We start from the raw sequence: 288,358 nt of genomic DNA on the forward strand, positions 1-288,358 counted from the left end.
TTGCTAAGCTTCTAGTGGAGATTCAAAAAATAGAAGATGAGATTAAGGAACTTAACCTTCCTGAAGCAACAGCTAAGAACTATACGATTTTGGATGACTATTTGAACAATTTACAGGCAGATATTAAGCGCAGGAAAGCCAGAAAGCTTAAGCGTGACGAAAATGACTATAAATCAGGACGGGTTTTTACTTTCGCCAAGCGTTTTGATTACCTGGTGAAACAGGATCGGGGTTTTAAACATAAAGTGGTTGCTCCTTCAACTATTGATACTGATGCATCATCAAGTAATATCTCTAGTAGTGAGGGTGCGGAGACAGAGGGTGTTCAGGTTACAACTAATACTGAGAATAATTTTTTAGAAGAGGTGAGGAGACTGAGAATAGGGAACCGGGATACGGGAACCAGGAACCGAGACTTAGGTATCAAAAGACAAGGAGAGGGACCAGAGGAAAGGGTGCAGCAAGGAGGAAGACTTGGAATGAGAACCAGGTTTTGGAAGAATTGACTACTGCTGAGGTTTTGTCGGAAAATGAAATTGAGATTATCAATCTGTCATCACTAGAATTATCACAGGATATGATTTCTTTATTGAAGAAAGGTTTAGTCTTTTGTCCTACTGCGATGCCTGACTGGTATATGACAAAAATTGATATATATAAGTTTGTAAGAATGTTGAAACGTAAGAAATATTTTGTGAATGTACCGGAGAAGTCTAGAGGCATGGGAGAAATAAAGCACATGAGTGACCAAACAATTGAAGGGGTTTATGCTACTAGATTGCTCTTATCTTTGACTGAAAATGAAGATGACTCAATTACAATTGCTAAACTGATGGAAGAATTAGAAGTGAATAGCTCTTTAAGTGAAAGTAGTGGACTTAAATTGAAGTCCAAATGGACCCCACAATTGACACCGGGGAATACTATTGATGTGTTTCACAAATCTGTCAACTATGAATTAGACAAGATTATTGATAAGAATAGGAATGTGAGATGAATGGCGAAATGACAACCTTTCCCTAGGGGAGAGACAAGCACTTAAGATATTGACTGCTAACAATGATATCACTATCCGCATGGCGGATAAGGTGGTTAATATTGTTGTTATGGATACACAGAAATACAATGAGGAGATCTTGTCTCAGATTAACAACCGGATGTACTATCAATTATTGAGTGGTAACCCCTTAGAAGATTTGACATGTAAAATTAATAGACAATTGAAAGTGTGGTACGACCAAACACTTCTTGATTTTGATGAATATAACTATCTAGTGGTATCATCCCCAAGGGCACCGTGTATGTACACGTTACCAAAAGTACATAAGAGTAGAGAGAGACCCCCGGGGAGGCCCATTATCTCGGGTATAGGGGGTCCGACGGAGAAGTTGTCGGAATATATTGACACTTTTCTCAGACCATATGTACACAATCTCCCATCATTTATTCAAGACACGAAACATGTATTGAATGTCATGAGTGACCTGACTTGGGAACCAGGGATGTACCTGGTGACCCTGGATGTTGTATCTTTATATTCTAATATCCAACATGATTTGGGTATTAGGGCTATGGAGACATTTTTGAACAAGAGACCTGCAGAGCTTTTGGATCACACTACGGTAATTCTACAAATGACGGAATTGGTACTTAAAAACAATGTGTTTTTATTTAATAACAGGTGGTACAAACAGTGTCTTAGGACAGCGATGGGTTCCAGATTCGCTCCGTCTTTTGCTAACCTCTTCATGGGGTGGTTCGAGGCGGAGTGGATCTGGGGCCGTCGTGGTCATCGGTGGATAGAATATATCCACTACTGGGGTTGTTTCATCAACGACTGCCTAATGATATGGACTGGTACATTTGAGAGATTGCAAGAGTTTTTCCTGTATTTAAATGATAATGATGTCAACTTACGTTTTACTACACATTGTGATCAACAAAAAATTGCATTTTTAGATAATGAACTTGCTGTCTGTGAGGATAAACTTTGCAGTAGAATGTATATAAAAGAGACTAGCTGCAATGCATTATTACATGCGAGAAGCTGTCATCCGAAAAGTTATTTATTTATTTATTTAAAACATTTGTATAGCGCGGCTGTCACCTTGCAGGTATCCTGGCGCTGGACAAGAGAAGTCACTCCTCAGATGGAAGGTAGGAGGGAACTGAGAGCGAGTAGCCATTGAAGGTAGTTAGGGGAAGAGCCAAGTTTTGATACGTTTCCTAAAAGGAAGGAGTTGCGATGTTTGGCGAATGTCCAGGGGCAGTCTATTCCATAATTTTGCAGCTGCGACTCTGAAGGACCTTCCCCCAGTCCTAACCTTGTTGAATCTGGGTACTGTGACAAGGTAGGCTGAGGCTGAGCGAAGAGCTCTTGTGGGGGTGTACCAAGTGAACATAGCTTGCAAGGGTCTGGGCCCGACTCCATGCAGTGCTTTGAACACGAGGCAGAGTGCTTTGAAAGCCACTCGTTGCTTCAGCGGGAGCCAGTGCAGCTCGGCTAAGACCGCTGTGGCCGAGGATCTCCTAGTCCAGCCAAGAGCTAATTTGGCGGCGGCCGTCTGAATCCTTTGAAGTCGATCTAACAGTACAGCTGGGGACTCGAGCAGCAGAGCGTTACAATAGTCAAGGCGACTAAGAATAGTGCACCTGACTATTAACGCTCTGGCCTGTGCGGGGAGGAGTGGCATGATCTTGCGTAGAGAGCGCAACAGGGCCGAGCAGGTGGACACTGTTTTCGCCACCTGAGTCTCCATGCTAAGTTTGTTGTTCAACATGACACCCAGGTTGCGGACAATGGTGACTGGCAGTGGCTTTTCCGGGGCTTCCGGGGGCCAAAATCCGGTTGGAAACAGGCGAGGAATCCATCAGATTAATACGATACCTTTCGGTGAAATGGTGAGAGCCAGAAGAAACTGTTCACAGCATAGGGAGTTTCAGTGGAATATGGGAGATATAACACGTAGATTCATGGCAAGGGGTTATGACCATAAGGTTATAGATAAAGCGAGAAAACGAGTGTGTGGTCTGAAACGAGAACAAACATTGTTACCGAAGGCAATTAATACAACTGGCAGGGAAGGACAGAAAGTACGTCTAATCACAAACTATAGTGTAGAAAGTTACAAACTTTACACTAAATTGAATAAATATTGGCATTTACTGAAAGCAGACAAAGATTTGAGGCCATTTCTAGGAGAGAGACCCAGTATTACTTTTAGAAAAGGCAAACCTCTGGCTAATTCTGTGCGTCCCAGTTACCCCGTTAGGGGTTCAAATATATGGTTGAGCAACAAAGTGAGAGGTTTTCATGAATGTGGACGGTGTAATTCCTGTAGATGGGTGGCAAAGAAGGTTACGGAATTTAGTTACAACGGTACTGGTACTTATGTAATTGATACTTTTATCAACTGTGACACCACTTATGTGGTGTATGTAATAGTATGTACATGTGGCAAAATATATGTCGGCAGCACAATTAGGAGACTGAGAGACAGAATGGTCGAACATTTTAGGGCGTGGAAAAATGGTGATACTAGATATCCCATTGCAGCTCACGCCGTCCAGAATTATGATAATATGGACAAACATGTTTTTAGCTTTCATGGAATTGACCTTATCAGCCCTGACCCAAGAGGAGGAAATAGGCAACTGAAACTGAGGCGTAGAGAGGTCTTGTGGTTGATGAAATTGAAAGCAGTGGAACTCGGTATGAATATTGACAACGAGTTCCAATACTTTCTGGGACAGGAATAAAAGTAGTATTAACTGTAATCTGTAATATTGGTATCTCTGCAAATAGTGTTGATATTTAATTTCTTGCAATGCTGTTGACACTATGATTATGAAATACTTATGGAACATGATGTTGGAGTTCCTGTGTTAATGAGATGTAAAACTATATTATGATAGGAGGTGAGATTATGTACATTATGGATTTTTCCCTGGAGAAATATGTTCAATTTGGGTTTGTTCTGGAGGAATATAACTCTGTAAAATAATATACTGTGAATTGTATGGACTTTACAAAAAAAATGTATGCCTCTCTTCAATTCTGACCTCCCTCCTATCCTTGCTATTCACTATGATAGTTATACTTTTTTCTTTTTTCCTTTTTTCTTTTTTCTCATTACAGTCATGAGTGAATTATTTAGTTTGAGCTTTGTGGTGATTGTGACACCCCTCCACATCCCATTGGAGAAGAGTGGAATGAGCGTAGACTTACTGTAGTGGCATAGAGCAGCTTAATAATATAATTTTAAGAGTATCTCACGGATAATATGTATATGTGATGGCGCCTTTTGCAATGTATGATTGATGCGGCGTTTATTTCACGTCCGCTGTAGCCCTTAATATATATATACACCTATATAACTGTTGGATTTATATGGCATACTTGTTGTTGGGATCGAGTTGGCAAGAACGGAGGCTGATTAGTGCTCGTTCCTCTTGAAGATATGGGGTGAGTAGGTGGAGTTTTCACAATCTGTGATCATATTGGGTATGTGGGAGGCAATATTATAGTTACATGTAATTTGGCATTTTTGTCTTAGGAGTTCGTTATGGTACTATTGGATGGTTGAATATTAATTTTGGAAGATATAATTTACAACGCTGGACCTGACTCATTCGGTAAATTTTGAATAATACTGGCCGATGATATTTAGGCATATGTTTGATTAGTAGGGGTGGATTCTCGAATAAAATTTGGATATGCTATACAGCTGTATGTATTGATGGTTGATGGGGCTTTCCTTATTAGAATAATAACTGCTTCAAGAGACGAACTGTGAGAAACTCATCTTGGGACGTTTTTTAGTGGTCTCTGACTGTGTGGTATCATTTTAGGATATGTCCATGGAATTATCTGGCGTAGGAAATTGGAGTGATATTTGAGAATTTTTGAACAAAATAAAGGTGAATTATGTATATAGTATCTTTTGCTGTACTCTATCTAGTGGTGGTGGATCTTTACTTTGTTCATCACATAATCAGGTGATGCTATTACTTGGGATTTGGTTTCATTTACTCTTCAGCACGGGATTCCTTCTACGTGATCTTGAGTATACATTTATGTGTGGATAAGGTTCTGATTGATTGTTCATTCTGAGGAAGTCATTGTGCTTTATCCAGCACGACGAAACACGTGTTGGTTGCTTTAAATTTGGGTTATTGAATTGGAAGAATAAAGAATTGGATATTGAATTGAAAAACGAAGACTACTATTCTGGATATGAACTTTGAAAAATAAACCTACCTGAATATACGAGGATCTGGATTGTTGGATCAGTATTTGGATCTAGGATTTCTGTGACTGTGTTATTTGGACTATGGTATTTGATTTCTTATCTATTACAGAGATTGTTATTATATTATTATATAATTGTGTGCTTGGGGAGAACTGTGTACATTTTTAGATTCACCTGGGTGGATCGTGGTGGTTGTTGTAGGGTAACCACACCTTCCCCCCTGGTAGCACCGGGACGACTAAGGTTCTTGTTAATATTCTTTCCCCCTACAACTTGCTGAGCGCCCGCCTCTCTGTTGGTTACCACTTTGCATTTGGTTAGTAGTTGTGTTTCTACTGTCATTGGCTGCACTGGCATGGGTGATGCAAGCTGCAGTGGCCTCCTGATGAGGGCACTGGCACTTATTGTTTTACAAATTAGACACTGGTAATACTAATTGAATGTGTCTTATTTTCTATTCAAATCCGTAAGGCGTGTGTGCTAATTTCTTATGTTAGCTGAAATTGTAGGATTGTAGGCCTGAAATGCATTTTCCCTGGAAGCTCTTGTTTTAGAATTTAGAGTTTGAATTTCATGTGTGCTGTGGATTTTGTTCTTTCTCACATTTGTGTTGCTGGTGGAAGAAGTGTCTTTGTTAGCTAGAATAATGTCTTTGTTTTCTTAGTCAGAACGAGGGAGAAAGGGTTACATTATGAGTTTACTTCAATAAGAAAAATTGCTGTGTTTCACACCAGTGAAGGCCTGGAAATCAAGGTCAGCAATTTCAGGAGAATCGCTGTCCAGTGGAAAGTTACCTATGGGTTTGTGTACGGTGTGGATGGCGCCACAGCTATACGGAGTCCGTTAGCAGCCAAAAGGATTCTGTCATAAATCATCACAAGACACTATAAATTAGAGGGAAGCAAATAAGAGTGACAATGAAGCAAACAAATGCTAAGCAATGGGCAGACTCAGGCTGCAAGCCCCTTGCTGTATACAATATATTTTGCAAGCGAGAGGGTATGCAGCACATGTGCTGTAAAAGGTGAGACCTAAAAACTATCATCTACATCTTTATTATGGCTGGTCACAACTCCAGCCTCGTCTCTATTGCAGATTTTAAAAATGCCATAGCGCTCCAAAATAAATGTTCCTCTGCTCATAAAGGAGTTTGATGGCTTTAATTATAAGACATGTATTAATTAATTTATTTTTATTTATTTTATTTTATTTAATGCGATTTTATATAGCGCGAACTTTACCCGAAGGTGTCAGAGCGCTTTACATAAGAACCAGTTGCAAAACATAAGGATTTAGGATTACATGCGTTACATAAAAGATACAAACAGAAAAAATTGCAAATGTACAAGATGTAAAGTCACACACGGAAGAGATACAAACAGAAAGAAAAATTGCAAATGTACAAGTAGTAAAGACACTCAAGAAAGAGGTACAAATGGATATACTCTAAGAGTCATCTTCAAATTCGTAATGTTTGAAATATAAACCAGTCTCTTCAGAAAAACATGAAAGTCTGATATGAACGTGCTAGGGTTAAAAGAGAATGGAAATTGTGCAAACTTTCCAATTCGCTTTTGTTTGGAATACGGTTAAGTAGTGCTGTAGAGGTAATATTTTCTTGTCTCTGACATCTACCTCGACGGGTGGGCGGGGCTTGTTTGGGGCGTGTTTTGTTGGAGCTTCGGTATTATTAACACGCTTTGTTTCTTGGCTAACGGGCTTGGCAACGCCGTCCAGGCTCGAGACCGGGAGAAGGGAGGGACAGGGAAGCGGCCATGCGTGCCAGGCCGAGGTGAAAGTGAAAGCTGGGGGGCGGAGAGCGGCGAGCTCTTATAGAGCCGCGGAGCGTGTGTGTGACAGACACATGCCCTGTCAGTGCCCCGGCAGCGACAACCTGAACCAGCCCGCCCTTCCGCCCCGGACACAGGCAGGCGCAGCCATGGCCATCACAACCATTGCCAGCCAGTATGTCTTCTCGGACTTTATGCTGAAGGAGTCCGCGTCCGAGAACAAGTACAAGGACTGCATGGGAAGAACTAACCAAATCTAGTGTTCTGAAAAGTAGCACTCAATTTTGGAAAGTGATAAACAGTCATTGTTTAATGAGACAGATAATACAAACAGGGACTGCCTCATTGCCCCAGAAAAATGGGTGAAGCATTTTAGTGGTCTTTATGCTGAGATAACCACATCTCCTGTTACATCTAGTGGGGTGAATATACAAGCTGGGAAAATCATTTTCACTGAGGAGGAAATATTAGAGGCAATTGAGTCCACTGCAAATGGGAAAGCTCCAGGCCCGGATGGGGTCCCTGCGGACCTGTACAAGGCGGACCCGAATTACTGGGCAAAGATTTTAACCTCTGTTTTTAATGCAGCTGTTAATGCTGGCCTACCAGCGTCCTGGGGTAGTGCAGTTATTGTCCCAATTTTTAAGAAGGGCTCAAGGGAAGATCCGGCATGTTATCAGCCGATCTCACTCTTAGACTCGGCTGCGAAAATTATGGGAAAAGCTGTTTTTAATCGATTGTCAGACTGGTTGGAAGAGAATAATGTTGTCTCGGACCTGCAGTATGGGTTTAGAAAAGGAAGAGGTACTGCTAGCCAATGTCTAAATGTACATCTTGTCATAGGGAAATATACAGTCGCAAAGCAGGGGGACATACACCTAGCATTTATGGATTTGTCGACTGCTTTCGATCTTGTAAATCGAAAAAAATTATGGACTTCCTTGTGTGACATGGGGCTGGACCCTGTATTAATATCCTTCCTAGCAGAAATCCACGAGAATACCAGTGCAGCAGTCCGCTACAACGAGATTGGAAGTCTGACCGATGCATGGCCTGTAAAGCGGGGGTACGGCAGGGCTGCATTCTGGTGCCCCTGTTGTTCACGCTTTATATAAACAATTTGGGTGATGCTTTAACCCTAGTAAATAAAGATATTCCGAGAGTTGGTTAAAAAAAAAAAATTCCAGCGTTACTTTATGCGGATGATGCTGTTTTGCTAGCAAGAACGGCAAGAGGCTTGCAATCTCTTTTAGATTGTTTTATCAATTTTATGGACTCTCTAGACTTAACAACAAATTTTAAAAAATCACACGCTATGTCAATTGGTGGAGGGCGGGCAAAGAAGGCATCTTTTTTCTGTAAAGGTCAGGTCAAGTTCTCACTAAAGTACCTACATTCCCGTATTTAGGTGTTGTCTTTGATGATAGAAGGTCGTGGGTCGCGCAACGTGCATTGAAAAAGAATATATTAGCGAGAGCAACAGGTGCCCTGTTGGGGTTTGCAAAACGATTGGGTTGTAGGCCCTTACCGGCTCTTGTGAAAATCTACGATGCCAAGTGTGTACCCATGGTCCTTTACGGGAGTGAAGTCTGGGGTTATTTGAACATGTCTGAGATCCAAACCACAGAAAATTTCTTTTTAAGAAAATTGTTGTCGCTCCCTCAAACTGTAGCTGCTTTTAATGTTCATGAAGATCTAGGGGTGGGTTATATTTCAGATCAGATTGCTGTAGCCTCGTTGTTGGGGTGGCTCAGAGTATGGGCGCAGCAAGCTCCGAATTTAAACCAGTTAATTATCCAAGACTGTCTGTCTCTAGACAGGGCCCTGGACATCCCTTGGATCAGTTATATTAAAACTCAAACTGATTTAATGGGTTGTCCTGAGCTGTTTACGAATCCTATGGCTTTAAGCAAAACTGCCATTAAAGCTGTAAAGGCCCTGTTTCTGAACAGGATACAGTCACAGAGAGAAGAAGAGGAACTGGTGAAACCATCGGTGAGGAGTTTTATAATGTTGAGTATATGTAAAGACATCCAGCCGTACTTAACTTATATAAACAAGCCGTTCCATCGCTACGTGCTGATAAGATTTAAGTACAATATGCTCCCATGGTTGTTATCGTACCCAAAAGGTTTTGTGAAAGTTGGGACATTGGGGCATTGCCCATGTGACAATTGTTCTGATCAGAATACCCTTCATATGATCTTTTTTTGCAAGTTTTATGTACCCCATCGTAGAAAATGTATTGTCCCATTGTTTCGGGCCAAAATTTTGAACAAGTCAGACCGGCTCTGACCTTTTTACAAATGCTTGGATCTCCGGTGGTCTGTTTTGGGGTGGCAAGTTACATTATTGGGGCGATCAGGAGCCGAAACAAAACATTGTTACCTTAATTTTGCTATAGCCCCCCTGTGTCTGGGTGCTTTTTGAGTAAGTTTCTGCGGGTGACTAAGTGTTTTTAATTGTATTTATTTCAGCCAAATTTGTAATTTTGTAATGTATTCAGAGGTACCTGTTGTCTGTATATAATCATCTAAAATGTGAAAACTGTTGAATGAAATACTGTACTGTGCTTTGATGGTTTTACAATTTTTAACCGAATAAAGAAACTTTGACTTGACTTTGACTTATAAGACATGTATTAATTAATTTATTTTTATTTATTTTATTTTATATAATGCGATTTTATATAGCGCGAACTTTACCCGAAGGTGTCGGAGCGCTTTACATAAGAACCAGTTGCAAAACATAAGGATTTAGGATTACATGCGGTACATAAAAGATACAAACAGAAAAAATTGCAAATGTACAAGATGTAAAGTCACACACGGAAGAGATACAAACAGAAAGAAAAATTGCAAATGTACAAGTAGTAAAGACACTCAAGAAAGAGATACAAATGGATATACTCAAAGAGTCATCTTCAAATTCGTAATGTTTGAAATATAAACCAGTCTCTTCAGAAAAAAATGAAAGTCTGATATGAACGTGCTAGGGTTAAAAGAGAATGGAAATTGTGCAAACTTTCCAATTCGCTTTTGTTTGGAATACGGTTAAGTAGTGCTGTAGAGGTAATATTTTCTTGTCTCTGACATCTACCTCGACGGGTGGGCGCGGCTTGTTTGGGGCGTGTTTTGTCGGAGCTTCGGTATTATTAACACGCTTTGTTTCTTGGCTAACGAGCTTGGCAACGCCGTCCAGGCTCGAGACCGGGAGAAGGGAGGGACAGGGAAGCGGCCATGCGTGCCAGGCCGAGGTGAAAGTGAAAGCTGGGGGGCGGAGAGCGGCGAGCTCTTATAGAGCCGCGGAGCGTGTGTGTGACAGACACATGCCCTGTCAGTGCCCCGGCAGCGACAACCTGAACCAGCCCGCCCTTCCGCCCCGGCACAGGCAGGCGCAGCCATGGCCATCGCAACCATTGCCAGCCAGTATGTCTTCTCGGACTTCATGCTGAAGGAGTCCGCGTCCGAGAACAAGTACAAGGGGCTGCGGCAGGAGCTGGCCCTGGACAAGATCATCAGCTGCCTGGCCGTCGGGCTCCCCATCCTGCTCATCTCGCTGGCCTTCGCGCAGGAAATCAGCATGGGTAAGAGGCAGGTGCACTCAGCCGGGGCGTCTAGAAACCCCCAACTCACCCTGCAGCAACAGACACACAGGAGCGAAGCCTTGGAGGGCGCTGTCCAGGACCCACCTCCCTGACCCAGCACCCCTGACTCAGCACACACAACCCTTCTGGTCTATCAACCCCCCCCCCCCCCCCCACCCCCCGGCTCTCCCTTATGGTAAACAATTGCGCACCATACATGTCAACAGTTGGGACCCTCCGAGATTTAGAAAAAGCAGGAGAGGATTTCATTTCTGCATTTGAATGAAATACGTTTTAAGAGAAGAATGCGAAAATAACATCACAGGAGTCCCCTTCCGAAGTTTCGGCATGTACACACACGCATCTTTTGTCCTGAGGCGATTATAGTGCCTCTTCTACTCAGTGCAGCCGGCTGCCCGGCTCCACTTGCAATGTCATCTGTACAAACTACATTCCTGACCCCAACACAAGCACCGCTTGCAGAATGAATGGCACCTTAGAGTAGAGTAAAGCAAATACCCCCCCCCCCCCCTCCCTCACCCGTGTGCAGCTCGGGCTATCCCGTAGCAGGTTAAGTTACTGTACAGATCATATTGTTACCGTCCACTGTCAGTCACTGCTCGGTCATCCCCGCAGAGACCAAAACATCCCAAGAGTGACACCATCTGAGAGATGCCACCCCAGGCATTCGCTCATCTCCACGCTACGCTATCACGACATGCGGCGCTTATCGTAATTGGGAATGGCGGATACACTGATTTAATCATGCAGCGGATCGGATGTCTGTGTGATTTCTTAATGTCAGTTGTTTTCCTTCTAGCAAACATTCTTTAGTGTGTGTTCCCAGAGCATACATCTTAAGTGGTATGTTTAATACCAGGGTAACAGTTAGTCAAGACCAGCATTGACACCCCCCCTGTTTCTTGGAGTTTCACTTTACTACTGGGCGCGGGGTTTTCCGCATGGAACTTTTTCTAAGAGCCAACACGTGTAGGGGAGTTTTTGAAATAACGGGGAGGAACACTGAAGGGTTATTTGTTCAACGGCATTGTGAAGCCCAGAATAACCAGTCCACGATTTCTAAACGAATACATCCTAAAACACAGAAAGTAAAACGTAATGGTTGAAGTATGTTGTACAGTGGCTGAAGCAAAACGTCTCTCTGTTCAACGCAACACAGCAACAGAATGACACAAGAGAATCGATAACATCACAGACCAGGGTGAAAAATTATTTCCTATATAATATAAAATAACCAGGTAGTTTTGAAGTTAAAACCCATCAACCCAGGACAAAGATATACCAAGATAAGTTGTCACATACTTCCTACTTCTTACAATGTAACAGAACGTAAAATAACCTCAACCCATCAATAACGCACACCACAGATTATCACGGACACTGCAAAAAGGCGTCTTTCAACCTCTTCTACAAACGGTAGCATGCAAAATCAAGAGCATGCATAGTGTGTTAAAGTGGGAGATTACGAGCCCATGATTAAGGACTCAATTCAGCCAAAGGCAACCCATGTTTCTCTAATTCTTTTTTTACACCGGGAAACAACCCACCACCCAAAACACAGTAACTCACAATCGGAACTCTCATATCTGCTATAAGCATATTCAATTACAATAACAACTAATAACACACGCCCTATAAATATGTGCCCAATCTCCATGTCTTCTGGGTGACAAAGCCCATATTAAGGTCTGCAACATCTGATCTGAAGTTCTGATGAACGTCCATTATTTCTAGTTCTACTATGAACTCTTATACCTCTGTCTACAGAAGTCCCTACATAGGGTACCTCAAGTGAAACTTTGTGGAGACCAAATTGAAACGGGGATGCCTATTAGCTCCTCCTTTTTGTTTTCATTATATTTTGCCGATCTCCCGCAACCTAGAAATCAGATTTTTCTCCTTCCTCCTTGAGTGGAAAGATTCATCTTTGAATTGTTTAATGCAATCCGACAATATAGTTTTGTTTGAATTAACACCGGTTTGACTCCAAAATAAGTTAAACCCTTTTTTCTGAGTATTTGAAAAATCAGAGTTTAATAATCCGTGCCAACACAACTAAGGTAATAATTTTGGGTTTATTGACAAGTATGAATCATTAACTCTCAGCCATTAAAAGTGGTAACTTTAAATGGCTTTTTTTAACGTTAGATTTTTTATTCGGAATAAGCTCTCCGATAAAAATTCAGGCTTCTAAAGCCACACATGGTGGTAATGACTTGTGACTCTTGTTCTCATTTGGCAGACAGGCAAGTAATAGATGCACTTTTAAAGTTGTATACATCAAAGATCCCAAAGATATAACTTTTTGCTTCTGAATGATATGAGTTAGACAAGGTTGGTTTAACGTTCCAGGTATATGATCAATTGCTACAAATGTGGTTAATCTGGAAAGCAAGAAATCAATTTTGTTAAGAGTCTTGGTTATGGTAAACTTCTTAATCTCAGCACAAAATCATTTTTTATTGTGCTGCAAAAATTCTGCTAAACATCTTTTGATTGACAATTGATTTTGCAATATCTAAATCTATTTTTAAGAAATGTCTTAAAAGGCTGGAAAAGAATAAAAGTCGACCTCATGATTTTAGCAATTGTTTAAAGGTCAAACCACTTGGTCTACTTTGCTATTATGTTTGCCTACTCATGGTATGCATTTCTATCTTACAGCTGGTTTACACATTCATGTTTTCTGTATTAACGTGAGCGAACTTCACCTCTCTTCAAATTTATCTAGGAGATGCTATTTCTGTTCTTGTCCGTGTCAGGATTTGGCTCATGTATTGTTTACTTGCCCAGATTACACAATGGGCAATCCCAATATATCACACAGATGCTGACTAAGCAAGGAATTGTGACCTGGTCTGATGCAGTGGCATTGCTTTATTTACTTAACAATGTAAATGTTTATCAGTTGTATATATTTTTAAGTCATTAATAAATTAAGATTTTATTGTATATTTCTGTGGATTATGCAGTTTGTTACATAAAAGAGCTGCTAATAAGATCATTCACATGGTGAAATGACCACAAAGCATAGTCGGTAAACTGTGCCAAAAAGCCAGACATGCAGCCACCCAGAGACTGAGCCATATCATTACTCTCATGTCATTGCGCTTCCTTCTCACCATTTCGTCAAATAATCATTAGTTTGGAAGCCACAAGCATATGCCACCAACCGCCTGCAGTGTGTAACCTGGTAGCTGGAAACGGAGAGGCTTGCTTACATGTTGGCCTACACAAAACTTTCCAACCCAGTAGACCTCAGCAACGTGTGCATTGACAAACTTTTATCCCCTTCTTTGGTTTCAGTATTCAGAGCAGCAGTGCACACAGGGATCTTCGGTGCATGGCATAGCAACTGCCGCAAAGTAAAGCACGAAAACCAGTGTTGGGTGGTTCTTGCATAGAAATGTAGTCGGGCACATATTGTGTTGCCTCATCGCTCTAGATGTTCTATGAGGCAACTGGCGTCGAGTAGGTGGATTAGTTCCAGGTATTTGGTGAGCTGCTGGTTGATGGCTTTCTCAAGTACTTTGGCTGGGTAGCGTAGCAGGGAGATCAGTCTGTAATTTTTTAGGTCCCTGGGGTCTTCAGAGTTTTTTTTTAGGAGGGGTCTGACCTCTGCATGTTTTCATCTGTCTGGGAAGGTTGCTGTGGGGATGGAGGTGTTTAGGATGCTGGTGAGTTCCGTGCTGATTCTATTGGTTCAGAGGTTGAAGAGATGGGGGCATGGGTCAGTGGAGATCAAAGTGAATGGACAACATGATGGCTGTGGTGGTTTGAGTGGTGAGCAGAGACCAGCTGCTGATCATTCGGCTGGTGTTCGCTGATTGGATGAGGTTGTTGAGGCTGAGAGTGGTGGGTCAGGGGTCAAAGTTGTTGTAGTTGGTGGCAATCTTGCTGTGGAAGTGGTCTGAGAGGTTGTCGCAGAGGCCTTAGGAGGGGTGGATGTTGTTCTCTGTGGCTCTCTAGTTGGAGAATTCGTTGACTAACTTGAAGATTTCCTTCAAGTGGTTAGCCATGGTGTAGGTGCGGGCAGTGATGGCTGCTCTCTCTTGGCTTTCTAGATACGCAGGTGGTAGTTGCTGAGGGCTGCTTTGTAAACGGGTCTGCCGGAGGGGTCCTTAGTGACACACCATTGTTTCTTTGAGTTGGTAGCAACTGCGCTTGGTGGTTCTAAGCTCTGGGGTGTACCAGCCGACTTGTTTTGAGGTTTTGTTGGCTTTTTCTGGTTTCAGTGGTGCAGGGGCTTCATTGTAAAGCTTGAATGAACTTTGAATCTTGTAGATAAATTGGACATTTGAGTGAATTCATTGTTGGTGGATTTCTTTTCAGGGATATTCTATGAATGAAAGTTGTGGGTCCTTCAGGAAAATATTTCGAAAGCTCAATTTATGGCAGTGGATTTTATGAAGAGAGCTGATACATGAAAAGGTGTATAGTGTTGGGACTATATCAAAATGACAGTTTTTATTTGAAGTGGATTAGGGCTGTCCTAGGATAGAAAATAGAATTGGTGCTTTACAGACAAGGTAGCCTCTTGGGTGAGATTACTTTGGGGTCACGTCAACTAAAGTCTCTAAGATGTCTGACGTGGTTTAAAAAAAAAAAAAAAAGAGGGGTTTTTGAGTTCATTTGTTGATGCCATAATTTGCTTTTTAACATTTACGATAACTGCATCCGTACAGAGTCTGAATAGGAACTGAAACCAGAAATTAAAAATTTTGCTTACATCAGATGACTCCTTATAACACCCTTACCAAGAGCACTACTACTTCCTTCTCATTCCTTCTATGTTCTCTTTGTGATTCATTTGTAGGCGAATAGTATATATAGTGTTTAATTTTTATATACATTTCTAAATACTGCTTCGTGTATTCATTGTATACATGGCTTCTTTTTTAAACAAAATAAATGAAAAATACATTTAATCAATAAAAAAATGTACGTGGCATAAAGTTGAGATATGATCCTGTGTCACTGGAAGCCCAGTTCTTCAGTCCTTGGATTGCAATTCCCAATTGAGTCTAGTGAGCGTTTAGTCGCATTCACAGAAAGATCCAGAGTACAGAGGTTTTCGCTTTAAAGCCCAAGAGTTGTTCTTTGGGCTCTCTTAGAAACAAGTTGCTTGGAAATTTTTAAATCGATATAGTAAATCCTACCAAAAAGCATAATATTTTTGTAAATAAGCCTTGCTGTAACAGCAAAACAAGAATTTAAAAAGTTTTGAATGTTTGCCGTTCACCTATTTTTAAGTGCTCTAATTATCGGCAGGTATAGAACCACAGCAGGACGATTTAAAGCAATTTTCAAACGTTTTGTTCAAGTGAGTAAGAGGGTAGTCGGCCCTAGTCTCTTCTCTTGTGGCAGTATACAACTGCACCATGTGGTAGTGAATGTCTTTTCAACCTTCCTACAAATGAGAGCTGTGACATTCGGGGTTCCTGCTTGTTAAATTAGATCGTTCATTAAATTTGTGTGATTAAAACCTTTTTTGCTTATGCAAAACCGCATGATGAGCGTTGCGAGGCATTGGCATACTGATCTATATTTGTCAATATCAAACTGAACAAGTAGGTGAAATCCAGACTACACTAAACGCTCTGTACACTTGAACTAAGACTGCAAATACCAATTTCTCATGATAATCTAGCTTTCCTTTTTTCTGGATCTTTTTTTTTTTTTTTTTTTTTATTATAAACCAGTATCTTAGCTTTTTATAAATACAAATAACTGCCCCCATCATAGCAAATGCCAATAGCTGTAACAATGGAAATGAAACGCACATCAGATGAAAAGTGGGAGATCGCTTCTTTATCCAGCAAGTATTCTGTGTTCTGAAGCATGCATATTTATGCACAAAAACTTGTAGGGTAGACAAGTGACTCCTCGAAAATATAATCTTCATTGTTATCAGAAAGCACTTCGTTGAAAAGCTTTGGGCCATCACAGGAGCAGCACAGTGAGTGAGTCAAGAGCCTCAATTATCTCAGCACCCATACCATTAATGGCAGCAAAAAGTGGAAATCAGAAATCGTAGAGTAAAGGCAGTTTCCTAAAGCAGCTTTTAGATAGATGAGCCATTTTACGAGATAACTGGTAACCCCAATTTGGCCAGTAAGCGAAAAACCACCAGCTAAATCCAGATTAAAAGATCTGCGATAAATCTGCCAATCTGCCGTATTTCACATACAGATTCCACCTTTCTCTGACTGAAATGAAGGAAAAACCCCAGTGTCCCATTTGTAATTTGTTAATTTCACCCTTCCGGGGCTATCGCTGCATATTTCTTAGTACCTCTCTAGGGCTTAGTCTGAGGACTTCATAATGAGGCTCACGCGTCAAGCCTTAAAGGAGTTCAGGTAGGTAAAAGCAGCTTCCACCTGCAAAAACTCACCAGTTTTAAATACAGTCTCAGTAGAAGACTAGCTGTGGGTTAAGTGCTCACATAGAATGTCTCCTTTGAAAAAGTCATTCTGGCATTGCGTTTTCTGTCGAATTTTTTCTGGTTTCTTTAAAATTGATAGAAAAGACATCCTTCCATCATCCGGTCAGTTTAAGTATTATGTGTTTTGAGGAGATCCCCATGCTTTCTGATAGGAAAGTGTTTGTTGGTCGCCTAATGTGGGTCTTGTCTTTTCTTAAATGTCCCATACCACCCTCCACGAAATTAGATGTATTACACTGGCCTGTGCATCAAGGTAAAAAAAAAAGTATTCTTGAGTTGCTGCACATCGCTTTGTTCGGTAACACTGATTGGGCTGGTATGGGGGAAGAGGATCAGCCTGACTGCGAAGCGGGATCTGCCCCATCTTGGTCAGCCATCACTGCATTTATAAGTAGCACCGTACCCCTCTCCGTTGTCAGTACCTTATTTACCCCTCATGGCCAGGCTTGCTGTATAGTGTGCTAAAGTGGGAGATACAAGTCCCAAAACGCAGCAAGTAATTTTCTGGAAAAATCCAGGAATTGAGGTGTCACACATGATATGGGACCATTCGGCTCTGCATTCCTCAAACCTGCAAACTAATCCTTCTCGTGCAGTGGCAGAATTCAAAATGATTGCCCTACCTTACAAAACATTTTGGGTTGTCTGCTTGCATACATACACACCACGCTCCCTAATCATGCAAAGAAAAGCAGAGATTTATGACCAAACCCATGATCAAAAAAGTAAGCACTTGCTGCCGACATTTGTGTGAACTTGCTAAGGGTAAAGCCTGTTCAGAGCAGGACAATTTAATTAGTGAACTAAGAGGCAAGTCGGCTGTCATGTTGCGGTGTAGATTTTTATTGCACAGGGAGCAACATTATAGTCTATTAAACAAATGGTTTTTGTATAGTTCACATCTCTAATAGACATATTTGAAAGCTCTTACGAATGTGATAATGAAGAAAAACAAATGATCGACGGAATGCTGAACAATGCAAGCATTCACCCCCAGTCACAACAATCTGGGTTTAATCCATCTTTCTTTTGCCCACTACGCCACCCCAGTTTGGAGCCAGCCATATGCAAATCAGTCTTGACCATGTGCCTCATGGGAACACTCCAGCCTAAACTGCCAAGCCAGGTCTTCTGTGGACCGGAAACCAGCATCCTGGGATCGGTTTCCGGGAATTTGTTCCTTTTACAAATGCCTAGGCATGCTCTAGAAAATTCTCCCAAGGGTAGCACGGCCCAGGTACTTGGAGCCACCACTACACCAGCCCCGTACACACAGGGGCGGCTCCTCCTTAATGGCAGAGGATCGTCACCCAACAGCCCAGCGCCAGCAGATGATAGATAAATTGATAATAACACAATGTTATCATTCTATGTATGATGTCTTAGCAGCGCAATGAGAATTGTCCAGAGCGGGCCGGGAATGGCAGGGTAGAGGAGTAGTGCATAATTATAAGTGCAGGTCCATTAGCCGGCAGTCTTTTGCCGGGCAAACAGACATGCAAACTTATGTTTCTCCAACCCTGCTGTGTTGCACAGCCGGGTTGGAGAAATGCCACAAGTTCCAATGCACTGTCTGAGCAGCAAACAAGGGCCCTCAGACCAGTCCTGGCACTGCTCTCGTAGCCTGAGCAGCGTCTGGATTGGATGGGGAGCCTGCACCTTGAGGGCCCATCCCCTTCTGGCCTGATGAGAGGAGCAGCAAGGTGACCGGCTGGAAGAGACCACAACGCCGTACCACTTTAGATAGGTGGCCGCTGCCACGACCTACCCAGTTCGTCTGTAATCTCTTCACAGTGAAGCGGTCCAATACGTAATGGTGATGAAAACCATACATTCAGGATTAACTCCATAGAATGTAACACTCTCCATAGTGGCCGAGTCGACCTAGATATGGCAGTTGTGGCAAAGTACTGTGTTCTGGCAAGTTGAGCCATCAATCCGAGGTTTGGGACTGCTTCATGGCAGAGAGGTCATCCTGACTCTGAGTCAAATAGCAGCTGTTAAACCAGACCAGGTCGAGAGAGCGGCAGAGGGCCGCGGGCCCTTGCTGTTGAATGAACACCAGCCTGTCCTTGGCTAACACCACACTGGCGGCCCACTACATAAATCAGGAGGACGGGCGTTCTCTAACATTGCTTATAAAGCGTGGAACGGCCTCCCACTCCACATCGGACAGCCCCCTCCCCTCTTCTTGAATAATGCAAGAAGATGCAGACCTGGCTTTTCATTTGATGAACTTATAGACCGAGCTAGGCACACAAGACAGGCAGACCTGGCTTTTCATTTGATGAACTTATAGACCGAGCTAGGCACCCACAACAGGCAATCATTTCTTTGCGCTTTTTTGGTACCTTTTTTTTTTTTTTTTTTTTTTTGCTTTTGCCCTGTAATTGTTTCTTGCCTTGTCATTTTTGCTTGCCCCTTCGTTGTGGTTTCGTTTGTTGTTTCTTGCCCTGTCCCCTTTCATGTTGTAAAGCTTGTCCCGTCGTCCACTCCAGTTGTGTTGCTTGCTCCTCCCGCCAGAATAAAAGTGTGAATCCATATCTAAAAGGATAAATGTACCATGTGACTACAAGCGTCACAGTAATTACAGATGTGTACAATAGTTCAAATGAAGGTGAAATGTACAGACAGTTCTGAATTATTAAAGTTTTTCATTTAGCTGCACATTACTAGTTTCACTTCAATTTAAGTCGTGTTATGTAAAGTTTAAAAAGGTAACATGCAGCACTAGTGTGCATATATCAAGCAGCAGGTTGCTTCATTTTTTGAAAGGTGTAAATTTGAGCATACTTTCATAATATAAGCTTGGCACATCAACACGCTGGCAGCTAACCGTGGTGGCACGCAGCTCTCGTGCGCAGGCTCTTGCACGCTATTCTCAGACTACAAATAGTGGGTCAAATCTTAATGCCATCGCAAAATATACAGTAATTCACCGGCTGCACAGTGTAATACAGTAAACCTACCACAGGCTGACAAGGTCACACATAAGGAAGCATACATTCATAATGTGCCTCTGGTGCAGGCTTTGCCAATACTTGTTGTGCTTTACTCCCATGGAATATTTCCTCTTTACGATTTCTTTGAGTGGCTTACTTGTATCCTTCCACTGCTCACATTTCGTGAACTATTTTTTTTCTTTGCATTCAGAACTCCATTCGTCATGTGTAATATGTTATAGGCCCTTGTGTATAGCTGGGCGTATAACGTATAACTCAGTTCAGGGCCTTTAACAACCAGTTTAGCCCCCAGTAGCGACCTATAAGGCAATGTTAAGGCCTAAAAAAAATTAAATCAATCAGGGATTCTTTAAAGCGTGCTACTCAGTGAGGGTCGCAAGGCGCTAGGGAGGGGAGGGGGGAGCAGCTCCGGTCTGTCGAAGAGCCAGGTGTTGAGGGTCAGGTGTTCTGTGCTGCGCAGTATATGGGCGCTGCGATATCAACTTCTGTGCGGCACAGTATTCAGGCGCTGACATATCTGCTCCTGTGCTGCACAGTATGTAAGCACTGACATCTGCTTCTGTGCTGCACATTATGCGGGCACTGACATATCTGCTTCCCTGCAGCACAGTATGCAGGTGCAGACTAACTGCTCCTGTGCTGCACAGTATGCAGGCGCTGACATATCTGCTTCTGTGCAGCACAGTATGCAGGTGCAGACTAACTGCTGCTGTGCTGCACAGTATGCAGGCGCTGACATATCTGCTTCTGTACTGCACAGTAATGCTGGCTGTGACACTACTGCTTTTGCGCTTTACTTTATGCACTGGAGACAGGCAATGATCTCTTCTTGTACTGCACTGCTACTCTCGCGAGCTTTTATCTCCAGTTACAACGTCAACGCTAGTGTTGAAGCCAATGGCCTGTCTATATTACATGTCTTCTAGCCAACTGCACAATTGTTGTTGCTTACCGTGCTACCAAACACTATTTGCGGATAAACAACTCTGATCACTTCAAAGTAATGGGCATGTAACAAAACATGAAGTTATTTCTAAGTTGGTATTCTTTCCCCCATATTCCCTTTCTGCTTGGATTGCAAAGGCTATCCAGACTGATGCACTGGTTGTCCGTGTTTTATTGTCAGCCGCGGTGACGACATAGGAAAACGGCATAACAGGGCAGCTCCTCTCCTATTGAAACTTGTACTTTGAAACATTTGACCTGTGAATTTGAGCACCATCGAAATACTGAAAAGTAGTCTACACATCACTTACATCCAAGAATACAACCGGAAGCAGATGTACCTACTTAAGTGAAGAGTGCGCGCTATTGTTGTTAAACTTTCTTATTCTCGTGGGGACATTCGGTGGGCTAACGAACCCACTGCAGAGATTTGAATGTAACGTGGTGTTCACAAATTGTAATCTTTGTCCTGAGTGGGTGAACGCACCTACTACACTTGTGAATGTGTAATCCGTAGTTCACCGTTCTTCTTCCTAGTGAAACCGATACCTTACCTGCTCTCTTATGAGCTCTCTATCGGTAGACCCCATTGGATTATAAAGCGGCGGTTTAAAAAGACAGACTGAAACAGGCTCTCCTGAAGTGCACCACATCAAACTCCTCCTGAGTAAAAAACAAAAACAAAACAGTAAATCATTGTTTTTCATTATAATTTTTGCAAGACGTTCACTTTAATTGGCAGTTCTAATAAAACAAAATATAAAGCCTGGCAATGTATGTGTTAGTCGTGCTAATTGATTTAAACAGTAGTGAAAAGTGGGCTTCTTCATAGGACCGGTTTTTGAAGGTTTAGTTCCCATTGACAAGTGGACTTTTTTTAATTCCACTCCCTTGCACCAAATAGTGAAGTTGGTTTAATATTCAGTCCTATTGTTGGTACCTCAGGCGTTGAGCGGTGTTTGTTGTTCCCAAGAGTGTGCATATTAATGCTGGCGGCTGCTTCTCTACTGCTACATTTGAAGGATGGATCACCGCGTGCCCTCTTGCCCTTCAGCAGTCAGTTGCACCTGGTAAACACACAGATTGTGTGTTGACATCCGGGACGTAAAGGCAAAGCGCATAGAATGTTTGCAAAACGCACGTCTCGTCAGAGCATCAACGTTTAGACGTTAATACCAAACTCCAGCTTTTAACGCGCACAAAGCTATTCAAAAGTTTGAGGTGGATCAGACTTTTTATATTTAGCGTTTCTTGACGCTGTTTTGCCAGTTTGAGACATGAAAGCACCGTGTATTGCCCGGAACAGTTATTTGGGGTACTGTGTCAGGTAGTCACTTGGAAAATTAGATCTGACACCGTAGAAAATGTCCCATGGTGACACTTTTGTTTCGCGAGACCTTTAGGAAGAACAAATAGCGTTTCTTCCTAATCCCTCTATAAAGTTTTTGCAGTAATCCCACACATCTATGATTTTTTTTCTTGCGCAGATTTCGCCCCTTGATAAATTGCACAATATTCGTGGGCAAAAAAGAGTTGAAAATCTAGGGCGTAAACTGTGATACTAAAGGGTATCTCTCATTCCACACCTAAAGTTCAGAATTGAGAGGAAAATGTCACCCTGGGGTAGTATTGCAAGGTACAGCATTGGATTTCACCTTGGGCATTATACTGCTTTTTAGGGGGGGTTAATTTTTAGGTCTCGCCTAGCGACGCAGCGCATGCACTGCTCGCTTGTGACATCAATTGATGTGGATTTTGCTTCCGAAGGGGGACAGGAGATGTTCACGTGCCCGGACAGGCGATGTGCACGTGTACGGCTCGCGTCGTTTGAGCACAACGCGGGCATGGCGCGCTTTCACTTTCTTAGTTACTGCTTTACTTTGTACCCACCCCCCTCCCGTTGTTCGTGTTCTGTTTCTTTAGCGTTACATTTGTCGCACAGAACTGTGGGGGAACTAGCCCAGCAAATAGAGAAAGGCGCACGCACTGGGGTACGTGCTTGGTCTCGTGCCCGGCAGGATGCGCAGACGTGCATCAACTCAGCTTCCTTGGGTTGAAGGAGCAGGCAGGGTGCAAAGACTATATACTGGGTGGTCCTCGCGTCCTGGGTTACAGTAACTGCGTGCGTTCGATTCAAGGTTGTGAGGCTAGAACCAAAGTGCATTGCCAGGGTACAAAACAATTTTTTGCTAGGAACTGCAAGGATACAAGCAGCCCGTTTAGAGTCAGGAAACTCGACGGTGGAGAGGCAGCACTTGGTGTGCGCTCATAGGAGCAGACTGCCTACACCCCTCTGTGTATCCTCGGGCAGAACAAACTTGTGTGAGTTTCACCAAAATTGTTTTCTTTTTCTGCCCTGAGCAATCGTGCTTTTTAGGGCTATTGCACGGTGACCCGTATTTCAGTAGAGGGACTGAGCTCAGACCTCTGTCAGCTGGTGTGGGTACTTTGAACCCTAGAAACATTACACGCACAAATGAAGACTGTGATAGGCCCACGCGTGACTTGGTCCGACCTCCCCTGTCGGAATCCCAGGGAAAAAAAGTGAACACACATTATCTGCTGCTTGATCCCAAACCAGTTATTTACACAATTGCATCTGACAGTACTTTAGGCAGAGTTTTGCTGTTTTTTTTGTAGTGGTGGTGGTGGTGGTGGTGGTGGTGGTGGGGGGGGGGTGTTTATGCCACTCCCAGTGCATTCCAGGGTCCTGGCGCTGTTTTTCATTCTGCGCTGTTTACGAGGTGCTCACGAGCACGCTTGCTCATACGCCATATAATACAAAACAACAAATAAAACAAGATCAACTGAGACTAACTCCAAACAGCATAAATTAGAACATTTGAATGCTCGAGCCTGGCAGCAGTACGGATTTTCTCGAGGCCACCGGAAACAGTATGCACACATTCTTTCTCGGTTCTCATGTAACAGCGCTGTGTTCTCCTACAGTCGACAGTTAGAGGCACGCGTTTTATTGTGGCTGCTGCTGTTGGCTTCTCCCACCTCGAACAGCTGCAGCTCGCCCAGGTCTGGAGGGAATGCAACTGGGAGGAGAGGAGGGGTCAGAGCTCTACACACATCTCGCCCTCCCTGCGCGTCTGCCTCCAACCAGTGGGCTCGGCCCCTCCCGGCTCTGACAGCCTGGCCAACATAGGGTTAACTCTGCCAGCCATACAATAGGTCTCGCATTTACGTGAGTTTGAGCTATTGACATTGCAAATAATAATGCCTTTTATTTTTATTTTTGTTTTTGTTTTAATAACATAAATAAAAGGCATTGTTATTTACAATGCCAATAGCTGAAACTCTTGTTACTGCGAGACCTATTGCATTGCAAATGCTTGTTAAGAACTGTCATAAAATACCACAGGAGTGGTGGATGCTGGCACAGACTGACTGTCCACCAGGAGCTTGCTCTCTGTATGTCCTCATAGACAAACTGTCATAAAATACCATAGGAGTGGTGGATGCTGGCACAGACTGACTGTCCACCAGGAGCTTGCTCTAAAAGGCCAGCAATTCAGGCCCCTTTGAAACCGGCAGACATATCCAGCATCAATAATATTAGCTATTTTTGTGGTGATAGCTGCAGAGACTAATACATGGCTTAATTAACATTATAGTTATTTAATGTAATTGTGTTTTTAATTTTCAAGCAACTTGCATTGTTTTAAAATTGACCTATTCAAGTACAAATATACCTAAACTTTATCTAGTCAGAACAACATTGATGTTTTCCTTGTACTGTGTCAGAACCCTGTTCAGAGGGCAGCGGGGCAAGCAGGAGCTACTGGACTCGACTGTGGGGGTAGATGTCTTGTACCTCTGAGGTCCTGGGGCCCGGCCTACAATGGATCCTGGCAACTATGCTAAGTACTCCTTCAGTACTTGATTCTCAGTGGTCGCATGGGTCGAGAGGTCCAATGCTTCTCTGGGGGGAGGTAGACACAGGGGGAGGTAGGGGTGAACACCGACTCAAAACAGGTTCAGCAGCAGCAGTAAATGATTGTCCAGTCAAATACTTTGTTTCAGTACAAAAGGAGTATTTCTATACAACCGCAAAGTAAAATACAGCATACACAAATATTGCACACAGCCCCCTGAGGTCATCGCTCTAGTGTTCACTAGGCAGTTTCACAAGTCCCAGTCCTCTCTCACTTAAGATAATGGTTATTCCCCGTTCCTTTTAGGCGACATTCAGGTTAAGCCCTTCTAGTACTTGAGTCCCATTCCAACTCTGTTAGGAAATCAGAAATGTTCTAGTGCTTTGGCACTATCTGGCAGACAAGTTCTCACAGACCCTTAGCTTTGTTTTACCCGCACCAGTATGGATTTTCTGAAAGGAGTCTCAGAGAATGTCTTTTGTTGCCACAGCGGCTGCAGCAGCTGCATAGGGTATCATTCATGCGGCACTGCAGGGGCCTCGGTGCTCCTCCAATGCAATTGTATATTTCCTTTGGTCTTCCCTATTTGGGGGGGGAATCTAGGGGGATGTATTTCATCACCTTCTGGTTCCAATCCTCAGTCGGGGTTCTGGCCGACACGTCTCACCACGCCAGAGTCTACTCACTACGATGGCATCCACCAAGCTAAGATCCTAGTCTTTCTCCGGTAGTCCCCTCTGGCATATAGGGTTCCACACCTCTTCACTCATGTCCAGGCCCAATCAGCACAGCAGCCGACTTCTCTTCATGGTCGACCCTATCTGGCATACACTGTCACCAAATTACACATTACGCAAGGGCAATGACCCGATTGGCACGGCAGTAATGAGGACCACTGCTAACTTCATGTATGGGGTATGGGGTTGTTGACTTCAACCTGCACACATGCAACGATCCAATTGGTGCAGCAACTGTCTCTGCACCTTGCTACAGGGATCCACTTGCCAGGATCCCCCCATGGACCTCACTTCCTCCAGTGCTCTCCTCTTCCCAAAGAGCTCACTGGTCTTAGAAGGGACTGGAGCTCCAGTCTCCCAGAGCAGCTGGTCTTTGATGTCCCTACCTGATATCCCCATACCCAGATTGGAGACTGGCAGGCCTTTGCCTCCAGTCCTGGTCACAGGCAGAAATCTTGCACAGCTTCAGCTCTCACACAGCCCGTCTAGCTGCTTGGCAGTTGACAGTTTTAGTGGACTTGAGCTCTCCTTCTTATAGTCCTTTTCAAGTCACCAAATGTGAGTTAGGTTTTGAGTCTTGGAAGTTTATGTTGGTAGTCTGCTTCCTTTTGAAGTTTCCTCTCCTCTTCCCTTCCTCCAGAAAGCAGTCTGTCTCAGCAGGAGAGACTCCAAATCTGATAACCCCACAACACAGGCCGTGGGAGTGACTAGATGGTTCACATCTAAATGTCGGGCACAGTGATATGTTTATCAAAAGGTTAGCCTTGGGCCTTCGCCCTACTCTTTATGATTCTCTTATCAGCCCCATCACCTTCCTGAGATGTGTCCAGGAACCCTTTCCAGTAGCCTTTCTTTGAATCAAAGATCAACCTTTGAAGTGTGCTGGAGGACCTGACTCATCTTCTGTGAGCTGTGTGTCCCACACAGCTCACAGAAATGCAGCAATCCACAAATCTATCTCGGCGTGGGTGAGGGGGATTCCTCTACCTCGAGTCTGCTGTGGGTCTCCCAAATTGGAACCTAAAGTCTTCCCTGTATTGTACCATCCACAAGCGCACAACACCTAGCACATGCATACAACACACAAACACACACTGCACAGTGCTACATACTGACTTGATGTATGCAAAGAGTGAGCTAAGCACACAGCAGTGGATGTTTACACGAGTGAGCCTGTAGACCTCCCTCCAGGTAAATGGGTAAAAAGGCCATTTAACTTTCACTGATTGCTACATGGTATTCTGCCACCCCCGCGCTCTTGCTACTTAACCCCTAGGAAGGACGGTAGCACTTTGAGCGCCCCTCCCAGTCCCAAAAATTTGTGAGACAGGCTTCTTGGCGCACACGCTTGATCTGTGTTCACCAATGACAACATAAAATCAGCATCAGTCATACTGACGTTGTTGCAGCTCAGGTACTCCGGGCAGGGGTACACATCCATCACCATGCAAGGGACATTTCCAACCCAACATACTGCTTTTAGGGCTAGCTGTCCCTGGGTCAGTAACCCTCCACTGACCTGCTCATGCTTTCACCAGTTCCTGCCTAAAGTCCTCACGGATTAGTGGAGCTACAAGAAGACATGGGAAGCTGGTGGCGGTCAAAGTGTTCCAGCCCCCAGATGGAGTTAGAATCCTATGATGCCTGGGAGGTCCCGACATAGAGAATGCAGACGCTGCTCTTCTTTTCAAGGGGCGTGCAGTGTTCTGTTATAGGTATGTTCGTCTTGGGGCTCACCTCCAAACTGGTTGATGTGTTGAGTGGTGGAGGTTCGCCACACTTATTCCCTAATTTGCATTTCAAGAACCATCAGGCAGCGGCCTTCATCTGCTGGAAAACAGTATGGCTTTAGCCTGCTAGATTGCCTGCAGGACTGACCTGAATTCACCTCTTTTCCTGTTTCTTTAAAATGTTTGCTGACTGGCTGTCAGTTGGTCATGTGAGTGACTTTCAGGCAGCCCTTCAGTTTTCAGCAAACACCAGTAAAGCATGCTGGTACTTATGGTTTTCTTCCCCCCGAATAATCGCGTTACTGTTACGTCACCCACAATTTGTGGGTGTTGCCTGCATTTTGTGGTAAACTTCATCAAAATTAGGTTGTTACCCACAGATACACTGAGCTGCATGCAGCCCCGTCTCTCCATGTAATGTCATGAGTGACTTACCACATGCGTCCGAGAGAACTTCTTCGCGAAATACTGGTCGTCCCCATCCTTGGTACGTGACCCGTCCCTCTCCTGTGGTGCTGCTGGCCTGCGTTTACAACACTGGGACCCAAAGGTAAGGAGTGAAGAGAGCAGAGCTTTAGGTGGGGCGACTCCTGCTGGGTAATTAAAAATGGACCCCGTTGGGCAATTGATCCATGCCCTCAATGTGACAGGAAAAATGGTGATCGATTTCTCATCAATGGTTTGAGGTAATCCCCGCCAGTAGTGCAGTCTCTGTTTACATTTCACATGTTATACTTAAGCTTGCATTCCTTAAAAGTGAGAGATAAGGAGTAGCCATATGGAAGAGGGCTGTTCGGATGTACAGGAAAAATGCTGCTCATCAACCAGCTCTGGATAATGACATCAGGCAAGTGTTGTTTAGCACCAACACTCGTCAACCATAGAAAGACAGAAAATAATTTCTACAGATGCCCTGAACGTGAAATGTTCTTTTTACCTCACACTGTCAGTAATGTATGCCTAAAGTTTTTTTGAGCAACTATATTGTTGTTAATTATGCTCATACACATGCCTCAGCATATGCTCATGCTGAGTATACTAAGACTGTTTAGAGGAAAACATTTCTATGACACTGATTAAGGTTTTTGAGCCGTGGGACGCGTCGTCACTGCTAGTGGCTATATGCTGGTGGTTATATGGTGGTGGCTCCTGGTGATTGCAAACTTCTCACCCTGGACCAAGGACTATTTCTGGGGTACATAAACACTGAAGAGCCCTGATGTTCCATTGCAGCCCTCAACACAGGCACCGTTTGGGTCTCATTTGTGCTACATAGCACTGAATAATAATGCTTGTGTGTTACGTCCCTCGACAGGAGCTCTACATGATTTTGATGTAGGTACCAGGAAAAGCATTCAACTCTACGAGAGACGGGTGATGTATCTAATGGGGTCCTCCTCTCAGCATTAGTGACTACTATCTCCTTGTCTGAGTTATTGGTGATTCATGGAAGCTATTAGTAGTCATTGGGTTTTAACCTTTTACATGCTTCACACGATGGTTCTTGTAGTTGTCAGTGCATCCCTTTTGCATCCTTTGTTCATCGGTGACTTGATGATGACCCTGTTAGGCCTTTATGGAGTGTCAGTGTTGTTTTCTTTGATCTTCTGCAACTTGACGTCAATGTGAATCCTGTAGGTCTGCCTGTACAACACCTTCGCACTCTTTGTTCTTTTATGATCCATTGTCCACGCGTGTCCTGTATCTGCTGCAGCAGTCTCCTGCAGAGTGGTCTCGCCATTATGAAGTACCACGTACCTTCTCCACTGCTGTTCACCATCCCGCCTGTGACTGCTGCTTCTTCCCACAGTTGGTGTTCCTTTGAGCTGTGTGACCACTACAGCATGTACTAGTGCCAAAACAGTGTGGGCCCAATCTGCTGCTTAAGACAGCCACATGTGCTGTGACAACAGGGGGTGATGCAGATAATAAACCGTGCTACCAAGACCACTCAAACCTAATTGTTGCTCTTGGCGATAAGTCCCATATGTATCAATGTAACTGTGCCCTAGCTCAAAGCACGCCCCTGATGAGGCATAGGAAAGTTACTCTTTGAGTGTGTATTCAGAAGTAATCCTTGTATTAAAATGACTGCACGTATTATCTTAAAGTAAATAAAGTCTTATGTATTTCATGAAGAGATTAACCTTCTTTGGATATTTAATTGATTGTGAGGGATGTATGTGCTACCTGGAGTTGATATTCTGCCCCACAGCCACCGCCAAGAGTAATCCTAGTCAATTAGACTTCACTCCCCCACAAAGCCGAAGCCTAAAAAGGAGGTACTTGGCAATTCTGTGAGCTCAGAGTAGTACCTTGTTCCTGTGTTTCCAAGGACAGTAGCAATACATTGCCCATGTGTCCTTCATTCACACTGGCTCTGGAGAAGTGTCTTAACCGTTTTAGAGGATGAGCTGACACCATGGTGGCTGATCATTGCGTGAAGAGCTTTGCTGTTCAGCTATGGAATGGAAAGAACTAAACTAAGCATATACTTATTTCTGTCCTTTTGTGTTGAATAAAACGATGTTGTTTTTATTCGTAGTTATTTTTTCGACCCCTCTGACATTGGTGACTCTTGAAACTTTGATTTGTGTCTTGGCTGCTGTTTCAGGAAGATGGTGCAGAGTGGTTAAATTGTTTTCTTGCTATCAAACTTTACTAGTGTTCTTTCTGGTTTTAAAGTGCTGACTTGTCTTTATATTTATTAACATATATAGGCTGTCCTTCCTTATTGATTTCTTTAGTTTCTATAATTGCAACGTTTTCTCTCAGCCTCCTTTTCTGAAGACTGAATATCTTTCATTCATTCATTTCATCTTTATTTCGACAAAGGAAATGTCATAAAAGAGTGCACAATAAAACATCATATATCATTACAATTGTTAAAAGAAAATATGTTCCGGTGTTAAAATTATTTAAAATACATTGTCAAACCACAAATCATAGGACTATCCCCCAGAGAAGGCCTCAGATCATCACAGACCACAGAACACCTTAGGGAAATTACACAATTGTAGTGCGTCTCATTTTCCCAACATTTTCTTCTAGTGTTCCACATGGCAGCCAGGAATTTCGTAACCGCAAAAACAATTATTGGGGACAAATCTGTTTTTAGTATTCAATAGGAGTGAGAACACTGCCTAATACCCAGATTTTTGCAGATAGGGATAATCCACTTCTTCCTAGAGTTCTTATAGGAAGGACAAAAGAATAGTATGTGTAATTCGGACTCTATTTCGGCACCACACGCAGGGCAATTTCTGGGGGCATTAGGATGCCAGCGTGAGGTCAGGGCCCTTATCGGTAGGGAGTCGTATCTCCATTGGAGATATAGCTTCCTATGACCATTAGGGCTAATAATGTCGAAAACAAGCTCTAGTTTATAGTAGTCCTTTTGACCCAAAAATGATCTCGTCAATGTTCCAGTTTTGGCATTGGTTAGACAGGCAGACATATTTTTATCATAGTACAGTCTAACCAATTCCCGTCTGGATAGACCACTGCACGCTTCTTCAGGGTTCATCCATAGTAGAGAACATCCCAATCTATCGAATTCTTGCCTAATGTATTTCAGCCAGGGCAGGTTCCAGACATTTGGTGTTTTTAAAAGTTCTGCGAGCTCTCGCCTGTAGCTGACAAGTTCTGGTGTTACCCAAAGACGTCTCCAGAAGGTATGGGGTTTAAGTCCCAATTCTTCCTTAAGGGGTCTGAGTCCCAAGTCCATCCTGAGGGTAAGTAGGGGCGTGCTGGCTGGCATATCTTTCACTTTCCTAAGCATTCTGCATATATTAACCCTCGGGTCCTTTAATTTGTCCCTTTTGTGACATTACTTAGTTATAAAGTTAGACCGTACACCGAAAATAAAAATGTTAATGTGGACTCCTCACTGGTTAGCTGTAAAGCAGAGTTACTGACTTAAATTGACCTCCATTTACCTCTTTTCATATAGCCTACCTGTGCGCTACACTGATCGCCATTGAATCCTGCTTTTCTGTTCAAATCTGCGTTGTAGTACCATCTTTAACTCCTCTTTCTCAGACTTGCAGCAGCCCAGCCACCCGTGATGCCTGCAAGGAAGCACAATTTTTGGTTGGTTAAATTTGTGATAGGTGAAATTCTGATGGTTGTTTTTCATTGTTTTCCATAGTTATGACATTAGGCATAATATATTTGAATTCTAAATTAATGTACATAGTATGTTATTTAAAACCAGAAGTGTATGTTTCTCTATCTTGGTTTAGTCACGTTTCCTCCGAGTTTATTTACCCCCCTCTTACCTGCCTAGCATTCAGTTTTGCTCAGGTTTTGTTGTTGTTTCTTTATAATGTTTACTGACTAGCTTTCAGCTAGTCGTGAGAATGACTTTCAGGCAGCCCTGCAGTTTTCAGCAGAGAAAACTGAAGCATGCTGGGACTTTTGGTTTTCTTTTCCACCGAATAAACACATTCTTGTCAAGTCACCCAAAGTTAGTGGGTGTCGCCTGCATTTTGGGTTAAACTCCCTCAAAATAATGCTGTCACCCACAGATACACTGAGCTGCAGGAGTGAAGAGAGCAGGGATTTAAGTGGGGTAAATCGTGCAAGGTGATTAAAAATGGACTTTGAAATGGACCCCTATTAGCCACTTTATCCATGCCTTACCTTGACAGGGAAAGCAGTGATCGATTGCTCATCAATGATGATTTAAGGTAATGCCAGCAGTGCAGTCTCGGTTTACATTTCACATGTTGTACTTAAGCTTGCGTTCCTTAAGCTGTTTCTGTAGTTCATTGGCCTGGAAGGACAGGCATTCTAATCAAAATGGGCTTTAAGGAGCAATACCAGGAGAGGGGCTTTGGCTCCGACCACAAATTGGTAGCTAGGGGGTATATGTTGAAGTTGTGTGCTTCCGCAAAAAGCGCTTGCTCTCCACGCACCTATGATCGTTTTGTGTATTTATCCAGCTGCCTGAGCTTGGCACTTTCAGGTGCACCCACATGACACTGTACTGCTATCAAAGCGTCAACTTTGAAAATTTACAGTGTTTGTTTTTCTCAGGTAGCAGCACAAATGGGAGGAGACCAGTCATCATTTTAAGACTTCAGAGTGCAGGTTTGTGTTCAAAAGCCCAGGGCTACAATAATCTACATGGATTTTTAGGTCTGGCTCGACATGCCTTAACTTCTGTAATCAACAAAAAAACAGCTGTCAGAGTACTATTGAGAGGGAGGCTTAGGCTCCTCCCACTTGTTTGTTCCCCAAGTACAGGATTTGATTGGGCCGAATTTATGTGCTTTCACTAAAATATTGCTTGTATTACACATTTTGGCTTGTGGCAAGTCTTATACTGTATACAACAGGACTGACTTGATTATGGTGGCAAGCCAGTGATCCTGGCTACAGGCCTGATCTGTATATTGTGAAATTGTATGATAAAGGCACAATGCCTGACATATTTACTGTGACAAGCCTATGTTAAAGTCCATGTGCTTTTAAATGTGGATTGTTATTACTCTATATTAAAGCCCACAGATAGGTATGTTGCTTGGAATCTCTCAGATTACCATAGTAGGCAATGGTCTGGTGTTGCTTACCCTCTGTGACAAACCATGGGTATAGACCTCTGAGAATCCATGTTAGACCTTTTTAGGAGTGATAGAATGTTGCTAAGCTAACTGTCATTTTGGATGCCTTTCTACATGTGATTGTGTCTGATGGTTACCTTGTGTAAAAGCTTACACTCAAAACTGTAGGCCTGCCATGGTTATGATGACAAGCTGTAGGCCTGATTTGGTTACTGGGAAACGTTTTGTCCAATGCCTTAGGTCAAGTTTGTCATGAAATGTTATGACTAAGGCAGTTTGGTCTAACATATTAATTGTGAAAAGCATTGGTTAAAGCCAGTAAGCCTTCAACATTTATTTGTTATTGCATTGTATTACAGGCTATAGACAGGTATTTTGTTACATTTAATAGCACAGTAGGCAAGGGCTTTAGCCATCCACTGTGACAAAACCCTAAGGGTTTCACTGTGATGATTGTTATTATGGAGTGCCTAAACCCATTAATGACACAAAATACACTTTAATTCATAAGATAGACCTATTGACATAGTCAATGCTTGTTTTTCTCTGCAACACATTACTCTTATAGAGCTGAACCTGTGAACTGAGTCACCACTAGGTGTCTGGGTGATTTCAGCTTGTGAGTGGATGTTCGTGACTGGACACAATTGAGAGCGCTGGAGTTAAGGCTGAATGAAGTCGGAGCATGAGCATGTTTTCTCACAGTGGGCCATAGAAGCTTGCAGACTACATACATGCTCATCCAACCTGTGGTGCCTCTGCAGAGCGCACATTCAAGTTATCTGCACCATTTAATGTGAAACTGTGCATAAGAGGTACACAGCTTTCAAAATATTGATAGGATGAAAAGGAAAAAAATGCTGTGTTTTCAGGTGGGAAGAGATAGTGCATGTTTAAGAGAGAGTGCATTGTGAAGGGGAGGGGGGTCACAGACCAGGACAGAGGAAAAAGGCAGTAATTAAGTAGAAGGCAGCGACATGCAATATGGAGATGAACCGTTTCCGAAAGATGTAGGAGAAAGGAAGCCTAGGTAAATAGTGCAGCGCAAAAGCAAGAGAAGTGAAGGGTGGAAGGGAGAGATTGATACACTCCTTAGTAATGACTTCACAGTCACATGTTTTCAGAATTGAAACATTTTAAAGTCTAATTACTCTTAATAAAATGTTGTTGTTACTCATTTTACCTTATAGAGCTAACATGAATTAGCCAAGTCGATAGGGTTGGCTTGCTTTAGAAATATGTAGGTTTTTGGGTTATATGCCTGAATGCAGTAGCCAAAAACTGAGAGGCGCCCAGATACTGGTTCGGGGATAGGCAGTGAGAAGCAGAGGGTTTTAATTTGTATGTTTTTAAACCACACACTTAAGTACATAGGTCATGCCTTTTGAAAAGGATTCCTAGTTGTCATTAGTCATACCATCCTTTTTTGGGGGGATCTCTCACCTTTTTAAGCCTACTTAAATCACAGAAACATACCCTCTCAGATTGGGTTCAAGTTCAAGTTCAGGAATTTGTATAGCGCGCTACTCACCCAGAGGGTCTCAAGGCGCTTGAGGTAGGGTGGGAGCATTACTTATCGAAAAGCCAGGTTTTTAGTTGCTTTCTGAAGGAGAGGTGGTTCTGTGTAAGGCGGAGGTGAGTGGGGAGAGAATTCCAGGATTTGGCCGCTAAGTAGTGTGGAAACTAACTGGGGGGCACTACCAACCAGAATATAAGATCCTTAATTATTGCCCGGCGGTGTCGCCTCTTGAACCCACAAAGAAGTTAAACTATTGAAGAGGCAGGCGCTGGAGACTGGAAGGCAGGAAACAAGGTTTTTATTCGCTCCGGAGGAGAACACAACGAAAACGGACAGAAGGTATCGTTCTGAGGTGCTCTAACTGCATCCCTGAGGCCTGGCCTCTTATACACGCGTTTATCTGTTTATTGCATGTAACACACTCTCGTTGATACTTTGAAGTACGGAAAGACATCCTCAGAATCCCCCCTTTCCCAGCCCGTTCCCACGCAAGGTTACAGTGGAAGTCCCCGCCCCGTTCACAACAGGTGATGATCATCGCGCAGCTGGGTATTCCGCCGATCCACAGTGTGTGTGGGTTTCGATCGGATCTCGTGGGATGGGGGGGGCTTTGATCATCTCGGGGGTCCTTAGAGGAGGAAAGCTTTCTATTGTACGGGGAGGGGCAAGGGATTGGTATCGGCAGAGCTGGGTGTCGGCCTGGGAACGGGGAAGACAAACGGGCACACGGGGAAATGGGGTTTGCATCAAAGGGCCGGGGATCATAAATGGGAAGAAGGGAGGTGTCGCGCTGGGAACAGGACGAGGGTCTGGGGCAGAGCAGCGCTGAAGAGGGGTTTTATGATTCGCGGCAGGTGCAAGCAGGGGGGTTGTCAGTATGCGGGGGATGCCGGCGAAGTTAGGAATGGGAGAGAGGCGCGCTGGCTCTCGGCGGGAGCAGGGAAGCCATGGTGTTCAAAAATGGCGGCTGTTTTACGCGCACAAAAAGGTTAAGGAGAGCAAGAGGGCGCCGATAATGTTGACGGTTTCAGCCTAACTTTCAACAGTAGGAGAAGGATCTTCCTCCCATGGTGGATCTGTGGATGCACGGAATTGCAGCGAGGGCTTGATTGGATGATCGTAGTTGGCGGGTGGGTGTGTAGAAGGACAGTCGAGTATTGAGGCATTCGGGTCCTAGGTCGTAGAGGGCCTTGTGTGCGTAGGTGAGGAGACGGAACGTTATTCTCTTGTTGACGGGGAGCCAGTGGAGGTCTTTCAGGTGACCGGAAATGTGAGCTTGACGGGGGATGTCCAGAATGAGTCTGGCTGAGGCGTTTTGGATGCGTTGGAGTTTTTTCTGTAGTTTTGCTGTGGTTCCGGCTTAAAGGGTATTTCCATAATCCAGTCGGCTAGTGACCAGTGCGTGTGTGACTGTCTTTCTTGTTTCGGTGGGGATCCAACGGAAGATTTTTTTGAGCATGCGTAGGATTTTGAAGCATGAAGATGAAACGGCGTTGACTTGTCTGGTCATCGAGAGGGAGGAGTCTAGGATGAAGCCCAGGTTACGTGCGTGATCTGTAGGTATGGGTGCTGTGCCCAGGGCCGGTGGCCACCATGAGTCGTCCCAGGCAGAGGGGGATGATCCTAGGATGAGAACTTCCGTTTTGTCCGAGTTTAGTTTTAGACGGCTGTTCTTCATCCATTCGGCTACTTCTTTCATTCCTTCGTGTAGATTGGTTTTGGCGGTGTTTGGGTCTTTGGTGAGGGAGAGGATCAGCCGGGTGTCGTCTGCGTAGGAGATGATGTTGAGGTTGTGTTGGCACGCGATGGATGTGAGGGGACTCATGTATACGTTGAAGAGGGTGGGACTGAGTGATGATCCTTGCGGTACGCCACAGATGACTTCAGTGGCCTCTGATTTGAATGGGGGGAGGCGTACTCTCTGTGTTCTTCCGGCGAGGAACGAGATGATCCAGTCCAAAGCTTTTCCTTGTATTCCGACGTTGCTGAGGCGTTGTATGAGGGTGCTATGACAGACTGTGTCGAAGGCGGCGGAGAGGTCAAGTAGGATGAGGGCAACTGTTTCTCCGTTGTCCAGTAGTGTTCGGATGATTGGGTGTGAAGCATGGAAGCCAGAGCCTAAGGCACCTGCTATAACAGAATACCAGGAGCCCTTGACATCCATTGTGGGATCAACTGTTATACAGCTGTGGAAAAATTGGGTTTTTGGTGGAGGGTGATGTGAGCCCTTCTTAAGTCCAAACCACAATCTTTGTTCTGGTGTACCACAAAAGTCACTAAATTAACCTGTGCATAACCCTCTGGTAGCTTGGCACAGAAAGCAGTAGGACATAACTTGGGAGGCAATGAATACATTAATTATGCAGCACTTAAACAGTAATGAAGTGAAAACACAACACAAAAAAATCCCACACCAATTAAAAAAAATAGAGTATACTTTAATAAATTATTTGACACCAAAATTACTAAACATCTGTCATGCAAAGAGGGAACACATAATGCCCTCGGTCTAATAATCACAATACAAATGCCCATCCATGTTCGTAGGCAGGTCTGGTTATTAGACCGAGGACATTATCATGTGTTCCCTCTTCACATGACATTAGACGTGTGTTGCACCATTACCATATTTTAAGTGGTATCAACTTTTCATGTGGTTTCCGGACACGAGAAACCTTGGACGTTTCTGTCACACTTAATTGTGGACTTTTATGAACATTAGCCCTTAAGAAGTTCAATCAACTGATGAACGATACGCGTTGGCTGGATGATGCTTTGTTTATACTATCTAAATAAATATTGATGAATTTAATGGACATCTGACTGGACTCGTTATTTGGACAATAGCAAACTTGGGTATTGTCTTAAATGCACCACTCCATTGATTCAATTGTGTTGTTCTGCATCTGAAGTTGCACCGAACGATGGCGGGTGCAGGGGTGTTTGTGCACTATTTTCTGGTATAACAGTAAGGAAACGGAAGAGCGAGGTGCAATACCTATAGACTGGCATTGTTAGCATTTCTTTGTTTACAAGAACCGAAGTTATGATTTAAAAAAAGATTTTACTACAGTCCAGCACCCAAAAGATCAAAGCATCAACTGCGGACATCTAGTGTAAGAACCAAGCAAAGTTGAAAGTAATGGTCGACTTAGATGGAGCTCGGTTTGGATACACTAAATGGATTGCGCCTGGTCTCCGCTTACCTTTGGACTTAGAAGAAATTCCAAAGATTCAAAGATTAAATTCAGCAGGGCAAGGCAGCCGGTGGTGTCCAAGGAGGAGGCTTTGCCTACGGGAAACTGCCAGACTAAGATGCTGTGAATATTTCTATGTACAAACTTAGTCTGTATTGAACGAGAGCCGAATACCTCTTCTGCGCGGAACAGCTGAACAGAATTTGCTGCTGCAGAGAAGAACGTAGCGGGGCTGCTGCAAAGTTAGGCCACCCGGTGATGCACCTCGATTAGATCAGTGAGCCGGTAGGCCCCCCGTCACCTCTCTGTTTTCTGGGCACTTTTTGGCAGAAAATATTCTAAGTCCCAAGTTTTGGATTAGGGTTATCTGGGGACCTTTAGCACCACCGTCAGGGGTCCAGAACTGGAGAGGCACCACTTAAAGGGCTAGGGCTCACTCACGCTGGGTCCAGGTGCGTGTTGAAGATGGGTGGAGCCTTTTATGTCTCGGAGAATAAAATAAATGAACAAATGTAAACATTTTAAAAATAGGCAGGCAACGCCTGTCCTGTAAATATTTTACACCTTACCCCATTTCGGTCTCTTGCATCTTATGATACTTTCCTGGACCCACTCCATCTGTATTTGTCATTTTGCTTATTCATCTTCGGTCTATCTCTGACCACTTCATGTCTGTTTTATCTCTCTGATCTTTCTCACTTCATCCTTTCCCTGCTGATTCTCCATCTCTTGATTCCTTTGCCCCGCCAACTTGCTAAGTGAGAGATTGACGGGACAGCCTGGTTGACGGATAGCCCCAGCACTGCAGGGCTTGCGGCTACCTGAATAGATGAAGTTGGGGTGTGTCAGAAATGGGTTGACACCTATGCGTGTCGGACCCCTGAGGCAAACACTGTGACTTCACCAGCCTGGGCAATCTGTCTGATGGCTGACCATCAGAAAAATTCATAGCCCAAGGTTGCTAATTAACACCGGCCGGTGGTATTTAAAAAAATATATATATATTAATAGTGCATAATGATGTTTTATTCACTATTGGTATAATAAAGAAGGGCAGAAAGCTAAGATTTTGAAGCCTCAACACACATAGCTGTAAGTTGTCTCTGTGAATAACCCTAATATCTCCATGCCAACAATAGTGTTAGCTATGCCACGCAAATATCACCCTCCTCCTTCTTGAAAAATTGACAGATATGTAAACATAGCTCCACAGCCCCTCAGGAATCTCCTTTGGCGGTTGGAAGAAAAACCAGGACTGGCTTACCAGTGGCGTAGCTAGCCCTGTGGCCGCCCTTGGCGGTCCCTGCATTTGCCGCTCCGCGGCGGCCACAGTGAAAAGCGGCGAGAGGGATGGGAGTGCTGGCGAGTTTTCTCAAAACGCAATGAGGAGCGCGGGGAGGGATTAGGGGAGGGTGCTTGCTTGCTATTGCTGCCCCAGGATGGCAGGTAAGAGCAGGGGAGGCCGCTGCTCCCGAAACTCTGCTAAGCAAAGAGAAAAGACCTATTCCTTCTGCTCCGTGGGTCAATAAATACCTCTACGAAGAAAGAAAACACTTAAGGAACCTTGAGAAATTATGGAGACATTCTCCATCCACCACCAATCTATCCAATCTCCTCCTCGCAAGATCCTGTTACCACAAACAGATTGTCTATGAAAAAGCAATGCACTTCAGAACCCTCCTAGATTCCGCCAAAAACAGACCTAAAAAGTTATTCGACTTTATCAAAAGCACCACCTCTCCCTCCCCCCATATTTGACAACCCCCCCCCCCCCCGCCCCAAGATAGCGGCAGAAGTTGCAGTTTTCTTTGATGAAAAAGTAAAATCATTTGTGGATCAGGTTACCCATCCTACTCCCCTGAGCACTGCACAGAAAGTTGTGTGGCGAAGCAACTTTCCAAACATTTCAAGGCCAACTCCCTCCTTGACGAATTCCAATGTGGTTTTACCCAAGGTTGCAGTTCTGAAATAGCCCTACTTCAAGTGATTGATGATGCCCTGTGAGTACTTGACTCAGATTAATCTTGTCTCCTGGTCCTTCTTGACTTATCCGCAGTCTTTGACACTGTTAATCACAACACTCTATTGAACACTTTAAAGCTAAGAATGGGTTTTGAAGGCACTGTGCTCAAATGGAATCATTCCTCTCTGGCAGATCCCACATGATCAAAATTCCATTTGTCTCCCCAGTTCAATGGCTGTTGGACAAGGTGTCCCTCAAGGCTCAATTCTCGTGCCCACACTGTTCATCTTTTACATTGAACCGCTTGGTAATCTCCTAAATAAATCTGGGATCCATTATCACCTATATGCAGATGACACCCAAATCTACCTAAAGGTTTGTTCCACTCATGATGTTTCATTCCTCAACACCACTCTCAACTCCATCCACCAATGGCTGTCTACTCATCAACTATTACTGAATCCTTACGAAACAGAATTCCTTCACCTCTTGCCCCCACTTTCTCCTCCTACCATCCAATCTTGGATGAACAATTTGAACATTCTCAACAAGCCTATCATTGTTGACAGTCCCAAATATCTAGGCGTCGTCCTAGATAAAAGGCTCAACTTACACTCTAATATCAATTCCATCACCAAAAATGCACGCTACCGACTGCGCCTTCTCTGGGGGTTCGGTGCTTCTTTCCTGAACAAGACCTAAAAACCTTGGTCCAATCATTGGTTCTTTTCAGATTGGACTACTGCAACTCTCTCCTTGTAGGCTCCCCAAATCCCACTTTTACCCTCTAAAATCCATCCTCCACTTAGCAGCTCGCTTCGTATATTTGCCTAAAAGAAATGATCACATCACACCCATACTGTTATCTCTTCGCTGGCTTCCTATCTAAGCAAGGTCAATTTACAAGACTGCCTGTATCACCCAGAAAGCCTTGCACACCTCCACCCTACGCTAACTGGCTAATAAACCCAAATCTCAGGAGGCTCTATACCTTCATGCAATGCGAAGAACTTACTGCTCGAACCTCCTACCTTCAAAAGGGAAAGATTTATGGCTCAATCCTTCTCTGGTAATGCGACAAGAATCTGGAACTCACTTCCTCCATACCTCCGAACCATCCCCTCTCTCCTGACCTTCAAAGCAGATCTTAAAACTCTTCTCCTCCAAAGACACTTCCTGGAATAACTCCACCTATTTCTTGACCATTATGACCATCTAGCACTTGCATGAGGTATAAAACTGCATTAAATAAAATAAACTTGTGCTGCCCGGGACGGTGCTCATCCCTCCCCCCCGCCTCCCCCTCCCACCCAGCTATGCCGCTGTGGCTTACAGTTGCTCTCATGACCATGTGTCTACTCACAGCTATTTTGACGTATTTATCAATGGTGTCTTAGCAACACATTTTGGTATTTCGCTATGGATTACCTCCTGTATGGTATTTGTAAGCATTGTAACCATTCAGTGGTGCCTACCACTGTCTTGTTGTAACAAGGTCTTGATATTTACTGCTATGTTCAGGCTAAGCGTCTTTTTAATTGTTGGATATTGTTTTTTGTTCTGTAGACCTCTTCACTAGCAGGTTTTACAGTATATAATGCGCTTACAGACGTTTATTATTGTGCCCGCATAGTTACCAATTAAGACACGCGCGCACTTGAATAGCATCATCTCATTACGTAAGAACATATGGAACTTTTCTACACGGTGGAGTCCAGCAGCAGGAAAATAACCAGGGACGGGTTGTTGAGTGCACGTGTTAACTAAGGCTGTGCCTGCTCTGTGGAGGGAGTGTACAGTGGGGTGTTCTGGGTAATCCTGCCTAACGATTTAATTCTCTTCCTCTTGGACATTGTGCTGCTTCTTAATTTAGGTCCACAGGTTGTCGACTCACGGACCAATGTAGAAAAGAAGCTTGTACATAAGGCCCTAGCAGTGTGCTTCAAATCCAATCCTACAGGGGCTTGCAAAAAACAAGAGGTGGCTTGAACACCCGAGGCGAGAACTCTTCCCAGCCGTGGAATGCACGTGGAATGTTTGCTCCTTTATTTAGAGTAAGCCTACGAGGCGAGCAGAAGGGAGTGACTACTCGGAGATGAAGCAGAAGGAGAATGGACAGTGTGCGAGAGGAGTATAGACAAGTACAGGGAGAGCCGAACGATGGGTAATCAGGGTACCAGTGTGATACCCCATCTATAAGTCAAAGTTACGCCCTTGTATGGCTCACATCTGGCAGTTTCAAAAGGTTTTCAGGCACCCGTCTGGAAAGGTTTTTGAAAAAACAATTGTGAGTATATGGAGCCTCTTGAAACTGTTTGCACATATTTCACAATTACGCTTGGGTAATTACACTGCATGATGTGTGCTCTCTACAGGAACCCTCAACATCCCCCTCCATCTCTCATCATGGGAGTTGCTGCTTCGATTATGACTACATTGCAAGGGTTACTAGTGGCCAAAGAAATCTCACATGTTACTGGCTGCTCCGAATGTTTCCAGGGCATCGCTCCTCTAGGCCACCCACTCCTTTCTCCTTGAGAGTGATTTTGGGGTAATATTGCACATGAGTAAACTGATTGAAGAGTGCAAGGAGCTTTGAGCGTGAAAATCATGCTTTTTTTTACATGTGCTTTGGACTTAGATGCGGGAATGGTTCTTGAATCGGGCCTCGAGTGTTTATCCTAGCAGGAATGGACTCTTATAAAGAAGCGGAGATGGGTAGATACTCTGCAGAGAGTGCGGTGGAGGTAGGGTGACCAACTGGCATGGTTGCAAATTCAGGACAGTGAGTGTAAAAATTCAGGACAAATGGTCAAAATTCAGGACAAAAATTCAGGACAAAAGGTCAAAATTCAGGACAAAAGTTACGTTTTACAGAAACATCAGAGGAGGTTGCGCAATAGTTTAGAAGTAATTAAATAGACAACCAAAATAAGTACAAGTCTTATATTAGATTGAGACAATCGTGCACTTCTTGGGGTTTTTTAGTATGCGCAACTCTGCAGGTCTTAGCCCCCTTAGTTCCCTCATCGCCAGCCTTTTTCATGGCCAGCTTACCGCCATGAAAAGGCTGGCAGTGAAGAAACTCGTAATATGCTTGGCGGTGCCGCAGCTGCACCACCAAGGTACATTGAGAAGGGATCCCAGTACACTTTTACTTATAAGAGAAAGATAAAGTAAAGATTGAAAAAACATAAACGTAAGCCAAGTCAAGTAGTAATGCAGGTACACTATTATTTAATGACAATGGACCTGGCATGAACAATATATTGCTTATTTAAAGGTACACAAGTTTGTGCCCCAAGGGGTGAGGGAGAGGTAGGGAGTGCGAGTTGGTGTGATGGCATGCAAGAATGGAGAATTTTTGCAAGATCAAAAGTGATGGTCAATCAATTATTGGTCCGAATACAAATACAGATAAATTGCTTTCATATGGAGCCAGAAGACAAACACATATATGTTAAACAATATTCATATTGCCATGTTTTAGGTGGCCCTTGTGAGTGTATTATAACTGAGGCATGTACTGACGGAATAATAGTTGTCGACGTTTCGCCTCCAATGTGGAGAAGAATCAATGGAGGCCTTACAGGGGGTCTTCCTAAGGACTGGGGGAAGCTGGTGGGGTGAGGGGGCAAAGGCTGTGATGTAGATTACCACGGTGTAAATTAAATGGAACTGCGGTCACAGTGGGCTCAGCAGTTTAGAAAGAGAACGGAGGCGGCAAAGGATTACTGGGGATAGAAGAAATCAAATCTCCAGTGCATGGTAAAATACTTCACGACAAAAGCCGCCGTGTTTGGTCAGCCAACCTGGAATTGTGTTGAGGATAGCAGAGATCAAGTCTCCAATATATGGTAGATTACTTCGCAAAGGAAAGCCGCCGAGGACGGTCAGCCAACCCATATAGTTTCTTGAAGTGAACTGTGGTCCGATTCCCGAGAGCCGTCAATGCGCTCAGTCAATGCTGCAACACCAGGATATTACTGCCTCACACCGCTGCAACACCACTAGGTACCAGGGGTTCCCCGGCGGTTGCAGAGGGCCTGCGGCAGTCCGACCACGTAACTCAAAATAGGGCGGCAGGACCACTGGTGTGGCCGCCGCAGGTAATGAGGGAGAAATCGATCCAAGGCTGCAGCACGAGGCACTTGCCTGGCAGGTTAGTATGGCACTAGAAGATTTTGGGATTAGTGCACACCAGTCACGTTATGTTAGACATTTCTAATTGCACTCTTTGTTCTCCATTAACTAGAAATATTGAAATAAAATGAAATCTCATTGTTCATAGACTATGCCTTACTACCAGTCCATCCCACAATCAGCTTTTGAAGTGCTTTTGTTTTAGGGCTTGGAGCACTGCATAGGCTACAGGAATGATAACTACGCCCATGGCAGCGCCGGCTTTACTTCTGGCTCCACCTAGTGTGGCAATCTTCGTCGTTCCACCCCCCCGCCCCCAAGACCTCATTCTTCAAGGATTCTCTCAGTACCACTATTCAACAGTGTCCCTCTTTCCTTCATATACCCTCTCCCTTGTGTATTTAATCATTTCATTTATAGTGGTACTCATCCCAATGTAGTGTCAAGAGTGCTTCACATCACACACTTTATTCAGATACAATGACTCATAAGTGTGCAAGTCAATGTAGAGGAAATGTTACTTAAGACAATGAGGGCTGCAAAGATGTAGGAGTTACATGTCATTCATACAGGTCGACATTATATGCAGGGCCACTGGAATTATGCAAAAGGGTTGACTAAATTATACAGCAAGTTAAGGCAAATTATGCAGCATAATGCGGCACATATCTTGTAGTATTACTTTATTATTTTTTAATTTTAAAACTTGGAAAATTGGTAATACTGTCTGAGCAAAGATTTCCCCTCATGAGTACCAGCTTAACAACTTAATAAATAAGCAACGGAAATATGACCATTGAAGGGCCTACCACTATGCGTGAATACAATTTTTCACTCTTTTAGTAACTTTTGATCCATTTGAGCTAGAAACAATTTTTTGTTAACATTTGCAAATTATGCAACAGATAATGGGCTATATGGTAAATACGGCAAATCACTAATTATAAGAAAAAGAACAGCGACCGCAGAAGTGCATATTTCCAGTTGCCCCGATTACATGGTAAGAATATTTGGTCTGGAGACATACAAACTCAGGGTTTAAAACATAACATAGTGGTTGGGGGTTGTTCTTACTGATATTTATTATTATCCAAATGAACCCACTGAACTATCTACATAAAAAAATGTTGAACTGCATGTTACACTTTGTGCTTTCAAGAGGCACATTATCCCTCTGCTCTAATACTGGGACCAGTCAAAGCTCAGATATCTCTCAAGGAGATACATTAATTACCAGAGTTAAACTGAAATTTTTTGTATGGTGGCAAAATAATTGCAGACTGGCAAAGAACACAGAAGTCTTTGCCATTAGCTCTGTCGTCTATTTCAAAATGCAGCGCACCGGGAACCCCAAAGCATGGCTCTTGATCAGCTGCACTTAAGTATTATTATTTTTTTTTTGCGGAGTTTTATATAGCGCGAACTAGACCCGAACCGAATCAGGTATCAGAGCGCTTTACATATTTTCCAGTTACGTTACATGAGGATACACTTTCATTTTCAGGCACGGGGAGATTAAGTGATTTGCCCAGAATCACAGGAGGTTTTGGCGTCGTTACCGAGACTCGAACCCAGATCTCCAGGAAGTTGAACTTAGTTTGTTATTTATTCATCCTTCTGAGCCTACCGGACAGAATTTTACTGTCAAGTATGTTAGCAAGAACTCTTCTAATAAGCGTTGCTGAAAGCTTTTGGATTACACCATAGTTGTAAGCTGATGTTTTAAAAAGCAAAATACAGACACACAACGTGCTGTAATTGCAGCATGGCCCATGTCCCATTGTCATTCTGTATACGAGAATCGCCACAGACAGAATGACAATGGGGCTAACTGACCGACGTGAGGGGCAGTTGAAGCCTCTTCATCACCTCATAGAAATGCGAGATGGCCCCAGCAGTGAGTGCTCTAAAACGCTTGAAGCTTCGCACATGGGTCATCCAAGATTCCTGGAAACGCCAGAATTACGGACAAAAGCCGTCCGTGAAAAGAATTATGACGGACAACGGACATGGCAATGAAATTACGGACGGTTGGTCACCCTAGGGTATAAACCCAGCAGGGCTCGAGTCGGGGGTCCACGCGGATGGACAGCGCCCCCCCACTCTTTTCACAGGGTGGACGCCGTCCCCCTGCCAAGAAGCTGGGCCCCACAGAAAGAAGCTGAATCTGACCCGGAGTCATTTTCAGCCACCGGGACACGTTCAGTACGTGACGTCATGGGGTAATTTGCATATTGTCAGTCCCCCCACTTCTTTTTGATATGACTTGAGCCCTGAAACACAGGAAGCGAAGTAGATACTTGGAGAGGAAGTATGGAAGGATTATAGCACAGCAAAGGAATCTAGCAGGGGTTGGAAAACAGAGGAAGATAGAGCAGGACAGGAATACGTGGAAACCCACGGAAAAATAAAGTTAATACTCCTTGTTAGCATATGAAATCTCAATTCACACTCTTCAGATTCATGTATAACATTTCAGAAAATATTTTCTTGCTTGAAACAATGAACATTCGACACACGCAGATTTTTATATTTCAAGCCCAATTAAGAGATTGAAAAAATTATATAATAGGCAATCATAATTGGATCTAAAGAAGTGGACTGATACATCAGACTACTGCGGCTGACTAACGTTTTCCATTGATGCATGCCGTGCGATAATGATGTAGGTTTTCTATGCGATTTTGCTGATTTATAAACCAGAGAAATTAGGTTAAAAAAACGAAACTATTCTTGCTCACTGACGGGGTACTAGCAACCCCCTTCCATCAAAACTTTAGTACTAACCTAACCATAGGTAAGTCAACCTCGACCAGTAATATATACAACAAACATTCTCAATACCAGCATGCCTGGGTTGTCTGGAATATATAGAATAAAAGCATGCTGGCTGGTACCATTAGTTCATGCGTGCAAAATAGCGAAGCACAATATGCAGCCTCTTTACTGGAACTTTATTGTGACAATCACAGAAAGTGCACGTCCTCGATATGCCCTGGGTCAGTAGTTTGAACCTCATTGGGGCTGCTAACAGACATTTTAGCTGTCCACCCCCCTAGCGCCCCCCACCCCCAGATCCAGACTCAATAATTAATTTTGCAGCCCATGTCGGATCTCTTGTCCCCACGTGAAACCATTCGATAAATGTATTAATAGTGAATGCCACAATTCCTTTGTTTACTCAACCTCAATCTGCTGCCTGCCAAAGTATAAAATTCATGGGGGCGTGGCCAAGACGGCGAACATGGCGGACGTGGATTGAGCGAGCTCCGTCCAGCCGCCAGTGATCCTTCCTAATATCCTGCGTCGCCCCGACCTCTGTCCGCCCTAAAGTGAGAGGCTGTCCGCGGGAGCAGGGGGAGACGGCCCGACAGGGATTTCGGGGCCCCGGAGGCGTGATCTCTGCCGCCTCCGGCAGCGCAGAGCCGAGACAGCGGTGAGGCCTACATTGAGCGCCGGAGCCGGGGCCTGGATTTGTGGGCGCCCCGCCCGGAAGTGAGGCGACGCCGGACCGGCTGGGGTGTGGGGAGCCGCCCCGCCCGCGCGACCTGTGGGGCCGCGGCAAAGCATACCTGGCGTAGAGTGAGCGGCGTCAGAGACCCACCGGCGGTGAAACCAGCGTCCAGACTCCTACGGTGCGGTAAGGGGGAGCTGCGTGGTGTGCGGCCTGGTGGGGGAGGGGAAGCTCCTGCAGAGGTGCCTGGCCCAGATCGGCGGCCGAGTCGGACCGCGGGGCTAGTGGCCCTCGGAGCGCCGGGAGACGGCAGTCATCCGATCTCTCGCTACTCCCCACCATAGCACCAACACCCCCCCCCCCCCCCCCCACCACCACCTTCAATTGATCCTGCACCAGCCCTCTGTGCCCTGGGCGCCGGTGGGGCATTACCCATCACTCGGCGGTCGGGCCGGACCGCGGTGGGGGCCACTGGCCAACTACGACGGCACTCTGGTGCGCCTGTGGATTGCTGACGGCCGTCTTTGCTGGGTGCCACGAAGGGGGGCCGGGGCTGCCTTCCGCGTCTTCCGTGTCGGTGGGCACAGCCACATTCAGATATCCTGACTCCACCACGGGGCCCTCCTAAAGAGGCTTGACTTTTGGTTGTGTGGTGGTGTGGGACACCTCCTGTGGTGCAGTGCGCCGGGCCTGCTTGGGGTGCTACTCATTGGACGCTACGGGATCGGTTGGGGCTGTCTCTATACCCCGCCATCCCCGGCAGGCGGGCGTGAGCCCCACGAGAACAATGACTAGAGGAAACAACAGCGGCGGCTCTTCCAAGCAGGGCCCGATGGACAAATTTGCGGGGCCGAGTGGGAGTGCGGGGGCCTCAGGAGGACAGCAGAGCTCGGGACCAGATAATGCGGCGCTAATGACAGCCATCACGCAATCTAGAGATATGCTGGATGCGAAGATCGGTGCGGTCGGAGCGGATGTTACTCTGCTTCGACAGGATTTGCGCAACGCTGTCGCCTGCATCACAGAAACTGAGACCAGGATCACGGAGGTAGAGGACGACGTAGTGATCCTCAAGAAGAAGGTAGCTGCCATCGAGGGAATCCAGAAGGGCCTGGCGCTGCGAGTGGAGGACGCGGAAGGACGGGCCAGGAGAAATAACTTGCGCTTTGTGGGCTTTCCGGAGAACTGTGAGTAGGGGAATATGGAGGCCTTCTTGACTCAGTGGCTGGAGGGGTGGCTTCCACCGGAATCCCTTTCGCGCTGCTTCATCATCGAGCGGGCCCACCGGGCCTTGATGCCGAAGCCGCCCACCGGGGCTCGCCCCCGGGCCGTGATAGCCAAACTGCTCAACTATCACGACAGGGACACCATCCTACGTCAGGCTCGCGCCAAGGACCCCCTCATGTTTGAAAACCACAAAATCCTGATTTTCCCGGACTACACCAGACTGGTTCAGCAGCAACGACAATCCTTCACGGCAGCGAAAGCACGCCTTCGTGAGTTGAAAATCCCGTATGCCCTGCTCTACCCGGCCCGCTTACGGGTGGTGTTTCAGTCTCGCACTCAATTCTTCAACTCTCCGGAGGATGTATTTGAATGGACGGACGAATCGGTGCGGGTTAAGGTGCACACTCCTCCGAGGAGGGGCTCGGATTCGTCATCCACATCGGAACCCAAGAAGGTGCCCCGCAGGTCCCGCAGCAGAAGTAACTGGAGAGCGCGCTCCAAGAAGCGCCTGCCTTCCCAGGAGAAGACTGTGGACGAAACGGAGGCGACGGATTCTTCCCCCCTGAAGTCTTGAGTCCCTGTGATATACTGGCCCTAATAGATGTTTCCGGCTCATGGGGTCGTGAAGGTGCTTAGAGGTGCCGGACAGCCAGATTCGGATATCGGACTTGCCATCTGGACTACTGCTAAATACATAGTGATCCGTGGGTGGATCATGGGTCGGGAGGCGCTCGAGAGTGAGCGGGTCTTCTCCCGGAGTTAGTTCCCACGTTGGGTAGAGGGTAGTTGGACACTTAGTGGGTAGTTGGGAGGGATCCATTGGTGTTGTGGATCTCCGACCTCCCGTTGGGGGTCTGGGATCGCCTGCACCGCGACAGGTACTTCAATGTTGCTGAGGTATGGGGTGGGGGGTTGGAGGGGGGGATGTTGGTATAGTTTGAGGCCGGGGGGGTTGGCGGGGGGACTGGTAGGGGGTTGGGGGGTAGGGGGGGAGTTGTGGGAGTGGGTAGGCCTAGAGTAAGCACGGTGTATGTGAATGTCTGGAGGATGGTAAGAGTCTGTATGTGGCCTTTGATGCCCGACGTACCGAAGATCTGGCCCCCTGATGGCGACTGACGGACAAGGGGCGGAACCCCCACGAGCTTCATTGCGCATTTTGAGCTGGAATGTAAGAGGGGTGCTCGACAGAATTAAGAGGGGAGCAGTTTTGCGTATGGGGAAGAAGGAGAAGGCGGACGTTCTACTCCTCCAGGAAACTCATCTCATGGGCACCAAAACCCTTAGCTTACGTCGATATGGTTATGATCAGGTGTTCCATGCAGGGTTTACGAGGGGCTCTAGAGGAGTTGCAATATTGATACACCGTCGTGTGCACTATACGCATGAAACGCAGTGGCTGGATGTGCATGGCAGGTTTGTCTTGGTCAAAGGAAAGGTTGGGGAGGAGCCCGTGGTGTTTGGCAGTGTCTATGCGCCGCCCCCGCTGCAGGACGCCCTGTTGGAGCGGCTGTTTGATGTTTGGGCTGAAATCCCGCATGTGTTAACTATCGTGGGTGGTGACTGGAATGACGTGATGAATGGGAGGCTGGATCGCTGTAGGCCAGGGGGTGATCAGTCGCCTGAGACTACGACAAAACTGAGCAGATTGGTGCAGGGGCTGGGTTGGGTAGATGTTTGGCGTTATCAGCATGCATGTGGTCGTGAGTACACGTAGGTGTCTGCTGTTCACAAATCCTTCTCTCGCCTCGACTACCTTTTTGTCCCCCAGCCCTGGATAGGACGGGTGGGCTCTACCGCAATACTCCCTAGGGGACTGTCGGATCACTCCCCGGTTTCATTGACACTGCTTTTAAACACAAAGAGACAGCCGTTCCGTTGGCGCCTTGCTACGTGGCACTTACAGCGCGATGATTACCAATCGCACATGAGGGAGGCTATAGCGCACTACTTGACCGAAAATGACGGCCCTGACACGGACGCCATGACCTTGTGGGAGGCTCTAAAGCCGGTGCTCAGAGGCGTGGATATAGCGTGGTGCGCTGCGAATCGTAGGGCCCGCAGGCGGGCCATAGCGGAGGCGGCGAGTCGGATTCGTAGCCAGGAGGCCGACTGCACGTCGGGAGAGAGTGGCGCGGCGGTGGGGCAACTGCTTTATCTCCAACAGATGTATCATTCCTTACTGTTAGATGAAGCCCGCCATACCTGGCTGGCTATGCAGAGTAGAATTTGTCAATGGGGGGATAAGTCCGGCTCGATGCTCTACAGGTTGTGCCAAGGTACCTTTCAGGCCCAGCCCTTGCCTGGACTCCGAGACGACGCGGGAAGCCCTATCACTGACCCGGAGGTCCTGGCTGAGACCTTTGCTCGTTACTATGAGACGCAGTACGCGCCCCGGGAGTCTCTAGCGGCGGAGGACATCGACAGATTCCTGGCTGATCTCCCGCCTCGGGCGCTCTCGGATGAGGGCCGAGCCCGACTGGACCTCCCCTTGTCTGCGGAGGAACTGGGAGAGGCTCTGAGTGAACTGAACGCTGGAAAGGCCCCTGGGCCCAATGGTTTCCCCAGCGAATTTATGAAAATGTTTCATCTTCAACTGGGGATGCGCTATAGGAAGGCACTAGAGGCGGCTTGGGACAGTGGATGCCTTCCGGCGGACTGGCGACATGCGGAGGTGGTCGTCTTTTGCAAGCCTGGGCGGCCGCCGGATCGCCCTGAGTCATATCGTCCGATTTCCTTGCTGAACTTCGAAGCAAAAATTTTAGCAAAAGCCTTGGCGAAACGCCTTTGTCCCTATATATCGGACCTGGTCCATCCAGACCAGGCCGGTTTTATGCCCCACAGGGCGACTCGACATAACATTCGCAGGGCGCAGTTGGTGGTGGAAGCGGCGCGAGCGGCTGATATCCCGGCGGCCCTTTTACTGGCAGATATCGATAGAGCGTTTGATTCCCTGAGCCGGCCGTATCTTCGGGCGCTGCTTCTATGCCTCAACCTAGGCCCCCGTTTTCTGTCCTATATTCACTTACTCTATACTGACTTGACAGCGGCGGTGCGGGTTGCGGGAGCGGTGTCCAGTTCCTTTCTGATAGGCCGGGGTACGCGGCAGGGGTGCCCCCTCTCGCCCTACCTGTTTGCACTAGCGATGGAGCCACTGGCGGCCTGGGTGAGGATGGATGCACAGTTGCGTGGTGTGGAATGGGTGGGAGGACCAACTGACAGAATCGCGCTTTATGCCGATGTCCTTTTCTTTCTTACGGACCTGAACAGATCCGGCCCCAGGGTCCTCGACATAATGCGCATCTTCGGCGACGTGTCCGGCCTCACATTGAACGTACAGAAGTCCAAATTGTGGGTCCTGGGAGATAGTAGTGACTTGGGTCCTTGGGCTTCGGCCCTGCAGGAGGCGGTGGGAGGCCTTAAATATCTAGGTGTCTTTTTGACGGACGTGCCGGGAGTGTCGTGGTCCCGCAATGTTCTACCCGTGTGGGATAGAATACGATCGGACATGCAAATATGGTCCAGGATGCCGCTAAATGTGTATGGACGCTCGGCCATCTTTAAGATGGTAGCCCTACCTCGCCTCCTTTATCAGCTTCAAAATTATCCATACCCGATATCGCGGCAGTGGTTTCGGCAGGTGGATTCGGCGTTGGGCCGGTTCTTGTGGACGGGAGGGGCAGTGAGGGTGGCGCTCCGCACATGTTTCCTCTCGACGTACTGTGGGGGTCTGGCAGCCTCAGACATTCAGTCATACTATCAAGCGTCACACCTGCTGGTCCTCAATGAGTGGTGGTATGGGGATCGCGGTGACCCGACTTACGCCCTGGAGAGATACCTTATGGACCCGCACACGCTCCATACGATATTATACTCGGTGGCACTCCGCAAAAGACTCCCGGCAGTCACACAGACGGTGTTCCGGGTGTGGCGCGATGCGCTCCGCCGTATGGGATGGTGGAACAGACTGACGGGGGAAACCCCGCTGTGGCACAATGGGAGGCTGCCGGCTTTGGCTTCCCTGCGGGGCTTTGGTGGCTGGGACGCAATTGGCGTCTCGGCGCTGGGTCATGTTATGAAGGGCCCGGTCCTAAAGTCGTTTCAGGCTCTGCGAGATGAGTATGATATGCCCCAATCCCAATTCTTTCGATACCTGCAGCTTCGACATGCCCTGACCCCTACCATAGCGAACTTGACTTCTTTGCCAGAATTCAGTCCTCTTGAGGCTAAATTGTTCATGGGGGAATTGGAAACAAAAAAAATCTCTAGTATATACCAGACACTAGTCACCCATTGTTCACCCTCCCTAGACAAATTGCGGTTGGTGTGGGAAGGAGAGTTGGGGAGTTTGGAAGAAGAGGATTGGAGGGAGGCCCTGGAGGCCCCTAGGGGAGCAGCGATTGCGGTGCGCCTGCGCTTCATTCAATTCAAGTACCTCCATAGGGCATACTATACGAGGGAACGACTGTGGAAAGCGGGTCTGATTGCCTCCCTGGACTGTCTGAGGTGCGGCAGTGCAGTGGGCTCCTTTCTTCATACGGTGTGGGAGTGTGTGAGACTGCAGAGATTTTGGACAGGAGTGTGGGAGTGCCTGGAAGAGGTGCTGGGCTGGGAGCTCCCCCGCTCGCCGAAGTTGGGCCTTCTCCATGTCATGGAACAGGTGGGGGGGAATTTGTACAAGCGGCATTTGCTCCTATTGGGCCTTATAGTGGCCAAGAGGGACATAGCTAGGGCCTGGAAGGCTACTAGAGCCCCACTGCTGGAGGTGTGGAAACGAGGTTTGGACTTTAATATGGGACTAGAACGTCCGATATTTGAGGCGAGGGGGTGTCCTGCAAAACATTATAAGATCTGGAAGAAATGGGCTGACTACAGAGGCCTTCTGCTGGACACCCTGGAGCCTCGGGTCACCGACTCAGATCGCGTCCGTACTGGCTTAGGGTGACGTGGCTCACGTGCAGCGTTTACGATTGCTAGGATCCTCTAGATGGACAATACAGACACCGTGCGGGGTGGAGGGAGGGTTCCGGGTGGGTTAGTGGTGGGTGGGAACTGGGGGAATATTAGCTGGCTGTCTATGAATGTGATGTTTTTGATATGCCCACTGCCTCTCTGCTACTTAGGGAGCGGTGGATTATTTCTATTATGCTGTCAACTGCTAAAACCTAATAAAATTTGTTTTGAAAAAAAAAAGTATAAAATTCATCGTGCATAATTCTCCAAATAAAGCTGTAAATCCACATGTGCCGAGTTACGCTGCTCGTTGTATGTGTATTGACACGTTTCCAAAAGTCACCAAGCATTTGTGTAGAACACCTGGAAAGTTGTCAGTTAGCTGGTTTCCAGATGTTCAGCAGGAAGTCTTCTGTGAGTTATTGCTTTAACGTGTGCATTGGTATTTCTTCGTTTGTTATTTTACATGTACACCTGTTTAGATGTCAGGACCCTGGTGTGGTGGCACTTTTTTGTTGCCTTGTGTATTTTTTTTCTTTACGGGCAAAATATTTTTCTTCGTGGAGAAGAAACTCCTTCCCTGTCACTTTTTGGGGTGGACCATTACCCTTCACACCATGGTAACAGGTTTATCCTGCCCATCTCAGCAGTAATTCTTTAACCATTTCCAGAGTGTTAATGGAATGGGGGAGTTTGTGAATGAGCACTAACTAATGGCTATCGAACCACTATGATTGACTTTCTGTCAATGGCCCAAGTCACTAGGAAGACCCTCTGCCTTACCCACAAATGCATCCGTGTCGGGTCCCACAAAGACTCCACTAACAGTATACGTCACTGGTACTCGCCGCACCTACTCGCCTGCGCGGGAGTCTTCAAACTGCATCACATACCGCCGTGAGGTAATTACAGCGTTCGTGTGCGTCTGCTGTAATGGATGCTTCACGTTTCTCAAGTGTGCTCGAATTCCGGCCTGCCTTTGCAAGAATTTTCGCCGGGGCAGTAATGCCAACATACCTCTGAGGTATGGGGTTGGCGTTTAATACTCGGGCACAGATGTCTTCATACCAAAGATTATTACGCCGTGATAGTTCATTATTGAGATCTCATTTCCCATAACATTTTAGTAAACTAGGAATTTGTAACTTTTCTTTTATTATTATTAAAAACGTTAAAAAAAAATGTCCTGCTAGCATCATAACCGTGTTCTGTTAGCTTTTATTTGTAAAATCTATTTTGCGGGTCACAGGAACATATTGTGTTGAAACAGAATGTTCGTACGAACTGGTAATTCTGTTGGGAAAAAATCTTGGGATATAAAATTATCAGGTGGGAAAATATGGGGAGAAAAACAGCACAGAATTAAATCAATCAAATGGGGCAACACCACATAGTAACATTGATGGTTAAAGGGAAGGGAAAATGGTAAGGAAAAGGAATGGACTCTGTTAAGGGAATGGAGAGACAAATGCCCCCTATGTTAATATTAAATTACATTGTGAATTCCCGAGGGAAAAAAACGACTTTTTGAAAAACAGATTTTTATTGGTTTTATTTGATTATAAAAGCACATCGTAGGAGCAAGCTTCATCATATAAGAACATTTTCTCACAGTCTGATTAACTGGTAAACATTATTGTGAGAAATTAAAACAAAATCTAACATTAGAATCACTACAACATGAATTGCTTATGATTGATCTCGGAGTAATTATTTAACCCGGTTATTTAATCTGAAATTAACACATAGAACCGCTGGACTTCAAAAACTGATTTATTTATTTATAAAGTAGTATTTTTTCCTCAGGGTGTGTTCGCCTTACTCTCTTTTAAGATATTCCTTGTACTCATTCCGTCACATTAGTAGCCTGTTTCTATCCACGGAGTTTTGGATATGTTTTTATGTAGCATTTTTCAAGAAAGAGTACAGTGTACACCCAGACCTAATGGCATTACACATGTCAATGTTCATAGGACAGCGCAGATGTTTGTTTTCGATGGTTCACGAGGGGCAACGGACTTGAAATCTGAAAAACAAATTACTGGTCGAGTCTGGGACTTTGAATCATGTGCTCGGATTAAATTGGTTATTGAAAAGGGCGCATTGTTAGCTTTGCAGACTGGCACTAACAGGGTTTATTGCAGCGAATCACCATCGCCCTTCCCAACAATGCACTTTTGTTTCTTGTTCATAACACGTCTGACGAAATCATCATTTTGAATATTGCTAATAGACAATTAGAGGAAAAATAATTGTGTGGAATCCTGGTTGATATTAGTTAATGCTGTGACAGGGCCCTGATATTTAATTATCCAGGTTTTTATTTTTTTACATTTCGAATTAGCCGTGCATCAGCATTCATTGATCTAGAGCATGAGAATAGCCAGTGGTAAGATAATAACAATGATTTGTTCTACATAGTGTTTAGTACTGCCCTTGGTAAGATTGTAAACACCATGGTACTATTACCATGTCTCTTTCAATAAAAAATGAGCTCCCATGAGTTGCTCCCTCTTTGCATCAAGGGTACCCCCTGCCCTAACACTAGCAGGGAATATAAGCCCTGTGCCCCTTTTGTACAGGGCTGTCGGCCCCTGACCGTCCTGGGCCCAGGCGCAACTGCTCTTGGTTCACTAAGAATAGCTATTACCCTCTCACCTCTCGCTCCATTACCTTCAGCCTGGAAATTACTAGACTGAAATATCTTACTGCTGCCAGCAGGTTGTAAAAAAAGTCTCCTCAACAAAAACACTTTGCTAATTTTTGTAAGAAAATGTAATCTGCAGGTACATACAGTTATCTGCGGTAGATGCATTCTCCTCTGGCATTTTCAAAAAACATGCGATCATTTTGTTTACTAGCTTAACTGTACCAACATTTCTGTAACGGTATAATTAGAGTAGTAATACGTTCATTGTATAAATCATTGATTACAAAAAAAAAACCCTACAAAAACTAATATTCCTCTTAATAAGACACCCCCCTTGATAGAACTTCAATTACAATTCGATTTATAGGATAATCGGATAATTAAAAAACTTTAAATTAGTGAATAGATTCAAACTGCGGTCTTTTACTGACTTGTTTAAAATGGAAATAGATTTGATCAAGAAATTTCATAAGATTACTGCTAAAAGAAATCTATGAGTGTTAAAACAAGATTTGATAGCTTTTTCCATTGTTCTCGCATTCAGCTCTCGGAAGTGTTCCCTTTGGTAATTCTTCCAAATGTCCAGAAGCTTCGGACACGAGCAAATAATATATCTTATTGACTTGTCTTTATAGCCAAATAGCCTACATTCAAAGGTATCAGCACAGCAGATGTTCCATGGTGCTTCAAATTGGGATATCGGAATATACAGTAATCTGAATCTTAAATTTTGTTTTTACATGGCCTTCCTAATTTAAACTAAAATATGGTTGTCTTGCAGCAGTGACCTACATGTTTGTGTTTCAATGATGCTAAAAGGTCTACCTTGCAACAGTTATCCAACAGAGTGTCCTTTATTTGTTTCTTCCCTTTGGGCATCCAATTGAAGGCATTTAAGTGGGGTAATTTTTGTACCTCCATTGATTTCTTTAAGATCGAAATGTTCAATACCTCACCCTCCTTCGTGTCTACATTTGTGTTTAAATCTTCAAGGATGTGCCACTTGAGAGAACTGAAATTGGCCCTGCTGCAGTCACAGATATAATTTATTGGGATGTTTGAGACATAGCATGCTTTAAATGGTTGCCAACCAAAGATTGAACAGATCTTATTGTTTGCATATATATTGTGCTCATGTCCAATATTGTTTTTGCATTGAACATCGGTATCGATACAGCAGTGATGGTGTTATTTTTACATTGAAAGTTGCCATTGGCACTTCAGTGGCCCTTCCTCAAAGATCCTTGAAAAACGTTTGATAGAATAAGTTACTATTCCAACTTTCTGTTTCTTTGCTTGAATGTGCAATCTCCCTTTTAGTTTTTCATCTATGGATATGTCACGATACTCATAGCTCCCTGCTTTGTATATTTGTACTTAGTCGAATTTCCATGATTTTTGCTGCATTGCTGTCATGTTGTTTTGTTCTACCGGATTGTGCCAATGTTCATGATCATTTAGTGATCTCTGTTGATCACTGTTTATTTTAGAAAAACACATCAGAAGACGGTAAAGGCAGGTCTCATTTTCGTTGTTTAAATTGTAGCTGTAATTATGCTCAATGATGTCTTTCACCTCGGTTGCTGGCAGCCGGCTTTAGTGATGTCCCTTAGTACAGTTTAGCAACTACGTCATATTGTTATTACAGATTACTAAAGATGTCACAACGTGACTGTAATAAGGCTTTGTAAACAGGGTTCGCACTCTTCCATGTTTTACACGAAAATACGTGCCAGATCGAGAAGTAATTGGAAGATCAGCTAAATAAGGAAATAGAAATAAGTGAGGAGGGTTAATCAGAGAAATATGGTATATATATCACTTTCTTCTTCCTGGCGGTCAAAGATAACAAAGGACACAGCAGGGCTTTCTGAGGCTGCAATTTATTTGGAATCGTGTGCACAACCGGTTTCGGAGTGTGCCTTCGTCAGGTGCTGTCTTCCAAAGTACGTGTCTGCCATTTTCGTGTTGTTTTATGGGCTCCTCCTCCTTATTGCTTAGGAGCCTCACGTGCATTCAATTAGTCTTACTTGCGCTGATTCCGGGGACTACGAGTCCCACAATGCTGCATGTAGGCAATCTAATGTTATGGCAGGTCGCAATGATATTAATGCAGTGTCCACCTCTGGTTCCCTTCTTTCAGCCACGACCTTCTCAGGAGCAAAGGTAGGCAACGCAAGTGTATTATCCGCGTTGCACTAAGCAGTCTTAGCCCGCCGCACTGCGGCGGCTCCTCTGCTCCTGGTACACGAGCGTGGCGGTTCACGGATATTCCAACACCCTGGCATAAATTCAGTTCATTCCCATATCTCCGTGAACAACTTTTATGAAAGGGTCCTTTGTACGCCCCTTGGGTAGAGCGGTAACATTGAATCACTTTCTTCTTCCTGATGGTCAAAGATAACAAAGGACACAGCAGGGCTTTCTAAGGCTGCAATTTATTTGGAATTGTGTGCACAACCGGTTTCGGCGTGTGCCTTCGTCAGGTGCTGTCTTCCAAAGTCCGTGCCTGCCATTTTCGTGTTGTTTTATGGGCTCCTCCTCCTTATTGCTTGGGAGCCTCATGTGCATTCAATTAGTCTTACTTGCGCCGATTCCGGGGACTACCAGTTCCACAATACTGCATGTAGGCAATCGAATGTTATGGCAGGTCGCAATTGGAAGATCATCTAAATAAGGAAATAGAAATAAGTGAGGAGGGTTAATCAGGAAATATGATATATATATATATATATATAAGTAAAATTAAATCGAGGTGTATAAATTGTGAACCACAGAGGTATGGGCATAAAAGCCTTCCTTTATTTCCATTTTGGAATAGAAAAGCAGCACTTTTAGGCATTGCTATGCGGGATACTATTGAGCAATGTATAAAGGGATGAGAAACAAGTTACATCATTTTAAGTTATAATACAACATGACCAGGACCAGGACCATTCTTCAGGAGAACTTCCCAGTTATTTGGGTTCAGTTCTTTCATTAAACGTAAAGCTGCTTAAAGCAACAGGCTTGGATCAGTTCTACGCGACCATGAATCCTGAGGGGCACAATGGACAGTAGGGCTGCCAGAGAGTCTGCCTGTGTGCCTGAATGCCAAGCAAGCCTCTTGTGCTTCTGATCCTCACTAGATATCACTACTGTTAGGACCTTAAGAGTTCTCGGAATTTAAGTGCAAGGAAACATTGGCTCTCGAATCTCTGATTGTAGATGGTATCTGTACACCGAATTACCACCTGCTTGGAGAAGTGTGCGCAGAGGTAGGAAGGGGGGCCTGTTTTGAGGGCTGTAGGGCAAAGAACAGAGTATGAGGGGAGAGGTTTTGATGGTCCTCCCGTTATACAGGAGGATTTTGGACAGGGTTGAGCAATGCACCCGCAGTCTTCAAAACTCTGGGCCTGGCGTCGCTCGATTGGGATTCTAGTGGAGTATTTCCCGGTCCATAAATACCGGGCAAGGTGAAATGGCCCTGTCATTGGAATGGAATCTGCCATGTGATACCAGTTTAAGCCGTTATAAGTAAGAGACTTACTAAGGTGAGCTATTGGTTTTCAACTTTTCAGCAAACTCTGGGAGGTTTTATGCCTTTTTAAAATACAGTTGGGGTTTCTTATTCTGGCATGTTAACTCCTCTGCAGTGTATAAAAGTGGAAAGAGGAAGAAACTAGGAGGGAGCTTGAGTTCACAGTCCAACTTTAGGGCACCAAACTCCATCTATTATGTGACTTGGACCCGCACTCTTATTTCACAAACCAATGCTTGATAACTGTTGGCGAGAGTCTGTAAACACACACAGAACATATAAAGCATGCATACAGTTGAAAAGCACAATGTACGATGCTTCTTAGAAACACCCACATACAAAAGCCCACCCCTTGGGTCTATACTCCGTTTCTTTCCCCCCTTTACCTGAAAGACGTTTTCTTACTAAAATGAAGGGGGCAGGTAATCATTCAATTCAGTTTGCCATAAGAAATAACTATTGTGTGTTGCAGAACACACCTAGTTTCGTGAAATTCATTTTGTGTTCAGACCCTTTGTTGCATTTAATCAATGAGGGGATTCTGTGGGTAGGTGTATGTATATATATATTGGAGTGTTGATTAGAGAAGCAACATCCTTTCTATCATTATGCATAGTTACAGAAAAATTGAATGTTTTTCTTGTGTTATGGAACTTTCTTTATTAGGTTCCCAGCTTCAATGTGGTTTCCTCTCTAGGAAATATGCCTTCTGCCAATAACCACGCCTAAGTCGTCTATGCTGGTTTCAGATGCATCTTAGTTGTATCCTTGACTCAGACGTTGCTGGGTCCTTCACTTGTAGCTTCTCAATTCAATGTATGAAAGGATACCACAGATTGAAGTAATCCTTTATGTGCATCAGTCAGTATGTGCTTGTCTTTGCCAAAGAATTCAGTAGTTAACATGTTGTTTACTCCTAAGGGAGGATCAATCAATCAATCATGCCATTTGTATAGCGCACTACTCACCCGGGAGGGTCTCAAGGCGCTTGGGGGAGGGGTATGCTACTGCTCGAACAGCCAGGTCTTGAGTTGTTTCCTGAAGGCGAGATGGTCCTGGGTCAGCCGAAGGTGGATGGGGAGGGAGTTCCAAGTCTTGGCAGCCAGGTAAGAGAAGGATCTTCCTCCGGCGGTGGCTCTTCGGATGCGTGGTACGGCTGCGAGTGCGAGGCTGGTGGACCATAGCTGGCAGGTGGGCGTGTAGATGGTCAGGCGGTCGTTGAGGTACTTGGGGCCCAGGTCGTGGAGAGACTTTTGGGTGAGGAGCTGGAACGTGATCCTCTTGTCGACGGGGAGCCAGTGCAGGTTCCTCAGGTGGCTGGAGATGTGGCTGCGTCGGGGGACATCCAGGATGAGTCGGGCGGAGGCGTTCTGCATGCGCTGGAGTCTTTTCTGTAGCTTGGCTGTGGTTCCGGCGTAGAGGGCGTTTCCGTAGTCCAGTCGGCTGGTGACGAGTGCCTGGGTGACAGTCTTCCTGGTCTCGGTCAGGATCCAGCGGAAGATCTTGCGAAGCATACGCAGGGCGTTGAAGCACGATGAGGAGACGGCGTTGACTTGTCTGGTCATCGAGAGGGAGGGGTCCAGGATGAAGCCCAGGTTGCGTGCGTGGTCGGTTGGCTTGGGTGCGGTGCCCAGGGCTGGGGGCCACCAGGAGTCCTCCCAGGCGGAGGGCGAAGATCCCAGGATGAGGACTTCCGTCTTGTCCGAGTTCAGTTTCAGGCGGCTGTCCTTCATCCCCTCGGCGACGTCTTTCATCCCTTCGTGTAGGCAGGTTCTGGCGGTGTCGGGGTCTCTGGTGAGGGAGAGGATCAGCTGGGTGTCGTCGGCGTAAGAGATGATGTTGAGGTTGTGCTGGCGTGCGATGGCTGCGAGAGGTTTCATGTAGATGTTGAAGAGGGTGGGGCTGAGTGAAGATCCTTGCGGGACGCCGCAGATGACTTCGGTGGCCTCGGAGCGAAACGGGGGGAGGCGGACTCTTTGTGTTCTTCCGGCGAGGAACGAGATGATCCACTCCAGTGCCTTCTCTTGGATACCGATGTTGCTGAGGCGCTGGACTAGGGTGCGGTGGCAGACCGTGTCGAACGCAGCGGAGAGGTCCAGGAGGATGAGGGCCACTGTTTCCCCCTTGTCGAGCAGGGTCCGGATGTCGTCGGTGGCTGCGATGAGGGCGGTCTCGGTGCTGTGGTTGGCTCTGAAGCCGGACTGCGAGGGGTCGAGGGATCCGTTCGTCTCGAGGAAGGCGGTCAGCTGTCTGTTGACGATCTTCTCGATGACTTTAGCAGGAAAAGGGAGGAGCGAGATGGGGCGGAAGTTTTTGAGATCGGTGGGGTCCGCTGTAGGTTTCTTCAGGAGGGCGCTGATCTCGGCGTGCTTCCAGCTCTCCGGGAAGGTGGCGGTGCTGAAGGAGGCGTTGATGATGTTCCGGAGTTGGGGTGCGATGGTGGAGTCGGCCTTGTTGAAGACGTGGTGTGGGCAGGGGTCGCTCGGTGATCCGGAGTGGATGGTGTTCATCGTGCGGGCTGTGTCTTCGGTGGTCACAGTGGTCCAGGTGCGAAGGGTGGCGGTGGGGGGCGTTGGTTCGACGGTTGGGTGCGTGGGTGGGGCGCCGAAGCTGTTGTGGATGTCGGCGATCTTGCGGTGAAAGAACGAGGCGAGGGAGTCGCAGAGGTCTTGTGACGGAGTGATGTCGTAGGTGCCGGTGCTGGGGTTGGAGAACTCCTTGACTATAGTGAAGAGCTCTTTGCTGTCGTGGGCGTTGTTGTCCAGTCGTTCCTTCAGGGATTTCTTCTTGGTGGTGCGGATGAGCTGGTGGTGCTTGCGGGTGGCGTGTTTGAGGGCGGTCATGTTGTCGGTGGTCCGGTCGAGGAGCCAGGCTTTCTCGAGGGTGCGGCAGATCTTCTTGGAGTCCTTGAGGTCGTCGGTGAACCAGGATGCCTTCTTGCTTCTGGGTCTGCTGGGAGGGTTCTTTAGTGGCGCGAGGTCGTCTGCGATATGTATTACATTGCCTATAGTTTCCCCCCTATGAGCCAGGTGCCAGCTGGCACTTAGCAGAAGTTACAGAGCTTCATGCATTGCCTCATGTTTGAAGACTGCTTCTAACCCCTGACAAGATTACATATTAATGAGTGTGCGTGTGTTAATTATTTTATTGTCGGGTTTATATTAATATGTTGGCTGCATGCTTGTCGTATCTCTATTTTTGTGAGCAAGGTTGCCTACTACTAATTTGAACATTGGTATGTTGGGAGCTCCATTGAAAACAATAGAGTGCTCTAGGCTCCTAATAGTCGGTGGAAGCCCGTACTCCAACATTCCAATGTTTGTTCACACCCGTTGCTGTGAACAAAAGGCCTCACAAAGCCCTAGGGGATCCCCTTGGGCTCAATAAGGCCTTTGTTTTACCAAGTCGAACATTCTGCCCTCTAGGGTTGAAATGTTCGGTTAGCCTTAGAGCCCTCCGTAGTGGGCTATACTGGCCATTAAAGGCCCTTGCCTTCAGCTAGGACCTTTAGCGCTGGTTTGGGCCTATAATGGCGGTAGAGCCTGCTACGGCAGGCACTAAGGCTATAGTAGATATTAAATGCATGTTTTGTATTTAACATCAAGTAAAGGAGGGTGGATTTAATACAGCTACATCAGAGATAGTATTACAATGATTAGTTTCATTTCAAAGTATGGGCTGTAGTAGGAACCAAAACAGCTTGCAAACTATATTCAAAATTGTTGGGTTTTTGTTGTTGTTTTTTACTGCCATAACTGGGCACACCTGTTTAAACCCAGTGCATAGACCTATGAAACGTTGCTCCATATAGTAAACTAATGGCCAAACGTACAGACAGGTTAAAATTGTGTACAACCTTTTTTTGTGACCTGTCTGTGATTTTGTGATGCAACCTATCTAGATAGAAGTCGTGTAGCAAACTCTCAGGTTGCAGGGGTATGACCTGCCTAATGAATATTAATTTATTATTTGCAATCCCCGAGGATTAGCTGCAAACGGTGCAACATGCAAGAAAGAGCCGACCATCATCCCTGCATTTCCATTCTTAAAGAGGATGCTTTTTTTTAGAAGCTGACCATGTGCTTGAACTCGTGCTTAGTTAAAATTAAAAAAAAAACACGTTTTCAATGACATTGAGGAAAGGGCGCACGCAGTGGTCACATGAACCAATACCGACTTCCCCCGATGCCGCCCAATACAATTCACAAATTGGAAGCTGACCAATGGGAGAACTTCTCCTTTGGAAATGAATTAAGTCGGTAACTTATCAAAGGTTTGAGGTTACAAACTGCTGAAACATCTAATTGTGACTCTCTTTTACTTCACTTCCTAATTGCGCTTTGGAATGAGTCGGGAAACACCTTTTGGGATTCAGATTGGGTTTTCTGAATCACAAAAGGGGGTTCTTACATTGCCCTATGACTTTTTTTGTGGTCACAAACCCTGTCATTTTGCAAATCGCAGGGTTCACGACCGCAAAATCTTTTAGCCTATTGTTGTTTTGTTTAATTTATCTTTTTATCCGTCATAGATCTACCTATTTTTCCAAAGCATGTTATGGTGAACTCTAAATGTTGTCAGTGAACTTAAATGCAGAAATAGTGTTAAGTAACGTGTATGTGTTTTTTGCAGGGGCCCAAATAAGCTGCTTTGCCCCATCCAATTTTTCCTGGCGCCAGGCTGCCTACGTTGACTCTTTCTGTTGGGCAGCTGTACAGCAGAAACATTTATCCAGCAGTGAATCAGGAAACATGCCTCTGTGGCTTCATAAAGTAAGTTTCAAAAGAAAAATATTGAAGTATTTTCTTGGCTTTGGACTGTGGTATTATTGGTCTCCTCACTTTTTCATGATTGGGATCTGGACACTTTGGCATATCATTAATTTACATACTTTGTTTGGATACTATTTTAAAATTCTGACTTAGAAAGTGAAGTTTTACAACAGCAGGCATCCAGAGTGCCTAGAAGTGTAACTTTTAAAACCGGTATGATTAAAGTCCAAAGGTTCTTCACTATTTGGTTGTAGGTCAAATAACTAGACTACAAAGATCGATAGCTTAGTTTAGAAAACTGAAGAACCAAACTTTCCTCCTAGCAATGTAGTGCAGTTCTCCAGAACCTGGCGAATCAGTCGTCCTGGAAAATATTTGTGATCAGTACTGCTTTTTATCGCTAGCCTCCAGGTGCTGGGTATTTTTGTGGTGGTCCTTGAGATGCCAAGAACATTCTTGTTGGGCTTTGAATATCCGAGGGTAATGGTTTGGGTTCGTGCATAACTCCAAGTTCTTTAGAGACTGCACCCTTAGGAACCCAAATGCGATTCGAGAACGCAAGCAAAGCTTTAGGTCGCAGAATGTGGAAAGAACAGTCGGAAGTCCTGCTCTTGAACAAAGTTGAGAGCTCAAACACATTCCCCCTCTTGAGGCCAATACTGTGGGAGGTCTTTGTCAAAGTCCAAGTCTTTCAGGAAGTTCAGCCCTTCACAGGGCTTGGTCGCCCCACTCACTGCTGCCGCTCCTGCCTGCCTTTGCCGCCTCCTGCCTGCAGATTCCTTCGCTCGCTGCCCGCTGCTCCTGGGAATTTCCCGCTGCTCCTGGGAATTGCCCGCTGCTTCTTGGAATTTCCCGCCACTGCCTCCCTGCGGCCCGCACCCCTGTGATTCCATTCGCCGCCCCGCTCCCGCCACCCAGCTGCTCCTCCCTCCCGGCTCCTTACTTAAGGGGACCGTAGGGGACCACAGAGTGTGACCGCTCAGCCCTCCACAGGGCTTGGTCGCCCCACTCACTGCTGCCGCTCCTGCCTGCCTTTGCCGCCTCCTGCCCGCAGATTCCTTCGCTCGCTGCTCCTGGGAATTTCCCGCTGCTCCTGGGAATTGCCCGCTGCTTCTTGGAATTTCCCGCCGCTGCCTCCCTGCGGCCCCGCCCCCCTGTGATTCCATTCGCCGCCCCGCTCCCGCCACCCAGCTGCTCCTCCCTCCCGGCTCCTTACTTATGACGCCCCCAGAGCGACCGCGCAGCGGACGCGCGCAGCGGGAGCGCCGATTGAGCGCCGAAGGTGCGCCAAAGGTAAGCCCGTCGGCGCCCGTCCGCGCCTGGCCCGCGCCCAGCGCCAAGACCCCTGGCCTTCCCCGCTGATGCAAGACGACCCGACTGACCTACGGCGCCGCCACTCTCAACGCACTCAATGCCGGCCGGACCCACGCCTGCTGCCGAGCCACCCCGAGACGCACCCACGGACCCTTCACCTGCTGCACCTGCAAGTTCACCTGCCTCCGAACCTGCCCCGCACTCGCCAAGACAAACACCAGCAGCAACCACCTCAGGTGCATCCTGATCAACACCCGCTCCGTCCACAGACACGCCGTGGAACTCTGGAACCTCCTCGACGCTACATCACCGGACGTCGCCTTCCTCACGGAAACCTGGATGAACGCCTCCTCTGCACCCGACATCGCCATCGCCATCCCGGACGGGTACAAGATCATCAGGAGGGACCGCATCAACCAGACCGGAGGTGGCATCGCCATCGTCCACAGGAACACCATCCGCATCACGACCGACACCAACGACTCCTTCGCCGCAGCCGAACATCTCCACTTCCAGATTCACACCGACCCTAAGACGACCCTCAGAGGCACCCTCGTCTACAGACCCCCGGGACCACGCACACAATTCAGCGAAGACATCACAGACTTCATCAGCCCGCACGCCCTCCCCTCCACTGACTACATCCTCCTCGGGGACCTCAACTTCCACCTGGAGAACAACAAGGACCGCAACACCACCGCCCTGCTGGAAAACCTCGCCAACCTCGGACTCAAGCAACTGGTCAACACCCCCACCCACTACGCCGGCCACACGCTTGATCCCGTCTTCTCTTCCAGCAAGTACATCACCTTCAGCCACGCCACCGGACTCCACTGGACCGACCACAGCTGCGTCCACTTCAGCTTCAAAAGATCCACGACCCACCACCACCCGCAACAGGTACCTCACAGGAATTGGAGCAAGATCACCGCAGACCAGCTCACCACCTCCCTCAGCCAGAGCCCACCCGCCAACACAACGGACCCCAACGAAGCAGCCCGCAACTTCACACAGTGGCTGACCGCCTGCGCCGACAACCTCGCGCCACTAAAGAACCCTCCCAGCAGACCTAGAAGCAAGAAGGCATCCTGGTTCACCGACGACCTCAAGGACTCCAAGAAGACCTGCCGCACCCTCGAGAAAGCCTGGCTCCTCGACCGGACCACCGACAACATGACCGCCCTCAAACACGCTACCCGCAAGCACCACCAGTTCATCCGAAACACCAAGAAGAAATTCCTAAAGGAACGACTGGACAACAACGCCCACGACAGCAAAGAGCTCCTCACTATCGTCAAGGAGTTCTCCAACCCCAGCACCGGCACCAACGACATCACTCCGTCACAAGACCTCTGCGATTCCCTCGCCTCGTTCTTCCACCGCAAGATCGCCGACATCCACAACAGCTTCGGCTCCCCACCCAACCGTCGAACCAATGCCCCCCACCGCCACCCTTCGCACCTGGACCACGGTGACCACCGAAGACACAGCCCGCACGATTAACACCATCCTCTCCGGATCACCGACCGACCCCTGCCCACACCACGTCTTCAACAAGGCCGACTCCACCATCGCACCCCAACTCCGGAACATCATCAACGCCTCCTTCAACACCGCCACCTTCCCGGAGAGCTGGAAGCACGCCGAGATCAGCGCCCTCCTGAAGAAACCTACAGCGAACCCCACCGATCTCAAAAACTTCCTCCCCATCTCGCTCCTCCCTTTTCCTGCTAAAGTCATCGAGAAGATCGTCAACAGACAGCTGACCGCCTTCCTCGAGACGAACTGATCCCTCGACCCCTCGCAGTCCGGCTTCAGAGCCAACCACAGCACCGAGACCGCCCTCATCGCAGCCACCGACGACATCCGGACCCTGCTCGACAAGGGGGAAACGGTGGCCCTCATCCTCCTGGACCTCTCCGCTGCGTTCGACACGGTCTGCCACCGCACCCTAGTCCAGCGCCTCAGCAACATCGGTATCCAAGAGAAGGCACTGGAGTGGATCATCTTGTTCCTCGCCGGAAGAACACAAAGAGTCCGCCTCCCCCCGTTTCGCTCCGAGGCCACCGAAGTCATCTGCGGCGTCCCGCAAGGATCTTTACTCAGCCCCACCCTCTTCAACATCTACATGAAACCTCTCGCAGCCATCGCACGCAAGCACAACCTCAACATCATCTCTTACGCCGACGACACCCAGCGGATCCTCTCCCTCACCAGAGACCCCGACACCGCCAGAACCTGCCTACACGAAGGGATGAAAGACGTCGCCGAGTGGATGAAGGACAGCCGCCTGAAACTGAACTCGGACAAGACGGAAGTCCTCATCCTGGGATCTTCGCCCTCCGCCTGGGACGACTCCTGGTGGCCCCCAGCCCTGGGCACCGCACCCAAGCCAACCGACCACGCACGCAACCTGGGCTTCTCCTGGACCCTTCCCTCTCGATGACCAGACAAGTCAACGCCGTCTCCTCATCGTGCTTCAACACCCTGCGTATGCTTCGCAAGATCTTCCGCTGGATCCTGGCCGAGACCAGGAAGACTGTCACCCAGGCACTCGTCACCAGCCGACTGGACTACGGAAACGCCCTCTACGCCGGAACCACAGCCAAGCTACAGAAAAGACTCCAGCGCATCCAGAACGCCTCTGCCCGACTCATCCTGGATGTCCCCCGACGCAGCCACATCTCCAGCCACCTGAGGAACCTGCACTGGCTCCCCATCGACAAGAGGATCACGTTCCGGCTCCTCACCCACGCACACAAATCTCTCCAGGACCTGGGCCCCAAGTACCTCAACGACCGCCTGACCTTCTACACGCCCACCCGCCAGCTACGGTCCACCAGCCTCGCCCTCGCAGCCGTACCACGCATCCGAAGAGCCACCGCCGGAGGAAGATCCTTCTCTTACCTGGCTGCCAAGACTTGGAACTCCCTCCCCATCCACCTTCGGCTGACCCAGGACCATCTCGCCTTCAGGAAACAACTCAAGACCTGGCTGTTCGAGCAGTAGCATACCCCTCCCCCCAAGCGCCTTGAGACCCTCCCGGGTGAGTAGTGCGCTATACAAATGGCATGATTGATTGATTGATTGAAGTTAAAGTCGAAGCGAAAATACAACCAGGCCAATTGGGACTCGTCCCAGTTCCACAACACTCTGCCTGAGAAGTTGCGAGGACGCCAGATGCCTTGCGATCTCGTCCCCAGTCCCCCACCGAAGGAGCTGAGATCACAACTGTTCCCAGTGCACCTCAAGTTTATGGGTCCATGGGCAACGTTGCAATAAATTGAGGCCTTTAAAGAGACCATGTTGTGAATGTTTGGCTGCCTTGCAGCCCCCTCTGGCACACTTTCAAGCCCCGAGGATCCTGTAGATGCCTGCAGTCTAATAACTGCCAGTAAGTTCACCCATGGCACAGTCCGTGGCTCCAGAACCTCCTCTGGTTCCGCCCCAGTGTTGGTGCTGACTTGCAATCAGGCACCAAAATCCAAGGAGGTCCTGCACCTTTGATGCCAGCACTGACTCTGCTGGTGCCGGAGAACAACTCCTTTCCTATAGTCTTCTCTGACTCTGAGCTGATTCCATTTCGGCCCGACCGAGTGCTCGTCTAGATGCCGTACTTATACACCCGGCCCCAGATTAATCTGACACAGACAAAACCATGCCTTTTCCCTGGAGCCAAACCTGCGTTCTCCAGCAACCTTTTTTCGGTTTAGACTCTAAGCAGAGCCAATCTTCCTTTGGAGATGATAATGGAGTTGAGGGGGATTATTCCCCCCATACTAGAATGACAACATGTTATTCATGGACTTGCAGGAGGCCTTTGAGTTGGAATCTTCCTTAGTAATGAGACCTGCAGGAGAAGTGTTTGATTTTCAACTGCCAACTATGGAAGTCAAAACCAGCTTCCTAACACAAGTTTTGCAACCAAGGCAAACTTAATCAGTACCCTTACTTCCATTTAATGATACCCGACTGACACCCATATGGGCATCTGATATAAGCCCAGTGGCAATCCACCAGTGAACATGCAGGTTGTCAGGTGCCACAGTCAAGTGCTAGGTGACCCTGATTTCTTGACGCAGCACCCTACCTCAGAAAGTTTGGGGGTTCAAACTTCGACCAGCATTTCTTTCCCTATGATTTCTCCTGACAGAATCGAAACAAGGCATTCAGGAAGCAGATGTTTTCCTCCAGCAGTCTAGCCGTCTGGCCAGTCCATGCCAGCTACTTACTAGGAAATATAACCATGCCTTATGTGACATGGTTGGCAAGATCTTGCTGGCAGTTTCTGCAGAATTTCGAGCCAATTTGGCTCCAATCATACAGAATGGTAAGAATGCCGCAAAGTATGTCATCCACTTTGGACTTGACATTACCAAATGCTTGAGCGGCCCCTTAGTTTTGTCTACTGAACTTTTCCTACTCCTTCTTTAGCTAGCTTAAAGCTGAACACTCCTTCTCCAGGCTCCTCAAGACAGTCACATTTTGGGAAACACTCCAGGTAGGGTCACATCTTTCTCTGGAATAACCGGATGGAATGCCTTACTGATCAGTGAAGTGGATTAGAAGCATGTGTGCCTAGACTTCGTTGTGGGGCAAATCCAATGTGAGTTCTGAAGACAATGTTTTTTTTCTTTTTTTCTTTTTATTAACTTTGCTCAGTGACTCATAAGATACATAGCAGTGTTTAAATGGCATGTGCAAGGATAACAATACATTTTGCATTCGAAAGTATGCAGTACAGTACCATAGAACAACAACCGTTATCATTCCTGTCCCATCCCCCCACCCCCTCATGGCTGTGTTTGCGCCAGGGACCCCAGACCTTCTTCCATTTCTTCACACAACCCCTAGCCTTGTAAACTGTCTCCTCCGCCCTCTGACACCAATCCAAGTCTCGCTGCCACTGGTCCCATTGTAGAGGCACCTGTGCCCCCCAAGAACTAGCAATATTCCATTAGGCCACTCCAGCCGCCAGGGCCAACCAGATCTCATCATACCTTGACCAGTCCGTCGGTCCCTTGATCATCAGCAGAAGCCGCCTAGGTTCCACTGGGACTGACGAGCCTACACTGTTGCCATTGTATGTGCCACCCTGGTCAAGAACAGCACAATGTGTGGGCAGTCCCAAAACATGTGGAAAAAGGAACCCTCTCCACGACACCCCCTCGCGCACAAGGGGGACAAACTCCTGCCCCAAGCAAACAGGTGAGTGCGCGGGTAATACACCTGATGCAGGATTTTTAATTGAACCAGGCGGAACCTAATCCGTATCGCCACTTTGCGGGGGCTCTGCAGGGCGTCCCGCCAGTCGTCGTCTTCCAGGTCTCCTATATCCTCCTCCCATCTCGCCCTCAGAGACACCAGGGGGTCAGGCATATTGTTTGAGTTTGCAGTAAATAGTGGCTGTGGGTTTCTCTAAGATGGGATCTAGCAGGAGCCTGTCTTTCATGGACGAGTATTCCGGGATCGAGGTGTCTTTGCATATGTGTGCGCAGGGCATGCACGAGGCGCTGATAATGATAGTGCTGGAAATTGAACTTTTGATACTTGTTTTTGAGATAGTCGAAGAATCTAGGGGCGTCCCCCTTCCAGACATCCCCCAGGTAGTCAATCCCGATCAGTTTCCAGCCCTTACAGCCGGTTACCCGTTTCACCTCCATCAGCAGATCTCCGGACCATAGCGGGGTCCTTCCCGTTATAATGTCGCCCACCCCAAGTATTTATTGGCCTCCCTCCAGCATTGGAGGACCACCCCTGGTTGCGAGGGCAGATCCTTTTGTTGCTTCCGCGAGTACAGCAGGGGTTCGCAGTTCCCCTCCGGCATGACTTACCTATCTACCCTGTAGGCTGGTTCTGACCTCGCCCCATATGTCCAAAGAGCTAAAAGAGATGGAGCGCCTGCACCATTGAATGGTAGGGTCTGGCCATATAGAGAACGATGTCATCGGCGTAGAGGGATGTACGCTCCTCCCACTCATCAGTCAAAGCCAAGCCCCAAAAAAGACCGTTCTCTCCGGATCCAATGGGCCAGTGGCTCCAGGGCCAAAGCAAAGAGGAGTGGGGATAGAGGACAACCCTGCCTGGTGCCCCGCCGCAGGGGAAACGGCCAAGACATCGCCCTGTTTACCCTCAACCTTACCACAGGTTGCGCGTACAACAAGCGCACCCAACTGCAGAACACAGGCTCAAAGCCCAATCACCGCCAGACCATGGATAAATACGGCCATTCGATACTATAGATGGCCATGGAGGCGTCCAGCGCCATTAATGCCGTTTGGGTGTCGCCGACGTCCTCCGTCATGTATAAAACTCCATAAAGTTGACGTAGATTGTGTCTAGTACTCATGTGGGGCAAGAATCCTGACTGATCCACATGAATCAAGTCCGGCAGAACCGAGAGTAGTCTTGTCGCCAAAGCTTTAGCCAACACTTTGGCCTCCACATTAAGGAGCGATATAGGGTTATAAGACAAGCATTGGTCTGCCGGTTTCACGGCCTTGTGTATGACCACAATCGTGGCCTCTCACTGGTCTGGCGGGAGTCTCCCCACATCCCTCGCTTCAAGGAACATTCGTCTGAGGGGTTCAATCACAACACTGGCTTGCCTCTTGTATATTTCAACTGGGAGTCCATTGGGCCCCTGCGATTTCCCCGCCTGGAGTACATTAAGGGCTTCCCCAAGTTCCAGTGCCGTAAGGTCAGCGTCTAGGCTATCGGTCTGCTCCTGGGATAGCGTAGGCAAGGCAAAGTCCCGCAGGAACTCCTCGCAATCCGATTCCGATCTGGTGCATACCGGGGTGTAGACCCCTTCATAGTAGGACGCAAAGGCCTCTGCTGTATCAGTCTCTGTGGATACCAAGGATCCCGGCTCGCCCCTCACCTCCGTGACCCAGGATCTCTCCCGGTCCCTGCACTCGAGCCATGCCACTAGCTTCATGCGTATCGTATACCCGAGGCTGCGTGGCTAGGGAATAGGCCCGCGCCTCACCCTCCGCCAGCGTGGGAAGTTCCCTGTGCTTGAGGGCAAGCTCGTGGCTATGCTCCACCGAGGTGGCCCCCTCCCGTCTCCCGTTCGAGTGCTTCAATTTCCCGCTCCAACTGTGCAATTTGAAGTGCCTCTTCATTTTTCTGGGCCCCAATTAGCGCCTGGGCCTGTCCCCTCAAGACTGCTTTAAAAGCCTCCCACAGGGTTAACTGGGAAATGACCAATCCCTGGTTCTCGGCGAAACACAATTGGGAACCTTCACGTAACTTATCAGCTATAGAGTTGTCTCTGAGGCGCCATGAGTCAATCCTAGGGAAGGCCGCCTTAGACGTTGCCGCCCCTCTAAGAGTAACCCCCACCGGTGAATGATCCGAGATTCCCCGGGCCATGATACAGGAGTCCACGAAGTCGCCCTGTTGGCCCCCCCGAAGAAGGATCCGTGCCTTGCGGAATAGTAAGTGTAGTGCCTTTGTGTGGGGTGGTGTATGCGCCATATATCGCTGAGGCCCAGTGCTGTGGCAAAGCTGCGCAAGCCCACTTCTCCCCTGTTTTCCTGCCTCTCCCCAGAACGGTCAAGGTCCGCATCCATGACCGCATTGGTATCACCCCCCAGTATCAGAGTGCCCGGGGAAGGTCTGCCAAGTGGGTCCCGATTTTAACATAGATCTGCACATGCAACCCAGGTGGGATGTAGCAAGAGCTAAACAGTAACGTGCGACCCTCCCACCTGACCGCCACAGCCACCACACATCCCGAGTCTTCCGCCCACATACCCGTGACCACCATTGGAAGAGCTTTATGTACAAGGATTCTCACCCCCCTGGAGCCAGACGTGAACCCCGAGTGAGCCACCATCTTGTAGCCGAACCGGTCCAGAGCCTTGCACGTGTTACTCTTTGGGTGAGTCTCTTGTAAGAGCACTACATCAGGGGTGTGGCGCTTCAGATACTGCAGGACTAGTGTCCGCTTTATTTTATTTTCCAACCCGTTGACGTTCCATGACCAAAGCCTGATATGCGTTTGATCACCCATTGGACTGTCCCGGATCCCTCCCCCGCAAGTGCCCGCCAGTACATGATGTCGAATTAACAAAGAGTAGAGTCTCCATGAGACAAACATAAACATTCCCACATAACACTACCCCCCGCCCCAACTCGTACCCCCCTCCCTGCCTCCCTGCTAAGTGGGCCCCCAACCACCCACCTCTTAAACAGGCTGAGTGCCTGTCGCCCCATCAACCCCATACCAACAGTTAGAGGGAACAAAAGCCTGCAATCTCAGAAGAAGACATACTTAAGTGTCGGAGTGCACACCCCCTGGATGGATCTCGATGCCTGAACCCTGCCCCTCCCACTCCCTCTCCCCCAACGTAACGAAGTTGTGCCAGAGACCCTCAGTGCTCAATCACAAACCCCATAGAAGTCCCGATCTTGCCATTGCAGAAAAGTCAGCCGCCCCAGAGCCTCCCGTCCGACCACCTCCGATATGCAAGGACCCAGGAGGCACGTCGCCCCACCGCCTCCCTCGCCCACAGTGCTCCAAGTCCTCTTTACTACAACTGTCACTTGAGGGATGTCTGCTCGATCTGTTGGGGCTCACGTGGTTGACTGTTGACGTTTTAGGTCCCCTGACCGACACGGCCCAGGTTCGAACGTCGCAAGCCATTCTGGCGGCCCACGGTCCGCCATCCCTCCATCCAGTCGCTCGCCTCAGCCGGTGAGGCAAAAAAAAAACACCTTGTCACCGTCCAGTGTCTTGAGGCGTGCCTGGTATAACATCATGTACTGTATCCCTTGATCCCTGAGGGCTCTTTTGACACCTTCAAACTATCTCCGCTGGCGCTGTACATTTAGCGTAAAATCAGGAAAGAAGCAAATCGTGGCTTTGTCCAGGTGCAGATCCCTGGACACCCTTGATGCCTGCAGGATGGCGTCCCGATCCTTGTAGTTTAGGATGCGGGCTATAATGGTGCGTATGCAATTAACATATAGTATCCCAACTGGTGTAACTTGGAGACAATTAGTAAAGATATGTATAAAACATTATCAAAAGGCGATAAGGAGCCTCTTCTGGTATTTCACTTATGTGCGCGTGGCATCATATTTATTGTAGGAGTAAAAGGGAAAGAAGCGCAAATGAACAAAAATAATTTTGCAGTTATTACAGCACTGCAAAGGGCAATGTAACACAATCAAGGAAAACCCAAACCCAAATACCAGAAGAGGTTCCTTATCTCCTTTTGATAATGTTTTATACATATCTTTACTAATTGTCTCCAAGTTACACCAGTTGGGATACTATATGTTAATTGCATACTCTCTACCCCAATCCCAACGTGGTTGAAGGGTTTACTCCTGTTGTTCTCACTATAATGGTGCGTGGCGGGCCCCTGACTTGGGCCTCCCCCCTCCAGTGCTCGATGAGCTCTCTCCACGGAGAAAAATTAGATTGGCGCTTCGGCTTGAGGTGGTTAAGTATTAGATCCTCCACAAACCAGTCCTTGACTGGCCCTCCATGCCCTCCGGAACACCCACGATACGGACATTATTTCGGAGCGCCCGGCCCTCCTGGTCCTCCAGGCGGGCGGCCATATCTGCCTGGTTTTTGGTAAGTGCGACCACTTGCTCCTCCAGCCTCTTTGTCTTAGATTGCAAACTGCCGATGCTGCTTTCAGCCTCCGCAACCTCATCTGACATCTTCCCGAAGACCGTGCGGAGTAGGTTGACTTCTTCAGTCACGGAGTCGAGCTTGTGCTCCATGGTGCCTCGCATCTCTTTTTTGCCGCCACGCATCTCCATGATGGCTAACATGATGTCCTTAAGTGATGGGTCGGGCTCACTGGCTGTCGCCTCGCTTCTCTGCCTTCCTCCTGGTTGATCATCCTCCTGTCCCATGTGGACGGTGTATTTATTTATGTAGTTAGTCTGGCCCTGTGTCTGCGTTCTGTTGCGGCCATAGCCCCGTGGTTACCTCAGCAGTAGATGCAGTCTGCTGTAGCACGCCCCCGGCCTATCCCAAGAATCCCACTTTGATGCAACTCGCACCCTGCAATTCTATGAATGTCCCACTGGGTGCTGTGCTTCCTCGCCACTTACGAAGTCCCGGGCCCACTCACAGTCTGTCCCACTACGAAGTAAGACCTGTAACAGGCGACGAGCTGCACTCCCAAGGCTGGCGCAACCCACGCGGATCCAGGGATGGACCAGGCCCTAAGATGTCAGGGGGAATACTGCCTCAAAGCAAAAAGACCACACTGCCAGGCAACTGAACTACAGACGCTGCCGCGCTTCAGATTGTGTGTGGACCGTGGCCGTGATACTCCGCCAGTGGGGGTAAACCCTTCAATTCCAATCACAGCTGGCACCGGGCTTCAGTGCTCATGAACGCTCTAGCCGCCATCTTGCCGCGGCCTCCGCCTCGCCTACCGCAGAGGGCACAAGGCCGTGGGCCACCACCGGCTGCTGCTGGCCCGTTTCGTTCCAGTCCAGCCTCCTCACCTCCCAAGGCACTCAAATTCGCCGCACTGTTATTGTCCTGCTTTGCGGCGGAGCCTCCACACACTTCCCTGTAGCCTGGGCCCCGCGGCTGCGCCTCGTCCCCTCCCGGCCTGCGAGCACCCAGGCCCACCAGGCTCTGCCCGCCCGGGGCTCTTAGGTCAGCCGCACTAACCTTCTGCTCCTGGCTTGCCGCGATTTCCCGACAACGCCCCCAGACACCGCAGAGAGCCGCCGCTCCGAACTTCACTAGAGCCCGGCCGCGCCACTCCCGATGTCAGCCCCACGATGTCACAAGCCTCTGAGGCCTCGCAGCATCTACCAGCGGCCGCCGGCTCACAGCGTCCAGGACGGGGAACCTCCGCCCAGCAGGATACAATCTGCCCCGGTTCCAATCCTCCGGGACCCTGCAGTGCCACTCAGCATCCAACCTGAGCACAGACCCTGAATCACTCATCTGCTGCAGAGCCACCATACTTCAGATTTCTTACTGGACTTAGTGTATTAGGGAGTCTCCCTGAGCTCTGCTCAGTCATAGTGTGTCACTGTTAGCCTTTTGACCTGCAGTTTCCCACTTCATCTCTACTCCTCCTTCCATCTTCTGAAGTACATTTTGGGAGTGTGTTGACTGGGCTTTCTCACAGAATGTCTCAGTCTAAAAAAAGTCTTATTTAGACCTTGCAAGACTTGTGGAAAATCCAGACTCTATTCTGAGGATCCACATAAAGAATGCTTGTACTGGTTTCTACCCCGACCATAAGCCAAAGGAATGAAAATACTGCTGTACTTTTTCTGCTAAAACCCTGAAAAGATCGGGAGGGTAGATTATTTATGTGGCTACAAAAGAAGTAGTCTATCTCTGACTCAAATTCAGACTGTGAGGAGAAGATTCATACCTCCTCAAGAAAGAGGGGAACTCATCTTCTGACAGACTCTAAAAAATCTATGTCTCCCAGCAGAGAGACCAGTGAAGAAACAAGATCAAGAAAGCAGCCGGTAGGCCCTTCCTCCTCTCATGAAAGGTCTGATTCAACACCTCCATCATCTGCTCCTACCCCATTTAAGGATTCTTCTTCAAAGAAAAATCGACTACCGATAGAAGCCGTAGACAATAATTTCTTCGTCGACGGTGCCATGTGGCCAGGAACATCCGCACTGTTAACGGTGTTGATGGCAACTTCCACTACGGCGACAATCAAGAGGAAAACCGTGACAATGACATCGTCGTCAGCAGCAACGAGACCATCTCCGACAACGATGTGCTTGTTGAACATTTCACCGCTAACAGTCACACCTGCTGATGTCCTGTTGACGAAGATTCCTCTTAGCGCTTCGTCATCAGTGCTGCGTCATCGAATATCCTGAAAATTGTATATTTCCAGTAAGGGCACAACTCCTTTTCTGCCTCAGCACTTTAAGAAATTCATCCACTAACTCCAGCAAGCCTCCTGGAATTTCAGGAATCTGAGGAAGACTGTATCTTTGGCCCTGCATACAGCCCTTCACAGTTGAAGGTGAAGTGTCAGGTATCAGAGAACAAAGAAGCGGAACTTGATCAGTCCGCTTACCTTGAAGGTCTTACGCTTTCTCTGATAGGGGACATCCCTCTGTTCAGCAATATAATACATTCCACAAGCATTATCCTTTTGAGGAACAAGAAGATGAGCAACATCACGTTCAGGAACCTTCCATCACTATTCCAGTTACATTGGTCAGACTTGCATATGATGCTAAATGACTATTACAAATGGTTACCTGATGCCAACTCTGCTCAGCAGACTCCACTGAGGTGGGAAGTCCCTGATGCTACTCCTGCGCCGCAGGGCACACCTAGGCCTCAGAAAGGCTGGTCTATACTGCCTCCAATATCTAGTCTAGATACTTTCCAGGATCTCGATTACCAACAATTAGAAGCGGGTGGGCTCCAGACAGATCTCCATGTCCATTATAAGTGTGATGATTACGTCACACCAATGGAAACTTTTTCTACCCCACCAGCAGCTGATTCCCCTCCTGTGGATATCTGCAGTTTCCACGACATGTTGACAGAGCGTCTAAGTGCTTCAACCTTCCTATCCCAGCTAAACAAACCGAGTGCTTCCTTTAAGATTTCAAAGCAGGAACGCAACGCAGCACTTGTGCTATCCCTATTGTGGATTTTATATGGCAGGAAGGCCTAAAATTAATGAAGACACCAGCATCTGTCCCAGTTGTGATTCCAAAGCTTGACAAAAAGTACATGGCTCCTGAGGATTTCCCTAGATGTCTCATTGGTCATGGTGGGCCAGATTCGGTCATCATGCAAATGGCTCATAGAGAAGCAAAAAAACCTTCCTCGCCATGCACAGCCCCTCCGGATAAGGAGAGTCGTTGACTTGACAATATGGGCAAGATTTTCTCCGCGATGGCGGCTAATTCAATCAGAGCCTGCAATGCCATGGCTATCCTGGGGAGATGCGACTGGCCGATGTGGTCTGACATCTCATCTCTGTTGAGTATCTCCCAGAGGGCAAGAAAAATTAGGCAAGAGCGATCCTGGCTGAAGGTAAAAAGTCCTCTTCCGAGATCATAGATGTGGCCATCAATATTTTCTCCACAGCCTTCAGGCAGAAGGCTAGTCGGCAGTGTTGAGCTAACAAGGTTGGCTTAAAGCGACTACATTTCGCCCAGAGGTAAGAGCCAAAATGCTGGATGTTCCATTCGATAAAGAGCACCTTTATGGTCAAGTCATGTCTGAGACTGACATGGCTAAGTTACTGGGTAACTTGCAGCACAGGTGGTTTCAGCCCTTTCGGGGCAGGAGTAGAGGCTAATATATCTCCTTATTCCAGTAGAGGTTTCAGCCTGACTCCCAACAAGGTTTTAGCTCTCAATATTCAGCTCAGTCCTACAGTCCAACCACAACCTCCACATATTTCAGACAGCCGGGGGAAAGCCTCAGGGTGCCAACAGGAGGCAATGAAGTATTGCAGGCCCCTTTCACCGCAGTCCAACTTCAATTTGATCAAACATTATACAAATTCATCAATCAATGGAAGCTCATCTCTTCCGACAAATGGGTGTTAGACATATTCCAGCACGGTCACACCCTGGAATTTGTTCAAAAGCCTCCAAATTTTCCCCACAGAAGACATCACATTCTCATCTTCCAATTCTCAAGAAAGAAATTCTATCCTCTTCAAAAAAGCAATAGAAGAGGTGCTGCTCAATCAGTGTAACCTAGGTTTATATTTCTATTTTTTTCTGTTAAAAAAGAAGTCCGCAAAGTGGAGGCATGTAATGTATTTCAGGCTATTTAACACGTTCATCAAAATACAACCCTGCAGGATGCCATCAGTTCAGGAATTTTGCAGCTAATGGATACAGGGGACTCTCTCTCCTGGAGGCATATTTTCATGTTCCAGTACATCCAAAGCACCAAAGTTTCCTCACGTTTGAGGTGACTGGGTGCTATTGTCAACTAAAGGTGCCCCCTCTCAGGTTAAAATCAAGCCCTAGAATATTTACCAAGTGCATGGCGCCAGTGGCGGCTTTTGTCTGACTGTCCCATCACCAGGTATTCCCCAACCTTGACAATTGGTTAATTAAAGGTCCCTCCTTCCAGTCGGCAAAGAATCCACAGAGGCCTGTCTACAACTTTTCCAGTCCCTAGGTCTCAAGCTCAACAGGGAAAAATTCTCTCTCGCTCCTTCCAGATCACTGGTGTTTCTAGAAGCAATCCTGGATACAAAGCTGTCAAAGGCTTGTCCCACAGGAGAAAGGATTTCCCGCTTGCAATGTCGGGGTTCTTTCAAGGACATGATTTCGATAACCTTGGAAATGAAGATAGCAATGTCCTGGAGGATGGTCAAAGACAACAATCTCACTGGGCCTCTCCTTCCTTACTGCCTGCGGTGCCCCAGCTGGTGATGACAACGGATGTCTCCGTGGAAGAATGAGGAGCCCACCTCCAGGATCTAGTGGTCCTCAGGAAGTGGTCCAGTCAGAATGCATTAGGTCACATAAATCTCCTAGAATTGAATGAAGTCTTTCTTGGTCTTCAAGCCTTTCTTCCAAGGTTGCGAGGCTCGTCGGTTCTTGTCAGGACAGACACTACCACCATGTTCTACCTACTTAAGCCATGGAGGGATCGCAGGTTCTCTCAGCCCAAGCACACCAAATATGGGAATGGCTGCTAGCCAACGGCATCTCATTGAAAGTGGAGCACATCCCAAGAGTATAAAACGAGTGGCCAGATTCCCTCAGCAGAGAAAACAAGCAGTGTTCCAAGTGGGAAATCAGCCAGAGGCATTTAAAAGAAGGTTTTTCAGTCTTGGGGTTATCCTACCCTAGATCTCTTTGCTACATACCTCAACCAAAAATGCAAGTTCTTTGCCAGCAGATTTCCCCAGCCAGGTCTTCGGTAAATGCCTTCCACTTCTCATGGACGAGGACGTTCACTTATGCTTTTGCATTTATTCCAAAGATCCTACAGAAAATAAAAAGAGCACTGTGATGGCTCAATCTAAACGCCCCGGTGTGAATGAGGGAGTACTGGTACACCGAGCTACATTGCCTATCAGAGTGCTCACGTATTCAGTTCCAGCAGACAGAGGATCTTCTCTCAATAAATTAGGGCCAAGTGGTTCGCCTGCAAATCCACACTACATTTGTTGGCCTGGCTTCTCACCAATCTGAAATCGGAGCTGTAACAATTTCTGGCTAATGCAATTCCATCCATAAAAAAGCTCGAGCTCCTTCTACACTCAAATGCTACTCAGCAAAATGGAAAAGATTCCGCTCATGGTGAGCTTCTCAGTCTTATGCGAGTATAAAATCCTAGGACATCCACAAAATAGGTGACCATAGACGCTGGACCAATAGAAAGAAGAAATTGTCGGGAGATAATATGTGTATTTAAAAAAATATAATATATTTAATCCAACATAGAGTAAAAATCATATAGAGACTAATGAGATAAGTCAAACTATATGATACAATAAGACATTAACATATTAAAATCTTTAACACAATACATCAAATACATTCATTGAAAAGCAAATAACCTCATAATAAAAGCATGAATCCTGACTAATTAGACAATTATATACAGAAAGAAGATATATACTGAAACAACAATTTCCAACTATGACAGATTAATACAATGGACTCGACGCGCGTTTCGGCAGTAGGGGAACTGCCTTCTTCAGGAGTCGTTGTTTAAACTATAGCACAAGAAAACGCTGATATTTTCCTCGGTACATTAGAAGGATTTGTCAAAAATCACGAATAACAAGGACATTTGTTGAAGATGATACCTCTATATTTTTAGTTGTTTATGTTCCAATCGTGGTGGTCAGAACGAATTTAAAAGTGCCCCGGGCTTAAGGAAGGCTTTAAAAAAAATGTAAGAATGCCGACAGCAAGATGGTGCTGTTCCATTTAGAGAACCGAATCGGAATGCCGCTTTTTCAAGTTTTCTCATAAACATATGGATATTGCGGACTGCAAATTGGTGCAGTTCCAGGCGGCGGGATAGCGGGACTGCTTCGCCGAGAATGATGTGTATTTTATTGCTGGCCAACCTTATTAGAATATAGATTTCGTGGGCTGCAGGATGGTGCAGTTCCAGGCGGCAGGATAGCGAAACGGCTTCTCCGGGCCTATCAGAGTGCTCACGTATTCAGTTCCAGCAGACAGAGGATCTTCTCTCAATGAATTAGGGCCAAGTGGTTCGCCTGCAAATCCACACTACATTTGTTGGCCTGGCTTCTCACCAATCTGAAATCGGAGCTGTAACAATTTCTGGCTAATGCAATTCCATCCATAAAAAAGCTCGAGCTCCTTCTACACTCAAATGCTACTCAACAAAATGGAAAAGATTCCGCTCATGGTGAGCTTCTCAGTCTTGCCATCCTTGCTCATTGACACCTGAAAAGATGTTACCTTGTCTACTACATCTCGACAAATCAGGCCTTACACTTGCATCCATTAAGGTGCACGTAGCGTCAATCTCTAGATACAGACAATGTTCTGGGCAATTGTCTTTGTGATCCAAGAGACTCGTGAAAGAGTTTATGAAGAGTCTATTTAGAGCGTATCCTCCTATCAAGCCTTCTCCAAGGCTCTGACCGCTGAATTCAGTCTTATCGCAACTCAGAAGATCTTCATTTGTGCCTATTCACAAGTAAGAACGGAAATTTCGTTCGTGATGGTGGCATATATGTTAGTCATTACGTCTGCCTGGCGTATTTGTGAGATTCAGGCTTTCACGATAAAAGAAACTTACCTACAGTTTGTAGAAGACAGGGTAGTTTTGCGCACTAATCCTTCATTCATCCCCAAGGTGCCTTCAACATTTCACCTCAATGAATTGCTTTTTTCTGAATTTGGTTCGCAGTATGATTCTCTTCATGGATAGGATGGGCAGTTTCCGGCGTCGTCACATCCCCAAGGGGATAAGTGTCGCGCTCTACAAATACAGTAAATAAATAAATGTACTACCTTCTTTTTTTTTTTCTCCAATCCATCTTCACCTGCAGAGAAAGCTTCCCATTTGCTGGACATTATGCATTGTTTAAAGTTCTACTTGAAAAAGACAAAACTTTCAGAAAGTCAAGTCAATTGCTCGTTTCTTTCTCTGCTCCAAGAACGGGTCATGTCTTATTGCAGGCTAGTATTGCTCGCTGAGTCTCCTCAACTATAGTCTTGTGTCATGAGAAAGCTGGACGACCGGTGGCTGCAAAGCTGAAGGCTTATTCAACAAGTAAGGTCGTATCGCTCTCACCCCTGTTTGTAAGAGTGTCTCTAACCGACATCTGCAGGGCGCCGACATGGGCAAACGCCCATGCCTTCACAAAGGCCTGGATTAAGGCAGATGTAGCAGTTGGCCAGGCTACCCTGCGAAGACTGTTCTCATAAGGTATGCAGCTATTAAGCTAAAATCTTCAGCGTTGTTCTATTTAATGGTTGTTTACCAGTTTAAGAACTCTAAATATGGTAGCTTAATGCTATGCTATATCTCTCTTGATTTTGTACAATTTCAATGTTTTTGTTTTGACTAATCAGCGGGGAAGATTCACACATTTAAATCTAAAAAAAGATATCCGTATTGGAGATCCAAAGTATACAGGTAAGTAACTTGTTTCATCCATCTCAGGAGCCCCCATTTTCATCACCTATTTGCAGGAGCAATTTGAGGTGATCTATGTCTGTATAAAGAGTAAATGTTGACTTCTAGCATCCAGATGTATCTAGGCTGAATTTGAAAGTCAGAGCTGCAGATTTCCTGCTGTTCCGACATGCTAGGTTGAATCAAAGAGGGTGAACAAATACTCAACTGAAAAGGTGAAAGAAAACACAGATATCGGGTCTTGACATACCGAATTCGGTCTCTATTGGGAGCCTAGTCTGCCTGGTTCTTCATAGCAGACACAGTACAAGATTCAGATATTTGGGCAAAAGTCAGAAAAGTATGTTGGTATTGAAGAATGAAAAGGCAACTTATCATTCAGTATTTTTAGTGTAAAAAATGTTTCAACCACAACTAAGGGCCAGGTTTAGAGGGGGTTAGTAATGTAAAATGCTCCCACAATTGGAGGTACAGATACATCTGGAGGAGAATACAAAAGTTGCATTCCCTCTACACTATCCATAAGGTGGAGAAAATTCCATGGGTGGCTTCTCCCAGAAATATAGCATTCGCTCCAGAAATGGTGAGATTTTCCAATCCCACTCTAAAGTGAGTTTCAGGTGTCTTCGTGGCCAGTTCTGCAGCAGTAGCTACCGTCTAACTGGTGGTGATAGTGCACCTGCTTGTATGGCTGCTTCGGATCCTAACCCTTGGGTCTGCGCCTGCTTCTACAGTGCCCTAATGCTGAAGCTGTCCTCACTAGCTAGCTGAGGTGCTCTTGTTTTGGTGGTCTTACCTTTAGAGGTTTCTTGAGGGACCTTATTTGTGTGGAACTCAAGGCCAAGCACAAAGAGAAGCAGCCTCCAGTCCTTGTGACTGGGGATAAGGAAGAATCTTCAGGGAGGTTTTCCAGTAGCATGTATATTGTCTACTCATTAGTAGCAGTTCTAAAAAAATCATTGAAGGTGCGGTTAACTAACATCAATTTGCTCATTATAACTTCCCTACTAATGAACACTTCCGGAAGGCAGGAAACAGGTTTTTGCCAATATTTGATGACTTAGATGAACGCTTGTTATGTAATCTTTCACTTCCTCTTCTATTTCTGACATTGGACTTTTCTATTTTGGATTGTTTCCTCTATACTCATCAAGCTGATGCACGAACTATCAGTTCTCTGCTGCTCTCGCCGAGATGCCAAACATTGCACAATATTTAATTGCTGGTCTTGTGCACGCGGCTCTGTTCATAGTCCATTGATCAGTTTTCATGTGTGATCTTGGCGTGGTTTGTGACACATGTGTATGACAGCTCTAGAAGTCCTGAATATGAGCAAGCGGGTGGAGCACAACCTTGCCAGGTGTCTTTGTCGCAACACATTTTGGCCAGAACAAGGGAGGCTTACATTTCCTGATGTATATCTTTTAAGAACGAGTGCCAATTCAGCGTGACCAAATCAACAGATAAATTAAACAGTTAGACTTTTATCTTAGAGCATTGACTCTATACATCCTAGTAGTAAAAATAACGTATCTTTTATTTTTGCCTTGTCTCATTTCATGTACACACATACATGTATATGTGGCTCCCCAAAGCTGCAAGACCAAGCAGGCCCACTCTGGGTAGGTGTAGGTGAGTTTACTGAAGCTCCATGTATATGTACTTTCCTCTGAGAACATTCTTTCCAGGCACAGTATTTATATATACACAAACAGTCCCACTTGCACTCCAAGGCAGCTTCAGAGCACCAAGGGCATATTTTTCTACATGTACAAGCGCTTCTTTGTCCTGTTACCAATCCTTCAGCTGTTCACTTCAAATCTCTTATAGTTACAAGGGTGTCTGGGCGCTCCCCATACACACAGTTCAGCCTCTGAGCCTTCATTAGTAACCCCAACAGGACCCAAACATACCTCTGAGGCAGCGAGACATGAGGGTATGGTGCCCCTTTGGCACACAAGAAGCTAATAGTGGTCCTTACCCAAGGAGTATCTGCTTTGCTGCTACTGCTAGCAAGGGCAGGATCTAAAGTCTGAGAACCATTCAAAACAGATAGGGCCACACGTACGTAACTTTGGATTTGCGATTTCCTAATAGCATATTTTTGCGATTCGCTATCAGGAAATCTTAAACCGCTATATACTACAGTGTGTTTAACACGGTTTGTGATTCCCTGTGGGTTGCAAATGACAGAGCTCATTAATATTCATGAAGTAGGTCGCAATTTGCGACCCATTGGAAGTTGCTAAAAAAACACATGGATGGTGGCCTTCTGGGGACAGCAGACCACCGTGTCTGTGTTTGCTTTTAAATAAAGAACCATGTTTTGTTTAAATGGACCCTGTTTTCCTTAAAGGAAAGCGAGATGTGTTTCAAAAATAAAAATGAAAAGAATTCTTTATATTTTTTAAAGTAGGCATTGGTTCGTGGGACCACTATCAGCCCTTAAAAACGTTTTTGTATGCATTCACTGAGGGGAAGGGGTCGCTTGGGGCTGCCTCCTTGTTTGAAAATGCGTTGGCACCACATTTTGATTGGTGTTAAAAAGCCAATGTTTTGAGACCGCATTTCGAGCGCAAAGCATTTGTACATAGCAATGCGAGTCGCAATTAGGAAGGAACGCCTTTAAAACGCCACTTCCTAATACCGAATCACTAATCCATTTTCCGATTCGGTAATAGGAGACTGAATCACAAAATAGGGGTTTGTACGTAGAAAAAGGCTTTTTTGGGGGGTCGCCGACGTTCCGATTTTGCAAATCGGACCGTTTGCGGCCTAAAAAAGGCTACGTAAATGTGGACCGTAGTCTCTTCCTCATCTTTCTCTTCTATATTTACTCCATGCACCATCTTCAGTCCTGAGATGCATCCACATGCTTTTAACGTACCTGCACACACTAACCTATCAGCAGTGATGGACTGATAATTAGGTCGATCAGGTGATCACTGTAGTGTCCAGGGAGTTGCCTGCTAAATGTATATGTCTGGTAAATAGTTGACGGTCCGATGCAATGTTGGAATGCCTCAAAGGGCCCATCCAGTGAAGAGAAAAAAAATCAGTTCTTTTCTCAGTCCTGCATTTCTAGCAGTCATCAATAGGCTTTCCAGAATGCTGCTTTGTTAAATGAAGTCAGCTTGGACGTATTGTAAGGCGCTGTGTGATATTTGTAGGTGGGCTTTACTGGCTGTTCTTACTGTTTTGAGCCCATTGAGACCCAACTATGTGTCATGTCTGTGCCTCCCTATGTACAAGATTCAGTGTATTGGCCTGTGATTAGAAGAACAGCTTTTCCTGGTGCAGCGCCACTGTCCGCACTACACATCTCATGATCCGGGTGTATAGGGCTGCTCGAGGGACGGGATCCTGGGCGCCTGACATAAAGCGACTCTAGCTTGTGCCACTCGAAGCTCCTCAGTTCTCCCCTGTATATTTCCATCAAAATGCCAATTTCCTCTGGACAGCAAGTAACACATTGCTGTAATAACTGAAAGCTGTTTTGTGCAGCCCTGCATAAATGTTGCACAATCATGAACAAGAGTTGGATGCTGTGCCTGTTCTAGCACAGCTAGGTCTGGAGACCGCTTTCTAAGGCTTATCTTTGTCAGTCACTAGGCTTTGTTCTGCTTTCATCCACAATCCATCCATTAGTACTAATTTTTCTGGGGGCATTTCTCATACCATAGTTGATGTATTTGATGTTAGTAGATGGCCTGTGTAGTGACCTTATGAACACTTGGCCAGATAGCATAGTATTTGGATACTTGTGCTGCTGCGTAAGTCCATCTGCATACTTTCCAACCCGCCTCTCGATTTAGGCGGCAGACTGCCAATTTCAAGGCTCGTCTCCCACCTCCCGATTTCCTACATTAGGATTATGTGCTTTTCTTTGCTAACATTGCTCCAATGTTTGCTGTAGAGAACAAATAAAGCGAGCTAGGATTGGCTTGAAAGCCACCAGCCAATCCTAGAGCTCGCTGGTACACTGCAGGCGTGTTCTGCCAATGAGAACAGCTTTAGAGTACCCAGCCACGGGAGCCTTTCCCTTTTAAAAGTTTGAGGGACCTGGACTCGACCCCTGACCTGTAGGCTCCTGTGTGCCGCGACTGCCAGTCTGCCAGAAGAGGAAGACCCGGACCGGACTCACCAGTCTACGGCGGACCGCCATAATCCAGCAAACTCCACTGCATTCCGATTTGGTGATCGGTAAATTCAAACACTTGTTGGAATTAATACATGTTCTATAAAATCAAAACAAAAAGCGCAAAAACAGATACAAAATGTGTGTTGACTTTTATCATGAGTATATTTTGATTTTACTTCAGTGGTACTGTTTATGCGGAAAAATAAATTAATGTGGTATTGGCATATGTAAATTTTTTCCCCAGAAAAAGCACAGGCACATTTTCTCCATTTATTTTTTTTACCAGTAAAATGATAATGGAGTAAAAGCACACCCTGCTCTCGATTAATTTAATGTGCTTGGTGTTAACGCTGGATTCTGAATAAACACTTTCAGTGGTGACACCTGCACATGGAAAGTTCCGCCATGAAAGTGTTGGTATCTCGCTGCACCTGTTTGCTGGCATAGATAAAGCAAACTGATAAGGTAGGGCTGATTAGGTGGGTGGGTTCATTTTATACGGTATTAAGTGTTGCTGTTGACTTCGCTATAAGGCATTTAATGTGATGCAATAATCCATTCTGTAAATCAATGTGTCAAGCATTCGAGCAATTCGTTGCAGGTGCAAAAAGAGCAGAATTCCTCAAAGAACACTTGGGTAATACTAGGCATTTTTTCACACTTTTGATGTCAATGGCAGCACCTAGGTCGTGGACGTCTTGCAAAGGCGCTTGTGTTAGCCTTTGGATTGCGACTAGTTGAATAACAGAGTGAAACGTTTATCAGGTCTTAATTACGATATCTCCGTCTTAGGGGCATTGCAGTCTTGATGGCTGAGCAGAAGATCCCAGTTGTAATTATCTTTGTACTGGAAGCTTTAACATGAAGTCAGTTTTGGTGCATCCAGATTTACATGCCCAGGAGACAATCCAGAACTTACCAAAGATCACCTAGGCTTTGACGTGAGTGTCATAGGCATACATGTGTGAACCCATGTTGAATCTTTCAAGTATGTTTTCAAACAGTGTCATGTCGCTATCACAGATATAGGGGAACAGATGATCCCTTTGGGACACCATAGGTCAACTAATTGAATATGGATTTGTATGAGGTGAGTTAAAGCTATAATGGTAGCACACACCCAGTTTAATAAAGTTCCAGTACTGTGCAGATCAGACAGTTAGGAAGTGTACATGGTTATTTGTGAACACTGCTTAATAACAATTATGTAGTCGTAGTGTTGTAATGAGAGGCTAATGACATTCTTGTTAGCAGTCTGACAGTATATCAGCCAGTCATATCTATGGTACAAAATGTGCATTAGTAGTGCATATAGCAGTGTCCAATGGGAAACTTCAGATAATTTTCAGTAGTGCAGCAAGCAGCCAAAATGTGTTTCGTCCCCTTAGGAATTGTTTCACGGGACATTTATTGAAGATGGTATGAGCTGAAGCTAATTGATCCTCGAGTCTAAATAGTTTGGAGACAGGAGATCAGTCTCTCCTACCTACTATAGGCCCATGTGAGCTTCACATGAGTGAAATGTTTAGCTTTGGCACTTTGCCGATACCCACTTAATCTATAGCATTGCTTTTGCATAATTCCTGCCATTTCTTACTCCCACAATGCGCGTGCGAGCAGAATTGAGAGATTGTAAATGGTGTCACTCGGAGTAGAGTGTCACTCACAGGGCGAGCGTCTTTAAAATGTTTACGAATTGGGTTGTGTCTGTACATACGTTAACAAGTATGACCTTCAAAAGGTAGAAGAGGATAAATAATAAGCTCGGTTTCATGAATGGAATGTGTACTGTACACAATTCTTCATCTGTGCTCATTTCCATAGATCTTTGTGAACAGCTTTCAAATGTTAAAACTGGGAAATCAGTTGGATGATACAGTTGAATGGGGTCAAATTAATAATTTATCCTCCCACCGTTAGGAAATGAGGTCCCTGCTGTACCTGTACCTGCACTAAGTCACAAAAACAAAAAGAAATTGCACATGCCCAGGATCACACAATGTATGCAGAGCTCAGGCAGGTTTTATAAATAGAGGAGACAGTGTTCAATTAAGGATATTTTAAGATACTGGCAGAGTTAAGGTGAAAAGATAAAATGTCCTTGTAGGAAAGTCCGCCTTTGACTTCTTATCCCATGTTTGTTTAAGTTTGTTTAAACATTTCAGTTTTACAAATGCTGTGATTCTCCTATGCTTCAGTCTCCGGTGACCAGATCAGCCTAAAAACGGCTGACTTTCCGGTCACAGTATTATGTTTAGTTCTAATCATGTTGCGTGATAGTAGCATGCACAAGTTGTCACCTCAACCAAAAATAACTCCACATACTGAGTGCCTACAGTAAGGCAACTCACCACTCTAGTCAGGACAATGTAATGAGTTCAATATAGCATAGCATGGCTGTATGAAACTCATTACATTGTGCTCACTAGAATGCTAAGTTGCATTACTTTAGGCTCTCAGTATATGGAGTTATTTTTGGTTGAGTTGACAAGTTGAACGTTGTTGGTGATGTTTAATTTTATTTTTTATTTAGTTAGGTTGAGTTACAATACTTTCGGTTGAGATTATTTTTATTCACATATGATGTCGTACTATATTCTCACTTGTACTATTCCAAGTCACATCTTAAGGATTTTGGGGGCCACTCTTCACAACACCTTGCAGCAGCGGGTCACTAATGTTACTTATAAACATGCCTCTTGCAACCCAGCGTTACACTGTGTCCTAAATGCCTTTATTTATTTGCCGTAAACCCAACATACATACTCCTGTGGTGAGGTGCACTACAAGTGGATGTTATTTTTGGATTGCCAAGCTTTCTGAAAGTTGCATTTTTGGATCTCAAAGATGTATTGTGGGAGAGCATGCTCTTCCTTTGCATAATACTTAGTCTTGCCCTGAACTTTTCTTACTTGTATCTAAGGATGTTTTTTCTTCCTGCTGCTTGTCGACCTCACCTTAACTGCTGTGATTCCCTTCAAACTTCAGTGTGCATCACACAATATTTTTTATTGTGCACTTGACGTAAACATGGGGTTGCCGTCCGTTTTTCCATTAGCTCAATCTATTTCATTCCATTTTCTAAATCTGGTCCACAAAAGGCGATGCAGTGAGCAGGAGATGGGAGGTTAACGGAGCCTTCAAGGTGGACTTTTGTGGGGTGTTTTTTTTGGTGGGGTGTGAGTTATGAAAAGTGCAGTAGTACTTTTCCCTCAGGCATTCAGCAGTGCACACAAGCAAGTGCAGAAAGGGCTGCTGGCCTCAAAACAGCCAGGTCCTATTTTATACTAGGGACTTATGGGTAGGTTTAATACCCCTACCCTATAATCCACTACGGATTTATAGGGTAGGCCATGCTAAATGTAAGTGCACCCTTTTACATAGTTTACCCTAAAGCAGTCCCTATTATATACTAGGGACTTATATTTAGGTTTAATACCCGAACCCTAAAAGCTACTAGGGAAATAATTTCAAACACTAGCTCCAAAACTAATATTACCAGTGTCAAAACTCTTATTTCCGTGGTCAAATTTCGCTTGGTGTGCTGTACTACTTTTCAACCTAATATTAACCTATTTTGACTTGTACTTATGTTTGTTGTCTACTTACATACTATTGCACAATCTAATTTGTAGTGTCGGTAAAACTTGCCCTTTGTTCTGAATTTTTGTCCTGAATTTTGACCCTCCGTCCTGAATTTTTACCCTTTGTCCTGAATTTTTACACTCCCCGTCCTGAATTCACACCCATGCCAGTTGGTCACCCTATCCTACATTCAGAAACCAAATTCAGAATGCCGGATCATGATCTTTTGGAAACAAGGCCGCCTGAATCGTAAATATATATCCTGAGCCAGAATGCTCATCTGATATAAGCTGGTATTTGTATAGCGCTACAATCACCTGTGAGGTTACCCAGGTGCTACCCTTTGCCCTTAATTCTTGGCGAGGGTGTGACAGGCCTCAACATTTAATTTTGTGCAGTTAAACATAGCGCGTACAAAAAAAGAATTTAGAACTCGTTTCGTTTGCACTGTTATATTAACCTGCCAAAAATGAAATGCCCATTGTCTATCATGATATATGCCAGTAGACTGATTCAATCAGATTGCCTCTACTTCAGTTTAAGTCAATGCAGAATACATTCTCCAGACTTTTTTTTGTTATTTACGCCCCCCCCCCACTTGCCTTGCCTGCTCTGAAATGTTGCCATGTGTAACTCAAAGGTGGCCATTTTGAATCCCAGCCTAAGTCTGGTGTTGCGTAATATATGGTCTCCCCTTGTACCATGTTTGTCGGCAGGATTCTACCCTCCGGGCCAGCTCCGGCAGCTCTTTTGTGGCTGCACCCCCTCAAGGAGAGCGGTACCTCGGCTCTGACTCGGCATGGGTAGACAGAAGCAGCCGCGCTCCGAGCCGTCCAGCTCCAGTTTTCCCACGTGCGCATCCAGCTTGAGTCTATCAAGTGTTGACTATAAAATGTACTGTTCCACACATGATTTGACTGCCCAACTAGTATGGGAGCAAGAGGAGTGCACAGGACCTACACATAATCCAAGAGGAAAATGATAATGCCCATTTTGGGACACTGTTAGCAGTCCCTACCCAAAGAAGGAAGGTTGTTGTTGTTAAGATTATAATAGATCTGGAGCAAAGGGCCACGCCTGGGACCTGGTATTTTTTAAATATTTACATCCTTAATATTCATTTGCTTAGCTTTAAAAATAAAGGCAGCTGCAACGTCTTGTCCTGAGCTGTCTCTTAGCTGTTGCAATGTTCCAAGGTATTTATTATAATCAGCATTCCAGGTGATGTTGAGCTTCTTGGCCGAGGTTGTGTAATGAGAATTTCGGTCCGTTTCCCAGTGTCCCTGTGCATTCATTGTAAGCCAGTAATTCCTGTTAGGCGTCGTGTTGGGAGGTTTTTGTGCAGTATCTGCACACCCTGGGCTTGCCTTTAGCCGCCCAGGAACTATTGTTTACCTGTAGTATGCTACCCACACCCAGGGCGTGTTGTGGCTATTAAAAGACTTCCTCGCCAGTAGGAAAGCAACTTACAAACGTGTGCACGTCACACTGAAATATTTGAACCTACATATGATGCACACATTTTTTAGGCGTTCAGTAAACAAAGGGATCCTCCTTCCAAATAATAAAGAGTTCCTTAGAACAAACTGCAAACAGAATGTCTATTTGCCCATAACAGGTGTCATTACTCATTGGTACTTGTTTATAGACTTGTTTAGGCTGAAAGCCTAAGTTTTCCCTGCTGATTCGTAGCCTCTGATCTTCAGGTTACACACACACCCACACATGACTTAACCAAAGCGTTCAATCCTCTGAACCAGTTCAGAAACGGACTTCATTTGGTGCATGCCACAGTATTGGCCTCATAACAGTCTTTTGCATACGTTCGTTACACATTGGTTCTCATTTGAGCAGATCACCCCTCATCCTACAAAAGGCGGTCACCAATTGAAGTGCATCAGGCTCACAGCCACCCTGTGCCATAGCAAATGTCACGTCCAGAATACATGAGTCGGTGCATTGTTCATGCTCCGACCAATGTATTCATGTTGAACTTGTTAGGGTTCCTCTCCCAATCAGATCCCTAAAATACAGAAGCCTTACTGGGGAAAGCCATTAATGGAATCATCACAAAAGTACTGTTTCCCTGAAGTGTCCCACCTTCCAAGAGTCAAGCCAATAACATTCTCCAGCAATGACCAGGAGATGAACACAAGTGGATTTAAATGACCATATAAAAACGAGCAGATCCATCCCAGAGTGGCCAGTTGCATCAGCTTTATAGAATGCCTACCATTTTGTGAAATTTCAAAGAGTAGTCACTAATTAAAAGTAACTACTGTATATTCGTATATTATGCTCGAAATATTGACCTAGAAAATTATCACATCCAGTATAATGACTGTGATTATATTGTCAATAGAAGTATAGATTTACTATAACCCACTGCGGGTTAGCTAGACCATATAGTGGTAGTTGATATACCGGATGTAATATTTTAGAGGTTGGTGTTTCAACCGCAATTAATAGTGGCGTAACTCCATAGTAACTGCCTAGTAGAAAAGTGTAAATTCAAAAGAGAAGAATGGGGCATATGAATGCGAGACAGATAAATAGATGTGCGCTTGTCCAATGAATTGCTCAATCTAAAGCATAGTAACATGTCAGTAGGCTTTCATTGGAAGCAGTTTAGCTGAAAAAGAAACCTCTACGGGGTAATTTGTCTTGTCTCCCCGTAAAGTGGTGGATATACTGATGTATCACTCAAATAGTCTCAGGCAAGATGGCGGACACAATGACAGATGGTTATTGTGTGCATTGAGAACCAGAGCTTTTAAAATAACTGCGCCTTAATGTCGCAATTATAAAACAAATATGGCGTCCAAGTTGGAAACTGTGTGGGGCAAGTTAATGGAGGGGTCTGGGCTGTATATCAGTAATCATTATGACATTTATTTTGGATAACAATCCATGCCTCAAAACATATTGAAAAATCTCGAATTCAAATAAAAAAGGGATATACATCAGTAGAGAACGAAAAAATGCATCACGGGCCTGCAAAATTAATATCACTCACATAACAGAATACAATAAAGTCAAAATTATGAATCAAATATTTGATTTGAAATACTGATGGCGTCCCTCAGTTCCTTTAAAAATTGTCGGCTAAAACATTGTGTTTCCGGATATTCCAAACATGCCAGAGAGAAGTAGATGTACAATATTGCGCTTCACTATTGTCAGTTCGTTTACATAGATTAATCGCATCAGTCCTGCTGGGAATAGTGTTTTGCGGCAACAATGGTGTTAATCTTCGGTTCCCCAACGCTCTTTAAAGCGGACAGAGAATACAAATCTGACTCATCCTCCAGATAATCCACTGAACAGACCCAGCATAATTAACCACCTTGCAGCAGCTCTCTGCATTTTGTCCCAAAATGTGCGTTTTACCAGATCAGCGCATTCTGTAGTTCTAGTGCCAGGGTCTTGTGCAGCTGAGTCACTTTTATGGTGCGGAAGGTAAGGTAGGGTTGTGGTGTGGATGTTTTGCTCTGAGTGAATCTGGGAGCAATGCCAACTACAAGCTTTGTGAGGGGAAAACATGGACTTCGAGCCCCGAGATATGTCTTTGCAGGCCTGCCAACTTAGTATGCAAGCAAAGTTGAACTAAATGCTTCCATGAGATCCGTGCTGTCTTATTTTTAGACTGTTTAGAGTGGAGGTTGGTGAAATACTTCAACCCACAGCCTGAGCGGGCTTCAGGACAATGCACAATCATTGCATGCATAGACTAAAAGCATTGATGAAGCAACGCCGAAATCCATATGTGGTAAGAGTTGCAGAGAGAAATACTGTAAATTGCATTTAGTACTCAAATGTGTAATAAATAAATCTAATTGACTGGATGTATCCGTTAAGCTGGGTATGAGCAGACGGCTTCTCTTGTGCTTTCCAGAAGTTGAGATTAGATCTCTCCCTACTGCACAATTGGATCTTCTCATCAACCTATTGGCCACTTATTAGGTCTGGTGAGTCAATGCTTGGGGTCCAGCACTTGGACTTGTACTATCTACTATTTAATGTTTATTAACCCAATCTACTTCAGAAAGCAAAGATGTGACTATGATGTGCTTAGATTGAAGCTTTTTGATGGCTCTGTTTAAGTGACCCCACAAGTTACGGCTTTATCCTCCGTACTCTTCACTGCTGCATTGCTTTTGGTGAATTAATGGTCTTAATTTTCTGCAGACTTGTGAAATATAGTTACTTACAGAGATTTAGATAATTTTAATTTCAGAATACTTGCCATGTGGGGGTTCAGCATTTTCTGATGGTCTTCAGGGCATTATTGCTCATTCTGCTGATGCAAGGAGCCTGATAGATGTTGCCCAGCACCTTACAGTAGGCAAGTTTGGAATCTAGGGTGACGCCTAAGGACTCGGCATGGTGAACCATTTGGATGAGATACCTTTGTAATACCTATAGTAGGTCCACTCCCTTGGAAGCTAATGGTTGGGTTTTGGGAAATGCAATCAGGAATTGTGATCCAAATGTGGTTTGGGCTTCAATTTCATATATCTCAAACATGTTTGGACTTTTGATATGCAGGTAATTAGCGTATAAATCTATCATGCATATTGGTGAAGGAATACTCCAAGCTTGTGTAATATTCACATATTGATGCAACATGTAGGCAGAAATAATGTCATTAAAAGCCAATGTAGATCTGTGTCATCCAGATTCATTCTTTTGTGCACTAATGTGAGGAGACTGGCATGGTCAATGAAGTCAAACGTAGATGAAAGATCTATGAGTTCTAATAGGCACGTGTTCCTTCATCTAAATGCAGTATTGTTACACTCCAGTCTACCTGATACTCTGTGCCTTGACCTGCCGACCAGTGATGCTCTGACTCCGGATCCATCAGGCCAAGAACTTTGTGCATGATTACGACGACTTTTAACACCTGAACCTAGACTAGCATCTACAACAGAAGTGCTGTACACAAATTGTTAATAGGCCACTGTCACACATTTCCTGTCAAACATGCACAATAAAATAGACATGAGACATTATTTTTCACTCATCAATTTATCAACTTCACCTCCAGCCAGTATTGTTGAAAATCCTTCATCCTCTCCTAACTGCATGTCTGATTCCACAAAGTTTTGGTAAACATTATTCGAGGACAATGCCCTTACTGTATATGTCTAACAAACTTCATATTTTATTAGCTGATGAAAATAGTAAGGCTACTGTTGACTCAAATCTTAAAACTAGCTCACAACATATTGTTCATAAATTTACAGAAACTATGATTTGCCCCAAAACACTGTCAATCAATCAAAGAAGACCTATTTAATGTATCATTGTGCTCTGATGAATTGCAGATCTTATTTGCTAATCCTTAAATGAGTTCACCTAATGTTCTTACTCAGGCAGTCATTTTACAAAAACAATTTAGTTAATCCTACTTGATCCCTTTAACCTAGTAGGGAGTATATGTCCCCTATTTCATTGAATGTACTCCATTATGTTTTGAGTTCATTGAGGAGTTCCTTTGAGTATCAACGCTCTCAAATACAGTCAATTAAAACTTGGTTGATCTCTATGGATAACAAATCTGTACCGCACTTATCAATAGATCAAATAAACCACTTGACATTACTCCCCAATCTAATAAATGACATTCTATGTCTAATTTAATGAACACAATTTGTTTCCAGGAATAGTTATGACACGAAGTACCCATTACCTTTCTCAGCGAATCCTATTGTATTTACTTTACCTGCACTTGGCACAGAAATAGGAGGACTCTTAACAATACCGTCTCGGAACACTGCACCAAAAATATAGTTAACTGTAGCATCTCCTACCAATGTCAGGCAAAATAAATTATGTCGAATGAAAATGGCATCAAACTTGCTTAGTGGAACTGCTAATAAAGTTTCAGCCACTAACACTAGATCTGAGTCTAAGTATTGAAAGTGAGGTAAATAAAACACCATCCCACTGTACATGGTCTAACCTAAAACGTCGTTTTTATGGAGCAGTTTCTAAATGTTTCTGAGGATCCCTATATTAGTCCAGAAGATAGCAATATTATTTTTTTTAATTTATTTATAAAGTTTTATATAGCGCAAACTAGACCCGGTGAGGTTATCGGTGCGCTATGCAAATGTTACATCAAAAGAAAAAGTAAGAACTAGGCACATAGATATGAGTAGCTAACAGGAGAGCGTAAATGTTGACTGTACTCGTTGTAGGCCCGAGGTATTCAGTAGTGCGTTAGCTTTTCTCGCTTAGAGTTCATCGTGGATCCTGGTAGGTGGGCTGCATCTGGTTGGTACCCTACACGAACTAGAACTGGGATCAATAGAGAGCGACTTATTCACTAGAAGTAGTTTGACTTCTTTTTTGAAGGAGGTGGTAGAGGGGTTCATTTTGATTTTTGGGGGCTGGGCATTCCAGATCCTAGGTGCTAGGCTGTAAAAGGTGCTATAATATTATAAGTAATGCCTTTTAAAAGTAATGCAGTTATCTTCCTCCAAGGAAATCATTTGCTCAAAGAAACCAATTAAATATTCAACGCACGCTATACCCCTCAAGAACTGAGTTTCTGCCCGAGCCATAACCGTAGTTGTGGACATTCTATATAAACCACACATTGTTCAGAGCGCCCTAAAAACAGAAGTCAGTAGGAACCATAAGCCTCACACTTGCTCTGTGTGAAGCTGAAATCACTTTAATACCCAAGCCAGTCAAGCTACTGATGCACTCTGCCTCTTACAGACCTATCACACTACTTGCACCGATGCCAAGTTATATAAAAACACATCTTGGCAATGAGACTGGGCCCTCTTCTACACAGGTGCAAAGACAATGATCAAGCCAGATTAATTTGCAACCGTCCAGGGACGTATAACATGGAGGAGGCGTGCTCACCTGGCCGAAAAAGTCCACAAATGAAATCTGCCATAATTTATCCTGTCACTAGATGCTGAGAAAGCTTTGATCAGATCAACTGGGCCTTTTTGGGCGCTGTTGTGGATAAAGTTCAATTGGGACTTGAGATGAAAAGTAGGATCATGGCAGGATACAAATACTTCACAGCAGCAATTATACAATATCATTAATGCCCAATGTCATTGTCTCGTTTCACTCGCTAGATATTTTCCCAGCAGCAACACCTCTAACATTCCTCAAGTGGGTGAAGGGCTAATGCAGGACATTAAGCAACCTTTTTTTATTTAGGGGTTATTTAGTCTTTTGAACATTCAAAGTAAGAAATCCAGGTGTCTGAAAATGTTTGCCCTCAATATGTTCAACTCAGACACTGGACGCTCCATGCAGTTAGCACACTAGCAGCTACCAGGCCCCTCACAATAACTGAAAAACATATGAGTGCGCAAATGGTCTAATATCTCAAACTTATCTCATTATTCAGGATGGAAAACCAGCTGCTAAACATTCATTTCAAATGAAATGGGATCAGGATTTTGGGAAAACTATTTTAGAATAGATATAAGAATGTGAATGGTGAGAGATCCCCAAAATACATTCAAGTGTCCCCAGAAGGAGTCTGCCTACAGGGTAGCGTATTAGTGGTATCGAACACCTGTTCGTTTTGCCATATGTTCCCTTCGTCTTTGTTGGTGGTGTTGGCAAGCCACTATCACTTTTACACATATCTGGTGGTCCTACGTTGTGATTCAAACCTTCTTTAAGGACATCCTAGGACATATCAAGGGGACACTAGGGTACCCAGTCCTGCCAGACCAGAGTACCTTTCTTCTACGGTTGCAACCAACAAACTTAGAGGGCATGAAATCAGTAGACTGAGCCCTCATCCTGCATATGTTGGGAGCTGCTAAGTGACATGTTAGTCTATATTAGAAGAAAGAGCCACCCACACTGCCCTCTGATTTACCCACATAATCTCCAACTCGAAAAAGGAATTATAACAAAGTGGAAACCTGTGATTGACTATCTATCCCGATATAAATGTATATGGTTTACACCCCCCTTCTCCAGACTAAGGGCACTGCAACTGTTGGGTTGAATTTGTCTTTCTAAGAACTCCCACTCAAGATCTATAATTCCTATATCTCTGATCCTACATTCGCCACCCAACCTCACAGGAAGAGGTGTGGCTCAGCGGCCAGAGCGGCTGACTCCGGAGCGCGGGCTCACGGGTTGATCCCCGGCGGCAGCTCAGCTCTGCGTCATGTGACTCTGGGCAGTAGCTCAATTAATCTCTCCGTCCCCCAGCGCCTTGAAACCTTCAGCGGTGATATGTTTGTGCTTTACAAATAGGAATTATAATTACTATTACAGTGCTATTGGGCAATAGACACAATTGGAATCCACACCCGAAGTCGATCACCTAGCCTACGATAGACTCCCCGTGCTCTCTTGTTGATGATTTTTCTTCTTAATTGGGACTCTGTGTGGGGATAGTGGGGGGGGGTATTTTTATCTAACTTTCGTCTTTTAAAAAAAAGTATTTAATAAACGTTAGGAGTTTAGGGGATGGAGGGAGTAGAACAACAGTAAGTTTATAGCCCTGAATTATGTGTTCAGTCAGTCAAGGCTCCGCTTACTATTCTTGAATGTGCAGTTGCATCGACAAGCTGACTGTACAGTGTGCTACAACTTCGTTTGAATATGTTCAATAAAAAAAGATGAGTAAAAGTAATGCAGTACTAGGTATTAATCAGTACTCCCACCGTTCAAGTAATCTTAGTACTGTTAGTATTGAGAGGACGAATCTCATTGATACTTGGCTGTTGAGACTGAATCTGATGCTTTAATTGAAATATTAACAAGAAAATAGGAAATTGTCTGTTCCTCAGTTAGATCTTGTATCTACTTCAGGCATTCCATTGGTCAGATATATTGCGAAGGGGAACTATGATTACCTGATTGCTACTTGACTTCAGCTTAGTACGAAGAGCATATGTGATTCTATTTGGCCTTATCTAGAAAATATTTTATTTTAGGATATTATATCTGATCTTTAAAAGCCTATCAGTACTATATTGATAGCAGTTCCTTTTGAGTTATGTAGTGGCTTGTGCAGCTTTTGAAATAGTCAACACATTTTTGGAATGGACAGTAAAGAAGGTAGCAGTGTCAGAGCATGTGTTGCACTACCTTGATGATTGCCCCGTGATAGAGAAGGGTGACAACAAACATTTAAGGAAGTAACTAATCAATTGGGAGTACCACTAGCAGAAAAAAGATAAAACGGCCTGCTAATTGTTTGACATTCTTAGACATAGAACTGAACTTGGTGGGTATGGAGTCACTCTTACCCACTGAAAAGATACAAACATTATGGGCGTGCCCTTCGTTTACTAAGAGAGTTTGTCCTACTATGGAGGATTTAGTTCAGAGCAAAACATATTCTGGAGTTACGAACCCAGACAACTGAAGCTTTATCTCGTTTACAGTGGGAGAGGTTCAGTGATTGCCCCAGGAGCAGATACCAAGGCAACAGTAGTCCCAGAAGAAATGTGGGTACTTGGTTAAGAGCGAGAAGTCTGTTAGAGCTGTCATTAGCAGAGTCAACCCAGAGGACTTGTACAACAGCATGGATTGAATATGTGTAATCTGGAGAACAACGCAAGCATAGACCTCAGTTGGGGGGTTAAGATTAAGATGAGAACGCATTTTGATATGGGTAAACGTTAATTGACAGAGGACGGTCTTCAATTACCATTGCAGTGAAAATGGCAGGCATTGCCTTTTATGGCGAATGCTTTTGGGTTATGAATCGGAGGAAGAAGAACTGGTACAGAGCATTTTGGAAGGTTGGACAAGAGAGCATAGGTAGAAGAAAAGAGGAAACCTTTAATGGAGGTGATACTGGAGGTGATGGTGGTGGTTCAGGCAAAATATTTGCGCACATCCGCATTGGGATTCTTTTTGTTCCGTTCCATTTTCACATTGAAGTTTATTTGGGGCCCTAAGGGTTTCAGAGGTAGTTGGTTCACGGCCTTGGATGGAATTCAGAGGGAAGATGCACAGATAAATAGGAGTGAATTATGACTATTTTTAAAGAGGTGTAAACAGATCAAAGAGAAAAAGGTATATGGGTAACATTGAGAAAAGCAAGGGGATTTGGAAATGCCCTATGTGGACACTGAAAAATCGTTTAGGATATGGGGCCGCTATTTGTATTTTGGAATGCGATTATGCAGATGGCTAGGCAAGTTATGGGTGTTTACGATTTTGCTTATGGAGTGGAGGTTTAGAAGACAGTGACTTTGGAACACACTCTTTTATGAAAGGGTGACAGCGGTGGGTTTAGACGAGAAATAGGTGGAAGATTAATTGTATGCTGCGATATGTGAGGCTTTAAAGCCAGTGGTATGTAAACAGTCTCTCTCCCTTGGAAGGTGGGTAATGGATCGATGACCGTAAGGAGGAAATATGAAGACACTTCATGATTCGTTGTGCTGAAGTGCAAGTGGAACAGTTGAAGCAAGGAATACGGACTAGGCCAAGGCCACAGTGAGGTGGCTTGCTGAAAGGGGGATGAGATCAGATCGGTTACAGGGTTACAGGAAATCAAAGAGTTGTGACAACAATCAGGTGTCTTGATTATACACATGGGGGAGAATGATTTGGTGCATAATACAGGCATAGGACTCTTCAAGATGATGAAAATGGATTATTGGAGGAGGGCAGAATAGGTCACGATGACGAGGTGACCGAAGAGCCTTTGCGATGATGTCATCGAGCATCTCCTGAGGTGAACAGCTTTCCCTCAGGAGACCATGTTGGAGCCCACCTCCCGTCCTGGTACAACATTTCGTGGGAGCAGGCTGGGAGAATTTGGGGAAGTTTATTGTTAACTGGTGTTCCTTGAGTAAAGCGTGTAGAAGGGCGCTCAGGACGAGATTGATGGGATCAAGGAAGAGGCCAACCAAGGGAAGGTAATGGCAAGTACTGAACTGGATGGCAGGCCTGATCAAAAGGCGGGCAAGACTGCCAGATGGGTACCAGGAGAAACACCAGAGGACCCTCCGAGAGGTAGGGAGGACGGTGGTAGAGTCTCCCCGACCCGCTTGACGCCAGCATAGCTGTCAGGTGAGTGCCAGACACGCTTGCAATATCGCGTTTGTCTACCTGATGCCAGGAATTTGGTTTTTAAAAATACGTTTTAATTGGTGAATTTTTAAGTTTGCTGTCACTTACTGGTTCAGTCCCCTTCACGCTCCTAACGCCGCACTCCTAGTACCATAAGGGGTAACAGGGGCTCATTCCAACATAGGGAAGTCTGGGCTCGATACTCCAGCCTGCCCGCCCCGTTCCGACTCGGCAATTAGTGCCGTTGAGCGGAGGGCGGACAGGTAAGAGCCAGACACCCCTCCGTTTGGAGCAGCGGTTGGCGTTCTAGGCTTTTCTTTGGAAGGGCTATTTAGCCCTCCCTCTTCTCTGAGCGCGCAGTGGTCGCGCGCAGGGGTGCGCCTAAGGACGCGCCTAAGACAAGCCGAAGAGAAGCCCGTCTGCGCCTGTCTGCGACCGGCCGGGGCCAGGGGCCATGGGCTCTGTCTCAAAGGACTTAGATGTAATTATGAGACATAGTGTCCGGTACTCATCCCAAGCGCTTAAAGATCTGCAGCCATACCCTCTGGTAGGTTGTGCCGTGTGCTCCCTATCATGCCCCGAAGGCCAGTTTTCATGCCTACATTGTTGCTTTCAGTCATACTTTACTAATCCAGTTATTGGTAGTAATGTCGGGAAAATCAAGGTACCTATTAGGCCTTGCTTCCAAGCATCTTCTACCAATCCTTCCACCAGCTTGAACACTGAGGAAACCCCGCCATTGAATAGTTTAAAAAGTTTCCTTTTAAACATTCGCTCCCTACCAAAGCACCATCTTGAATTTTGGGATCTGGTTAATACTGTAAATCCAGATATTTGTTTTCTCACAGAAACTTGGTTAAAACCCCACACAGTTCCCGCCATTACGTTGGGGGTCCCGATGGGATATACGGTCCTTAAACTAGATCGCCCTATCAAAACCGGGGGAGGCATTGCTATAGTATATAGAGAAGAAGGTTTGAAGATTACTTCACTAGAACAAAGAAGTTGTCCCATGATGGAAATTATGGTCTTTAAGATCAATTCCACCCCTAGAATTCACTGGAAGGGGACGTTAGTATACCGTCCCCCGGGGCCAAGTGCGGGCTTCTCACTTTCTTTAGTGGAATTTTTGGCTCCATATTTAAAAGCCAAAGAAGATTTTATTCTCCTCGGAGATTTTAATGTTCATGCAGACCTCCCTAGCCACCCCGATACTGCATCATTACTCTCAGATCTCACAATATTAGGGTTAGAGATTAAAAATAAGGGCCCCACGCATATCGGTGGACATACTTTGGACCTAATTTTCACCAACTGTCCCAAAATTAAATACTGGTCAACATCTCAAGTGTGTTGGTCTGACCATCATTTTTCTCTGGTCTTGCCATACCACATCAAAAATCCCTACCCGCTATTTTGCGGAGACCTTGGCATAAAGTAACACTAGATGAATTACAGAGGGTATGGAAGGAACCCATCATCACAGAGACAGACAATGTTGAGTCCGGCTTAACCAAGTTTAATAAAGCTCTTTTAGAAGCAGTGGATCTACTGGCCCCTCTGAAGCTACACAAACAGTATCCAGCATCTAAACAAGAGATATGGTATACTGAAGAGCTTAGAGGGGAAAAGCAGAAGTGTAGAAAGCTCGAAAAAGCCTGGAGGAAATCACACACGGAAGCTAGTAAGAAAATGTATACTGATGCCCTGGCCTCCTATCACAAAAACATAAAGATGGCCAGGAGGAGAACTCTACAAGATCTTACAGTCCTTTGTAAAACCAGTGGCCTGTGAGAGCCCTGATGACTTTTCTCAAGCCCTGTGTGACGATATATCTTTGTTCTTCGAGAATAAAATAGATCTTATCTACGAGAAAATTAAACAGGCAGTGACTGTTGGGAGCAATACCGCCAGCTCTTTCCCAATATCACCTATTTCACCTCTGCTACCCGCGCGTGGTAATATTCTATTTACCACGTTCCCGGAGGTCAATCTTCCTGATGTCATCTCCCTGGCCAGTCAAATTAAAACAGGATCCCCTATGGATCTTCTGCCAGCGAAGATGGTGGGCTCTCTAGGGAATCTGCTCCTACCTGGAATTCAAACTGTGATCAATCTCTCCCTTAGAGAAGGGCATGTGCCAGGTGAATGGAAGAAAGCGGTAGTGAACCCTATTCGAAAGAACGCAGCCCTACCATGGTCAGACCTTTCCAACCTCCGTCCTATCTCCCTCCTTCCTCATATCAGCAAGATGAACGAGAAAAATGCCAGAAACCAGTCCTCGCAAGCTTGTTTCCGGTCCAGGGAAGACATGGCTTGGCAGTTCGGGCTGGACTGTTCCCATGAGGCACAGGGTCAGACTGATTTGCATATGGCCATGTCTGAACTGGGGTGGCGGAGTGAGCTAAAGAACGGTGATGGATTAAACCCAGATCAGTTGACTGGGGTTGAGTGTTTGTATTGTCAACGCTCCGTCCATCACCACCTTTGGTTTTTCTTTGTTCGCCCTAAGTTGGCAGGGTATGCTCAGACGCGAGTCCCTTGCTCACTTTGCCACTGGAGTCCAGCAAGCCCGGCTGAAGACAGCTGTAATGCCAGAAACCGGTCCTGGGAAGCTTGATTCCGGTCCAGGGAAGACATGGCTTGGCAGTTCGGGCTGGACTGTTCCCATGAGGCACAGGGTCAGACTGATTTGCATATGGCCATGTCTGAAGTGGGGTGGCGGAGTGAGCTAAAGAACGGTGATGGATTAAACCCAGATCAGTTGACTGGGGGTGAGTGTTTGTATTGTCAACGCTCCGTCCATCAACACCTTTGGTTTTTCTTTACAATGTAATGTGGGCAAGACGAAGGTCATGCTTTTTGGAGAGGCTCCCCTCTTAAGGTCGCCTGAATGGTGGCCCCTGGATTTAGGATCTGCTCCCTGTCCTAAGCAGACAGTAAAAAACTTAGGGGTACGGCTTGACCAGGCGCTACTATTAAAGGAGCATGTGAATCAGGTAGCGGGAACCTGTTTCAGGATTATTGGACTCCTGAGGCGTGTGTTCCCGTTTCTGGATGATTGTTATAGGAAAATGCTGGTTCAGACACTAGTTGTCAGTAGGTTGGATTACTGCAATGGACTGCTCTTATCTGCCAATGAGGAATAATTGAGCCGTCTGCAGATGGTCCAAAATACTGCGGCCAGACTGGTTCTTGACGCTCCTCCTAGGTCCTCTTCACGCCCCCTCTTGTTTAAACTCCATTGGCTGCCCATTCGCCAGCCGATTGAGTTTAAAGTGTGTTGTGTAATCCATAGATGTCTCTATGGACCTGGCCCTAAATATCTGGCTGAACTATTTCAGCTGTATATTCCGACCCGCTCGCTACGCTCTAGCAACCAATTATTGCTTCAGGTTCCTCGTATCAAGAAGGCAAGACAAGGGGGCCGTGCCCTGTCTTACAAGGGCCCTACTCTGTGGAACACTCTGCCCCTTATCTTGAGACCAATCACTAACTTCTATGCTTTCAGGAAATCCCTGAAGACACACCTGTTTCCGGCTGCGTAAGATCTAGGGCACTCTATGATTATTATTTCGATCTGGCATCTTGGAAGATCACAAGCGCGGAGATACCCCTTTTGGGGTTGATTCCTGCGCTATAGAAGCATATAAATAAATAAATAAATAAATAAGGACGAACTCTGCACAGGGAAGGTAAAACAGGGAAATTTAAAGGGGGCAGGAACTGTTTAGGGGAGGCGGAATGGGTTAGGTGGATGATGTTTGGTTCACTGTCTAGGGCATTTTGGTTTGTATGGCAAGACGCCGAAGGATGAGGTTGTTGGTACAACCAGCTTGGTCACATAATGCAACCTCTGTATACCTAAAGTGCATTTGTGATTGCTTTCTCCTCCAATCGAAGGGTTGAAGCATGAGATTTCACTATTGCTATGATGGTTAGAAGTACATCCACCCTGAGAACTCCAGCGGCAAGGCAGATGCAGGCACAGCTCCCTCTCGGCCTGTGTCAGACCTCGTAAGGCGAAGAAGAAAGTATGATAAAAGGCGCCAGAAACAAAGTTATGGCACATTGCTGGTGAAGCAGGAAGCATTACGGCAATGTAAAGTGTGAAGGCCGGCAATGAATAGATGCAAGAAGCTCCACGTTTGCAGATTACTTTTAATGCTTGTTTCCGGTCCAGGGAAGACATGGCTTGGCAGTTCGGGCTGGACTGTTCCCATGAGGCACAGGGTCAGACTGATTTGCATATGGCAATTTCTGAACTGGGGTGGCTGAGTGAGCTAAAGAATGGTGATGGATTAAACCCAGATCAGTTGGCTGGGGGTGAGTATTTGATTTGCTCAAACGCTCTGTCCATCATCCCCTTTTGTATCGCTTTGTTCGCCCTAAGTTGGCAGGGTATGCTCAGTCGTGAGTCCCTTGCTCACTTGGCCACTGGATTCAAGATAGCCTGGCTGATGAGGATTATGAATCCGAAACCGGTCCCAGGATGCTTGTTTCCGGTCCAGGAAAAACATGGCTTGGCAGTTCGGGCTGGACTGGTCCCATGAGGCACAGCGTCAGAATGATTTGCATATGGCCATGTCTGAACTGGGGTGGCTGAGTGAGCTAAAGAATGGTGATGGATTAAACCCAGATCAGTTGACTGGGGGTGAGTATTTGATTTGCACAAACGCTCCGTCCATCATCCCCTTTTGTATCGCTTTGTTCGCCCCAATTTGGCAGGGTATGCTCGGACGTGAGTCCCTTGCTCACTCGGCCACTGGATTCAAGATAGCCTGGCTGATGAGGATTATGAATCCGAAACCGGTCCCAGGATGCTTGTTACCGGTCCAGGGAAGACATGGCTTGGCAGTTCGGGCTGGACTGTTCCCATGAGGCACAGGGTCAGACTGATTTGCATATGGCCATGTCTGAACTGGGGTGGCTGAGTGAGCTAAATAATGGTGATGGATTAAACCCAGATCAGTTGACTGGGGGTGAGTATTTGATTTGCTCAAACGCTCCGTCCCTGATCCACTTTTGTATCGACTTGTTAATTCAAAGCCTCAGTACATGTAGGTCACTGGTTAAAATCTCTTTAAGTTCTACTCTGCATTTCAGATTTCAAAGAATAATAAATTGAATACCCTTTTAGTTGATTAATAACACCTATGATGTGAGTTGTCATACCGTTGCTATATACTTATCATTTGTGATGGAGCCTTATTGCTATATGCTGTGCTGTGCCAAAAGGCGTTCTGGTCTCATAATCTGCCAGTACAGACTTCCTTAAATCTCAAGCAAGGCACATGCTGAGATTACTTTTACTGCGGTCATTAGCAACTAAACGAAATTATATTTAGGACAGATTGCAAACCACTCAGCCAGTGTCAGTGAATCGTTTATTCAACCTTTTATTATTAGTCTCAATGTGTCAAATAGGTTCCAGATCCGAGCGTGAAAACCCTCAACACTTTAGGTGTTTATGATGAGTAAAACAAATCAAGGGCAAGAATTTTATTGGCACATTTTAACCTATAATAAGTCGCACTACAGCTGCTAGCATATAGTTGTACAGCGCGTATGTGTGTGTGTGTGTGTATATATATATATATATATATATATATATATATATATATATATACATATACACATACACATACACGCGCTGTACTGTACTATATTGCCCGTTTCTTTAGACTATAGTATCGTCCACATTGGATAAGATTTCCCACTGTCCAGTAGATGGTGCTCTAGGGCCGCTGCTGTCAAACGCTGTTTCATTTTAACATCGAGATGTGATTCAGAGGATTTATGGATGACTAAGGTTTAATCACTCGGCATTTTTGTAAAATTCTGCGCAGTGGACAAGCTTAAGTGGTAACGAAAAGTCATGTGCACAGACTGCGGGTTTCTTTGCTGCATTCCACAGTCTTTTGGTGTTTTGAGGTTAGGGCACGGCTATCTTTACTCTCACACTTAGAGAAATCTGTAAATGTTGCCTTCATTGTGTCTGCTCCTGAACGGTGATGTCGTCTTAGCTCACCGAAGCACCGGTGGTCAGTTGATGTCCTTTTATTATTTAAAGGATTTTATTAGTGGGTTTTTACACGTGTTTGATTATTTGTTCATGTCGATGCCAGTCCTTGATCCCCACCAACACTTGCAGTGCCGCAGTTCACGGTCAGTGCTGTTATCAGTATCTATGCCACCTTCCACTGTCACCTCCAGGCCCCAGTTGTGATAACCACCATGCTACCATCAATTTCACTGCCTCCATTTACTATCCGTTCCACCGTCCGTGCCCTTGTCACTTTCAGTGCCGATGTCACCTGTCACTGTCGCTTCAGTGCTTCCGATACCCTCAGTCCATGCCATACCATGCTGGTGTATAACCCATTGTACTTTTTGTGTGTAATATCCCACGATCTTCCAGGTGTCAGTAAGTTTCTGATGTGCTCTTCTCATATGGATGTTTTATCACTTGCTGGCTGGAAATCTAAGGGGGCGTGAAAGAGGAAGGGGCTTGTAGATCCGAGTTCCTTGTACAGGGAATGTCTTGTGTGGAGAATTCTGCCCCTCTTTCGGCTCCTTCACAGTAGGCTATCTTTAAAGTTTTGCCATGACCTTTTGTCATCGGATACAAAAGACTTTGTTATCTTTTGCTGATCTCCGGGTACCGTGTTAGAGCTAAGCTTGTGGACCCTACAGGAGGATTTTAACCGTGACTGTTCATCTTTGCCATCTCCCCTCTTTCTATTTGACGCCCCGCCCCCTCCCACGTACCAATCAAAGACTAACCAGCATTTGCAAGTCAATCGGTCTCTCCTTTGGGACCGTATAAGTGTTTAGCCAGAGTCATTAGCTCTGCTAATATGTTTAAGTTATGTTATAAAAAAGTACATATTTTAAAAGCTATTAGTGGTCACCATGGCGACAGTGCTATTTGTGTAGGACCTCTCCTGTTATTTGGCAGACTTCTGTATTGAATTAATGTTAGACTTATTAGCAAAAGATGAGCTTGGGACTACATAATGGCACGATCTCGCCGAAAGCAGCTTCCCCACTGGAAATGAAGCCACATTCGGCTTAAACGTGTAAATGTTCACAAACTAGCAAGATCTTATAAAACACTTCCAAAATGGGTGCGAGTTAAATCACATATACAAACAGAATTCCACTTTACCTGTAGACATTAGCCAGCGAGTACTAATTCCTTGTAGATGGCTTAAAGCTCTACGAGGGAGCACTGTGCAGGGAAGCAGATGCTTATCCATCAATTACCTGAATGAGGCAATCGGTCACATAGGCCAGACCTAATCAAGTGAGAAGACCTGTCCTGGTGTAGGCGGGATAGAGATGGCATCTACCAGTGCGACCTGCACTGACTGAAGCACCTGCGCAGTCCTAGGCCAGATTTTCCAGACAGCTGGTCATTTGCACTCTTGCAGACTTTTCCTCCTCTTGCTGGTGTTCCACATTTCTGCAGACATGTCATATCTAGACATACTGCACTGCTGCAACCGTGTGGCATATGCTCTTACAGATGTGGCATTCGTTGCCCTTGAATAGATTAACTGGCCAACGTGTCATTATAACAAATGGTGTAACCTTTAAGTTGCAGATTCTGGTCCCACAAAAATGTACTCTGCCTTTTATCCTTCCAACAAGGGATGGCAATTCTTGTGGCCAACCGCAGTGCCTAGCTAATATTGCTTGACGGAAATCACTTAGGCTGTAATACACCATGTTTATTTGTTTATTTATTTATTTATAAAGTTTTATCGGCATTGGCTCAGGGCCCCCACCTTCCAATGGCCCTTTGCAAATGTGAACTTTCTCTCTGTTTGTCATCTTTCTATTCTAACTCTCTATGTAAAGTTATTTCTTGCTCTGCCTACCGATACCAATGACTGTCTCCTTATCCTGTGCCATGTTAAAGATTTTTGGTATCTTCGGCAAGGAATATTTCAACCGTTTTTATATAACTATGCCAGTTTAACAGAAAATGTAATACTGTTTGGCATCATTGCGAGCTTATATTAACAGGGAATTGGTAAAGAAAGACAATGATTTCAGTACGGGAGGGGAGCTGGCAAAATATGCTTTTAAAGGGCACCCAAAATCCTTAAAAATACACTGATTCCAGGACCCCAAGTCCTCTCTTTCTCTCAGACTAGGAGTGGAGTCCTGTTTGGTTTTGAAACTCAACGTGTACCTCTTTGAAGTAACCCACAGCCCTTGGCACTAAACAGGACCTCACCCTCCACTCCCCGGCAAAAATGTAGTCTGTGCCAGTGCTTTACCACAAATGGAATGTATGTGAGAGAGGCTATGGAGAGACGAGGGGGCACTTTTGACGGGTGGTAGTGAGGGAATCCGAGGAGGAAGTCGGGGGGGGGGGGGGATAGACTTTTGCACTAGGTTCACCAGCACTAAAGCGAGCCCTGGTTGCATAACGTTTCCACTTGAAATCAAAGGTGATCATGAATAACTGTTGGGCTGGTCACAACTACCCCGAAGTCATTCCGAACTGATGCAGCACTTAAAATGGCCTGTGTCGTTCCTAAATGGATATTTGGGTAAGAATTGGGACCATCACCATAACTGAATTCTTTAATTAAAGGAGAGGTAATCCTCTTGTGCAGTTACCTTGTTTAATTCGTTTTTTCTTCTTCTTTTTTGTTCCATGTAGTCTTCAAAGATGTTTTACTAAGACATGGGGCTTTAGCACAAATCCAAAGATCTTTTGCTCACTGTTGTGTTTAATCATGCACTCTCTACCAAAAAGAACAAATGTTCTCCTGTCCTTTCAGTCAGCCACCCACCTATCACTATATTTTTATAATTAGAAGACCTCCCTCCAAGCCCGCATCATTCTTTAGATCAGCTTCATCACATACAGGTCCACCAGATACGGAAACCCCACTTAACTGGCTGACAAAATGCTCACCAGAGGCTATCTGTGTCACACCGTGAGCCAGAACATTTTAAGACTGGAGATGAAGCCTTGCAAAAAGGAAAACACCAGGAGGAGGGCCTTCTTGGTCACCATACTCTGGATCTGGAGCAGCATCTCTACCAGCATTATAAATGCTGGTACTGTAACGCAGTTCAGGAAGGTGTAGAAGATACACCTCTTCAAGGAACCATACCTCCATGAACGACATGAAGCGACACAAAGACAACTTCCTTCCACAAAGTGTAACTGAATTTAATGTTGGAGCACGTGCTCTCTGTTCAGTGCTCTGCTGCCCCCGCCCCCTTAGGTTCAGTATATATATATATATATATATATATATATATATATATATATATATATATATATATATATATATATATATATATATATATATATATATATTTATATAGATATATATGTGTGTGTGTTTGACGATTACCCAACCAATCTCAGCCAACGGTGGTGTGCTTTTGAGATTGAGAGGAACATACATGGATGTGGAAACTTTGAGACAGGATGTGCTATGGAATTTTAAGATTATTGCCATAATGGTCAGAGTGAAAAAACTAATTATATTAAAGGAAAGAGGGACGGGCAAAAGACGGGTCAACTGTACTGATTAGAAAGAACATATGACAGACAAAATACATAATTGAGTGATAAAGTAACAGCATAAACCAGTACAAGAAATTGGCAAAAGAACTCCCGCAGAATGAACATTAATACAATATTTGAAGTTTAAAAAAATCCCAGAAAAATATACTGTTGAGAAAGAATGGTCAATGCAGGGGATAATGGTATGAAACACAGGAAAGTGAATTTAATGCATCTCACGATACAGTAAAATATTATATGCAGGTTAAAGGATTCAGGAAAAAGGCATTACAAGTATTGTAAACTGTTGCTGGTTATGCTAGATTGATTGTTATTGCTATATATTTTTTTTAATAGTCTCTCACCATACTTGAAAATGACCATGAACATTGTTCCAAAGCTTTTTGATAGTCTGAAAATCGAAACGATTAATGAGAAAAATGATGTGTATGGTATCTTTTGCAAGTGTAGCAGCGTGCCTTGTGAAGCGCGTTCCACGGCCAGTAAGTCACCTAGACAAGAGGTGACATTTAGAAGCTGATGGTGACCTCGCCCCCCCGAATAACAGGAGAAACGGCTAGACCTTGCACCAAGTATTGAGTCTGGTGTTTCTCCTTGGGTGATTGCCTCTTCCTCGATTCTGTGGGCAGAGAGAATCGTACATCTGCGTAGAGAATTAATTACAGGCGCTTGTAGACACAAGGCAGCTTAGTCGACTTTCAACTCAATTTCATCTGCTGAGCAGTCACCCAAATTGTGTCTCGTGAGTCCTTTAAACACTTTGCGTGGGCTGTAAGGTCCACTGCTGGTGTCCAGGTCGCTCAGACAAGGCTTTAAACTTTTGGTGAAAGAAATCTCTTCTTTGTCCTGGCAACAGTGTTTTCAGCCTTAGAAACATTTGTAATAGTTTGTAAGAAAGAGCTAGAATGCAGAAAGTAAGACTAGTTAGAATACTCAATGTAGCAATTCCTGTACCGTCATTCGTTCAGCTCCCTGCTAGTATACCATCAGTTTGCCTTCCGTTCTATGTTTACAGCATAAGCCATTAATGTAGTGGGGCAATGGAGCTTATGTAGTACAGGCCGAGGAGGACTATTGGAACAGGATTACAGGACTGTGGTACAGTAGGATATTAGTAAACATCAGACTTACAAATAAGTGCCCTTGGTAAAATGGTTGAATTTTAGTTCTCTTTGTAGCCTGTCTTATGTGATCACTCTTGTTTTTTCCTCCTTGCAGTTCTTTCCGTATATTCTTCTATTTGTGGCAATCCTCTTGTACCTACCGTCTCTGATCTGGCGCTTTACCGCCGCTCCACACCTTTCCGCTGATTTAAAATTCATTATGGAAGAACTGGACAAGGCCTACAACAGGGCCATCAAAGCTGCCAACACCCTCCAAGGAGGCGAGAAGAGGGACGGTGGCGGCATATCTCCTGTAATAGAGAACCTTGCTCAGAGGTACGAGTTTACACCTTCTTTTCTTTTTGAGATGTAAATTTCACATTACATTGTGGTTTGAAATACCTCATTTCATGAACACACTGCTTGTTTCCACTGTCGTTTCTAATGAAAAAGTGAGCAGTGGCTTGCTCAATTTACATTAGTTATTGTTTGTTATTCCGATTCATTGTAGGAATGTGCCTATTTCTTTTTGTAACACTACAAGTTTGTGCATGGTAGAAGAATTGGCTCAGTCAGTCAGTCAGTCAGAATATCTTTATTCGACTTATTCCAAGTCATACAAAGAAACTAAAAACAATAAAAAAGACACTAAAAAACATGACATGCGATACATTTTCATACAATTTCTTGAGAAGCAATAATCTGAATACATTTAGAAGCTATATACATAATTAAAAAACAGATTTACATTCCATTTGTAGAAGGACATAATAAAACCACTAATTTTAAGGTGAAATTTGGCCAGCAGCTTTCGCCCTAGCGGCGGCCACCAAAAAGTTAGCAGTGCAGAAAGCAATGCGAGGATTTGACAGGAGTTGTAGATAGAGCAAAGCCGGGCGCACCTGTGTGAAACCCGCTTCTTTTAGGATGGGGAGCAAATATTTTTTCCTCTGCTCATGATACAAACTACAAAACATGACAAAATGCATTGTATCCTGCACGGAAAAATGGTCGCAGCTACAAGGAGGGGCTAGGTCTAGCTTCTGCCAGCACTTAAAGGAACCTAAATAAAAATGTAACAGGTTAAACCTAAACTTAGTTAATAAAAACCTATGATAAGGGAATGTGACGAAGCTTAAATAAGGTGCGGGTAAAGGTGCGCTAACCAGGAGGCTATGAGCCCTTACTGCTGGTTTCAACAGTTCTTGTTCCTCACGGCTCATTTCCTTCCTTTCCCTGAATGACTTTTTTATGTAGTCCAAGTCCTGGGCCCTAATTTTCTCTGGGCATGAGAAAAGTTCCGGACGGCCCAAATCTGTAAATGATTTAGCTAAATAGGCCAACCATGGAATACTGCTGTATTTGTCAAGTGATAAAACATCGTATAATATTTTATGGTTCAAAGGGAGATCTTCATTCAACCACATTTTCAACCACAGAGTCAGGGGAGCTAGACTCAACGTATCTGATATATAGGGTAGGCCCACCTCTTTGGGAATAGAATAGGTTGGGGTGATAAGCGTGGCTCAAATCCACCTGAGTGACTTACCTCACTCACCTATAGTTACCCAAAATAAGTCAGCCGGACAGTGGAGAAGAATAAACAATACAAGTTTATTAGGCCACAAACTCCCATATGAGAGGGCCCTATATCGACCTCACCCCTAAGAGTGCGCCGAGAAGGACTAACTCACATCATCATGGTGATACATTATATTACGAGAAAGCAGAGTAAAACACGCCCATAATGGAAAAGTACTGGTCCACCAGAGGTGTGGACAATGGCCTCATACAAGAGGCATCTGCACCTGCAATAGCAACACTTGTTATCATCTCCCAAGGACACAGAGCCAGGCCGCTACATCCCCAGCGCATGAGAACGGCCTGATAAGGAGTTTCGCTAGCAGGAGTTTCAGTTACAGTAAACCAAGAAATGCATATATGCTGACACGAGGAATTACTCCTATTCCTACGGGAGGGGGAATGAGCAAGTACAGTTTGCACGTAGAGAGAATAATCCAAAATGGTGGCACACATGCTAAGCTAAGAACACTGCAAACAATATCACATGCATAAGTGAATAACTGCATAATGAGAACATGAACGTAAATGCGTAAGTGTAAGTAATTAGTTAGACACATTCCGCTAACTCATAAGCATAATGTATGCAGGGGGGCGGGGCTTGGGATTGACGTCTATCAGACCCTCCTTTTAGCGGACTGTGGCTAACACGTTTGTTTCCATTTATTAACCAAAAGGAGGGCCTTTACAGCAAAATCTATGGGCAGGGGAACTTAAACCATAACATCATCATGAATCAGTATTAGCCAATTCGCATCAGTAAGCTCAACAGCATCGGAGACAGGGTATTGTTTCAATCGTTTCGTAGACTTCTTCAAATTGCTGGCACACATGGAGCAACAGGGAGGAAGGCAATAAACGCAGAGGCAGCATGACAGTAGAAAACCTACAACACCTATAATGACCATGAATATTTTCCAACCCCAGGAAGAGAAAAGACCCCACAACCATGTCTGTAAGGACCAGGTACCATTATCTTGATGGAGTTCGGCAGCCAACCTATGAAGTTTCTGCACAGCCAAGTTAACAGTCGGGGCGGAGTCAGGAATATATACGCAGCAAGACGTCCCGATGACACGGCAAGCTCCACCCCTATCTGCCAGGATGACGTCAAGAACCATTCTATTCTGAATCGTAAATAATCTCATAGCCTGCATCTCTAGTGACATGTTAGCTGCGATATCAGCTTCAGTGTTCACTACCTTTTCCATAACCCGTGAAAGGCGTCTAATGGATCTACTATTAAAAATAGGGCCCCAGAATGGCAACAGACCTTTAGAAAAGTCGTTAAACTGCTGCCCAGCGGTGTCTGTCTGATCGACGTCATCAACTTGAAGATCCCTCCTTTTTCGCTGTCCTTGCCCCGCGTCAAACCTCCTATGTGTCTTGTGATAATCTGAAGGTGCTACATAAACAGGAGGAAGTAAATACGCCAGGTAGCATGTCCCACCCCAACCCTCAGGCAACCACAGGTACCCGTTATCACCGCACACAAAGTAGACATTAGGGGGAGTGACAAGCGAAGGGCTAAGGGTCAACCTAATCGAGGTGGTCACATTACAAACACTATCACCCACCTTTATCGGACCTCTACCCTGTATACAGAAATAAGGTGAGGGTCCCACTACTGCTAGGGGCACTAAAGAATGACCACTACTGTTCGTAGTGGGAGGGTGTCGGTATGCTAGAGAGGAGTTCAACTGTAGAAAACTCTCTCGTACTTTATCAGTGTCATTAGGTACCAGAAACTTGTCCAACTTGTTCGAGCAAGTCTTTAGGAATGTTTGATCAAAACGTCCATCAGTAAATAACCGTCCAAGGGATGAGGGAGGCAAAGGGCGAACCCGCATCGTCAGTGTAGACCTACTGTCAGGGAGTCGTGGGGTGAGAGAGTCCGGCTGCTGAAAAAACTTTACCCTACCAATTAAAGTGTACTAGCCCACGCAGCTATTCACAGGGGTCAGTTGCAGTGCCAGTAACCTGTCCTTCTTATACGCTGCAGAAGGAAGCAACCCACATACCCAACAATCTGTCACATTGTATACAGCGTGTGCATGATGTAACGTTTTTATGAAGACATTATCACGGTAACCTTTTCTCATACATTGTTCACCATAATCAACAGTAATCATATTATGCTCTGGTAAGGGAGAAGGGGTAGGAACCATCTTGTGGACTGGGTAAGCTTTGTCTAGGAAAAACAGTATTCCAAGCATGATCAGGAAGACAATAATGAGCACCACAATAACCACAATTTTACTTTTTCGTGATAGAGCACGCCATGGTGAATCTGGTTCCGGCCTGCGGGGAGCAGCAAAAGGCTGTTCCTCATCGGGTATTGGACGACCAAAAGGGTACATTTCTGCTAAAGAACGGGGCAAGGGATATCCTAAAAGTTCCGAAAACTAAGGACACTACTAAAAGTTCAGACACTCCAAAACCGGCCAGAGGGGTTCTTCACCCTTCGATGGGCTGTTCTCCCTATGTCCGTTAAAGCCTCATAGGCAGGCTTTCAGCTTCGCGAACCCTATTCCCTCGACGGAGCCACACAACTGTAGTGACTCAGGAGCACTAAACTTGGGCCCACGTTTGACTCTAATGTTCCATCCAACAATGTCTTCAGAAGTGCACCAGGGCTCCTTTCAGCAGTCCATCCCTATTGCTACACTAACCTATCGACTTCAGTCCACTCCTGCCCCTATCTCAGCCCTTCTTCCAGTGCTCAATTCGTTTGCCTCTCTTTCCTGGGCCGCAAGTTATAGCGAGTGCTCCCTCGCACTTCGTGATCTGAAAACAGAATTGGTGGATCAATCGGACAAGAGGTGGCTTCGGTCACCGGAGTACCGTGACCGATGGAAGCCTGGCTACTCGTACTCAGGGCTGGCTTTCGTGCTTTGTCGTCGTGCTCCTCCCCAATCAACACAGCATCAGAGAAAGGGAGATACTTAGGCAACGATTCTGTTTCGTGATCTGCAATGCAACCTCTTACACAGGCATCATAGGGTAAAGGCAGTGGAACCTTTTTCACATGAGAGGCATGCGTCCACGCCTTACGTCCGTCCACTCGAAGTGCGGTGCGGGTGGTGAGCAGCACCAACCTCGGCTCAGACCACCTGGGCTCCAAACAGGACTTTCGCTGGTACTTCTTGACGACAACCCAGTCCCCTGGGTTGATGCCGTGACCGGGCCCCTCAGGCAGCGGTTTCAGTGTGTCTGCTACCTGCTGGTGAACAGAATGAAGATCTTTAGTCAAGGCATACAAGTAGTCTGTCAACATAGGATATTCTATCTCTGAGAAACATTTAGGTCTAGGAACTCCCCACACATTTGCTGGCCTGCCGAATACAACTTCATGGGGAGAAACACCTGTCTTGGAATTTACTGTAACTCGTGTGGAGAGTAGAGCAAGGGGAAGAGCGTCTGGCCAACGCAACCCAGTACTTTCCTGTATCTTGGCCATTTTCAGTTTCAATGTACCATTAAATCTTTCAACTAAACCCGCCGCCTGTGGGTGTAAGGCTGCGTGGAATTTTTGAGAGATTTGCAATCCCTTACATATATTTTTCATCAGTTCTGCATTGAAGGATGTACCGTTATCACTCCAGATCACCCTAGGTAATCCGAACCTGCTGAAGTATTCCCTGATCAACATTTTAGCTGTCGACATGGCTGTACAGTCTTTTGTTGGAAAGGCTTCCACCCATCTACTGAATGCGCACACCACCACAAGTACATATTTAAGATTATTCACTCTTTCCATTTCAATGTAATCCATTTGTATTACTTCAAAGGGGTATGTTGGAGGTGCAAAGTTACCCACAGGGACAGGTGTTCCCTTCCCAGGATTGTGTCTTAGACAAATCATGCACTGTTGTACCATGCGTGTGGCCACCCTGGAAATGTTCTTATTACTCCATACGGGGTCTAATAATTTACATATTCCTTTAGCGCTTATGTGAGCTGGTCCGTGGGCCATCGTCACCACTGGAAGGACATATGCATTTGGGAGCAACCATCGTCTTTTGTCAGTCACATCCGTCCAACACTCATCCGAGTCCAGCTGTCCCTTTCCATTCTTCCATTCCCTCAGCTCCTCCTCAGTCACTTTCTCCTGTATGTTTCGCACACTCTGTACAGTATCTGAAAACATATTAATGTCTGGTACGGATCTAGCCGGTCCAGCCACAAACATTCGCGGGAGTCTGTTCCTGGCAGTTTCTTTGGCCGTCTGATCTGCAAACGCATTTCCTTGTCCCACATCATCAACCACTGCTTTGTGTGCGCTACACTTTATGACTGCCAGCCTTCTGGGAAGCGTTAGAGCCGTCAGCAAGCGCAATATCAATGGGCCGTGTTGAATGCGCTGTCCGTGTGATGTTAAAAATCCCCTCTCTGCCCACAGTCTTCCATAACTATGAGCCACGCCAAAGGCGTATTGGCTGTCAGTATAAATGTTCACATCCAATCCTTCACTCAGTTCACATGCACGCATCAACGCTATTATCTCTGCGGCCTGAGCTGAGTTATACGGGACTCTAGAAGTCTCCACCACTGTGTGTAATGTTGTCACTGCATATGCTGCTGTTGTGGTGCCGTCCGTTAATTTAAAACAGGACCCATCAACATACAACTCTCCGTCAGGGTTATCTAGGGGTTTGTCCGTCAAATCTACTCTCCCTTTTGTTTCCTCCTCCGTTCGGAACAGGCAGTCATGTACTTCACCAGTTTCCTCATCCGAAGGGAGGGGCATCCGTGTTGCTGGGTTCAGGGTAGCACATCTTTTTATCGTCACATGTGGGGCAAATAATGTCATCTCATATCCTGTCAGACGAGCGCTAGTTAAATGCTGCGTCTGTGTTCTGTTTAGTAAAATGTCCACTGCATGTGGTACCATTACCGTAAGAGCTGAACCCAGTACGAGCCCTGCCGACTGTCTTATCGAGACTGCAGCAGCCGCTGTAGCCCTTAGACAGCTCGGAAGCGCTCTTGCCACATTGTCGAGCATTGCAGAGAAGTAAGCACATGGTCTCTGCTTCCCTCCAAAATCTTGTGTTAAGACAGACAACGCGCAACCTTCCGCCTCGTGCACATAGAGTACAAAAGGCTTCTGGTAATTGGGTGTTCCCAAAACGGGTGCAGAACACAAAGCAGTTTTCAACAACTCAAACGCTTCCTGGCATGCAGGTGTCCAAGGTAGGGGCTCACACACTTCTTTCGTGGTCAGATACAGCAGGGGTTTCGTTAGTAAAGCATAATTAGGTATCCACTGACGACAGTACGATGTTATTCCCAAGAATGCGCGCACCTCTCGCTGTGTGTTAGGTACTGCCATGTTAGTTATTGCCCTGATGCGTTCTGGTGTCAGCCTTCTCCCGTCCTTCGATAGGAGGTGACCGAGATAAGTAACCTCCTGTCGACAATATTGGAATTTAGGGAGAGACACCTTGTGTCCCTTCTGTGCCAAATGGTATAACAATTTTTCTGTCGACTCTCGGCATCCCTCCTCATTGTCGGAGGCGATGAGAATGTCGTCCACATATTGCAACAAGACATTGCCCTGTGGGAGCTCCAAATCATCTAACTGTGCTTTTAATGCTTGACTGTAAATACTGGGACTTTCTGTATAACCTTGAGGAATTCTCGTAAATCTAAAACTGCGTCCGGCCAATGAGAATCCGAAGAGGTACCTGCTATCTGGGTGTACGGGTATACTGAAGAACGCATTCTTAAGGTCCAATACTGAAAAATATTTTGCTGACGGAGGTATCATAGTCAAAATGGTAGTAATGTCAGAAACCACTGGGTACTGAGGCTCAACCACTTTATTAACATGGCGTAAATCAATCACAAAACGATAGACATCAGGTGTATTCTCACCCTCGGCACCTGAGGACCTTTTCAGTATCGGGAGTATCGGGCTATTACAAATGTTAGAGTCTGTCTCCTCAACCACCCCTGATCCGATCAAATCCTGTATAATCTGCAACAGAGCCCTCTCTCCATCTCTAGAAATCTTATATTGAGGTATGCGAGGCAGCTTCGCTCCTACCTTAACATTTATGGACACCGGTGCAATGTCCATCTTACCCACATCAGTATCGCTACAGGCCCACAAGCTCGGAGGGACATCCCTGAATTCAACTGGGAGGGGTTCATCCTTTGAAAAACATTGCTGCGCATGCGCGACCGAAGGACCCATTGTAAGGTACACACCATCCGGAGAGCAGTAAATTGTAGCATGCAATCTTTTTAACAGATCCAAACCCAGCAAATTCTCACCACAATTCGAAGTCAAAAGAAAAGGGGAGTTAACAGTAAAGGGGCCAATCGTAAGTGTCAATGGCTTAGAGATGGGGCTAATCACCGGGGTACCAGAAAACCCCACTGAAACATTAGTCTTGCCAGACAGAGCTGCCCCTGGAACCTGAGAACGTGCTACAGAACTTTTCGTAGCGCCTGTATCCAATAAAAATTTCTGATGAGATCCCGACAAGTCTGCCGTTACATAAGGCCCACGTTGATCAACATCCACAGAAACAGGTCCCTCACTCTGCCCTACGCTGTCCTAGTTATAGGAAAATCCAGTGAAATCATCCTCGGCGTACGCATCGTTGTAAAACTGTCCATCCCTTCCTTCAACATGCTGCCTATCCCTTCCTCCGTCAAAATAATTTCCTCCAGGTCTCCTACCCTCCTCAGACTGCCTATTGTCTCTAGGCGCTTCTCCCCGACCTCGTCCCCTACCAGGTCCAGCCTGGGACCGCAGTAGTGGACAATCCTTCCACCAGTGCCCTTCCTGTTTGCAGTTAGCGCACTGGTTGGGTCCCAAACGCTCTCTTCTCTCTCCCCTCCCGAAACTACTTCCTCGACCACCTGACGCGGGCGGGGCTCCCCGTCCTCTGCCCTTCGCTACTTGCTGCAACAAAACCTTCGTTTTCAAATCTTTCGCCTTCTTTTCCTGCCTGTCTTTATTCTCATTCTCTCTATGCTCATAATACTGGGCCATGCTTAAGATGCCTGAGGGTGTAGATGTTGTCCATGTACTTTCAGACGCTTGCAGTCGGGCTGATATTTCTGGCAGTAGATTCGTAACAAATCTATTGACAAAGAGACGCAACCCGCCATCTTGAGAGATATCCTGCCCGCTAAAATCCATAAACGTGTCCTCAAAGCGAGTAAAGAAATCTGAAACTGCCTCATCTTTTTTCTGTTTGCAAGCTGTTAACTTATCCCAATCTACCTTTTTAGGAGGAATGAGTGAATGCATATATTTAATTATGCGCCCGGGTAATGCTAGTATCTCAGGTTTCGGCTTTTCGCCTGGCTTACGTTCCTTATCCCAATCTGTAAATTCTGCCCAAGTCCCGCCTAACTCCTCTCTATGTTCCGAACCCTTCACCTGTCTCCACACATCCACGGGGACCAATAATCCGAAAAACAGTTCAATATCTGCTAACGTCATTACCGTTGAGGATGCTGCCTCTGTTAATTCCTTGTAATAAGCCGTTGGGTTTTTTCTAGAGTCGGGTAACTGCGCCTTCAGAGCTAATACCTCGCTCCTTTTCCAGGGCGTATACACCCATTGTTCTTGGAAATGAGCGTCTACACGTGGTCTCGTTACTGCCAAGGTGGTCGGGTCTATTATTTCAGATACCTCAGGGTGAAATATAGGGTGTACCTCACGCATTGGATGTATCCCCGGGAAGTGAGTCTCACCTGTTACCGTTAGCTCATTCCTGTATTCCAACAAATACCTCAGACTACGGAGCACTTCCCCCGCACCAGTATTAGCCCTGTAAGCATGAGCCTTAATATCGCGAAGAATCGCCGGTGCCTCACCGCCATACCCCTGCTCCCATAACGTTATCAGAGTCGTTGACATGTGCCACAAAGCGTGCTGCTGCATTAAAGGCTCATAATCCTTCATAGTAGACCAAATATCTTCTAATGAATAAATGTTATTCCTGGCCCATTGACAAGCTTGATTAGCTACCATTGTTTTCTCGTCTAGGGGTACAGTAGCGCGTGTGAGTAACTTTCGTACCTGATGGAGTAGACCTCCCTCCGCTCCTCTAGCAGGTGTTCGCAACGCGCTCTGAGGGGTGGCGCTGGCAGAAACAGTGGGGATAGCAGGGCCAGCAGAGAGCACCGGGGATAGCGCAGCAGACGCAGGGCTCGCCGCCGAGAAAGGGAGCAAGGGTGCCGTGGTAGAAGGGGAAGTAAGTCCCCCTGCAGAGGAAGCAGGTGTACCGGACAAGGGAGGGGCACCGACTTGGGGAACTGAAACCACCGCCTGTGGGGCGAAATCCCCGAGCACGGGGTACAGTGACTGTGGTGCATATGGGGGAGGAGGTCGAGCGCTCAAAATATCTTCCATCTCGTCTACGTCCTCTTCCTTTACCACATAGCACTTATTTTCCAACAACCGAAAACGCCTATCTGCGCGCTCAATCCGTAGTTCATTCTCTTTCTTAGTGTGTTCTCTCGCCTTTTGCGCCATAGTCTGAGCCGATCTTTTCTGAGCAACCTTCTCTTCCCTTATCTGCCGTTCCCGTACCTCCTTCTGCCACATTCGCAAAGAATCAAACATACTCTGGCGGCTGCGCCTAGCAAATAACTTGTCTTGTAAATAGTCTAATTTTTCTGCATCGAAAGAACCCAATAGGGGCCACTGCAAATCCACATTATCCATTGTATACTTATGCCATAAAGAGGAAAACAAAATAGGAGGCAAGCCGTGTTTGACGTACATGTCGAAATTTGGAGAACCTTCCTGAGGGGCAGGTTGGCTCTTGGCCAATCTCACATCTGAAACCTCATCACAACACCCGAAACACCGCAATTTACTAAAGCACGGCATTTTGTAATCCTACAACACACAATAACACAGGAAAAATTCACAATATCATATGCATATATTAATCAAACATAATCCGTACTAAAACACGTGTTACCAAATGGGACAAGGCCCGTCGACCAAGTCCTGGGAAACCTGGACACTACCGCAGACTGAACAGCCTACACTCGCTGTTCCGAGACTGGGAAACCAATCCGTTTCCCGGGCAGCACTACAAATCGGCAGGTGCCACACCACGCGGGACCCGGCACTCTCCCGTAAATCACCACATTAGGTGTTCGGGCGAGCCCAAAATCCTCGCGCAGCAAGCCACTCACCAACCCGCAGTACTATCCAGTCGGATTTTTCACAAACCCTCGTTCCCCAATCTCCATCAAGTCTGTCAGAGCGTTATCCACGCCCTGAGTTTCCCGGAGCACACTAGCCCCAGAAGCACACCGGCTCCTCCAATCACCAGAGACACACCGGTCTCACGGAGCACTCCGGCCCCTCAATCACCAGTCGGACCACTTACCTTCCGTGCGCGGTCCCGACCTCTACCGTTCTCCACTTCCGGCTGGCTGGACCAACACGGTCAGCTCCAAGGTTCCGCCTTCCGGACTCCGGCGTAGGATCACGGACCGAGACCTCCTCCAATCAGCAGGGTGGGGCAGCGCTGCGAGAACCAAGCTCGGCATCAAAGTGGGTACCCGGACCCACCGTGCCGACCAGGGGGTCTCTGGCCTTCTGCTGCCCACTTACGGGTGAGAAAGATCCTAATCGCGGAGTCCCTGTTCGGGCGCCATCTGATAAGCGTGGCTCAAATCCACCTGAGTGACTTACCTCACTCACCTATAGTTACCCAAAATAAGTCAGCCGGACAGTGGAGAAGAATAAACAATACAAGTTTATTAGGCCACAAACTCCCATATGAGAGGGCCCTATATCGACCTCACCCCTAAGAGTGCGCCGAGAAGGACTAACTCACATCATCATGGTGATACATTATATTACGAGAAAGCAGAGTAAAACACGCCCATAATGGAAAAGTACTGGTCCACCAGAGGTGTGGACAATGGCCTCATACAAGAGGCATCTGCACCTGCAATAGCAACACTTGTTATCATCTCCCAAGGACACAGAGCCAGGCCGCTACATCCCCAGCGCATGAGAACGGCCTGATAAGGAGTTTCGCTAGCAGGAGTTTCAGTTACAGTAAACCAAGAAATGCATATATGCTGACACGAGGAATTACTCCTATTCCTACGGGAGGGGGAATGAGCAAGTACAGTTTGCACGTAGAGAGAATAATCCAAAATGGTGGCACACATGCTAAGCTAAGAACACTGCAAACAATATCACACGCATAAGTGAATAACTGCATAATGAGAACATGAACGTAAATGCGTAAGTGTAAGTAATTAGTTAGACACATTCCGCTAACTCATAAGCATAATGTATGCAGGGGGGCGGGGCTTGGGATTGACGTCTATCAGGGGTTGACTGCGGTACGGAGAGAAGAGATCTAATAAATCTATTTTCAGCTCTCTGAATAGGGTCAAGATTTACATACCCCCACAAAGGGGACCCATATAGTGCGATAGCCACAGGCTTGCACTTATAGATTTTTAAGAGGGCTTCCATGGGCCTAGCTCCTAACTTACCAGCAAAGCCCAAGAGCGCGGAGGATGATCTAATTACGGCCAGCCTCTTTGCTCTTATCTGTGGGCCTCATGATCCTTTTTGGTCGAACAGTACGCCCAAGTAGGGGAATGTAGTTACCTTAGAGACAGGGACCCCACTGCAGAAGAATGATTTATGCCTTTTTTTAGTACACTCATGCCCCATTATCATCGTGTGTGACTTAGCGACATTGACCTTAAGGTCCAGATTTTCCATAAAAGAACCGAAAGCGTCTAAGAGGAGCTGGAGGCCAACGCCGGTACGAGCAATCAAGACGGCGTCATCCGCGTACAGGAGTGCCGGGATTTGGGCCCCTCCTGCACGGGGGACGTCCGCTTCCTGGCCTCGCAGGTGTGCCCCCAGGCCGTTAATGTAGATGGTAAAAAGCGAGGGGGCTAAAATACAACCTTGCCGTACCCCCTTTAAGGATTTAAACAATGGGGTACATCTGCCATTATTTGACACTCGGACGGCTGCAAAAAGCTCCTGATGCAAAGTGGCCATGAACGCGACCAAAGCTTCATCAATACCCATCTCCAACAGGATCAACCATAGTTTTGACCTATTGACCAGGTCAAAGGCCGAGGAGAGGTCCATAAATGCAAGAAACACAGAACCCTCCTTGGCCACAGTGTATTTGGAGATTAGTAAATGCAGATTAATACATTGCTCAATGGTCCCTTTTCTCTCTCTAAAACCATATTGCAGTTCAGACAACCCACCGCAACCCTCAACGTTCTCCCTCAATCTGGCTAAAAGTACTCTCCCCAAGATTTTTACAGTTGAGTCCAGTAGGGATATGGGCCTATAATACACAGGGTCGTCCCGCTGACCTTTGTTTTTGAAAATCGGGACAATGGTGGATCTGGCCCACGAGGCGGGGGCTGGGTTACCATTGACTGCATTAAACACATTTGACATGACCTCTGCCCACAGTTTAGGTGAATACATAAAAAAGTCAGCAGGGACTCCATCGGGGCCAGGAGCCTTGTGTTTTGTAGTTGCCAAAAGCGCTTTTTCCACTTCTTGGGGATTAAAGATGATAGGATGTACAACTGCAAAGGGTAGTGGGGCCTTTTTAGTTCCTTCTTCATCGCCCCCATAGACATTTTTGAAGTGGGACAGCCACTTTTCATCGGAAATCACGCAATCCATGGGTGCATTTTTGTCTTCAGAGAATAGGGGCTGTTTAATGATCTCCCAAAATCTCCTACTGTCCTTCAGCACTGCCGCTGAAAGGAGATTTTCCCATGTTTCGTGTTTGATGGTGTCCTTACGATTCTTTATGGCTGCCTTATAAGATTTCCTTAGTCTGGAAATATCATCTTTAACCCTAGGCACATTTTTTAGGGCAAACAGCAGATCTCTGCGAGCTTTTGAGCATGCAGAGTCGAACCAACGCTTTTGTCCTGGGGGTCCCTTTATAGGTTTGGCTAGCAGATCCTTTGACACCTGGTCACATATAGCCTCATATGCTGCTACTATTCTTTCCCCTTGGGCGCCAGATATTTTACAAATCTCTACATTGTCTTTGATTTTTGGGAAGTTTTTCCCATAGAAGTTTTCCGGGATCACTTTAGCCCACTTCACTCGTCTGTCTTGATCGGTGGTCCTCAGGGGGTGTGCAAGTTTTACAGTTAGTGGTGATACCCCCATCTGAGCTCCCCAGGCCACTTCAAGTAATACGGGGTTATGGTCGCTATAATGTGTTAGAACTGTACGATAATCCATAGTCCGATTTAGAATGCCTAGTGAAACAAAAATGTAATCAATCACTGTCCCATGTTGAGTGCCAGTAAAAGTTGGCATTCTCAGGCCACATTCAGGTTCGTACAGGTCATAGTTAGCGAGTAGTTCTTCAAGCTCCTGCCCCTGTGCGGAATGTTCAAAGTGAGGTCCCTGTAAGGCTGAAGAATTGGCTCATTTCACAGGTAAGTCTGATATATACGCCTTGATTCTCAAAAGGAGACCAGCGTTAAGGATCAGATAAACAAAATATTCAGGAGTCCACTTAAGGATCACACATTTTCTATCACAACTGCTAAAACCTCAGGTGAACATGAGCAAGGAAATTAGGGTCAGACACTTAAACATTGACATGAACAGAGTCAAAAGCATTTGGTAGTAAGAGCCCCTCATGTTGGTCCCAGAATAGTGCACAAAAATGAGCTAGTTCCACCTCCCTTGAAGTGGAAAAAATCAAAACATTCAACATGCCTGCAGTTGTAATCAACTCTTAACATGGAAAAGCAATCCTTACCTCTACAACAGAGAAGGTGATACTAAAAAAAACACTTTGTGACATATGTAACCTGTGTTCCATAAACAAGAACACATTTAATTAGTCAGGCCAGACCATCAGCACTAAATTGATGAAGCAAGCAACCTCTTTAAAACCTTTTGTGATCATGAAACCAGTTCTCAACTCACTTCTTCCTCAAAAATCCCAAGGATAAAAATATTGGTTAGTATTAGTCATACTTCCAAACAGGCAGGATAGATGCCAACTTTCAAGTAAGGTTTTGATGACAATCTTTACATACTTCTAGATTTCTGTGCAACATTTGCCACAGTTCACCAAGCAATACTCCTTACTACCCTGGATATCATCCGTAAGGATAGCACAACCGTTCTCTGCATTTTTAAACAATAAAGCATGACTTCTCAGAACTATGTATCAAAATCGTACCCTGGATGGTTGGATGTGTGTAGGCTAATTTCTGTACTCCTATTATATTCAGCTTGTACGTGGGACCTCTCTGAGCATTCCTTAAAGGCTCAAATATAACAATCCACCAACACAAACATAATACTCAGTTTTATTTTATCTCAAATCAACCACTGATCAGGGCATTATCCCTCTGGAAACACAGAATTGGATATCGTAATACCAATAATAGTCAAATCATGTTAAAATGTAGTTTTTACTCCCTAGGACACCATTCATTGTCTTGTTTACCTCATTAAGTGAGAAACACTGCATCCCTGGGTTTCGTGCTTTCCCATCAACTGCACTTTTTTACCTACTTTTTTAATACATGGTCAAAGGAGCACACTTATTTTTCTGTTTTCTAGGTGCCCTAAAAGTCTGGAATATCCTCCTGCTACAGTTGTACTAACCTTTATCTGACCTTTGCTGAGGGTTCAGCTTGTGCTTGCATCCAGCAGAATATCATGAAAGTATTGTGAGTGCAGTGGGCCTGCTTCAGCACCAAAGAGTTGTTGTCAATAGATGCCTTAACTGTCCGAAAAGGGGGTTAAACCCTATGTTAACAAGCATTGGCAAAGCCAAAAGGTCTTGCCTATGCAAGAACTAGTGGCTTTGTCAATGTGTTTTAGCTATGTTGTACACCAGTGTGGCTGCTATTCAGCATGGCTAAAAGTTAGTGGCGTATAGTGTCATGGAGTACAGTGGACTAAAGTGTCATAGAGTGGAGTGTCGTAGAATGGAGAAGAGAAATTGAGTAGAGTTGTGGAGTGGCACGGCCTAGAGTGAAGTGGCGTGAAGTGGAGTAAAGTAGAGTGTCATAGGGTAAAGGGGCGTATTGTGGAGAGTTAAAAAATAAATTGCTTCATTTATGCTTTTGTAATTATGAAATAAACTATACTATATGCATAGTTAATTTACAGACATTTACATTTTGTTGTGTGCTAGAAAATAACCTTTTCTTTCCCAGTACTCAATAAGATTGTTGTCACTTAAAACCTTTCACTTTGAAGTCACAGAAAGAAAAGTAAACACCAAGCTTCCTCGGAAGACCGAGCCTGACAGTTGACCTCTGTCTTTGAACACAGAGAAAATGTGACAAGAACAAAATGTAAAGGCCTGTTTAGAGAAATAAAGCACTAATGGAAGAATTCAAGGAGGGAAGGGTGAATAAGGTTTCCTCCCCGGGACCGACAAAAACATCCTGGACAGCCAAAACAAATAAAGCCAGCAAATAGAAAGCCAGTAATGTGAGATACAAACTGCAAAGCGAATGGTAAACAATGGACAGAATGCATTCCCAGGGAAGATATCAAAATGCCAACAAGATGGCTTTTCACAACCAGAGCTGTCTGCTAGACTCTGACCTAAAAACTGATCAATAGGCAGAATCTTCCAATCACACACCTTTGTGAGATTTAGCTACATTTTACTAAAAGCAATTGCTCCTCTGTTAATTAAAATAAATTGGGTACATGGTAATATAATTGCAGGTTAAGCAGTACAAACTTTCCCCATACCTTCAGCTAATACAGACACCCCATGTTGTGCTTTCGCCAGACATTTATTGCAGGACTGATATCTGTATTCCATGCTCCCTTTACTCCATCTTGCCCCTTATTTTCCCCATCCAAATTTCAATGTATCCATAGGAAACGTAGCGACAAATTAGGCATACAATCCCCAATTTGGCAGTTTTACTCTTTCTTAGACCAATTTGTTCACCACCCCAAGTTCTGATCACACTAAGAGCCATCCTGCCTGACCTCAGGACCACCAAGGTCCCAATACTCCATACCCAAACATCCTCCTTATAATGGAGATAATGTTACCCGCTATAATGCTTTACTTCTCTAGAACCTGTACATCTTACCTTGCTATGCAATCCTATCTTACAACCGAGACCTGTCGAGGAGGCATGTAGACTAAACCCATATCAGCCCCATATCCAGAAGTAGTTGACTGTGACCATAGCTTCCTAAGACTTTAGACTGGATTTCGGATTTGATTGGGCAAGCCAGCTTGTGAAAGTTTTGTTATAAACTCTGCAAATATTAAGATATGATGATATGTGGTTCGCTTTCAGTGGGCTTTATGGTTGAACTATCTGTTTTTTCTCTGTTCACATTTTCTCCTGAGCTAAAATTTAACTTAAAAGAAACGTATATCTTACAAAATACATATTACCACCATTAATGCAGAATATTTTACAAAGGAAATCTTGGGCACGCCTAATTCTGTGAAAAATACTTTTACCACCATGCGCGCTCTAGCCAGTCCACCTTGTGTGGGACATACTCAACACCCCTGTGATGAGCTGTTCCACTATTTTAATGAAACAAATACTAACATTTGTGGCAGCCTGGCAAATGTTTCTTGCTCAAAGCCAGAAGGGGTTTAGTGAATCTTTGAACTCTCTAAATGCTGTTCCAACCCTCACTGATTTGGATCAGCTTAACCTGGAATCATTCTTAGAAATTCAGGGTCGCCTTTGGGTCCTATTTCTCCCAGGATTTTAAGTGATATGTGCCCTTCTTTGTCTAATGCACTTCTGGCTATTTGTAAAAACAATCTTTGCCCGAGCTTTAATACTAGCAGATTGGTAAAAAGGCATTGATGATTCTTCTTTCTTTAAAAAAGCCCAATGCTGATCCGTCAGTTCTGAACAATTCTCATCCTTTATCTCTATTGCCATTTCATGTAAAAAATCACGGAAAAGTATTACAACCAATGGATCTCAGGATATATTGAATGCGTACTCTGCTTACTCTTACTTTTATCCTGCCCATGGCACTGAAACTGCCTTAGTCTCGGTATTGAATGACTTCCTCATTCCATAAAATGTTCCATACCATCTTCCCTTTAAGGCTGGCACATGCCAGCACAAGAGGTAAAGCTCTCAATTGGTCTTACTTGGAAATACATGTCAGGCAGTATATGTCCCACCCTTTCAAGCAAAATTCAAAGTTTTGGGTCCAGGTGTTGCCTTATGATCTGCCCTGAGTCTGACTCCTTGGCACAGCTGATTAGATTTCACAGGACCTAAGCGGATGTCACACAGTGGATTATATCAATTTACTACAGAGTGTCTCATCTTTTTGATGCCTTATATTAATGTATGGATGACCTCACTTCCAACCTGTCCCAAAACTCCTTGACATTCAATGGAGGTAAAATGGAAATCCAGTGTTTTCATGAGTGAGCGGTCCTTACATGTTTTTCCGTCTGCTTTTGGCCGATGTTTGAAGGGTTTATGCCTTCCATTTTGGGCTCAGTTTGGAATTTGGGTTTCCATGTGGACGATGTTTCATCAATGATCAGCCATGTAAATAAATGGTCATCTTCTACTTTTCTTTGTTGCATGTTCTACGCAAAATTCTACTGCTTGTACTTGTCTTTTGGTAGTGCAGCAGACCATCCTAAGCAGTCTGGTTTAATGTAATTCCTTATTTCTGGTTGTCCAGGCTAAATTGTGAAACTGCTTTATTATATTCAAGCCGCTGCTGCCAGACTAGCATTACACCTGCTATAATGTTCTTCTGCTTCGGTCGTCTTTGATGCTTTGCATTTGCTGCCTTTGCCTAAAAGGATGATGTTTAAAGCTCTTCGCTGGGTGCACATGGTCGTCCATAGTTCGAGCCCATTGTATCCTCAACAGAAGCTTGAACGGTACATACCCAGAGATTCTCTGCTAGAATGGACAGGTGGCAGAGGCTTCTCAGTTAGGATTGTTCTCCTGCGGATTGAACACTCACTCGAAGCAACACCTATAAATTCAGGAAGAATTGATGCCCTAAGAACAGCACAAACGGAGGGATGGTGCCCGTTGGGCCGAACACATCAGCAAAATGTAACTGAAGAAGTCACTTTCAAAGAGTTAAACTTCTCTGCCATAAGAGAAGTTCAGGATACAATGGCCAGGACGCTGCTATGGCAGTCCACGAAGATGGAAGTACAAATCGACCTGCTGTACTCAATTGCCCAGCACCTGGTGCGCCAAGATGATAAGTTGGCAAAACTAGAGGCTCTACTCGACGCCCATAACGCTAACGCGGACAACATCAACTCCTGCGCTGCCATAATTGAAAAATGATTCAGAAAAGGGGGTGGTGATGAACAGAGTGTCTGAATTAAGCAGACCACTCTTACCCAGTCCAAAGATCAGGGCTTGATCCATCACCGTTATTTAGATCACTGCCGCATCCCAGCTCAGAACCTGGCTATATGCAAATTAGTCTGTCCCTGGCCCAGTGCATCATGGGAACAGGGCAGACAAAACTACCAAGCCAATTCTTCACCAGAAAGGAGACAAGCTTCCGGGGACCGGTTTCTGCCATTTCAGGCGTCGTCGGCCCGGCTTGCTTGAATCCTGATGGAGCAGTGAGCAAGGGACTCATGTCTGAGTATACCCTTCCACGCTTATGGTGGACAAAATGATTCAGAAAAGGGGGTGGTGATGAACAGAGTGTCTGAATTAAGCAGACCACTCTTACCCAGTCCAAAGATCAGGGCTTGATCCATCACCGTTATTTAGCTCACTGCCCCATCCCAGCTCAGAACCTGGCTATATGCAAATTAGTCTGTCCCTGGCCCAGTGCATCATGGGAACAGGGCAGACCAAACTACCAAGCCAATTCTTCACCAGAAAGGAGACAAGCTTCCGGGGACCGGTTTCTGCCATTTCAGGCGTCGTCGGCCCGGCTTGCTTGAATCCTGATGGAGCAGTGAGCAAGGGACTCATGTCTGAGTATACCCTTCCACGCTTATGGTGGACAAAATGATTCAGAAAAGGGGGTGGTGATGAACAGAGTGTCTGAATTAAGCAGACCACTCTTACCCAGTCCAAAGATCAGGGCTTGATCCATCACCGTTATTTAGCTCACTGCCCCATCCCAGCTCAGAACCTGGCTATATGCAAATTAGTCTGTCCCTGGCCCAGTGCATCATGGGAACAGGGCAGACCAAACTACCAAGCCAAAAAGCTTGTTTCCTTCCCAGTGTAAGAATTGGCTTTTGTAGTCTGGTCTGCCCTGTTCCCATGATGCACTGGGCCAGGGACAGACTAATTTGCATACAGCCAGGTTCTGAAACTGGGATGGTGCAATGAGCTAAAAAACGGTGTTGGATCTAGCCCTGATCTCTTGACTGGGTGAGAGTATTCTGCTTAATTCAGAGACTCTGTCCATCACCACCCCTTGTTGTAAATAATTTTGTCCACCCTAAGCGTGGAAGGGTATACTCAGATGTGAGTCCCTTGCTCATTGCACCATCAGGATTCAAGCAAGCCGGGCCGAAGACGGCTGAAATGCCAGAAACCGGTCCCCGGAAGCTTGTTTCCCTCCCAGTGTAAGAATTGGCTTTTGTAGTCTGGTCTGCCCTGTTCCCATGATGCACTGGGCCAGGGACAGACTAATTTGCATACAGCCAGGTTCTGAAACTGGGATGGTGCAATGAGCTAAAAAACGGTGTTGGATCTAGCCCTGATCTCTTGACTGGGTGAGAGTATTCTGCTTAATTCAGAGACTCTGTCCATCACCACCCCTTGTTGTAAATAATTTTGTCCACCCTAAGCGTGGAAGGGTATACTCAGATGTGAGTCCCTTGCTCATTGCACCATCAGGATTCAAGCAAGCCGGGCCGAAGACGGCTGAAATGCCAGAAACCGGTCCCCGGAAGCTTGTTTCCTTCCCAGTGTAAGAATTGGCTTTTGTAGTCTGGTCTGCCCTGTTCCCATGATGCACTGGGCCAGGGACAGACTAATTTGCATACAGCCAGGTTCTGAAACTGGGATGGTGCAATGAGCTAAAAAACGGTGTTGGATCTAGCCCTGATCTCTTGACTGGGTGAGAGTATTCTGCTTAATTCAGAGACTCTGTCCATCACCACCCCTTGTTGTAAATATTTTGTCCACCCTAAGCGTGGAAGGGTATACTCAGATGTGAGTCCCTTGCTCATTGCACCATCAGGATTCAAGCAAGCCGGGCCGAAGACGGCTGAAATGCCAGAAACCGGTCCCCGGAAGCTTGTTTCCTTCCCAGTGTAAGAATTGGCTTTTGTAGTCTGGTCTGCCCTGTTCCCATGATGCACTGGGCCAGGGACAGACTAATTTGCATACAGCCAGGTTCTGAAACTGGGATGGTGCAATGAGCTAAAAAACGGTGTTGGATCTAGCCCTGATCTCTTGACTGGGTGAGAGTATTCTGCTTAATTCAGAGACTCTGTCCATCACCACCCCTTGTTGTAAATAATTGAAAAATGGGCAGGTTTACCTGAAGTTCTAAAGGACATGCTGGCACTAGCCAAGGGATAAGGAGAGATGATTTCTCAAGCACATGACCCACAAAAGTTATCAGCCTTGACGACAGTGCACGCTGAAAAGACCAACCATCGCACTGCGGATAGCAGCCCACCTAAGGAGCTATCGGCTGGGCCTAGCAATAACATTACTTTTGTAGGACAAGGGAATGGGGACTGTGAGGTCTTGGATCTTGACAACACAAGTGATGACTCATTCTTCACTGCTCCTTCAGCGGAGAAAACTGTAGGCGCACCGGCAGGCGCAAAAGCTCCGCTCTCAAGGAGGGCCAAAAAAAGATTAAAGAAACAACTGAAGAAATCCAAAGCCAAAAACAGATATATACTATTGGTAACACAATCCTCCGGTGCCACAGAAATTAAAAGCAGTTCAAAACCACTCTATCCAATTTTCCTCCCCAAACAGGAATCTAAGGCGAGGATGACCAGAGACGCACCTCCCGTCATAGGAGAGGCCCAAAGACATCAAATCCTCCTCTGGGAGGGCCAAACCAACGAGGAGGCCCAACTGAGGACATCACAAGAGGAAGCCAGAGCACAACCTATTGCTTCAGGCTGGGCGCGCCAACACAAGATAGACACAACTCCTAACTTAAACCAGGGTGAGCATCAAGGACTGCCAAGAGTGGAAGGATTACCAAATGAGGCGCCACGCAGCCAGCAACCAGGAGACACATATAGCAACCTTTTAAATATCAATCCAAACCAGGGCGTGCGGCAAGGACCGCCAAGAGAGGAAGAACTACAGAATGTGGCGTCAGTTAGACAGCAGCCAGGAGACACCCATAAAAACCCTCCAAATCTAAATCATCAGAGGCACATCTTCTTGGGAAAAGGGCAGACTCGATGCTCCACTCAACACAAAAACCAACTAGAAACTTATGAGGTGCTGCTTACTCCGGGATACCTAGCTAAAGGCTCCTTTGACATTCTAAACAGGTCTAACATCGTCCGTCTCTTCGGTCATATTGACTCCCTGGCACAAATCACTTCAGAGAAGATCGAGTGGGTGATGTTTAAGAGTCTGGAGACAGACACTCACAGTGACTCTACTTTAGTTGGACTTGTAAACCAGCAAATCCAAAAAGGCTACCCTCAACGAAGCAATACAACTCTCAGAATGGGGCATTGAAGTCACTGTTCTCAGGGCACCAAAATATCCACACCTCCACTCACGGCCCCCAAGAACCTATTTCTGTCCTAAAAGGTACAAGGTCCATCAGCCCAGACGGGGGGACGAATAAAGGGAGACTAAGAACCCCGCTAAAAATTAACATCTTGCAAACAGACAGGCAGGGGAGAGTGCAGCTGCTGCAGGAAGGACCGGACCACACGGTGGACACATGGAGACAGGGTCCCTAACCAAATACCTACCTATGAAAACAGAGCCTGCTCAAACCACTTAGGGGTCAAGATCGCTGGCTAACCATCATCTCCTGGAATATAGCTGGGCTAAGTAATGCTTTTAGGGAGATGGCCACTCGTAATTACCTCGCACAGGGGACATATTGTGCATTCTGGAGACCTGGGCGAGGACAACCACTCCAATAGGCGGATTTTACGAACACTTCAAATCAGCAACCAAAAGGACGATCTTTGGATGCCCGTCAGGGGGCCTCTCCTTCTTCGTAAGCCACGCCTGTAAACTTAAGATCACTGAACTAAAATTGGTGTCACCTGATCTCCAGGCCATCACAATAGAGGGGTTGAAATCGGGCCAAAAGTCCCGCCTCCTATTACTAATCAACTGTTACATCAATCCAACTAAATATCGAACACCCCAGGCCATGGAACCACTTAACACCATACTGGAAGATCTACTTATAAGCCTTGTGCACCATGATGTAATAATCGCGGGCGACTTTAACATAAGAGGCCTGGGTCTGACCACCGTTGCACCCCCAAGCAAGAAGATAGCCCCATTGTCTGACTTTCTCTCAAAGTTCAATCTGCAATCAACCCATGGAATACAAAAAATGAGCCACCCCGCATGGACCGCTAAACCTACTTTTAGGAATGTCTCCACTATAGACTATATTTTCATTAATGAAGAGCTGGCTCACAAACTTTGCGACTTCACTGTGGACGACAGAGAAGAAAGCGACCACAGGCCCCTCCGCGCCACATTTAATCTTGCACGGGAACAGGTTGAATCTCGGGTATTAATCGGAAAAATTACAGGCGAATAACATCATCTAGTTCTCAAAAGAATTAAATGGACGTCCAACCTTAGCCACAGACTGTCAGATTATGTAGCCAGCAGGGATGCTGAACTCAGGTCACAAGATATAGAGAACATCACACACTTCTGGGAAAAATTGACGAAGGATTTATTGAAGCGCCTGGGTAACACCAACCAACTAAAACACCGTCACAATAACACCAAGCCAAGACGCTTAAAATCGCGTAGTCTGACACAGAACAAGCGCGCACTTAACTTGGCAATCAGGGCAAAAAAGAAAGGCAACCATTTGCCAGGGAGGTCTTCTATCTCTGCCCTGCGAGCCATCTATAAAAAGAAAGTCTGGGACCTGAAAAGATTGCGGGCAGAACAAAACTGGCTAACAGTGTTTTCTTCAATTAAAGAAAAAGATAACAGCAAGTTATGGCGGTATATCAACAGCCTGACCTCTAGTGGCGTGCACAAGGAAAACAGTGTTGCAGGGAATGTGTGGGAACAATATGCTAAGGGGCTGTACACCCGCGAGTCTAACCGGGCTAACCCTGGCAGTCCAGATTGGTCGAAGGCGGCAGCTGCAACCATTGAAGCTCATAGCGCGCCGATTGAAGTCCCAATACAGAGTCTATCCGCAAAGTACACAGAGGAGGAGGTATTAAAGTACATTAAGGCCATCAGAAGCGACGGAGCTCCCGGCCCTAATGGAATCCCTGCCCAGGTTTTTAAAGCCGCCTCAGCCTTTTTTGCAACCATACTTACCCCTCTATTCAATCACTCATTTGCTACTGCAATTCTGCCAACCTCCTGGAAAGGCTCAGTCTTATTTCCCATTTACAAGAAGGGTGACCACTCGAACCCGGCCAACTACAGGCTCATAGCCCTTTTAGATATAGATGCCAAGTTATACGCCCGCCTTCTACTAAGGGATTTTGAGGCCTGGGTGGATAAGAACGGTATTCTTCCGCCCTCACAGACCGGCTTCAGGGCTAACCGTTCCACCCTGGATAACATCATAGCGCTTTCCTACCTTGCGAAGAAGGCCAACACGAGGAATAAGTTGCCTCTGTACTGTTGTTTTATAGACTACTCCACGGCCTTCGACCGAGTGAACAGAAGTCGGCTATGGGCAAAACTTGAGTCCTGGGGCTTCCCCAAGCCCTGCTAAAAGCCATAAAATTACTCTGAGGGGACATGGGTCCAGGTGAAACTAAGTCCAACAATTACAACAGCAAGAATTGACACCAACTCTGGACTTAAGCAGGGATGCGTCCTGGCCCCCCTACTTTTCAACTTGTATACTGCGGACATGGGGCAAGCTCTGAAAGACGCCAACTTAGCACCTCCAAGATTGAGGAAGCTGGTCTTGGGCACGGTCCAGTACGCTGACGACACGGTGGTCATGGACCACCCTAGGGTGGGTCTTCAAAGAGCTTTAAACAGCCTGGCAACATACAACAAGGAAAATGACCTACGGATCAACGCAAGTACGACCAAGATAGTAATCTTCAGCAAATATCACAGTAAAAAAGAAGCAACATGGACCCTGGGGGAACATCGAATGACTACCGCTTCATCCTATAACTATCTGGGAGTCTGGGTGTCCGAGAGGGCCACCGCGGTCAAACACCTAAAGGAGCTAAAACCAAAAATAGACAAAACAATTTTGTCTTTAAGACGCTTAAGTTATCGCTTGGCCAGTCCTTCAGTAGAACCGATGCTTACAGTTCTTAGGGCAAAACTGCTTCCCTCCATTACATATGGCCACATTGCCTATCCAGGTGCATTCGAGAAAGTGGTCAACGCGGCCCAGGCGAAAGCATACAAGATGGTGCTACAGGCCCCTAGACATGCAAGGAACACCAGGCTGAGGCTAGAATTAGGCCTTAAACGACCAGAGTTGGCACTACTGGGGGACCAGTTAAAATATTACATCAGAGTACTGAGAGCTCCTGTAAACACCCTAAAGCACTCCTTAAAAACTATATTTGGTGAAGTGGGCTCCCCTTGGCACTCCAAGGTGGCACTATTCCTGGCAAACCCCAACCATACCTGCAAGACTCAATAACAACCCACGCGAGAAAGAAAATCCTGTATCTGCGCCTCTTGGCCCTCATAATCGCGGACTTTAATCCAAAATGGGCACGAAAGGACGGTGCCATTGCCTGCCGATTATGCAACTACCGCAGAGAGTCTTGGCTACACCTGTTGTGTTGCTGCACAAAGTTGGCCAGCGACCGTCATCGTTTGCTGCGCCCGGCCTTACGGAATCTAGGCAATAGAACATGCAGTGAGGCCTCGGACTGGTGCTTCTCAGAAACTACAAACTGTCTTTTGGCTAAGGTCGGCAAGTTCACCCATCAAGTCAAAATGGCACTCGACCTCCATCAAAAGGCCAAAGATCCTAAGGGTCCCGACGCTGTGCAAGGGGCACCATCCGGTGTCCTAACGATGTCAGCCTACAGTTAATCTAGGGCATGGGTACTCACAAACTTTCTCTCAGGGGCCAAATTTACAGTGCGGTTTGTGGCCGAGGGCCGCACCGGTGGGGGCGGGGTCAGTGAGAGAGGGGGCGGGGCTAGAGCAAAAAAAAACCTGTGACCATGAGGTTGAACACAGGCCCCTGAAGCAGACGTCTTCGTCCACTGACCCACCAGATCCAGCATACACACATATATCTCTCTCTCTCTCTCTCTCTCTCTCTCTCTCTCTCTCTCTCTCTCTCTCTCTCTCTCTCTCTCTCTCTCTCTCTCTCTCTCTCTCTCTCTCTCTCTCTCTCTCTCTCTCTCTCTCTCTCTCTCTCTCTCTCTCTCTTCCTCTCCCTCCCTCCCTATCTTTCTCTCCCTACCCCTCTCTCCCTCTGTCTGTCTGTCTCCCTCCCTCTCTGTCTCCCTCCCTCTCTGTCTCCCTCCCTCCCTCCCTCCTTGTCTCCCTCCCTGTCTCCCTCCCTCTCTGTCTCCCTCCCTCTCTGTCTCCCTCCTGCTCTCTGTCTTCCTCCCTCTCTGTCTCCCTCCTGCTCTCTGTCTCCCTCCCTCTCTGTCTCCCTCCCTCTCTGTCTCCCTCCCTCTCTGTCTCCCTCCCTCCTTCTCTCTCCCTCCTCCTCCCTCCCTCCCTCCCTCTGTCTCTCCCTCCCTCGCCCTCCCCTGACTCTCCCTCCCTGTCTCTCCCTCCCTCGCCCTCCCCTGACTCTCTTCCTACCTCGCCCTCCCCTGACTCTCTTCCTACCTCGCCCTCCCTCACCCTCCTCTGACTCTCCCTCTCTCTCCCTCTCCTGACACTCCCTCTCTCTCCCTCCATCGCCCTCCCTCCCCTGTCTCCCCCACTCTCTCCCTCCCCTGACTTTCCCTCCCGGGAGCCCACCAAGCTCCAGCAATGCCTTCTTGGGGGCAAAGGGCAGCAAGGCTGGTAAAATTAAAAATATGCATTTTAGCAACTCTGCAAGTCGCGCTCTGACAGCCATGTAATGGCTGGTCAGCAGCACACGCACACTCCGGCCCCCCACTTTCCCTGTGCCTGTGTCCAGCACCGTGATAAGAAAAAAAGAGTGTTCAGAGTTGTAGTTGGCAGTTTGGTTCCTGTTGTGAAGCACGTTATTTAAGTAATTCTTTCAAGTGAAGATGTACTTGGCACAACGTTTAACATTTGCTGGTTAAAGACGACATACACTGAACTGAAGTTCTTAACAAAAGTACCGTAATAGAAAGGAAATTGTGGCAGACTGGAAGACAGCCTCATTGGACGTGCTGCCGTAAACTGCTTTTGGGAACAAGCACAAGTGTCTGTCAAGATTTTCCACCAGAGAGCCTGGAAAAAAAGCTAAAACACGCCATTACCAGTGCCACGAAATGATTGACATGTCATTAAAAAACAATAACTCTGTGCACCAGACTCGCACTGTTTTGTTGAATGGAGCTCCTCCTACCACATCGTAGTGCCAAGCAGGGTGTACATGCCTGAGCGGACACGAGTATACCTGGGTGCAGGCAGCTCTGAAACTAGCTGGTGAAAAGAACGACGCCGATGTGTGCAACCTTTTAATTCTTAAATAATACCTGACGGGTGTGTGGTGCCTGCTGGCTCACTGATGGGGCCTCTGGAGCGCAGGGCCCCACCCCCCGCAATGCGGGGGCTGAGGGGGGCCTGTGTTACGCCCCTGCCACCCCCTTGTCAGCCCGGGATGAGACAGCTTGCCTGGCGAGCGCACAGCCGCGCCCGGAGCATTTCACAGGTCTTTAAAGATCATTAACGTGTTAATGAGGCTTTGTTCTGTTTCACCTCTTCTGAGGCCCCTGCAGCTCCACTCTATGGCTGGAATCTCTCGGCCCCCAGAGAGCAGAGCCTCTCCGAGTCCAGGCTGCTGCAACCGGTGGTGTTTACTGACACTCGAGATTTTTTTTTTTTTTAAACTGGTACATGTCTGTAAGGTTCGCGGGCCGCCAAGGAAGGCTTTCCAGGCCGCGGGCGGCCCGCGGGCCGTACTATGAGTACCCCTGATCTAGGGTGTTCTCGCATAGTAACTGAACTATTGGACCCAGAAATTAATTCAAGAATTGACAAGGGTCCAATGAAGAACTCACCTACTGTTCAGTGCAGTGAGTACGTTCCTGCCGAACTTCCACACTTCCCCTAGACTCTAGAAGGAGTGAAGTTAAGGAACAACAAAACCTTTTCTTTTTTTAACAGAATGTTTGATTGGACAAAAGTATTTTATTTTAAAGTTTTATATATGGTTTTACTGGGCAATGGGTGTGCCGGGGGGTGGGTTGATGTTCCTTGTGTTTTATACTGTAAAGATTTTAAGTAATCGCACAGTTATCAATAAAAAAAAATCCTGCGGAACAGCTCACTTCCATCTGTGCAATCCACACATTAGTTAGCATTTAGAAGGGATTTAAAACCTAGCTTTACATGTTCTAGATCATTCGCTGTGTTTTTTGTTTGCCGTTACGTAGTGACAGGAACACCTGTGTAGGTAACAGGAGGGCTCTGTAAATTTCTTTATAATGATAATTCTGATAGTGTCTCTTTCATAGGTCATGTAGAATATTACATAATAATAGACTATGTTGACTTCCGATATATCATTTTATTATTTTCCTGCTCTTTACTACTATATTGAAAAACTGATCTAAAGTATTTTACTAACAAATACATTGACCTAGACTAACATTGTTAAATCTCACAAATGTATCCATGACATACCAAATAATATTTGTATATGCTTTTATCACTGTTTCTTTTCTTATTTCTATAGCTTATGGGAGATATCAGAAAGCCACTTTAAATATCCCTTGGTGGAGCAGTATCTGAAGACGAAGAAAGGCATCCGGAATTTAATATACAAGTATCTTTTCTGCAGATCCCTGACTTTCTTTGTTATCCTGCTGGCGTGCATCTATTTAGGATTTTACATCAGTGTGTTCTCTTTGACTGACGAGTTCACGTGCAACATCAGAACTGGGATCTTAAAGAATGACACCTCGCTTCCTGCATTAATTCAATGCAAACTTATTGCAGTTGGAGTCTTCCAGCTTCTCAGCTGCATTAACCTAATTGTGTATGTGACTCTGATGCCGTTGGTCCTCTATACTATATTCAAGCCGTACAGGAAGCAGTCGCAGGTGCTGAAAGCATATGAAATTCTACCTACATTCGATGTACTTCAGTTTCATTCTGAATTTTACGATGACTTGAGTCTCTTTCTTCTGTTCCTTGAAGAAAACATCAGTGAACTTAAATCCTACAAATGCCTCAAGGTTCTAGAGAATATTAAAGGAAGTGGACAGATATTTGACACAGTTCAAATGCTAACCACTTTAGGAGCGGTAAAGACCGATACCGTGGATGGCAAACTTAAGAACATTGAGCAGAAAACTGGAACGGCTTGTGAAAATGAAACTGAGCTGAAAGGTAAGTTGAAAGATGCAAGATGAAGTGTGACAGTGGTGAAGGAGGCTGCTAAGAAGTGTTAGGCTTAGTGGTTCATTTTGCTATTCGATTACAAATGATGAAAGACCAAGGGTTCTACCAATTTTTGTGCCTATTGCAGCTCTATCTTTCACTCCATCTTCATTCCACACTACAGAACCAAGGTTGTAATGTCTTCAGCTACCACAGTGGTAGAGTACAGACAGACCATTCTTCTACTTTGATTGCTGAAGTGATTGAAGCTACTGTTCCAACGTGTCTGCATCCTAGAGGTCCGGGAGCTGCAGTACTGTTCCATGTCGATTATCTATCCAGAGAGCAAGAGTGTGGAATTGGACTGGTAATCTTGGTTTGCCCCAGTGGTGTTCTGTGATCCACACCATTGGCATGAGAGCTTCTTCTGTATTATTTTGCTCATATACAATTGTACTCCTTTCCACAAATATCAGCTAGAATTGCAGTAACTGTTAAAGTGCTGACCCATTGCCCATGCTGCCTGCTGTGGCGGGAGGAAGAAAAATGTTAATGGCACAACAGTCCAACGGATGAAGACCACTAGTTGAAAGCGCCTATAAGTAAATATATTATGAGTATAATTTTTGTAAAATCAAAAGATCTTGGCTAATGCCAGACCTAACAATGCTGACAATACGACAAATCAAAACAACCAGAAGTGCCAGTACTGATAGCTATTCAAATGCCTTTATCGGACACACAAGCCACTGGTCAGTCTGTGTCCTGATTAATCAATAATCTTTATTTCATTAGAAAAGACAGTTCATTTATTGATATACTCTTTTTCAAAATAAACGACGCAAGCTTTTACAAAGAATGTAAAAAAGTGTTGAAGAAATATAGACACCACACTTAGTGTTTGAACAAAGTTGATCTATATAAAAAAGAGAATATAGGAAAACTCAAAGCTCAATTCAATACTCCAATCCTTACACCATTCAAACCACATTTTCTCAATCATCCTGTTCAGCATTCATACACATACTCATGACCCCATGTACAAAAAAGAGACATTTTCAAAAGTTTAGACAACCTAGGGGGTCTAAGACCAAACAATTCAAAAATTCAATATAAAGGCTTGGCTGTGCACAAACTCTTAGATGGCAGTGATGAATTTGATACACAATTAGAACAGTACACAACCAGCCCTATCTGTCACAACAGCGCATTTGTTTGATATACAACAATAAAACCAAAGGGTCTACGCGTTTCAAACCCCTTTTAGTTTTTGGGGTTCTCCTCCGGACCAAAAGTTGCTAGAAATTCTGACTTATAATCTCATGGGTGAGCCACCTGAACAACAACAAGCCATTACTACCTCTTACCTATTTTGTGAATCAGATAGTGAGCAATAAAGTTATTGTCGAACCAGGGGGGCGTTATGGGTTCTAAAGGAATACAAAAGCACATAGACACAAAATGATAAAAGTGCACTGTCAAAGGAAGTCTTGTCATTGTTGTGTCTTGGTGTCAACAACTGTGGTGCGTTCTTACCGATTTGCAACGGCGTGGCGTCATATGGTGGTCAGATGAGCTGACTTCTGAATTGGTGGCGCTTCTGACAATACGACACAAGCACCCTGACACAAGTGTTGAGGTCTATCAGCAGATCTTTCACTCAGACACTAATGGGTGAGGTTGGGAGAACATGGGGTGATAGGATGCTGAAAGGTATTTGGGCATTGTTTGCCAGAAGGGACATAGCAAAAACCAGGAGGTCTGAAACGGGCTCTCCTAAACAAGAATGGCTATGGGGAATTGGTAGATGTTCATGTACAGGAGAGCCAATCAAACGGCCTAGGGATGTCTGTGTATATCTCATAAAATCTAAGGTGGTTGGTGAGAGGATTTTTCAAATAATGTCGAAATAAACTAGATTAGACTACTTGGTCAAGGTGGGGATGGCTTAAATCGAACTAATGAATTTTCTGTGCAAGAGCTCTAACTCCCCCATGGGTTGATCTGCTAATAACTAATCACCACCAGAAATTATTGTTCAAGAATTGCATATTAGTTTTGGTCTTACAATACACGTAAATAATACAAGTGTTTACATAAACGAGCATTTGCAATGCAATAGGTGTCTTATTTGCGAGAGTTTAAGCTATTGGCATTGTAAAAACAATGCCTTTTATTTATCTGTTTTGATAATTAACACATAAATATAAGGCATTATCATTTACAATGCCAGTAGCTCAAACTCTTGTAAATGAGAGATCTATTCCATTTAAAAAAAAAAAAGTGGCCGCTATTTTCCCGGGCTGCTTGGAAAGTGAAAGCACACATGGCACGCTGAATGTTGCAGGAAAGCATGTCGTGCCTGCAGTAGGAGAAACTCAAAGAAAATAGTGCTAACAGATTAAATAAGACATACTGTGTAACAACAGAAGTAAAAGGGCCAGTCCTTATGGGAGGTTACAAATGAAGACAAGGGGGAACTAAGGAGGGACTAACCAGCCTATTAACGAATCAGAACCCAGCGTTTACAAAGGACCGTGTCAAAAGCCAATGAAAAATGTGGGCGGGGCTTCAAATCCATACTTGAATACAACATGCCTCACAGAGCAGCGCATGCGCTGCGCAAGCTCAACCTCAACCTTTAAACAAGGATGAATCCGACTTGTTTTGACCGACAATAGATTCTGTACCTTATTTGTTTCTTCCCCACACATAATATTACACTAGTAGGTAGGGTAAGTAGATAGAGTGCCACAGCAGGGGTTTGTTCTGATGAATATCTATGACCTTATTTTAAGCAGTACAGAAAGGTGCTGACCATGAATATAAGGTTCATCTCTGAGCTCCCTGTATGATGGTCAGATGTAAGATTATCAAGTGGTAGTTACTATTGTCTCATGTTATTGATATATACCAAATTAGCCAGTCACATCCTGCAATTCATTTAATTCTGGCCAGGTTGGGTCCACCTTTCGAACCAACAGTACATTGTATTGAATTACATCGTCACTGCTCTGCCTTAGCCTGTAACTCACTGCTCTCAGGGTGCACTGTTACCACAACGGGCTGGGCAGCACTCTGCTCCGCTGACAGTGAGTGGAGTCGATACATTTATTGATTTACATTTTTATTAGCACTGAAGGTCTATAATATTATTACAGCCTGACTGAGCCTGTAGAACACCGACTGAGTAAATTAATTGTAATTGATTACCATCTGAGTTCCGCGTTGGGCCCTCAGGCTGGTTGGTCAGGTCCTGCGTACAACAGAGCCTGGACAGACTGTGTCAATTGTCAGTGCCCCACCATTTCAGCAGTTTCAAGATCTTAGAGTTTCTCGCTGCTCAAACCGGTGTAATTTCTGATATGTATATGTTTCCCTGGTCTTCTATGCTCGATTTTGCTCAAGAGAAGTGTCACTCAGTCGTTCAAATGTGACTCATAATTTCACTAAAATTATGAAAATGGCACACATAGCAAACTGAAACCTTGGCAGCTATGTAGCTGGACTTGCTTATTTAGTAACCCAGAAGGTAGCATGTGACAACCTTGTTTTTCAAAATATTGTTAACAAAAAAGTACTTTTCAAAAACTTATTTTACAGTAACCTCGTTTTCCCATGATATCTTATAGCAAATCATTGCATTCTGTTGCACAAAAAAAACGAAATTTAACTTCAAATATGTAGTTGTAATTAGGGAACACTTTTTCACAAAGTAACATTTATTAAGTTTCATTTGAGAACATTTTGTAACTAATTTAAAATATATTATGTTTATTTTGGAAGGCTAAGGGCCATATGTATGAACACATTTTCCCATAGACACAGAATGGGTAAAACCCTTTGATACATATGGCCCTAAATGATCTATATATCTGTAGAAAGAGGTAAGGTAAATGTACTTATAAAAACTGAACAAAACGGACCTGAGGGAGGTTTAGGGAGTAAACGCCCCAAAACAGATGATAAATATAATTATATATAAACAAAATAATATATATAAATTAAGGGGAGATTGGGTGGCTACTTCCCCCAAATACAAATATCCAAAAAACATAATACAAATAAATCTTTGTTTTAAATCGGCACACTCCAACAAAGGAAACAATGGCACTATATGCTCTGTGGTATAATGATGTTCACCAGCAGCTTCTGATAAATGCGGAGATAGATATTGCCTAGTGGCGGTCGCCACTGAGTAGGTATTGTTATGTACGATGTTCCATAGGAGAAGCGTGTTTTGTGTTGCTAAAATGTTTAGCCCCGTTTAATGAATCTCCATCAAACTTTCCAAATAGGTGCTACTTTTTGACTAGTTTGTGCATGGAAAGTTTTGGATGAGTGTATGTTGAAACCATGCAATCCCCAACCACATATGCCTTTACCATGCATGCCTTTATAACAAATTTTGTTGTAATGGCATATTTTGTAAAGGCATATACGTAGTTAAGGTTCTGCCCTAAGTCCTAAAACCCAGCCCCCCATCTCTAAAAACTCCTCAGCCCCTTACTGATGACATCACTGATGAGAAGCTTCTTTTGTACATAAACGGATATTGCTTAGAGCTGTGAAAGTTAGTGCAAAATAGTTCAGAATAATATGAAGCATCATTACTGTTATAATACAAATGACCCCCATACATAAAGCAAACTTGTGTTATGTGCAACATTGACCGTATATCATACACTTCATGGGTAGTTTATGTTGACTATGAACCACAGGTGAATGGGTAACCTTTCCTGCACAGGGTGTTCAATCTGTATACAACTGTTCAGCAAAAACCATGTTCTTCCAGACACTGAAGCCCTGTTACGTAACTAATGCCCTATTACAGACATTCTTTACCTGTATCAAACCCCTGTCCGATAATGAACCTACATTGAGAATTTAGGTGGATATAAGTGAGAAAATGTGGGTACTGTTAACACTGATTACTCTACGAAGAAAGTTTACCATGTACCACACTGTTTGCAGACAGTGAAACTCATGAGAAATACACTACAGAGTATTAAAAAGTATTTACCAAGAACAGTGTACACTGTATGCAAAACGTATCCGAAGAAGACTATTCACCTAAAATAACCACGGTCTGACGGTTCGAAAGGTCAGTCTACCTGCAGCCTTCCTATAGTGGTGAAAACTTCACAGATAGCCCATCTTCTAAACCAAATTAAGATCATGTATATAGGTTAGTACCTGGTGCAAGCAGTCTTCTATGTTAAGTAGGAATTGTCATGCTGAGACATTTCTGTCGAATAACTCAAGGTTGCTTACAATACTTAGTAAGTAGGACCTAGAATCCTTGCCCTGCTGGATATTTTTTCTGCAGTGCCAAAAAACTTAACATAACGAACATAAGTTGTTAACTGTCACCTGCACACAGAGCTACTCTTCAATACAAAGATTTAACATGTATTCAATGACTCTAAACACCTATGGTGCATTATGAGCACATGCGGTTTGTAAACACTTGTACAGATTAGCTGGACACCGGCTTTACAAAGCTAGGTAGAAAAGTAATATGGTAGTTACCTGCCATCATGTAAACTATTAAACAAACTAACACACTCCTTGGATGAGGTCACCAATGATGTCATTTGAGATGTGATCAGTGATGTCATAAATGATGTAATAGAACATGTTGTGAGTTATCTAATATGTGAGGTCATAAGCAGTGCATGGCGGGAGCTTTAACCATTAGTATTTTCAGGGAATTTCGAAGGCTTGTTTTTTAATTTATAAACAAAATTGTTATTTTTATCACACCTAACTATAACACTACTTTATCCATTTTTTTCTACACACACACACACACACACACACACACACACTCTCACTCACTCACTCACTCACTCACTCACTCACTCACTCACTCACTCACACTCACTCACTCACTCACTCACTCACTCACTCACTCACTCACCCACTCACCCACAGACCCACAGACACATCCATGGAAGAAGGCACGGACTCTGGGCAGTCAAGATACGGCAACATTTATTTTCACAGGTCCTCCCTCAACCCTTAAGATAAGAGATGCGTTTCGGCTTGCAAGAAGCCTTTGTCAATCTGGTTGGCGCCATTATTTTCCCAGTATATATAGCCCTTTCCTCTGAAGGTCACAGTGGACATAAACAAAATACTCTTCATTACGCTAATGCATTCACAACGCTATGCGGTGAACACATGCTCTCTTCAATAGAGTATTGGCAATGTTACAAATAAACCATGTATAATACTTACACTGCACAAAGCAAAATCCACAATCTATAAAATTCACCATATAAACTACTGCATGGGCAAATTAATTTAACTGAAGGAAAAATGTCGCACACCATAATGGGAATATTGTGAAATAAGAAATGTGTCGCTGTATGTGTGTATATATATGTGTGTGTACACACACACATACATACAGTGTTTTAAGCCTATCTCATTTGCCACCAGAAACGCGTTTACCTCCATCCCTAACTAGTCAAAACATAGCCACTGGGTTGGGAACCCTGCTTCTATACTCTCGTCAGCCATTATGCCACAGCAAAGTATAATCACACAAGGCAATGTTTGTTGCAGAAAAAGTTCAGAAACACCAGTGCTTTGACTCGATACTAGAGTCTTGATCACATATGTTTTGCCTTGTCAAAATTACATGTTTATATCCCTGTTATAGCTTGTGATTTTATTTTATCAGAACACCACTGAAAACAGTCATCAGTAAAAAATACGTGACTGCATCAAACCTCTTGTTCGAGAATGCATTTTAGTAATTCATTGTGATTCATCAGAATAGTGTCATTCCAGAGACTTGTGTGCAACAAATGAAGACCGTTTGCACATTTGCTGACTCACCTCAATATCACAGTTTCATAATAGTGCAAATACCCATCTCAAAATTCTTGGCATGTTACTATGTATTTTTCTTATTTTATGTTGTAGTCCTCTTTGATTGTGTGACGAACCTGAATTTTGGGTCTGGTGTTTCAGAATAATTAGTATTGGAGATTCTTTATTCCTGCTGCTTGAGACCAGGCTTTCTGAACTTGGTTCTGTGTGAATGTGAGTGTGCTTCTTTGCCAGAAGGTTATGTTATATATATTTGAAAAGCGCACTATCACCTGCAAGGGTATCCTGGTACTGAGCAGGTGTGTGCGCCTATAACTACCTAGGGAAGGTTGTTTCATTGCAAAGCCAGGTCTTCAGCTTCATGCGGAATTCAAGGAGAGGAGGAGGCTTTGATGTGAAGAGGGACAATAATCCACGCCTTAAGAGTATGCTGGTCGTCCTGATCTGGTTCTTTTTATGCTTGGGATGTTGCAGTAGAAATTCTGTGGAGTGGAGGTGTCTGGATGGTTGGTGGAAGGAGATGCAACTGTTCAGTAAGTTGTAGAGTGCTTGGACAGTGTGTGTGTGAGGAGTTTAAATGGAGCTCATATGTTTATTGGAACCAGTGTATATCCCGGAGGTGTGGTATAATGTGAGTTCTTTGTGGGCGGTTGAGAATGAGTCTGACTGTCAAGTTCTGGATGGTCTGTAGTCTTCTAGTGAGTTGCTTGGTGAGCCCGGCATAGAGGGCATTCCTAAAGACCAGCTTGCTTGTGACTAGGCGGTGAGTGACAGTTTTACTTGTGTTGTTTGGGAGCCATTTGAAGATCTTCCTCAGCATCTTCTGGGTGTGAAAGCAGGATGCAGTGATGACGTTGAATTGTGCAGTCATGTCCAGTTTGCTGTTAATGATTATTCTAAAGTTCCGTGCGTGGGTTCTAGGTGTGGTTCCGATTTTGTCAGGACACCAATTAGTGTCTAATAGTAATTATGTTCTTGCCGAAGATCACTACTTCTGTGTTATCTTGAGAAAGTTGGATTTCATCCAGTTACCAGCTTTGGTGGTGAAGTTGTTTCTTGTGTTGGTGTTCTTGTCCGAGAAGGACAGTATGAGGACAACATATGCAAACAACACACAATTCATTGTGTTGTTTGCATAGGAGAGATTGTTGATGTTGTGTGTGCAGATAACATTGGCCATATGGTTCATGTGTGTGTTGAAGAGGGTGGGGCTGAGCAATGAACCTTGACTGACTCCGCAGATGAGTTTGCAGGTAAGGTGCCAGGCAGTGGCGTAACGAACCTTGAGGGGGCCCTCCTGCAGGGTAAGTGAAGGGGCCCCCTCCGGACTCAATCTAGAGCTCCCCTCAGAAGTGCGGTGCTGACGGGGCCCCTGGAGGGCGAGGGCCCCCCGTACCGCGGGGGTTGCAGGGGCCTGTGTTAAGCCTTTGGTGCCAGGCTGACAACTTGTGTTCGATCCAGCAAGAAAGAGCAGAATTTGATGAAGAGTTTGCCTTGTAAGTTGTAAGAAATTGGGTTACTGGTTGCAGGGAGTGAAGCCCTTCTTAAGCAGAACCACAATTCTTATTGGGGGCAAGTCTCAAGCAAACCATTAATTAGCCTGTGCACTACCCTCTGGTAGCTTGGCACAGAGCAGTCAGCCTTAACTCACATGCTGAGTAAAGTATTTGTGCAGCACTTCAAACAGTAACACAGTAAAAATACACCGCAAAAGGATTCTGCAGCAGTTTAGAAAATAGAGTACATTTAATTTGTAATCAATAAAACAAGACTAAAACTACAATCAGTAGAACCGGAGACATTCAATTTGAAAGAATTTCATAAGGATAGCACCACAAAGCACCAACTGCAGATATCTGATTTCCCCGGACTGGGATAAAGTCACAAGTTCAGGCTGACCGCAGTAGGTTGCGGGCTGAATACAAGGACCCAATTAGGCCAGCTGTATGAGGTACCTTAAATCCTGATTTGCGGAGCCTTTCAAGCATGTGCTTTGAAGATGTGTCGCACAGCTGAAGCGATGCATCAGTTCCAAGATGCGGCAAGGCTGCATCGCAAGGTCCTGCATCATCTTAGCGGATCCAGTCGACAAGAGCCTGCAATGTGCATTCCAGCGTCGAGGATGTATTGCACAGTCCAGGCAATACGTCCGTTCTGAGGGGTTGTGATGCAGACTCTGGATTTGTCATTGAGGCTGCCATCAACCAGGGATGTGAGGGCCTGCACCGACAAAGCGTCGCTCAATGGCTAATCTGATGAGGCGATGGGCTGCGATGCGGGTCTTTGTGGCAGTACTGATCTGCACAGCAGTGGCGATGCGTAGGTTCTGGTCGGGGTTGCACCTCGCAGCAGAGGTTACTCATTGGTTCTGCCGGATCCACAGAGGCTGGTAGAGCTCCTTTGCCTCAATTCCAAGGGTCCAGGACTGGGGTGCCCCCACTTGGCTGGGTAGATTTATAGATGGCTCTAAACCTAGCACCTAGATTATGCCTTCTGTCCCTGAGGCTCAAGCCAGGAGGCCAACCAACTAGCCTTTGGAGTCAATATGGGGTCCTGGGTTCAACAGATGCAGTTCCAATCCTTCCAACCCAGGCAAGAGGGCAGCAGTTCAGCACAGCAGGGAAGCAGTTCTTCAGAGCAGTGTTTCAGCAGCGTGGCAGTCCTTACTGCAGCGCAGCAGTTCTTCTTCCTGGCAGAGTATCCACAGGTCCGGAAGTGTACTGAAGAGTTTGTGTCTGAAGTTCAATATTTAGAACTGGTGTTTTTCCTCTGGAAGGCTGGAGAAGCTTCTAGTAATTCTCTTTGAAGTCCACAGGCATCCTGTTTTCCCTGCTCTGGCAACGGAGTATCTACAGGGGGTATGCAGCCCTTTGTATGGAGGCAGGACCCTGCCTGTTCAAGTGTAAGTAGGGCTGGGTCCAGCTGTTCCCTCCAATCCTACCAGTGATGGTTCATCCAGGCACACCTAAGATATCTATTGTGTGTGGCTGTCCAGGAGGAATACTCTAAGCCCAACTGTCCGCTACACCCAGTCATGTGACCCAGAGAGCCGCCACAGCCACTAAAGGGCTATGGCAAGAAAATGCAAACTTTCTAAAAGTGTAATTTCCAAAAGTGTAACTTAAAATCCAACTTGACCATACGTTAGGGGTTTTCATTAGAATTCCAAAGACACCAAACATACCCTGGTTATCTGCTCCCATGTGGAAATTACAGCTTTTTAAATGTAATAAGCGTACTACTATGATGTTCTATGGAAGAGGTAGGCCTTGTAGTAGTAAAGAACAAAATTACATTTTTCACTACCAGGACATATAAAACTTGCAAGTATGTCTCCTACTTTGTACATGCACTGCACCCTGCCCCCTAGGCTATCCAGGGTCTACCCTAGGGGTGGCTTATGTGTATTAACAAGTAAGGCTTGGGCCTTGCAAAAGGTTTATTTTGCCAAGTCGAAATCGCAGTTTAAAGACTCAACTCACAGGTTGCAGTGTCAGGCTGAGACCTGTTTAAAAGACTACTTAGGTTTGTGGCACAACAAGTGCTGCAGGCCCACTTGTAGCATTTAATTTACAGGCCCTGGGTACATGTAGTACCCCTTTACTTTGGACTTATGAGTAACTTAAATATGTCAATTGAGGATAACCGTAGGTTAGTTACCTTGTTTTACGGAATTAGCACATGCATGTAAGCAGTGGTAACGTGTACAAAGTCCTAAGGCCAGAAAAAACAAGTTCAGCAAAAAATGGAGGAGGAAGGCAAAAGGTTCAGGGAATACCACTCTAAGGCTGACAGGTCTAACATACGAATATCAATCCTGCTTGATGATGTTCTCATTTATAATGTAGAGAGCCTTCAAAGAAATTCATCTTCTTACAGACAGCCGATGGAGAGCTTGAAGTGTTGGAGTGAGGTGATCCCAGATGCTGAGCTGTAAAAACTGTCTGGTGAACACATTCTGGATCCACTGGGGCCAGATAAGAGTGAAGATTGGGTCCCTGAATTGTTGCAGTTCATTAGAAGAAGAGTACTTAGGAAGGCTGCCTGTACCTTCTGTTAATTCCAATGTGTGGACAAATGTAACACAGTTTTCTAATGGTGAAGGAGGAGGACTTGGTCATGTGATTCCCTTGTGAAACAAAGGGAGAATGGGTGTCTATGATTACTTTTATAATACAATGGAATGCCAGAGGGGGTTTTAAGACCTCAAGGTTAAGCGCCCCTACTCAACATATCAAACACAAAACAAAACCCATGAGTCTGTGAACATTCTCAGCCTAGCTGTGGGACTAGCCATCATGGAATGTCCCTTATGTAGGGCGGTTTCCCTCACCCACCATAGGTGGCATGCTTCATCATTGGGCATCTCCTCATACTGTGATGCCTAGTCATGGTATCTGCTACAGCCCTCTCACTGAGAGGGAGGAGCTCAGGGGTGTTTAAGTACTAAGAGGGGTATATTAAATACCAGATAGATGAGCTCAGGGTTGTGAGGTTAGCAGAGCAAGTGAAAGTGATGGTTAAAACTAACTTTAGAGCTCGCAAATAACTTTTATTGAGGCAACCTTGGGCTAGTATTAACAAACATTTGAAATGCAGTTGGTCTCGCATTTATGAAAGTTAGTGCTATTTGATTTGTAAACGAGAATATTTTTTACTTTTGTTTTCTAGTTTGCAGTGGAATGATCATATTTATATATCACTATTGCCTTTCGTATGACCTTGTGGCACTGGAGAACCATAAAATTTGAAATCGGTTACGAGGGAGGTGAGGTGTAAAATAAATGACACCAATGGAAAAATGAATTAAAAAAATAGGGAAGGAGTTGCTGTAAATGGTCGGGGATAATGAAGATATGAGAGTGTGATACAAGAGCAAAATATGTGAGTGAGAGGCAGCGAAAATGGTTCAGAGAGAAGTGTGCGTAAGTGACAGGGAGAAATGGATGGTTAGAGAAGAATGGGGAGACGCAGCGGCATCACTGCTCCATAGACACTCACCAGTGGAGCACCGGGCAAGCTGACTTGGGGAGCCCTGTGAGGAGGAAGCGGCGGGCGGACATCAGCGCGTGGGACTTGGTGTCCCGAAAGACAGCAGCGCGCACAGCCCCGCCCCCATCCTACCGTATATCATCAGCCTGCCATTTCCGCCCTGCGGGACGCGCTCGGGCGAAGCCCGGGCAAAGGGCGGGCCGTCTGAGGACGGTAGAGGCCAGGCCGGGCCCCGTCTCTTTAAAAGTTTGGGTTAGGATTGTGCTTTGTAGTTAGAAGGATACTGTTGTACTGATTAGTCCCGGTATTATGGTTCTCCGGTCAGGAAAGGGGAGAAAGGTGACGGTCTCGACCACCGATGGGGCAGTCACCGGGACGATGGATCAATTCCTAACACGTGCAACGGCAATCTTAGAGAAAGAAATAGCCCTGACAGAAAAAAGATTTTTCTTGGACTTAGTAACAGGAAAGCGCTCGTCATTGGGCGCTATAGGGGCTGCCGTCTCTCCTAACCCAGATTTCCCTGACTTAACAGCTGCCCAACTCCCCGAAACAGGCTCTATACTGGTAGAGCCGGACTCAGTAGACATAATAGAGGCTACCATAAATTCAGCCATGATTAGCGGACTTTCTGGGTCCCCTTCTTTACATAGTATTTCCCTACCTATCCCTGCTACACTTAGTCCCCTAGTAAAAAACCCTAATTTGGCTGTAAAAGATAACAACGAATCTAGGTCCAAATTAAACAATAATAACGGTAAAAGGAAAAGAGAGGGTGCTTCCCAGAAGCGGAATATGGCCAAAATCTCTAAAATAACCTACCCAGTGCTAGTACCGAGCACTCAGCATGATAGCCCACCCATGGGGCTTCCCACACACATTAATCCCGCCTCAGACTATAGCGCAAACGATGAACTTCTGGGTAAAATGGAAATCTTACTGAAATCCTTAATGCTCCCCCTACTAGAACGAACTAGAATGCTTAACAACAAATTAGATCAGTTGGAAAATCTCGTGAAAGCTAATTCCAGTACTCTGAATAGGTTAGTGGAAGCTAAGAAGCCCAACAAGGTACTGTCGAATGTTAGCCAGACCCAGAGGAATCACAGTGATGTACTTGCAGCTTTACCCGTCTCAGCTGATAAACCTGTTAATATAATCCCTGCCACTGCCGTGCCCCTGCTCTGTAGCGATACAGTTGCTAGGCCTCCATTGGCAGCCCAGGTTAATCCCACGAAGCCAGATGACTCGCATAAAGTAAAAGTACAAGCGAATAACAATATGGAGGGTAGATTATTAACACCGGACCTGCCTCCAGAAGCTAACCCCTTAGTGGTTATACTAGCGGGAGTTCCAGTCCTGAGAGAGCATACAAAGGAACCCTTTGCTGCTTTAAAAAATAAGGTAACCAACTGGCTTAACTTAAATAGACCCCTGCCCCCCCAAAGTTCGAGCGAGATTGTAATGGTAAGGAGGGTTCCATGGATAGTTAGAATGATTAAAAACATAGAAGGGGATTGTATTGTGGTCACCTTTAGAGACCCTAGAACTGTCTCCCATATATGTGCATGGCCCAACCAAGTACTGGATGCAACTATCCAGTCATTACCATTAACTTACTTTTATCCGCCATACTATGCAGGGGAACCTAAGGGGAGGACCAATGAATGGACAAGAGTGGAAAGGAGGGGCGGGAATAGGGGGGCATGGGGTAGACCGGTCCCTATGCATATCCCGGATCCCTTCTTTAACTATAACCGTTTCAGCTGCCTAGAGGCAGTAGATTGACTGCATCCTCCGATTTATGAACAAGGAATTCCCAAGGACGAGGAGGGAGCAGAAGAAGTACCCCTGGACCCTTTAGAGCTGCTAGACTGTGTGCAACCTAACATCATTGAGGATTGTGGTCCTGCTGGAGATAAGGGCCAGGAGGGAGAAGAAGGATTACCCCTGGACCCCTTAGAGTTGCTAGACTGTGTGCAACCTAACACCATTGAGGATTGTGACCCTACCGGAGTTAAGGGCCCAGAGTCGCACGAATATGCGGACCAGGAAGAGACAAATATCACATGTCATTCTCATAAGCATGGATGTAGTAGTCCGACCCCTAACCCAGTAAATATTAGGGCCGTAGATGCCACATACAGGGACAGGGGTGCTATCCCCGAGGTCGGGACAGATAAAGATAGACGAGGGTACAACCTAGCAAGCTGGAATATTGCGGGCTGGAATAGCAAAATGGGTGCTCTGGGCTGGAGAGAATTTGTGGAAAAATGACATTTTATGCCTCCAAGAGACATGGAGTGTAGATGATATCAGCTATGAGGGTTATGTCTCTTTTAATCTACCAGCACAGGGTTCGAATATGGGCAGAGCCAAAGGGGGTCTACTCATTTTGCTTTCTGTTGATTTCCTGGGGCAAGCTACAAGATATGTAATGGTTGGAGGTCATTCCCAATTGTTATGGTTGCGACACAAGAATGGCCGTACTGTTTTATTGATTAACTTTTATAATAATTTACCCGATTCAATGCGATCGACTGCAGTTATCGAATTTGAGAAGGCTCTGGATGGGATCGTCCGGGCTAATCGTGTTAATTTTGTATTCATCTGGGGTGGAGATTTCAATATCCCGCGGTGTCCTTTATCATTAACCAAGGTGTGCGGGATATATGATGATAGAGTAGAAGGTTGTACTCATTTTATACATGGCACCTATGGAGAGTCACTGAATTCCGTCCTCGCAAAATGTGATTTGGTTGTGTAAAATCGCAAGGGATAGAGATGGAAATCCCAGGGAGGAATGCTGCCACGGTCATTGACCATTTGCTGGTCTCAGATGATATTTGTAAGTATTGCGTACTGGATCTTGCGATCAGCGACCATAATTGTGTCACAGTAACATTGTTTATCTGGGGTAATAAAGTATCAGCAGCCAAAACTGTCGTTACCGATATTGTCCCATGTAAACCAAACGGCCACAGGATAAAGTGGAAGGGAGATAACTCTGAAAAGTTGTTGGTTAAAATCGTGGTGGCCTGCCCGATTTGCATCTCTGTCTGGATGAATGTACAGATCCCCGGGGCATATTGACTAGTTTTAACAAGATTAACGCCATTGTCGAAAATACCATGACCTCCTCCAAGCATACAAATTGGAAACCAAGGCTAGGCTGGTTTGACTCCTTGTGTACAGAGTCACTGCAGAAGCTCAAGAAGGCTCTATCCAGTAGGCCCAGAGATAGGTCGATTATTATAAACCTCAGGGCCGCTTACAAGGGGCATTTGAAACGTCGGAAGTTGGAATTGCAGGAGGAAGCATGGGACAATTTAACCAGGGCTGTGGAACTATCGGACAGCAAATTATTTTGGGATACGGTCAATTGCCCCCTTCTGAAGAGTGATGACACGCCAGCCCTCACTGCCCAAGTTAGTGAGGACAGCTGGGTTACTCACTTTGCTAATATTTTCGATCCAGAGAGGGCGGCGAATTCACCATTGGGAGAGGCCGAACTATGGCCAATTGTCCCCCTAAGCATTACTGTACCGGAGGTAGATCTTGCCATTAGGACTAGTTAGGGAGTGAAAGCTCCGGGCCCTGATGGGGTGCCCATCGACCTGTATAAGGCAGATCCAACACTGTGAGGCCCTGTCCTGACTAAGGTCTTTAATGCGGCAGTTACGGAAAGCACCCCGCCTACATGGGGTGAATCTGTCATTATTCCGATATATAAAAAGGGGGATAGGTCGGATGCTAAAAACTACCGTCCTATCTCCCTTTTAGATTCATCACTTAAAACCATGAGCCGGGTGCTGTTGGCCAGGCTAGAAGAGTGGGCCGAGGGTAGTGGTATCCTTGCGCGGTCCAATTTGGATTCCGAAAGGGCTTGGGAACCGTAGAACAATGTATAAATTTAGATCTTCTAATAGGGAAGAACACTCGTGCTAAGCAGGGCTCGCCTTTTCTCTGCTTCGCTGACCTAAGCAGCGCGTTTGATCTTGTTGATCATGCGCTGCTATGGTCAATCCTATTAGAACAAGGTGCCCCTGCTGGGATCATTTCTTTTTTGGCCAGATTATATTCTAAATTATCTGCCCGCATAAGATATGGCCAAGGGGGGGGAATGCACTGACCGTATTAGTGTTATTTTAGGTATTAGACAGGGCTGTGTCCTTGCGCCCCTTCTTTTCTCCCTTTTTATCAGTGCAATAGATTCTGAGCTCAAGCAGGTTAATTCTGATGCCCCGCTAGTAGACGGCCAGGCTGTACCCATTCTGCTTTATGCCGATGACTCAGTGCTCCTATCCAGAACCCCTTGCGGCTTACAGAGATTGATGGATAAGTTTGCAGGTTTCATTAAGGAAAAAAAACTAAAAATTGATAATACCAAAACATTCATCATGCCATGTGGAAAGAAAATGAGGAAGTTGAAATCTTTCCATATAGAGGGTCAAAAAATAGAAATTGTAAACAAATTTTGTTATCTGGGTATAACATTTAGTAGTAACGGTATATGGTCACAGGAGATATCCAATGTAAAAGCTAAGATGTCTAAAAGCGCCTATGGAGTTTTTAAATTTGCAAATAAGCTTGGCGACCGTCATATATATGATATGCTACACATATATCGCTGTAGATGTGTTGCAATTGCGCTCTACGGATCCGGTATTTGGGGGTACTGTCGCCACGGGGATTTGCAAATTGAAGAAAACAGCTTCTTAAAAAGACTGTTATGTTTGCCTATGTCAGCTTCCACTGTGATAACCCACCAGGAATTGGGTCTGGAGTTTTTATCTGATTTAATTTGTCTAAGACCATTATTGGTGTGGAGAGCAATCTGACATAAGAAAGAAACTAGTTTTACGAGGAGTATTATTAGTGATTGTCTCCGCCTAGACAAAAGCTCATTGATCCCTTGGATTAATTACGTTGTGACAACTACCAGGGATTTATTTAACTTCAATCTCCTGGAGGATCCGGAGAGCCTTTCCGATATTCCAAAGAAAGAGCTTAAGTGCTCTTATCTACATAAGAAAGCCCAAGCGCGTAGAGACGCTACTATGCTGTCAACCATCCCTCAGTACTACTACTCCAACAGGGGCACATCTGGCTTCCCCAAATATTTAAAGGTAGTCACCAGACCATCTCACCGTTTTGTTCTTATCAGATTAAGATTTGGAATTGTCCACCATTTGGTGGCGTTTCCTCTTATGAAAAATTACCCCTCTATACCATGTCCATGCGATGGGATCACTAAACAGAGTACTATTCACTTTTTATTTCTGTGTGATCTTTATAAGCACCTTCGTATTGCCTATCTAAAACCTTTATTTTTAAAAAGAGCAATTACAACGGTAAAATCGGCAATGAGGTTGTTATTCTCCTTAGATGATCCCGACATTTTTTTTTTTACAGCTATGTATATCCTGAAATCTATGACTGCAAAGAAAAGTATGGTTTTTTAATCATTTTGTATTTTTTATACTATCGAGTTGCATCAAGTCTGTAACCCTTTTAATTTTTAACGATTTATTCTGTTAATTTTTATGAAGCAACTTTATCAGAGCTTACTAATATGAATGTATATGTATATGTATATGAATATATTTTGTACGCTTTTATGATTGTCTTAATTATTCGAATAAAACTTTGAAACTTGAATGGGGCAGGGGAGAAGGAATATAAGTGGAGTGGAAAACAAAGTGGTTGTGAGTTCCTGAGAATGAGACTAGAGCAGAATGGACGAAAGAGAGAGCTGCGGGAGTTGGTGCAACAAGGGAGAGGAGAGAGTGAGGAGTGGTTTGGAAGTAGTCCGCATTCTTGGTCTCTGACTTAAAGGAAATACTTCTTGGACAGACACAGAAGATCACAGGCACACATGGCAGGAGCCAGAGAGAGAGGGAGACATTATGATAAAGAGGAAGAAGTGAAGTAGGTGGAGGAGGTGAGGGGTGAATGGAGAGACTGTTCGAGACCTTAAACCGAATAAACATCTGAATATATAGCGCTGCTGGGCATTTTAAAACCAGATGGCCGGTGCTGCATTGGATTGTGTTTGAAGATTGTGCACCTGTGAATTTGTAAATTGATAAATTTGTATTGTATAATTTTTATTAAACATAGAATTTTAGTAAAATCAAACGGTCTGATGTAACGACAGCTCTAATGAAAAGCATGTACACATGGTACGTGTTTCACAGTGCAAAATCACTCCATTAGTAAAGTAAAAACTCTTGAATAGCACTTCAGCAGGGGAATCGCACAACTCGGTTATTTGTGCATACTTTGAGGTGGGAAAGGTTCCGTGTATTTAGTGGCACCAAATAGTTAACCCACTTAGAGTAATCGAAACATACTTGTATTTCTGTAGTTCTGTCAAGGCCCTTGTGGTGAGCTCTACTCACATCATTGCAGCACAAAAGGCGCAAGGGACACAGTAAGTGAGAGGCTGGCTGTGCAGCAAAAGCCCTGAACTGCAACTGAAGCCCTCATTGTGTTTTCTGTCACTTCCAGGCCACCCCAGTCTGCCTGTGGATAGGGCATGTGCCAGGGATAGCTTGCAAGTCTGCTTTGACGCTTCATAAGAAAGGTTGAAAGGGCAGAGTATTTTTGCTGTAGTGTTCTTCTGGTGCAACTGTTATTTTAACCGCTGGAAGACCAATTGCTAGGCCTCGCGCCTAGCGGTGCACTGCGAAACCCTGCGTACGCAGCGCAAGATCTCTTGAAAGGGGTTTTTGAAAGCTGACCACACGCTCGTGCATGTGATCAGGCTTTCGCCAGCAGGCATTGGCTTTCTCGTGTTTTTTTAATAATAAAAGGCACACGATTGGGCAAAGGAGGGCCCATCCCTGTCCGTGTCTAGCACGCACAGCAGCGCGCATTCGCCTCGCTGCCGCGCTCTCTCCGCCCACTCCTCTGTGGTGCACGCGCACCACTAGTTTGGAACAAGCTTGAAGACTTGAAGATGACATTGAATAACCAAGTGCTCTTTTTTCTGTCGTACATCAGCCTCAATCCGTCACTTCCTAATCTTCCTGGCATCAGGTAAGTGGCGCTGATGCCTATATTTATTCAGTTTTGTACCCACTTCACCTTGGAGTGTTCTGAATATGCTTTAGAAATGGAGTCCGCCGAAGCAGGGGTGGCCGTTTCCCCCGTTTCTTGTTATTCTTGCCAAGTTACAGCCCGTTTGGAGCGTGTCTGCGTTGTGTGCTCCTTGGGTGCACCTGAAAGTGGCGGCTCCTGTATCCCGAGGCCCTCCAGTGCAAGCGGAGGCAGCCACCAACATCCGCGATAGCCTGGTACAAGGTAATGGTACCGTACCTAGCACGAACAGTGTGTACTACAACCAGCGGCAGATCGACCTCTGACCCCCCCCCCTCCCTTTCCCTCCATGGGTACGCTTCTCTACCTCAGTCTACCCAAACATCCTTCCAACGCCTGTTGCCCTGCTCTGTAGCACCCCCCTCCTTATCTTATGGCCCGTTAAGCACGGAAGGTGACGTCACGGGGCAAACCCAGCATTGCCTTGTAGAGAAGTTCTAAAGTTGGCATGACGCGGTCACCCACCCAGTATCAGCGGTGCTGGGGTTTAGTGTCTAGTTAAATTACAAAATGCCCTAGCTTCCACTATTTCATATATTACCCTTTTTCAACAATGTTTCAACAATGGCGCCCCATCTGTCTTCGCTCCTAACCCAGAGTGTACCCCTCCCTTCAGCCCATGCGTGCTCGCTGTCCCGATCTGTGCTCTGCACAGAGATGACTGTGTTGTTAACACCACTAACTTTGTCCCTTGTCTCGGGCTAAGCACCCAGACAGTGCGCCACCCTACCCGAAGCTGTGAGCCCTTCTGCACGGGATGTGCTGCCTTGTGTATCAACGAAAGGGAGGAATCCGAAACGGACTATATTTAGCGGGGTCCAGTGTACATGTCCGGGAGAACAGTAACACAAGGAGGGTACAAAGTTCCCCGAGTGAGGTGAGAGTGTGAATGTAGCGTAGAGAAGAAAAAGGAAAAAAGGGCGGGGAATTTCTCTTTTTGGAACTAAAACCCTCACACACCTAGCAAGCTAGGTGTCATGCTTCATCATATGCTTCTGCTCCTCGTCAGACTGGCGCTGCAATGTCTGACGGGCTCTTTATCGGAGATCTTCTGTTCCAGCCATATGGTGCATGCGTGTGAGAGGGCAAGTGAATGTGTAGTCGTGAAGTGAGAGTGATTTAAAAAAGGTTAGGCAATCCGCAGGGAACTTTATTAGTGTGGTTCACTCCCTTGGTTAAAAGGTGGGAGAGGAGGTAGGTGCTGTGATAAGGTTTACAGTGAGATATCTACAACCCTCTGGTCAGGTCAACATGTTTCTTGCATTCATTGAAATTCTTCAGGACCCAAGTGCTCAGTACTACACAGTGAATGTTTAAAATACAACCTTATGTCTTGAGGTCAGTAGAAAAGCAGGCCGAATGGTCCTGCCCTTAGACGAGCGACCTAGAAAGGAAAGAAGAGCACACAGCGGTGAAGGGCAATTCGTGTAGTGCTCCATTACTATCTAGGTACTTTGTTCTCTACGCTATACAGACACACTAGTGACACACAAGAGAAATTGAAAATTAGTGGATATTGTTTGGGCAAAACACCCACAATGGTGGTGAAAATTTCAAATAAGAATGAGGACGAAAGGACACTTCAATAAGTAAGACACGGGTGATGCGTCACGCTGCTTACCCTAAGACAATCCCTAAGGTGCCCCGCAGTCTGCTCCCGTGGGGCCTGCACCTTTGAGTAAGGTACCTAAGGGAGAGAAGACGTAAGGAGAGAAGGAAACCTTAGAAGGGACATAAGGCCGGCTGTAAGAACATTATCACAGGGTCCATCAGGCATTGCTCAGGGCTGAGCCGTCGCTCTCGTGTTTTACCCTGTACCTACTCATAAAGGTATGTCTACTGGCACGGGAGCCTCACCGAAGCAGAAGAGGCGGCGACAACCACTCCGGAAAGGATCTCAAGGCTCTGTTCATGGTAGCCGGATCCAACCCCCTCCTCACGTCTCCACATATGTTAATTGGTGGAGGGAGGGAAGCAGGAGAGGACCCGGTCCCGAAATCTAGCCGGAAAGACACCCGGGGTAGGATCGATGTGCCCACTATAATCCGTGAGTGCAAAACGGCCACTGCAACCAATGAGGGGCAGGTAGCTAGGACCTGCACACAAGGTGGGGCGCATAATGCCATGAGCATCACCTTAGTGATCCCGGACTTGGCATGCAACAAGGACATTGCAGATTACTCACCCAAGCGGCGTGCGGTCTCTGCCGTCCGCACCTACCCCCACGCAAAGTCTGGTCAGGACCAGGAGCGACTGGTGTGGAGCTCGGGCTTTCATCGTCGCTCTTGTAGCCACCACCGCTTGTCAAATGTGATCCCGTGATGTCGTGGTAGAGAGTGGTAGTGGATCACATTGCAGGGGTGACTAGATAGTGGTCACGGTAGTGTATGGGTGGTCGCTCAGTGGCCAGGTAATGACACTGGCATGCCAGGGTGCAAAACGGGGTTGTTTGGTTCAGGGTAATGCAAGGCAACGATACTCAACTTGAGCGAAGCACTATATGTGAACACGTGTCAGAGCAGTCATTAAATACGGGCTCAAGGGTGACTAAATCAGGAACAACCCCCTATACAGGTCTATCGTGTTAGGGAGGACCATGGGACAGAATCATTTAGACCCACCGTGTCTAGTCTCAACCGATGCACCCATCTCTGTTCAATCCAGAACAGTGACTGGGGGCAAATGGTCGGGTGAGATTCCAGTACCAGCCAACGGACACTATCTGCACACTATCTGCTGAATGTCCCTGGTGTGTAATGGTCGTAAAGTCTTGTGTGCGTCTTCAGGCATCTAATATTACTTTTGTGCTCTGTAATTCTGAGCTTCACTTGTCTCCTTGTCATCCCAATATAATGTTTATCACAGGGGCAAGTGAGCATGTAGATGCATCTGGCGCTATTACAGTTAGTGTGCCTTTTAAGATGCCAGGTGAATGTGTCTGAGAGCCTGATTTCTTTGTATTGATTTGTTTGTGGGCATACAGAGCATCCCCACATGGGAAATGACCCACTACTGGTGGAAGGCCCCACAGAGTACTCTGGGTACTGACATTCTGTTTGTTAGGCCTTGTGTGGATCAGTGCGTCCTTAAGATTAGACATGCGTTTGAACGCAAACCGAGAACGCGGAATATCCAGGCCGCCTGAATTGATGATGTTCCAATGTTTATTTATTGTCTTCTTAATGAAGTTTGAATTTTTTGTAAAACAGGTCACGCAAGTGATCAGTTCTTCGGATTCTTTAGGGTGTGTTTCCAACAGTGCTTCCCTGGGGTTATTCAGGGCTCGTTTTCAAGAGTTGTGGATGAGCCTTGTCGGGTATCCCCTGTCCTGTAATTTGTGTTGGAGGAGGCTAGCCTCCTTTTTGAAGTCCGCTTTGGTGGTACAGTTCCTCCGGACCCTGAGGAACTGCCCAAAGGGGAGATTGTCCCTCAGGGCTCTGGGATGGTAGCTCTCATATAGTAGCAGGCTATTCCTATCGGTGTCTTTGCGGTAAAGAGTAGTGCTCAACCCCTCTGGGTTCAGACCGATTCTGAGGTCTAGAAAGGGGATGGCTGTCTCAGAGATGGTGCCTGTAAATTTAAGGAATGGGTTCTGTAGAGTGATCCATGTACAGGACGCCTCGCAGGTCACGCGGTCTCCTCTCCATAGTACGAGGATATCGTCTATGTACCTGCGCCAAAGTGTTATGTTGCCATGTAAGGGGTTGTGTGCAGCCCTTATTATGTTTTCTTCAAAGGTAGCCATGTAGATACAGGCCAGACTGGGGGCAAAGGTCAAACCCATAGAGGTCCCCCGTATTTGGTGGTAGAGCTGGTTCCCGTATTGAAAGAAATTTTCAGTTAAGGCTATAGTAGCGCAGACTATTAGGAAAGAGACTGGTGTTGATGAAGACCACTCTTCATGAAGGAGGGTAGACTCAACAGCTTCAAGAGTGGCCTGCTGAGGGATGTTCGTATATAGTGCTTCAACGTCCAGTGTTAGGAGTAGGTCAACTCCCTCCCTCCCTTCAATGTTTTCTATAAGACGGAGCACATCCCTAGTGTCTTGTAAAAACGAGGGTATTTTCCTAAACACAGGTTGTAGGAAGGAATCGCAAAACTTGGAGAGCGGTTCAAGTAGCGAGCCGATACCTGAGACAATGGGCCTCCCAGGAACCGGTGTCACTCCCTTGTGAATTTTCGGGAGGGTGTAGAAGTATGGTGTTATAGGCTCAGTGGTTGTTAAAAAAAGCTGCTTCATTCTTGGTAATCCACTCATTGGTCTCGCCCTCCATGATCAAGCTAGTGATAGTTGTAAGCCGTTTGGTAGGGTCTATAGTCAGGGGTCTGTAGTGGTCGGTATTGGCTAATTGGCGTCTGCACTCTGTCATAGTCACAAGTGTTCTGGATGACAGTTGCGCCACCTTTGTCCGCTTGTTTAATTACAATGGTAGTGTAATTGGCCAGAGATTGGACAGCCTGTCTTTCAGCTGTGCTCAGGTTGTTGTAGCTGGTGGTGGCAGGTTTGTTGGCCAGGCCCTTAAGGACTGCCCCCTCAAAGGCTAGTACCTCAGGTGGAACCATGTTATCTGTTGGTGTGAACGTAGATGGTTTTCGTAACCCAGTGTCAGTGCTCTCACTGCTAGGCCTGCCTTGAAAGAAGGCACGCAACCGTACCTTTCTAAACATTTGTTTAATCTCACACATTTCAGCAAAGCTGTCGGGAGTAGGTGTGGGGACAAAGCCTAAGCCTTTTTCAAGAATTTTAGTCTCAATCGGAATGATTATCCTATCAGAGAGATTGACAATTAGACTCTCCATCCTCTGGTTGTACTCCTCGTTTCTACTGAGGTTGGCGTTGGTGTCTGATCTTGCCACTGCACACCTTTTTGACCTCCTCGCTTGCGCCCTCTTCCTCTGCCCCAGCCTCTGTCTAAAAAAGGGGGGTTCAATGGGTAAAACTGTGGCGGTCCCTGTGGGTAGAAGGGGTATTGCCAAGGTGGCATCATCTGTGGTGGCCCATGGAACATTGGTCCATTGGTATACCCTTGATTAGGATTAGGGTGACGTTGGTTGCGATTGTTGTTGTTAGAGTAGTTGCCACTCGAGTCACTGCTAGAGGATCCCCTCCGGCTACCAGTGTCTGAGCTCTCATCGGAAGAGTAACCATTGTTTGAGGTAGTATATCCGTCTTTCAAGTAAGAATAGACTTTTTCTTTATTGAATCTCGTCACATCCTTCTGTAACTTCGTCATTTTCTGTTTGAGGAGGAACTCTTTATTCTCAGCTATTTCGTGGTTGAACTCTGCCAATTTGGTTGTGAAGGGAGTTTTAGTTAGTGTCCCTCTGATGGCTGCCTCTATTGCTGTGATTTTTACTAATAGAGCGTCTGCCAACCTCTTGGCCGTTTGGAAGATCAGAAAGAGGAGATCCTTGGTGCACTTCCACGAGACTTGGCACCAATCTAGCTTGAATTGGCCATCCTCGAGGAAGAGTCTCGGGATGATGTTAACAATTAGTCCCTGGGGAGCAATGTTAGCTCTCAAATATTCGGTCATCATCCCTCCATGGACAGTGATCCTTAACCAGTCTTTTTTCATTTGAGTGAGCGTCACCCAATCCTCATTTGAAGAGCCTAATTTTCAATTTCTTTTGTGTGTCACTAGTGTGTCTGTATAGCATAGGGAACAAAGTACCTAGATAGTAATGGAGCACTACACGAATTGCCCTTCACTGCTGTGTGCTCTTCTTTCCTTTCTAGGTCGCTCGTCTAAGGGCAGGACCATTCGGCCTGCTTTTCTACTGACCTCAAGACATAAGGTTGTATTTTAAACATTCACTGTGTAGTACTGAGCACTTAGGTCCTGAAGAATTGCAATGAATGCAAGAAATATGTTGACCTGACCAGAGGGTTGTAGATATCTCACTGTGAACTTTATCACAGCACCTATCTCCCCTCCCACCTTTTAACCAAGGGAGTCAACCACACTATTAAAGTTCCCTGTGGATTGCCTAACCTTTTTTAAATCACTCTCACTTCACGACTACACATTCACTTGCCCTCTCACACGCATGCACCATATGGCTGGAACAGAAGATCTCCGATAAAGAGCCCCTTCGCCGGTGCCCGTCAGACATTGCAGCGTCAGTCTGACGAGGAGCAGAACCCATATGATGAAGCATGACACCTAGCTTGCTAGGTGTGTTAGGGTTTTAGTTCCAAAAAGGGAAATTCCCTGCCGTTTTTTCCTTTTTCTTCTCTACGCTACATTCACACTCTCACCTCACTCGGGGAACTTTGTACCCTCCTTGTGTTACTGTGCTGCCTTGTGTACCCTCTATTGTGGTTGTGCGCTCTCCTGCCCCCGGTTGTGCTCTCAGCGGGACTGGCAATGGCAGCTGTTCCTCCTTCCCCGGCCATGTGCTCCCTCTGGGCCACGGCTGTGCGCTGAAGCCTACAGTGGGGTACACTCCTTCCCTCTGGTGACTGGCTCCCTCGTGTATCGCACCCTGAGGTCGGTTCTGTCTGTCTATTTTGTCTCTGCTGTACTGATTCCTATGCTGGACTCCTCTCCCTCAGAGTGAAGCCCTCCTCCGGTCTCCCTGCAGTCTGGAACTGCTCTAGTCCGTCCTGATCTATGCTTTCTCCTCAGCCCATCCTGAGCAGCGTTCATTCTTGCCTTGGCACGTGCTGCAGTCCAGGCAGTGGTCCCTCTATCTGCTGTTAATACTAATTCAACTGCCCAGGCTGCAGCCCTCCTGTTCAAGACTCTTCTCCCGTCTTTTTCTCGGGCAGTGCTCCATCCAGTCTCGGGATGTGCTACTTCCTGCTCTTCTTGATGCCCTCATGTCCGTGCTCCCTTCTCCCTCGCGCTGTGCTCCCTTCTGCCTCGCGCTGTGCTCTCTCCTGCCTCGCGTGGTTTCATGACCAGAAGGTCCGTATTACTACTGTATGCCCTGTTGTAGGGTATTGATACTGACATAGAACAATAGGACATAAGAGCTGTATTCAAATCAATAGTATCAAAAAGAGATCTAGTTCAGTCAGTTATGAAGTGTTTCATATTGTATCGAATTGTATCAGCAATTCAAGAATTCGAGTGCCCACTCCAGCCTCCTTCAAGTACTGTCTCCATGCCTACCCTGCAGCATCCTTCCATCTTCGACTCTGCAGCATCTAAACCACAACGGTCTTCCAGAATTCTTGGCAAGTTACTCGACAGGCTCCTCAAGAATCACTCATTAGCTAGTCCGCAGTCTCTTTCCAGCTCTGACTCAGAGCAGCTACCCACAGTCCCTCCCAGTGCTCACCTACCTCCAGCCTCTCCCATAACACCAAGCAGCATCGTCTGCCACTCTCCTTCCACTCCTCACGCAGCAACTACCCCATACACAATCTGCAGTCACTCAGAATCTCTCACATGCCTCCTAGAAAAAGTCACTCAGATGCTCCCCTCCTAGATCCTTTCAGCACCCTCTCAGCTGTTCCCTCCTGCCTCCATCCAGCACTCATAGGTCTCACATTACTGTAAGTTTGAGCTATTGGCATTGCTATATAATGCAACACCAATAGCTCAAACTTTAATAATGCGAGACCTATTCCGTTGCAAATGCTTGTTTTTAGCTTGGGAAGCGGTGTTGGATGCGGTTATTCTGCCAGCGACAGGGAAGCTGTGAAACCGGGTGATGGCAGAAACGCAAGGGCCGGGTGCATCAACATTTGGGTATCATTAGAGAGCAGTTCAGCTAAGGGGCTGAGTAAGCCCAGCTCATCCCCACGTACGCTGGTGGTCCCGCTCCTGTCTCCAGTGCACACTAAACATCACATGTTGGATGGGAGCTGAGCTTTTCAGTCACTGACTGGGTGTTTTAACCCCTTGTCCGCGGCCGGAATTCCGCTCCTGTGCTGGACATTCCGATCGCGGGCGTGGTCATGACGGCCCCCAGTCGTCATCAGCACACGAGCACTGTGTGCCGTGACGGCTGGGGGCCGTCATCAGCATGGAAGGGGTTCAAACTTGGGGGCCACGTTAGACATGCTGTGACTCGAGCTTCCTGGAGATTGATAATCAGTAAGCAAATGGAGCAGACTGAACGAGGGCCTAGCTGCATACGTAAATTACCAACTACTACACAAAACCAGTTGGGAATCAAAGAACCACAGTCTTCCAACATGCAGCACACAAGAAATGCGCTGCCGCCATACCGCCATACTTAAAGATATAGCATGGCATCAGGGAGTGCCGAGCTGGAAGTGCTTGGTGTGAATGTAAAATAAAAAAAAGTTCCAAAGACAGGACATACAATAGCAGAGATGGGAGAGGACAAAGTCCTAGGGTTGATCCATGGGAGTCAACAATTGACAAAATAAGGTGGGACAAGCAAGTACCATTATCCAATAAGAAGCAATGTTTTTTTAAGGACACTGAAAAAAGCCGATCAGACGCTGGAGGCTGACTGTAAGCCCATAGCCTGAATACAGCAGGTCAAGAGACAGCGCATGTGCTGGCTAGGTTTGATCTAAAAAACAACATAGCACTGCGGGAGAGATTCAACCTGCTTTAGTATCACAAGGTCGATATGTTTCAGCCCATGACACAAAAAGGTGTTGTGACTTTTTTCAGGACCTGTATGAGAGCTGTTGCTCAAAAAGCACTCAACTCAAAAGACAACAAAACATTCATGACATATACAAAACCATCCAGAGATCCATGGGGACGTCGGAGTGTGAAGGATTGACTGACTGTAACCTGTAGGAAACATATGCAACAAAGGATTTTTTCAAAGAATGCATACTTGGAAAAACGGTTAAGATATACCAGCTAGGTGAGTGTCTTCTGTCATGAATATGCATGTGACCAGTCTCATATGTAGAAAGGTTTTTCAATTGGCGGCTTACCACACAGCTGTATCCTTCCATTGTATTATCACTCCAACAACCCTTCATCCATCACTGTAGGGTTTTGTGAAGAGACAACTACAAATGGTATCAACTAGCAAGATAAACCCTATAATACAGCTCGGGCAGAGGCAACACTATGATGTTAGTGACAAGGTCAACAAAATGGTACCCTGGTAGAGAAAAGAGATAGGGAAAGAAACTGGCTCTTGAAAACTCATGCATCGAACAGGACTGTACATATGACTGGTAAAGGAATCGCAGAAGTGTATGCTGACTACTATGAATCACTAATTACAGCTACCTCTACTAGAGCAGGGAGGTACTGCACCAAACTCTTGGGGGTGTCCTCCTTTCGACTTTATTGAATGACGATAGGAATGAGTTGGAGCAAGATTTAACAATTGAAGATGTAGAAGGAGCAATCTGATAGTTACAATCTGGTAAGGCTGCGGGGTCTAACAGCCTCCTGACAGAATGATATAAGAGCATGGCAGACATGGTGGCACAAAACATGCTTAACATGTTCCAGGCTGCCTCCCTCAGGACCAACAGCTAGCCACAATAGTGGTCATTCCCAAAAAAGGTAAGACCCCTGAGGACTGCAGCTTTTATCGGCCAGTCTCGCTACTGAACTTTGAGGACAAAGTAATGGCAAAAGCTCTTGCAACCAGGGTTCGTAGAGTAATAACATCCATGGTACATCCAGATAGTCCGGTTTTATGCCCCATAGAAGCACCAGATTGAATCTGAGACGCCTATATGGAATTATACACATGACCTGAAATAGACAGGAGGAGGAGGCCGAATTACTATCACTCGATGCATGAATGGCAAGTTTGGGCTTTGGCCCATGTTTTTGCATATGGGTAAAGCTCCTTTATACAAAACTATTGATATGGGAGCGGGTGAATGGTATGATATCCCACTATTTTACTATAAACAAGGGTATGAGACAAGGGTGTCTGTTGTCTCCTATACTTTTCGCTCTAGAGCTCGAGTCCTTGGCTGCCTGGGTCTGTCAATACCTGCTGGTGTTGGGTATCATGGGTGAAGGTGACTGGGGGGAGCGCATATCTCTGTATGCCAGTGACCTACTGGTATATGCTACATGCCCCCACTTCAATTTCAACCGACTACTTCATATAGTCCATTTATTTGGCAGCTATTCAGGGTACCAAATTGAATTGGAGTACGTTTCTTCTGTCTGGGATTGCCTCATCTCTGCCGGCTGGTAGACTCCCTCTGTTAACAAAAGAGATGTTTGAATACCTTGGTATACATATCTTGAGGAACAGCAGTTAATTCCTACCCGATAACTTTACTCCAACAGCTGGAAAGGTTGCGAAGGGACCCGACGCACTGGAGAAAGCTGCTGGTGTCTTTGATGCATAGGGCTGTCTTACTCAAAACAATGACATTGTCACACAAGCTATATGTACCGCAGAACACCACTTGATTTCTTCTTCAAAGTGGAAAGTGAATTGAGAAAAGCTACTTTGAAATGGAGAATGCACTAAGTAAATTTCAGCAAGGAGTATTCGAAGGGGGCCTGCAATCCCTGACCTGAGAAAATACTACTGGGCTGCTCAGCTGAATACAATTAATGATTGGGTATTTGCAGCTAGGGAGGAACCGGCCTATAGAGTGGACCATTTCTCGATGGGACACCGAGGATATTCTGTGGTGCTATAGTGAAAAAGGCTGGAACAGCAGTTACCATTACACACACATAAGCAAGAGTTTGTGCATGGAGGGAGGCCACAAAATTTCTTGGATGAGAAGGAAAACTAACGGAGAGAACCCTGCTGTGGGATAGCGACCTACGAAAGGAAGTGGGGAGTCTGCAGGATTCCATAAATGGGGACTCCTGGGTATAGATCACCTTGGGAAGGTCTGGAGGGTCCAGCAATAATTTCTTTTGATGACCTGAAGGCAGAATACCAGATGACTGAAGAAGAAAAGTTTTGTTATCTGCAGCGGAGTCGAGCGGTTTGCAGTCACATCCTTGAGGGGTACAGCTGCTGGAACATACTCCCCTGGAAAATAGGCTATTGTTAGACCCAACAACGGATAAAGCAACCTCCTTAACTTATAGGAAGATTATGAACAACACTAGACCCCTTAGGGACTCTGTGGGAGGTATGGGAAGCTAATGCGGGAATGTTGGAAGATGATGATTGGGTGTAGGCGAATCAGAGTCCCAGAGAGGTAGCTATTTGGGCGCCTTTTCACCTTGTACAGCTTTGTATCCTTCACAGATCCTACTCCTCTAGAGTACTCCTGCATAGGCTGGGATATAGCAACTCAGACCAGTGGGCCAGGGGTTTTAGGAAGTGAGCTCATTTTTCCACATTGTATAGGCCTGTCCCAGAATCCAACAGTACTGGGGGAATATTGTACCAGTCCGGCAGTGCAGCCGAAAAGGTGGTGTATCAGAGTCCGGGATTCCCATGGAAATGGAAAAAGGTCTGGAGCCAGTGGGTGGCATATAGGGGCTACTGACGAATCATTTTGGGGAGGGACAGCCGGGGTTGGATGTGGAAACATCATGAGATTTGTTAATAATGCTTAAAGAAAATGGCAATGGGGAGAGGGGTACTGTCTACTCACCTGCAAGCAATGTATGAGGAAATAGTGACGTTTTGTAATTTTATGTACTTACTTTTGATCATTTACCAACATCGACTGTTTCTCTGCAGCTGAGCAAATGTTCCGACGAGGAGCAAAGCCGAAATGATGAAGCATGACATCCTTTGGGGTGTGTGAGGGCATTATGATGAGACACACACTGCCCCCACAGATAGAGTAGCACATGACAATAGTTTCTTCCTCTACAAGGAACAGTGACTCCCTTTGTGTACTAGTTGCTTCTCGGGAGCAAGGGTCACTTGGCCTAATAATCAGCTCCTTGTGTCCCCCCTCTCTATAAATAGGAGAATAAGAAAAAGTAATGTAAAGGTTAGATTACCTTTGAACTAAAATGGCAGGCAGGTTTCTTAAATCGTCCATCAGATGGAAATCCTACGGTACTCCTCAAATTCCTCACCTAAAAGCATGGAAATAAGTCATTATAACAAGCTGTTTTTTTATCTTTATTTCGCAAACTGAATTAACTTTGCCTTTCTTTGCCTTTGCAGATGTGTCCAAAGCCAACGATGTGCAGACTTCCAAAGAAGATAAAACGGTTCGCCAGAGGCTCGTAGATTCTTCTTGTTGACCTCTCCTTCATTAGGCTTGAACTTTACTGGGCGCCATAGGATGGACCCTATGCACTGCTGTTGACCTGCTGAAAGTATTTGATTCAACGTCCTTATTAATGGACAGCTTGAGTATTACTGTCGGTGGATAGGACCACTCTTGTCATAGGAACCTAGTCTGCCTACAAGTCAAAACGCTGCACACGGTCTTAATTCACATAGTATCCTTCGCTGAAGGCTACAAAAGATTCTTAAAAATTGGAGTTTTGTTTTTTAGGACAGGCCTTTTAAAATATGCATTGTTGTATATTTTATTTTCCTGCTTGTTAAAATAACATTTTATCAGCAGTGCATCTCCAGTGACTTCACATCTGTTCCATCTTTGCTGTAAGAGTGACCTTTTAGGTCTAGGTACAGTTCTCTCTGATAGGCAGTATTCTGGGGCAGCTTGTTTCTTCAGGCTATTTTGAATGGTAATGTTTGAAACAGAAAACCATGTTGCTATCTACTTTTAGTGTAATGTAGGTTGAAAACATGCAGTCTACAGTAAATGTAGCTAAAATGTTTTTCGAGTGGTGAGACGTCTCTTTGGTAGGTTGGGTGACCTCGCTACACCTGAGACCATAATTTCATGAGGGAGAGATGCAGAACAAGGGAACATGTGAGATTGTCTCCTAGCCAGCGTAAGCTTGCGATCATGGGGGGTGGTGTGAGGGGGGGGGGATTAAGGACGTATCCTTGGTATATCGACTCTTGATACAAGTAGGAAATCATGTGGCATACTTCAGCTGTAGTCCTTGTTGGCACCATTGCCAGTAGCACTGGAAGGTGTAAGCTGCAGTGATGAGCGGGGCTTAGTACTACCACTCTTTATTTACTTTGAATGGATGTGCACATAATTTCTGGTACAGTACTTGAAATATTTCTGCATCGGGTACAGATGTGCAACAAACTTTGTATTGCCAAATACTATTTTTATATCCGTAGGTGTCAGTAGCAGTACAGCAACTTTTTGTGCATGCAAATTTAACTGCATATATTTATAGAAATGTATTTAACCTTCCAGTTTTCTGACACTGCCAAAAAGGAATCAATATGCACTAGAGGTGGACATGCAAAAAGTAGTAGAATCCTCCGTTATTGAGTTAATTCTCAAAAATGGTTGGTCGTTTTTTCCTGGATTACATGGGATGGCGCCCATCAGAACCCCCCTATCAGGTGGTTAATTTGTAAAAAAAAAATAATAATAATAATAATGAGTGCTGGGGCTCTCATTAGAAGGCAGCTTGCACAAGCCCATTACTCCTGTTACCATCGCCTAAAACAGAACCAACTACTAACCATGAAAGTGGGGAGAGGGTGTGGTATAATGGTCAGACCTGCTGACTTAGGAGCTGAGGAACCAGGTTCGAGTCTCAGCGTCTGGTCAACATCCAGTGATTCTGGGCAAATCACTTAATTTTCCTATACATTAATGGGTGCTTAACTGGTGTTCATCAAAAGCGCCAGTGTTGATGATTAAGTGCTGGTGCTGAGCACCGGAAACTACTGGCTCAAATTAAGCACTGCCGACTTCTCAGCTAGTGCTCCTACATTTACAAATGAGGAAAATACACCATATTGGCATGTTTTTTGTTTTTATAACTTCAATATATAAACATTAAATTCCACTAGTGCAAATCCTGTGACAACGGATGTGGAGCTTACTTCTGCAAATCTCAGTTTTCTCATACCGAAGAGGAATCTAGGTACTCTTAAAGTAGCTCACAGCTAAACTATTGCATAGATTTCGTCTCTCCGTTCAACTTCTATCAGCTTAATTTTGGCATATGCACTCTCCCTTTAAAATAGTACTCCAATGCTTGATCTGCATAAATAGAATGTGAGTGCAGAACCTGTTGATGTTTTAAAACCAGTTGGATGTTTTGGAGTTTGTGTTATTTAAAAAAGCAACGGTACAAAAAAGCAAGCAGAATGTTGTATTTAAAGCATTGCATGGTGGAACTTATTTCTTAAAATGGTCACCCATCATTGTGTTGTGGGTGGAACTGCAATTTTCTGGGCGGAACAGATAGCACCAGTTTTTATTTGCCACTGGGAAGCAGCAACACAAGCTGTAGGAAGATACAATGTGAAAATGTGCAGTTTCATATAATGTTCTCATTCAACTAATTTATCAGTTTATTTATTGAATATTTTGAATGTGATGACTGCTGAGTGAACGACCCACTTTAGAACACAGAAATGTTGCAGTCATATGAGGAGTTTCTGATTGAAATATGCCTGGATTACATTTTGAAGTCCCATTCTACACTTTGTGTTGTCCGGTTCTGCGTTCATCAGCAAGGATCTTCTTCATGGACTCTCCTCTTTATAAACTTTGCGCATTGTGTATATATTGTATGTAAATATAGTTGCCAGTACTGTTTAAATCTAGTTGAGCATAAATGTTGTGTAGATATGTATTGTTTGGCCACACTAGAACTGTTGGCCAACAACATATGCTCGAAGCCATACGAACCGTATCCAATCAATGGAGTATTTCAAATTCGCCAAACAGTGACAGATGTAGGGTGAAAGTGTAATTGTTTACTCATGATAATGTTAGGAGCCAATAAGTAATGTGTATCAGTTATTCTTCCATTATGTAGGCGTTTTAAGATGGTAAAATGAGGGGGAACGTGTTTGAAAAACAAACTGTGGAATATTGACGAGGCAGGCAATGGGCCATTAACCAACAGATTGCCTGGCTTGTCACCTAAGTTTGCACTATTGTTAGAGTCAAAAAGAAGCACTCTGTTCAGTATCTTGTTTTGAGGTCTACTAAACGATGACCTGAATAAAAACCAGTTTGAAGTTTTTGTCAAATAATGTAGATAGGAATCACATGAATGTATAAATGGTCTACTCAGAGCTACATTCAACAAGGGTAATATAGTTCTGGTATGCCTGTCGTTTTTAAATTGTAAAAATGAAAGTATCATCTTTTACGCAATTTTTTTTGTTCTTCACTTCTTGACAAAAAAACCTGTAGTTTTTAATATTTACTTTCCATTGCTTTGGTTTTTATTGTCAGGGAAAGAGAGTGCACCTGAAAATGGTCAGCAGTTTTTAGGTTTACTGTAATGTAAATTATTTGTTTCTGTTCAGTTTGTGTTAAAGTACTAGAAAAAAATATATTTTGAAACGTTAATAAAAGTGCCCCTTCGCTGCACCTTTGAGGCTGGAAGTATTTATTACGTATTGAGTACTATGGTTTTTAAGAACAACGTTTGCCAGAGCAGTGAGTTAACTTTTCAGGGGAAGATTAACACACTGTAAAGGTTCCTTGGCAATTGGTGGACATTGAACATTTAATTCTCCACTCTTCAGTATTATGGAGACATTACCTACTGTACATTTCTTCTACGATCTGCAGCAAAAGGTGCTGCTGATGGCTGCCGCTTTCCCCTCTGTCATAAAGTATTAGAGGAATTTTACAAGAGCATCTTAGCAGCCTTGTCTTTTGCAATAAAGAGAATTGTTCATATCGCATAAAGACTTGTACCCGCTACCACATACCTATTGTAGGTGTTGCTCACATTGCACCCTTTTAAGTTTCCCATTTTTAGGTGTGAGTAACTCCTCTATTTCAGCTATTGTTTTGCATTCTGGTACTTGTAGTCATTTATAACCAACAATAAATTCAGGACTTAAAGTATTAAAATGGAAAAGAAAAACCTGCACTGGGTGAGCTCCTCGCCATGCGATGTGCTTATTTTGTTCATTTAAATAGCTTAATTAAAGCTTTCAATAGCAAGTGAATTGACCTATAAACAAATTATTGTGTAGAGTACTTTTACTATACGCTTATGGAATTGTTAATAGTATTTATTGTTTGAAGTCTAATAACCTACACATCTTGTGCTGCATTGGTCCAGATGGCCCCATTTCTTGCTTCCTAAAGTTGTCCTGCTGATGGTGAACCGGTTCACTTTGTGAAAGTCACACTCTGTATGTAGGTGGTGATCATTCACTTCTTGTGTCCGACTTCGCAGATGGGACCTTTGTTAATTATAGGTGTAAATAAGCTCATGTTATTAAGAACATTTTTGCAGTTGGGAAATAATTTGTAGTATGGACAAGTGTGGCTGTTGTACATTGTATGTATATCTGATGCATAGCCCTTAAAAAATGGTAACTATGATGTTTACATTTTTCCATAAACTGAATTTACTCAAACTGTGTCCATGCCTTGTGTGGTTTATTGTGACAGTTTTTTTCTTTTCTTCAAATTATCTTGTCAAGTCAGTTCCGTATTTGCATAATATCACTAAATGGTGTGGATTATTCATTCTTTGTTTCCTTCGCTCCTTTCTAATTCACTTGCCCCTAAATCACCGAAAACGTCAATCTTGCATTTCTCATTCATCTCACTTTCTGAACTACTTGGCGTCTTCTCCTCTGTTGTCGAAACCCTGCATAATCATCTCTGTGCTTCATTTGCCCACCTCTCTCTCCGCTGGCCACATAGCTTTAGTCCTCGACTTCTTCTAAACCCTAAAAAGACTCTTCTATAACCAAAGTTCTCTTTTTCTAAACCAATATATACATGTAGGAGGCAGCTCTGATGTGTGTGTCAACCTTAATACCCTTTATGCACCACAACCAGCATCTTCATGCGTGTTGCCTTCAGTTGCAACTTCCATGAGTAGATCATGGAGAAGCTATTCACAGTCTGGGTTACATGTAAGGTCCTATATTGTGTAAGTGCAGAGTTAGCAACGCTTCACCAGGAGACATCATTGTAATCAACTCAGCCTCTGGCTCTATCTCGTCAATTGGTTGTCCATTAACCAATTAAAATATAATCCAGATAAAGTGGAGATTGTTTTTTGGCTCTACCTCACTAGATATTTGGAGGACTTGTCGGCGTTCTGCGACCACCCCAACCCACAACAGAGCACAGTATAAAAAACTTAGCAGTCAAATTTACAGTGCCTTGTCATTCCAACCTCAAATGCATGCTCTGGTTGGCTTTTGTTTTGGGCTGCTAATCTCTTCAATTTTTTTTATCCCTCCTGTCTGTTGAAAACCAGGAAAACGGTAATCCAGGCTTTGATTACGTCCAGAGTTGATTATGGAAATGCACTCTACTTGGGTCTTCCTGAATATCTTCTTAGTAGACTTCAAGGGGTGCAGAATGCGGCAGTCAGAACAATTCTAAACCTTGCTCCAAGAGTCACTTGATGCTGCATTTAAAAGCACTCCGCTGGCTCATTATCAAAAAGCGGATTCTTTTAAAGACACTGGTCCTGGCTCATAACGCCCTTCACGAGGACGAGCAGTGTACCTGAGGAGGAGGTTTTGTTCTTATGCCCCTCTTCCAGGAATTTACAGTAAACGCACAACCAATTAGCCAGTACCCCCCCAAAAACGCCGGGCCAGAACCGGAGGCAAATGCTTTTCTTACCTTGGCTCTGTGGCCTGGAACAAACTCCCCCTGAAACTTTGTTCCATTTCTGAGCTTTCTGTGTTTAGGAAAAACAAAACTTGGTTCTTTCAACAAGTTTGATAGGCTGATCAGTACTGTTCGGCAGGAAACTTTACATTTCAGCGCCCGGACACTCTGGAGTCTGAGCGTACTTTACAAATGCCATTTCATTACTCAGATGGCATGCAATCACAGCATAACAGTGCATAAGGACGAGCACAGCGCACTGACTTATCAGAGCAACGACGCACAAGATATAACATATCACCCTATCAATCAATCAATCAATCATGCCATTTGTATAGCGCACTACTCACCCGGGAGGGTCTCAAGGCGCTTGGGGGGAGGGGTATGCTACTGCTCAAACAGCCAGGTCTTGAGTTGTTTCCTGAAGGCGAGATGGTCCTGGGTCAGCCGAAGGTGGATAGGGAGGGAGTTCCAAGTCTTGGCAGCCAGGTAAGAGAAGGATCTTCCTCCGGCGGTGGCTCTTCGGATGCGTGGTACGGCTGCGAGGGCGAGGCTGGTGGACCGTAGCTGGCGGGTGGGCGTGTAGAAGGTCAGGCGGTCGTTGAGGTACTTGGGGCCCAGGTCGTGGAGAGACTTGTGTGCGTGGGTGAGGAGCCGGAATGTGATCCTCTTGTCGACGGGGAGCCAGTGCAGGTTCCTCAGGTGGCTGGAGATGTGGCTGCGTCGGGGGACATCCAGGATGAGTCGGGCGGAGACGTTCTGGATGCGCTGGAGTCTTTTCTGTAGCTTGGCTGTGGTTCCGGCGTAGAGGGCGTTTCCGTAGTCCAGTCGGCTGGTGACAAGTGCCTGGGTGACAGTCTTCCTGGTCTCGGTCAGGATCCAGCGGAAGATCTTGCGAAGCATACGCAGGGTCTTGAAGCACGATGAGGAGACGGCGATACAAAGAACCATCGTGACTTACACAGGTACTACAACAGACCAGAATGACAGTAACTCAGCTAAAGAAACTCATGGTACATGAAGCAAGTGCAAAAGATGAAAACATCCAAATTATGATCTCTACGGCCACTGATTTATGTGGCACAATTAACTAAATTTTGCAGCAAAGAAAGAAAAGTTATGCCGCACCTCTTTCTTTGAAAAGCAGCTCTGCACAACACAGTCGTGCATTTCATAGCTATTATGCATAGGCGGTGCTTAAGGATTTTGGGACTTTAAAAAGAGATGTCATATTTGTGATTCAAATAAAGATTAAAAACACTAGTGAAATAGTTCCATCTCAAAGAGTGTCTGTGACGTGAGTATGAATTTGTCTGAACAGCCCTACATCAGTTGTGACGAAGAAGGAATCATTCTATTCTAACTGTTTGACATACATTTGTGTGTTATTTCCCTTTGCAGACATAAGCCCTTCCCCAGGTCATCAAATGGGAATATTTGCACAACCTGGGAGGCATGGTCACTACTTCATTTGGCTGATCCCAGCAATCAACAGTGGAAGGTGAACAGTTAGGTTCACAAACTGCAGTCTTTTGCTAGCAAATATAACAACTTGTGATGCACTCGAGCTCCCCAAAAATTTAAATTGCCAATTATGCAACCCATGATGGATTAAGTGACGAATGTGGCAAATTAATATTCATACGAAAAACATTGCTGCTGCACAATCACGTTTTCCTAGTGGCCACGGCAAGATCAGAAAGGCATACTCCATACTCCGACAAAGCAAACCTGTATGCGTAAAGCATACCTCTTTACATAATCACATACCAATACCATCCACAACCATACAGAATGCACCATCACTACAACACATAAAACACCAAACCAGCATCCACCCTAAACCAAATTGTTTGATTAAAAGTATGCTGTGGCCCTCTCATAGAGAGGCCATCCTCTGAATGACCAACACACACTTCAAGCTGGTCAACTCAGAAATCAAACCTCCCAAGATTTAACTTACCCAAGTTGGTAAAAACCACCAGCTTTACGCAACAAACACTACTAAACTCTAATGCATGAATGGACATGCATACAACTACGCAGAAAAAAAACCCGACTAACTTCTGTAATGCATGATTGGACATACATTCGGAACACACAGCCAACACCACTAACTTACTATAGCAAGTACAACCACACCTGCACAAAAACTGCATGTTAATCACAGGCCACTGATGATCTATGTCAAACAACCATCCTCTGATCTGTAATGGAATTCTTGAAAGCATGTGAATGTGCCCAAACGCGGACAGCACAGGGCCAATCTAGTGCGCTGTACACAAAACTCCATAACGTACAGCATTGCCTTTTGCAGTTTCACAGATTACAACATATTACAGCCGCACCCACGCACTAAGACCAATGTGCAGGAAACAGTTATCCCTGTGTGTAGTATACCACACAGTGGGAACAACCTGAGCCCACTGACACAAGCATCACCCGTCGCACGTTGTACCTCCCATCCAATGCCTTAAATGGAACCATAGAAGTGCAGGCACTCACTCTTAAGACTACCTGCTTGCTCCTACAAAGTGCCGGTACTCCACCATTAAATGTATTGCAGCAGTGCTGAGAAGTGCCGCTACTCTCCCTTTCAAATTAATGAAGTGCAGGCACTCAGTCCCAGACCGTACCTGCTCATTTAAAGCACTGCTGCCATCAAAACCTGAACCGGTCATTCCACAAATATGGAGTCTGCAAACGCCACCGGACTCGCTCCACCAATGCGCAACCTTTCTGTAACAGAAGTTGAGACGGTTCAGTTTCCCACCCGCGCAGTGCGAAGAGGGTGTTTCCTTATTATCATTGGAGTCTGGTACCCTGCAAATGAAGGGTCACCTTTGCCATATTACCATCATAGTCTCAAAGATTTGGGACCCCCTCTATTATATTTTTAGCCAGGGAAAAGAGAGGAAAACATAAACAATAATAAGAGAAATTCCCCTACGGCTATATCATTTTACATTTGACGTAGTTCAAACAGGTTTTTTCAAAAAATACTCATTTAAATATCACAGATACCATGGTTTTTATGTCATTTTCATTTTTTTCTTTATTGTTTTTTATTTCTTTATATATTTTCATTTATTTTAAACCAAGTGCTAATACTGTATCAAAATAGTTATTTCATCATTCATATAGGTATATAAAAAAAGGTTACAATACATTATAAGTACAATTAGATCAGTCAATTAAATGAACCCTGATAACCACACATATGTCCACAATCACTCTCTATACATACATACCACAAATCATACTACATACAACAACTAATTTCTGCGATGGAGGTAGTCCAGATGAATTTTATGACTAAAACACCAGGTCTACGCGTTTCGGTGGGTTCAAACCACCTTCCTCAGGACCGACAGAATTTATCTTCCTGCCTTACTGGTTACAGGGTATCTTCTTTGTCTGGCCAGACATGGGTCCCAGACGTGGATATCTAACGTGTAAGTTTGGAAGGCGCAGTTAGTTCAACAAATCTCTGATATGTCTAGAAGATCGCCCGAGCTAGGGTGCTCATTTTGGGAGAGGATCTCTAATTTCTTCCATATACTACGGGGTCTTCAGGGCCCTTATTATCTGGTGCCAGCTCGCATATGGTAATTCCGTTTCCTTTAACTTTCTATCTGGACTGATTTTCAAGGTCGGGGATCTTTATACGTGGGATGAGTTAATTTCCAGCCGCTCTTATCTGTTTTCAATCGGTGTTCTCTTTGATAATTTTAATGTGGGATGTCGGCTGCTTAGTCAAAACGAGTCGCCATGCTCTGCCTTGTCACGTTGGAGCATGGCGACTCGTTTTGACTAAGCAGCCGACATCCCACATTAAAATTATCAAAGAGAACACCGATTGAAAACAGATAAGAGCGGCTGGAAATTAACTCATCCCACGTATAAAGATCCCCGACCTTGAAAATCAGTCCAGATAGGAAGTTAAAGGAAACGGAATTACCATATGCGAGCTGGCACCAGATAATAAGGGCCCTGAAGACCCCGTAGTATATGGAAGAAATTAGAGATCCTCTCCCAAAATGAGCACCCTAGCTCGGGCGATCTTCTAGACATATCAGAGATTTGTTGAACTAACTGCGCCTTCCAAACTTACACGTTAGATATCCACGTCTGGGACCCATGTCTGGCCAGACAAAGAAGATACCCTGTAACCAGTAAGGCAGGAAGATAAATTCTGTCGGTCCTGAGGAAGGTGGTTTGAACCCACCGAAACGCGTAGACCTGGCGTTTTAGTCATAAAATTCATCTGGACTACCTCCATCGCAGAAATTAGTTGTTGTATGTAGTATGATTTGTGGTATGTATGTATAGAGAGTGATTGTGGACATATGTGTGGTTATCAGGGTTCATTTAATTGACTGATCTAATTGTACTTATAATGTATTGTAACCTTTTTTTATATACCTATATGAATGATGAAATAACTATTTTGATACAGTATTAGCACTTGGTTTAAAATAAATGAAAATATATAAAGAAATAAACAATAAAGAAAAAAATGAAAATGACATAAAAACCATGGTATCTGTGATATTTAAATGAGTATTTTTTGAAAAACCTGTTTGAACTACGTCAAATGTAAAATAATATAGCCGTCGGGGAATTTCTCTTATTAATATATTACCATCATAGTACACGGGCAAATAATATCTCAGATGGTACAATCACTTTGCACCACCTACAAAATGGCACGTGTGCTCCTTTTGGGTGGTGAGGGTACCTCGGACGCTCACAGAAACTCATCAGCAGACTGTGCCCCTGCAGGCGAATCTATAACCCTAATTCAATGCAAGGGAAGCAGGGGCGTAACACAGACCTTTGCAGCCCCTGGAGCGCTCTCACTCTTCAAGGGGGCTACATTCAGCCCAAAGTCAATGAATGTCTGTAAGATATGGGATACTCCGCCCTCTCTACAGATCCTGCAGGGAGGCCCCATCATTTTGATTACCCACTGAGGTTAGGTCTGCAGCGAAAGGAAGAGCAGCTTTGTCTTTTACTGTGGCAATTTCTCTTGTGCAATTGTCAACTATGAGTTTATGTCTGAAAAAAGCTCTGTGTGAAAATCAGATGCATGGCCTTGTGTCAAGGTAGAAGTAGGCGAGCCAGCAAATTAACGGGAAGAGCCTCTGATCTGAGAGCCCATGCATGAGCCGAGCCCTGAAAATGTTTGCTATGTAAATCATACAACAAACATCACGTAAAATATGATGGTCTCCTCATAATTCAATGACGTTTATTTCTTTAGCACGAGGAAGCTTTGACATTAATAGTTCACATTATAGCATTGCACTGAGAAGTACTTTATTAAAAATTAACATTTTTAAACATCAACCATTAGTGAACTGAGAGACAATACAATTGACATGTACTCTGTACGCATCCCAGATTGTTATAGAGCAAAATTATAGTCTATTAGATCAAACACAATAGGTTTTTCTCAAATTGGTATCCGAACTCCTATTTGAAAGTGCTTTCATAAGCGATAATGAACAAAAATGGGTTTTGATGTAATTAAGTATTTGCCTAAGATCACAGAATTTAGGCAGGCAAACTTCAATTTATCCAGGTTTTCTGGTTTCACTTTGTACAACCCAGCCAGTAAATGGTTATCTATTTGTCTTTCCTTATGTTAAGGCTTTGTTTTCACCGCTGTGTGCACTTTTTATACAAACTCGACCTGAAGGTGTTTGAGTGCTTTACATGAGCACCATCTACATTACACAAGGTCACCATTCTTTGTTTATAGGGAATCTCAGGATGTTGAGCTAAAGCCGAGACTCGAACCGGATTCCCCAGTTCGACAGCTGTGGCTGAAATGCTACATCCAGGATCCAGGGAGGGATGCAGGCAGAAGCTGCATGAAAGCTTGGCTCATTATGAGCTTGAGGTTCTAAAAAGACCTCTAGCTGACCTAGAGTGCACCTCTATTCCAATCAACAATAAATGGTGTACAGAATTCCCCCGGGAGAGCTCAAGAAATTTGGCTCAACCTATAATTCTCTCTCGTGATATCTAGACAAGGAGTGAAGAAAGGGTCTCAAGTGTGCAGTGTAGACCCATATTCCAGAATGAAAAGGTACCTCACACAGGCTATCGACAGGACCACAGCTGTAGCCCCAGTCGATAGTTGTCCAGCCTCATCATCGGTACCCTGCTCCTTCGGCAGGCTGGCGGTGCAATGCCCGTCGGGCAGCGGTGAAAGCTGCACTTTTGGTGGAGATCTTTAATTCTGGGCCAGCGGGTGTGTGCGTGTGAGGGGCCTAAGGGAGTGTAATCGTGAGCGTGGTAGTGAAGTTAAAAGAAGTCAGGGGAGTCCTGTTGGTGAATGTTTTATTGGTCAGGCTCCCTGCTTCAATAAAAAGAAAAGGGGTACTAAGGGGTGGCAAGTAATGGAACCAACCCTTATTCAACCCTTTATGTGCAAGAAGTGGTCAACATGTTTCACGCCCTAAGGGCGATTCATCAGGACCTGGGTGCTCATAAATTACTTGGTTCCTTTAAAAATTTGTCAGGACACCAGTATACGACCTGAGGTAGTGTCGTATCATAATGGTTCCACTGAGGGGACCTTCTGGAACCCTAATGTTTCCTTCTTGAAACCTCACGGGCCGTCCAAGTGGGGCCAGCAGCGAGATGAGGGAGCCCTCTAGCGTCGCTGCAGGCAAGCTGCTCTGCACCTACCCCTCCCACAGGAAACCAAGGTCTGGACAGGCTGTCCAGACCTTGGTTTCCTGTGGGAGGGGTAGGTGCAGAGCAGCTTGCCTGCAGCGACGCTAGAGGGCTCCCTCATCTCGCTGCTGGCCCCACTTGGACGGCCCGTGAGGTTTCAAGAAGGAAACATTAGGGTTCCAGAAGGTCCCCTCAGTGGAACCATTATGATACGACACTACCTCAGGTCGTATACTGGTGTCCTGACAAATTTTTAAAGGAACCAAGTAATTTATGAGCACCCAGGTCCTGATGAATCGCCCTTAGGGCGTGAAACATGTTGACCACTTCTTGCACATAAAGGGTTGAATAAGGGTTGGTTCCATTACTTGCCACCCCTTAGTACCCCTTTTCTTTTTATTGAAGCAGGGAGCCTGACCAATAAAACATTCACCAACAGGACTCCCCTGACTTCTTTTAACTTCACTACCACGCTCACGATTACACTCCCTTAGGCCCCTCACACGCACACACCCGCTGGCCCAGAATTAAAGATCTCCACAAAAAGTGCAGCTTTCACCGCTGCCCGACGGGCATTGCACCGCCAGCCTGCCGAAGGAGCAGGGTACCGATGATGAGGCTGGACAACTATCGACTGGGGCTACAGCTGTGGTCCTGTCGATAGCCTGTGTGAGGTACCTTTTCATTCTGGAATATGGGTCTACACTGCACACTTGAGACCCTTTCTTCACTCCTTGTCTAGATATCACGAGAGAGAATTATAGGTTGAGCCAAATTTCTTGAGCTCTCCCGGGGGAATTCTGTACACCATTTATTGTTGATTGTTGTTAGGACAAGTACATTGGACCCCCTTAAAAATTGTCCTACCTCCTTTCCCCCTTTTTGATATCACCTCTATTCCAAGACAGGCCCACCCTGAGACCAACAAAGGCCCTATCATGAACTTGTGCGCAGGTGCAAAGGTGAACTATGCATGCTGCATTGGTTCCACTCTGTGTTAGTGAGCTGTGCTGCCTGCAGCTCATACACTTATTTACAGTTGTATGGTATGCATTATATACCATGAAAATGTTTGGAACGAGGGGCACATCTGTGTTATGTGCCCGCACACTTTCGTAACATAGCCCCAAGAATTTCCTAGGTAATATCTGAATGTGTTACTCTTAATTGCAAACCAGTATAAATTGATCCCTTGCAAGCAAACACATGTTTGACAAAAAAAGTAAAGGAAATATGCATATGAAATACCACTATTAGATTTGAATAGAGGATGGAAGCAGAACTTGTCAGGGCAGATTCCTGTAGTGAGTTATCGCATAAACAGGTTGTCGTCATGTAACTGCTTACAAGGCTGTGTGCAACAAATCTACAACCCCCTTCTGCCAGCTTCATCTTAAACAACTGCCCCCCTCATCTGCATTCCCTTGTCTACAGCTGATGCACCACTGATTTCTTGTAAGAATTAATTTTCATTTGAAGTAACATCTAAAATACTTCTCATGATGATCTGTCTAATGTAGGATGCGCACTAAGGGACTGTCCTGTTATTTAATTGATCCGAAAGAACAAAGATTCTGTAAATGGAAAATTAGAATGCAAGAAATGTGACTGGTGCTAGTGGAACTATAGTAAGCTTGGAAAGACTAATGCTGACTGTACGAGACTGGGTTATTGGTTGACTGGGGTGTGAGCCCTGTTTAAGCAGCAACCACAATCCTTGTCGGGGTGAGGCACAAGCCAACCCTAAATCAACCTGTGCTCAACCCTCTTGTAGCTTGGCAGAGAGCAGTCAGACTTAAATATAGGCCATTTGTAAAGTATTTGTGCAACACTTAAAACAGTAATAACATGTTAAACACCACACAAAAAGGATCCCACACCAAGTTAGAATAACCGAGTGATTTTTAATACATAATCCAAGCCCAAAACAAGAAAATTCCAATCAGTATATCCAGAGACATGTAATTTTAAAGATTTAAGCGAAAATAGTGCAAAAAACACCAAGGGCCAACTGTGCATATTTGGTCACGCCGGACCAGAACAAAGTCACATACATATACCCAGTTGTGCATATGAAGTGGGTAGAAGGTTCTCGAGGCATGCCTTTGAGGTGCACAGGTGCCCTGTCTTACTGTTCTTGACTCCAGACTAAACACAGGGAGTATGCAGGACTTTGTGTGGAGGCAGGCCACAGCCTATTCAAGTGTAAATGGTGCTGGGTCCAGCTCCTCCCTCCCATCCTGCCAGAGATGGCCCATTCAGTCACATCTAAGCTTCCCATTATTTGTGGCTGTCTAGGAATAATCACAAAACCCAGCAGTCAACTACATCCAGTCATGTGACCCAGAGACAGGCTGCAAGCACCAAATGGCTAAGGCAAGAAAATGGCAACTTTCTACTAGTAACCTTTTCAAAATTGTAATTTAAAATCCAACTTCACCATAAGTTAGAATGTTTCATTTAATTACCAGAGACACCATAACATTAACTGGGTACCTGTTCCCATTTGGAAAGTATTCTTATAAAATGTAATAACGTAACATCAATATTTTCCTATAGGAGAAGTAGGCCTACAGTAATGGAAAACAAATGTAAAGATTGTTTTCACTAGCAGGACATATAAAACTTAAAAGTACATGTCCTACTTTTAAAATACATTGCAACCTGCCCTTGGACTAAACAGAGCCTAACTTAGGGGTGGCATATGTATTAAAAAGGAAGGGTTGGGCCTGGGAAAGGGTTTTGCCAGGTCGAAATGGCTGTTTAAAACTGCACACACATGCTGCAATAGCAGGGCTGAAGCATGTTCAAAGTGCTACTTAAGTGGGTTGTACAATCAGTGCTGCAGTCCCACTGGTAGCATTTACTTCACATACCCTGGGCACAGGTAGTGACCCTATAATGGAGACGTTCAAGTAAATTAAACACCTAGGGGGTCATTAGGATGACGGGCAGACTTAGTCCGCCGCCATCCTATCGGGACTAGGGACCGCCCACCATAAGGGCGGGGGTCCCGTGGGTGGAATTAGGATGCGGCCGCCACAGTGGCGGCCGGCGGTCGCATCCTGCATGTATAACATTGTGGCGGGCGGTGCTCTCACCGCCCGCCACAATGCCATAAATCCATAAATGCATGTATGCATTTGCATATACAATGCAGCAGGCACCCCCACCCCTCCTTCACTTTGGGGGCCCACAGGGGGCCCCCAAATTGAAGACCGCATGCCTTTCCATCGTAATATGGCTGGCGATGTCTAATAGATACCGCCACCATATTATTCCTTTTCTGCCCCGGCCGCAAGGCGACTGGGGCGGAAAAGCAGCGGACGGTCTTGCTGTCCGCCGAGGTCCCATCGCCATACTAATATGGCGGGGGGAAACGAGTGTCGATGTCGGTCGGATTGCCCCCGCCAGGCTGGCGGTGGCTACCGCCAGCCTGGCCAGGGCAATCCGCCCAACATCATAATGGGCTCCCTAGTTGGGTATTAACCAATCTTACATGTTTTAAGGAGAGAGCACAAGCACTTTAGCAGTGGTAAAGTGCTCAGAGTCCTAAAGCCAGCAAGAGTTAAGTCACCAAAACAGGAGGTCTGAAGACAAAAGGTTAGGGGGAAAACTGCCAAGGTTGCCAGGTCTAGTGACTAATTGATTGTAAATGCTGGAGTTCTTCATCTGAGGAATAATTTAATGAACCAAGGACTTTAAAATTCCAGATATTTGACCAAACTTTTCTTTGCTGTCTACTGCCTATTCTGCAAGGCTTCAGAACTGCTGGCTCTATTCACAAGGGTAAATTTCCATGTGTACATTTACTCCAAGTACATTTACTCTTACACTTTTGAGTATCTTTACTACTTTTGGCTAGTCACTATTTACAAGTGCAAAGTTACTTAAAAATAGAGCCTTGCATGTTTCCACTCCCTGAATTCAAGTGGTAGAGCCTAATTTACAAGTTACTACTTGAAACTTTCACATGTAGGCGGAAGACTGTACCACCGGGGCAGAAATGTCCCCATAGTAAAGTACAAGGACAAATGTAAAAGTTTAATAAACTTTAAAAAAAAAGTTAAGATATTTTAATTTAAATATTAATGTAAATAGATTTAAAATATTTATTTTAAATGTAGAACAAACTGCTAAACATGCTACAGCATTAACTTCATTTTAAAGTTATATCAAATTACTTTGAATATATTAAATAAAAATTATTATTCTTCAGATTTAAATAAACAAAACTCCACCTAAATTATAACATTTGTGAGAGCGTGGCTGAAGCTGCGAAGATGGCGGACGCATCTTAGAGACGCTTCATGGACCTCCTCTGCCATCCTGACAGATTGGCTGCCCCGGACCATACACGCCTTAGTTTTGATTCTCCCTGGACTATTGATTCCGGAAGGTGGAGGCCGAATTCTGTTTTTCATAGCGCCCTGAGACTGTTGGCCTGTGGAGGGCTAGCCACAGGGTGTTCAGCGTGGCGCTGGCCAAGGGATGCTGCGGGAACCTGGAGGACGCTCTGCCTGCTGGCCCTGTTTACTGACGCCAGGACCCCGGTAAACTGGGGGCAGTGCTGGCAGTAGTTGCAGTGGTGCAGCAGTGCAGCAGGTGTCCACAGGCAGCTCCCCTCTATGATTCTCTGCCCAGCCAGGCCTTGCTTGCAAGAGAATCCGGGAATTGACAGCCACACGGGTGAGCCACGGGTGGCACATCTAGGGCACCCTGGTTCTTCCTCCACACCCTGCTGTGCTTTCATGACATTAGAGCCGCAGGGTCCCAACAGTGTGGGCCTTGCATGAGACTGGGCCCCCACTCCATTGTTGTTATAACCTGAGACTCTAGGGGTGTGTTTTGTTGGCCCTGAGAGTGCCTTTGCTTTTGTCCCTCCTGCCTTCCAGTCCAGGGGCTACATGGCTGGGGCTCACCAAGACATTCCTGGCAGTGGGCAGGGTCTAAGGGGACACTAGAGCTCTACTAAAAATACAGTCTCATTGCAGACTTACAACCTACTTGGGCTGCTAAACAAGGAACAAGGTAGTGACTTCCAGTTGTTGAAGGGGAAAGCCCACTACCTGTAGGGCCTGCTGGAGGATAAGTGCTGCCCTCGGGGTAGAAGTTAACCTGCTCCCATCTGAGGGTGAGACATTGAAACGTTCGCTGGATGTGTCTCCCGGCTGCTTGTGCTGCCCGAGGAGGTTGAGGTAAGTGGGCTGTAGGTCTATAACCCTACAATACACACACGCGGAGGACCAGAACAGAGGGTCGACTAAGAGACAGCACCTGAGGATACATCTTGAAGGCGGCGTGGAACCCTCCTTACTCTCCCAGCGTAATACAGATGAGATGGCCTCCTGCGCCCCCAAGCTGACATCTCATGCCTTGACTGCACGTGTTGCCCTGCTTGCTACAGGGGTAAACGAGTCAAGTGCCGAAGCCGGTGGACTCCCCCCGGTTCAGCAAGGTGGAATTGTTGCTACTTACCAGCCCGTATCTTTAGGATCTTGCTGCCTAGAACTATTGCATCCTACCAAACCTTTTGCCTGCTGTGACAATAGGTGACGAACACATCACAGTCCACTTACAGTAATGGGGAAAGGCCCAGACGATCTTCACCCAATCTAAAATGGGCAGATTCACGACGGCCCCCCTGGACTCCGGCAAGCAGATTGGAACGGGGGAGCAGGCCTCAGGGACCCCTGCTCCTGCAGATGTGTCTCAGATACCATAGGCCAACCAGGCCTTGCGTGATGCCCTCAAGGTTAAAATTTGCAAAGTTGGGGTGGATATTACACTCCTGCTCCAGGATCTACTTGATGTGGTCGGGAAAGTTACGAAGGTGGAAAGTAGTGTCTGCCATTGTGGATGACGCAACAGACCTTCAAGCTAATGTGACTATGCAGGTCTTGACAGTGTGAACTCTGGAGGCCAGAGCTGAGGATGCGGAAAAACGATACCTGACGGAGTAATCTGCGATTTGTGGGTTTCCTGGAGGGAGTTGAGGCCTCCCAAAGGTTTAATTGAAAACTGCTTAAATCATGGGTCCCTGCAGGGGCATCGTCACCCTGGTTCGTAATTGAGAGGGCGGTTCGGGCCCGACGCAGTGTCTACCTCCTGGGGTCCACCATACCCTATCATCGCCAAGAAACCTTCGTAACCCCCAACGCTGTCCTGAGGGAGGCACGTGCCCAGGTTAGGCTCTCTTTCCAATGGTCTTGCATCATGATCTTCCCTACCAAATCGACGCAGATGCAATGCAAACCCTTTAATGCAGGCAAGCAGATACTCAGATTTGGCATCCGTTAAACCTCTCACCTTATCCTGAAGAGCAAATAAAAGAAAACCAAGAGCTATCTGCTAGTAATTGCTTAAATCTAATTCGGCATAGGAGAAGAGCCCTTCAGCAGATATTCTGTTGTAGATTCAACCAGTTCTGATTTATCTATTCCTAAATCAAACAAAGCACAGTAAATTAACTTAAAAAACAGTTTCAGGAATGACCACAATTTATTTAACGTGTGTGTCATTTGTATCACTGTGGAATGACACCCCCATGTTGTGCAGCGAACAAAAATTAGAATATTAATGTACAAACAATTTGTGGGGACGCAGAATGCTAGAGTACAGTGCTGAAAAGTGTGATAGAGCCTTAATGTATGAATGAGTGTGTTAACAGCAGGCAGGGAAAATAGAATGCTGATGTGTGCATGGATTGAGTGAGTGTCAGTTGGAAGGCATGGGCTGAGGAGAAGGATGCTGCTCCCGGTGGGGCCTTCCTGCTGCCTTACTTCCATCTTTACCTGTAATCTAAGACTTCTACCTTGAGAATAAACCTTATCTTGTTTCACCTATACAACTGGCTACCCTGCGCTATCTGTTCTTTGGGAGGATCAGAGCAGGTCTGATATTGTCAAGGTGGTTGTTTCAGGTCCTGTTGCCGTAGATGGAAAATGCTGCATTCTGTTTGTTTTTCCTTTGTTGCATGGGTTCTGCCCAAAAACAGAACTATGCGCAGGATTATAGGACCTTGGTGTATAGGGGCTGAGTCATCCTTCCACCTTAGTATGTATGAGCCCAGGACTGACTAGCTATATTGTCTCACTTGCTCTCCTACTCACAGAGAAAAAAATGATTAGACACCCCAGAACATAACCATCCCAGATCGCTCAGGAATCAAGGTAACAAGACACACCCTTTCGCTCCCACACTGGTCCATAATAAGAACTGACAGAGACACAACAGTTTAAAATATTTATTTGAACTAAAGTGCCCTAACATGCAGTATACGTGACACAACAAGCAGGAAAATGCATAGTACAAATACAGTCAGCAGAGCAGCTGGTCCATATATCATGAAGTGGGATGTCATAATGAAACAACAATAAAGCAGAGCCTAACCTCCCTCCCCTTGCTAAGAAGTAGTATTATTATATATCAGAAGATCTCTGGGCTTTGTCAGCAGACGATCAAGTCTAGAATAAACTCCCTTTGGGGTATTCACTTAGCATACCAATCATGCACTCACACCACAAAATCCACTCAAACCACACCAGGTCAGTTTGTCAGTTGCCAGAAAGTCAAATCTCAATGCAATGTATTAAAAAAACATATATTTAGTTTTATTAGGTTGGTTCAAAGGGGTATATGTATAAACACCTTATGTCATTAAAAATAAAACATAATTATACACATTAAAAACAACAAAGATAAAAAATCATGTACACAATATCAATAGATCAATGTTCGTAACAAGATAATCACAGTGACGTGAGTTAATTCAACACATCATTTTTGCATGTGTAGTCCATCACACAAGAAAATATCTAAAAAACGTGTTTATTAGTAGGCCAAAAAGCAACGCGTTTCGGGGGGTTACACAGGTCCAACCTCCTTCAGGCTTGTTACTACTTTGTTCTGACAGCAATATCTACGTACAAATATATATATAAAAAAAGGACATATATAATTCAATATTATAACATAGACATACATTCCACAACTTAAACCAACCAATTAATCTAGTCATAATCTTTAAATTCCATAACCCTTCCAATATATTAAAGCAATCCTTGATAGTTTAGCAACATACTGTCAAAGATGACATAAATCATTGCATTACTGGCACTGTTAACCTCAGGACCATCATACACCAAACTTATTGGACACATATTCTTCTAAAGCATCCTGAACATACCACCTATCACTCATTCATCATATCACTCATTCATGAAGACAGTTTATCCAGGATAGGCTAGTAAAACTCTACCTTCTCTGTGTAATGTTTCAATATCTACGGGATTTGCCACTATATGCCAATGTATCCCAATATACTTAAACTCACAGGGTGTTGGTTCTGACGATTAAAACCTATTGTTCAATCTCCCTGGATATTGGCTCTAGTGGTCACAAACCTTTTTAAGGGGGAAACCCTCCCTTACTTTTCAATTGAATAATTGCCATGGAAATAAAATACAATGATAACTATTGGGTACCCACCAAAATATACATAGATAGATATTCATTTGAGAGGAATCTGTAGATAGAGAGTCTCTCCTTCCAATTCTCAGTTTCATATAGGCAGAGGAACACTGCCGGGTAAATATTGCAGTAGGGACACGTCTCTAATCTTTACGCACCCTAAAATAATAAGCCTAAATCAGTTCATAATATACTGGACTAGGCTAATTTCTTCTTCTTTTCTATAAGAGAACATATGCACCACCTATTTCCATTTGTTTTCTCTCAGCACATAAAATTCAAAGGTTTGAACATACCAATACAATTAGCAGACGGGGCTTGTTCGTGAAGCATAGTCTCAGGCCTCACTTGATGGAGTGTGTCAATCCTACAAATAAAAGGGTTCACAGCATCTATAACGTGCATAGTGTGCCTTCGTTTATAATCTAATCTTCAAAAAACCTCAGTTATAGCTGTTTTAGACGTAACAATTACCTTGGTGCTTGCAGCAAGGTGCACAAACTTCTATCCTCCTTTTTGCTGTAACACTTGCCATTGTGAAGTTGCTTGCGTACCCAACGATAAAGACATTCCTGGTAAAATTGCGCTTATAGCCATATTGGAAGCTGCTTTAAACTACATACATGGAGTTATAATTGCTACCCCCATTTTATCTGTCCGGGTTGAATTAGCTGACAATGGTAATCGTGGGTCCCAAACATTGTTGTGCCACATTAATCGTACTTTCACACAAGGGAACTATTGCATATTCCTTGGTCCCGTGTGAATTGCCTCAATTCCTCAAACATCTATAGCTCTAATACTTGCGCGTCTACGATAAAAATATTACATGTAAGGCTACACATTTACCTAATTCAACAGCTGCATTTAATTACATGCATAGCATTTTAATCGCTACCCCCAGTGTGTTCGCACAAGGTAAATTAACTCAAAAATAGCAGTCATATGTCCCTTGAGTTATCGTACCACCATTAATTATGATGACACACAGGGCGAACGATCGGTGTCTTGCTCCCCTATGGATTACCATGCGCCCTCAACGGTCTCTAACTACGCCCACTTAGTCAGCAGACCCCATACCTTAGCCTATAGATGGTAGATCTACATCATAGGTGCTGTCACGCTCTTCTCCCTGGAAAGGTCCCTCTCCAAGTGTGTGCTACCTATTTGTGTGTTCTAATAAAACCAAAGTATGTTGTCCAAACAACAGCTGCATTGGAAAATGTTGTCTAAGAGCTAAGGCCTGGCCAGAACAATTGTTGTTCGACCTTGCTCACAATGTTCAGTCAAAAATCCCAGGAACGTGCAGTGAGTGAACACAGTGACAAGTTCTCATGTGAAAACAGCCCTAGAAGGTATTGCAAAAATAAAGTTGTGTAGTAACATGCGCAAAGCAGCAGGTAAGCTGCAGTGTGCTCATGCTAACTTAGAGAAAACAACAATGTCCCCATGTGCAATGTGACACCCATCCTTGGACAGGTCGTTAGCACTGGGTGAAAATGAAATTCAGAGGAAAGCAGAGGCAAAGCATCACAGTGGTATCCAAATTTGAATATTTGTGGACCCAAATTTTTTTTCCCTAATTGAAAAAATAACCAACTGGGTACCCCAAAAAATATCCATGCCATAAACTCTAGTATGTTGTCTGAACCTTCCTTAGTAAAAAGGTATGCCATCCAATTAAGTAAGTCAAACGAGTACACATGCTCATCATATCCAGCGGCCGTTAGGAGCATATCAAGGCAACCTGTGTTAAGTCTGCTATTGGTCCAAGTAGAGGATCGCACACTAGGCGCCTACTAACGGAACAGTTCTGATCATGGGACATCAACAGTTCATAATGCAGGGCAGCGTGTGACGTATTGGAGAGGCAGACATCCAGAGCCCATTGAAAAGGGAACCGTAGGCAGTGGAACATAGGTTTCACGCAGGTAAACTAGGCATAGCAGAAAATCAGCCAGTAGTTGATGTGAAGAGCCCCCAATGGCATTGCACCAAAAAGCTGGTGAATCCGATCACGGTGCAACTGTGTCTGGACTGGGTGTGGCTGCTCCATAGATCGAGCAGCCATTGCAGAGCAACTGTAGAAGTCGAAGTAGGCAGCAAATCAGCAGGAGCACTAGTGGAAACCCTCCGAAGGCGTTGGGAAAAAATGGAATGAATAAAAGCTGGGATTACTCCAAAAATAATCTGAAAGGAGGTGACCAGTCTGCATCCCACAAGGTTACAAAAGTAGGCAAGGTCCTCTGCATCAGATGCATTAAATATTTGGTGAATTAATTCACCAAAATGGAGTGGGAGATTCATGTTTAGCAATGACTGAATCTCACTTGCGGTTCTTTCCATCTGCAATTCAAAGGTCTCGCAAGCTGATGTGAGAACCACTTCTTGTTGAAACAATAGTGCTTTTAGTCTGTTTAGCATATTGAAATCTATTTTCAAAGTTGTAATGGAAAGCCAAAGTGAACTATCTACAATCCCATGCGGGGAGGAAACAGGACATTGCTGCAACATGTAACACATTGTGAAACTTACTAGATATGGGATGCCCGCCTGTAAACTACATAATTGTGATTATTTTGAAGCAGATTACTGCCGTTAGAAAGCAAAGTTAGTGCAGGTAATAATAGCTGGGACCGGGGTTCCCTTTAAAAACAAGCTATATTAGGGGCCGAAACGTTGCCTGCACCATGAAGTTTTACTTGTTTTCATACTAAGGAGTGTCCCACTGTAGAATCTCAATCCTCCCCTGTAAGGAAAATCTCCTTATCTGCTCGCTGACACCGAAACGTGAAAGGGAGAGACATAATTCATAAATATAGCTACTGCTGAGAGCCTCATATCTACCAACCGGATAGTGTTTCAGGCAAGCCGTAAACTGGAAGAGCGAGATAGGCAGTGAAATAACCCCATGTCTTTACCACGCAGCTGAATCAGTTCCTGCCACAGAAAATGGTAACTGGTCTAGCTTTTCAATATGTAACATCATATATGTTGTATCTTTCATTGACATCAATTTCTGTTTATCTGTTATCACTAAATGGCAAAAACAGTGCAGAAGCATTCAGGTAATCCCATGGTACTTTACCACTTTTGAGTGTTTGCAAGGTCCAACCAAATCGCATTACTGAACGTAACTGATTTTGACCATGGTACAAAACAGACACTTCATGATGAACAATTTCAATGACTGATGATACAATGTTATCCACAGTACATATACGAGAAGACGGTGTATTAATGCTGTTATCGACAACTGCAAGAACTTTATCTAAATTATCTTAGTCAATTTGGCACAGGCGCACTGCAGCTTCTGTCTGCGATAGCTTCTAAAATTCATTATATGCTGCATAGACAAAACGTTTTGCATGAGGTGATTTTGTACCCAAAAGAAAATCAGCCAGATCAAAGTCACCTGATAATAGAGCTAGATGGTGTTTCACAGATGACAATGTGGAATGTTCTAACCAGTGTTGACATAATTTACCTACAGAATATGTGGTAACAGTATGGGAATGTGGAAAACGAGGATCAGGTCTACTTTGTGTAAACTCTTTTGTGGTATTCAAAAAGCGTAGTTGACTTGCATCTAAGTTAATTTTCCACAATAACCATCCCAAGGGGTCAATTGTGTAGTTGGTGTGTGTTTGCCACGTGTCATAAGCAGCCAATAACGGAATAGATGGAGATTAACATGTTTTGCTGTTGCCAAACCAAAACAAGTAGTTTGTTGTGCTGTCTCATTTAAAAATATGAGCTGAGAAGGTATCAGACACATGCGATGCAATGATTCAGTGCCCTGCACTTGCCAATTTTTGGTACCTCAAATACGTTTTGATTCAACCGTGTCCTTCCAGTAGCCCTAACCTTTCACGGACAAATCAGTTAAGAAGGGCAAGGAGTAAGCTAAGTAAGGGTCTGCATACATTTGATTTGGTGGGTATCTTAAATTTATAAAAATAGGACACAGGGTCAGAAAGATCTTAACCAGTAAAATAAAGAAATTTACTCCATTGGGTCCCCGGTAACGGGGTCGGGCAGTATTCCCACTGTGTATAATTAAAATACTGTCTCTTGAGTATTTGAGTGTATTTCAGGAAAAACCACATCGCCTAAAGAAACGCGGAATACGTATGGAATGTTAAAATTTCGGTTGGCCCATGAATATTGAATGGTACTTTATCCCAAACGTTGCCCTCAATAATTGGGAATGCAGAAATATTAACAAGTGCTTGATAAGCTCGGCTGGCGTACTCCGCTCTGCCAGCGAAGCCAACTCCGTGCTCTGCTGGGAATGTGAAGTTGAGGCAAAACTCCCCCTCTGTGGCACAGCGGAGTACGCCTCTCAGCCCCTGCGACACAGCCCCCCAAAAAAGGTTAAAAAACGGACTTACCCGCTCTCTGTCGTCTGCGGGCTGCCCTCCTGATTGCTGTGGTGTCTCGACTCTCTCCTATTAACCGCCTTCCTCGTCCTCTCTACAAACCCCTACATTTTACATCTAGCATGGATTGTGCATGTGCAGTCCACGCAAGACGTAAAATGGAGGGGGTTGCAACTGGCAATGAGGAGGAGGACAGCAGCAAGGAGGAGACACCACGGCGAGGAGGAGGGTCTGCAGATGCCAGAGAGCAGGTAAGTGTTTTTTTTTTAACCCTTCTCTTTTACATTTTCAGTGGGGCAGAGCGGAGTGGAGTGTTTTTTTAACTCTGTGGAACTCCGCGGAGTGCCACTCTGCATACTCAGCCCAGGGTTAGCGCTTGATCTCTTTTCAGTTCATGAGAAGAAGTGTAAGGTGCCAGAACTCCTTTAATCAAGTTCACAGCAGAGCATTCAGGTAAGTAATGGCCATTAATCAACAAGAAAAACAGTCACAAACCCAAGCCACACAAAAAGGAACACCATCATCTGCACCATCCAGACTTGTGTCCAGGCCGGGACCAGGTAAGTCTGTTTGAACAGGGAGTTGAAAAGAGTAGCCCGTGCAGGCGGCTCTGCCACAGATGATGACAATGAAGATGTATCATAAGAAAGCTATTATGCTCCATATAGTAACCACTAGAACCCAGCTGAAACAACGGGGGCTGTTCTTCATTGGAAGGTGAATGAATTGTACTTTCAGGAATGTCAATTATGCCTTCAACCGGAGTAGGCAAGAAACAACAAGATGCCAATACTGATACACAACTCTACCGGCGCATTGAATTGAAACAATGTCACCATGAAACCTCTTTTTCAGTATGAATGAATCAAAATGTATTAAAAAAATCACATGTATAAATCAGATGAAAACAATGTAGTCCATATACATTTTTTTGACAAACACCAAACTGCCTTATCCCAGTACTACCATCTTTAATACATCCTTAGAATCACAACAACTTCTCTTTCATACCGAATCACTCCACCCATCACTACCATTCTTCTCAATCAACCACTAATTCCACTCCACACACATTCCAGCCAACCCACACCCAGCCCACCTTTCAATATTTCATATTTATACAACAAAAAGATAACGCATGAAAAAAGGCGAAACACGGAAAAATTCACAAATTGCAAGATTTTTAATTTTTGATAACGATTTGTACACTTGATTGCCCACAAACAGGTTGACGTGTTTCTAACCCCTCCAAATACGGGGTTCTCCTCAGGACCAGAAAGCTGGAAAAAAGCACGCAAAACATTTTCTTCATTTTTTACCCTACTAACAAAAGGCCCCACTCCTTCTATTTTGCCTCATCTCAAAGAGTCTGCTTACCTTAACTGATGCTGCGAGATCAGCCGATCCCTGCTTCACAATATTCAAAAAGCCTACAGAACAAACCTGCTTCTACAATAATAAAGTCTCAAAACACCAATGTCCCAAAATGCTAACTTTTGTGTCAAAGTATCTAAACTATATATTTTAAAATTATTTACATTTATTGCGGCGTTCGGTCGGAAACCGAGAGTCGTTATATCATGGGTAAGTTGGTGTCGATTTTAGGTGTGAATCCTAAACAGGGGGATAAAACAGGAAAGGAATCTCACATTAGTTTAAAGGAAGGTGCCGACCTACAATGTTAAATGAATCCATAAGATGGTTTCAACTACCTTTTATATTTCGTCAGCCCGCAGATGCCTGATTTCATTTTTAGTAAGGTTCATGTGCGTCTCACTTCGCGTTTCCTGAAAGGAAAAGTCCAAATGTAACCATTTTGGAAGTCTCATACTCAAGCCTAAGGTGTTGTTATGAATAAAAAAATCTCTCAAACACACTTAGCGATCTCTTTTTAGGAAGCGAGCACAGCGCTTACCTATTTTCGGCTCGAATGAACAAAGCGATCTCATTTTGAAAAAGACGAGCAGAGCGCATCCCTATTGAGCCGCTCATCCTAAGTACCACGTCAATCGTTAAGGGCCTTTACCTTAAACATGAGTCTTTCTTTCCGCGGTACACGCACTCACAGGCCGCCGGGGAGCTTGGCGGTAACCACAGAGGGAAGCAGCAGTGATTTAAATGCCGGCGCGGACTCTGACCATGCGTTGTCCCACTGAACACAGGGAATTGTAGTCTGGGCTAGGTAACCAACAATCAGACCAGATTCCTCTAGGTCCTAGGATCTCGAGCCAATGCAGAATCTTGACCATTGCAGAGCAAAGTATTCTAGAAAAAGGATTATCCTTTGTGCCTACAAGGAATACTGACTTTTCAAAATGAAATTAGAGGTTATTGAATCTTGCCGCAAAACCCGCCTAAAAACTTTTTTTGCTGAAAATCCATTTCCGAATTGCATGGAAGCAACAGGACTAAAAAAATCATTTTTCTGCCCACCATCTACTAAGATTCCTATGGAAGTAGTTACTTGTGAAAGAACTGTCTTGTCCGCAATCGTTTAGATGCAGAGAAAGAAAAGATATGCCAAATCAGAACATATCAAAGTCACAAAAAGACGCTCTTCTAGACCTTAAGAATGATTCGACTATCATTAATAAAGCAGGCAGACAAAGGGGCTGCATTATTAAATGGGGCTCCCCAGATTATAGAGCTGAAGTAAAGAGACCGCTTGTTGACCAAGAATGTTATGGAAAAGCTGCTAAAGATCCCACATGGGAGTTACAAGGGGAACTCTTCAACATCTTAAAAGCCGGCCATGAACAAGGTTTTTTGGGGAAAAAAGAATATGACTATCTACAGAATAAACATCCTAGGATCCCAGTGTTTTATGTACTACCAAAAGTATATAAAAAGTAAACCCATCCGCCAGGAAGACCAATACTCTCAGGGTGTGAGTCCTTAATGGAACCTATCTCAAAATGTGTAGATCATTTTTTTAAACTGTTTATGGAAGAAGTTCAATCTTTCCTTCAAGATACTACGTATTTTATTAATAAACTGGATTCCACGAAATTCGATGTGAAAGAAAACTTCCTAGTAACATTAGACGTGTTGTCTTAATACACCCAAATACCCCAGGACGAAGGCATGGCAGTATTAATATACTTTTTGGATAATAGAACAAAACCAGTTCAAGTGCCTACAGAATTTATAGTGGAACTGGCCAGTTTCGCTTTGAAGAAAAATTACTTCAATTTTAATGGAGAATTTTACTTCCAAGTAAAAGGAGTAGCTAGAGGGTGTCCCTTCGCACCAGAGCTGGCAGTGCTCTATATGTCTAAATATGAGGAAAAAATCATCTCCAATAACAACCCCTTTGTGCAGTTCATTGGGAGTTGGGAACGATTCATAGATGATGTTTTTATGGTGTGGACGGGAGATGAGGAACAACTTCTCTCATTCCATGGCTGGTTCAACAGCACGACAGCTGACATAAAATTCAGTATGAACCACTCTCAACAAAAAATGTCATTTCTTGATGTGGGAGTGTATGCAGCAGATGGAGGTCTGGTTACAACTTTATTTAAGAAAACAACACACAGGAATAAAGCATTGCATTTTACGGGTAATCACCCAAGAAGTCTAAAAGAAAATTTACCTTATGGCCAATTTTTACGTATAAGGCATAACTGTTCTTTCAATGATGAATACATCCTGCATGCCAACAATTTAATGGGGAGGCTAATAGACCGAGAATACCCTAAGAAATTGCTCAAAAAAGCAATGAAAAGAGCATGGTGGACACCACATGAGGCATTGCTAGTGAGAAGTGTAAAAATGCCAGTAGAAAGAATAGTTTGTGCATCAACCTGTTGTCCCAATTCCAATGGGTTGAAAAAGGTCATCCATCAAAATTGGCACTTGATAAAAAATTTGGATCAGCCTTTGGCTTCAGCTCCACTACTTGCTTTTAAAAAAAGATAGGAGCATTTTAAATAAAGTTATTAGAGCTGCATTACCAAAACCAAGGAGGAGCCATTACGGGATTTTATAGGCCTGCCTCCAGTGTCTGGACATCATAAATGTGGGACATGCGTGTGTTGGGAATCCACTTTAGAGGGGTCATTGTTTTCACAGAACTCAATTCATTGGAAATATGACACATTTTCGAACTCCAAGTTCAAAAACGTTGTCTAGGGGGTCATTTGCCCCCTATATAAAGCTATACATAGGCAAAACGAATTTTATACACACTAAGCACAGGGGTTTGAGGCTATGAGAGATTGCACCTATCCACTAGTGTCAAATTTATATCTACGAAGTTTAGGTGCTAAGGACTGGAGATCCAAGACCCCTCGATCTCCCTAAGACTATCAAGTCTCAAACAATCAAAATTAAAAAAAATGTCCAGCACTCTTTAACAAAATAGAAGTGATCTGTTATTGTACAGTACAACCATAACAATTTATAATAAACAATATTGTAGCATGGTATTCCAATAATTACAGTCCCGGTCAATGATGAGTCTTCAGTGGAAGAGTGATACAGTCTTTATTTGATTCAACAAGCGATACATAGGCAAAACGAACCAGGGAGTCTGGTACAGAATTTCTAAACCTAAATCAAGGATTCGCAAAAACGTCCAAACAGCAACATTAGTGAATCATTGGAGGCTGAATGCGCACACTGAGAAGGAACTTAAATGGACAGTAATCTCTAAATTGGAACAATACTGCAGAGGCGGAGATTTGGACCTAAAATTAACACAACGAGAGGAAATGCTGCTTGTGAAATTCTATACAGCAGTTGACGGATTGAATGAACTCTCACAGATTTATAAATTATGGTTTAAATCTCTTTATTGATATTCAACAAACGAGAAGGAAGGTAGGCACTCAGCTCCGTTAATAATACACATAACACATAAGTGACCCTCAGGTCGCGATAGGTGGTGTTACCAAGGTAAAAAGCATGGAGCGGGCCTTCAAACAGACAAATTATGAAACACCCCAAGACAGAAAAACCTCACCCTCATCCCACCCTGCCCTCGCCTCCCCCCTCCCCTCGTCCACCTGAAACAAAAAGGAAGAAGGCTGCCAAGAACAAACAATCGGCCCTCAGCGTCGAGGTTGGTGGGTTTTGAGGCCTTTAGCCTCCAGGATTTGCGTGTCTGGGAGGCGAAGGAGTCGCAAATATCGGGGACAAGTTAGTTCCCTAAACTCTGAACCTAATAGTGTGAGAAACGGTCGCCATAGCTCAGGAAACTCAGACCCTCTACCTGCTAATGTCAATGTACGTTTCTCCATGCCTAACACCGCCCATAGCCTCTGGTGCCAGCCCGTGTGTGTTGGTGGTTGAGCAGAGCGCCAGTGAGATAGGATGTTTTGAGTCGCCGCTCCCAGGGCAATTGCAATCAGGTGGCCTCTGTGTGACTTGAGGGGATATGTAAGTGGGTTGGGCAGACCCAGAAGAACATATGAGGTGAAGCGTGGGATTTGCGTATCAAGGTGCGTGTCTACTTCGTCAAGGACTTGGTTCCAGTAGGGTTGTATAACCTGGCAGCTCCAGAGTACATGTACTAGGGTGCTTACCTCTCCACATTCCCTCCAGCATCGGTCACTTCTGCTATTGTCAAATTGGTGAATGCGCTCAGGAGTGTAATACCAATATGTGGCTACTTTAGTCAGTGTCTCTGTAAGGCCCATAGGGTACGCTGAGTGTCTGGCTCTGTAGTAGATTCCCTCCCACTCTTTGTGGCTTAGGGTTCTTCCCAGCTCCCGTTCCCACCTGATGCCACCAGCATTGTATGTGTGTGTATTAGTGGCCAGCAGCATTTTATAGAGATCAGATAGTAACCTCTTGTCAGAGGTACGCCTCACTAGCCACTTCTCATATGCCGTCAGGAGACGCTGCGCTCGTGGCCGGACTGTGGGATGCAGTGGCCAGTGCCGGACTTGTAAGTACGACAATCGCTCTTGCTCTGAGAAGCCGTAGATATCCCTAAAGCGCGGAAAAGGGAGAACGCCATCCAAATCAAAGAGGTGTCCCAGCGATCTGCTGGAGGAGGAACGCCATGATTTAAAGGCGGAAGCCTCCGTGACGGGGTGGAACTCCGGATTATCGAATAACGGAGTGAGTGGCAATGGAAAAGTGGTGAGCTGTTTAGATATGTTGGTATAGTCCCATGCGTCTAGGATTGTGCTTGTGATGTATGAAGCATAGAGGTTTGGGGGGTCTATGTTGTCTGCTGAGGAAGGGCACTCCCTGTAATGGCCGGCCTGCTACTGCCTGATCTTGGAATAGCCAATGTCTACTAGACTCCAGGCGTTGCCACTCCACTAAGTACCTAAGCTGGGTTGCGTAATAGTAAAGTTGAATGTCGGGAACTCCCACCCCTCCTTTCTCCGGCAGCAAAGCCGCTACTTGATGGCGGAACCGCGGTTTGCGGCCAAGCCAGAAGAAACGTGATAAGTCTGCCTGTGTTCGCTGGAGCCAGCCCTGTAGGGGTCGAAGGGTAAGAGTTTGGAAGAGGTATAGGATCTCGGGGAGGACAGTCATCTTCACGGCTGCGATCTGACCCAGCCAGGACATAGTGCAGTGTTGCCAGCTATTGAGAACTGCACGGATATTTTCTGAAGGTTAGAGTAGTTAATCTCAGCCGTGGCGGGGATGGTGGATGCTAGCTGGATCCCTAGGTAGGGGACCTCCGTTGATGCCCAGAACAGCTGGGGCTCCTCTTGTAAATAAGCAAGAGTATGTGTCGACAGGGAGATGTCTAAGGCTATGGACTTGTCCATGTTGATCTTAAAGCCTGATCCCAGAGCAAAGCTATGTAGTTCAACAAACAGGGTGCACATTGCCGGGATTGTGTCAGAGAGAGAAAGGAGAATGTCTTCCACGTAGAGGCTAATGGTGTGGATGTCCCCCCCAAACTTAATCCCTGTTATCAGGGGATGTTGCTGTATTCTGAGTGCTAACAGTTCCATATATAGCGCAAAGAGGAGAGGCAATAATGGGCACTCCTGTCTCGTGCCTCTCCCAATGGGGAACTGAGAGGATGTGTGACCATTCACCCGGACCGTTGCCCAGGGGGACTGGTAGCAATTCAGGATCCTGGTCCGTAGTTTCTCACCGAACCCGGCCGCCCCTAAGACCATCTCAAGATAGGGCCAGTGCACTCTATCAAAGGCCTTCTCCGCATCGATAGCCAGGACCATATATTCACCCTGGGTGCGGGATGCCTTTTCAATGAGTTGGAGAATGCGTTTAGTGTTGTCACTAGTCTGCCGTTGTGGGATAAAGCCTGCTTGATCAGGCTCGACAAGCTGGGCCATGTACGGGGCAAGGCGAGCGGCTATAATGCTAGTATATAGTTTAATGTCTATATTTAGAAGGGAAATAGGGTGGTAGGACCCGCAGATCGTCGCATCTTTCCCTGGCTTATGAATAACCACCACCGCTGCCTCTAGCATATCCCTGGGAATGGCCCCCTCTCGCTAGCATATCCCTGGGAATGGCCCCCTCTCGATCGAAAGTATTAAATAGGGTCGCTAACGCCGGCGCTATCTGATTACAAAACGTTTTATAAAAGGGGGCTCAATAGCCATCTGTGCCCGGCGACGTGCCTAGTTTAAGGCGGGAGATAGTGGAGATGACTTCTTCCTTCTGAATTGCTCTATCGAGATGTTCAGCCTGGGCCTGCGTCAGCGAGGGCATATGGGCGTTAGCTATGTATTCGGCACTGGCTTGGTTATCTAAAGAATACCCGGTATAAAGATCTGCGTAAAAACCCCTAAACGTCTCTGCTGTGATCTCATCTTCTGTGGCCAACTCCCCTCCCGAAGTTTGGATCTCGTGGACTCCCTGTCTCTGCCTAGTTTCCCGCAGCTTGTTTGCCAACAAGCGGCCACATCTATCCCCTCCCACATAGTAGGATTGTCGGAGCCAGAGAGCAGCGTACTCTGCTTTGTCTTGGTCAATGGCAGCTAGGTGTTTATGTTCAATGCATAGTTGCCGCCAAGCCCGAGAGGCACCAGTGCGTTGGTGCATCTGCTCCAGTTCGGAAACTCTCTGCGTGAGCTCAGCTCTCTTGTGCTCCCTCTCCGCGTTATCAGCTGCGGATATAGCAATAAACACTCCCCGTAGAACTGCCTTCAATGCTCCCCACTGCGTAGCCAATGAAGTGTCTGAGTTAGCATTGTGGTCAAAGAAGTCAGTGATAGCTGTCTGGATTTGTTCCACCACAGAGGAGAGCTGTAGTAACGTGTCCCGCAGGCGCCAGTGCCGCCGAGGCTGCACCGGTGCTGGCAGGAGAAAGGAGGCCAAGACCGGGGAGTGATCCGAGAGAGAAGCTGTAAGGATTTCAGTGTCATGCACATGGGATCTAAGTGAGGAGGAGCAGAGAAAATAATCCAGTCATGCGTAGGTTTTGTGAGCCCCAGAGTAGAAAGTGTAGCTACGGGTCCGGGGATGGAGATGGCGCCAAAGATCAAGCAGTCCCAGTCAAGATGGGCCGGTCCCCGGGACGTGAGTACCCCGGCCTGGTGCGTCCTCTGACAGGATCGGTCTATCTCATTGTCGAAGACAATATTGAGGTCCCCTCCCAGCAGCAGGTGGCGGTCTGCAGTAGCAGCGGCCTCCTGGAGAGCTCGATAAAGGAAGGCGAGCTGCCCATCATTAGGTGCGTATATATACCCCACCACAAATGACATTCCACCCAGAGAAAGTTGATAGGTAAGAAGACGGCCTTTAATCTCAGCTTCCTTCTGAAGGACCCGACCCCGAAAAGAACGGGAAATTAGTATGGCCACTCCAGCTGTTTTAGAGGTGTTGGAGGAGAAGAATTGTGTCGGAAAGGCCCGGGATTTTAGCCTGTGATGGTCTTTAGATAGGAGGTGTGTCTCTTGCAACAGACAGATGTCCGCTTTGGACTGCTAAGATAGATGAGGATCGCCCTACGCTTGACAGGGTTGTTCAGACCTCGCACGTTCAGTGTAAGGATTTTGAGTGGGGCGCGCGTCATTTAAGGAAGGGACAGTGAATGGAGCGCTGTAGAGGATGTGACCCATATAGAGGAGCAAGTGGAAGTAAGGCCTCAATGAGCCATCTACATTGGAGGAGAGCAAAACTAGTAACTAAAGAAAAGGGTGGACGAGGGAACCCCTGCCCCAAACCAAAACCCCAGGAGAGACATGGTCTCAATAAAATTACAATAACAAACGAAAAAGGGAAAACAGGGGAAAAGGATATGTCCAATAAGGATGTCCGCCAGCCCGAAAAGACCAGGAAGTCGTCATAGTGGGTTTGCAGTGTGACCAACCGAAGGGAGTCCTGTCTCCCCCCGCCGTCCGCCTCTACTCAAGGCGCCAGAGTTGAGTTCGCTAGATAGCAGTTCATCCCTCAGCCACCTGGTCCACCTCAGCCAAGGCCTCCGCAGCGGAGGCTAGTGCCTCCTGTTGGTTCTTGGCAATGACCGCCCTGTCCGGTTTCCGAAACCGTCTGCGTCGCCTCTGGCGCTGACACCCCGAGGATGTGATCTCGGATCTCGGTGTGTCACTCTGGGCATCCTCGTCCTCGCTTGGAAGTGTTAGGCCCAGAAGCCGACAAGAGTCTATCAGAGAGCGCATCTGTTGCAGTTTGCCGTTGAAGCGAAATATAAGCCTGAACGGGTTTCCCCACATGTATTGGATACCTTGCTGCCGCAGGTGTTCCGTTATAGGGCGAAATTGGCGACGGCGCTGTAGTGTGATCAGGGCCAGATCTTGGTAAAGCACTGGAGTCTGTCCCTTATAGGAGATAGGATGGAGAGATCTCGCTTTTGATAGAATAGCCTCTTTAATCTTAAAATCCTGTAGGCATACCAAGATGTCCGCCGGGGGAGCGTTCGGAGCACATGGGGGACCGACACGGTGTGCCCTATCTAGTACAATGATCTTGTTGTCAGGGGCTGCCAGGATATGGCGAAAGAGGCCCTCGGTGAACGCGAAGAGGTCCGTAGTGTTGTCTGTAGCCTTAACTCCTCGAATTCGTATATTATGCCTGCGTGACCTGTTCTCCAAGTCCTCGAGGTGTACTTGGGTGTCCAGGTGTTGGTCCTGGAAGCGGATTATTTCTTGCTGCAACATGGCGACTTCGGCCGTGGTTGCGTCACTCCTCTCCTTCAATGTGGCCACTCTCTCCCCCACTCCATCTACATCCCTCCGAATCTCCTTAATTTCAGCCGCCAGTTCGGTTTTCACAGTCTGTTTGGCCGCATGTAGGGTATTGAAGAGTGACTCCATAAAGGCCTTGGTTATGGGCTCCTCGCTCACGGTTGGAGTCATTTGCGGGGTCGCCATTTTAGGTGTGGAGGCCGACCCACCGAGATTTGGGTGAGCTCTGCCGGGCTTTTGTCTTCTGTGTCCTGGATGTTGACATACTCAGGGGCGCAGTTATGCTTGGAAGCCGCCGGTGGGGCTCCACACCTGGTGGTGCAGTCGAACCGTCTGTCCGCAGATGTGGGGTCTGGCAGGCCAACAGTGTGATCCTCCCTGGCGAGACTCGTCCCGTTGCTCGTGAAGAGCTGTCATGGCCCAGGGCCACCTGCAGGCTGCACCAACCACCCCAACCTCGGCCCCACTCAGGCTGCCTCAGAGGAGGGGGCCCTAGCACTCCGAAGCAGCTCCGCTGCGCTAAACCACAGTTGTCCCAATTGCGGCCTCTACGTCCTTTCCAGCGACGCGGTGCCAATGCGTCTCACCGCGATAAAAGATGTCGGCTGTCATAGCAACAAGGCAGGGACGCAGCGGGCCGGGTGGCAGGGACCCTCCCACAAGCTGTAGCGGTCCTTTCCAGTGCCGTCCGTGGTGCTAGATGCGGCTGTAAGTTTGTACCCTCTCGGCAGCCAGTTCTAAGGCCGTTCCGCCCCACAGGCCCTGCGTCTCTCCACCTCCGATGCGTCGCCCCCCTGGCGTCGCCGGCCTTCCGCCAATCAAGCCTTCCTCCTCCTACCTCCAGGTACAGGGGGCTTGTTATTGTCAGTGGGTCAGCCCCGGGTAGAACTCACGGTCCTTGCAGGGCGTTCCAGTGCTCCGTCTTAGACGCGGCTGTCGCGCTCTGCCTCTATGCGACCCTGCGCTGCTTCAACTCCTCCTTGACTGCGCCGACCCGTCCTCCAAACAGCCGTGGGACGAGGCTCCGGGCAGTCGATGTGTCCCCCAACAACCGATGGCGCGTGGCCTCCAGGCCAACCAGACCGCTCCCCGCTGGCCTTGGCGATCCGCAGCCGGGACCGCCCCTAAATTGAGGCCGCGGCTGCGATGTGTCGCCCAGGCGTCAGGCTGCACTCTTCATCTGACGTTAGTTTCAGCTCTTCGGGGCAGCCCTCTCCGTTTGCTGATCCCGGGGGAATCACGACGTGCCCAACCGGTTAATGGACACCATTCGGCTCCGGCAAATGATGAACAAAGCTGTGTATGGCGGACGGCGAGCAGGAGCACAGAGAAACACGTCCTAGCTCGCCGCCATCTTGAGAGATTTATAAATGATGAGGTATTTGTTAAGTACAGCAGGTGACCGAGCTGTCCGGCACATGTAGACTTCATCCATCGATGTAGACAAAGAGTACAAGGACCCCTTGCATCCAAACTATTTTCCTTTATGGTTTTTGTCCTGCACTATTCCATCAGTCTTGCAGAGAGACCTGGAGTCAGGACATTTGCCAAACTGCTGTGCCGAGTCGAATCCGGTCCGTTTTTTGCAAAACCGAGATCGCCACAAAATTAATTTTCTAGCGTACATCAAAATCACGTTTAACATAACAACTGAAAATCTCCACTATAGGTTTTGGCATTGTTGAAGTACATGCCATTCCCTAGGACCGAGAGGAATCCGGTCTGATTGTTGGTTAACTGAACCCAGTCTACAATTCCCAGCGTTCAGCGGGACAACGCATGGTCAGAGTCCGTGCCGGCATTTAAATCACTTCTGCTTCCCTCTGCGGGTACCTCCAAGCTCCCTGGAGGCCCGTCGGGATGTGTACTGCGGAAAGAAAGGCTTGCGTTTAAGGAAAAGGCCCTTAAGGATTAAAGTGGTACTTAGGATGAGCGGCTCAATAGGGATGCGCTCTGCTCGTCTTTTTCAAAACGAGATTGCTTAGTTCGTTTGAGCGGAAAATAGGTATGCGCCGTGCTCGCTTCCTAAAAAGAGATCGCTAAATGTGTTTGAGAGATTTTTTTAGTCATAACAACACCTTAGGCTTGAGTATGAGACTTCCAAAATGGTTAAATTCGGCCTTTTCCTTTCAGGAAAGGGGAAGTGAGATGCACACAAACCTTACTAAAAATGAAATCAGGCATCTGCGGGCTGACGAAATACAAAAGGTAGTTGAAACCATCTTATGGATCCATTTAACATTTTAGATCGGCACCTTCCTTTAAACTAATGTGAGATTTCTTTCCTGTTTTATTCCCCTGTATAGGATTCACGCCTAAAATCCACAACAACTTACCTGTGATACAACGGCTCTCGGTCTCCGACCGAACGCCGCAACAAGTATAAGAAATTTTAAAATATACTGTTTAGATACTTTGACAAAACATTTTGCGTTTTGGGGCATTGGTGTTTTGAGACCTTATTATTGTTCCTGCAGGTTTGTTCTGTAGGCTGTTTGAATATAGTGAAGCAGGGATCGGCTGATCTTGCAGCATCAATTATGGTAAGCAGACTCTTTGAGATGAGGCAAGATAGAAGGAGTGGGGCCTTTTGTTAGTAGGGTCAAAAATTAAGACAAAGTTTTGTGTGCTCTTTTCCAGCTTTCTGGTCCTGAGGAGAACCCCGTATTTGGAGGGGTTTGAAACACGTCGACCTGTTTGTGGCCAATCAAGTGTACAAATCGTTGTCAAAAATTCAAAATCCTGCAATTTGTGAATTTTTTCGTGTTTGGCCTTCTTTCGTGTGTTTTCTTCTTGTTGTTGTATAAATATCAAATATGCAAAGGTGGGCTGGGTGTGGGTTTGCTGGAATGTGTGTGGAGAGGAATTAGTGGTTGATTGGGAAGAATGGTAGTGATGGGTGGATTGATTGGGTATGAAAGAGAAGTTGGTGTGATTCTAAGGATGTATTAAAGATGGTATTCCTGGGATAAGGGAGTTTGGTGTTTGTCCAAAAAAATGTAATGGACTAAATTATTTTCATCTGATTTAATCATGTGATTTTTTTATTACATTTTGATTAATTCATATGGAAAAAGATGTTTCATGGTGACATTGTTTCAATTCAATGCGCCGGCAGAATTGTAAGAGTTGTGTATCAGTATTGGCATCTTGTTGTTTCTTGTTTGAATAGGGCTCAGCCTTACTGATTGGAGCCCAAACCCTTTGTTGTTTCTTGTTCAACCGGAGGAGAAGCATACTCAATATCCAGAGTTGTAGAAGTAGAATGTAAAACAGGCACCAAATCAATTGGAGATTCCATCTCCCCCTCCATTTGTTGGGGAGTCATCGAGGAAACAGAAGCCAGTGGATTCAGTGCAATATTCTGCAGCGGAATGCTTCTCAGCATACTATTCAGTATCGGCCATATGGTGTAGCTTGACATGTTCGATTGAACGATTCTCCTTAGGACCAGATAGCAGAGGCAGAATCGGCGCACGCTATGATGGTCCAAATTCTTTCTTGTTCTCCACTTTCTCTCGGACCAGATCTCCAACTTTAGAAAGCCAGCCAGACACCTTAATCAGCACAGCCGCATCCGTGGGAGAGGGCAAATGGGCTTTTGCTTGCGAATCGCAAGCCTTTTGTAGATCCTGTAACATAGCACGATGATTATCTTCGTCCAACATTGCGGCAGCCGCCACAACATCTAGACCATCAAGGTCTGGCACAAACATGTTAATGCCAAAGAGCATTTTGTATGGAGTCCGCCCAACCAGAGAATTATAGAGAGATTATTAAGTGCACCTTGAACTCCGTATAGATCAGTATCCAATGCCCTCGCTGTTAAAGATTGCTTTAAGTCACAGTTCATCCGCTCCACAACAGAATTACCCTCAGGCCGCAATGGAGACAAGAATTTCACCTGCACCCCAGAGACTTCATCACTTCCCGGTAAGCCTTAGAGGCAAAAGCAGGACCTTGGTCAGAATGGAATGTGCCACAGGCAAATGTCCCTACAAAGGCACACAAATCTTTTATAACAGTTTGAGCATCAGCACTACGCTGCGGCCAAACCCAAAGGAATCTAGTGTACGAATCCACTGAAAACCAAGATATACTTAAAAGCATTATCAGACGTTAAAGGACCTTAGTGATCAAGATAAATACAACCAAACGGTTGATTCACAATATATATTTAAGTGTGGGGTGGACGTGAAACAGTTGAAGGCTTAATCTGTTTACAAATATCACAGGAAAGAACATATTTACGTGCCTGTTGGTATAAATCACGCCACCAAAAACATTGCTGTGAAAAGGAAATAGTTGCTGTCACACCAGCATGTGCAAAAGCAAAGCCTTCATGTGCAGCCACTGTTAAAGAAAGTCTGCGGTCCTCTTTGGGAATCAGCCGATCCCCAACGGATGGAATAGTCACAAATGGAATTTGATCTGTTGTTAAAAGATAGGTATAACGAGAAGGGAAACCTTGGTGAATCTGTGTTCCCTCCTTCGTAGCAGAAATAGCTGCCAAAAATATCATCAATTTTAGTCAGAGACCTACTAACTGCTGCTACTGAGCATGTGGCTACTGCAGATTTGGCTGCCTCATCACCCAGCCCATTACCGACTGTGTGTGCTCCCATACATTGATGGCCCAATGTATGGATAACATATGTGAGTGGCAAACATTCCTTAAGAGTCGCAACTCAAACCCAAAGCGTTTTTTGCTTTATTGCGACAATCATTTTGTGTCCAGAAGAACAAATTGTCATCAAAGGATTGTACACAGTAAAATGAATCACACACTACAATTGTACAAACATCTGGATCAGCAAATTCAAGAGCCAAAACCAATGCATGAAGCTCCGCCAATTGCACTGTGCAGTCTTCAAGAGATTGTGTGTGCACTATAGAGGATTTAAAATCCCCTTCAACAATTGTACCGGTCACAATCGCGGAGGTTGCAGAAATGCATGTTTAGAACCAACAGCTGGCTGTGCAGACCCATCATGGTAATAATGCATTTGTACTGATCAAGAGGGAGTAACAATAAAGGAGGAGGATGAACATGTTCATATTTAAAAAACTCCTTTGTTTGCAAAGAAGGGTCAAAGATAAAAGTGACATCAGCCGACGTCAAAGAACTAACCTATTGTATCCAACGTGGATGCAAGGCTTTTGAATTTAGGACACTTGCCTTCCTGACTGCTAAAGCAGGCACTGGTGAGACTATGAAAATTCTTTTACCCTGAGCCAAAGAGCGTCCTTTCATAATCGCCATCTGGACCGCTGTCAAAAACATTTCTGTAGAAGAGAAACGCATCTCAGCTGGAGTATACACATGCGATTTAGAAGCAATGGGAATGGGGTCCCCTTCATTGAAAGTTACGTAAGTGAATCCTAACGCTCCTGGTACAATCTGTATGACTAAATTAGTTGTATTATCTCTCGTTAACAAGAATTGAGTCGCAAGCAGATCAGACTGCAAAGACCGAAGTACTGCTGTATGTTCTGGAAGCCAACTGGAAGATGAAAAAGAGGGTTGTATCAATGCGTAAAGCTGTTTGATATCCTGAGCATAATCAGGAATGAAAGTCAGAAATTCAGAAAACCCAGCAAAGACTACAATTTTTTAAGGGTAGAAGGAGGCTGCAATTGAGCATATTTCTCCAAAAAGTGGGGGGCCAACCCCCTACCTTCGTTATTGAGTTCATAACCAAGGAAAAGCGCTGCAAGAAAGGCAATGTGTGATTTCGCAAAATTAAATTTATAGCCTAACTTCGCAAAATGTGTGACAATGTGGTCCACGCGCTTAAGATGCGTAGTCATATCATCATCCATCAAATAAATGTCATTGACGTACGAAAAGACATCAGGGTCAATCTCATGTAAAATTGAAAAAATGTGTGCTGCAAATATGTTTGTTCTATTCTTATATCCCATAGCCAAACTCGCATAGCGTCTCTGACTAGCGCACTGAATGTGGTCAAATAACAGCTTTCCGGTGCCAAAGAATGTGTTGTAATCTTCCCTCTCAGTGTAATCAGACATGTGGTTTTATTTCTCCAGTTTAGCATGTTGTTCTGTTAGTCCCGCCTTCAATAAGGTAGTTTACCTGTTTGTAATCTCCCTCTCTCCCCTGTCCCTCCATCCCCTTTGTACCTTCCTTCCCCCCCAATCCCCCTTAGAATGTTGGCAAGCCTCTGGCAGACACAGAGAGCGGATGACTGTATAAAGACGTTCGTACTTACCACTGCTTCAGCGTCTTCTTTACATCACAATGGCTGAAAAAGCCATTGAAAATATCAAAGTAGTTTTATACTTTTTCAAACAATGTTGTTTACTAATGCAGAGCTATGGGTGTTCTGAACCGCAAAGGTACGAACATGACTGTTCAAATCTACGAACATGACTGTTCAAATCTACATGATACAAACCATCCGGTTTCAATGTCCAAAAAAGAGGATTATTCATCGATGAAACATAGGGTGCAATCACACTCCGATAGTCCTTTCGTGTCAAAATGTCACTGATGAACGCTTTCGCGCTACGTTTAATTGGATATTGCGGTGGGGCTGAGGTGTAGAACGTAAAGGAATCCAATGAACTGGAGAATCCTCGTCCCAACCCGCCTGATTGCTATATAATGCCAGAGCTAAGGACAATGCCCACTTCGAGGCATAAGCCATTTTATCATCATCAGGTACGTATTGCAAAAAACTGTGTAGAATAACATCTTCCCCTCCGGTGAAAGCGCAAGGGCATAAGGGGGAGGCCAATCAACTTCCGCTAATAAAATCTCATAGGAAGAAGTCAGATTCTCCGAATCTCTTTTATCAGGCGTTTATTATCACCCTCAATTTGGAGGCTTACTTCATAAAACCTATCAGGAGGAGCAACTCGAGTATCAGCGGTTTCTACGGTAATAAAAGTGTCAGTTGCTTTTGCCTCTGTACGCTGGTGGAGTGTCTGCTGCACTATGGTAACCTCCACTGCGCTGTCCAGGAGGCTTATTGCCCAATTCCTGTCGAAGAGCAGGGTTCTCACCATTCGAGGCATACTTTGCAGTCAAAGCAGCAACTTTTTTCTTCTGAAATGGGGCAAGATATTGAGGTGGTTCCTCCTGCTTAACTTTTACATCAAACTGGTGCTGCGGGTTACATCTTGCTTGCATAGAGTCACCTTGTCTGCAATCCTGACGCCCTCCTCCGTCGAATTGTTGATCCGACTATTCCTGAAAGGAACGAGGAGAGTGAGGATCAGGAACCTGGAACCTCTCAGGTGTGTTTGAGGGGTATCGCAAATCATATCTACGTTCAGAAGCATCAGGTGGAGGCAAAGCCACCTGAGACCTAGGTTTCTGTTGTTGCTGTCGCCGGTTCTTGTTCCACTACTTTTTTGGAAAGACTGGACGACACTCCTTATCCGGAGGGAGTTTACTTTGTGTCTGTGTGAATAGTCGAAATCCCAAACTATTGCGACCTAAGGATGAATATACCTCAACAATAATAATAGGTAACTGACGTTCCCGATCAACGTCCACCACCGCCGCTAGGCACTGAGGCACTTGCAAGCAAACTGCTTCACCATTAATGTTGGCCAGAATCATGTCAGAGACAACAGGGAACATGCCCACTAACTTCATCCTCAAATCCAGGGCTGGACCAGCACCGTGTTCATCCTGTACCTTCTTCAGAACGCTCTGCAGAATATTCATGGAGAGAGTTCCAAAGCACAGAGTATATACCGAAGCAAATACTGTCCCCCAAGTTGTGCAGTCCGCTAAAGGAGGAATAAGACTACTCGGTAAACTCATGGTAAGGATCCTGTGATTTTTCAACAGGAGTAGTATGGGGAAAAACAGCATCAAGCCGCTCAAATTCTTGTGCGAACCAAATTGCCAAGTCATCCCAATTTTGAGGACGTTTGCCCATCACCGAATTAATCATGACGGGAATAATCAAACGTCCACCGCCAAGTTCTGGCGGTGGAGGAGCAGCTCCAGCTAAAGCTGCGTGTATTGCATCTGACATAAACTCTATGGCACGTCTATGAAGATGAACCAATTGGGGTACAATATATGTAGCTCTGCGACAGTAGCATTCAAATAATTTGGATGTGGTGTAAAACCAGCCAAAACAGGCCAAGTGGCTCAATCGATAGACAAGGGGCCCATTCGAACAAAAGAAATATGGTGAGGAAGGGTGCCATCAAACCAAATGGTATGCTTCCACGATGTCAACAGAACTTCAATTAATGCATATGGCCTATACGCTGCCGGAGGAGCAGCAGCAGAGTAAGTGTGAAAAGTATTATCATTAACATTCACAGCAGGAAAAGTAACCCAAGAATAGAAAACCTCAAAGCGGTATGCGGGATCAGCTTCAACCACAACAATAATATTAGCTCCCACATTGGGGACGCCGTGTTGAGTCAATAAAGCCATAAACGCCTTGCAATTAGAAGCCTCAATAGCGACCGGCTGTGCCATGTTTATGGAGAAATGCAAAAGAACAATTGATGGACAGAATGCATACACTGTCATACATTCACCCCAGTACAGAGATCTGGGCTTAAATCCATTGTTTTTTTGCTCACAATGCCATTCCAGTTTAGACCCAGCCATATGCAAATCAGTCTTGACCCTACGCCCAATGGGAACAGTCCATCCCAAACTGCCAGGCTAGATCCTCCCTGGATTGTAAACAAGCATCCTAGGACCGGTTTCGGGTTTTCAGCCCTCATCAGCCAGGATAGCTTCACTCCAGTGGCATGGAGAGCATGGGACCCATGTCTGGGCATACCCGTCCCACTCGGGGTGACAAATGCAAAAAGAAAAATTGATGAACAGAATGCAGAACAATGTCATACATTCATCCCAGTACAAAAATCTGGGCCTAAATCCATTGTTTTTTTGCTCACCATGCCATTCCAGTTTGGACCCAGCCATATGCAAATCAGTCTTGACCCTACGCCCAATGGGAACAGTCCATCCCAAACTGCCAGGCTAGGTCCTCCCTGGATTGTAAACAAGCATCCTAGGACCGGTTTCGGGTTTTCAGCCCTCATCAGCCAGGATAGCTTCACTCCAGTGGCATGGAGAGCATGGGACCCATGTCTGGGCATACCCGTCCCACTCGGGGTGACAAATGCAAAAAGAAAAATTGATGAACAGAATGCAGAACAATGTCATACATTCATCCCAGTACAAAAATCTGGGCCTAAATCCATTGTTTTTTTGCTCACCATGCCATTCCAGTTTGGACCCAGCCATATGCAAATCAGTCTTGACTCTGCACCAAATGGGAACAGTCCGGCCCGAACTGCCAGGCCAGGTCCTGCCTGAACTGGAAACAAGCATCCTAGGACCGGTATCAGGCTAGTGGGCAAGAGAACGATGGATTTAACCCAGATCTCTTGACTGGGGGAGAATGTTTTAATCATTCAACATCCCGGCCATCATTTGTTGCAGTTACACTTTTCGCCATAAGTGGGACGGGTATGCCCAGACGTGGATCCCTTGCTCACTGTGCCACTGGATTCAACCTATCCTGGATGGTAAAGGGTGACATACCCTGAGACCGGTTCCAGGATACTTGTTTTTCCAGTCCAGGTAGGACCTGGCTTGGCAGTTCATTCTGGACAGTTCCCATGAGGAGCAGGATCAAGACTGATTTGCATATGGCTGGATCCAAACTGGGGTGGCATAGTATGCAAAAGATTGATGGATTTAACCCAGATCTCTTGACTGGGGGAGAATGTTTGAATCATTTGGCATTCCGTCCATCATTTGTTGCAGTTACACTTTTCGCCCTAAGTAGGACGGGTATGCCCAGACGTGGGTCCTTTGCTCACTGTGCCACTGGATTAAAGCTAGCCTGGCTGATGGAGGGTGACATACCCTGAAACTGGTTCCAGGATGCTTGTTTCCAATCCAGGGAGGACCTGGCTTGGCAGTTCGGTCTTGACTGTTCCCATGAGGCACAGGCTCAAGCCTGATTTGCATATGGCTGGGTCCAGACTGGGGTGGCGTAGTGGGCAAAAGAACAATGGATTTAACTCAGATCTCTTGACCGGGGGAGAATGTTTGAATCATTCAGCATTCCATCCATCATTTGTTGCAGTTCAACTTTTTGCCCAAAGTGGGGCGGGTATGCCCAGACGTGGGTCTCTGGCTCACTGTGCCACTGGATTCCAGCTAGCCTGGCTGATGAAGGGGGACATACCCTGAAACCGGTCCCAGGTTGCTTGTTTCTGGGCCAGGGAGGACCTGACTTGGCAGTTCGGTCTTGACTGTTCCCATGAGGCACAGGCTCAAGCCTGATTTGCATATGGCTGGGTCCAGACTGGGGTGGCATACCCTGAAACCGGTCCCAGGATGCTAGTTTCCAATCCCGGGGGACCTGGCTTGGCAGTTCGGTCTGGACTGTTCCTGTCAAGGTCCTCAGTTGATAATCCCCAAGATTGTATTGATGCTGTAAGGGGGCCCCCCTCTAGATCATCCCAAGTCTGGCTAGGTATAACACACAGACTTTTAAGGAGATCAAGCAGGGGAAGGAAAGGATGGGGACTGCGGGGAGGGAGATCTGAGGAAGAGACAAACACAATATAAGTGATACTGCTCACATATATTACAATGACACAATTATATACCTGTACCTTTTACCTCACCTGTAAAGGAAAATAAAGGTAGCCTATACCAGAGAGGAGGGCAGAGGATAATGGCAAGTTCTTATCCACATGTTTTGGTATGTAAAACAAAAGGAAATCACCATAGCATGTTACAATAATTCGGATTGGCACATAACCTTATATATCTAATAAACTGGTTGTAATGGCACCTACCCATGAGATGTAGAAATAACACTGCGCCTAGCCACCTTGGCTAATTTACCCTCTAGACCTCTCTCCTACAGTAAAACAACAAAAGATGGAATCTTTAGTATGAGGAAACTATGAACAGTAACTCTCTTGTTCATAGTACTGCGTAGATACCCAACAAACAATTATGCATCCAAAAGTTGGTTTCCAAAAGAAGAATCAGTGCAAAACAACTCAGCAAAGTGTAGGAAACAATAAAGGTACTCAAACTAGGGGAACCTCCAGAGTAGAGTAGTTGTAGGTACAGTACAGCAATTGCTCAAGTGAGACCCAATAAATGGTGACCGGGTATCCTGGTCACCGTTAGCATCAGCAAGGAAAGCAATCGCTTCTCTGCAAGAGACTCAGTGAGGTTTCAGCCAACAGAGAAGCAACTTCACAGGAAAAGCGGTTCAGGGCAAAGAATTCCTTAGAAAGTTATAAAGGAGATCGTAACCGCAACAAACGAATCCCAAAAATCAAAGAAAGGCTCTTCTTAGCCACACCAGGTAATCCAAGATGGGAACGTGCTAGGCAGCACTCTTACCGCCATACCCAGAAGATCGAGAAGCACTACAACAGCACGCCACGGCAACAGATCCAGAATTATCGGCAGCGTGTTCTCTCTGCCAGTGTTCCTTATCGGATTTCCGGGTCGTGTAGCGTCACACGCTGTGCGACCCGCAAGTGCCTCTGGGAATTGTAGTCCCGTCAGGCAGACAGTGATCTATCAGCGGCCGGGATAAACGTGACAGAATACCCCTCCTCCAAGACTCACTGTCTGCCATGAGGCTTACAAGGATACAAACGGTGAAATTTACCCACCAGTCTAGGAGCATGCACCGCCGTGGCAGGCTCCCAGGAGTCTCCTTCCGGACCATACCCTTTCCAGGAACAAGATAACGCAGTCTACCCCGCACCCACTTGGCGTCCAATATGCTCCTCACCTCATACTCAAGGTCCTGTTGGACGCAAATAGGGTGTGGAGGCCTCCGAACAGGACGCACAGAAGGTTTCAGAAGAGACACATGGAACACTGGATGCATTCTGAAGTGCGCAGGTAGACGCAGCTTCACTGCAACAGGGTTGATGTGCCTTACCACCCGATAAGGTCCAATGTATTTAGGCTTGAAAAATGCTGTACTTGCGAAACCTAATGTTCCGAGTGGATAACCATACCCAATCCCCTCATTTATACAGCGGACTTGGTCTGCGATGCTAGTCTGCCTGTCTCTTGTATCTCATTTTCGCCTGTGCCAGATTGTGTCTTGCCCCCACCAATGTTTTACGCATCTGAACTAATCGTGATTGCAGCTCAGGAATCCTGTCCTGATTGGAGGGTAAACACAAAGGGGCAAACCGTGGGTGAAAACCATAAGTACAGAAAAAAGGAGTGTATTTAGTTGAAGAGTGTATGGCGTCATTGTACGCAATTTCAGCTGCCCATAACCAATCAACCCAAGCATCAGTAGTGGTATCAACAAAGCACCTCAAGTATTGTTTGAGCGTTTGATTTAAGCGCTCTGTTTGGCCATCAGTTTGGGGATGGAAGCTTGTGGAGAGAGAGGAGGAAATGTGGAGCTTCTCACATCAAGCCTTCCAGAATCTGGCAGTGAACTGAGCCCCCCTATCCGACACTATGACTTGTGGGAGACCATGTAAGCGAACAATGTGGGTAAGCAAAAGATGAGCTAGTTGGCTAGCTGTGGGGACTTATTTACAGGCGATAAAGTGGCCCATCTTGGTCAAGTAATCTATAACCACTATGATTGCTGTCATTCCCTGATCCTTAGGCAGTCCTACCACAAAGTCAACTGAAAATCTCTCCCATGGTTTCTCAGGAGTGGGCATGATTTGGAGCAACCCTTGTGTTCGGCGATGATCAGTTTTTGCTTGAACACAAGTTGTACAGTTCCTTACCCATAACAGAACATCAGGACGAATCGTAGGCCACCAGAATCGCCGAAGCCTCTTCTCCAAAGTTTTCACACCTCCGTTATGACCTGCACATGGAAGGTTGTGACACCACATGAAGGCCTTTTTCCGCAGGGTAATGTTGGGTAATAAAACCTGTTGCCCCTTCATGGGAAGGCCTTGCCGCAGCTTCCACTCAGGGTGTCTTTTGAGCCATGTCTTCCATTCAAAGGTTTGTATACCTCTTCTGATCTTTTGTAAAAAGCCATCTGTTTGCACCACCCCAGCACCTTACTCGGCTCAATGATGGTTCGTACAAGAGTGTTGTCAGATTGCATTGTGTGATCTTGGCGTGTAAGGGCATCAGCCTTCTTATTCTCACTGCCTGGATGGAAGGTAACCACGAATTGAAACTCCGCAAAAAACAGCATCCAACGCAGTTGTCTGGGAGTTAGGTGTCTTGCTGCTCGCATGAACTGAAGGTTCCTGTGGTCGGAAAACACGGTAACCTGATGTGATGCCCCCATAAGTCAGTGCCTCCATTCCAAAAAGGCGTCTCTTATGGCCAAGAGCTCTTTCTCCGCTATCGTATAGTTTTGCTCAGCAGAGTTTAATTTACGGGACATGAAAGCAATTGGATGGAGATGTCCCGTTTTCTCGTTTCTCTGGGACAGGACTGCTCCGATTGCCACTTCAGAGGCGTCTGTTTCCACTATAAACGGAAGCTCTCGGTTAGCATGGGTGAGTACTGGTGCAGTACTAAATGCCTCCTTCAGAAGATCAAACGCCTTTTGTACCTCTGCAGTCCACTCAAGGGGGTGTTTTCCTGGTTAGAGGGGTTACCATTTCCGAGAAATGCGCAATGAATCTTCTATAAAAATTTGCGAAACCTAGTAGCCTTTGAATATCCTTGACAGTCCTTGGTCTCGGCCATTCCACTATGGCCTTCACCTTTCTTTCGGCCATAACTTGACCCGATGAAGTGAGCATTACACCGAGAAACTCCACTGTGGTGACATGGAACTCACATTTCGTAAGTTTACAATACAGATGGTTTATTTGCAATGCTCGCAGGACTTGGCATACATGACCCCGGTGTTCATTTTCGTTGTTAGAATAGATCAAAATGTCGTCAATATATACGACAACGAAAATGTCTAGGAAGTCTCGCAAAACTTCATTTAAAAAGAAATGAAAGGATGCTGGGGCATTACAGAGCCCGAAGGGCATTACTAGATATTCAAAAAGCCCATACCGCGTTTTAAAAGCGGTCTTCCACTCATCGCCTTGTCGCATGCGTACTAGGTGGTAGGCTCCTCTCAAATCAAGTTTCGTGTAGATACTAGCTGATCGTACTTGTTCCAGAAGCACAGGAATCAATGGGAGCGGGTATTGGTTTTTCACAGTGATGGCATTTAATGCCCCGAAGTCAATACAACATCTCAGCTCACCATTGGCTTTGGGTATAAAGAACAGGGGAGGAGCAGCCGGAGACCTCGAGGGTCGGATGAATCCCAAGCTCAGAAGTTTGTCCAGATAATTCCGTAAGTGAAGGTTCTCGGGCTGCGTAAGGGCATAGATTCGGCCGCATGGAATCGATGCCCCAGGAACCAAGACAATGCGGCAGTCGTACTCCCTATGTGGCGGACGTTTTTCAGCCTTGACTTCACTGAAGACTTCTACATAGGCTAGATAACAACTCGGTAGAAGCACCTCTTTTTCCGCTGCGGTAGCTATGTGATGCATCAAGGCTAATATCGTAGAAGGTCGGGTGGTCTCCACATTACAATGTTCCTGGCAATACTGGGATTGAAGCTGTAGTGACTGCTCGGCCCACTGGATAACAGGCTCATGTTTCTTCAACCATGGGAGCCCCAAAATCAAACCATAATGAGGAGCCTGAGTGATGTTAAAAGAAATGACTTCCTTATGATATCCCCCGTAGAGGAGCTCAAACTCTTGAGTATAGTGACTGATCGGCCCGGATTCCAGCTCTTGTCCATCCACTGCATACACCACTTCTGGTACAGTCTTTTGCAGGAGCGTCACTCCTAACCTATATGCTTCCTCTTTATCCATAAAGCAGCCAGTGGCTCCTGAGTCCACCATGGCTCTGACTCTTTTATGTTCTTGATTGATGCATAGGTCCATATCCAGAAAGAAATGGTCAGTATGCTTAAATTCTTCCAGATTGACTGAAGAGATGAGATGGTTACTCGAGTTTCTCCCTTCTGATGGACTCAAGCACTGTAGTTTTCTGCCCCTTTTCCCACCGTTGTAGCAGACACTTGTCCTGAGCGAAAGCGACCAGCCTTTGGCTTCACCAGACATTCTCGGAGAAAATGCCCCTTTTTGCCGCAATAAAGACATAACCCTTGTTTGCGACGATGCTCCCTCTCGCTTGGCGTTAGAGAAGCTCTGACTGCTCCAATCTCCATTGGTTCGTGTCTTCCCTCTGGTATTTCCACACCATACTGTTTTTCTCCGATGGGGACTGTTTTTTCCTTTTTTCCATGATCTCCTTTCCTTTCTCGCAACCGATGATCCAGTCTTAAAGCCAAGTCAATAGGAGCTGCACAGGTAGTAGGTTGTGGTTCAACCTGTGCTAGAACATCTTTTAGTTCTTCTGTGAGTCCTTGATAAAACAGTACAGACTGTTTGGCTTCGGGCCAGTTGGTTTACGCAATGAGCCTCCGGAAGTGATTCAGATAACTAACCAGGTCTGAAGAACCCTGCTTAAGCACAAGCAGTTCTTTATCAGCTGAAAAGGTTTCTGCCCTTCGGTCAAATGTCTTCTCAAATTCTATACGAAAACTGTCCCAGTCATACAACAGAGGTTCATTACCCCTGACTATCGGAACCGCCCACTGTGCTGCTTCCACACCTAGATAGGAGATTAAGAAGGCTACTCTAGACTGATTAGTTAAGAAGGACTTGGGTTTACATGTGAAATGTAACATGATTTGGGTCATGAAGACTTGGACTTTTTTCCGATCCCCATGAAATCGCTCCAGTGGAGCCAGCGGAACTGGGGAGGGCATTTCTACCACCACTGATGCTGTTTCAGGGGCTCCTACATCGAACGGGTTTCTTTGGAGCAAGTCCACCCGTGCTTGTAAAGCTGTAGTTTCTTGACGTGAAGCAGCCAGTGCTGTCTGCACTAAGCCTAATGCAGCCAACACGTCGTCTAAGGTGGCCATCCCTATGATCAATACAATCAGGAGGAATAACATTTGTGGGCCGATAATTCTGTCAAGGTCCTCCGTTGATTATCCCCAGGATTGTATTGATGCTGTAAGGGGGCCCACCTCTAGATCATCCCAAGTCTGGCTAGGTATAACACACAGACTGCGGGGAGGGGGATCTGAGGAAGAGACAAACACAATATAAGTGATACTGCTCACATATATTACAATGACACAATTATATACCTGTACCTTTTCCCTCACCTGTAAAGGAAAATAAAGGTAGCCTATACCAGAGAGGAGGGCAGAGGGTAATGGCAAGTTCTCATCCACATGTTCTGGTATGTAAAACAAAAGGAAATCACCATAGCATGTTACAATAATTCGGATGGCACATAACCTTATACATCTAATAAACTGGTTGTAATGGCACCTACCTATGAGATGTAGAAATAACACTGTGCCTAGCCACCTTGGCTAATTTACCCTCTAGACCTCTCTCCTACAGTAAAACAACAAAAGATGGAATCTTTAGTATGAGGAAACTATGAACAATAACTCTCTTGCTCATAGTACTGCGTAGATACCCAGCAAACAATTATGCATCCAAAAGTTGGTTTCCAAAAGAAGAATCAGTGCAAAACAACTCAGCAAAGTGTAGGAAACAATAAAGGTACTCAAACTAGGGGAACCTCCCGAGTAGAGTAGTTGTAGGTACAGTACAGCAATTGCTCAAGTGAGACCCAAAAATTACGACCGGGTATCCTGGTCACCGTTAGCACCAGCAAGGAAAGCAATCGCTTCTCTGCAAGAGACTCAGTGAGGTCTCAGCCAAAAGAGAAGCAACTTCACAGGAAAAGCGGTTCAGGGCAAAGAATTCCTTAGAAAGTTATAAAGGAGATCGTAACCGCAACAAACGAATCCCAAAATTCAAAGAAAGGCTCTTCTTAGCCACACCAGGTAATCCAAGATGGGAACGTGCTAGGCAGCACTCTTACCGCCATACCCAGAAGATCGAGAAGCACTACAACAGAACGCCACGGCAACAGATCCAGAATTATCGGCAGCGCGTTCTCTCTGCCAGTGTTCCTTATCGGATTTCCGGGTCGCGTAGCGTCACACGCTGTGCAACCCGCAAGTGCCTCTGGGAATTGTAGTCTGTTCTCCCGACCCCCAGACCGCTGAATGAAACGACAGTAGAGCCTTACCTCCCTCCCCTTGCTAAGAAGCAGTATCATTATATATTAGAAGATCTCTGGGCTTGGTCAGCAGACTCCATACCTTAGCCTATGGATGGTAGATCTACATCATAGGTGCGTCTCGCTCTTCTCCCTAGAAACGTCCCTCTCCAAGTGTGTGCTACCTATTCGTGCATTCTAATAAAACCTAAGACTGTTGTCCAAACAGCTGCATCAGTATGTTTTGTCTAAGAGCTAAGGCCTGGCCAGAACAAAACTAAAAAGGGGCATTGTTGTTCGACTTGGCTCACAATGTTCAGTAAAAATGCCAGGAACCTGCAGAGAGTGAACACAGCGACAAGTTCTCATGTGAAAACAGCCCTAGAAGTTATTGCAAAAATAAAGTTGTGTAGTAACGTGTGTAAAGCAGCAGGCAAGCTGCAGTGTGCTCATGCTAACTTAGTGAAAACGACAATGTCCCCATGTGTCAGGAGATGAATCCGGTACAGTGGCGCGCCTGCCTAAGAACTACAGGGTCCGGAGATCCGTGCGGCTGGAGGCGGAGACTATATGTACTCACTAAATCCGGAAGTCGGGTTGTATTGGATTCCGAGTAATGCCAGTTGATGCAGTGGTGTTCGTAGTACTGGGGGCGTTGGGGGCGTGGTGCTTCGCTAGGACCAGCGAAGACACGCACACTCACTGCATGCTTTTAGAGATTGCAGAGGAAGAATATCTCGTCGAGCGATTTCGGCGCTAGGAGTCGGCTGACTCACTGGAACGGGTTCTGTGGTGCTTCGCCGGTACTCATTCAGTGAAGACACAGACCCGTGTGGTTGTAGGCTCTCGTGAGTCTGGTGGTGGTGAATCGGCTGATCCATTCGGTGGGTGCAGTGGTGCTTCGCTGACATTGCGCGAAGACACAGACACCTGATAAAGCATTCCCGGTCAGAGGAGGTGACTCGACGTTTGCTGGATTCCGGTATCGTTTAACCCTTCTGGGAGTGCGGGTAACATTGAGAGGACGCCAGTATAACGGAGAAGCCCAGATTTCTTGTTGACTTCATTGCCGTTGGCGGTAAGACACCGGAGGGTGCATTCCTTGTTGGAGTACTTCTTTTATTACTTTCCTTTTGGATGTTGGAGGGGCATAACATTTGACATTTGTTTTGCTTCTGTGAAGTTAACAGAAGACGGGTTGGTTGCTAGACATTTAAGGGCTGACTCAGGAACTCTGACTATCTATTTCTTTCACGGTGCATGATTTAAACAATAAGGTATGTACCTGGATAGTAACCAGCGGAATCCTGAGTGACAGGGGGAGGGGAGTAGAGGATTAATCTGTGTTTGTGTCTCATAGGCTCGGTATTCGTTCCTGGAGATCCGAGATAGGAGAGAGCCCAGACAACGTCGCATTCTTAGTCCCTAGTGGTAGATAACCGAGGTAGGTGGAGGTAATACGGGAGGCCTATAGGCGAGGGGAAGAATCACCGGCCGGTATTAATGCTTGTTCCTTATCATTGCAGATAGCACAAGCCTGGGGAGCTCCAACACGGCCGCCTCCTTATTTTTCCCTCGCCGGATCACCTCTTGGCTCTGGGTGTTATACCGACCAGGCTTGGGGAGATCCGGAGGTGGACCCTCTAGAGCATCACCCGGATCCCGAAGAGCATCTGGAACCGTGACACCATGGGCCATATGTAACCTTGCAGTTCTTTGTCTCCATTCTGGCAATATCGTACCTCTTGGTGTAGTGCTCTCTGGGGTGGTGATTTTCCAGTCAAACTTCTGTAATTTTTTTGGGAGTTTTGAAGGCTAATAGGATATTTTAACCTGTTATAGCTAGTGTTGGGAAGGCGATAGCCCAACAGTACTGCCGGTGTGGTGGGGCTAATCCCCATCTTAACAGTAAGATCTTCAAGCAAACCATCTGCTGTCACAGAAAAGGCATAGATAGAAACTGCAGACTAAAATAGTAACTGCAAACCGGCTTTCATGACTGTCATCACCTACTATCCTTCGGCCAGGTAGAAACAAGAATACTGTCTTCCAGCCACGTCTCTGTCACCACAAAATATCTGGTCCTTCAATATTGTCCTATGCATCATTGGTGTTTAAAAATAAAACACTCAATTTATCAGGGGACATTTGAAATACTGGGATTACATATTAAGAAGATTGCGATAGAAAGAGGGGTGAAAAAGCCCTAGACTGGGGTAAGGGAATAGGTTCAGGTAGTTTTGGTTGTAGCAAGGGTGTACAATGCACTTCAAGCCTGGTTCAGTCAATAACACTTTCTGGTGAAGGTTCTATGGCCACAGAATAGAGAGACGGTGGCTGCCAAAGTAATAACATCAGAGCTCCCCTTTCAATTTCAATAGACTCTTAGGTGTATTATACCTCTAGTTCACACTGCACAATATATTTAGCCACAATATCCGCAAAGTTTTATACTTGAACATGAACTCTTTGCCTCTCCAATCTACAACACTCTTTGCCTCACCACACCACACCACTCCACTCTACTCCACACCACACCACTCCACTCCACTCTATGCCAGTCTACTCCACTCCTTAACTGCATGCCACTCTACTCTGTGACAATTTACTCTGCTGGATGCCACTTTACTCTACAACACTCTACTCCACTCTACACAACTCCCTCTACCCACTCCACTTTTACTTTACTCCTTTCTTCGCCACTCCACTCTGGTTTATGCCACTCCATGACATTCTGCCACTGCACACCACTTCACTCCACTCTGAAACAATATACTCTATGACACTGCACTCTATGCCACTTTAATCCACTCTGCACCACTCCACTCTACGCTAGTGCACTCCACACCAATGCATTCTACACCACTCCACTCTACGACACACCATTCTATGCTACAAGATTCCACTCCACTCAAAGTCATACCACTCTGTCACTCTCCACAATCTACTACACTCCACTTCACTCTAGGCCCCTCGAGTCTTGTCATTCTATGACATGCCAATCCAATCTACTCTATGACATGGCACTCCATGCCATACCACTCTATGCCACTCAACTGTATGCCACACCACTCTACTCTACAACATGCCACTCTATGACACTTTACTTGAAGCTGCAATGGCCTTCTGACAAGGGTCCTGGTGCCTGTTGTTTTACAAATTAAGCACCAGTTTACTGTCAGTGTACGGAGAATGAAGCTCCAATGAATACCACAGGCTGAGGGATTTTTGCAGGAGCCTGTAAGATGGACTATTTCATCGACAGGCCAGAGCATGCAATTTCACCATGAATAGAAGTAATGAGTATGTTCTCTGACAGAGGTAAAGGTGTGTAAGAGCTAGTCTTTTTCGGTGCAAGGCTAGAGCTTGGACTGTAACGTGTAGAACAGGATGGGGGTCTCTTTGGTAGAGGGAGCCAGGAAACCGACTTTCACAGAAAACAAGATGGCTGCGTGATCAGACAATAAAGAAAGTCAATCGCGTGGATGTTGGTAGTTCCACCTGTTCAAAGAGAGTTGTTCACCTCTACAGGTGTGTGTTCTTTCTTGAATGCAGCTCTCTATTTACCAACTCTCCTGATACTTTATACTTAATATATTGTTGCGTTTGAATTTCACAAACATCTGTCTGAATAATATGCAACAGCTGTCACAATTTGCAAAAGATTTACAATTACTTGACATCTATCTGTTTTTAACAGAAGCGATCTGGTTCTTAGATACAATGTATTTGCTTTTCATGTCATTAACTCATTTATTGCCCCCAAACAAGCTGTTTCTATCACAACAGTGATTAAAGCAAATTGTAAAAGGGCTGCCAGAATATTGCCGACAACCTTCAAACTATGCATATTCAAACACAAAGTGTAAGTTAGGAAGAGGTAAAGATGCAGCTTTGAATATGAATGTGCTCTTTATTACAAAACCTTACCTGGATTAAAAATAGCAGTTTTGAAAACAGAACGAAGTGATATAACAATACTATGAGAAAAGGTTTTAAACTGACAAACAACATGATCAACTTGTATTTTTATGTATTGTTTATGGCGCCTCATCTAGAAGTTGTGCAGTTGGCTGACCCTGACAGAACACCAATCATGGCTTCCTGCCTCCCTTCATGGGTTTGTACTTATTGTTTCACTGCTCACAGCATATCTTCTGGCATGAGCAAACCTACATGCATGCACGGTTTGTTCCAGTGGGTCTGAGATACTTCCAGCTGTCACTCTGGCAAAGGATGGGAAACCTTTGGTTAGACCCAAGCACCATCCTTGGACTGGCTAGATGAAAGGTACGGCCTTGGGCATCTGATCAGGATGTGAAAGAGAGGTTATTGGAAAACAAAACTCCCTGGAAGTCTGTCTTATACAATGACTATCTGGATTGGACCAAAGAATCTGAACAATTGAAATATAAGGCCAGAAATCCTCTGGGACCAGAAGTAGAGTTCTGTTTTCTCAGTCAACTGAGCTTCATCCAGTGCTCTTTTTTTAAATAAATGTTTTTATTGTTATTCTTGTATAAAAGACAAAGTAAATCTGATCACTCACTGAGATACTCAAAAACCGGTAATAACACCTCCGCCTACATAAATAGGAACGTTTCATCCTCCCTCACCCACGACGTGGACAATAGTTTAATTTAATGCCAGGTTTTCAGACATAGATCAATGCCCAGTGCTTGGACCAGACGAATCACAGATAAAACCTCAATATTCATTCCAGCATCCCCAAACTTTAGTCCATTTCTCAGGCATTCCCGACCCTCATACACCAAACAGGTTGCCTCTTCTGTGGGTCTCTAGATCAGGGTTCTCCAAAGTCGGTCCTGGAGGGCCGGATTCATGCCAGAGTTTTAAGATAACTACATTCATGTAAATGGGGATATGCCAAAAAACTCTGGCATGGATCTATCCCTCCAGGACCAATTCTGGAGAACCCTGATCTGGATCACAGACAACTGAGCTTCCTCCAGTGCTTAAGAACCTTCACACAGTTTAACTGTATGTGAGGGTCACCAGATCACAACCAACTGAGCTTCATCCAGTGCTAAACATCCTTCAGGGAGTTTCCCTTTATGTGAGGGGTCCCAGATCACAACCAATTGAGCTTCATCCAGTGCTAAACATCCTTTAGACAGTTTCCCTGTCTGTGTGCCTGTGAGGGTCCCCAGATCACAGCAAATGAGCATCATTCACTTCTAAACCCCTTTCAGGGTCCCCTCTGAGGGTCCCAGATTTAAAACTGCAGAAGACATTCAGGTGCCTCCTGCGTTCCGAAAGTACTCAATGTCATTGACTTCCACAATGAGTTTTAGTGGGATCATGTAGACATTTAAGAGATTGTTGAGAGGGCGGGGTTTTGGCACCACCTAAGATGGTGACCTGGTTCTGGATGATGGCGAAACACCTCAGGATGCTTGAGTTTCATCTTTCATCCAGGTGAAGAGTTTCCTACTTCTCTTGTCCTCATCATGGCTGCCACTTTCCTCGCATCCGTCATTTTGAATGTATTTACCTTCAGCCACTTTTTCAAATTACCCTAGCCTAACTTAATATTTTATCAGGCTGTGATTTCTGCACCAGTAATGACTGTCAGATATGTCTGCTGCCTGTTATTTAGCTATACTGGAGTTTCTTCTCCTGAATGAAGGTTGCTTATACTTTCATTATTTTATCTGAATTTTAGAATCTTACGTATACTGTTTGCTACTTAGCTGCACTGGAATTACTTCTTCATAGACAGTATGTCCCATAATATTTTGCTCCAAGTTTTTCTTTTTCCTTAGTGCGAATTATGGCTTTTTGAAAAATACTCTTCTGCCTATTCTTATTCTTCATTTGGATTGAACATTGAGATTAGGTCTCCTACATGACTACTGGTGGTTACCTCATTGATTGTTGGTGGCTAGCTTGGTCTCCTGGTCCAATGCAGACTGACACATCATCTAAATATTAAAATAAAGATACAATCTGCTTCTATGTCTAGTGTGTACTCCACCTCTAATAGTTTTTTGATGGACAAGGCGATCACTGCTGGCAAAAGACTCCATCTCTAATTTTGTAGAAATATTGCTGGAGGAAATTCAAGCACCACAACCTTTCATTGAAGAAACCAACAAAAGTGTTCAGAGGCTCGACGACAAATGGTCCCTCATGGAAAACCATCTTTCTTTAGTGGAGCAACAGGTGGTTGATTTACACGAGTAAAGAAACAATATTGCCCATCTGGAAAAGGAGATTCTTCAGCCAAAAAAGCATGCACAAGACTTGGAGAACAGAAATAGGCTAAATAGCCTTTGTATTTACGGTCTTCCTGAAGGAATTGAAGGAGCTGACCCTGTCACATTTTTCACTTCCTTTCTGCCGAAGTTCTTGGTTTTACCTTTTCCATGCTCAATATCCACCGAGCTCACAGATTGGGTACTCGCCTTTTCACCTCTACATCCTCTGCTGAGCCTAGAACAGTCATCCTTCTCTTTCTAAAATACACTGATTTATTGAAGGTCTGCAATGCTTCCAAATATAAATGACAACTTATTTGGTCAGGTAAGAAAATCTTCATATCGCAAGTTGTTTCGATTGCCACAGCTCACAGAAAAAAGGGGTTTCTCAAACTTTGCCCTACATTACACACTCTCTGTGCCCAATATGGTCTTTTCCGTCCTTGCCTCTTCAAAGTCACCTTTCAGAATAATACCATCTCATATGAAGGTCCAGCTAAACGTAAAAAAATTATTAACACTCAAAGGACAGTTAACATGGTTATAGCTGGTCCATCCATGCACTAAATCTTATTTTGACATGCCTTTATTCTATTCTTGAATTGTTATTATGCAGGAGCTGTTCTATATGATGTTGTTCATTAGTCATTGATATTTCTTTCTTTGCTCTTACAGATCCGCAATGTATGTCTACCCCATATTGTCCTCTCCTGATTGTACATCGTTCTCCTGTGATGTGTAGTCTTCCCGTCGGTTGTGCCGTCCTCACTTGTTTCTTCACCACCACATTCTTATTTTTCCTTTTGTCACTTTTTCAGGTATGTATTTTCAGTCATAATTTTTTGACATGTATTGTATTTTCTGGTTGTCCCTTGTTTTTTCCGTCTCTTTACCTCAGTCCTTTCCCCGCTTCTCATTTTTCCCCTCATCTTTACTGTATTTTTCATGTATTATTTCATTTTTGCGTATATATTGCTTTTATTGTAACTCTCTTGGATAATGAATTGCCCCCATAAGATTTTATATTTTACATTTGTTGACACATTCAGAGAAATGACATAGAACGTCAAAGGATTCATGAATACTGTTAAAAGACAGAGAATACTATCCTATTTTAGCAGGTCCATTCCTGATTTAGTCTTATTTCAGGAGACTCGTCTTACCAAAACTAAAGCCCTAAAGCTTCAACGTGGTTAGGTAGGCTTGATATTTGTATCTCCTTCATCCAATAAAAAAAATGGAATGTTGTTTTGTGTAAGAAATCTCTTAATGTTGTAGTATTGTAACAAGAAAAAGATGATAGGGGTAGATGGATTATTATTTTTATTTAATAGATAATATCCCTCTAAACATTTTTAATGTTTATGCCCTCACTCAACCTGATCATACATTCTGGCCTCTAATAACCCAAAAATGTACACAATACCTTGACTCCAATTTTAATTTATGAGGCGATTGCAATGAAATTATAGACCCATTTCTGGAGAAGCAATTTCCAGTTCAGTTCATATCTCTCAAGATGCATAAACAATTTTCTTGTACTATTTCTCACAGTGCGTTGGTTGACTCTTGAAGACTGTCCAATCCCTTCTCTTGTGATTACACATTGTATTCATCCTCACATGGTACACTTACTAGACTTGACCCTATTTTGTTTCTAAACCCCTCTCACAATTTATTGTACATATGTACAAGGAAGTGGCAGAGAGCGGTGTTAGCCTCCTTGGCTTAACGCCGTGCTCCACCACTTCTGAAACACAAGGCTGCACCATATTTACAAAAATGTGGCATTTACCACTGCAATGGCGCTAAGTTTAGCAACGTAGTGCCAAAGCAGGCACCCTTGCACAATAGTGCAAGGGTGTCTGCGTGCTACAGAGGATTGTTTATGTGTAGGAAGGTGTCCCTTACTGCACATAAACAATCCTAAAATGCCATTCTGTCACTTTCATGTGTGTTGCTTCAGGCAGCACACATAAAAGTGACAAAATGGCATTTAAAAAAAATGCCTATTTATCTACAGGAAGGGACACTTTCTGTACATAAACAAACCATGGCATTTTGCTTTTTCTGTTTTGCCAACTTAAGACCAGGATTTACCTGGTCTAATTTTGGCGTAGCCTCCTATGTATGCCACCCTTGCGCATAGGGGCAGTATTAAAATGAATGGGTGTTGCAGTGGAACGCCTACCGCAACACCCAATGCCCTCCCCTTTCATGCTAACCATAGCATGAAAGGGGGCCTTTAAGTGGCTTAACGCTGCCTTGTACATAAGGCACAGTCCTTATCGCCACCACAGTGTCAGTAAAAGTGATGTTTTGGTGGTGAAAGGGGCTTGTAAATATGCCCCTATGTCTCTTAGAAAAAGAAACGTTGCGTTAAAGAGCATGCGTCTCTGATTTCCTCAATTAAATCTTTAGAACAACAGTATTTTCCCTCTAAATCACCAGCTGATCTTCAAAATATAATTAAAGCCAAATTACACTTTAAAACGCTATCCGCTAATGAAGCCAATGCTGTCTTACCCAGAAATAATGGAATATATTATGGAAGAAAGAACAAGGTTGGTAAGCTACAAGCTAACTATTTGAAATTAAAGAAATAAAGACGTATAATGGATTCTCTAATGACTTCACAGGGTACTTCGAATAGAAATCATCATGGTATTTTGCAGGCATTTGTTAATTTTTATGAAACTTTATATACCCCTGATATCCCCGTCCAACAATCTGATATTGAGGAGTATTTACAATCTATACCTCTATTAGGGGTTAATATGGACCTTAACGAAATATCTAAGGCATTCAAAACATTAAAATGGGCAAATCTTCCTGACCAGATAGTTTTACCTTAGAGTTTTATCTTAATTTCTCTAATATCCTCCTCCTTACTTTTCCCGCCTATTTTAACACTTTATTACCTCTATTTTAACTTCTGGCACCTTTCAGTAAGCTGCCATATGCCTTATCCATTAAGATGGCAAAGACCCTGCTTATTGTAAAAATTATAAGCCCAATTTATAGGTAAACGTTGATTATAAAATGTATGCTAAACTTTTAGCACTCTGCTTGGAATCATTTCTTCCGCATCTCATTGGGCTAGAACAGTCAGGCTTCATCATGGGTCGCATAGCTTCTGACAACACCAGATTATTTCCTAATATATTTAGTAGATCTCCTCTTCTTAAATCACCACTTGCAGCAATCACAATAGATGTAGAGAAAGCATTTGTTAGGTAGGGTAAATTAGGACTTCATGCTAAAATCACTAATTTGGCATGGATTTGGCCCTATATAAATTGCTCTTATCTCCCTTCTATATCAATCTCCCTGTGCACCTGATCTCATAAGTGGTAAAGTCACTACTTATTTTCCTCTTCAACCTGGCATTAGGCAGGGATGTCCTCTTTCCGCCTTATTATTTGTTCTGGCACTTGAACCTTTACTGTCCTGTATTCAACTTGATTCTTCTATATCTGGCCGTTGTTATGGTGATCAACAGCTAGAATTGGCAGATTATGCTGATGGCGGTCTCCTCCTTATCGCTTCTCCAGAAACTTCTTTGCTGGCCCTACTTCACAAAATAGCACTTTTCTCTGATGTTTCTGGATACAAGATCAATAGATAGAATGGAAATTCTACCTTTCAGCAAATTTACCACAAAACATTATTTTATGATCACTGGTTTTCAATGGACTACGATCTCCGTTTGGAATCCTTTATTTCTCTCTTGGTGGGGTCGCTTAGATTCCATTAAGATGATGATATCCCCTCTTGTACTTTATCTCATATCCATGCTACCAGTTCATATTCCTAAGAAATTCTTTTAAAAAGTAAACTCCTTGCTTGTTACATTTCTATGGAAAAATTTGAAATTGAGAATATCTCTTTCATTCTTACAAAAATGTAAACTAGAAGGAGGGGTCAATTTTCCAGATATTTATTATTACTTTGGACTTTGGATATTCTTTCTCCCTTTTCTCTTTTATGGTTAGCAGTTAAACAACTCTTTTACATCGGTTTTCTCCTAAAGAAGCTTCTTCTTTCTTCTCCAAATCCCCTTTTCTTAATTCTCCTATTTTTCATCTGATCATTTCTTTGATTTACTTTATGGTCTCTCTGACTATCTTAACTCCTTTTTTGTTCCTTACTATGCCATTATGGTATAACACGTTCATTAAGATAAACAATTGTTGCTAAGTAATCCTGCACCCTGGGCACCCCCCAACTTTTTGCTGACTGATACTGGTGGTAAATGACTGTGACTGACCCTGGGCTCTGCCTGACCAGGCCCAGGCCAGAGCTATGCTGAAAGAGACACATTAGAATACAGTTAAATCACCTACATACGCTAGGGTACACAATGGTATGACCTACCCTATAGGCCCCTAGTATATAATAGGGCAGGGGGATTGAAACTACCTAGAAGTCCCTAGTATCCTAGGGCTTGGCAGTTTAGAGGCCAGCAGCTCTTTCTGCACTTGCATGTGTGCACTGCTGAAGCCTGAGGTCAGTTTAAAAGCATCCCTGGGTGCCAGAACTGCTTTAAAAAAGTTAATTGTGGCTGAACTCAACTTTGGGGCACTTACAAATGGATAACCTACAATGTTGTGGCATATTAGGAACCCTCGGGGTGTCCCTTAGGTGTCCCAGGGGTGGGGGTCAGATATGTAGAAGGTACACCCTTATAAAATGAGTTTTATATGCCCTGGGTTAAGTGAAATCTCACATTTCACTCCCCACATTGAGGTAAAGTGCTGCTCAAATTCGACTTTTATGCTAGGAGCACTGTGGAGGTAGAATCTGCAATATTTCTACAGATTCAGAACCCCTAAAGTCTCCCCAAGTTGCTCATGGGGTGGGGTTCCCATAGATATAAGACAAGTACTTATAAAATATGTTTTTGTAAGTCCTGGTGCTGGAAAAATGGCCCAAGTCAGTTTTCCCATTGCAAATCCCCTGTTACATAAGTTAACATGGTAGGAAGTTATTGATTAATAACTCTTGATAGGAGAAGGCTAGAAATGCCATTCAAAGACTTCCCAGAATATATTGTTGAATTTCTCCTAAAGTGTACATACAAGACTTTCTTGTTTGTAAGTCCAAATTCAGCCTTCCAGTGGTCTGCCCTGATTGGTCAGAGTTAAGTGGATTAGCCAGGCTGCCTTGGAGAGGTGATAAAGGGCCCCTGGGGTTTACAGGTGCTGGCAGGGCAGTGTGCTGTTCCATAGGATTGCCAGGCCAGGGGGGAGGAGTCGTAAATTATGTTCTTCAAAGAGGAGAGCAGAGAACAGTGTCATTTACAACTCTGAACTTCCTACCTCAGGCAGAGGGTAGGATTAAGGAAGGTATAAGCAGATGCAGGGGGGAGTGTCTAAGTAAATTAGCCATCCTAGGGGTGTGTTTATCCAGCTCTTACCTCCTTGCTGGAAAATCAGCCATTATGGATTTGGAAGATTTGATGCACTCTGGGAAAAAATAATGGCACACTCTACAGGATGTGGTCATATATTGGAGGAGTTACACTGCTCCCAATGGTCAGAAGTGACCTCCTGCTTGACCCAGAGAACCTGGAATAAGTATCTGAGAGGGGCAGAGCCCTCCAGATCTGCTGCTTGAAACTCACTGAAACAAGAAGTGCCCTGTTGAGAATTTTTGCCGTGCAAAGATTTCTAAGGCCTGACCTCTGAATATTGCACCATCTGAAACATCAGCCCTGTGGATTATCTTGCTGAAAAAGAACTAAAGAGTGGATTCCCTAAAAGCTACAGGTTAAAAGATCTCATCTGGAACATCACCAACTAAATCTACACCTTGGGGAACTACCACTGGATTTGTCAGGGCTTTGTACCAGTGGATTGTGGGAACTGAAGTCTTCAACTTCCAAGGACCATCTTGGAGCTTTCAGACCCTCAAAGTGAGTTTGCGACACTTTAGGACACCTTGAGGAGTTTCAGGAAGAAGTTCAAGAAGTTTGGAGAACTTTGAAGCAACTTTGAAAAAAAGCTCCATAGAAGGACCGACACGACCTGGCCAGCCAGGCCGCCTACCTTCAAGCGCGAGCCGGCCAAGCCAACCAGGTTCGTCCAGCTCAAAGCTCCATTGATCCAACTTCCAGAGATTGACCGGCACTAGAAGAAAACTGAAGCCAGCGAACCTTCACCAGATCCGGCTATATGAGGAGCATCGAGAGTCCCCTGCGAGAAAAAGCTCCAGAAAAGTTTGTAAGTGAGCTCGTAGAAAAGGTGACCGGGAGCAACCGCGAGAGCCAAGCCGCCTGCCTTCCATCGCGTGTTGACCTGGATTCTTGGGTTGCCCCGCTGAAGCGTTAAAGGAAAATGTTCTACGTCCGCTCCAGAGAAGTTGATCGGGAGCTCGTCAAAAGGCAATCTGGCAAACCCTCACCGGTTCTGGACTGGCTGAGAGCTTTGATGGCCCTCGGGAAGAAAAGCTCCAGAAAAGTTTCTAAGTGTGAAGGTAGAAACTGAGACCGGGACCTGCCGCGAGCTGTAGCCGCTCAGGGCTCCATCGCGCCCGGCCTGAAACTTTGACTTTGGCCCGGTCTATTGCAAGCAAGTATCACAATATGGTGCTATAATCTTCTAAGTGCTATATTTTGCTAAATCTTTAAAAATTCATATCTCTGGTTCCCTACATTGGCTTTTTGTCATTTTGGTGTCATTTTAAAGATAAAAATATTTCCTATTTTTAGAAATTGGATTTTTATTATGTGTTGTGTCGTATTTAGTGAATTGGTGTTTTAAATGCTTTACATACCTGTCTTTGAAGTTAAGCCTGCCTGCTTGCAGCCAAGCTACCATGGGTTGAGCATAGTAATAATTTTCTAAGACCTATGCTGAATCCTACCATGTGTTAGTGGCCTTATTGCAGTGGCAGACCTACAAGTGCCCCTACCAATAACCCACTTTCCAACAACAATTGACTGATATTTTGATGTTCATGGAAAGATAAGAGTATTATTTGTGCTGGTCAACTATTCCAGGGTGATGTTCCTATTTTCTCCACCCAATTTAAACATGTTTTTCAGTCTTTTCAATATTTTCATACTGGTTTTCTGCTGCTTATGAATGTGGACTTAGATACTTATGTTTCTCTACAACATACTCCTATTTCTGTCCCCCTTTATTCTGACTTAACTACTTTTATTAAAACTGGGACTAAAGCATCCTCTATCAATAAATCTATTTCCTTTCCTGCATCTTCTCGAACCACGTCCAAAAAGGAACTTTTATGGGACAAAGATCTTAGGGCCAACTGGGACGCATCCTTTTGGTTTAAGATTTGGTCCTACGTTTATAAAAATCTCTAAATCCGCTAGTATTAATCAATCCATGTGTTTTCTTTATTATAGATTATATTTTACCCCTATGCAATGTGCCAAATTTTCGCCAGACACTCCCTCTAAATGATGGTCTTGTGACTTTCCTAAAGGTGAGCTTTTAAATCTGTTGTTTGGTTACACTTCTTTTTAGGCATAGGGTTTGATCTCAAATTAAACAGATTTTTAATTGACAGCATCCCTTTAATACCGAACATCTTTTTTTAGACACTTTAAAATCCCATTTTATCCCATCATTTCCTAAGACAAAATTGCTAGAAATATTATTAGTAATAGCTGTTCAACAAATTGCATTTCATTGGAAAATCTTGTCTAAACTACCCTATAAGATTTGATGGGGTTGCATTTGCTCACATAATATGTTAGATATTATTTACACTGCTCAATATTCACTCTCTCACAATGTCCAATTGTTATAGTTACCTTAGAGTACATTTTTAAATCAAGTTGATCACTGTGTTTCCCCTGCTCATTTTATAACATCTGAAAATGTTCAACTTCCATGAATACATTTACTGTTTGTTATTTCTTATTCTACATTTGTGTACATAAACTGTTAAGGCTAACTGTTACTACCTTTTATATATTTAGGTAATTGGTGAGGACATTTATTCTTATTGTTATTATTATATATTTAACTGATGTATAAGTGAATGCGCCCTTTTTATCTTCCCCCTTTTCCTTTAAAAATGTTCAAGATTTAGGCGAGTTAAACATGGAATTCACTAGATTTGTTTTTTTTTATTCCCATTGTTTATCTATGTTGTTGTACTCTGAGGTTTTAAATAAAGTATTTTGAACACAAAAAGAGATCGTTGAGAGGATTGATACCTGGGCTACCAGACAGTCAATGGTAATGTTGTCACCATGGAAATAACCGAGGTTGAGTGATGAAGAGTATTGTGGTCAATAGTGTCAAAAGCTGACAGGAAGTCCCAGAAGATCATATGATGTCCGAATCTGGCCTCTGAAGGCTACAAGCTCCTCCTAAATGTTCAGACGTTCCTACCCAAACTCAATTTAAAAGTATTGTGATCTTCAATGTGTTTTCTTCCAAATTTCCCCTTGTGCCGTAGGGGAAAATCTCTGAAATATTACAGAGAACATTTTCTTAACACTGTTAAGGAAAGAGAGGCTTTGAATTTCATAACAGCACTTTTTATTTTTAAAGTAAAAACCAACCTAATTTTTATATTTTGCAGAAGTACGTTCTATATTTGACTACACAACTTTGCAAAATATCACTGATTTAATACTGTATTAATCTTGTTGCTGTTGCTAATTATTACACATAATTACGTATAACACGATGGGCATTGGGGATGGTCTGTGGAGTTACCTTGCAATTTTTAAAGAAGAGTGGTATCCAAGCGTTGTGGCTAGGGAATAAAGAAATATTCTGCACCCTGTCCTAGACTGGCTTCTTGAATTATTTCATTGATAGCTCACCCTAAGGACCGGACTCCTCGCCGTGTTTGGCCCATCTCCTGCTTCTCCCTTCCTAACCAAACACTTATGGTTGGCAACCAATTGTTTCTCTATTATAGCCATATAGCACTTTGAAATGGCTTTAGTGCAGCTTAAAGTGTTATACATGCAATCAACATAACATAACACAGACCTTTGCCTTGGTTGTATGGGTGACTGCATAGTCAGGTGGTCTTTGTGTATGGGTGCCTGTCTGTGCAGGAGTGCCTGCTTTTCTCTGATCTGTGTGCACGGGTGAAAATTGGTGTGTTGCTTTCTGTGTGCATGAATGTCAAAGTGTGAGTGTGTGCGTGGATGCTGTGTTCATACATTGTACTCAAGTCTAACCTATTAGTCCGTTTATTTGGCTATGTTAAGACGTTTTTATGATTGTATAACTTATCAGTTTAGTTGATTTCTATCGAATACTTTATTTTCTTTTAATTTTACTTTTCTAAAAAAACTGCTTGAACTTTAATGATGCAAACATTTTAACAGTCGGATAAACGTGAGTGTTTCTAGTGCAAAATATATGTACAAGATTAATTTAATGATGCATTTATATAACAAATTGCGTTTCTCATGGATCTCAGCAGAGGGCTTCTTGAATATTTTAGTGCACAAAGATGACTTTACCTTATACTAATAGCCCAACCCGCTATTGAGGCTGTACACCAGTGGTATTATTAAAGTAACAAATGGAAAATTAATTATATGCAGAAGCTCACTGTTTAAAGAACCACCGTTATTTGATCCTTCACATAATGGCTAACCCATCGTGTTACAGGCCCTGCATAATCACACAGTTTTTATGTCTCTATTATAGAGAGGTGAGGAACGTTAATAATAGATAAGAGGAAAAGAATTGTGTGATAAATAAATGGCCATGGCTGAAAATCACGGGCATTGCTGCAACATCCCTCACCTGCCTGAAACGCGCTCGTGACTCCTGGGCTTCCAACGCTGTGGTTTCGCCGTGCCGCAAAGTTCCATCGCGCGGCCTGCGGCTGGAGACCACAGCTCCCAGGGAGCCTTGCGCATACCTCAGCCCACTTCCTGCTACCTGACGCTGCGCGCCCGGAGGCGCTACAAAAACAGGACGCTCCCTCGGTGGAGCGGGGGTCCATAGCTGAAAATCACGGGCAGTGCTGCAACATCCCTCACCTGCCTGAAACGCGCTCGTGACTCCTGGGCTTCCAACGCTGTGGTTTCGCCGCGCCGCAAAGTTCCATCGCGCGGCCTGCGGCTGGAGACCACAGCTCCCAGGGAGCCTTGCGCATACCTCAGCCCACTTCCTGCTGCCTGACGCTGCGCGCCCGGAGGCGCTACAAAAACAGGACGCTCCCTCCGCATCGCGGGATGCGCGCGGGCGACGCCGGGCTGAGCCCGGGCAGAGGGCGGGCCGTCTGTGGCCGTCCGGGGACGCCCAGGGACGGGATGGGCAACACATCTTGGCTGCACGTTAAGGTACTGTTACTTAAGACCTAACACGCTGGGGTTGTGAAGCACTAGACAATACTTATAGCGTCCCTAGCAAAAGCCTATAAAGGAGTTGATTACTACTACAGCAAAGCGGAGCAAGGTGTCTGGCCCTGAAGAGGAACGAGTAGTAAACGAAATACCACATAAATATCATGGCTACAAGACCTAAAACTCGTTCCACTAAAACCAAGTCAGACACTCCTCAGACTGCAAAAAAGCCAGGAACGCTGACTACTAATATGGCACCCCATAAAAACACCCCAACGGCAATAGACTTAATGCTGCAAAAGGTGGCGGGCGAGATAGAAAGGACTGAAAGACGTATTTCTATTACATTAACCACTGTCCCGCTCTCGCCCATGCCAATTGAGGACACTAACGGTACCTTGTTGTCTTTAAATGTCACCCAAAACGATTCCATCGATGACGTTCCATGTGCTCAGATAACGATAGAAGACGAATCCCCGAGTATGGTAGGAACTTCCAAAAAATCTAACAAACAAAGAAGAAAAGGGGGGCGGAAGTACCCAAATACGCATAACTGGAAGAAACCCACAATGAGTGAAAAACCAGTAAAGAAGGGAGAAGAGGACTATACAACAGAAAAGACAGGTCGTTTTATACCACCGGGATGGGTAAATGACATCATTTTAGATCTTCAAAAGCATCTGGAAACCTTCATCATATAAGCCAAATCAAACCATTGACTAGTAAACTGGATAAAATGGCGCATGAAATATCGAAACTGGGTAAGGTTATGGAGGTGCAAACGGTCACTAAGGCAAACCCTGAACTCGCTTGGCTAATAACAACTGCGTGAGTAATGAACAATGCATCATAGCGGAGGTGCATCCCGAACCAACGCCTACTGCCAATAAGGGGCACGAGGGCACAACAAAATATCCGGGGAACTGGGAACACACTAAAGGCCCGGGACAGGGAGACCCTGAACACCCGAATAGAGGACTATTGGTTAGCTCCAAACAGCTTAACCCGCAATCGGGCAATGACCAGTATGAAAGACACCAAGCCCACTTGCCTTATGTAAACCTACCGCCAGAAGCCAGTCCTTTTTCAGTTATATTCACGGGGGTTCCTGAACTCAGAATAGGGCAGAGAGAATCGCAAAGGGAACTAAAAGGCAAGATTATCCAATGGCTAAATATTCATAGACCATTGCAGGGGGATGAACAGGGGGAACTCTTAAATGTAAGAAGGGTAAGCTGGGTAGGGAGGAGGAGAAAAGACAGAGAAGGCAATTGTATCATTGTAAATTTCAAAAACACAAACCTAGTACAATATATCCTAGAAAACCAAAATAGAAACACCACAAGCACAATTAGGACCATGCCTTTATGCTACTTTTACCCTAGAACACCAGATACATACCCCACAAACCCCAAACAGGGTAACAGAGGCAGAATAGTAGATGACCACTGGGTTAGTTACAATGATCTTACTACCCAGAATTTTCAATATCAGCCACACCCCCAGTGGACCAATAGATTTAGCCCCTTACTGACCCTAGACAATAATGAATGACTAGCGGTATTAGATAAGACTGAATCGGTCAAGAGTAACAGGACCCAGAATAAGGATTTGGGAGTAAGTAAGTATACGGAGGGCCAAGGAATGCTAGATATAGTACCTTCTGTAGATAGGGAGAGAGATTTTACCTCACCTACAGAGGTAGACTGCACCCCACCTAATGAAGTAGATTGCTCCCACCCTAGGGATAGAGGAAGAAACGAGGAAAGGAACTTTCAAGTGAGTAATAGCAAACCACTCCCCCAGGTCCCCACTGAAAAAGATGAGAAGGAGGGCAAGATAAACATTATATCCTGGAATGTAGCAGGGTTAGCTGCTAAGTTTGACAATACAGAATGGAGGAAGGAAATAGAACATCACCAGATACTTGCCTTTCAAGAGACTTGGGCATTGAACCCGGCATTGTACCAGCTAGAGGGTTACAAGTGCTTTGCTGTCCCAGCACAGGAAAGCAGATCAGGGAGAGCGAAAGGAGGTTTATCTGTTTATGTTCATTTATCCATTGAAGGGAAATGGGTAGTCCCATCATGGGTGTCACATACCCTGCAGCTAGTAACACTCCAAAGCAGAGGATTGAAACTAGAACTTTCTAACATCTACAATCCAGGGCCCTCACAAGGGGAGAACGCTGCTATATTAGAGCTAAATCAAAGATTAAGTGAAAAGGTTGATCAGAGAAAAGAGGCGGGGACCCCAATAATACTCCTGATGGGTGATTTTAACTCCCACCTCTGCCCAAACCTTCCCACTATACTACCAGACTGGGAGGCATGCCCATTACAAAAGGGGCCGCACTTTGAGCATACCAAGGAAGGTACAAGCTTATCCACAATAATAGAGACTCATGCACTAGTCCACACTATGGATATGGCAGGACGGGAGAAGGGGGGCACACTGGTCCCCACATTTAAGGGGAGAGGGTGTTCATCAATAATTGACTATATGTTTATATCAGCTTTTGCGACACCCCGCATTACAAAGGTTATTACAAAGTGGAGTTCTTTTAGTGATCACAACCCACTAGCATTAGAACTAAGGTATATGGGTTATAGGAAAAAGGTCACAAGAAGAGAGGGTAGGTTGCAACCGATAGCCCAGAGGAGACGATTAAAATGGACAAAAATAAACCCCCAGGACTTTTATAAAGCCTTAGTCCAAAAAGGCGAGAAATACGTAGATCAATGCCTGAACACCCAAATAGAAGCCATAGAGGTAGTAGCAGCGTTTGAAGCTTTAAGAAACTTATCAGATAAATTATTGGAAGTGAAAGATTCAGCCAAGCCAAAAGTGAACCATCCACAATGGTTTGACTCTACCTGCTCTAAGGCATTGAGGAATTTTAAAAAAGCCCTCAAATCCAAACCTAGGAACATGGCACATGTAGCTAACTGTAGACAAAGTTACAAGGCTTCGGTAAGGGCAAGGAAAGCAGTATTGCAAGCACAAGTCTGGGCAGATTTAAGAGAGGCAGGTGAAAACAGGGATTACTCGGAATTCTGGAGAATTGTGAATAGACCTTGTTTCCACGACAATATAGCGCCAACCATTGCTTCCACAATCCTCCCAGAAGATTGGGTCACCCACTTTGAGGGCCTATATAACAACACGAACACGGGCATGCAGGAGGGAGTATGGGTGGGAGGCAGGAGCATAGAAGTAACCCTCACTCTGGAAGAGATAAGGACGGCGATTCAAGGTCTCACCCCCAATAAAGCTCCAGGGCCCGATGGTACACCACCAGACCTTTACAGAAGTAATCTAGACCTCTGGGCACCAATTTTAACATTGGCCCTCAACGCAGCTATCAGGTCAGGTCTACCACGTTCTTGGTCCTCCGCCCTGATTGTGCCCATTTTCAAAAAGGGTAGTAGAGAAGATCCCAAATGTTACAGACCAATCTCTTTAATTGATGTCTCCGCGAAAATATTGGGACGGGTGATCCTAAATCGTTTAATGATCTGGACAGAGGAACATGGCACCCTAGCGGAGACACAGTACGGCTTCAGAACGGGCAGATCCACCAGTGACCAGTGTTTGAATTTGTACCTTTTAACGGCTAAATATACGAAAGCAAGTAGTGGCACCATATACATGGGATTTATGGATTTGGCTGCTGCCTTTGACAATGTTAATAGAAATAAACTATGGGCTATGATGTATAAAATGGGAATTGAGAGGGAGCTCATAGAAATCTTAAAGGAGCTCCATTGGAAAACCACGGCTAGGGTGCGTTACAGCAATGAGGGAGGGCGAACTGAATCTTTCCCCTGCTCAAAGGGCGTAAGGCAAGGATGCATCCTTGCGCCTTTTCTCTTCTCATTATATATCAATGACTTAGAAAATAATCTTATTTCCCTTGCCGTGGATTGCCCGAGAGTAGGACCGCGCCAGATTCCAGTATTGTTATATGCTGATGACGCGGTCCTCCTAGCCCGAACACCGAATAGTTTACAACATCTGGTGAACGGGTTTGTGAAGTTTATGGCCGACCTGGATTTGTCTGTAAATTTAAAAAAATCATTTGTCATGATGGCTGGCAAGAAACCAACCAAGAAGCCTATTTTTAAAATTGGGACACACAAGCTGGAAATAGTGAACACTTTTCCGTATTTGGGCCTATTGTTTGATGGCGACATGCATTTTAAACCATAACTGGAGGATCATTGCTCTAAATTGGTTGCATCAAATGGAGCTATCCTAAGTTTTGCGCACAGATTGGGTCGATGGTCCCCTGAACAAATAATGACCTTGTACAAATCAGTTACAATGCCAAAGGCACTATATGGTGCAGAGGTGTGGGGATTCAGGGATGGGAAAAAACTACAAATCGAAGAAGACAAGTTTCTTCGGAGAATTCTGAAAGCCCCCCCCTCCACTGCCGCCGAGATCGCCCACTCAGAACTGGGAATCCAATACATCACGGATCAAGTTAACATCAAGCCAATCATAGCCTGGATCAGAATATGGACCAATCCTGAGGCTGAATTAACAAGGGAAATTGTCAAAGATTGTTTGCAAAGGGACAATGCCATGCAAATCCCCTGGCTAAGATATGTTAAAAACACTTTGACAGAAATTGATCAGTCCCACTTGTTCTTTGACGTCTCGCAAATCACGACCAATTGTAAATTTGTTATTAAGAATTTGCTTCTAGAAAAATCTCATCGATCCAGAGCTAAAGCGGCAAAGGCTAAAACGACAGTAATGGCATATGATTTAGTAGCTAATGGGGTAGGCATGGAACCGTACTTGTTCTTGATGCATAACCAACATGCGAGATTTTAGCTTATCCTTCTGGTTTTACCTTAACGATTGAGCAGAAGGGTGCCTGCGGCTGCGACAATAGGTCTCCGCAGGACACCCTTCACTTTATATTTTTATGCCCATTTTATCAATTGCCGAGGCGTCGATTCTTGCTTCACATCTTGAGGAAACAGAAATTACGTCATGCGAAAGCAGCCCTCCTATTTCTACAGAAAGCAAGTGATGTGTACACTTTGTGTGCCATTTCAAGCTTCCTAAAAGTAGCGGTTAGACTGAGAAACACTAGAAACTGATCTAACTGTGAATGTAAATTAATGCCCACTTTTATCTCTATGCCTTATATGTTATGCTACTGGGGGTCAATTTGATCTAATTTTAACTAATTGTATTTTAAAACACTATTGTAAGTTCAGAAATAGAGTTTAATGATATTTTAGGTGTATTTTTAAAATGTATTGATATGATGTATTTTTATGATGATTTTTAATTGTCGAAATAAAAACTAACTGAACTGAACTGAAATGGCCAGTTGAAACTTTTTAAACAATAATATTGCTTTTAGTTTCTTGGCACAACCATTTTCGCATCAACAACGTTCCTGTCTGCGAGGGTCCCCAAATCACAGCCAACTGAGCTTCATCCAGTGCTGACCATCCTCCAGGACAGTTTCCCTGTCTGTGAGGGTTCCAGATCACAGTCAAGTGAGCTTCCAGTGCTAAACCTCATTCAGACAGATTGCTTCTCTAGGTCCCTGGATCACAGCCAACTGAGCATCACCCAGTGCTAACCATCCTTCAGGCAGTTTTACTGCCTGTGAGGGTCCCTCATCACAGCCAGCTGAGCTTCATACAGTGCTAAACATTTTTCAGGCAGTTTCCCTGTCCATGAGGGTCTCCAGATCACAGTCAAATGAGCATCATCCACTGCTAAACCTCTTTCAGGGTCCCCTCTGGGGGCCCACAGATTCTTCTTAGAACTGCAGAAGACACTGATGCCTTCTGCATTCCTAAGGTAGTCAATATCATGGACTTCCAAGAAGTGTCTTAGTGGGATCATGTAGATATTTAAGAGATAAGTGAGAGGACTGATCCCTGTGCTACTAGTCAAAGGTAATGATGCCACCATGCAAATATCTAAGATTGAGTTGATAAAGAGTAATGTCGTCCATATTGTCAAAAGCCGAAGAGAAGTTTCCATCCAAACTAAAATTAAAAGTTATGTGAAATTGTGCTGAAAGTGAAAATCTCTAAAAGATTGCAGAGGAAATGTTCTCAACGCTGTGCTAAGGCAAGAAATACTTTGGTCACAGCAGCACCTTTTTTAGGGTGAAAAACAACTAAATTGTTACATTTTACAGCAATAGGTTCAATTTGACTGCATCACTTTTTACAAATGGCAACATTTTACTGATTGATTTAATACTGTATTGTGCCTGTTGCTAACTTTATACATGAAATATGTACTCAAATAGTAAGATTGACTTAACAGCACCTGCCGCATTCATGACTAATTATTGCACATAATTATATATACCACAAAGGGACAGGGGAATGGTCTCTAGAATTACTTTGCAATTGTTTAAGAAAAGTGGTATCCAAGCCTTGTGGCTTGGGAATAAAGAAGTAATCTGTTGCCTGCCTTAGCCTGGCATCTTTAAGTTTTTCATCGCTAGTTAACCCTAAGGACCGGACCGCTCACACTGTTTGACCCATCTCCTGCTTCCTCCTTCCTAACCAAGCACTTATGGTTGGCAACCAATTAATACTCCGTTATAGCCACATAGCACTTTGAAATGGCTATAGTGCAGGTTAAAGTGGTATACATGCATCCACCATAACATAACCTTTCCAACAGTGTGTATGGGCAGGGCTGGTTCTAGGATTTGCGAGGCCCTGGGCTAAAAGGGAATGTGCGAGGCCCCTCTAATTTAGATAAGTGGACCCTTGCAAGGAGCCCATTCAGAGACACTGCGGGAGGCCCATTGTCCTGCATTTTAGCGCCCCCGCAGTAACTTTCAGCCCACAAGCAATTCTCACACCTTCAGTCTGATAGGTGTGAGAATTGCTTGTGGGCTAAAAGTTAAAACTGTGGGGGTGCAAAAATGCTGGTCAATGGGCCTCCTGCAGTGTCTGTGAATGGGTCTCCTTGCAATTGAGGAAGCGTCTCGCTCCCCTATGCTTCCAAACACCATCCCTGAGAGGCCCAGGGAGGGGGCCCCCTCCCATGGACATTAATTGCAAGGCGACACCTTTCTTAAAATGGATCGCCGGGGAAACAACAGGACACATGCACCACCAGTGCTGGGCCCCATGCGGGTGGGCTCAGTGGGAGGCCCTGGGCAGCTGCACACACTGCCCATGCCTAGCGCCGGCCCTGTGTATGGATAACTGCATAGTCAGGTGGTCTTTGTGTATGGGTGCCTACAGGTGTCTGTGCAGAAGTGCCTGCTGCTCTCTGATCAGTGTGCATGGGTGGATTTTGGTGTGTTGCTTTCTGTGTGCATGAATGTCAAAGTGTGTGTGTGTGTTTGTGTGTGGATGCTGTGTGCATATATTGTACTCAATTCGAACCTACTGGGTTTGTCAACGCCTGGTAATTGGCTGTAAGGCACTAGGGGCCTCATTTACAAGTGTTTAACACAGGGCAGCACTGCCAGTCACTTGCTGAGCTGCCCTGCGTCAAAAGAAAAGGGCAGGAATGTGCCACATCTATGAGATATAGCGCATTCCTGCCCTCTTTCACTGCGCTTGCGCACAAATGGCTGCCTTGCGCCAAACCAGGCACCCTCGCATCATGGTGCATTGGTGTCCACCTTGTAGGAATGTTTTTTTTGTGCAGGAAGAGACGCCTTTCTGCAAAAAAACAATCAATGAGAGTGCTTTCCTCTTTCTATGCAATAGAAAGAGGAAAAACAAGTTAAAATAAAGTTATTTCTCCTTGTTACTCCACCCCTGGAGAGGACTACACTTTTGGCACACTTCCAGATTCATACTATATTGTAAATCTGGGAATGTGTCAAAATCCATGGGCATTGTGAGGGAACACCTGCAGTAACGCCCCTGGAACGCCTCCCTGAAGCAGTGTGAGGCAACGCAGCAACTTGCTCTGTGTTGCCTTACACCACGGGTACTCATAGTATGGCCCGCGGGCCGTCAGCGGCCCGGCAAGACTTCCCTGGCGGCCCGCGGACCTTGCAGACATGTAACCGTGTTTTAATTTAAAAAAATTTACAGAGTGTCAGCAAACACCCATGCGGCAGCGCGACTCAAAGACTGCTGCTCTGTGGGGACCGGGCGATTCCCACCATAGTCAGAGTGGGGCTGCAGGGGGCGAAGAGGTGAACAAAGCCTCATTAACATGCGAATGGTCTTTCAAAGACCTGTGAAGTGCTCGGGTGAGGCTGTGTGTGTGTGTGTGCCCAGAAGCTGTCTCAGCGCGGACACACACAGGCAGGGTGAGATGACAGAGGGAGGTAGAGAAAGGGAGGGAGGGAAAGGGAGGGAGAGAGACAGGGAGGGTGAGGGAGAGTGAGGGAGGGAGAGTGAGGGAGGGAGAGTGAGGGAAGGAGAGTGAGGGAAGGAGAGTGAGGGAGAGTGAGGGAAGGAGCGTGAGGGAAGGAGAGTGAGGGGGAGTGAGGGAAGGAGAGTGAGGGAAGGAGAGTGAGGGAGGGTGAGGTAAGGAGCGTGAGGGAAGGAGAGTGAGGGAGGGAGAGGGTAGGAGAGTGAGAGAGTGAGGGAGCCCTCCAGAGTGAGGGAGCCCAACAGAGTGAGGGAGCCCGCCAGAGTGAGGGAGCCCGCCAGAGTTAGGGAGCCCGCTAGAGTGAGGGAGCTCACCAGAGTGAGGGAGGGACACAGAGTGAGGGAGGGAGCCGAAGTGAGGGAGCCAGAGTGAGGGAGGGAGACCTCAGAGTGAGGGAGAGGGACGGAGAGAGAGGGAGACAGAGGGAAGGAGAGAGAGCGAGACAGAGGGAAGGAGAGAGGGAGACAGAGGGAAGGAGGGAGAGGGAAACAGAGTGAGGGAGGGGGAAACAGAGTGAGGGAGAGGGAAACAGAGGGAGAGGGAAACAGATGGAGATGGAGAGGGAGACAGAGATGGAGAGGGAGATAGATGGAGAGGGAGACAGAGAGAGAGAGAGTGAGACAGTCAGAGGGAGTGAGACAGTCAGAGTGACCGAGACAGATGGAGACAGAGAGACAGAGGGTGAGAGAAGGAGGGAGACAGAGAGAGAGAGAGAGAGAAAGAACGAGAGAGAGAGAGAGAAAGAACGAGAGAGAGAGAGATGTGTGTATGTCGGGTCTGGTGGCTCAGTGGACGAAGGCATCCGCTGCAGGGACCTGTGATCAACCTCATGGTCACAGTTTTTTTTTGTTGCTCTAGCCCCGCCCCCTCCCCAACTGACCCCGTCCCCACCGGTGCGGCCCTCAGACGTAAACCACACTGTAAATTTGGCCCCAGAGAGAAAGTTTGTGAATACCCATGCCTTACACCATATCTACGAGGCCCTAAAAAGCCTTGCAGGGTTGATTTGCATGCCTTCGTTGATATGGGTCTGCAGCTATGGCGGCGCATGTGTCTTGTAAATAAACTCCTAGCTTTTTATGATTTTCTAACTTATCAGTTGAATTGATTTTTAATGAATACTTTATTTTATTTTCATTTTGCTCTTGTATGAAACAGATTGAAATGTAATTATGCAAACATGTAAAGCGATAAACATGAGTGTTTTCAATGCACAATATATGTACATAATTCTAATGGTGGGTTTATATAACAAATTCAATTTTTCATTTTTCCTACATAGTTTAGTGTCCTAAGATGACTTTACCTTGTACTAATAGCTTAGCCTGCTATTGAGGCTGTAAATCAGTGGTATTATATTAAAATAACAAAATGGAAAATTCATTATATGCGGAAGCTCGCTGTTCAAAGAACCACTGTTTATTTGCTATTTCACATAATGGCTAACCCAGCGTGTTACAAGCCCTGCATAATCATACTGTTTTGATGTCTCTATTATTGAGGGGTGAGAAAAGGTAATGATTAGTAATGAATAGTAGAAATGTGGGATAAATAAATGGCCAAATTACATTTTTAAACAATAATATCGCTTTTAGTGTCTTGACACAATCATTTCTCTTTGGACTTTTTGTTATATGTAGTCACAGTTTTACCCCAGTGCCCAGGTAGGCTTTAGGCTGCTTTATTCAATTTCAATTTCAATTTCAAAAATCTTTATTTCGATCATGAAAGATCATAAAAGATATATGCAAACAATTTTAACATTAAAATGTATATGAAACACATTAAAAGCATCATACAGATATGCTATTTTACAGTTCTATAGAAAGATAAAAGTGCCGAAGAGGTATTTCACGGGGTTGTAGTATCCTTAATTATTCGTGCTCGCGCACGCCACATTGCAGCCAGGAATTTTGCCATAGCAAACACTGTTGGAGCAGATAGATCCGTTTTTAAGACTCTATAGGCCGGGGCATGTGTTCTGAAGCCCACATTTTTTAAAAGAGGGACCAGCCAGTGTCTCCTAAGTCTGGTATATGCTCCACAAAACAGAACCACATGCAAGTCGCTCTCCAATTTATACGCACAAGCCGGGCATGCCCCTGTCTCTGTTCCACCACCCCAAGCCTTTGTAAAGGACCTTAGAGGGAGGGACCCATACCTCCATTGCAAAAAAATCTTCTGTGTAAACGCTGGGGCCATGCCATCTAGTACACATTCATGGATATTTGAGTCTTTGATTTTGATAAAGAGGTCGGTTAGGGACCCTTCCTGAGTGGTATTCAGTGTTTTTTGCAGCATAAAGTTGTAAAACAAAGTGGACAAGGCTTTTCTGGACATCCTTACAGACGCACTTGCCGGATCAGACCATAGATCATGCACTCCCAAAGTCTCACACATTCTCCTTATATATTGTAGCCAATGAATTTTGGTGGCATTCTGTAACTTAAGAAATTCCTGGAGCTCCTCTCTGTAGTTGACAAGATCCTGGCTGCTACACAGGCGACGCCAGTAGGTCAGAGGTTTGAGGCCCAATTCTTCCGTAATAGGTCTCAGAGCCAGATCTAATCTTAATGGGAGAAGTGGAGTACTTGGGGGGAGCGCAACCAGCTGTCTAATAAATTTATTTTCTACGGCCTGGATAGTGTGTGTTGAAGTGTGGCCCCACAACTCGCTACCATAGGTGATTCCCCCCCGAGCCTGAGCTTTGTAGATGTGGATGGCAGGTGCCAGCGGGCGTAGTGGGGATTTCCTAGCAATTCTCATAATGCCTCCCGCCCTCTGCGCTAATTTTGAGCTTGCTTTTGTTATGTGGGCCGACCTCGTTAAGTTCTGGTTTAAGGTTATTCCAAGATATTCTATTGTGTAAACCCTTTCCAGAGATGTTGTGCCCAGGCGGGGATTTAATCGATTGTTGGCCTTAGGGTTAAGAATCATAAATTTTGTCTTTGCGGGGTTGATTTCAAGCCCCCTTTCGTTGCAGAAGCCTAGGAAGCCATCTAGGACCCTCTGTAACCCCATTGGCGATTTGGACAGCAGCAGGGTGTCGTCCGCAAACATGATCGTGGGCACCCTGCCGCCGTGTGTCAATGTTGGGAATCCTCCTCAAATGATCTATCACCCCGTTCACAAAGAGGCAAAATAGGGTCGGGGCTAGTACGCAACCCTGCCGTACCCCTCTGCGAATGGGAAACCTGTCCGTCAGCTTGCCACCTTTCGCATCTAACTCGGGCATAGTTGTCTTTATGGAGTCTAATTAGGATTTCTAGTATATCTCCCGGGACGCCCAGCTCGACCATTACTGTGAGAAATTGGCCTGATATGCAGTGCTCACTATTGTAGTGATCACTATGTATCAGTCCAAACAACCCTTATTGATGATTGGTTGTAAGTCAACCTTATAGACCAGCTATCCTAGTAGCATGGATACGAGCAGTCTAAGGCTAAACTCTAGAGGGCGTGTTACGCCAGCTGTTTTACCATCACATTACCCCTTGAACACCTAGTGAAAGGACACCACACAAGTTGTTATCAAAAATAAAGTGTATTTATTTATAACAAGACTACCCTGGCTCTTTATGAGACAGGGAGCTAAGCACACAACAAAACTCTTAAAGAATTACTGAAAGTCGCACAATTTACACAAATGCCCGAGGGGCACGAAAAACCATATACACTAAAAGTGGAATGCGAATTATTAGCAGGTAAGTAACTATTCTCATAGACTTTAGAATCGCTAGGCCTACAATACTAAACACTTAGATTAGGAGCAGGAGGCCTGTGGACGTCGTGTGCAGAGTGGGAACTCTCACGCGTAAGGCGGGAAAAAGTCTATGGAGGCTAGCAAAGACAAAGTTACTGTTCTCGGGCGAACCCGACTAGGTGGGTCGAAAACGGGAGTGGATCCGAACACTTAGGGTGTTGGACTATGCTGGAGCACCGGAGTACTCAGGTTACCTAGCCCAGGGGCTGCGGCTGCATAGGGTTGAAGTTGCGTCGGAAACCCTCGTTGAAGAACCAGGAGCCTGAAGAAAGAAGTTGCTGGCAGGCGGCCAGTGAAGAAGTTCGTGGAGATCCAAGCCTGGATCAGGGAAGAAGAAACCTGTAAGCAGAGGGGACCAAGTTCTGAATCACTTGCCAGTGATTTGAGTGGGCACCAGGATGGCACCGGACGAAGTCACCTCAGCCAGGTGAGTGGGCGCTGCTGGGCTCTGCAGTCTCTCGGACCAGGAGGCGTTGTCGGCGACCAGGATGGAGGTGCGAGCTGTCCCACGAAGGTACTTGCTGTCGATGTCGCTGGACCCAGGATTGGGCAACAAGTCTTGGCAAATGCAAGGCCCACGCGGTGGACCTAAAATGGCGTCTTGAGTGGACCAGGAGGGTCCAGGGTGCTCCTCTTTTGGAGGGGAGCAAGGGCTAGTCTGGAGCAACCGGACCAGCAGTGTTTGTCGTTGTGGAGCGTCGTGAGGGGGCCACTAGCCAACGGGCAAGCGACCTGGACAACGCGGTTAGCAGCAAAGAGCAGAAGGGCCCCACGCAGATCTCGTGGATGCAGGGGGGCTGAACTTCGGTGCTGGAGCTGCTCAGGGTCGGGGCTTCTTTTACCCCAAAGCACTCGGTCGAGGGTCACTCGGTGGTCGTGCTGGACAAGCGTCGTGCAGTTCTGAAGATGGCCGGTCCCTCGAGGTCTCGTCGCACCCACGGATCACAGCTGTGCTGATGATGTAGGTTGAGGTCAGAGGTGCCAGGGAAGCCGGTTCTCGTCGTGCTGGAGCAGTCTTGATCCGAAGGAGAGACTGGCAACAAACCGCGATGCTTGGTTGGTGCCTGCTGCTGCAGGGTGACTACTCCTTAGCCACAAGGGAGAAATCTTGAGAAGAGTCTTGAGTTCTTCGTGGAGAAGGTCGGTTCAGGATTCAAAGATTGATCTAATTTGGAAGGGGGCCAGTTCCTACCTTTATCCTGAAAAAGGGGGCTGGCACGCGACTAAGTCCTGCCCTATGGGTGGGACTAGGAGGGGGGTGGTTACACCCCTCTCCTTTGGCGGGCTTTCCCCAGATCAGGGGCTGGAGTGCCCCTGGAACTGGTTCAAGCCGGCCTATGCACAGTGAGCACCGGGGTGCCACTTGCAGTCACCTTCCTCTAACGCCCTGCCTACCTAGGATACACAAAATCCTGTCTGGGACGGTGCTAGCACCGCCCCTGGCAGGAAACCCTTTGTCCTTGCTTCCTGGGCTGGGAGGACTCCCAGCAGCAGGAGGGCAGACTTGTGTCTCGGTGGCAGCATCATTTTGTGGAGCTAAGGCTCTGTCTGACTTTAACCGGGGTTACAGGTTACATACATGTCATGTCCGTCTAGAAGGGTGGAATGCTAACCCCGTCCCCAGAATTGGCGAGGGGTTAGTATTCCAATTCGTATGACACCTTACTCGACATGTTTTGATAAAGCGATACCAGAGTTGGCATATAACCGCGGGGATTATAATGCACTTAAGAGTATATGGTATGCGATATCATGGAAACGGCTAAGGGATGGATCCCGAAAGCCGCAGACAGGCTCAGCTCATGCCAGAGCACTATCTCACACGATTCCAAGCACTCTGCCTTCAGGATTGTCAAGGCCTGCCATAGGAGTGACTGATAGGAGATCTGTGTGCCCATTTAGGTTTAGATATAGGAATACTATATCTATAGCAGATTGTGAGTACACCACTCTGCCCCAGCTGTCAAGCAGCCAGTTGTGTCTGTTTGGTTAGTCATCCCAGGGGTGGCATAATACATGCTGCAGCCCCTGGGGGACCTCTGGGTGCACCTCAGCCCTGGGTACAGGGACTTGGAGAGGGCCCAGTGCCAATTCAGTACCTGGGTACAATTTGGAGTAGAGAGAACAGCTAGGCTGTGGGTCTGATTAGCAGGCCCACAGCCAGGGAAAGTCGTAAACCAGTGAAGCAAAAAGCAAAAAATCTGGGTGATCATAGGATTGCAGACCCTACTCTCCTACATGACCCCCCCAAACTTTGGGACAATAAACTAACCTTGACCAGGTGAGTCTTCTTGCTCTAAGTGGAAATACCTGGAGAGCCCATCAGCATTGTGATGATCAGTACCAGGTCTGTGCTCCACTGTAAAATCCATCCCCTGTAGGGAAATGGACCACCTAAGTAGTTTGGGGTTTTCACCCTTCATCTGACTTAGCCATAAGAGGGGCTTGTGGTCGGTCTGAACTGTGAAGTGAGTGCCAAACAAGTAGGACCTCAGCTTCTTCAGGGCCCAAACCACAGCAAAGGCCTCCCTCTCAATAGCTGACCAATTTTTCTCTCTGGGGGTCAGCCTTCTGCTAATGAAAGCAATTGGCTGGTCGTTGCCATCAAAATTCAGCTGAGATAGAACAGCTCCCACACCCAACTCAGAAGCATCTGTTTGGACAATGAATGGTTTGGAGAAGTCTGGACTCTTTAGGATAGGTGCTGTGCACATGGCCTGCTTTAGGTCATCGAATGCTTTCTGAGAGCTTGCTGTCCACTGAACTTTCTTTGGCATCTTTTTACTTGTCAGGTCATTAAGGGGGGTCACAATGGACCCATAATTTCTGACAAATTTCCTATAGTACCCAGTCAGGCCCAAGAAAGCTCGAACCTGAGTCTGGGTGATTGGAGGAGTCCAGTCCTTGATGGCCTGTATCTTACTCTCCAATGGCTGAACCTGGCCTCCACCTACAAGGTGGCCCAGGTATACAACCTGTGTCTGCCCTATCTGGCACTTAGTGGCCTTGATAGTGAGGCCTGCCTTTTGCAGGGCCTCTAACACTTTCCTCAGGTGGACCAGGTGATCCTCCCAGGTGGAGCTACAGACAGCAATATCATCCAGATATGCTGCACAGAAGTCATCCATCCCAGTGAGAACTTGATTCACCAGCCTTTGGAAGGTGGCAGGTGCATTTTTCAAACCAAAGGGCATTACCACAAACTGATAATGCCCACCAGGGGTAGAAAATGCTGTCTTGGGCCTGGCTTCCTCAGCTAACCTGATTTGCCAATACCCAGCTGTCAGGTCAAATGTGGTTAAGTAGTTGGCAGAAGCCAATCTATCTATAAGTTCATCTGCCCTTGGTATTGGGTGGGCATCAGTCTTAGTGACTGCATTGAGGCCTCTGTAGTCTACGCAAAACCTCATCTCTCTCTTACCACCTTGGTGTGAGGCTTTGGCACTAGAACTACTGGGCTAGCCCAAGGGCTATCTGAGGGCTCAATGACTCCCAGCTCCAACATTTTCTGCACTTCTGTCTTGATGCAGTCTCTGACATGATCAGGCTGTCTGTAGATTGTACTCTTGACAGGCAGACTGTCTCCAGTGTCAACTTCATGGGTGCACCAATCAGTTTGGCTGGGTGTCAGAGAGAACATATGTCTAAAGGATTGCAGAACTTGTCTACAATCCTGTTGCTGAGGTTCAGAGAGGCTGCCACAAAAGACAACACCATCTACTGATCCATCATCAGGATTCTGAGTGAGCAGGTCTGTGAGAGGGCCACTCTCTTCCTCCTGTCCCTCATCTGTGGCCATGAGCAAGCTCATGTCCTTCCTGTCGACATATGCTTTGAGCCTATTCACATGGAGCACCCTGAGGGGGCTCCTGGGAATTCCAAGGTCCACCAGGTAGGTGACCTCTCCCTTTTGCTCAATGATGGTGTGGGGCCCAGACCATTTGTCTTTGAGTGCTGCTGGGGCCACTGGCTCCAGCACCCACACCTTCTGTCCAGGCTGGTACACAGTCAGGACAGCCTTCTGGTCATGCCAAGCTTTTTGGAGTTCTTGGCTGGCCTCAAGGTTTTTAGTTGCCTTCTCCATGTATTCAGCCATCCTGGAGCGGAGACCAAGTACATAGTCCACTATGTTGGTTGCAGGCTTTTTGAGAGGTCTCTCCCATCCTTCCTTCACCAAACACAGGGGTCCTCTTATAGGATGCCCATACAGAAGTTCAAAAGGGCTGTAGCCAACCCCCTTCTGTGGGACCTCTCTGTAAGCAAACAAGAGGCAGGGTATCAGGACATCCCATCTACGCCTAAGCTTTTCAGGTAGTCCATGAATCATCCCTTTGAGGGTCCTGTTGAATCTCTCAACAAGCCCATTGCACTGTGGATGATAGGGTGTGGTGAACTTGTAGTTGACACCACATTCCTTCCACATTGCAGTCAGATATCCTGACATGAAGTTTGCACCTCTGTCAGAAACAACCTCCTTAGGGAAGCCCACTCTGGAGAACACTCCAACTAGGGCCCTTGCCACTACAGGTGCTGTAGTGGTCCTAAGTGGAATAGCTTCAGGATACCTGGTGGCATGGTCCACCACCACCAGTATAAACTTGTGCCCTGATGCTGTCTGGGGTTCCATTGGACCAACAATGTCAATCCCCACTCTTTCAAAGGGAACCCCCACCACAGGTAGTGGTATGAGGGGGGCCTTTGTTGTGCCACCTGACTTACCACTAGCTTGGCAAGTGACACAGGAGCGACAAAACTCCTTGGTATTCTCATTCATGTGGGGCCAGTGAAAGTGTGAGACAAGCCTGTCCCAAGTCTTTGTCTGGCCTAAGTGACCTGCAAGGGGAATCTCGTGGGCCAAGGTGAGAAGGAAACCTCTCAGATACAAGGGGATGACCAGCCTCCTGGTTGCACCAGGCTTGGGGTCTCTTGACTCAGAGTACAGGAGTCCATCTTCCCAGTATACCCTGTGGGCACCTGTGGCATTCCCTGCAGCCTCAGCAGCAGCCTGCTGTCTGAGGGGTTCAAGGGAAGGGCAGTCTAACGGTGCCTTCCCCAGGTCTTCTCTGGAGGGTCCCCCTGAGCCCAGAAACTCAACTTGATCAAGTTCAAGCTCTTTAGGCTCAGTTTCCCTAAGGCTCTCTCAGATCAGCCTCCTCAGAGACTTGATCCTCAACCTGGGGCAAGGGGGAAGGCAAAGCCTTAACCCTACTGCTCTTCTTCTTGGAAGGTGTCTGGTCCATTCTTCCAGGATCCAGCACCTGTTCAGTGGGGCACCTTCTGGCCTGTGACCTAGTCACAGCAAGCACATGTGCTGGCAAGCCTAACATTTCCATGTGAGTCCTCTGCTCCACTTCTAACCATAGTGATGACTCCAAATCATTGCCCAACAAACAATCCACTGGGAGGTCTGAACTAACCACAACTTTCTTTTGGCCACTTACCCCTCCCCAGGAGAAAGCAACAATCGCCATACTATGACTGGTAGTGACGTTGCTGGCATTGGTCACCAGGAAATCTGTACCTGGCATGATCTGTCCAGGGTCCACAAAGTTAGGTGTCACCATGGTGACACTGGCACAAGTGTCCCTATAGGCCTGAGCCATTTTGCCATTTATCAAAGGTGTCTGCCTGTATTTGCCCAAAGTATTGGGACTTATCTCAGGGGACATATCCATATCCCCTGTACAGACAAGGACAGCCTGAGTGAGTGTGCCAACTAGGTTGTCAGACCCCTCAGTTCCCAAGGTTAACCCAACTAATGCCTTGGGAGGTGCACTACCACTACTGACTGTACTAGGGGGTGCAGTTGCCTTAGGGGCTGTAGTGGTAGGAGTTTGCCCTCCTCTTTTGGTGCACTCACTAAACCAGTGAGATTTACTTTTACAGTACTGGCACCACCTTTTTGACTGGCCTTCTTGAGTCTTCTTTTTCTGCTGTGAAGCCTGACCCCCACCCTCTTTGGTTTGTTGGGGACCTGGTGAAGACTTCTGGTCATTTTGTTCACTCTTAGTATTACTCTTCTGGTCTGCTTTCTTCTGACCACCCTGGTTCTGGTTCTGGTTCTGCTTGATCCTTGTTCTGACCCATTTGTCTGCCTTATTTCCCAATTCTTGGGAGAGGTCAGATCTGAATCAACAAGGTGCTGGTGCAACAACTGGTTCTGACAATTATTTAAAATCTGTTCTCTCATCATAAGATTATACAATCCTGTGTAATCAGTAACCTTGCTACCCAGCAACCAGCCCTCCAAAGCCTTAGTGGCACAATCCACAAAGTCAGACCAGTCCTGAGACTGAGTTTTCTGGGTGTCTCTGAACAGCAACCTGTACTGCTCAGTGGTTAAACCAAACCCATCAACCAGTGTATTTTTCAGGACCTGGTAATTGTTAGCATCCTCCACTCTTGTAGTGAGGAGCTTATCTCTACCTTTACCATCAAAGGAGAGCCACAGTATAGCTGCCCACTGACTCTGGGGAATGCACTGCACAGTGCAGGCCCTCTCCAAAGCAGCCATCCATTTCTGGATGTCATCCCCTTGCTTAAAGGGGGGCACTATTTTTGTCAGGTGTTTAGTATCTAAACCCTTCTCTTTTTCTCTTGGGAGATTGCTGCCACCAGTGGGAACTATCCCACTCATCTGCTGCTCTCTAGCAAAGGCAAGCTTTTCTTTGGCCAGGGCAAGTTCTTCCCTTTCAATCCTCAGAGCAGCCTGTCTCATTCTTGCTTCATGCTCCATTCTCTGAGGGGAAGTCAATCTCCTTTGGGGAGAGTTCCTTCTCCTCTGAGAAGAGGCATTAGAGTGCAGAGATCTATTGGAGTCCCTAGAAAGAGATCTATCTCTTCTAACTCCAAGGTTAGGCCCACTTCGGGTCAGTACTGGGGGTCCCCCAGATCCTAGCCCAAGTAAGTCTAAGTTGGCCCTAGTTAGCCTTCTGACTACCTCAAGACCCTTGTCTACCTCATCCCCAGAGAGCTCCTCGAGTTCCTCCTCCTCAACTGCATTTGCAGTGTTGGGGAGGTCTGGATCCCCAGAGGTACCCTCTAAGGCTGGCATATTCCCATCTCCCTGAGATGCTTTCCTAGCATCATAAGTCTCTAAGAGACCTAACAGAAAGGGAGTGGTGGGGTTAGACCCCTGTTTCAATTTCCTGGAGGTACACAAGTGTCTTAACTCCTGGAAATTGAGAGCTGCATATCTTGAGCTGACCTGTGGAGGGTCAATCACCACAAGAGGGGTCCCTGAGGACTCTCCCTGGGTAGACATGCTTTTCTAGTGAGGTGTAAGTGGTGCACTTACCTACACTATATGTTTACCTACTGATCCCTTGCTAGAGTTGTAGTTTAGGGTATGCTAAGCCCTAGGAGCTACAACAGCTGGTTCAGTAGAACTCAGAGTATTCTAAGCTAAGTTATATGTACCTTAGTACTTATGTGATCTTTCAAATGATATTCTTAGGATACGTGTGGTAAAACAACAGCAAGCTCAAATCCCAACCGCTGCTCACCAATGTGAGAAGTTGGCCTGATATGCAGTGCTCACTATTCTAGTGATCATTATGTATCAGTCCAAACAACCCTTATTGATGATTGGTTGTAAGTCAACCTTATAGACCAGCTATCCTAGTAGCATGGATACGAGCAGTCTAAGGCTAAACTCTAGAGGGCGTGTTAAGCCAGCTGTTTTACCATCACATTACCCCTTGAACACCAAGTGAAAGGACACCACACAAGTTGTTATCAAAAATAAAGTGTATTTATTTATAACAAGACTACCCTGGCTCTTTATGAGACAGGGAGCTAAGCACACAACAAAACTCTTAAAGAATTACTGAAAGTCGCACAATTTACACAAATGCCCGAGGGGCACGAAAAACCATATACACTAAAAGTGGAATGCGAATTACTAGCAGGTAAGTAACTATTCTCATAGACTTTAGAATCGCTAGGCCTACAATACTAAACACTTAGATTAGGAGCAGGAGGCCTGTGGACGTCGTGTGCAGAGTGGGAACTCTCACGCGTAAGGTGGGAAAAAGTCTATGGAGGCTAGTAAAGACAAAGTTACTGTTCTCGGGCGAACCCGACTAGGTGGGTCGAAAACGGGAGTGGATCCGAACACTTAGGGTGTTGGACTATGCTGGAGCACCGGAGTACTCAGGTTACCTAGCCCAGGGGCTGCGGCTGCATAGGGTTGAAGTTGCGTCGGAAACCCTCGTTGAAGAACCAGGAGCCTGAAGAAAGAAGTTGCTGGCAGGCGGCCAGTGAAGAAGTTCGTGGAGATCCAAGCCTGGATCAGGGAAGAAGAAACCTGTAAGCAGAGGGGACCAAGTTCTGAATCACTTGCCAGTGATTTGAGTGGGCACCAGGATGGCACCGGACGAAGTCACCTCAGCCAGGTGAGTGGGCGCTGCTGGGCTCTGCAGTCTCTCGGACCAGGAGGCGTTGTCGGCGACCAGGATGGAGGTGCAAGCTATCCCACGAAGGTACTTGCTGTCGACGTCGTTGGACCCAGGATTGGGCAACAAGTCTTGGCAAATGCAAGGCCCACGCGGTAGACCTAAAATGGCGTCTTGAGTGGACCAGGAGGGTCCAGGGTGCTCCTCTTTTGGAGGGGAGCAAGGGCTAGTCTGGAGCAACCGGACCAGCAGTGTTTGTTGTTGTGGAGCGTCGTGAGGGGGCCACTAGCCAACGGGCAAGCGACCTGGACAACGCGGTTAGCAGCAAAGAGCAGAAGGGCCCCACGCAGATCTCGTGGATGCGGGTGGGCTGAACTTCAGTGCTGGAGCTGCTCAGGGTCGGGGCTTCTCTTACCCCAAAGCACTCGGTCGAGGGTCACTCGGTGGTCGTGCTGGACAAGCGTCGTGCAGTTCTGAAGATGGCCGGTCCCTCGAGGTCTCGTCGCACCCACGGATCACAGCTGTGCTGAAGATGTAGGTTGAGGTCAGAGGTGCCAGGGAAGCCGGTTCTCGTCGTGCTGGAGCAGTCTTGATCCGAAGGAGAGACTGGCAACAAACCGCGATGCTTGGTTGGTGCCTGCTGCTGCAGGGTGACTACTACTTAGCCACAAGGGAGAAATCTTGAGAAGAGTCTTGAGTTCTTCATGGAGAAGGTCGGTTCAGGATTCAAAGATTGATCTAATTTGGAAGGGGGCCAGTTCCTACCTTTATCCTGAAAAAGGGGGCTGGCACGCGACTAAGTCCTGCCCTATGGGTGGGACTAGGAGGGGGGTGGTTACACCCCTCTCCTTTGGCGGGCTTTCCCCAGATCAGGGGCTGGAGTGCCCCTGGAACTGGTTCAAGCCGGCCTATGCACAGTGAGCACCGGGGTGCCACTTGCAGTCACCTTCCTCTAACGCCCTGCCTACCTAGGATACACAAAATCCTGTCTGGGACGGTGCTAGCACCGCCCCTGGCAGGAAACCCTTTGTCCTTGCCTCCTGATCTGGGATGACTCCCAGCAGCAGGAGGGCAGACTTGTGTCTCGGTGGCAGCATCATTTTGTGGAGCTAAGGCTCTGTCTGACTTTAACCGGGGTTACAGGTTACATACATGTCGTGTCCCTCTAGAAGGGTGGAATGCTAACCCCGTCGCCAGAATTGGTGAGGGGTTAGTATTCCAATTCGTATGACACCTTACTCGACATGTTTTGATAAAGCGATACCAGAGTTGGCATATAACCGCGAGGATTATAATGCACTTAAGAGTATATGGTATGCGATATCATGGAAACGGCTAAGGGATGGATCCCGAAAGCCGCAGACAGGCTCAGCTCATGCCAGAGCACTATCTCACACGATTCCAAGCACTCTGCCTTCAGGATTGTCAAGGCCTGCCATAGGAGTGACTGATAGGAGATCTGTGTGCCCATTTAGGTTTAGATATAGGAATACTATATCTATAGCAGAGGGTGAGTACACCACTCTGCCCCAGCTGTCAAGCAGCCAGTTGTGTCTGTTTGGTTAGTCATCCCAGGGGTGGCATAATACATGCTGCAGCCCCTGGGGGACCTCTGGGTGCACCTCAGCCCTGGGTACAGGGACTTGGAGAGGGCCCAGTGCCAATTCAGTACCTGGGTACAATTTGGAGTAGAGAGAACAGCTAGGCTGTGGGTCTGATTAGCAGGCCCACAGCCAGTGAAAGTCGTAAACCAGTGAAGCAAAAAGCAAAAAATCTGGGTGATCATAGGATTGCAGACCCTACTCTCCTACAATTACCTCCCACAGTTTTGCCCTGGGGACCAAATCGAAGGCGGCACGTAGGTCCACAAAGACCGCATAAAGAGTGCCGCCCTCGATCAGTGCTGTCTTCCAATAAATAATACTTAATCGTAGTATTTGGTCAACTGTGGAGACTCCTTTTCTGAACCCTGCTTGTAGTGGACTAAGGGTGTTGGTCTCGTCCAACCATGTTTGTAACCTATCCAGTATTAGCCTGCCAAAGAGCTTCTGCGATACATCAATGAGGCTTATTCCTTTTGACACCCAGGAAGCAGCGGCTGACACTGCCCAGACTTATTTCTTGATGATTGTCTGCTGACATGTCCACTAGAATCAGCTTTAATCCCATCCCCTCCATCGCTGTTTCAGGCCATTCTCAAACATGCATCAAAAGCACCAACAGAGGTGTTATTCATATTCTTCAGTATTTCAGCCCAAATCAGTATTTCAATGTTTTTTAAAACTATTATTTGCAAAGAAGAGTGATTGTATCAAGCACCTAGTACCCCCTGCACCCTATAACTAGAATGAGGACCACAGGGCAGGGCATAGTTCCCTTTTATTACAGGGCAAGAACCAGAGCAGTGCAACGCTTGTTGAACTTACTGAAGCGGGATGATGTGACTGACAATGGGTACAGAAAGTGTAGAGTACCACCAAATGTAATTAGGAACTACCATTTAGAAATTAAAAAGCCCCAGGCATACTACAATGAAGCCGAAATTAGCCAGGCATCTAACTCCCCAAGGTAACTCTTTAAAATTGGGAAATCCCTTATCACTGCTAAAACTGGAAACACTCTCTCTACCCCCACAATAGCACGCTGCAACGAATTGGCAGCATTCTTTCAGACCAAAATATCCGATATCTATCTGTCACTACAAAAGAACAAAACTTTAACCCCTTGGGTGCTCCTGACAGCTCCACGCCGTCATGAGTCACGGGCGGCGTGTGCTCTTGACGGCGTGGACCGACGATCCCGTTTGGCCGACTAAGGACGCTACTCTTCGTTTGAACAAAAACACGAAGTTACGCTTCAATTGCTAATTCGTTATTCATCACACATCGGAACTTTTGTCCCATTACACCAGAGTAATAGATTTTATTCATTTCTTCAGTGACCCCCCACACTTCACCTGTGGTCCTTTCAAAACCAATACACAGACTACTGAAATTTCAGGGAGTTCTTTCTGAAATTAAATGTTAAGTCCTGATGATGGTCTACATGACGACTGCACACTAGACTGAAACGTCGACACCTTCATCATCTCCTTATAGTGCTGCGTTGTCACCAACATTCGATCATAGTTTATTAATTATCTTTGATTGTTTGTTACACTAGAGTTGATGTTAGAGCTCTGAACTGAAGGAATGTGATTAACTACATCTCTGTTCTCAGTTTTTGCTTGGATTTATTTCTATGTACCTGTCTCCCGAGATGTAAATTCATTGTTTCATCACCTTAATACATAATAATAATTTTTTCATAAATGTGGTGAAGCCAGCAGACTTGGGCGATACCGAATTCCTGTGGCTTGGCGTCGGCGGGATGTGGATCCGACACTTGAGGTGGATAGTCGAGGAACTCAGAGCGCAGAAGCGGCACAAGTCTCCTGATTGGATTGTGATACATTTGGAGGGCAACGACATGGTGGACAGAGGACGCTTGGCCGTCAAGGAGGCCTTACTGGCAGAGTTTGCCTGGCTGGGGCACACGTTCCCGGCAGCGAAGATTGTTTGGTCAGGCATGCTTTCACGCAGGACATGGGGCCCGGGAGTCCGGGTTAGATCTTTGAACGTTTCAGTGAGGAGACTAAATGGTGAGTTGGCAAGGTTGTGCTCAGCGAAGGGCCGCTTGCGCTACATTCAGCACAGGTTGATCTGTGGAGAAGCAATGTACCACCAAGACGGGGTACACCTGTCGGACTTAGGAACAGACACTTTCATAAGAGAACTTTGGTCATTCATTGCGAACGCAGGTGGGGAGGGTGTCAGACCTGAGGGCCTTGGCCACCCTTGTGGCGGAAAAGAGACCTGCGAGCAATAAACAGTGATTGATGGGAGGCCGCCGGGCGGACTCCATAGGCCAGCTCTGAGGGGGGATATGGTAAGCTCTCCGCGGGGAGGAAGTCACCACCGGCTGGGGAGGCTAGGGCGACAGATTTCGAGCCTCCTGGGCGTCCCAGGGCAGCCTGGTGGTAGAGGGGTGGGCCCTGGTAATGACGGACAAGGAACAGGAGTGCGGGCCTACCACTCTAGGGGGCAGGTGCACGGCACCTGGCGTAGGATACCCCAGCGCGAGATGCGAACCAGATGGTGCTCCTCCCTTAGGGCTGGGGGAACAGGAAATGTACAACAGTTGTTTTAAAATGTAATTATGGATATCAATATGCATAGTGTATGCTTGTCATGTTTATTCAATGTTGAGGATTAAACATGGCTTTTTTTACCCCACGAAATCTCTTGGTTATTACGAATGTAAGGTGGGGTACTGCATATTGTGTTCATGTTGGGGGAGGCGGGGCCAGAACTGGAGGGTGCGGGTCCTATGACTCTAGGCGCGAGAGAGAGGCAGAAAATGGAGAAGGGAGGACAAAGAGAAATATAGGGAAAACGGCGACAAGAGAGAAAGCAGTATAGAACAAGCATTGGAAATGCAATAGGTCTCGCAATAACGCGAGTCTGAACTATTAGCATTGTAAATGATAATGCCCTTTATTTTTGCGTTCTGGTTTTTGGAACATAAATAAAAGGCTTTGTCATTTACAAGGCCTATAGCTTAAATTTGCGTTAAAACGAGACCTATTGCATTGCAATGGTGGTGGTGCTGCTGAGTTTTCTCTGAATCTGCACTCTGAATTTGCACCCACAATCTGCACCCACAATCTGCACTCTGAATCTGCACTCTGAATCTGCACCCACAATCTGCACCCACAATCTGCACCCACAATCTGCACTCTGAATCTGCACTCTGAATCTGCACCCACAATCTGCACCCACAATCTGCACCCACAATCTGCACCCACAATCTGCACCCACAATCTCCACCCACAATCTGCAGTCTGAATCTGCACTCTGAATCTGCACTCTGAATCTGCACTCTGAATCTGCACCCACAATCTGCACCCACAATCTGCACCCACAATCTGCACCCACAATCTGCACTCTGAATCTGCACCCACAATCTGCACCCACAATCTGCACTCTCAATCTGCACCCACAATCTGCACCCACAATCTGCACCCACAATCTGCACCCACAATCTGCACCCACAATCTGCACCCTGAATCTGCACCCTGAATCTGCACCCTGAATCTGCACCCTGAATCTGCACTCTGAATCTGCACCCACAATCTGCACCCACAATCTGCACCCACAATCTGCACCCACAATCTGCACCCACAATCTGCACCCACAATCTGCACCCACAATCTGCACTCTGAATCTGCACCCACAATCTGCACCCACAATCTGCACCCACAATCTGCACCCTGAATCTGCACCCTGAATCTGCACCCTGAATCTGCACCCTGAATCTGCACCCTGAATCTGCACTCTGAATCTGCACTCTGAATCTGCACTCTGAATCTGCACTCTGAATCTGCACCCACAATCTGCACCCACAATCTGCACCCACAATCTGCACCCACAATCTGCACCCTGAATCTGCACCCACAATCTGCACCCACAATCTGCACCCACAATCTGCACCCACAATCTGCACTCTGAATCTGCACTCTGAATCTGCACCCACAATCTGCACCCACAATCTGCACCCACAATCTGCACCCACAATGTGTGAGTGGCGTTGCGTGTGTGAGTGGCGTTGCGTGGATGAGTGGCGTTGCGTGTGTGAGTGGCGTTGCGTGTGTGAGTGGCGTTGCGTGTGTGAGTGGCGTTGCGTGTGTGAGTGGCGTTGCGTGTGTGAGTGGCGTTGCATGTGTGAGTGGTGTTGCATGTGTGAGTGGCGTTGCGTCTGTGAGTGGCGTTGCATGTGTGAGTGGCGTTGCGTGTGTGAGTGGCGTTGCGTGTGTGAGTGGCGTTGCGTGTGTGAGTGGCGTTGCGTGGATGAGTGGCGTTGCGTGGATGAGTGGCGTTGCGTGTGTGAGTGGCGTTGCGTGTGTGAGTGGCGTTAGGTGTGTGAGTGGCGTTGCGTGGATGAGTGGCGTTGCGTGGGTGAGTTGTGTTGCGTGTGAGTGGTGTTGCTTGGGTGAGTGGCGTTGCGTGGATGCGTGGCGTTGCGTGGATGAGTGGGGTTGCGTGGATGAGTGGGGTTGCGTGGATGAGTTGCGTTGCGTGTGTGAGTGGTGTTGCTTGGGTGAGTGGCGTTGCGTGGGTGAGTGTGGTGTTGCGTGGATGATAGTGGGCTTGCGTGGGTGTGAGTGGCGTTGCGTGTCTGTAAGTGTTGCTGTGTGGGTGAAAGTGGCACAGAGCCTTTGATGTGGCCTGGCGCAGGAGAAATGCTGCTACTGCTAATTAAATACAAGAGTGGCCGGGAAGCGGCCGGGAAACACAAGTATGGCCGGCCACATAATTAGGGGAGGAGAAGCCGCACAGCACACGCTGGGAGAAGCCCTTTGATGTGCTGTGCGGCCGCGATGCGCGCTCTGTGCTGGGGGAGGGGGGAGGGCCATTAGCCTGAACTCGCGGCAAGATCAAACGAAGGGTGGGAGGGACATTGAGGAACAGATGGCCATGAAAGTGCATGGGCTAAAAGCGCCTGCCTGTGGCCACGTGCACTCGAAGAAAACGCCACGAAAAAAAGCGGTGGTTTCACAATCAGTTCGAGCACTTGAATTCTCGCCATTTCCCATTCCTTCGGAATGGTAAAGGCGAGACCTAAAAAGAACACACAAGAATGCTATAAAGAGATAGGAAGAGCAAGGTTATGGAGGAAAGAGTAAAGTCAATCGTATTTGGCCACCCTGGAATTCTACAACTGGTGGCAAGCTCCTGAGAAAAACCTTGGGCTACCTCATTCAATATTTTATTTAATAAACTAAGCACTGCGGGGAGGAGAATTATAGAATTCCAATAGAAGCCCAGGTTAGATGTCCTGTACATCTAACCTGGGTTTCTATTGGAATTCTAAAACTCATATTAGCAAGCCCATTATCGCCGCTTTAGCGACAATTTCCTGCTGCTAAAACAGCGATCATTTTAACGAGGTTCATGCTAATATGCCCCCATATTTTAACAGCATCGCTCCATATCCTGCAAAACACTGTAGACCTATGGGGACAATGAGGAACGGGATGTGCACCTGTTTTCAATCACACTGTCCTGTTGTTCCCTCACAGTATAACTCCCTCACCTGTCCCGCCAAACTCTTAAAGCACTGAGGTCATCTGGAGCACCTTCTTTTATTTTGGCTGTAGATAATTGCAATTCATATTTTAAAGGAAAAAATTTCTAAGCAATGAGAAAACATCAAAATGTGTTCATACAATAGCAGAAAACTCAGTTCACATAAGTAATTAGAAACGTCAGGCGTTTGAATTGTTGAAATCAAATCTACGAACAAATTACATGCTACATGCAAAATAAAGGAATAGGTCTCAACCATGAATAATAAATACACTTTAATACAATAAAATTTAATCTAGAATGAATGTAGAAATGTAGCGATATATATCAAGGTAGCCAGACCAGATAGGTGTGATAGGTCTGATCATTCCTAAGCCAATAGGTGATATTTTCCAAGTTTGTTTACATGATCGAGTCAGTAATTTGTCTTCTGTACATAATTGTATTGAACATTTCTAGTTTCAAAGACTAAGGGTCTGATTAGTCTGATTATGACTTTGGTGGTGTGGCAGCAGGCCGCCAAATCGCCAAAGCCATACTGACACCGCCCGCCAGATTAGGAGTTTTCTCCTGGTCTGGTGGGCAGTGCTTTGGTGGTCCCAGGCATTGAGCCTTAGAAAGGCACCACAATGGGAATGCCAAAGCAAGTTCCTGCATGGCATGGACTGTTAAAGAATGTAGTGTGCATGTAGACAGGGAGGCACACCATGTACCCGCCTGCATGTATCCCCATGGCCCTGAGGCATCAGCGGGCCTTGTAGGGCCTCCATATTTTCCACATCACCACACTTTTCATGCTCACTGTCATGAAAACTGTGGCATGAGGAAATTCGTAATATGCTTGGGGGTGCTACAGTGGCACTGCCAGCATTTTGCAGGCCTTAGATCACTGCAAGACCATCAGGGATCACGGATACCCAACAGTATTAGCGGTCCTATGGCAGTCTGACTGCCCAAATCGTCTAACCTACGGTGTGGCGTTGCCCGCACTGCCACTATGGTTATGGGGGTCCATCAGACCGTCGTAATTATAATCAGGCCCTAAGTGTTTTTAGCAATCCATAGAAGTTTAGCAATCCAGATTGAGGAGCAGTTATTTGGGATGTCAATGCATTTTCAGTGTTCTAGTTGTATAGGTTCTTTCCATATGCCAGAGATCTCTACAGCTGCAACGTTTTTCTAGAGCGGCATGGATCATTAAATATTAATGTTCATTATTCTTGTTTTTGCATTTTTAGTAGTTAATTATATTTTGTATGTATATATATGTATGTGTGTATGTACGTATGTATGTCTGTGATATTTGTATTGATTAAACCTAGCCAAAAAGCAGTGGAGCACCGTGCAGGGTTGAAGACCGAGATACAATCAAAGAGTGATTCTTAGTAGGATGAAGAGTATTGATAGATGAGGTAGATATATACTGTGACACAATGTAGTCTCCAGCTCTTTCCTAAACTGAATAAGTGTAAGAGTGGTTCTGATGAATATGGGATGTCATTACAGATCCTGGGTTCGTAAATGGGGAATTACTCCTATCAATCAATCAATCAATCAATCAATCATAGCATTTGTAGAGCGCACTACATACCCGTGAGGGTCTCAAGGCGCTAGGGGGGGGAACGCTGCTACTGTTCGAAGAGCCAGGTCTTGAGGAGTTTCCTGAATGTTAGGAGGTCTTCGGTCTGCCGTAGGCTGATGGGTAGGGTGTTCCACGTCTTAGCGGCGAGGTAGTAGAATGATCTGCCGCAGGTGGTAACTCCTCGGATGCGGGGGGCGGTGGCGAGGGCGTGGTCTGCAGAGCGGAGCTGGTGGACGGGGGTGTAGAGGCTGAATCAGCTGTTGAGGTACGCAGGTCCGGTGTCGTGGAGTGCCTTGTGTGCCTGGGTGAGGAGCTTGAAGGTTATCCTCTTGTTGATGGGGAGCCAGTGCAGGTCTCTCAGGGGGGGTGTGATGTGGCTGCGGCGGGGGATGTCGAGGATCAGGCGTGCGGAGGCGTTCTGGATGCACTGGAGCCGTTTCAGGAGTTTGGCCGGGGCTCCTGTGTAGAGTGTGTTGCCGTAGTCCAGTCTACTGCTGATGAGGGCCTGGGTGGCCGTTCTTCTTGTTTCGGTGGGGATCTACTTGAAGATCCTGTGAAGCATGCGGAGGGTGTTGAAGCAGGAGGAGGTGACGGCGTGGACCTGCTTCATCATGGAGAGCCTCGATCCTTATTTCTTGAACTTCTTCATCCCCACTGTGGTGGTGTCCTGGCTGCCAAGAGTCACAGGAGATGATGAGCTTGTCATGCAGATAGGCAGGAGTACCTGTCTTGATGGCTATGTAAGGGGATGTAACTGTCCTTGAAGGTTGTGCAGATCAGCAAGAGGAACCAGCAGATTTCCATTAAGGTGACAGTTATATGGTCATATTTATTCAAGTCCTTGATGAGGCACACTGTTAGGTGTTACGTGTAGTTTTTGGGGGTGGACAGTGTGGAGTCTATGAGGACATTTAGAAGGACTTTACCATCATCAAGATGCACAAGTATAAGGGCTTTAATGGCAATTCTCAAGTACATATATGGAAGGAGCTATTTAGCTTTCTTCAGCAGACAGAGCTGTTAAAAAACTGTCCTGCTCTTCTTGGTGATGCGCTCATTGGCACGGAGGTCAGTATGAAGGTTAAAACTGAGTGACTAGATATTTGTCAAATGTTGAGCTTCAAATCCTCCCAGATTCATGTTGCTGAGCCATGGTTGGACTTGCATTTGCGTGTTGTTGGTAAATGGGAGGAACTTTGGTTTGATTGTAAGTGTCTGGTGGGTTCTGGACATCCAAGTTTGAATGAGGTGCAGGCAGTGCTTGAGACTTTGAAATCAACAGTGAAGGAGACTTTCTTGCAGAGGGGTATACGATTTGAAATTTGATTGGTTGTGGCATGGGCAGGTAGAGTTCCAATGACCTCAATGCAGAGGTTGAAGAAGGTGGAGAACAAGATGGATCTTTGGGGTTTGAATTCATCAAGGTTCATGTAATTTTGACAGGATTGTACTGGAACTTGTTTGTTGTCCTTAGCAAATGACAGGAATTCTGTCTTGGCATCGGCTGAGCTTCAGGTAGGCACTGGACATCCAGGTTTTGAAGAACCGGGTAATTTAATACCCAGCGGCGCCAGGAGCACGCCCAAAGTCTTCGGGTACCACCTGCCTTAGAATACAGAGACACGGAAACTTCTTGGTGGCGTCTAAGATCAAATTTATAGGCTGCAGCCAGTAACAGAAGTCCTAGAAATCATCACGGTATGAGTTCTCAGGAGAGTGCTCAATTTTACACAGCAAGTCGTCCCTTTTTATGCCAAAAATCACATTCCAGACAAATACCTAATATTTACAAACTGTCCAATCACATGTATTCACACCAAAGGTATCGCATGACAGTAAAACCCACTTTTCAGTTGCCCAGCCCATGATCAATCATCGGTCAAACCCAACATTCTTCTTTAGACAGGTCGAACGAACCCATAATAAAAAAGGCCACAACCCAATCATAAATAGACCATAAAGAAAGGAGCAGAAACAGGTGAGAGTAGGATAAGGCATATTTGTGTGCAATAAAATTTCACGATGTCCTGTGCTCTGATCCTTAATCTTGATCAGCTAAAGGGCAGGAACTGGATTAACAAGGTCAGCTTCAGGCAACAGGGTCAGTTCACTCAGGTCAAACAGGAGACAGCACGAACTGGAGCTAAGGTGTACATGTCCTTAAAAAGACTAGTTCAGCCACAGTCATGGGCCTATGTGAGGGCAACCACAAAATGGCTGCCATACACAAAATGGAACCCAAGGGTTCAGAACGAAATCCCTAAATACGTAGTGAATCCATCGGTCTAACATGATGAAAGCACTCATACTTGCCGCACTAACTAGTTACGGTTCGCTAATATCAAATTCGTAACGAAACCATGACCTTTATGAAAAGGGTTCAGGATTCACGGAACCTCAGTCCCTCCTTTTGCCCTTACATAGGCAATAACCTAAACTCACGTCAATCTGAGTCCAGGTCTATATTCATCAGATCATCAAGATGTTGCTGGAGCATAATCCTATTACTTAGTACCTCTCTTGGGACAGGTCTCCTTGCACACGTACAGAGGCCACATATAGCAGGAGCACACTGCACACAAAGACAGAACAGGAAAAGAATCGCTAAAGCCATCCCAATGATCATCAGAATCTTCCATCCCCAAGTGGATAACAATCCCCAAAACCATCCCATCAACGACCAATCTCCTTCGTCCATGTGTACAGACTCGGCGATCTTATGTAGCTTGGAAATGGCCTGGTACACTGTAGGAGCATTGTCTGGAATAAAAATGCAGCAGCTCGATTGAATCAATTTACATACCCCTCCTCTGTCTGCAAGTATGACGTCTAACGCAACTCGATTCTGCAACGTTGTTAGAAGCGGCTGTCTCTAGTTGGCAGAGGAATACACTTCTGACAAATAGGGACACACCTTTTCTAGTCAGGGCAAGGGGATCACACACTTAGATAACCCCTGCTCACCCCCTTGGTAGCTTGGCAAAGCAGACAGGCTTATCTCAGAGGCAGTGCGTTAAGCATTTTGACCACATACAGTAATAAAGTGAATACACTACAAATGGACACGACACAGTAGTATTATAAAAATAAGGATTTTTATATAAGGCTTAGCACAAGACCAAATAACGACAAAATATACCACAGTCTTAATAAATACTCTTGGAAGGAAAAATAATAGTTCAAGCACGGTTTCCTCTTAGCACAAAGTCTTTAGTAACAAAAGCAACTCTTCTTCTTTAAAACACAGTTCTTGGCAACAATGTAACCCACACGGGAGTCACACGACGTCGAGGCAAAGTTAATCCAAAGGTTCGGCGTCGACCGCGAGGAGCGCTACGTCGAGCCCGGAGCCGCACAGACCCCAACAACACAGTACCTTGGAAAAGTGAAGCACTCGATGATCAGCGGCGTCGAGAGGTCCGGCGTCGCGTCTTCGGCGTCGCGTCTTCGGCGTCGATCGGGCCTCGGAGTCGGGGCGATCTGCAGCGGCGTTGACCGAAGTCAGGCGGGAGCAGCGCTCACGGGATGAAGCAGGATACGGCGTCGTCGATGTCGATGTTGCAAGAGTGAGCAGCGCTCACGGAGTCGAGAGGGCTCGAGGTCGATGCGATCAGCAGCGGCGCCGACACAGGGTCACTTGGAGCTGGAGCCGAACTCGCTACTCACTGGCGTCGCTACTGGCGTCGATCGGGCCCGGCGGCCGGCGTCGAAGGTGCGGGACACTGGAGCCGTTACTCACAATGTCGAGCTGGATTTGGCGGCGTCCGTCGGCGTCGAGATTGCTGGATTCTTCAGAGGTGCTGGATTTTCAGGTTCCAGCAACAAGCACTTTCAGCAAATAAATGAAGTCCTTTGGCCCTGTGACTTCAACAGGAGGCTGGCACTCTTCCAACCCTTGGAGATTTTCTATAGCAAGTTTGAGAGTACACACTCAGTTCCTCTCTCCTGGTTCCTTGGCAAAAATAAAGAAGCAATTGCAGGATCCCCCCAACAAACAGCACTCTGGCAGAAGGGGTAGGCAGTCCTTGGATCAGCAGGCTTCTTGTCCTTGGTTCAGGTTTCCTTGTCAGAAGTGATCTAAATTCTTGGTTCAGGGGTCCTTCTCTTATATCCCTTTTTGGCTTTGATCCCTTTGTCCATGCAGGGGAATTTCCCCCCATCTTGGGTTTGTTGTGGGTGTTGCCAGGCCTAGGCACCTGGCCTATTCACTGTGCAGGGCAAAGTCTTCAGCTGCCCAGCAGGAGCGGAGCCAGCATTGTCACTGGCAGGGGCAGGGCAGGGCCATCAGTTGCCCGGCAGGAGGTGGGGCCAGGAAAGTCCCTGGCAGGCACAGAGTCATCAGTCGCCTGGCAGGGGGGCGGAGCCAGCATTGTATCAGGCAGGGCAGGCTATCAGGAGCTACTCTTCCCCTATTCTCAATGCAAATGCCCCACTCACCCCACACTGACTCATTCAGACCTCTGGAGCCACCCAGCTCCTGTCACACGCACACCAGAACCAGCAGAGACCGGTAGACAGTTAGACAAGAAAATAGCTACTTTCTAAAAGTGCTATTTTCAAACACAGAGTCCAAAAACCATCCACACAAACGGATGCGTTATTAAACCCTGAGTTCAGGGATACCCAACTCGACATTGCACCATGCTCCCCGAGCCTGCTAGGATTATAGCATTAATAATCCTGGCAGCCCATTCTAACTGATGGAGAGCAGGTAACCTTACAATAGTGAAAAACGAATATGGCTGTAATTCACTATTAGGACATGCCAACCTTGTCAGGCTTGTCCTACCTTATGCTTAAAATGCACCCTGCCCTTGGGCCTACCATAGGGGTGACTAACATGAAAGGGAAGGTTTAGGGACTGGCAAGTAGGGGTACTTGCGCAGTCCTCGTGACAGTAAGACTGCACGTGGTCTAGCAATGGCAGACCTTCAGACATATTTTACCAGGCCGCTTCTGTGGGTGGCACAACACGTGCTGCAAGCCCACTAGCAGCATTTGTATTTACAAGCCCTGGCACTCTTGGTGCACTCTACTAGGGACTAATAGTAAACCAAACATGGAATTCAATCAATACAGCAATTTCACATAGGGAGCACTTGCACTGTGGCACTGATCAGCAGTGGCACAGTGCCCAAAGCATTATACCAGCAAAAACATCGTAAACAGAGGAGGCAAACAGAAAAAATGGAGGAGAGACTCATGCCAATGATGTCAGGTCTAACACGTGTCCCCTCCAGCTGAAATGTGGGGAGAACTACCCTTACCCTAGGGAGTCCTCATCACTAAGGCGGAAAAATCTGGACAGACCATCAGCATTGGCGTGATCTGTGCCAGGGCGGTGTTCCACCGTGAAGTCCATCCCCTGTAGGGAAATGGACCACCTCAACAGCTTTGGATTCTCACCCCTCATCTGCATCAACCATCTGAGGGGCCTGTGGTCTGTCTGAACCCGGACGTGAGTCCCAAACAGGTAGGGTCTTAGCTTCTTCAGCGCCCAGACCACAGCAAATGCTTCTCTCTCTATCGCACTCCACCTCTGTTCCCTGGGAAGTAACCTCCTGCTGATGAAGGCTACAGGTAAGTCTCGGCCCTCTTCATTCACCTGAGCTAGAACAGCCCCCACGCCATGCTCTGAAGCGTCCGTCTGGACAACAAATTCTTTAGAAAAGTCGGGTGCCTGGAGTATGGGTGCTGTGCAGATTGCAGTTTTCAAGGTGTCAAAGGCCGTCTGACAGGCGTCAGTCCAGATCACAAGTCGTGGCTGCTTCCTGGAAGTAAGCCAAGTCAAGGGGTGCCCAATGTTACCGTAATCCTTGAAGAACCTCCTGTAGTAACCCGTGAGACCCAAGAAGGCTCTCACCTGAGTCTGGGTTTTGGGCGGTGCCCATGCCAGGATGGTATCAGTCTTGGGTTGCAGGGGGGCCACCTTGCCGCTCCCTACTTGGTGCCCCAAGTACACCACTGAACCCTGCCCAATCTGGCACTTACTGGCTTTGATTGTGAGGCCTGCTCTGCGCAGGGCCAACAACACTTCCTGGAGGTGGCGCAAGTGTTCCTCCCAGCTGGCGCTGAACACTGCGATGTCGTCCAGGTAGGCGGCACTGAAATCCTCCAGTCCAGCCAAGACCTGGTTGACCAACCTCTGGAAGGTGGCAGGGGCATTCTTCATCCCAAAGGGCATAACCCGGAACTGGTAGTGCCCATCTGGTGTGGAGAATGCTGACCTCTCTTTTGCCCCATCAGTCAAGGCGATCTGCCAGTACCCAGACGTTAGATCAAACGTACTAAGGTACCGGGCAGCCCCTAACCGATCTATGAGCTCATCAGCTCTGGGGATGGGGTGCGCGTCAGTCTTGGTGACTGAATTGAGTCCTCGGTAATCCACACAGAACCGAAGTTCTGGTGAAGCACCAGGCGCTGCAGCCTTTGGGACCAAGACCACTGGGCTGGCCCAAGGACTGCTAGAGGACTCAACCACCCCTAAGGCAAACATTTTGGAGACCTCCTCCTTGATGTATGCTCTGACCTTGTCAGTCACTCTGTAAGCCTTGTGCTTCACAGGAGTGCTGTCCCCGGTGTCCACATCATGGACACACCACTGAGTGACACCAGGAATCAAGGAAAACAGATCAGGGAATTGTCCCAACAATTGGCGACAATCCTGCTGCTGTTCAGGGGTCAGTGTGTCAGAGAGGACAACACCATCCACTGACCCATCTTGCTCTTTTGCAGACAGGAGGTCAGGAAGAGGCTCACTCTCCTCCTCCATTCCAACATCTGTAGCTAGGAGCATGCCCACTTCGGACCTTTCTAAGTGGGGCTTCAAACGGTTGACATGCAGGACCCGCAAGGGGTTCCTGGGAGACTTTAAGTCCACCATGTAGGTGACATCGCTCTTTTTCTCCACAACCTCAAATGGTCCAGTCCATCTGTCCTTGAGCGCACAAGGTTCCACAAAGGACATGACCCAAACTTTCTGACCAGGCTGAAGCTCTACCAGAGTGGCCTTCTGGTCGTACCACCACTTCATCTCTTCCTGGCTGGCCTCCAGATTTGCCTGAGCAAGATCTCTGAAGCGCCTAGTCTGGTTCCTAAAGGCCAGCATGTAACTGTATACATCCTGGGGAGGTTTCCTGGGAGATTGCTCCCAGCCTTCTTTGACCAGACTCAAAGGTCCTCTTACCGGGTGTCCATACAAAAGCTCAAAGGGGCTGAACCCTAGAGACTTCTGTGGCACCTCACGGTAAGCAAACAACAGGCATGGCAAGAGGACGTCCCATTTACGCCTCATTGGTTCTTCAAGACCCATAATCATGCCTTTAAGGGTACGGTTGAATCTTTCAACCAACCCATTACCTTGAGGGTGGTAAGGAGTGGTGAACTTGTAAGTTACTCCACACTCCTTCCACAGAGACTTCATATAGTTGGAAATGAAGTTGGTGCCCCGGTCTGACACCACCTCTCTGGGGAACCCCATGCGGGAGAAAACCCCCATCAGTGCCCGTCCCACCACAGGGGCCGTCACTGTTCTGAGAGGGATGGCTTCCGGGTACCGTGTGGCATGGTCCACCAAGACCAGGATGAACCTGTTGCCCAGGGCTGTCTTGGGGTCCAGGGGCCCAACAATGTCAATCCCCACCCGGTCAAAGGGGGTACTGACCACGGGAAAAGGTTGGAGGGGAGCCTTCTGCTTCTGCCCGCTTTTCCCACTTGCCTGGCAAGTTTGACAGGTCTTGCAATGGATATCTGTATCCCTTCTCATCTGAGGCCAATAAAAATGGGTGACAAGCCTGTCATAGGTCTTGTCCTGCCCCAGATGTCCAGCTAACGGAACGTCATGAGCCAAACCCAGTAGGAAGGCTCTGAAGCGCTGGGGTACCACCAGCACACGGGCTGACCCAGGCTCAGCAGCCTTAGGCTCGCTATACAGGAGATCGTTCTCCCAGTAGACCAAATGTGACCCTGACTGATCACCTGTTGTCTGGGCTGAGGCCTGCTGCCTCATACCCACAAGAGAAGGGCACACTTTCTGTTCTGCACAAAATTCTTCCCTGGAGGGACCACCATCCTGCTGCCAGTGGGTCAGCTCTGTCCATCACCACCCCCTTTTTGTAATTATTTTGGCCACCATGAATGTGGAAGGGTATGCTCAGACATGAGTCCCTTGCTCATTGCACCATCAGGATTCAAGCAAGCCGGGCCGAAGACGGCTGTAATGCCAGAAACCGGTCCCCGGAAGCTTGTTTCCTTTCCAGTGAAGAATTGGCTTGGTAGTTTGGTCTGCCCTGTTCCCATGATGCACTGGGCCAGGGACAGGCTAATTTGCATATAGCCAGGTTCTGAACTGGGATGGTGCAGTGAGCTAAAAAATGGTGATGGATCAAGCCCTGATCTTTTGACTGGGTAGGAGTGTTCTGATTAACTCAGATACTCTGTCCATCACCACCCCCTTTTTGTAATTATTTTGGCCACCATGAGTGTGGAACGGTATGCTCAGACATGAGTCCCTTGCTCATTGCACCATCAGGATTCAAGCAAGCCGGGCCGAAGACGGCTGTAATGCCAGAAACCGGTCCCCGGAAGCTTGTTTCCTTTCCAGTGAAGAATTGGCTTGGTAGTTTGGTCTGCCCTGTTCCCATGATGCACTGGGCCAGGGACAGGCTAATTTGCATATAGCCAGCTTCTGAACTGGGATGGTGCAGTGAGCTAAAAAACGGTGATGGATCAAGCCCTGATCTTTTGACTGGGTAGGAGTGTTCTGATTAACTCAGATACTCTGTCCATCACCACCCCCTTTTTGTAATTATTTTGGCCACCATGAGTGTGGAAGGGTATGCTCAGACATGAGTCCCTTGCTCATTGCACCATCAGGATTCAAGCAAGCCGGGTCGAAGACGGCTGTAATGCCAGAAACCGGTCCCCGGAAGCTTGTTTCCTTTCCAGTGAAGAATTGGCTTGGTAGTTTGGTCTGCCCTGTTCCCATGATGCACTGGGCCAGGGACAGGCTAATTTGCATATAGCCAGGTTCTGAACTGGGATGGTGCAGTGAGCTAAAAAACGGTGATGGATCAAGCCCTGATCTTTTGACTGGGTAGGAGTGTTCTGATTAACTCAGATACTCTGTCCATCACCACCCCCTTTTTGTAATTATTTTGGCCACCATGAGTGTGGAAGGGTATGCTCAGACATGAGTCCCTTGCTCATTGCACCATCAGGATTCAAGCAAGCCGGGCCGAAGACGGCTGTAATGCCAGAAACCGGTCCCCGGAAGCTTGTTTCCTTTCCAGTGAAGAATTGGCTTGGTAGTTTGGTCTGCCCTGTTCCCATGATGCACTGGGCCAGGGACAGGCTAATTTGCATATAGCCAGGTTCTGAACTGGGATGGTGCAGTGAGCTAAAAAACGGTGATGGATCAAGCCCTGATCTTTTGACTGGGTAGGAGTGTTCTGATTAACTCAGATACTCTGTCCATCACCACCCCCTTTTTGTAATTATTTTGGCCACCATGAGTGTGGAAGGGTATGCTCAGACATGAGTCCCTTGCTCATTGCACCATCAGGATTCAAGCAAGCCGGGCCGAAGACGGCTGTAATGCCAGAAACCGGTCCCCGGAAGCTTGTTTCCTTTCCAGTGAAGAATTGGCTTGGTAGTTTGGTCTGCCCTGTTCCCATGATGCACTGGGCCAGGGACAGGCTAATTTGCATATAGCCAGGTTCTGAACTGGGATGTTGCAGTGAGCTAAAAAACGGTGATGGATCAAGCCCTGATCTTTTGACTGGGTAGGAGTGTTCTGATTAACTCAGATACTCTGTCCATCACCACCCCCTTTTTGTAATTATTTTGGCCACCATGAGTGTGGAAGGGTATGCTCAGACATGAGTCCCTTGCTCATTGCACCATCAGGATTCAAGCAAGCCGGGCCGAAGACGGCTGTAATGCCAGAAACCGGTCCCCGGAAGCTTGTTTCCTTTCCAGTGAAGAATTGGCTTGGTAGTTTGGTCTGCCCTGTTCCCATGATGCACTGGGCCAGGGACAGGCTAATTTGCATATAGCCAGGTTCTGAACTGGGATGGTGCAGTGAGCTAAAAAACGGTGATGGATCAAGCCCTGATCTTTTGACTGGGTAGGAGTGTTCTGATTAACTCAGATACTCTGTCCATCACCACCCCCTTTTTGTAATTATTTTGGCCACCATGAGTGTGGAAGGGTATGCTCAGACATGAGTCCCTTGCTCATTGCACCATCAGGATTCAAGCAAGCCGGGCCGAAGACGGCTGTAATGCCAGAAACCGGTCCCCGGAAGCTTGTTTCCTTTCCAGTGAAGAATTGGCTTGGTAGTTTGGTCTGCCCTGTTCCCATGATGCACTGGGCCAGGGACAGGCTAATTTGCATATAGCCAGGTTCTGAACTGGGATGGTGCAGTGAGCTAAAAAACGGTGATGGATCAAGCCCTGATCTTTTGACTGGGTAGGAGTGTTCTGATTAACTCAGATACTCTGTCCATCACCACCCCCTTTTTGTAATTAGCCAGTGGGTCAGCTCGGGCAGGTCTCCCAGTTCAGCAACTTGTTCACCTGTGGGTTCCAGGGCATACCTCTCAAGGTCTGCCTCCTCCTGGACCACGGGAACTACGGGGGACGGTTTCCCGCGCCCCCTGCCTCTTCTCTTCACAGCTGGGTCCTGGGCCATACTTTCAGGCACCAGAACCCCATCAACACCCTTACTTGCTGTTATGGATCGAGTGGTTGCACACACCCACTCTGGCACACCCAACATTTTCAAATGTGTCTCCTTCTCCACCTTAGCCCAAGGGGAGTCTTCCAAATCATTGCCCAGGAGACAATCAACAGGCATGGTGGGCCTTACAGCAACTGGAAGAGTACCTGAAACTCCCCCCCATTCAAAGGGAACCTGAGCTACCTCACACTCTCTCTGGGAGTTGTCAGCAGCTATCACAGGGTAGAATGCGTGGGGAACAACCTGCTTTCTGGACACCAAGTGACACTTGACAGCTGTCACACTCGCTCCGGTGTCTCTGAGAGCTTCCACTCTATGGCCATTAATGGTCACCCACTGCCTATATTTCTTAGTGTTACTAGGCAGAGGGGGTGGAGGGACCAATTCCATGTCTCCTAGAGAGACCAGGGACATCTCTGCGGGACCCTCCCCACCATGGGCAACCATCTCCTCCCCTCCCAGGGCTACGCTCGCCAATTGACGGGGTGGTGCACTGGGTGGTGCACTAGAGTTCTTCAAGGGACACTGAGGATCATAAAAACGGTGTCCCACCTGCTTACAAGCGAAGCAGGTCATTGGGCCCCTACGAACAGGTTTACCTGTCGGGCCTCTGATTTCTTATCTGGGGGAGGCTGGGAACCCTTCCCTTGCTTCCCTTGGGGATTACTTTGGGGCCCTTTCTGGAACTCCCTCTGTTTACCCTTGTCCCCCCCACTCTTCTGCTGGGGACCCTGCCCACCTTTGGCTGAGTCTCCCACTGGACCCTTGTGGACCCTGGTACTGACCCAGCGGTCTGCCTCCTCAGCAAGTTTCTAGGGTTAGATATCTTGCTATCAATAAGGTGCTGGCGCAGCTCTGGAAAGCAGTTATTAGACAAGTGCTCCCAAGCAAACAAATCATAAAGAGCATCATAACTTTCCACTTTGCTGCCCTTTACCCAACCATCCATGGCTCTGCAAAAAAATGACACATATTCAACCCACGTAGTACCAGGCAATTTCTTGCATTCTCTAAAGGCCTGTCTGTACTTTTCTGGGGTTAGGCCATACCTTAACATTAAAGCATCTTTCATATGAGTATAAGACATCCTATCCTCAACAGGCATGTCTAACAGGGTATCTCTTCCCTCATTCACAAAGCGACCCCACAACCCCGCTCCCCAATCCTTCTCAGGGACCCGGTGGGCCAAAAATGCTAACTCATATGCTTTAAACCATTGACCAATATCTTCATTCTTCTGAAAATCTTTGATCACATCTTTAGGAAAATAAAACCTACTTTCTGCAGGCACAGATGGGACGCTGCCACCAGAGGGATTCAATTCTAACTCTTTAGCTTTGAGCTCCAACTCCCTCAACCTGGTATCACGCTCCAAAGCTAACTTCTCTCTTTCAAACTCCAACCTTTTGATCTCCAGATCAGCTTCTCTCCTGCCTCTTGCATTCTCTATCTCCAACTGCCCATTTATCTTAAGTTTTGCCATTTCCATGTTGTATGCTCGCTCCTTCGCCCTTTCTTCTCTTTCTTCAGGAGAAAGACCTTTGGAGGAAACACTGCTGCCAGGAGGAGATGTGGGCCCATTCACTGGCACTTCCTCCTCCCCTTCCCCTGTCGGTACCACCACCGGATCAGAGGGATCTCTGGCCTCTAACCAGGCCTCCAATGCTTTGAAATATTCTTCTTTAACTTTGAGGCCTGTTGTAGGAACTTTAAATTGCTTGCAAAAGGATTTCAGCTGCTGTAACTTGTAATCCTTTATCTTACTCCTATCAAACTCCTCCACAACAACAACAGGGGCAGTGACTCCGGCATCACTCATGGTCAAAGCTGGCAGTTTCAAAAATCAAGTTCCAGGAAAGCGGAGAACAAAAATAAAATATCCAACCAAGTAGATTGTGGATGCGCTATGGTCTGCTTTCACTATGTAGCGCACACTAATCACTGCACATGGGTCATAAATGCAAAGTTCAAATCCTCACCGCTGACCCACCAATGTTAGAAGCGGCTGTCTCTAGTTGTCAGAGGTATACACTTCTGACAAATAGGGACACACCTTTTCTAGTCAGGGCAAGGGGATCACACACTTAGATAACCCCTGCTCACCCCCTTGGTAGCTTGGCAAAGCAGACAGGCTTATCTCAGAGGCAGTGCGTTAAGCATTTATGACCACATACAGTAAGAAAGTGAATACACTACAAATGGACACGACACAGTAGTATTATAAAAATAAGGATTTTTATATAAGGCTTAGCACAAGACCAAATAACGACAAAATATACCACAGTCTTAATAAATACTCTTGGAAGGAAAAATAATAGTTCAAGCACGGTTTCCTCTTAGTACAAAGTCTTTAGTAACAAAAGCAACTCTTCTTCTTTAAAACACAGTTCTTGGCAACAATGTAACCCACACGGGAGTCACACGACGTCGAGGCAAAGTTAATCCAAAGGTTCGGCGTCGACCTCGAGAAGCGCTACGTCGAGCCCGGAGTCGCACAGACCCCAACAACACAGTACCTTGGAAAAGTGAAGCACTCGATGATCAGCGGCGTTGAGAGGTCCGGCGTCGCGTCTTCGGCGTCGATCGGGCCTCGGAGTCGGGGCGATCTGCAGCGGCGTTGACCGAAGTCAGGCGGGAGCAGCGCTCACGGGATGAAGCAGGATACGACGTCGTCGATGTCGATGTTGCAAGAGTGAGCAGCGCTCACGGCGTCGAGAGGGCTCGAGGTCGATGCGATCAGCAGCGGCGCCGACACAGGGTCACTTGGAGCTGGAGCCGAACTCGCTACTCACTGGCGTCGCTACTGGCGTCGATCGGGCCCGGCGGCCGGCGTCGAAGGTGCGGGACACTGGAGCCGTTACTCACGATGTCGAGCTGGATTCGGCGGCGTCCGTCGGCGTCGAGATTGCTGGATTCTTCGGAGGTGCTGGATTTTCAGGTTCCAGCAACAAGCACTTTCAGCAAATAAATGAAGTCCTTTGGCCCTGTGACTTCAACAGGAGGCTGGCACTCTTCCAACCCTTGGAAATTTTCTATAGCAAGTTTGAGAGTACACACTTAGTTCCTCTCTCCTGGTTCCTTGTCAAAAATAAAGAAGCAATTGCAGGATTCCCCCAACAAACAGCACTCTGGCAGAAGGGGTAGGCAGTCCTTGGATCAGCAGGCTTCTTGTCCTTGGTTCAGGTTTCCTTGTCAGAAGTGATCTAAATTCTTGGTTCAGGGGTCCTTCTCTTATACCCCTTTTTGGCTTTGATCCCTTTGTCCATGCAGGGGAATTTCCCCCCATCTTGGGTTTGTTGTGGGTGTTGCCAGGCCTAGGCACCTGGCCTATTCACTGTGCACGGCAGAGTCTTCAGCCGCCCAGCAGGAGCGGAGCCAGCATTGCCACTGGCAGGGGCAGGGCCATCAGTTGCCCGGCAGGAGGTGGGGCCAGGAAAGTCCCTGGCAGGCACAGAGCCATCAGTCGCCTGGCAGGGGGGCGGAGCCAGCATTGTATCAGGCAGGGCAGGCTATCAGGAGCTACTCTTCCCCTACTCTCAATGCAAATGCCCCACTCACCCCACACTGACTCATTCAGACCTCTGGAGCCACCCAGCTCCTGTCACACGCACACCAGAACCAGCAGAGACCGGTAGACAGTTAGACAAGAAAATAGCTACTTTCTAAAAGTGCTATTTTCAAACACAGAGTCCAAAAACCATCCACACAAACAGATGCGTTATTAAACCCTGAGTTCAGGGATACCCAACTCGACATTGCACCATGCTCCCCGAGCCTGCTAGGATTATAGCATTAATAATCCTGGCAGCCCATTCTAACTGATGGAGAGCAGGTAACCTTACAATAGTGAAAAACGAATATGGCTGTAATTCACTATTAGGACATGCCAACCTTGTCAGGCTTGTCCTACCTTATGCTTACAATGCACCCTGCCCTTGGGCCTACCATAGGGGTGACTAACATGAAGTTAAGGGAAGGTTTAGGGACTGGCAAGTAGGGGTACTTGCGCAGTCCTCGTGACAGTAAGACTGCACGTGGTCTAGCAATGGCAGACCTTCAGACATATTTTACCAGGCCGCTTCTGTGGGTGGCACAACACGTGCTGCAAGCCCACTAGCAGCATTTGTATTTACAAGCCCTGGCACTCTTGGTGCACTCTACTAGGGACTAATAGTAAACCAAATAAGCCAAACATGGAATTCAATCAATACAGCAATTTCACATAGGGAGCACTTGCACTGCGGCACTGATCAGCAGTGGCACAGTGCCCAAAGCATTATACCAGCAAAAACATCGTAAACAGAGGAGGCAAACAGAAAAAATGGAGGAGAGACTCATGCCAATGATGTCAGGTCTAACAAACGTCATAAGACGATCCGATTGGAGCTCAGCAGTCAAATTACTAAGGGCACCGGCAGTCTCAACTATGGTGGACTCAACCACTCTCGTCAATTGCCGTATGTTCCTACTATTAACCATAGGTCCCCAAAACGGCAGGAAACCCTTAAGAAAATCTCCCAATTCTTGTCCTGAAGTATCTTCCTTGCTGAAGACACCTCTAACTACTCTAGTTCTGTGGTAATCTGCCGCTGCAGTATACGTAGGGGGCAACAGATACGAAACATAACATGTTCCCGAAAAATCAGGGGGCAACCATGTATATGCTCTATCATAGCACACAAAATACGTACCCTTAGCTGCTAAAAAAGGTGGGGAAGTCTGGGACGCAAAAACATACGTCTCAGTACAAACACTCTTCCCTAACTGAGCTCTCGGATTCTTGCCATTACCTTGCAGACAAAAATGACCACGATGGGGCACGATCCAAATCGGGGATGATTTTTCCCTTCGATGCTTTTCACTCAGACTAACACCATATCCAGTCACGTTCCAACCAATATAAGCTAGTGTCTCATCTTTAGGGATAGTCTCATAGGAATCAATTCCTCTAATCATATCTACTATTCCTTTCACTAGAGCACTATTACTTGGATTATCTTTCATAGAACGCAGGGGGTAAACTTCATGGGCATAAATAAACATCGTCCTATATGCCCATACAGATCCATTATAGCTGAATGGCAGAACCAGGTAAGGAATACCCTTATCCGTGGTATGAGGCATAAGACCACACACCCAGCAATTAGTGGTGTTCACTACTAACTGATGCTGATGCAGAAGCTGCACAAAGGAATTATTAACAAATTCCAATCTTCTGATAGATTCATGTTCAGGCAAAGGATGACAAGAATGCGAAGAAGTAGTAATAGGAAAAGACATAGGTTGTACGGTGGGTGCAAAAGTCACTTGGAAAGAAAAAACAAGATATCCCACTAAGAACATCGTTATACTAAGTAACATTAAAAGACATGTGTGGAACGGAAACGTACCCTACCTCACCTAGCCGATGGCTCAGCACGAACTCTCTGGGCTCCGAACCCGAAAGTACAGCGTCCATGGCAACACGGACTCCTCCCCTTTCTCTCCCCCTGCAGGAACCAATCCCGATTGACGGAGGACCGGAAGCACCTTGCCCTGACCCCGGAAGTCCCGCCCTCGATCACAGCCCGGAACCAGGAAAAGCCGGCAGAAGCGAGTACCGGTCACCTCCGACCACCAAGGCCGTCCATACCCAGGAAACCCGACCCAGTTCCCCTGTTTCCCTACCCGGTTCTGCCCCGACCAACACCCCCAGGACCTCAGTGTTATCATTGCGGGGGATATGGGCATATCGCACGAGTATGCCCTCAGAAGGAAGAGCCTATGGAGGTGGGGCTGGCTCGCAACTTCGTTTGTGTTACCTCTGAGACGGGCCCTCCCCGTTTCCACTGTCCGGTACGGATCGACGGACATCCTCTGAGGGCTCTTGCTGACACGGGATGCCGACAAAGCGCCCTACGACCGCAGGAGCTACCGACTTCTATAGGACCAGTGACCGGCACGGTGGCTATACAATGCGTGCATGGCGACACCAAATGTTATCCCACTGCCAGGGTGCGGGTTCAACATCCCACAGATCAAGGAAGCCTGTTGACGGTAGGCCTGGTACCCACTCTACCAGAACAAGTAATCCTGGGCAGTGATTATAGCGGACTACCTCATCTCCTTCAGGAAACAACCGACTCCCTGGAGAAATGGTGGGCCGAAGCACCCTTTCCCCAGACCAACCCTTCGACAGGTATGCCTATCAAGCCACACAAAACGAAGAACCAGAAAAAGAAAGAGAAAAGAAAACACACGACTGCCTACCCGGTGCAGATTGAGGATCATCCCTGGGAGACCGATAGGGAGTTCCGCGCCGCCCAACAAGAGGAACCCATCCTACAGACCGCATGGGGCCAGGCCAGAGACAACGAAGACCCTCTCCAAGTAGGTCCCTATTTTTTTAAGCGGAACGGACTTTTGTATAGAAAGGGCGGGCCCCAGCAAGCCTCACAGTTGATAATCCCTGGTCCGTTTCGGGACAAGGTCCTGTTCCTGGCCCACAGCCACCTGTTAGGGGGCCACTTCGGTGACGAAAAAACGGGACAGACCATCCTCGAGAAATTCTATTGGCCGGGGGTATATCAGCAGATAAAGCGATACTGTAGGGAGTGCCCGGTCTGCCAGAAGAACAGCCGTTATCGGCCACCCAGAGTGCCTCTGCAACCTCTACCCCTCATCGATGTCCCTTTCAGCAGGGTAGGCATGGACCTAATAGGACCCCTTCTTCCCTCTAGAAGCGGCTGTAGGTATGCACTGGTCCTGGTCGACTATGCCACTCGTTTTCCTGAGGCGGTTCCCCTACGCCATCCCACCACCCAGAACATTGCCAAAGCCCTCATCGCGATCT

The 288,358-nt window shown here is 45.8% G+C and overlaps 1 protein-coding gene across 1 annotated transcript; it reads left to right on the forward strand.

Annotated features, from left to right (window-relative positions):
* Positions 1-10,237: 10,237 nt before the first annotated feature.
* Positions 10,238-176,080, forward strand: LOC144772550 (pannexin-1-like). The gene is made up of 5 exons (XM_078656971.1): positions 10,238-10,628; positions 64,176-64,315; positions 112,766-112,986; positions 141,203-141,858; positions 172,807-176,080. The coding sequence occupies exons 1-5, from the start codon at positions 10,445-10,447 to the stop codon at positions 172,884-172,886; spliced, it is 1,281 nt and encodes a 426-aa protein (XP_078513097.1). The 5' UTR covers positions 10,238-10,444; the 3' UTR covers positions 172,887-176,080.
* Positions 176,081-288,358: the final 112,278 nt, after the last annotated feature.

The sequence above is a fragment of the Lissotriton helveticus genome, chromosome 8 (genome assembly GCF_964261635.1).
Source record: "Lissotriton helveticus chromosome 8, aLisHel1.1, whole genome shotgun sequence".
NCBI classification, from domain to species: domain Eukaryota; kingdom Metazoa; phylum Chordata; class Amphibia; order Caudata; family Salamandridae; genus Lissotriton; species Lissotriton helveticus.

What these genes read in the sequence shown, in the direction of transcription:
- LOC144772550 (XM_078656971.1), top strand. Translation starts at nt 10,445, where the DNA reads ATGGCCATCGCAACCATTGCCAGCCAGTATGTCTTCTCGGACTTCATG. An exon ending in ATAGAGAACCTTGCTCAGAG is followed by an intron (nt 112,987 to 141,202) that starts GTACGAGTTTAC and finishes TTATTTCTATAG; the next exon opens with CTTATGGGAGATATCAGAAA. An exon ending in AAATGAAACTGAGCTGAAAG is followed by an intron (nt 141,859 to 172,806) that starts GTAAGTTGAAAG and finishes TTGCCTTTGCAG; the next exon opens with ATGTGTCCAAAGCCAACGAT.